The sequence below is a fragment of the Candoia aspera genome, chromosome 1 (genome assembly GCF_035149785.1).
Source record: "Candoia aspera isolate rCanAsp1 chromosome 1, rCanAsp1.hap2, whole genome shotgun sequence".
In the NCBI taxonomy this organism is placed as follows: Eukaryota; Metazoa; Chordata; class Lepidosauria; order Squamata; family Boidae; genus Candoia; species Candoia aspera.
In genome coordinates this window covers 157,226,698-157,515,055 of record NC_086153.1, presented here as the reverse complement: position 1 = coordinate 157,515,055, position 288,358 = coordinate 157,226,698, and the positions used below count along the sequence as shown (strand labels likewise).

The 288,358-nt window shown below is 39.7% G+C and overlaps 3 protein-coding genes and 1 long non-coding RNA gene across 4 annotated transcripts in view; 1 reads left to right on the top strand and 3 right to left on the bottom strand.

Moving 5' to 3' along the window:
• PROKR1 (prokineticin receptor 1) overlaps positions 1–6,963 on the bottom strand; it is an 8,462-nt gene extending 1,499 nt beyond the window's left edge. Inside the window, exon 1 of the mRNA XM_063291387.1 lies at positions 6,442–6,963. Coding sequence (XP_063147457.1) covers positions 6,442–6,932 — 491 coding nt within the window. The 5' untranslated portion in view covers positions 6,933–6,963. The remainder of the gene's footprint in view (positions 1–6,441) is intronic.
• A 90,524-nt stretch (positions 6,964–97,487) lies between these two features.
• Positions 97,488–124,950, top strand: BFSP1 (beaded filament structural protein 1). The gene is made up of 8 exons (XM_063316492.1): positions 97,488–97,858; positions 100,272–100,332; positions 113,652–113,747; positions 114,927–115,019; positions 117,752–117,859; positions 120,159–120,379; positions 122,482–122,567; positions 123,957–124,950. The coding sequence occupies exons 1-8, from the start codon at positions 97,488–97,490 to the stop codon at positions 124,904–124,906; spliced, it is 1,986 nt and encodes a 661-aa protein (XP_063172562.1). The 3' UTR covers positions 124,907–124,950.
• An 11,443-nt stretch (positions 124,951–136,393) lies between these two features.
• LOC134506329 (uncharacterized) lies at positions 136,394–138,387 on the bottom strand. The gene is made up of 2 exons (XR_010068792.1): positions 136,583–138,387; positions 136,394–136,508 (listed from the first exon to the last, which is right to left on the bottom strand). It is a non-coding gene; the product is annotated as an uncharacterized LOC134506329 (long non-coding RNA).
• Positions 138,388–138,975: 588 nt separating this feature from the next.
• On the bottom strand, positions 138,976–249,509 carry PCSK2 (proprotein convertase subtilisin/kexin type 2). Its single transcript, XM_063316474.1, has 12 exons — positions 249,071–249,509; positions 229,075–229,179; positions 204,483–204,596; positions 201,377–201,485; positions 196,415–196,452; positions 173,116–173,192; positions 165,882–165,970; positions 164,082–164,257; positions 150,598–150,813; positions 148,751–148,851; positions 146,817–147,044; positions 138,976–139,760 (listed from the first exon to the last, which is right to left on the bottom strand). The coding sequence occupies exons 1-12, from the start codon at positions 249,251–249,253 to the stop codon at positions 139,274–139,276; spliced, it is 1,923 nt and encodes a 640-aa protein (XP_063172544.1). The 5' UTR covers positions 249,254–249,509; the 3' UTR covers positions 138,976–139,273.
• Positions 249,510–288,358: the final 38,849 nt, after the last annotated feature.

Genomic DNA, 288,358 nt, shown 5'->3' with positions numbered 1-288,358 from the left:
TGTGTGGACTTCAACTCCCAGAATTCCCCAGCCAGCATGCTGGCTGGGAAATTCTGGGAGTTGAAGTCCACACAACTTCAAGATGCCAAGGTTGAGAAACACTGTTTTACAGCATTGATTAATCTCATTGGCAGCCTCCTACTACAGCATTCTCAATGCTTTCCTGAAATGTGAGCCCTTTAACTGCATTGTTCAAAGCATCGTGTGCCTGCCCATCACATGGTTGCCAGCTACTCAAATAGGCAGAACTGGTGCACTCTGTATGACACACACTGCCAGTTCATTCTCCTCTGAAAGAAACATTTTTTTTAGTCAAGCAGGAACAGAACATGGTCATGTTGCAGGACCTAGCCAAAGACAAGAACTTGGTATTGGTTTTCAATACCTTTTGTGAATTAGATGTCTGATGGGAAAATCCCATTCTATCACCAGTGAAATTATCTAAGATGTATAAAGGAACTTCCAATCAATATTGGAAATGTAAAAACATCAGTGGGAAAGAATGTGGTTAAAAGGATTGAAATTCACATTGTCTTATAACTTAAGAGAGAATTTTTATCAAATGATGTGCCATTGGTATATGTCACCAGAGAAATTATCTATGATGTATAAAGGTACTTTAGGTACTGTTGGAAATGTGAAAAGCATGAAGGGACATTTTACCATGCATGGTGGACTTGTGAAAAAGTGAAAAAATATTGGATTCAAATACACATGATGCAGAGAATTTTAAAAATTAACATTCAGATGAAATCAGAATTTTTCTTCTAGTCTTTTCTAATTGACTTATGGATAGTCAATTAGAAAAGACTCATGGGCAATTGGGTTCACATATGGTGACTGCAGTGTGGTTATTACACACACAAAGATGGAAAAATACAGAAATATTCATAACAGAAGAATGGATTGTGAAGATGGTAGAATTTGCAGAAATGGTTAAATTGACTTGATTAGAGAAGAAACAGCAACTATTTTTATAAAAGACTGGAAACCTTTTATGGACTTTTTGCTGAAAACGGATAAAAATGAACTGGTGATTTCTGGATTCATTGATTAAAAAGGGCTGTGCATGAGAAGAAGGGAACTACATTGTGTAATTTTGAAGGAAGGAAGTGGTATCAAGTATGTCTATAACTGTTGTAAAGAAGATTGGAAGTTGCTTCTTTAAGTATCTTTTTCCCCCTCTTTTTCTTTGCTCTCTATTGTTTTCAACACTTTTTTCTTTATCTTTTTTCCTTTCCTACTTTTCTTCTATATTTTTGTGTTTATTTTTTAATTTTGTAAAAATTTATATATATATATATATATATATATATACATATACACACACACACACACACACACACATACATACAGTATACACACACACGCACACAAATATACACACACACACATACACACACATACATACAACTGTATATATACAGTATATATATAAAAGAAACGTGGAAAACATGGAGGATCATTTTACCATGCATGGTGGACTTGTGCAAAAGCAAAAGCAAAAAAAAATGGATACAAGTACATACATTGATGCAGAGAATTTAAAAATTAATATTCAAATGAAACCAGAACCTCTTCTATTGGGACTTACAGATAGTCAATTAAAAAAGACTTATGGAAGATTGGTTTTGTATATGGTGACTGCAGCAAGGTTATAATACATACAAAGATGGAAAAACACTGAAATAGCGACAATGGAGAAATGGATGGTGAAGATGATGGAATTAGCAGAAATGGCAAAATTGACCTGTCTGATCAAGGACAAGACAAGTACTTTTATTAAAGACTGGAAACTGTTTATGGACTTTTCGCTGAAAATGAAAAAAAAAATCTGGTGATTTAGGGATTTGCTGATTGAAAAGGGTTGGATATGGGAAGAAGGGAAATATGATATAATTTTAAAGAGGAGGTGTGAAGATCTGTTTGCTAGTAACTGCTGTTAAGAAGATTGGGTGTCGCTTCTTTATATATTTTTCTTTTCTTGTATCTATTTGCATTTTCTCTCTTATACTTTTCTCACTATCTCACTTCACTTTTTTCTTTAATTTCACTTTATATTACTTTATGTTTTTCTTTTATATCTGAGAAATTTTTTAATAAAAATCATTATTAGAAAAAAAGAAAATTCCACTAAAACAAAAGGAAATCCCCAGAATGCAGTATGGCATGTAGAACACATTAAAGCCCCTTGCTGGGCCAGACCTTTTGGCAAAAGGGGTGTGACTAGAAAGCTGGTCAGGAACTGGGAAAGTCACTCTATAAGGTAGATCAGACTAAGAAACAGACCCTGTGTGGGCCTAAAGCTATTTTTATTGTAACAGAATCTTGCAAATCTGAATGTGCTTCCATTCCTCCTCCTTTTTGTTGGAAGTCCTGGCAAATCCAGCATGCTGCTCTGCTCTCCATTCATCAGGGCCATGTGCTCGAGCCTTGATGAAGAATTCTGCCCCTTTCTTCCATGCAGCTCTTGGCAGTTGTAGGGCTGAGAGTTTAGGGCAAACTAAGTATTTAGAAGGAAAAGAAGAACAAAGGAACTTCATCTTTTCCACCAAGATGGATGTAACAGAAACAAAGAATAAAGTCAGTAAAACTCTTTTACACTTATCTTAACCTAATCTGTCTAAGCGTGTGATTCTTTATGCTTGGGAGGGCTGAATGTGTAAGATCAATAACCTGTGTTTCTTTGGCATGCTCACTGAAGCTATCTTAAGACAATTTTCTTTTTCTGTGCCAGCTTCTCAGCTGTGTTATAAGCTCTGCTCCATTTCAGTGGTTCTAGCAGGCCACTGAATTGGCTTCACTTTTATCTTCATGTGATTTGGGGGGGGGGGCTGTAAAAGGCATTTTTGTAAACCACTTTCTTGGCCTGGGCTCAAGCCTTGTTTATCTGATTGTTGCCTTGGTAGCGGTTCTTCTCTCTGCCCTTCAAGGCCGTCCACTATACTTAGTACACCTAATCAGAAAAACAACCTCAAGGGAAAAAGAAGCCAATGTCACCAGAACTGGGGTTGTCTCTTGGTAGACAATCAAGGGGAGCATTCTGTCCTATCACTGGAGGAGGAAAGTGAGGCATGAGAAGGTATAAAACAAGAAGTGCAAGGAATGGCCTGTTTATTAAATGTTAACAATCCAGGCTTAGACTGTGTATGTAATGGTTTCTTACCTGAAGGTTTAGCAAAAGATACTGCTATGCAGGTGAACTCCTAATAGGCATAAACATTACATAGATGTAGCCCCCAGTGTGGTTGGCCAATCATCGTAATTATTACCAAACAAGCCACTTCATATCAGCCCTTTGAAATAATCCAGACCAGGAAACCAAAATCACGAATGCTAATACTACTTTTATTATAAGATTTTTAAAAATCCATTCAGTCGTGTCCGATTCTCAGAGACTGCCTGGACAAGTCCCTGCAGTTTTCTTGGCAAGGTTTTTCAGAAGTGGTTTGCCATTGCCTCCTTCCTAGGGCTGAGAGAGAGGGACTGGCCCAAGGTCACCCAGCTGGCCTCCTGCCTCAGGCGGGACTAGAACTCACCGTCTCCTGGATTCTAGCCTGATGCCTTAACCACTACACAAACTGGCTCTCATTATAAGGTTAGAGTAACAGAATCTTGCAAGTCTGAAAGCACTTTCCCCCTCCCCTGCCTTTACATTCCAGAGAACCAGGGAGGGTCAATTCTGAGACGCTTTCTCTACCCCCATCCCTCCTTCGGCTCAGATTTATTTTATCAGACCATTGTCTAGGCTGCGGCTCTTCCTCCTGTCTCTCAAGGTTATTCCCACAGCTATTATACTTTATGGCTGTGTACAATATAAAGATCCATACATTGATACTTGAAATACATAGTTTATGGCTTAATGATATGTGCGAATCAGGCCACTATAGATTGTTTATAGTGCCATGGCTTAGTGTGATGTGCAAACCTTGAGTCTGTATGCTTTGGGTGACCGACAGAGTGTGAGAATTATAGTCCCGTGTGAAGCGGTCTGGATGTGCATTGAGATGGTACAGTTTGCTTCGCTGAGGCTCAGAGGCAATGCGATGTGGCACTTTATGTCATCTTGAAGTCCTGGCCAGCAGTTCTAATAGCCTGAAGAGGCTTCTGAGCCTGAGCAGGATGCCTCTTCCAGAAATGGGAAGCCTCTTCTACTATTTGGAATTGCTAGGGAAGGCGTCAGAGGTGAAGAAAAGCCACACAATTGCTGCTTCTTTAATACGTGGTGTGCGTCTATGTGGGAGGATGGGGATGCTGGTCATAGCATTTCTTCAATTAGGTGATTGGACTGAAGCCAATGAAGCTTTGCATAGCCCCAGGGAACTATTTGTCAGTGTTCCCCACATAGTTCTGTTAGCTCTTCAAGAAATGTCAGGATGTACTAACCTCTTCAGATATTTTTTATACACTGGAATGAGTTTCTATTCACAGAAGCTTAAAAGAGAATGATCGAATATCAGTTTATATCCTTTCTGTTCTCTCTACATCACAGTGACATTCTCCAAACTCCGGCTATACAATAAACAATCAGATCTTGCTTTTTCTTTATTACCAAATCTTCTCTGCTGCAGCCTAATATTTTCCATTTCACTGCTTCCACAATATTTTCTATTTAACCTTTGCTGAGCAAGTGGTTCCCATTATCAGATCCAACATCTCAGGGGGTGATGCAGGTAGTATACAATATGTGTGTAATAAAATTATTTCTGATACTATACATCACAGAGTAAACTATTTGAATGGAGGAGTATACACTTCCCTGCACATTACTATTAATCTGGCATCTTTAAAAAGGTAAATATTTAGAAAACCATGTTGGTGCATCACATCATTTCAAATATAATGTTGGTATCTTTAGAGTGGATCCAGATTTTAAATGAGAAAGGCCAATTCCAGTTCTTCCAGATTTACTAGCCCATCCTTCAAACATATCACTAACATAATTGCCTATAAAAACAGATATGCTAAAGAACGGATCAATTTATATTCCAAATTTGCTATCAGAATATTGAATATTTCAAGGGCCACTGAAGGTTGATGTCCTGAACAATTTCCAAGAATAAGCTGCTGTACAAAAAGGAAATAACGCTTGAACAGAAAGGATAGTTTTCTTTCTATGATATCCTCTGGGCAAACCTTCCACAATGTGGCACTCAATCACAAATGAGTGGGATTATATCCCCATTATCCCCAGCTACAGACAGCATGCCAGAGGGCAGTGCTGGTTAAGGAGATGGGGATTGTAGTTCAGCTGTCTGAAAGCAGGCTGATACCAAAAGTGTTTTTCATACAAGTATCTGACACTAGGAGTTGCTGCTAACAGAGCATGTACACCTATTTTATCCAAACTTCGCCATTTTCAAATGCAGAAGAATCCCATAAATTACTTTGGGGTGCTATTTAAATCTTACAGAAAAGCCTGCAGATTTACATAATTGCTTTAATGTAGGATTGTTGCCTGAAACAATGGATTCCCTTGTGGAGGGAAAATTGGGCAATCTTTGTTCATGATTGGTGTTTCATTGCAGCCTCCTTAATAATTATACTGTACAGATATTCCTTTCAGCCTCACTTATGTTCCATATTTGAACACTGTTCATATTCTTCAAGATATTTCAAAACCAACATTTGAAATATAGTAAATGGCTTGGTGATCAGGTCCCACTAGGGAAAACAAAGCAATAGCACTTTGATTTATATCTGAGATGTGTACAAGATGCTGTTTCAGTCTGAGCATTCTAAAACTGAAAAAGCAAATCTTATTTCAAAGGACAGTAGGCAATCGGGAGCAAAAAACAATTCTCAAAAATGTTTTGTTTTAAATCTGCAAATTACCTTCTTCTGCAAATGACAATAATACCAGCATGTGAAACAAACGAAGATCTGGGCTTTTGAAAATAAAAAGCTTATTACTTTTGAACCATTTCCAGCAACCACAGAATCCTTCTCTTCTACATAACCACTTCTAAAGAGCAGAGGGCCATCACATATCATTAATGTAGCAACACAGGATCACTGGAATTCCAGTGAAAAGCCATTGATATCAGTCTTGGAAAGCCAGAATAGACTATCCCGAGCAGATGTATAAGAGGAAGACCTCTGTCCAAACCTGGGGTGTTGGGGGTGGTAAATTGCTAAATACCAGGTCTATGGTCCCATTTTCATCCTGCACACTGCTCTGCCAAGACCCAGCAACCTCTGTCAGATGTTCCCTTCTAGCACTTTTTATTATAATTTTCTACTTTTGATGTCAAATGATAACTGTGATTTATCTTTCAGTGAGATGATGGTGAAGGGCTCTGAAATGGAAGGAAGGCTTCAAAGTCCAATAAATCATACACTTTTTTAAAAAGAAAAGAGGAATCAGGAAATTAATTTCAAGAACATTAGATAAAGCAATTCTTGGCTACAGTCAACCCTGTTTTCCCAATATCCCCTTACCTGTCCACAGCAATAGCCAAGAGTGCATTAGTTGAAACATAGAGGGAGACAGTGCGCAAGTAATTGATGGAGGCACAGAGGATATGGCCATGTTCCCAGGATAGCTGGCGCACCACATAGTAGTCCATCTCAAATGGACAGCAAACAATGGCCACAATAAAGTCTGAGATAGCCAGGTTTGCAATGAGAAGATTGGTGAGATTCCGCAGCTTCTTATAACGGATGAGAGCGGCAATGAAAATGAAATTGCCAATACCGCAGACCAACATGATGCCAGCCAGTGCCACACCAATGACAATTTTGGCAGCAAAGAAAGTGCGAGTCTTTGTCACATCATCATCATCCAAGAGCAGATCATAGTCACTGTAGCTGAAGTTGAATGGGAAGGTGAAGTTTTGGTAAGCAGGGAAGTCTCCAATATGGTTGCTATAGATAGCAGCAAAGTTGGTATTCGGGTGTGTGTTATTGGGGTGATGTGCTTCCTGCTTCATGGTGGTGTTCTTGTCTCTCTTTTCTTCAGTGATGCTGTATTGAACTTTATCTTTTCACCATCACCCATGGGAGAAATCTCACAGTTCTGTAAGTCATGTTCTCAACATCTTCAGCAACAGCTGTATCATTTCTTACCTTTCAAGTCAGGAAAGAAGTAAAGCCACTTAGAGAAAGGGTAACATGCAACTCATTCCAACAAAGCTTAACTCTATGCATGGCACAGATTGGAAATGACAGACCAAACGACAGACCAAACAAGGTCAGTTTTTATATCCAAATGAGGGGCTTTTTCAGGTAGCTGTATTGTATACAAATATTCTCCTCACAAAGGCAGAACTCACAGATTGACAGTGAGGAGAGGGAAGGGAATGAAGTTAGATGTGTGTAGATTATACCTCTCATATATCTAGTGCCTACTTCAAAACGAATGCTCAGGAGGAACTAGTAAAATACATCAAATACCAATGAGTGTGTCTCAGTGACTTTCCCTTCAGCCTTTTGCAGTCTGTGATTGGCTCCTAGAGAAACAAAACTGCCACTCTTGCATTTTACCTCCCCAAGTAGTTAAATTGACTATATATAATGGGTTTCACACCAGCAAGGGTTTTATTTTGGAAAGAGATACTTCCATACCAGTTTTAATTGCTCAACCTTTTGTTGAAGTCGACAGAACAGATTTATTTATTTATTTATTTATTTATTTCTGACGTGAATAGGCTGCCTCGGCCTCCATCATGGAGCTTGCTTTAATAACCCAATAAATCACGCCAAACAAACAAAATTAAAAGAATGTTGGAGAGTCTTGCTGTGCAATGGAATCAATGTTTCTGTCCTGTAGGGACAAGGTAACCAAATTCTCCAGATGCTTGGGGGATGCCATATTTATATAAATCATGAACTGCTATGCAAAGTTTTGTAGAACTCTCTGATGCCCTGATCTGGGTCCTGCTCATGAAAGGCTTTCCATTTTCACAAGTAAGGAACATTTTCAATATTGGGTCTCCCAAATGTATATTAGGCCACCTGTATTGGACAAATTGACTTGAATCCATAAAAGACAGTTAACTGAATTTCAAACTTCACCACTGTTTTTGACCTGTAGGTTGCTCATCCACCTGGGCCACTTACTCTTCTATACAGTGAAGAATGCTTTGCAAAAATATGACTTGCAAAGCATTCGCTCATAAACTGGGTTGGTTACAATAAAATCAGCAGTGCACCAGCTGCTTAAATAGCCTCTGGACTCCAGGTAAAAGGATGTCTTTCATCTGATATACTTGTTCTGGTTAGAAATCATGCAAACTTTGCCAGGAAAAAGAAACAGGGGTTGAAAAGAATGAGAGGAATTTTATGTCTCCTTTCACAGGTGACATAATCTCATGTAGTCTCATGCCTGTGTTTCCATCACTGGAAGGGAGACCGATACTCAAATTTGCCAGGACCAGGTTGCATATTTTATGTATAATTACGTAGCCACCCAAAATTCAGTAGACCAACTGGACCCCAAACGCTGCAAAGCAGTTGGACTAATTTTGCATTGTGGAGATGTCAAGTAGCATCAGGCATTTATCTGGATAGTAAAGGTAATTCTGCTTATGCTGATCAAACATAAGTCATCATAGACTGGAGCAGCCTATAAATTCCAGAATAAACAAACTACTAAATAAATAAGCAAACATCATTTCCTAACAATGCGCTGGGATTTGCAGGGCAATGTGCAGCTAGGTTTTGTCATAAGAAATGTCTCTGGGAAAGTTCAGTTGCTTATCATGTTTCATGTGTAGCAGAGAGGTGAAAATGAAAGGGGAAAACCTCTCATCTAAGTCAGTCTAAAGAACAAGGTAAAAATTGCAGACTTCTTAGCGGCTTCTTGAGGCATTAGGTTGTTGCCAGGCAAAATATTTCTTACGTTTTTGTTGGCATTGAGTAACATAATTATTTTTCTGGAATTAAAGAGAAAAAAGTCTAACAGCACCATCTGTAGCCGACTTATTCAGAAGTAAGTTTCATTGAGTATATCCAAGTATTCCCTACAATTCCACCCCAAGAAAACAGAGGTAGGAATAAAGTGTAGATAATTTCTAGAGACCAATTGCTACAATGTCTGAGAAGAGTGATGTGTCCAACTATTCTTCTCTCTCTGTGGCAGAACAAAAAAGGAAGCAGAAAAATCCAATCTGAACATCAGTGCATGTCTTGACTGTAAACAAAGAAACAATCAAAACAAAGTAGAAACTTGTACATTGTTAAACACCTTTGCTGATAAAAACAAAGCCATTTTAAAAAACAAAGTGCAAATCAGATTGTACCTGTTCTAGAGCTTGTGTTTAGGACAGATTCTGACTTCTTCATATGCTGTAATCCCCAGAATAATTGGAGAGTCTTGAAAAACACCGCAAGGATGTGAAATGAAGAATGCTGTCTGGTCCTGGAAGTGGAACTGCAGAGCACACGTCTCCTTTATTGCTCAGCAAGATCAGAAGTCCGGCACTCTGTGTGTCTGCATCTAAAGTCTATCCTCAGTAGGTGGCATCTTTATGCATATGTAATTTTAAAGAGGCAGTACACACTATGTCATATTCTGATATACTTGTGATGTATGTTTAAGAATCCATGTATGTATTTTACCCAACCTTCGAGAAAACAGATTTTTTACCTCTGAGCTTGTCAAGGGAAATTACATTAGAAGGCTGGCCCTTGCGGTCTGCTTAGATCACTTGACAGTCACAGACAGGTCTGGTGAGATCCTCTCTTCTGCTTCCTTCCCTCCAAAAGAAATTGTGCTTTTTGCTGAAAATCTGAGCATAATATAACTTTCCAAAGTGCGTTTCTGGCCAGAAGTCTCAATTACTGAAATCATTTTAGACAGGTAGTGCCATTTCAAAGGTTTCTGGGGGTTGGTCATCCCTGGAGCCTGATATGATTGAAGGTACTGCCTTTTCAACTTCAAGTAGCTGAACAAATGAATACTGTGATCAGATATGAGTGCACATAGAAATATTCCACCCAATCCAAAGCATTTTAAAATGCCACTGAATTATGTGGGATAGTGCGATGTGTTACACTGATTGCAGTTAATGGTGTAGCTTTCCCAAATATTTTAATGTAGGATCAAAATTTTGTTTTTTGTTTTCATCATTTTACTTTGTCCCCTATATGTAAATGAGATATTTAATATACTCAGACATCCTGGCACTGATAATTATATCTGTCACTCCTTTAAAGAAGTCTAAGTTACAAATCCTATGACTTGATTGATTTTAAATCGGCATGGCTGTGCACATTTTGGACTGCTTGTGAAATTTGGTGCCTCAAAAGTACCATTAAGGCCTTTTGAAATAGATATAAAGCCCTGGAACCTTTCTCCCTTTTAAATTAAAATCTGAGACAGAAACGGATTCCCACTTTCCCCTTCCCTTCCTGGCGAACTCCCCAGTTTTCTTAGCTTGCCCATTCCCCACGTATCTTTCTACGTTTCTCTTAAAGTAAGGCTGGACAATATTTTAACAAGGAATCTCCCTTGTTTTTTCTTTTTAACCATAGTTGAGCTCCACCCTTCTCACCCAAATGTTACTTCTTTGTGAAAGAAGAGATGTTGTAAATATAGTTCCTTTGCCAGCCAGTAGAACTCAGATACTCCCAATAAGCATTGTTTTCTGCAAACTGCAGACTTAGGATCCGCATCTTTACAAGGAAGTGTTGTTCTTGTAGATGCAAAGAGACATCCCACCCCTTCCTTAGCTGGGGACAGAAAAGTTGAGACTTTTTAAAAGATAAAGGCAGATTTGGAATAAGTTGAGGTTGAGAAAAGGTATAGCCTCTGAGTAAAATTTGGACTGGTGGACTTGGACTTGGACTGAAATCTGAGGAATGTTCAAGTAAGAGAAGCAGAAGGAACATCTGTTTCAAGGGAATTTTAATCCTGAAGAAATAAATTACAAGACTAGTTAGAAATCTGCACTAAGATTGTTTTTTTCTGCATTGTGTAAGTCTCCTGCTTTTTAAACATTTCTTTGCACAACCTCAATACTTGGTGTGCACTTCAGCCTTTCACACACTTTCTGAGGTTATATGTGAGGAAATAACTTAACTTTAGATTTTTTTTTTCTCATATGTAAAAATTTATAATGAAGCTTCCTCTAACTTCCTATGGTTTGCCTGGAGCATTTTCTTTTTTAACCAAGAAGCCATATCCCTATAATCTGAATAGCACTGTGACTGTTCTCCTTCAGTATTGGGTGTTTGCATTTTGCATATTTAAAATTAAACATTATGTTATAGTTTATCTTTTCTTTTTTGTTTTAATAAAATTTGATTTTGTTTAGTTCTACTGAGATTGGTCTATCTCCCAAAAGAAGAGGGAAGGAAGGAGTGATAACTCTATTGCAATGTTTCTCAACATTGGCCACTTGGAGGTGTGTGGATTTCAACTCCCAGAATTCCCCAGTCAGTCATGCAGGAGAATTCTCTTATTGTTATTAGATTTAGATTCAGTCTTTTCTTCAGAAGCTCAAGGTGACTTATGTGTGGGACTCCTTTTTATCATAATTGCAATATCCCTGTCCTATGAGATACATTAGGTTGAGAGACAATAACTGTCTCAAAGTCACACAGTGAACTTCTATGTCTGGATATGAAACTGGGTTTCATTATTTCATAATGTATTGGTAGTCCAACACATTAACCCCTACAGTATGCTAGATCTTCTCAAGGAACAATTATTCAAAAAGATTTCTAGTACTCAGAGTGAAATCAGGTTCTGTCTACATATTTACCTGAAGGAAGAATGTAATGGTATGTGGGAATGCCCTCAAGAGGCAAGGGGAAGAGATGCTGCCTAGGGAATGATCAGATAAAAGGGGGAGGAGCCTGCAACTGAATAACAGGCACAGAAAGTAACTTAGAAAGGATCCACTGTAAAAAGAGAAGGCAGGAGATTTTATCGTTCAGACTTACAAGATTGATGTCAGCTTCCCAGATACACCAGACAGGAAACATGAAAAGATGAGCTAATTCTAATTTATTGTAAGGCTATATTAACAGAATCCTGCAAATCTGAAACTACAAATCTTCCACCTCCTCTAGGAAATATTGCATGGACATACTGTAGGTACAACTAAGCCTTGTAGCCTAGTCTCCTCTCCTTTCCTCTCCTCTCCTCCCCCTCAAAATATTACATGAAACTTTCAGTTGACCAAAGCCATGATGAGTAGTGGAGGTCAATGTCTATGGGCTTATCTGGTGATGATCATGAAGTATGAAAGATTGTGACTTGGAATGTAAAAGGAGTCAAGGATCAAAAGCATGAAGGGATGAAATGAAATTAAAGAAAAATAACTGTGTTTTGTATCTGTGAAGCTAAGAGAAAGGGAAGAATGTAGCAGAGTTTAATGAAGGGAGTTGGATCTTTTGCAGTGGATTTGATGAATACATACAGAGAAGCAAAGGTATAGCTTCAATAATGAAAGAAAGGGCTAAACTATGTACTAGCAAATAAGAATTGGACTCTTAGATTTTGGTGGGTACACATGAAAGTAAGAATTCATAGGCTGGTGAGAATTGCATGTTACACTCCAGTGAATGTCAATAACAGAAGAACTGTGATGGAATGTGTCCCTGAAGAGCGGGCTGCTGTGATGGATTTCGAGGCTGCTGCTGGTTCTCAGGAAGGAGAGAGTGCATTCCAGGGAGACAAGAGGACTCGCAGTCTGGAGAGCCTTGGCAGAGAGACAGAGAAAGTTAGAGTAGCCCCGCCCTAGAGTCTCTTAGGTTATTTCCCCTGAGGTTAGTTAGGATAGCTTTAGTCTGGCAAGATTCTGTCTGTACGGTGAGATCAATAAAGAACTAGAGTTGGAATACACTGACTCAGTGTCGGTTCTTGGTCTGGTCCCGACAAGAACCAAACACATGTTTTGAGAAAAAAATGTGCAACATTCTGAATAAATGTGATCCAGGAGCAGGGAACAGTTATTTTGTGAGGTGACATGAATGACTGGGAGAAGATGAGATGGGACAGTATTCTCCTTATCATTTCTTGCTCCTTTTTTTTTTTGCAGTTTTTATAATACTGCTTACTGTAAGAAGGACTAATGTGATAGGTATGCTGGCATAAATTTATGCATGCATGTTGTGCTGCAAATGATTTGCCCTGAAGTTTTAATGCACCGTAAACAGGATTCCTTTTCCAAACAGAAAGATAACATGGGATACTTAAATTATTTATTTACCTGGAAAAAATACTGAAAAGAATCAAAACTCAAAAAAGAATAACATCCACATGCAAACTCTTATTTATTTCTCCCTTCTTACTGTAGCTTGAATCTCTTACTAACAGGAACTCATGGACCAACAAAGTGTTAGGCTGTCAAAGAGGAGAGTCCATAACTTTCTTTCCCTGGTAGGCCAGCCAAGTAGCAGATTTGTAGAATGCTTAGTGTCAGCATTTCTACCTCATTTTCCCCTTCGTCTTCACAAAGTTAAACAAAAATTCTTCCCTTGAGAAAAAGAAAAAGAAGAGGTGGCAAGAACAGATATTGTAGAGCCCAGGGCTGCTTTGAATCTAAGTCCCAGGATGCTTAACAAGAGCTGATGGCCACACCTATTTTGCCTTCAGAATAGAAGAGAGTTTTATCTGTGCTCTGCCTGCCCATCTTCTCTTTATTCCTTCCTTATAGCTCACTGTTGTTCCTACTCCCTTGGACAGTGCAAACTGTGTAAGCCTCCCCCAATAGTTTCTGTGGGCTCCCTAAAACAGCACCTAGGTTGCCTTTTATTATTTATTCATTCATTCATTCATTCATTCATTCATTCATTCTTCAAATTTAGTCACCACCCATCTCATTCAAGGTTGGTTTGGCTCTGCCAATAAATGTACCACTACTTTGACCCTAGGGTACAAAATTTTGCAGGTCTTGAAGAAGGCACTTGGCCTTTGAGTTGCATGCCATGGGTTGCATTCTAAATGAACAGTCAGAATAGAAGCTTGATTTGATTAAAGTTAGTCTAAATTATATGCATGTAATAGTGTTGCTTAACATTATTGCTTTTCATGAGTTTAATAATGTTCCTCTCCTATCACACTAAGAATGCCAGTTTGATTCAGTGGCCATACAAGTTTTGGAGTCTTTGGTGCTCTTTGAGCTTGGTCGTTAGGTTGCAGACATTTCATTACCCAACTAGGTAACATTATGATGTTACCTAGTTGGGTAATGAAACATCTGCAAGAAAACAACCAAGCTTAGAGAGCACCAAGGACTTCACAGTTTAACCCTGAGCTTCATATATTCTCTTCTATTGAAACATACAAGGTTTGGATTATAGAAATTGAAACTTTGAAGGCCCCTATGTTGGGAAGGGCTGCTATAAACAGTTCTACATGCCAACCATCTAAGGCTTGTTTCTGATGCTTTACACAAAAATGGTCTCACTGACATTTGAGGTGTTAATTAGAGTTAAAATGTCAAAAGCCTGGGCAGTTCCAAGAAGCAGAGGCAAATTTTGTCCTACATAATACATACCCATCACACCATAACCTTCATGATAAGTAAGATTACACAAAGCACAGAAAGTAAGTAAGAAATATGAAGACAAAGAAATTAAGGCATGCAGTAAGAAAAAGAAAAGAAAACATTTATTTATTTATTTATCAAATTTTATCACTGCCCATCTCCCCCACTATGGGGGAGTTATATTTAATTTACATCAGCATCGTTTACAATACTTCTCCATACCTTTGTATCCTTGCAAACCATTCTTGCTTCCAATGCATCCATCCAGGGAGCCATATATTGCTTTTTTTTCTTTAAACTTGTACCTCTCTCATTTTGAAGATCTCATCAACTTCATGCAACTATGGTTTTCTTAGTTTTCTTCCATTCAACCGATTGTTTACTCTTACACACACACGTACACACAATTCTATCCTCATTCATCCTCTCTGTACGATAAAACCATACATTGTACTACTAGATCACTTTGGTATTCATTCCACATTCATTCAGTACCCATTCATCCCTGACTTTAATTCTTTTTGCCTTACTACACTTACTTAAATCACTCATTCCCACTGCATCCAGCTAACTTTTATAAGCTGACTCACTAACTCTCACCTCAGTATAACAAAGTGGGCTCCTATAAACACTATTTTTGTCTCTTTTGACCAATATTTGTTTCTCACAGCAGACCATAGATCATATCTATGATATGTGATAGTGCCCGTTTCTTGGCTTTGTTGATGGTTATTTTATGACGCTTGGCTGCTATGTGTTTTTATTTTATATTATGTAGTTTATTTGTTTTTATCTATTTTATTGTAAGCCACCAGGTCACCTACATGAGATGGGTGGCTATATAAATCAAATAAATAAATAAATATCTGGATATCTGTAGCCATATTTGGGGGCGGGGTGTTATGTGGCACTTACAAATTTGTGCATGTAAAATGAATAAGCTTTATAACCTTGGACTTTGCTATTATCAGAAATAGGAGGAATGAATAGACTTGAATCACATTTTTGACCTGAAAGCTTCAAGTTTTTTTGGATTCAGCTGGTAAGGCCAAAACCAGAGTCATACCACATACATACAGATATTGTGACACATATAATTCATCCACCTAGTATATGCAGACAAGGCAGTTTAATCATGACGAAGCTGAACTGTGACTACAGAAGTATAAAGTCTCCCAAAGGAAGCAGGTTGTGGTGGCACAACATGCCTAAAGGATGAAAGGTGAACTTGCAGAAAGCAAATGTTTCTTGGTAGTGAAGAAGTCCCAAGCATAATTGAGCATATCAAAATATTTTTCAGGGAGGAGAGATGTGACCTAGGACAATAGATGAATTCATATTATCTTTTCAAATCCAAATGTATTATTCAAATCCAGGGATCTGGCAAAGGAATCTGAGGAAGGGATGAAGCAGGGCCTGTGGGAATCATGGCAGGTTATACTGAAAAGTCCTAAGATCTGCCTTTGAACCACAGATCAGGTGCTTCTATTTGCACTGCACTGATATATTTTGTTGATAAACATTTCTGATGCTTGATGCGTCTTTAATGGGATGGAAGAAGATGGAGAACTCATGACAGTTTTATGCTATTCATGCAAATACTGCCAACCAGCCAAATATGATGGAACATCTCCCTTCCCAAACAACAAATTTTTAAAATACACAGTATGTGGATACTGAAAAGTGTTCCCTTCAGCATATGTGATATGGGAAAATAATGCATAAAGACCTCATATTAACACAGTAAGAGGACTCATTATGCTTAAACAGAGGAGATAATCCAATTGAGAATTCTACCCTCCACGATGTATAATGTTATGTTTTAAACATAAAAACTATGTTGATTTCTTTATGACTGAGCCTGCTGAATTCTTTCTTAAATAGATGCTGTCTGTTTTCCCCAGTGTAAAAGTATAAGCCTTCTTCAATTTATAAACTGGTAAAAAAAGTTCTACATCAAAAAATTATTGAACCTTCCATTCAGCAGACATGACATTTGTAAATACAAAACCCAATCCATTAGACCAGGGTGCCATTTTGAAATGAGGAATACTGAATTGAATAGATATCTGTAGAGTTACTAGAAAGGTCAAAAGTTATTTTATTTTATTTCTTGGGTACTACAGTGCTTGAGATATCTTGACAGTTCATTTAAATATTCAAGAAAAGGTCAACGGTAGCAGAATTGAGAATCTGTCAGTCTATTATGAATTCAGTTTTTTTCATCGTTGAGAATTCTGATGTGTTACCACATACACTTGATTATGAGTTCTTAGCACACCAACATCAGTGATAAAAACTCAATTTCCCTTTGCTATTCTCTCTGGCTTTTTGGCTAGCTCTGTGTTTGCCAGGTTAAATGTTTCTTTCAGACTAGTGAGATTAGATAGCTCTGTTTCTGATTGCTTAACTGAAGATCTTTACCAAGGAGCAGGGTGAAAACCAACAGTTTTCCTGACAACACTCTTTAAAGGTGAAAGTTGGACTTTGAAGAAGCAGGATAGGGTATTGACATGTTTTAACTTTGGAGTTGGAGAAGACTTCTGAGAGTACCACAAATAGAAAAGAAAACAAACAAATCGATAATCAAACAAATCAACCCAGAGTTCTCACTCAAGGCACAAATGACCAGGCTCAATTACATACTGTGCAAAGGCCTAGCTCCCTTGAAAAGGCTCTAATCCTGGGAAAGGCAGAAGGAAAGAGGAAGAACCAGCAGCAAGGTGGATTTTCTGCGGACAATGAAGTAAAAGTGCAAAACAGCCACCGTCGCACTTGATCGTGCTAGACCATTAAATAAAATGGCTACTACATCCGGGTTGCAAAGATCTGTTTTTCCCTTTCCATTTGGTGGTTATCTGAGGTTTACAGCCCAGGCGTGGTAACCATAAACAGATAATGGATGAACTTAAGGGGAGGTAAAGCATGACATTCTTTGAGAGCGCTTCTCCAGAATCTGGCTATTGTTAAAAGCCTATGATAACTCTCCTGTGCTGATTAAAACATCGGATGGATCTTCCAATTTCTCAGCTATAATAATGTTCAGGATCAGGCTGGGCCCCCAGATTTCTACTGGGATTATTTTAGCATGACCCCAATTAGTCTTTTGCAATTATTTTCTTCATAGTTGGGATCTAAGGTGCATGTCTGCAAATAAAACGGCCTAACAGCCATGACTGGGGAAGGGGATGGGAAAATGATGCGACAGTAAGCATACCATGTCTACAGGATGGTAATCCAGGCATATTTTCATAGTTCGGTTTCTAAAACATTTTCCCCAAACTGATACCAGTGGACTCATCTCACAGGGGATTCCACATTAGGATGGAGGACTCTCCCAATGCCAAGAAATTCTGCAGTACTCTGCTCTCTCGCTCTCTCTCTACACACATACATATTTGTGCCTTTGCATCCGTGTTGACTCCTGGCAACTGCCTGGGCTGGTCCCTGCAGTTCTCTTGGCAAGACTTTAGGAGTGGCTTCCTCCTAGGGCTGAGCGGGAGGGACTGGCCCAAGGCCACCCAGCTGGCTCTGTGCCTAAGATGGGACTGGAACTCATGGTCTCCCAGTTTCTAGCCTGCTGCTTAACCACTACACCAAACTGAGTCTTGACCAAGATCTTGACCAAGGAGCAGGAGTAGTTGGTGTTAAAAGGGATCCTCCAGGTGTTTGGAGAGCAATTTTCATTATAATCACCACTGTATGCTCAAAGTGAATTGGTCTGCTGCTGCTATTAGGACTCCTGTATTCTTATTGAGGAGCTGTGGGATGGGTCAAATAAGGATTAGGGTTAGGGTTAGGGTTAGACTGAGACTCTGCTTGGAAGCTTCAATGGGCAAAGCAAAATAAGACAGGTGGGAAGAACCTATTAGGCAAGGGAAAAGTGGCTTGCCAAAAGTCATTCTAGTATGGTTAAGGTTTAGCTTGCTTGCCTTTTGCTACCTAGCTGGTTTGCTTGATTCTTAATTTATATTTGAAAACCCCCAATCAGAGAAAATTTGCAGGGGTGTGTGTGTGTGAATAACCCTGTCAAAATGCAGACTAGTACAAAACCAAAAAACAGAAAAGGATACAAACATATTTACACAGTAACTAAGAGCAAATCAGTAACAACAGTCCAAATTATGTTACAGAGAAGAAGATGGAGAAGGATAGCAGCAGCAAGAACAACAACAGTACATGCAACACAGTGAATAAGTCTCTTCAATCCTGAGAGCCTGCAGATGTGTTACCTACAATTCTCATAATTTTCTTGGCTGGAAATTATGAGAATTGTGATCCCATCTGGAGGGCAAGGTTTGAAAAAGCTGGGGTATTCAATCTGAATTTTAGCAAAGGAAAATGCAATACATCTCAGTGAATTCTAGCAATAGAGTGAAACAGTAAAGATCCTATGAATCCATAAAATTGTTCTTGTGGTTCAAAAAAAATTGCATTTATAATCCAATTACAATTTTCTTTCTGTTTTTAGATATGAGAATGAGTTCTGCTTACTGATTGCTCTCCAAGTAGCTCTATGTTTAGGAATAGCAAAAAATATCCCAGGGAGAGCTAAATTGCATCAGGCAATCTAGAAAAACTGCCAATCCTTTAAACTGCTTTCATAACTGGAGATGGCTATATAATTATTTTTTTTTTATTGCCAAGAAATGCCTCTGAACTGTCTTGATAACGATCTCAGTGGAATGTAAACCACTGTTTTCACCTTTAAGTCTGCTAAGAGGAGATTGTTCGTTCAGCAAATGGTACATGCACAAAAATATTTGCACTTTGCTTAAAGCATGAAACATAAATATCCAATTGTCTTTCCTCCCCATTATATTTGTCTTCACCATTGTTTTCTTCTTTGTTCTTGGTTTTACTTGCAAATGGTCTAAATTGCATGCTACATTTTTTGTAGAAGAGCCATACACCATATATCTGCTTAAGATCTCTCCCTCACTTTGCAGCCCCAACTATCATCTCCTCTGCTGTTCTGGAGGGTCCTCTGTCCTGCAAGAAGCATAGGAAACCGCAGAGGTGGAAATCAGACTGGACATTCTTTCCCCTTTCCTCAAGGGGATTCCTCTTGTAGATCAGAATCCTCCTGTCCTTGGGAACCAGATTTTGAATCTAACTTTGTAAAAACATTCAACAAGTCAGTCAAAATAGAAATGCTTCTGTTTATGCATGTGAATTCATTCCGTCTTATTTGCACCCCTTCCTTGCAGTAACACTTTGCATAGTAATGCCATCTCTTATATCCCTAAAGAATTATTCTGATTAAAGAATTGAAATATAATGAAGGTCCTGGTATTGCATCTCATAACTGGTTCTTCAGTTTCTCCTATATCCCTAAAGAATTATTCTGATTAAAGAATTGGAATATAATGAAGGTCCTGGTATTGCATCTCATAACTGGTTCTTCAGTTTCTCCTGGTTTCAGGAATGGCAAAACTTGCTTATCCAGGCATGAATGATACCGATTGTTGCTATCATTTTGGCTTCAGAATAAATGCTTAGGAAGCATCATTGCAGGTGGGCTTTATCTAAAGAGATCCAATCAAAAGCACATACTATAGTAGTCAACAAGGGCCACAGTATTCTGTATGAACTCTAGATTTAATAAATAAAGCCAGATCTCACTCTTCACAATTCTGTTAAGAACTACATCTGTTCTATTCTAGAAGACCAAGTCTACACCAAGTCCTATCGTATCTAGTGTATGACTCTGGGCCAGTCATTTAGCCAAGAAATGGTTCCTGAAGTTGCAAGACAAGGCACACCCTTTCATTTTTCTCTTTAATTTTTTTTTAGTATTAGTATCCCTACTACTTCCAATTAATATTAGTATTGCCTCCTGGTGGTCAATATAGGCATCCTTCAGAAAGAAAGTTTAGTGTAGCTGACAGCAAATATAGAAGAATGAAAATGGCAATCAAAGGAAGATACCACAGATAGGCAACCTTAAATGAAAAGGTCTTGTAGCCAGCTCTTTAAAAAGGGAATTAAGGGTAGCATAGACTCCAGTGAAGAAAACAAAATCTGGAGGCATTTAAAGAAGCCAGTGTGATTGAACAAATAGCTCACATAGGCATTGAGAAGGATGCTTATTGGAAATGGAGGGAAGGGCTTATGGCAAAAGAAATCTACAAAGTTTCAGTCCAGAAAACTGGATGGAAATCAGGAAGGCAAAGACAAAAATCAAACTAAGGATAGCAAGAGTGGAGAAATCCAGCAGAAAGGGTTTCTTCAACTATATGAATAGCAAAAAGATGATAATGGAGCTGGTGAACTCACTGCTTACTTTGAAGGCAGAAACAACCAAGAAAAAGCAGAGGAGAGGAACTCAACTCCTGTTTTGTCTGTGTATTTATATCCAAAAAAAGTGTGATTTGAGAAGCACAAACTGGAAATGAACAGCAAAGGTAGTAAAGGTATAGAAAAGAAACTTCTAATTAATTTGAATGCCTTCAAGTCCTCAGGGCCTGATAGAATTCTGAAGGAACTGGCAGAAGAATTGTCAGGACCTCTGTCACTTAGGACACACACACGAGTCCTGAAGAACGGGGGAGATGCCAAAGGATAGGAGAAGAACAAATGTGGCCCCTTCCTTCAATAAAGGAGAAAAAAGACTTATCAACCAACAAGCTTAACATCAGTTCCTGGAAAGAAATTACAGCAGGTAATTATAAACATCTTGTAGACATTGCCGGGTTGCTAAGAGCCAACTTGGCTTTGTGAAGAATAAATCATGTGAGGCAACTCTTGTCTTCTTCTTTGACAGAGTAATGGACAAGTGGAATGCTGTGGATATAATCTACATTGATGACAGCAAAGCTTTTGACAAGGTTCCGCATAACATTCTCAGTTACAAGCTGTTAAAATGTAGTCTGGAAAGTACTACAGTAAAGTGGGTCTGTAACTGATTGGCTAACCACACTCAAAGAGTCTGCATTAATAGCTCTGTATTGAATTGGAGAACAGTAAATAGTGTGGTTCTGCAGGGATCACTCTTTGGGCCAGCATTATTCAACATTTTTATTAATGATCGGGATGATGGGATTGTTGGGCTGCTTCTCATATTTGTGGATGGCAGAAAATTGGGAGGTCTGTCTGTAGACAGCTGCTAAAAGTGCTGATGCAGTTCTGGGGCTACATTAGAAGAAATATCATACTCTACTCAGTACTAGTGAGATTAGATCCAGAGTACTATGTACTGTATGAGTGTGAGCACCTTATTTCCAGGAGGACAGATTAGACAGGATTCAGAAGAGAATAACAATAATAACAATAACATTAAAGAAGACTCAGGGGAAACATAATAGACAAGATGGGGAAGCTACAGGAAAGATCGCTGTGAATTATTTTCCATGGCCATAGAAACTAGGACCAGGAATAATGGGTATATGTTGCAGCTACCTAGATTTCATTTAACTATAAAGAAAATCTTTCTGGTAGTAAGATCAATACAACAGTGGAACAGTCTACTTTAGAGGCTGTGGGTTTTCCAACTCTGGAAGGTTTAAAGAGGCTGGACAGTCACCTCCCCAAGACTGCTTCAATGACTGTTCTGCACATTCAGTGGGTTGGGCTAGATATACTGGTGGTCCCTTCCAGATCTACAATTCGATGGATATAGTGGTTCCATTTGTTGAAGACGAACAGTTCATTTGCTGCTTTGCAGAAGAAGGGACATCCATTAAACTGAGCCAGTACTTATTATGTACTCTAATAGTTTTTTAAAATGTCATGTTCAGCTGATATTACTGTTTGGATAATGTTTAGGCTGAAAAATTTCTTTTGGCATTAGGGTGAAAGTAGGGTTATGCTTAAGCTTAGCTGAGACCTATGACAACGTTTAGTGTAGGGATTAAGATCTGGAACTGTTTTTATGCTTAGTGGTTCCTTCAGATTCATTTCACAGTGGGGATTGCTGAAGTGTTTAGGCTGAAAAATTTCTATTCTGGGGTGAAGGGAGGATTAGAATTATGTTTCTTTCGGTTTATAGCTTTGGAGTTAGCTTTCAGGTGAGATTTTATGCTTGAGCCTTTGGATCAACAAGTTTGACAGCACTGTGTGAGTTTCCTTCAATATTTAGTGAAAGAACTTTTAACTATAAGTTAAGAACTTAAAAATTTAGGGGGTGGGTGCGAATAAACAGCACAAGGGTGATTAAAACTTTGATTTTAGAAAGTTACAAACAGACTAAGGATCTAGATAAATTTGAAAAAAGATTTTGGAATTAATTATAAAGAATCCTTCTTGTGGGAAAATGCTTTTGTTTTGATTTTTTTTTTTAAAAAAATAAGATAATAAGCATTTTAAAAATTGGACACTAGAGGGAACTAGAGGGAACTAAAGATTACAATTAAAGGAGAAGAACTCATAAACTCGACTTACAATTACAGAATGAAGCAAAATATTCTAACATTGGACATATGGAAAGATATTTTTGAACAATGGACTCAGAAGTTAATTTTAATAGTGTCAACAGAAACATCTGCCTCTATGGAGACACTGTATCTAAAAGATGTTATGGAAGAGGAACGTGTTCTACCTAACAAGGCTGAGACCGAGTTAAAAATGGTAGGCTACAAGAATGACATGGAAAAAGATGTTACACTGAACAAACAAAAGAAACTGGCTGATGTCTTAATAATTAAAAGTGATATACAAACAATAAACCAAGAGAGCGACCTGGACAATTTTCCTATACTGGATTTACAAAAGAGACTTGTTAGAAGTTTTGAAGAATCTTGTAAGAAGGGGCAAAGAAAAAAAAGAAAAGAAATAAAATTCTATGACATTATTTGAATGGACTGAAGATTAAGATTGTTAGAAGTAAAAGGAAGGAATATAAAGTTGGTTTATTTGATCAAGGTTAAAATAGATATGTTGTCATCTCTGGAGAAGGTCAGAAGTCACTACTTTATATATATATTTTTCTTTTTCTTCACTATATTCTTACTTTTCTATTTCTATTTCTTATTTTTCCTTTTTTCTTTCTGCATCTTCTACTCTTTCTTTTTGTTCTTCTTTTTTCAGTTTGTATTCGTTTTTACTGTTGTAATTATAATCTTTTAAAAAATTACTATTTAAAAAAAGAGAAGGTGATCACATGGCAGCTTCAGAGAATGCTGGAGGAAGTAGATTATCTGGACCCCTTTCAGTCAGGATTCAGGCATGGGCATGGGACTGAAACATGATTGATTGCATTTGTTGATGACCTCTGGTGAGAGCAGGATTGGGGTAGTGCATCCATCTTTGCTCTTCTTGATCTCTCAGCAGTCTTCAATACCATCAATCATGGTATCCTTCTGGACCAGCTTTGGCAAATGGGAGAGAGTGGCACTGTGTTGTGCTGGTTCTCTTCCTTCCTCCAGGGCTGGTGCCAGTTGATATTGATGGTGGAGGGGAGAGGTCTAGCCCATGGCCCCTGCTTTGCGAGGTCCCCCAGGGCTTAGCACTCTCCCCACTCCTGTTTAAAATCTACATGAAGCTGCTTGGTGGGGTCATCCAACGGCAGGGGGTGAGGTATCACAAGAATGCTGATGATGCACAGCTTTATATCTTCACCCTCTGGCTGACTAAGTGATTCTATGGAAGCTCTGTTTCAGTTTCTTGGGGGCTGGTGGGTCTGAACGGGGAAGAACAGGCTTCAACTCAAGCCTAGCAAGACTGAATAATTATGGGTTTTAGGATCGACGGGTTCTGAGATTTTCTATCTTTAGTTCTGGAGGGTTACACTGCCCAAACAGAACCAGTGCACAGTTTGGAGCTCCTCCTGGGCTCTTAGCTCCTGTTCAAGAAAGAGGTGGCAGCCAATTTGAGTTGTACACCAATTGTGCCCATTCCTTAATCACCTCCTGAATGAACTACTGCAATGTACTTTACATGGGTCTGCCTTGAAGAGCACCCAGAAGCTGTGGCTTCAAAATGCAGTGATGCGGGCATGTTACATCTCCACTCTGCAAGATGCATTGATTGCCAGTGTGCTTCCAGCTTCAATTCAAGCTGCTGGTAGTCACCTATAAAGCCCTCCATAGCATAGGGCTGGGTTATCTGAGGGACTGTTTCCCCCCAACTGTGTCTACCTGTCCCATCAGACCTGGCAGAAGAGGCCTGCTGTGGGTCTGAACTATTAACGAGTGCCATCTGGTGGGACCCAGGAAGAAAGCCTTTTCTGTCATGGCACCTGCTCTTTGGGACATCATCCCCCCAGAGATTAAATTAGCTCTAATCCTGTTGGCCTTTCATAAAGCTTTGAATTCTTGACTATGTCACCAGACATGGGAGTCAGAACGTGTGGCAGACCCATGGGATGGTTATGCTGATGGTTGTTTGTGGTTTTAACTCAGCTGCCCATTATGTATTTGTTGTTATGTTGTTATGATGTTGTGTTTTCAATTACTGTTAGCCACCCAGAGTGATGATGATGAGATGGGCAGCCATATAAATTGAAATAAATGTATGCATGTATGTCCAGGAAGGAAAGCAATTAGCAGCCTGAATGTATTGCAAGCTGATGTATCTCTGTTCAGACTGGGTTTTCTAAAGGTGCCTTAGAGTCAAGCTACCACGAGCACCAGGTAGGAGCAGCTAAAATAGTAAGTGTAGATATGCCCTAAAACTTAAGATTTCCTATCACGCAGCATGTGCTATGCACCTTGAAATCTCAGTGTCAAACTCAGTAGATATTTTGTGAACAGCTGTTTTATACTAGCAATGTATAAATAAGAGGAGGAAGGAGTATTACGTATGTTCGCTGCCTTGAGTTATTCATAAAAATAATAAAGGTGGGATAAACATTAAATAAATAAATAAATAAATAAATAAATATGTCTTATCTACAGTATACCTTCTACTTTTCATTTCCCTCTAAACTCTCATTTCATTAATTCCCCTTCCTCTTTCTCTCTCTCTCCATATATATATATATATATATATATATATATATATATTCATTCATTCATTCATTCATTCATTCATTCATTCATTCTTCCCTCACAGGATAATATTCCATGGATGTGATTTTGTGGAATGTAGTTCCCAAAAGCTTATGCAGAATATATTATTTTTGAAGGTGCCTCTTTATTGATTTAACTGCAACTGCTCGGAAAGTGTGATCCATGAAGACTCTAAACCAAGATGTTAAGCTGACAGTTCAGTAATTACTCTGTGGGCTTAACCTTGTTTATTTTCTATTCCATGTCCCAGTGGTGATAAACCCGTGACCAAGACACACTTTAAAAATCTTTAATACACCTTTTAGAGCTGTCAAGCAGACATGACCTGTTTTACCATACAAGAGAATTACCCCTGGCTTTAAAAGTCTTTGAGAGATAGTATTGAACACATCATGCTTCACAATTCATAAATCCCTAAAAATTCTGAGCTTTGAGAGAAGCACAGATTAACACAGCTATTTCTAATTCACCCAGTTTGCATGGCTGGGCTATTTCTAAGTGGGTTGGCTGTTTCTTCTTTTCTTTTTGAATGTGGGGAAGGTTAACAGATTTCTATGGCCCCATCCTATAACCTTCTATTTTCCCCCAAGCTGAATGAGGACCTTCCAAAAGAGAATTTGATCTTGTCTTCGCTGGCTTCCTTTTATAAGAGATCAAATACTCTTTATTCTAAAAAAGATCACAAGCAGGCTTTTCATAATGTTTATTTTTCATAATCCTGCTTTTGTTAAACATTTCTTTTTTATTGTTGCCATGTAAAATGGGGACGGGCAGCCTTTCTTTCTGATGAGAATTGCCTTTGGCAGTTAAGTGGCATGCCAGAGGCTGAATCCAAAATAAGGGAGGAGACAGAACAAAACAGTGCAAACAAATTCCGAAAGGGAAAAAAGTTTTTGCTGCATTAATTCTAAACTTAATGATTTCAAAGCCTTGCTCCTTTCAGAAACTTTAAAAATGTTGAGATGCTGTGTTACTAAGTGTTATCTGTCAATCACAGATTTGTTAGCTACAGAAATATGGGACCATCCAAGAAAAGTTAGCCTTAAATACTGTTGAAAGCAATAGAACAAGTCACATGCACAGCTAAATTAAGCCCAATTCTTTTAAGTGGAAATTAATCAAAATAAGACTTGATTAAGTTGTGCCCATAATACAAAGTGACTAGATTGTTACCCAAATCTATTCTAGTTGAAGACCAAGGGGGGTGGGGGGAAGAAAGAAACAGATTAAAATTGATGCTTCAGATTTAACTTTAGCCAGTGTCCTGGATTCAGGAATTGCATATGTAACCCAAATTATAACATTGGAGCTAGTCTTCAGTTTGATAGTTGAATTCCCCAGAAATTTGCCAAGCTGAATATTTTCCAGTCAATCTCTTCAAAATTTATTCTCATCAAGTCTGCTGCCAGCCCTTCCACCGAGAGGTGGAACTCTAAGGGGTATCTTCTCTTCCTTCCCGGGCATCGAGTAAGAACGAATACCCTAATCTAATCGTGAACTTTTACATATATCATTAGGAAACAACTTACAGACAACTGGACAGTATATACAGTACTTGTACTATAGGAAGTTTATACTTAACCAGGGTTTCTCAACCTCAGCAACTGGTTGGGGAATTCTGGGAGTCCACACATCTTGATGTTGCTGAGGTTGAGAAACACTGTACTAAATGATTGAATGAATTGTTTCTATTCAAACAAACAATTCTTCTCCCTCACTCTTCCAAATTGTACTCATTCTAATTATCTCTGCCACCATCTGTAGCTGGCTGCGTGCTGCAGGGCCTCGATCTGCTTTCCCTTCCCTCTTTCTTCCTAATATCTTTCTGCTCTTGAATCAGATCTCCAAACTGCTTCTCAGTGGCTCCTCACAGGTGAAACTTCCAGTTCTTCCCACCAGAGTGACTCAGCTGCTAATTGTTGCTCTGGTATTTCTTGCCTCCACGGCCTTGAGCCTGCCTTCCTTTATCTCCTTCTCATGAGCAAGCCTTTTGCCAGAAGAGGCTGCCAACCCTACTAGTTTCAAATACTCTTCTTCTTTGTCTCTCCTACTCATCTCCTCCGCTGTACCCACATTGGGATTTATATATGTTTTTGAACTAGTTCTCTATGTCTCTGTCAGCCTTACCAGGTAGACCAGACAGGAAACATGACCAGATGAACTAATTCTACTTTATTGTAAAGGTGGCGCTGCGGGTTAAACCGCTGAGCTGTCGATCGGAAGGTTGGCGGTTCGAAACCGCGCGGCGGGGTGAGCTCCTGTTGCTAATCCCAGCTCCTGCTCACCTAGCAGTTTGAAAACATGCAAATGTGAATAGATCAATAGGTACCGCTTCGGCGGGAAGGTAACGGCGTTCCGTGTCATCATGCTGGCCACATGACCCGGAAGCGTCCCTAGGGACAACGCCGGCTCTAAGGCTTAGAAACGGAGATGAGCACCACCCCCTAGAGTCGGACACGACTGGACTTTACGTCAAGGGAAACCTTTACCTTTACCTTACATTAATAGAATCTTGCAAGTCTGAAAGTACAAATCTCCCACCATCACCTTTACAGCCCAATAACATAGGGAGGGTCCCTTCCAAGCCTCTTGCTCTGCCCTCTATGCAGCTGTGGACTATGCTCCCTCTTATCTGACTGTTCCCTAGGCAGCATCTCTTCGCCCGGTATCCCAAGGTCATTCCCACATACCAGTACAGTCTGTCTCTCCGCACCTGCCAAAATAGCTTCCTTTCCTCATTCTATTCCCCTTTCCATTGCCTAACCTTTAGGGTTGAGGCTACTTTACTATAACCTGGGGCCAGTATGTCTCACAGGAAAATCTTCCTACCTCTTCCCCAAATCTCTACCTCTGCTCATCAACCTATCTACCCATCTTAGTAGATCCTACTTTCTGCATTCTGCAGTTCAGTTAGGCAGCTTAGTCTTTAGTCTTTCCTTGCACACACCCTCCTTGTACACACTGGGGAGCACATACGTAGCTATTGCCAGGTCTTCCTTTCAATCTGTTCCTTGTTCCTATTGGGCCACTAAGAGTTTGACCCTGGATGGATGGATAGATATAAAAATATAAAAAATACCCACATGGTATAATTATAACAAACACATGAGTGTACAAACACTCATGACTTTGCAACTGAAAATGATTTCATGGTTATTTTATATAAAAGTGGGTGGAATGTATTATATTTATAGGCTGCACACATACACATATATACACAGAGAGACCTTTACTTTTCATATATGAAGATATTGTTAAATCGAATGGTTAATCAGAGAAAATGATTAGTTTTTGTTTGTGGATATTTGCAGCACCAAGACTGAGAGAGACTCAAGGGCCCTCAAATTTCCCAGTTTGGATAAACTTGCCTCAGACTGATTTCTGGTTGATTGTTGAGCAAGCAGCCCACATCTGTCAGTATTTATAATGCCCTTGCAATTTTTTTTACTGATTTTTTGATTGATTGATTGATTGATTTTCTATCCTGCCTTTATTATTCCTGTCTTAGAGTCTTTGGACCCTGCAGACTTACAGTGATTGCTATAATGCAGGAAGCTCTGTGTTCTTTTATGGGTGAATAACTTAAGACAGAGATTTCTCGTGGTGTAAATCAAGGAAAACTTTGGGCTTCAATGGGCTTAAAGGGACACACAGAAGCCTTGAGTGTTTTTGCTGAAAGCTCAATCGAAAACAGCCTATTAGAGTTCACTGTGTTTCCAATGTAATTTTCAGAGTAATGAAACTGCCTGTTTCAAGGTTAGGCCCTATGAAATATTTGTTGCTTCATTTCCATATGCACAATAATTAGTGTGCAATCTCCTGCTTGTAGGAGCATGGGATAAACCTGCCTCAAGACTGTACCACAGCATGCTAGATGTGAATGGGGTGTTTCACATGACTGAATGCACCTTAGATTTTTTTCTTTAATCTTTTATACAGGGCACACTGTATGTAATTTTTTTACTTGTTTATGCTAGTTGTTTAAGACTTTGCCTTCAATATTCACTGGAATTATTTGGAACATATAGTTATAAGTTAAGCCTTGGTAGAATATTCATTTTAATGGCTGCAATTCTTCTTAAGCACTACAATTTTAGTTTTCTCCATCTTAAAATGTCTACTGTTATATTATTCAAACCTGTGAATAATTCTTTTTAAACAGATCTTTATTATTTTTTGTCAGATAAATTCCTAGGTACTTGACCTTTTTTGCAGAAGTGCTGAACCCTGTTATTCTATGCAGATGTTGCTTTTCTTCCTGTTATGTTCCCTGAGTTTTATCTTTATTGATCCAAAAACCTGACCCAGAGCTCTATTGCTGCATATATTCCATTAATAATGCTAAAGAGTCCTCTGGCTGGGTAACTGTAGGTACAACATCATCAACATATAATTCCAGTTTATGCCCTTGGGTTGCTAATTTAGCTCCTGTCACTTTATTTTCTTGATGTATTTTCATTGCTAATGGTTCTGATGCCAATAAAAATAAATGAAAGAAAGACAACCTGATCTTGTCCTCTTCACTTTCATACTGTGGTGATGCAGAGGCATTTACTATTAACTTGGCTTCTTGTTCTTTGTAAATAATCTGTATCCATGTCCCAGAACTGGAACCTCCATTCACATGTTTCAAAACTGCAAGCATGAAGGACTATTCTAGGTGGTTGTAGTTATTAAAAGCTTTTGTGAGACAATACCAGCATCTCTGTGCCAAAGTGTTTGGCCTTGGAGGTAAAAGAGAGAGTGGTACAGCAAATGTTTATGGGAAGGTAACTGATTCTGAGAATGGAGGGGAACAGAGGCCTTCTTTTAGAAATCTAAGGCATTACTCAGCTATGCTATGTGATGCTGCACACAAGAATACAAGAGAAGACTTTTTATAGAGGAAAATGCATGGAACAATGGAACATATCATCTAAGCTACTTACCATTAAATTGTCTTCTGTGATTCCACCACAAGAGGTCAGGTGATGTCTGCTGAACCTCAGGATGATTTGCACTCTAATGGGATGGGATGCCCAACTGAGCCTCCAAGGTCTCATGGGGTCTAAAAACTCTGAATGTGTCCCTTAGAGCCCCATCCAAAGTTGTAATTGAACTGTGATTTTTTTGTGTCTGATAAAGGAAAAAAACCTGTAAAAATATACAGGAAATAGTAATTATGCCAAATAGATCAGTGTCAGGCCTGAGTTACAGAAGTCCACACAACCACTGGATGGCAGCAAAAAAGAGAAAACTCTCATTCTGTGCTGACATCTAGTGGCTATCTGCATTTTTGCCTATTTAATAGCTCATATTATCACATGTATGTAAATGAAATCTCATCAAATTGACTTTTGTTCTGCCCCAACTCATTTTTGGAATGCAGCTCTTAGTGTGTCACTCAAAAGGCCAATGTGGTCCTTGCATTTCTGATTGAAGAAGGGACATAGTCCCCTTTTCCCTGGTTCTTTAATTTCATCTTCCCCATTTCCCAAGCACTCTTTAAAGGAATCTCAATAGATTTTATTTTTCCCTTTCTCTTACCAACTTCGCTTTGCAATATTGAATTGCTCTGGAGGTATGCTCTTTTTAAATAACTGCCTTCATTTTAGATCTCTGCCTCCTAAGTAAGTCACCTTTTCCCAGGGCTGTTTGTTTGAAAGCTCTGTGCTTTTATATCATAGATTGGGAATGCTTCATTGTTCTCCTAATGAGGCCTGTGGCATTTCTATTTACAGATAAATGACAAATCTCACATTTCATAGCTTACTCCTCAGCTTTTTCCATGTTATTGCTTCCTAGCAATTTTCTGTACCCCTTGAGCTAACATGCTACACTTCCTTAAACAGCCCCATAGAAATACAGTAAAATCAGCTTATCTTAGACAACCTTCCATTTCCAAATCAAATCTTCGAAATGGTACTCCATACCACAGGTGACACCCCTCCCCCCAAAAAATCAAACCCCAAACTCCACCATATTTAAATTCTTAGTGAGCTAGGAATGCTAGAAAAGAGCTGAGCAAATTATAGTTGACTTGAAGCAATCAACCGGCAAATTAATTATAGCCTTTCATTTGTTTTGTTCCACATCCCTTACAGATGATAGAACTGCAGGTTATGCCAGTTTTTTGTTAATTGTGGGTTGCATATATGTATGTGACTACTTAGCTAGTGGTTCCAGTGACATGATGAATGGGAAGTGTATCTTTAGAATTTATTTCTAAAGAGTTCAGCTACATTTCTAGATTCAGAATGTTGATGATCATTTGCCAAATTGGTAGAGTTCCTGACATTGGAAACTCTTACAGCAGCATTTCTCAGCCTGAAAAAAAGGACTGAGTTCTCCAAATTCCTAGCCAGGTTGACTGGGAATTCTGGGAGTTCATTTGAAGGCTAACAGGTTGAAAAAAAAAACCTGTCTTCTTAGAGAAGCTGAAAGTCATACATGAATTGTCCTCAAAGGCCTCTCTAATTCAAGTTTTTCTGTCAAGATTTGGCTTTGGTGATTGCATTAGAGAATTTCATTTGCTTACGTTAGCAATTACGTGGAGGCCTAGTTGCATGTATGCAAAGCACATATGCTGTAAACTAGGAAGGTGCTACCTAAGGCTGTAGATATTTTCTTGATGTACCACAGCTTTGCTAGCTTGTTGTTTATTCGTTTAGTCACTTCCAACTCTTCGTGACTTCATGGACCAGCCCATGCCAGAGCTTCCTGTTGGTCGTCAACACCCCCAGCTCCCCCAGGGATGAGTCCGTCACGTCTAGAATATCATCCATCCACCTTGCCCTTGGTCGGCCCCTCTTCCTTTTGCCTTCCACTCTCCCTAGCATCAGCATCTTCTCCAGGGTGTCCTGTCTTCTTTGCTAGCTAGGCATGTGTATATACTGTACATCTAACCATGGTACCATAGTTAGGCAGACCAACAAGGTGTCTTATCTGCCATATAATGGTCATCTGAATTTTTGCAGCCTAGAGCTAATATACCTAACCTTGCTTCTGTCCCAAATCAACTTTAAAATAATTAAACAAGAAAATATTTGTTGGAATTAAGCTATCTGAAAAGTAGTAATTGCTTTCTGGATCAAATGCAAACCCAAATTGTTCAGTATGTTTACCACAATGTCCTTTTTAGGCAGCAAAGGAATCCAGAAATCTCCTGGCAGTTCACTATCTCTTTCCTACCACACTTTGCCCTACTGTGTTATAAAAAGTTGGGGGGTTATGTGGATAGAGTGAGCCCAGATCATATGGGAAGATGCACAACAGACTTGTTAAGATTGGTTAAAACTAACTGTAAATCAAAGAAACAAACAAATCAAAACTGCTTGCACATTTTCACAGTATCTAATATTTTCCCAAATAAATCACAGTGTCATCTCTTAGTGCTATACACATAAAACTTAAGGGAGCACAGCAATATGAATAAACTACCATGCCTAATAGAATGAATGGGATACGTATGATAGACGTTTAGCATCACAACATTATCCAAATGTATATGGAAAACTGAAAATGGGAATTTAGAGACAGAGAGAATGCTCTATGACCATTAGAGCAATAGTATAAAAGGTAAAGGTAAAGGTTTCCCTTGATGTAAAGTCCAGTTGAATCCGACTCTAGGGGGCGGTGCTCATCTCCGTTTCTAAGCCTTGGAGCCGGCGTTGTCATAGACACTTCCGGGTCATGTGGCCAGCATGACGACTCGGAACGCCGTTACCTTCCCGCCGAAGCGGTACCTATTGATCTACTCACATTTGCATGTTTTCGAACTGCTAGTTGAGCAGGAGCTGGGACGAGCAACGGGAACTCACCCCGCCGCGTGGTTTCGAACCGCCGACCTTCCGATCGACAGCTCAGCGGTTTAACCCGCAGCGCCACCACATCCCATAGAGCAATAGTATAGCTTTTGTCTTTTTTTTTTTTTTAAGAAAAATTACGTTTAGCTAACACCAATCTAGACTGCATTTGGAGAGAAGGAAGTAACATAAATCGCTACATCCAAAAGCTATTTGAAATATTTTCACATTTGCTGTTATCACCCTGAATATGTATACCTGTGGGTATTATTCATTGTAATGACTTTTCCATTCTAAATAGGCTGACCATATTTCCTTGAGACAAAAATGGGACATGGGGATGGCAAAACGGGACAGGGTTAAACTTATGTAATATTCCGTATTCACGAAAAAGACGATAAAAAACGTAATCAACAGTAAGCTGGGAAGGTGCAGGAGGGGGAGGTGCGGCAATGGTTGGGTCCGGAGAGGCTGGTGTAGGGGTGGTATTGGGCAGAGAGGTTTCAGGAGGGCTGAGGGCAGTGGCAGGTTGGGACAGGAGGACAGGAACGAGGCGGCAGGAGGCAGGAGGACTGAGGGCGGCTGTGAGCTGGGACAGGAGGACAGGAATGAGGCGGCAGGAGGCTGGAGAAGCGGAGGGCTGAGGGCGGCAGCGAGCTGGGGCATAAGAACAGGAACAGAGGAGTCTAGTGAACAGTTGTCCCCGACAACCTGTTCCTCTCTGGCGTGCCCTTTTCTTCCCAACGTTTTGGCCTAAGAGCCAATCGGCTTCTTTTCTGCCGGGCGTGCTTTTCCGACTGGCTTCCACTGCACTGATTGGTGGCAGCGACTCTTCCTCTTGCTCACCGCCAATCAGCTGTTCCTGCGGTTCCACTCTAGGTTTCCCACCAGATTGAGAACTACTGCCAAGTCAGCCTCCTTTTCAATTTCAATTTCAATTTTTCCCTGCTTTTCCCAATAATGGCTGCAACATTTTTTTAAAAAAGGACAAAATTGACATTTATATTAAAATGATGGGATGGTTGGGAAATGTTAAAAAAATGGGACTGTTCCATTCAAATTGGATGTATGGTCAGCCTAATTCTAAAACAATTGTACATATGGGAAGCCAAGAAAATGGCTGAAAGGAGACTGGAAGTGGGATTGGACGTCAATAGTTAGATAATACTTAGATAGTATTTAGATGTTAATACCTTAGAGCGCTCCTCCCACGTATGGACTGTATTAGACCCTCCTGCCACTTGGATTTTATTCCTATTTTGATTTTATTTTTATATTTATCTATTAAGGGTAATTATATATTTATATATTGTATTTATATTTTACGCTTGTTGTTTTAATTGTAATTTATTGTAATTTATTGTAAACCGCCCAGAGTTCCTCCAGTGGGAGGAGATGGGTGGGGATAAATTTAATAAATACATACATACATACATCATTAGCATACTGGTGGAAGATATGGGGAAATAAAATAAAAGAAGGAAGCACTCTCTACAAAGGCAAAATAAAACTGTTCCATTTATTTTCTGCATTCTTACATGCATTCTTGTGATGCTTCCTGAAAAGAACTCTTGTGGGCTCAGCACGACTACATTTGTGTCAACACGTTGGGATCAAATGTACAGAGATGGTGTATTCAGTTTGCAATGCAGAGTTTTCATTTCCTTATTTATGCTCCCTTCACCTTCTGCACCACACATTCTGTTTTGACAAATCCTAAAGAAATGGATCCACCAGAACAACAAATTAGTAAGAGGAAAGGAGCACATCTGGGCACTGTGGGAGCAGTCTTCCATGAGGACTTGGTCAATCTTGCTAGCTGCAGACTTTTGCCCCAAGCTTAGTAGTGTATGCCAAAGCACACACAAGCATGACACTAAAATCACAAAAGGCATACCTTTTAAATGATGTTGCACTAAGTTTTTGATTAGATTCCTCTTTAGATATAGTGGAATAAGAAGAAACGGTGTTTGTATCAAAAAGGCTCAGGACTGGAGCAATAATCAGTGTTGAAAAGAAAGGCCATAAACCTCACTCCTGTACAACCAACTACCACTCCAGACATTGACTGCATTTCACCATCTGCTTCCTCCCTAAACTATTCTGCTGGGTGCTCCTCTCTCCAGCCATATTAAACACACAGTGAGAAGGGCTGGAACTAAAGAATGATAATCCAAGAGTGTTTTTATGTGTGCATTTCAAGACCACAGTAAAAATGGGTAAGTGTTCTCAAAGGAGATCTTCATGTACGATCATCATAATCTCTATTGTTCATTGCTTTTCTAAAAGATTATACCCAGTGCTGCTCATAACATATCAATAACCAGTTTTTAAAAAGGCATCACTGAAGCAATGGCTGTTATTATTACTATTATAGGTTGCCAACTGTGGTCATTATCAACAGCCATGGTATTCAGACCTTGCCAGCCAATGCTTTGCAGTGTTTTAAAACTCCCATGCTTTCAATTCTGTTGTAGTTGCTTGTGACAAAGGACACAACTTTGCATTCAAGCGGGATTGTAGTCTAACCTTCCCTAAGTGGTCTTCCCTGGATTCATCTGGGCTACAATTCTCAAAAAAATCTGGCCCACATGCCCAATGATCACCTGGGGAATTCAGGTGATTGCTGTTCATTTTGAACCTAACTTGCATTTACTATTAGCTTTAGCCTTGCAAGGAGAGAGTCATCACTCATGGGAAAGTTTGGAAAGAAAGAATCTGTTTATTCTGCTGGAAAATTGATTGCTGCAGAACTGAGGAATTATTATGTTATTAATAATAATTAGCTGTCAATAATCTTCAATTACTATTTTATTAATAATTAACTTTTTATGTAAGGTGATTGAATTAACAATTAGGATAGGTCCTTACCATCTTATGTAAGAAAACTGAATTTTATCTTGAAATTTGTTATGTGTACATTGTTCTTGCAGAATTACCTTTCCATTACCTTTCAAGCTGCACTTTATGATTGGGTTGACACATTGCACAAAGCCATAGCTTACTTAACTGTTTCTTGAGGAAACAACAATTTACAAACCTCAGGGGGCAGCTTGATATAATACATAAACTTGAAATCAATCAATCAATCAATCAATCAATCAAACCACATTGTGGGTTAGTGGCATAAGTTAATCCATTTAGCAACTGCTGATGTTTTGTTGCTTGCAGCTACTGTTGTCATGCAGAAGAGTGGCTGGTAGGTCCAGAACTTTGTTATACAGAAAAACACTTGGGCTGGCTGTCCAGAAAGATTGTAAGGTAGCTATTATGATAGATTTATTTTTATTTAAAAGAGTAGTCTATAATGCAGTATGTGGGTTATTTTTATTAAATTAGAAGATTTATAAATCTGGTTCTATTGTTTTGCATATCTATAGTTCTAAATAAGGTATTTTGTTCACTTCAAATCTTTGCAAATTTTATTCTAATCAAGTCCCATAGATTATACCAAGCCAGAGTTTATACCAACCCAGTTCAAGGGCACCATGTTTGGAAAGCTGATATAGATATAGATGGATACACAAAATCTGCTTTTCAGTCATGGATGCACAAACTCAGTTTTCCACAGTAGGAATTCCAATAGATCTTAGACAGTGAACATATAAGGCAGAGACTGAAAACAAATGTGGATTTGGGGTGTGGGGAAGAGGAAGAGGAAGATTTCATACAAAGAGGTTGACACTGTTTTCATCTCTGGCAATCACAAACATGGGAGCTTTTTACTACTACGCTTAAGGGAGAGTATTTCCCATGGCAGCACAGACCCCTCTGAAGGGATAGTTAATGACGGAAATGATTAAAGCTATCTCAAATACTAAGATGGCAAGACAAAGGAGGGAAAAGCCAGATAAACAGACTGGTACCATTAAAAAATATAACCTCTTCTGGAGACTTTACAAGAACACAAAATATTTTCAAAAGATCAAAAGAAGTAAAGAATGTTGAAGGAGAGCCGATGCAAATGATGTTTGTTTGGTATTCTTTTTCTTTCTGGGCAGTAAAAGTATTCTTTTACTTCCTGAAAACAAAAGCAAAATGTGCCCCCCCCTTTTTTTCCTTTCATGTGTCTCTTCCATTTTGGCAAGTGAAATCAACCTCAGATGGAGCCGTTTTGGATAATAAAATGGCTGGGGGAGAGTAGGACTTAAAAGAACCGTGCTGCACATATTACTGTGAACAAAATTGGGAATCTGCTGTGGTGTACCCTTCCTGGAACAGGGGGGCAGATAGGAGATCACTTACCTTCTAATGTTATTTATGCATTTATTTTGCTAGGCTTTTATGCCTTTCCATTCATTAACCAATTGTTATGACATGGCTGGAAGTCTCTTATTAATTCAAGCCCAAAGTACTTTCTCCAGCAACTTTGGCTCTTCTTCTCTGGCACTTCGGCTTTTCTTCTCGGGTGCTTCTTGGAATGGTCATGTGATTTATTAGATTTCTATCCTGCCTTTATCTCGCACCGTACAAGGTGGCAAACATAATGCTTCCTCCTCCCACTATCTCCCACAACAGCAACCCTGTGAGATGGGCTGGGCTAAGAGAGGGGGGCTGGCCCCAAACCACCCAGCTAGCTCCCATGCCAAACGGAGGGGTAGGTTTTTGAACACTCTGGCTTCAGAGAAGCCTTTCCCTCTCCAATGGCCTACCGCGGAGCCTTGACAGATCTGGGTGTTGCAGGTGACTGTTTTTATGGGACGAAATCACAATTTGTCTATTGCAGGACTTTTGGGCTTTATTACCCCTTTGCATGAATTGCAACCCAGGCATACTCATCTTTATTTTCTTGGAGGAGGATCAGTAATAACAGTCTGTTTTTCAGAGAAGCTTGTCACGGTTACTAATTATTCTCTTGGAAAAACCTAAACTACCTTCGTAATCTACACTTTCACTTGTATAAGCACAGCGAGAAATGTGGTGGACCAGGCCTTCTGCCTCCCACAAAGGATGTGGAGCGGGGGGGGGGGGTCTCTATGTCCTTCACTAATAACCCCCCAGCACTCTCCCACAACTCCTAGGAGAAAGTCTACTTGGTAAATGCTGCCACCATCCACTATATTCCAGAAAAAGTCCCTCTCTGGTTTACTCAAGAAGAAGAACATGGTAATGTCCTTCCTTTGCTTTCCTGCCTGTTCTGTAACTTAAATGAGCTGGGAATGGGTGAGATGTATATGCTACAGTCAAACTTCTTTTGGAACAAGGGTGCTGGTTCAGTAAGAAATGCAAGTCCATGTTATGTATACCAAGGTTAAGGAATTAAATGGGAGTTTAAAGCCAGAAGGAGGAAAGAAAAAGAAGGAAGTCACAATGATTCCAAAGTTTCCCAAATGTTTGCTCCTTCAACCAAGAACAGGTTGGCAGGATGAAATACAAAAAGGATAGCAAAGATAACAAAGGCACAACTTAGATAATTTCCCATAAAATAAAATCAATATTTAATTTCTATTTAGCTTCCACAATTTCCTAGAGTGCTATATATTTCCTGGATGACTGATCTCAAAGTCTTGGGGATTGAGGCACTCCTTACCTGGCTTGGAGCTACTTTCAGAACAGATGCTCTGTTCCATATGTGAGAGAGAAGGCACAACAAAGACAAAATGGAAATGCCCCTTCCTCTTTTTAAAAACTTACCTGAAAGACGGAAACCTCCCTGCTCTGGAGTAGTTGCTCAGAGTTTGATTTTTCCAGGCTTTGTTGGCCTCCACCCACTATCTTTGGTGACAGGCTAGATGTGATTGACAGTTCAAGTTAAAGGGTTTCGTTTTACTCTTTTGTGCCTGAACCTCTTGGAATGGGATTTTGCCCCATTTACTACAAGGTCCACAGTCAGCCACACCAAGGGCTTTTTAATTTGTCCCAAGGCTCTTCCCTATTCTATATAGGGCAGGTAGACAAATCTGATATCTGGAGGACAAATACTCAGAAACCAATGGGAGAACACTTGACTCTCTTAGGACATCCCGCTAATTACCTGACAATGGCCATTCCACATCAAAGGAACTCTAGCATAAAACTCTAAATTACAGTTGATCAAGAAATCAGTTATATCATTTGCGACCTGAACTGAGATAACGAATCCTTACCCCACCATGGGTACTAATTAGCTTACCAACGACAGCACAATTCTCCTACCATCAACATGGCATTGTGAATAGCCAGTATGAAAATCTCAAATGTATTTAAACTTGGTTACAGTTGTCCCAGTTTGTATTTTTTGTGCATTTAATTTCCTTCTGCCTGCACTGCTTCTGATCCATCACCATGGCCATGGCCATGCTTGTAGATAGTTGCCAACTTAAGATAACATTTCTGCATTGAATGGAGTTGGTTCTAGTCTGGAAAACATTCTGCCATAACAGAGGAATCCATCTTGAAGCTGCTAAAAACTCATTCAGCATAATCCTATACCCAAGCTATTCCCTTCGAATTCAGTGTAGTTAGGCCCAGCATTGCAGCTTTTGCTCCTTGGAACTTGGATTGAAAATTGTGGAGTTTTCTTTTTTTTGAATTAACCCTCATCATTTGTTTTCTGCAATCACTGATGGATGTGGTAATAATGAGCTGGCACTTTAATCTACACTCAGATGTGCAGCTTGCTTTTGGTTATAATTAGGTTTAGAATAATGATACACAGTATTTCACAGTCTATTTTTCATCTGGGTCTTTCTTGTTAGCTTTAAGGTAGAACTTCAAGGTAGAATATGGGATGATTTTTCTTACAACTGAGGTACTCTTGTTCAAATCTATCTTCAAATATATAAGCATGTGCAGTGAACAGAGAGGAAGGAAGAGAAGGTTATGACTACAAGATTGGGGCGCAAACATACAGATTGACACTAGATGGCAGCAAAGTGTTTTCTCTGTACTTATTGCCATCTAGTGATCATTCTGATTTTTACAGTCTATAGGAATCTTTGTAATTTGAGTACTGTTGGTTTATATGATTATGGTAATTAGTGTAATTGCATGTTATTACAATATATCTTACAACTGAGGTACTCTGCAAACCAGTTCCTATAAATCATGACCCAAACCTCATAAATATATCAGAAATAATAGCAAAACTGTGGAGTAGAAAAAAGAAAATCAGATAAAAACATCAGGTCAAATGTTGGAGGGAGAGAAATGGCCTTCATCTGGTGCTGTTAAGTCAGCCTCCCTAGGAAGAATACTGTAAATTTGGAATACTCTAGACCAGAAAAGACCCTATACATAACTTATATCAGTTCAGAGATGATGGTGGAATTTGTAGAAGGATCTCAAATTCATATTTTAATACCCTGGGCATCACTTTGAGCTGGAGCAATTGTTAAGGCATCCTGGTCTCTGGATATTTAGGGCTTTAAATATCAAAATAATATTTTGCATTGAATGTAGAGACATACAAGGAGCCAGTCATATGTCAGTTCCAGGGAAGCTTTTCTGATACTATGGTTATTACAGGTGTAAAATCATTAGGTTGGAAACAGATAAATAATTCAAAAATCATTCCTTATGACCTGACCATCGCATTCTGTGTTGCTTAAAATTCATTACTTCCCATGGGATAGATGATGCTAGAAATGCTGAAACAATTGAGATGAGATGAGTCAGAGATGCACAATGTTGTGGCTCTAGGGCTTCAAAGCCTTGGGTGACTTCCCCAGTGCCCTTTCAAAAGTTTAACTCAACTGTTACTGTTAATGTGACAGAAAAGGAAAAAAGTTAAATACTTGCTAGTAATCATGTGAGCTATATTGTATTAGTTTAAGCTTAGGTAAAGGTTTCCTTTGACATTAAGTCCAGTCATGTCCGATGCTAGGGGGCAGTGCTCATCTCCGTTTCAAAGCCGAAGAGCTGGCATTTGTCCGTAGACACTTCCGTGGTCATGTGGCCAGCATGACTAAACGGAACACCGTTACCTGCCTGCCGAAGCGGTACCTATTAATCTACTCACATTTGCACGTTTTTGAACTGCTAGGTTGGCAGGAGCTGAGACTAGCAACGGGAGCTCACCCCGTCACGTGGATTCGAACCGCCGACCTTCTGATCGGCAAGCTCAGCAGCTCAGCGGTTTAACCTGCAGCGCCACCACGTCCCAGTTTAAGCTTAGTTAAGCTTAAATTAAGTCAATTATATCAAATTAAGTTTTGTCCTGGCATTCCCTACTTCTTTGACCTGGCCCATCCAGTTTGTACAGGATGGCTCAGGATGCCTCTCAAGAACCTAACTATAGCAAAGACCAAAGTTCTAAAACAAGTTTGCTCCACAGGCCCAACCAGAAACCCAACCGTACTGAAGGGGTGGACATAGAAATCTTCCTTTTCCTCTCCTCAGGTGAATTCAATATTCACATGCATGATATCATTCCATAAATCTTTTTGCTGTTTGGGGATGAAGATAACTCGTTTTAAAACAGCTCTACAGGCAGGGTAAGGACATGAAAACTCTTTTCTTGACAGCACTGTAGGTTTGCATATCATGGCACACATATGGACTCTTGTTGGTTATGTGGAAAATTATTATTATTATTATTATTAATAATATTGTTCATAAAACTTATATGCCACCCAACTCTCAATGACTCTGAGACCAGTTGTGATGAAGGCATTGGACTAGGGTAAGAGAGACCCAAGTTCTAACCCTCTCTCAGCCACAGAAACTCACAAGGTGACTTTGAGCCGGTCACACATGCTCAGGCCAACCTACCTGATAGAATTGTGAGCAAAATCAGGCTAGTGCTACATGCAGCACATTGAGCTACCTGATGAAAGGTGGCTTATAAACCTAATACATAAATAAGCACAGCTGTAAATATTCCTTGTTTGCAGGGTATTTGGGAATTACAGTAACAGGACACTGAACAAAATCTGAACTTATTTTACAGAATTTAGATTTAACTTGTTCCCTTTTGGCTATACTAATGAAATCAGTCATGAACATGGGTGGAAAAGAGGAATAAGGTTTCATTTTACAGTGGTGAGTGTGTTTACTTTCTTTTAAGCAGGCTCAATTCAAAATATTCAAGAATGGTTTAGGAAAAAATATGGTTACTTTTGATCTAACTACATTCTGTTCTAGTTTGTTAAAAAAAACAACAACCCACATCTCTGTGTGGTTCCACTTTTGTTCTGTTTACAAGAAGATATTAAATTAAAGTCACTTTCATAATAGAGGCAGCATACAAATTGATAGATAAATAACATTAGCAATAATATAGTGTACACTGAATTATATACTACCTGTCAAGAGGAGCTCTTTCATTCATTTTCACTAAGAAGCCAGATACATTTTTGCAATTATTAGAAAGCAAGTTACACTTTCTATTTTATCATCCAAGCAGAATTATTTTGTCCATTTTCACTTTTTTAAAAAACAAATTTAGGTAATGTGAAATATACTTTGCAATATACTCCAAAATCTGTTTCAGGAGGAGGAGGAGGAGGAGGAGGAGGAGGAGATATTCAGTATATCTGAAAGAAATCAGCATTTAGTAAATGATAGGTGTTAATTATATAGAAGTTTCAGTCTTAGGGGAATTGAAGATGAATGGGGCTGTACTTTTATTAAAGGAAAACAAATTCTTTCATCATTTTTCATTATAATTAAGCCTCTCCATAATCATAATCAATTTTTAATAAAAGTAGATAGTTTTCTCATTAGCCCTTTCAAAATAACTAATGATCTTTGATATTCACCATTTATTCTAAACCTCCCCCACATGCTCCAGTGAATGAAGGTGCACTCAAAAAGGGAATGTACAACTTTTATCTGGAAGTACTAGACCTATGACAAGCCCCACCTTTTTGAAACAATGTTAAAGCTGAAAGAATGAGTAATTATTGTACCAGTAGAACACATCTGAAAATTTGGAAGTTGTTAATTTCATTCTTTTTTTTTTCCAAGAACAGAAATCTAGACTTTGCTGACATTTGAATTTACTTCAAGGAAGCAGTTATTATAATATTCCATCTTCCCGCCTTCTTATTGTATTGTTGTAGGAGTAAAAAGATTGAATGCTATAATATTCCTTTGAAAGGAAGTTCTGTTTTCGTTGATGCTGTAACAACCAATCAGAGAAACCTGTTCTTTTTTTGCAGTGCATCCTCTTTGAGAAAACAAACGAACCTACATCTTCTTTGTTTGGAACCCAATACTATTTGCAGCACACTGTGTCTTTCCTCAGAATAGGTCATTCAGAACAGCCTTTCCTAGCCTGGTGCTCTCTGGATTTATCAGAATTGCAATTCCAAGAATCCTAGCAAGGGCTGAAAACTTCTGTTCTGATTCTGCTCAGTTTTAAGGGATGTGTGCGTGTTTGTGTGAAGGGGAAAGAATGAAAACAGTATTCAAAACCTACTTAAGGTAAAGGTAAAGGTTTCCCTTGACGTAAAGTCCAGTCGTGTCTGACTCTAAGGGGCGGTGCTCATCTCTGTTTCTAAGCCTTGGAGCCGGCGTTGTCATAGACACTTCCGGGTCATGTGGCCAGCATGACTCACGGAACACCGTTACCTTCCCGCCGAAGCGGTACCAATTAATCTACTCACATTTGCATGTTTTCGAACTGCTTGGTGTGCAGGAGCTGGGACGAGCAACGGGAGCTCACCCCGCCGCGCGGTTTCGAACCGCCGACCTTCCGATCGACAGCTCAGCGGTTTAACCCGCAGCGCCACCGCGTCCCTACTTAGTAACCTACTTAGCCAGATTTAAATAGCAAGAATCTATTTGTACCCTCTTATAATCGATGTGCATACTTTGAATTTAATTAATTGGGGTAGTTAATTGTGTACTTTATACTTAATTAAATTCATTTTAATTAAAAGTCTGTGGCTTGAGGAGAAACAATTTATTTTAAAGGTGGCAAATGGTGGAAGGAGGAGCAAATATAAAATAGGAAAATAATGATATTGATTTTGCCTCTTTTTTTCTCATGGCCTCTGATTTTGGAATTCAATTCCCGACATTGTCTTACAGTATTGAGAGGTCGAGTGTGACTCTGTGCAAAAACAAAGCAAAGTTTTTATTCTAAGGAGTCAGGCATAAGTTTATTGAATATATAGGTGGATAGTCATGTCCCTGTTTAAAGCTTTCTCTCACCTGGCTCTAGTTCTTTGGAATAAACCCCCATCAAGGTTATGTTTGTACTGTAATCAGATCACCTAAAATTTAAAAAAGCACTAAAAACTCGTATTTGTCGTGGGTTCCTGTGAAGCTGCTTTAAAACAAGTAAATACCTATCACTTTGAATTAACTATAGGAGTTAATATTAGATGCCAAGATATGTTGAGTTCGTACAATCATTGGCAGATGCATACATGCTTAGAACTGGCTAGAACTAGAAGTTGGAGTTCAGAAAAATATGCCTTTGCTTGTGCTTTTAGAACACTGTCTTATCAGCGGGGGAGAGAGAACTTCCCCTTTTTATATTGAGAACAATTAGAAGCTGTAAATTGTATTTGCAAAGCTTAGCTGGAAACAAGACGACTTTGCCGATGTGTTTCATCACTAGTTTGAGCAAAGAAAAAGAAAAAAAAAACCTTTGGAATGCTGTTTGCATTCTTTCCATCAAATCCTTCAAACTCTTAAAAGTGTGTACTCTACAAAAGGTGCTGCAGGAAGTGTATCAGTGCAAGCAAAGCATCCCTCCATGAAGTTTTTAAATGGCCCTGCATTATTTGGAAGGCTCACACAATTGCTTTGAAAGGGTGGGCACATGCCTGGCCTTTTCTACTGGGACAACTAAAACTACTTTAATGCTTTGAAGAGTGGTGCTTTGCTCATGCCAGTATGCTTTTGCAAAGCCCCCCCCCCCCACCGTTTTGAAAGGCCGTGCCCAGCTTTGCGCATATTTCTGAATCCTCTGGAAGTCTTCATTGTGTGGAGCATTGCACAGTGATTTGAAGGAGATCAGCCCATTATTTTTCGTTCCTGAATATAAGGTATAACCTGCTATTGGCAATAACTACTACTGATCACCTAATGACTTTGAGCTACAGATCTCGTGACTGAAACATCTGACCGGATGTTTGGATTCCTTGTTTCTTGTCCATAGTAACATCTTGTCAGATGGGTAGCTGTCAAGAACTTAAACGTTTGTACCTTCGTTGTGATACTTTCTTTGCTCTGAACAAAGCTTTTGTCCTATTTAAGAAAGTTCTGTTTTCCTTTTCATAGAATTAACACAACGTTTACTTTTTATTTAATACACATCTGCCCCAAAGTCACTTTTAAAGGGGTAAAGCTCTAGGCTATGATCCTTTGCACGCTTACTGGGAAATAAAACCTACTGAACATAGGGCCTCTTATTTCTGGTGAAGGATAAGATGGCTTTGTCCAATGATCGAAATAAATGAAAAGGTCAATGCATGTTGTAGTCCTTCCAAATCAAACGGTGCACTGTATTTCTTGTTTACAAACAACACAAACTGTATTTATCTACATATTTTTGCTCAAGGAGTTATGATGCAGGAAATAAGAGAACAGATGACAAATGGGCAAGTAATGATGCAGTTGGTCTAATTTTGTCATGTAGACTTGTCCTTATTGTTCTGCAATCACTGTGAAACAGCAACGTGTATTTCCCCAGTACGTATCATAATACGGGTATGGAGATATCCCTCATTCGCTACCTCTTGAAGCGAAGGCAAGGGGAAAAGTGCAGGTATGATTGCTATGATTACCTTGGAAAGTAATGCTTGTGCTGGAAAAAGCAATCTAACCTTTAGCTACTAATAATCTGTTCAGAAAGAGCCTTTGCTTGAACACTCCTGGACGTCGGCACATTTCTTATGTGCAGACTTCATCCAGTAACCTCACTATAGTGACGGAAAGAACAAGTGGGACAGAATGTTCTGAGAGAATGCACCAGTGATAATTACGCTTTATACCTGGATCCAGGAGCCTTACAAATGCTGTGTGTCCAAAATTTTGGATTCTTGTAATCAGACTACTTAATATACAGGGAATGATCGCTGGTTTTGTAAGTGGTATATGGAGACATTATGTGCTTGATGCATCACAGAGAATCAGGTAATTGCAACAGTTAGCATTAAGTGCTTTCTTGCGGTTTAATACTCTCCAATTTTTCTTCCATGATTCAAAGCCGAATAATGCCTGTCTTTTCCAGCGAGTGAGAAACATTTTACTTCTCTGCTTTTATAATATAAACCTATGCACCTCTCCCCTACCCCAAGGATCTTGGAGCAACATATGTATTTGTTCCACTTAGTTTTTCTAGGTAGTGTGCAGGAGCTACCTAGCGGTATCAGTTGACTTCACACAAGACGCTAAGCTGTAATATGGTTTGCCTGCTTATTGCGATAATTATGACTTATTCAATAAACTCAATAGAGTTGTTTGTACAAGATGGGCAGTGAAGAAATGCAATAACCACCCAAAGTCCCTCTGGTTGGAGGAGATGGGTGGTGACAAATTTGATAAATAAACAAACAAACAAACAAACTTCACTTAAGCAAATCTTGGCTTAGTGGCTGAGTAAACGGAACCATGGATTTCAGCAAGATGTGTCTTTTTATACATATAAGAACGGAGGTGGTGCCATACTCAGTGCTGCATAGGGCAGAGACAGCATTGTTCCATAAATGCAGCCCCCAATCAGTCATCTGTAACTGAGAATGAAGTGATAAGAAGCAGTGCCTTCTGCCCTATGATGTTTGAGAAAGAGTGTTGATAGCCATGAATTGATAGCCATGACAGTAGGGCTACCATATTGGCACTGCAAAAAGCTGGATGACCACTAAATGACAGCGAAAACTAACACTTTGCTGCCATCTAGTGGTCATTTGTGTTTTTGCAGCTCAAATACCATAACTCTCTACATGGCAGGTTGTAGCATATTCTTTGTTTAACTTTCTTGTTTTCTGCTGCCCTTTCTATCCCATTTTTGGATAGCAATATCCAAAATCTATGGATATTGCTAACTGAAGCTGTGTGTGAGGTTGGTCACTGTGAATCTATTTTGCAAGGGAATGTCTCAATGGCATAATGGGAGATCTCTTTCAAATGAAAATAGCAGCTTCAGAGGAAGGATTTTCCTCTGGAACCCTTCAGGGGAAGTAAGGTTGAATGTTTCTCTCTATTGTTCCAGCAAATCTGGTAACTTTTCAGTCTTCCTCCTCTGTTGTCACTTACATTTTAAAAAGACTTATACATTGAATGCAACAATGCACTGAATATTACATTAAGCTTGAACCCTGGGCACTAGCGCCTGAAGATAGTGACCACAGGGTTCTGGAATGGTTCTCTTGCTGATGTATGGAAGGCAAGCTGATATTAAAAGTCCCAAAAAGAACGCCACTCAGAGCACTCACAAGGATTTTCTCTTTTATTTAAATTAGATATACTCCTTTGGTTCTTTGTCTTCTAAATTCCAACTTCACCTCTCTCTGCCCCAAGCAGCATCTAGGGGGAGGGTTTCAAAAAAGTTGAGATAGCAATTGTGCCCATATGATTACAGCTCTTTGTCAATGTCATATCACTGTACAAAGGGTGAAGCTTCAATCATATGGTTGCAATCAGCATCTCAACATTTTTGTCTCCCCTGAGAATGCCACTGGCTGCCCCCATCTTTGTCTAGGGGCAACAACTTTATGAGCCATGCTTTTGAGGTGTGGTGAAAGGACCACTGTCAGGACATTAGTTTTCCACTTGAGGACAGGAGGAAAGCCCCTTGCTAGGATTGTGCAGAAAAGCCCTTAGCTGAAAAGCATCAAAATAATGTTTCAAATTTAGTAGTTCTAATCCAACGTAATGCTTTCTATCATACTGCTTTTTTTTTTTTTTTGGTGCCTTCAGGTCAGCGTTGACTCCTGGCAACTGCCTGGACTAGTCTCTGCAGTCTTCTTGACAAGGTTTTTCAGAGGTGGTTTGCCCTTGCCTGCTTCCTAGGCTGAGAGTAAGTGACTGGCCCAAGGTCACCCAGCTTGGGACTAGGCGGGACTAGAACTCACAGTCTCCCAGTTTCTAGCCTGGTGCCTTAACCAATACACCAAACTATTCCCTCTGTATAGTCTGTCATACTGTATAGGTTCTGTAATACTAAGTTTTTCATACTTCTGCATTAAAAAAAAATGGCCATATACCAAAAAAATAAATAAATTGGGGGTACAGTATCTGAAACAAAGACAGGATTTTATGGTTGTAACTTCTTGAAGTTGTTTCTCTGATACTTTTTGAATGTTAATTATATAGTAAAATATTTATTAAAGTTAACTTCTATACCTGCTCCTGGCAGGAATTTATTTCATTCAAGTTGCAATTAAGATATATCTTTATTTAGATTTCCAAGGTAAATAAGCACAAGGTCTGCAAACAAATCAATCGCACCATGTTCTGTTTTATAGTAAGTCCCTGAATATTCTTATTTTCTCTAATATGCTAAAACTTCTGGATCAGGCAAAATGTAGGTGAGAATGGGTATCATATGCTGTTAAATATAATTGATTAATATCTTGTTCACTGGTGCTAATTACTGTTTGTGCCAGGGAATATAATGGAATATAATTAAGGATGGGGATGTGTTCTAGGAACAGAACATTCTGTTTCTCCTCTTGACAATGCTGATTTGTCTATTCTAGATGTGGCCCAGTTTTTTTTAAATTAATCCCCTGAACTTGAAGTGGTTCCTGATGTTCTGGACATGGACTGGCCCCTAAGCAGGCCTGTCGCATCTGGAACACCATATCCCAAACATTGCAAACTGTTTCCAGATTGGCAGATTCACTTCTGAAAAAAAGTCACTGGACTATGACTGAATCATGGTCCAGAGAAGAAACAGAGCATTCTAAAGTTCTTGGAGTCCTCCTGGAATGATACCTTTTTCACATACCTATAATACAGGGACGATCTTATGTCTAAATCCTGTTTCATCAGCATCAAGAATGTTACCTTCCATTCCATCAAATATTTGGAAAACATCTTTAAAAATTACCTAGAGACAGCAAAACAAGTAGAGTTCTGGTGTCTCTTGTGAAGTATATTAATACTTTGACCAAATCCATTATATTTCTCCTTGGAACAGGTTGATTGAAGAGATGTAATTACTTAGAAATCAGCTTAATCTAGTGCAAGAGTCCTATATGAAGATACGTGCTGAGATTATTTCTTTGATTTAGGATAACCAGAAGTTATGTTTCTTTCAATGAGTCTAGAATGTTTGCATCTGTGAACATAGCATTTTATATTTGATTAGCATGGTTATAGAGCCAGTGTGGTGTAGTGGTTAATGCATCAAACTAGAAACAGGAGACTGGGAGTTCTAGTCCTGCCTTAGGTGCAAAGCCAGCTGGGTGACCTTGGGCCAGTTACTTTCTCTCAGGAAGGAGGCAAGGGCAAACCACTTCTGAAAAACCTTGCCAAGAAAACTGCAGGGACCTGTCCAGGCAGTCTCCGAGAATCGGATGATAGAACAGATAAAAAAAAAAAAAGCATGGTTATAATTATTTTTTAAAAACTTCATTATATTTGGATCCCAAACCATCCATACCTGGAATTTTACAATTTTTAATCGTTTTATGACACTATTTGTTTCATTTTAGTTCTTATTTAATTGATTTTTATTTTCTTAATTAATTTAATGAGTTTAGAATTTACTAAGTCATGTTATTATTAATCTCAGAATAATTAGATGTATAAATAAATAATTTAAAATGCATTTTGTGTATTTTTTGTACACTTCTTGTTGATTATACTAGATGGCAAAGTGTTTCCTGAAGGACTGCATAACCCTTACCTGGATCTCATAATTTCCCCCTTTGCCTTAACTTCTAAATGTGTTTTTGCAAAAGTAAACATACTCAATAAGACAATTTGAAATAGCAAATACTGGGCAGGAAAGTCGTTGAACCTTAGCTCGTTCAATCATCAAAACAATGAGAAAAGGCTAAAACTCTTATCTGATACTATCAGGGCATTTGTTATTAAATGTGCAACCAGACAGAAACCCTGTTATTCTAGGAACAAACATACAGTTCCAAGAGCATTAGATGATATATATAATTTGAATAATGAAAATTTATATTTGTGGATGAAAAAAATGGTTGACCGACCAAACCAAACCTCCAAACTGTAACCAAGTGTGTCTGTATCTCATTATCATCATCACTGCAAAATACAGTGGGCCCAGTCTCTACTGCTACTCTTTACAGAAAACTAAGCCATGTTCTCAAGATGAAGGGAAGAGTTTTCACTCAGAGTTAGAAGTTTTGCTTTGCCAGCAAAAGGTTCTGTGTACTGTATACGAAGTGACTAAAAGGCAGCTCCGTGTATTCCTATTACAAAACATGCAATTTTTTTTCTGACAAATCCTGGGAAGGTCTTAAACGTATAATACCCCACCTCCAAATGATTTCTGCAGATGCCTATGTATAGTGCTAAACTCTGTTAAAAAGACCCAGTCTCCCTAACCATATTTCTGAACAACCACCACCACCAACAACAATGGTCTGATGGGGAATTGTTTCAGGAATGTAAGGGTTACACAAGACTGGCTCCCTGTATGGATTTGTATCTTGCAACTACAGATGGGAAGCAGTGATCACCAAGAGGTTAATTGCAGAAGATCCCAGTCACCCTCATGTCTTTGGGTTAATTATACTTCTGACTTAGCAAATGTTTATGCACAAGAATGGGAACATTTAATGATATAATCATGGTTTTGAAAGGCTGAGCAGTTGACATGGGAGGCCAACCCCATTTTATCCTTTATCTGTGGCTGAGTTGAGTTGAGCAGCAAACCCATCTGAGGCAAGGTTTTTTTTAGCCCATCTCTCCAGCCAAGCTGAATTCCTCCTCAAGTACAATTCCTAAGCCAAATATTTAATTTAAACATTCAAAGGGGAAGTAATACAACTGAAATCTATAGTTGCTTATTATTTATTCATTCAGTTTTAGTTGGGTTTTTGACCAACATAAGGAATAAAATTAACAGTTCAGAATTCCTCACAGAATTATTAAGTTCAGCAGAGACAACCTATAGTATTAAATATTAATAACATAATATATGTTTATATAAAATAAAAAAAATGTAGAATTGCTAGATGTGGCAGCATATTAAATAAATAAATAAATAAGTCTTATAAGTCTATAAAATAAGAACAATTCCACCATATTTTATATGCTGGGTGCTTAGAACTTCATTACCTTGAAAGCAATAGAAAAGTCAATAGTAATAAATGGACATAGAATGTATCTGTATGGTCTAGAATAATTCAATATAATGGTGGATAAATGTACTACAAATGTCTCTATAATATGTGCAGTGAAAGAGAATATTTCAATAGTTTCAACTTGGACATTATTACAAGGACACAAGCATTTCATCAAGGAGATTTTCCTGTATCTTCCCCCTCGCACAGCTGAGGGAAAAGTAATAAAAGAAGTCACAGTGAAGTTCCTTCTGTAATTAGGAATCTCTGTATAAGATAGGTAGCAGATACTACCTAGTGTTTGTGACTTTCACTAATAGAAACATTTGGAATTCCAGCTGTGTCACACTGGCACTATCTATGTTGATATGGTATGTCACTTTATGTAAACTGTTGTCCCATTGAGAGTAAACAGGCAAGAGAAAACCCAAGTAGAGATAATTTCTTCAATGAAATACTTTTCCATGAAGTTTGGTATATGTCTACAAGTATTACAGAGCTTGGAATAAAAGACCCAGGTTCTAGTCTACCCTCAACCATGGATAGTCACTGGGTGACTCTGGGCCGGTCACACTCTTCCAGCCCAACCTTTCTCACAGGGTTATTACTGTGGGGAAAAACAGGAGAAGGGAGCTCTGTATGTGCCACCTTGAGCTCCCAAATGAAACACTACTACTCCCAAATGAATACTACTACCAGTAGTAGTATTACCACTAAGAATCATATGTGCTGTTCTTAAGTTCTGAAAAGATTTGCATTCCAACAAATAGGAATGTTAACGTCCCAAAATAATTATCAGTGCCGTGAATCCATTACAAAAAGAACACATGATTTAACCAAAGAGCAAATTAGCATGTAGAAAAGTCAGCCGTCTTTACTGACCAGTCACTGATTTCTGCAACATTTTTAAAAAGAGAGATCCTTAGCTTTGTTTTGTAGAGTTGGGTGCAAAATAAGCTCAGGACAAAAATGAGACAGCTGTAGGGATTCCTTATTTGTGGCATGGCTTCCAAAAAACTAAGAGGGAAGACTGATCAAAAGCAGGAATTTCCTGGAGCATATAGCTGTAGGTGTCTATAACACGCTGTGATGATATCAGAACAGTGTGTTATGGTGCCCTTGTGCAAATGACCCAGTTGTAATGTGTCATGATCCACATATTCTCATTTGCCTCTCTTGTCCCCCCTGGAGGCCCATAAGGGTGTACGTACAGTATGCGCATGTCTCCTATGGATAGCAACATATAGTTCTAAGTAAAGATAGCACCATCTTTATAGCCAGTTCTATTGTGGCTTTACAGAGGAATCAATACAACAGTTATGGGTTTTACATGCAGTCAACTCACCATAACAAGTCATAGCAGCACAAAGAGTGCTGATTACAGTCCAAGTGGACTTCCAAATATAAAGCAAATTTTCTGTATTGCTCAGTTCCTGTTGACCACTTTAGGCTTCTGCAGGCATATCCCTTCCCTCCAGTCACTGGGATCTGCCTTCTACGGCCATTTTGCTTGCAATGCAGGAGACACCAGACTCCAGGCTTCTGCAAAGCATCTGCCCGCAAACTCCTTAGCTGCACTTCCTTCAGTGCTTGTTGGGTCTTGTGTAGACTCCTTATAATCCTAGGTTTAGTGTTCTTTTGAAAAGGCACTGAACTTCTTTTGAAACATGGGTTTAGCCCCCTTTTGAAAGTGCTAGTTCTGTGCTGCCCAGAGTGTTGATTTAAACCTGGAAACTGAACTGGGTTCTGCCTGTAGTGCATTGCTTGTTCTTCAGTACTGAATGCATCGCGAGTTTCCCACTGTTTTGTCAACAAGGGATTTTGTGTAGTTATGCATTTTATTATTACCTGAGGGCTGTGGAGGGCACCATTTTGCCTATTCTCTTCTGGCTCCAGGGCCATTCATCTGCTACTCCCATGAGGACAGAACTGGACTTGCTGCCAGCACTACCATTTCCTTGCAACACTAGTTGAACTCACTCTTTATTGATTACTTCCTCCAGCTTCATCCCATACCCCTCCTCCATACCTGTGACCTCTGAGCTGGGCTATTTTAGACACGTTTGGTGCTTCTTCAGAAGAGCATTACACCTATGTTTACAAAACGAGTCTACCGCTCTTTCAGAAGAGTGCTAGACTCATATTCAAAATAGTATGACTGACAGATCACAGGCACAAAGCACCACCATGTCTATGACCCATTAAGGCAATTTATCTAACTACGCTTACCCTACTCTGCCCCACCCCACTGCACTTTAGGAAGAGGGATTAGTGTGTCTTTTCCCACTGGCAGCACATGCTTGATCAGAGAGGAAATAATAATAATAAATAATAACAATAATTTATTGAATGTATATGTCACCTGACTCCCAACGACCCTGGGAGGCTTACAAGTGTTAAAACATTTAAACACAAAGAACAGTAGAAAACACACACACACACAAACACAAGACACAAGATAGCACAAGATAGAAGAACGATGGCAAAAAAAAAAAAAAAACCTCAGAAGGCAACAGAAAGAAAGAAAGGGGCATCAGTCATCCTTAAATAAAGTTAGGGGAATCTATGAATCATTTTCCTTAATTTGTCCCACATGACCAGTTCTGTCTGAGGTCTAGGAAACCACTGGAACATGGAGATGACGAAGGTACTTGATAGGGATGCTTCTTAATATCTCTCCCTGTGCACAAGTCCCAAAGGGCTTCCTTAGTACACTAAGTAGCTCTAGGGGATGAAGTGGCAGGAACAATACTTAAAGCAATGCTGGTGAAAAACAGAGAGTTATCACTGCAATAGGAGTTGCTTTGTGTACCAGTCTGTTTCCAAATAAGATCCAGTTTGGTGCAGTGGTTAAGACACTGGGCTAGAAACCGGGAGACAGGGAGTTCTAGTCCTGCCTTAGGCACAAAGCCAGCTGGGTGACTTTGGGCCAGTCCCTCTCTCTCAGCCCTAGGAAGGAGGCAAGGGCAAACCTCTTCCAAAATCTTGCCATGAAAACTGCAGTATTTAGGCCTAGATATTCACAAGCTGAAGTTAGGCAGATGCATAGATGCTTGTATTAATGCTCTGGGTGAGATGTAGCTCTGAAACTGTTGCATTAATAATAGAACTTTGTTGTATGTTGATATATTTACATTGTGGTTCATTGTATTGTTGATTGTCTTGTTGACTGTGTAAGCTGCTTAGAGTCGAATGGACCGATGTAGCATAAACATTCTGGAAAGACAAACAAAACAAACAAGATTACATTACACAGGTATGTATTTGCAGTTTTTCAGGCAGTGGGAATTCTGACTGGGAATCCACTTTGACAGCAGTTCATCTTTCAGTCCTGCTTAAATGGTTCACTCATGCATGCCTGTGTGACTCTCATCTGTGAATAAGCCCCCCTAAACAGATTTTTAATGTATCATTTCCAGCATAAAGTTTTCCAATGCAATCAATTCACACATTCAGTTATGAACCACTGGAATACAGTACTGGGTGATGTGCATACATGTATAAATGAATATTATTTTTTTTATGCCTGCACTGGCAGATATCCAGTAAAATTCCTGGGTTTACTTCAGCCACTGGTTGCAAAAGCAATATAATTAGCATGCACTTAGCAAACAACAATACAAGACAGAAGGTACAACTACCAACATCCTCCTTGGTACCACAGTGGGCAGATATGGTGGCACTCCACTATAGTATGGAGTACACCCAGTATGGTATTCTATCATCAATCACAGAGCCAAACAATATGGCTGGTAGTGAGAGACACTGGGAATAGTAGTCTTGAGGCATCCATAGATCATCCCTACCCTGTGTGTGTATGTGTGTGTGTATTGCCTTCGAGTCAGTATTGACCCCTGGTGACTGCCTGGACAAGTACCTGCAGTTTTCTTGGTAAGATTTCAGAAGTGGTTTGCCCTTGCCTCCTTCCTAGGGCTGAGAGACGGTGACTGGCCCAAGGTCATCCAGCTGGCTTCATGTCTCAGGTGGGATTAGAACTCACGGTCTCCTGGTTTCTAGCCTGGTGCCTTCACCAGTACATCAAATTGGCTCTCTGCTGTATATATTTACTTGGAAGTAAATACCATTTTACTCAGCAGGATTCCCTGCGGGTATTTATAGGACTGCACTATAGGATTAGCAATCTATGGATCTGAGAATAAGTCTGTAGTACTTATTTGGAGTACAAAGGTTTTCCTTTTGTAGTGGCTAAATATTTAGCAATGTATCAACTCCACATCCTTCCCAATGATTACTTGGCAATTCAATTTTTCATACTGTTCATTCCATTAAAATCCTTGAATAACTTCATTATTTGAACCAATGTTATTTTCATAGAGAGTTTCTTTTGTGCATGTAATGTAACCAAGCAACATTCTATGTTTGACAAAGGAACATTTTTTCTTGACTATGGCACAATTCATTGCCTCAAGGGGAGCTTTCGGCCTTACTCTTGTACCTGTGCTTTATTAAAGAATATTATTTGCATTTATCTCTGTAAAACACATGTTGGTTTCTTGACTCAGTTAAGGATGCAGCTATGGTAAGATGACAACATTGCATTCTTAGAGTGAGCAATGATGGCTTCCTGATTGAAAAGGAAACACATATGGTTCTGTTATGAGTATGACAGATGCATCCTGAAGGGTAGCAGTAGCAAATAAAAGAAGACAAACCAATAAAGAGCTATGAAAGAGCAAATAAAAGAAGAGAAATAAATAAAGAGCTATGAAACTTTTCCCCTCTCACAACGCTAACTGAACTTTCCCATCAAAGCCTGAATTGCCTAACAATATGGCCTACCACTAAATGTATTATTTGATTTTCTTCTTTTTCCTTCACGGCTAACCAAATTGACTTCTTGTGAAGGTTCTTGTTCATTCGCTGATTGCTTCCATGAATACTCGGCTTGCTGCAATCTATCTAAACAGCCTAATTGATTGTAATTATGAGCCACTGAGAGAGAGAAAGAGAGAGAGAAAAAAAGTCAATGATATTTAATCTAGGAGGGGAGGGGGAAAAATAAACTGTTCTCCAATTTCATGCCATGACAGATAAGCACTCAAGTGCAAACTAACAGGCTCCTATTAGAAACTGAGACTGTGAGGCAGTGAAGAATTGCATTTAACAAATTACACTGTGCTTTGTTTAAAATGACAGAAAATGTAATTTCACTCTTTCTTCATCTGTGGGAGCACAACACTGCTTCAGGTCATTTGTAGCTGAGAACTAACAGGATAGACTAATCCATACAGGCCACATTTCAGCTCTCACTTTATTCTAAAAGCCACTGGAGGAAAAGAAGGATTAAAAATATGTTTTTCCAAAGCTTATTTAGACAGATTCTTGATTTGATCACATTTCTCCTGTTTAATATTCATTTCTCCTGCATACTTCTGAAGTAGTCAATGGGTTTGGCATAAAGTATTGTTTTAATCTTATCCATGCCTTTGGCTGATGTTTGTGTAATTGTTGGATTGGTCAAGGAATCCCCATTTCATTCAGAAACACTGCTTCCTTGTTAGTCTGACTAGCAATGAGAAGGTTGGTTACTTTCCTGCTATATCAATAAACTGCAAGAATCTTTGATTTGTGAGTTCATCTGTCACCTATCCTTTAAGCCAGAGGAGATCAGAACCAGCTACTGCAGGATTAACTCATAACTTTTCTCCATGCCACTCTAATCTTGGAAAAGTGTGGATTGTTGAAATGATGATCCTGGCTTCATCTTGGCTTTATCTCACTAAACAGAATTTAAACTCACCACTTGTGAGTTTGGATTTCTCAAAACACCATGGATTATTTAGAAGCAGAAGCAAATGTTGTGGTCTCCCCTTCTGACATGTGAAAGAGGAAGAGAAAGAGAAAGGAGTAAATGTGCAAATCCGAGACAAGTCATGACTGTTTCACATTGTAGGAAATGATTACTTCTCATTACATGTGAACCAGACCATATGTTACATGGAGTAACATACTTGGCCTTCTCTCTAGTCTTCTATTCAACATGGAGTACAATCTGGTCAAAGCAGTTGCCAAACAATATGTAACAAATATCCAGAGCACCAGCTGGATCTAGCCAGGGCCCCAAACTTTCTTGCTAGTGAATCCATCAGGTACTTTGCCTCCCCCATGACTTAACTAACAAAACTGCAACTCCCTAAGCACAGAAGGACCTTTACCCTGGCATGATGTCATGCCCTCACCTCAGCCATCTTTGAGGATTGACACAGGAATACTTCTTACTCCAAGCACATAGAAACAAGAGAATATGTACTTCTCCAGTGCTTGTACTACAAAGACTTTCACGAGTATAATCTCATCACTGCTACATAAATATCCACAGGAAAAGGGACAATTTTACACTTCTGTGTTGCTTTCAGAAACTAACCCTGCCATAACATGCAACGTTGTCAAGTTCTGTGCAGCAGTGGATGGTGACTCCTCGCTTATGCTTGGGACAAACATTATAAACTAGGTTCAATGTGCATCTAGTCTGCTCTATTAGGTGTTCTTTAACCTAATAAACATAGTTTTCACATACTAATGTTTTATGCTCCCCTACACCCTTCTAATGTCCCCATGCCTCTTTTAGATTATGTGTCTGTGTGCGCTTTGGTTTATATACTTCCTCTCTTATACTGTACATGTACATGTACATACACATACACATATTTATTTATTTTTATTTATTTATTTACTATCCCGCCTTTATTATTTTTATAAATAACTCAAGGAGGCGAACATTCCTAATACTATTTTTCCCCACAACAACAACCCTGTGAGGTGGGTTGGGCTGAGAGAGAGTGACTGGCCCAAGGTCATCCAGCCGGCTTTCATGCCTAAGGCAGGACTAGAACTCTCAGTCACCTGGTTTCTAGACCATTGCTGTAACCACTATTCCAAACTGGCTCTTTACATATACATATACATATACATATACATATACATATACATATACATATACATATACATATACATATACATATACATATACATATACATATACATATACATATACATATACATATACATATACATATACATATACATATACATATACATATACATGCTTTCTTATTTTCTACAACTCCTTTTAGATTATAATTTTTTAATATATTTTTAGCTTTTTTACTTTATACAACTTTTTACCTTTATAGTTTATGGTTTTTTCCCCCTATGATTGTACCCTGAACTCTTATGCTGGTCTAGGTCAGAATTAAAGATTGATTGGCTGGTAGGGAGTAATATAATGAATAGTGATATTAGTGTGACTTACTTTCAGGAAAACAACCTCGTATCTTAGCCTTTATAAAAGGAGTGTCGTTAGTTGAACTGTCCAGTAACATTTCTCAATGGGGGCTCAGAAAGATATGTGTTTACCAAAAAAAGATGGCTGCAGCTCTAAAATCTCTGACTGTAGAGACAAATATGCAGCAATAAGGAGAGACTAATGATAATATTTAGCATTTTTGTATATTCAAAGTATTTCACATCCAATATCTTAACGAGGTGGAACAATATTTTGATCCCTATATTAGTGAAAGGCTGAGTGCTTAAGGCCTCGTTAAGGTGGGAAATGAGATATCTGAAGAGATTTATTAGCTCATAGCCTTCCCATTACCTTAGAACAAGGGTGGAAAACCTGTACAGAAAACCAATGACAAAAAGAAAAATGGTTATTTGTTTAAGTGATGATTGCCATAGTGACTTTGCTTCTAGCAACTGAAAATGGTTATTTGAATACATTCCAAACATCCCATACTTCTTCAGAAAAGCAGACGATTCATCTCCACATAAAACATGCATATGCTAATTTATAATTCTACAGTCAAAATTAGAAACCTTATAATTTTTATTTAATTATAACTTGAGACTTTATAAATTATAACTTGAGACTCATTGCCATACTAATGGGAAAGACAGACCTGGTCATCTTGCTGCAGCCCATTCAGTCTTCTGCCCAAGTCAGCTTCAAGACTGTTACTCTCTTCTGTCAAGTTTCTTAAAAAGCAACTAGGTTTGGAAGTATAAGGACTGTTCTGCAAAGGAGGTCACATGGCCACTGATAAGGGCAGCTGCCTCTTCCTCACCACTTCCAGAAGCTTTGGGACTACAGTACCCAGCATCATAAGCCTGCATGGCTTTCAGCAGGCTGGGAATTTTGGGTGCTCCCAGTTCAAGTTGGCTGGGCAAGGGCAACAAGGGAAGTGCACATGTGGATATGGCTTCATAAGCTTATTTCAGGGAGGAAGCCATCTTAACCCTTTCAAGAAGGTCTGGGGTTTGGGCTCACTTTGTCATTTTGGCAGGTGATAAAGCATTCTCAGCTGTTCAACAACAGTGGCACTGAATAGTAGCCATTTTCTAAGCTTTTCAGCTGCCACAAAGGAAGTTGAAAGGCTATCACTTTACCCCCTCTCCCTGTTTCGTTGGGACAAAACAAAATCTGTGGTGGTATGAGAACAACTGGCACACTAGGGGAGGCAAGTATTGTTTCAGTATTGTGCACTTTAGCCTTAGAGATATCTACACTGCAGCACATCCCACTAAATTCAGTAGGGCTTCCCTCTAGAAAACAGGGTATAGGATCGAAGCCTCAGTGAAGTTTTTCTTAAACTAGGGTCTTCTTGTATTATATTTATGTTCCTTAAATGGCTTACCCTATAAATAAGCTTAACTTAATATGAACCTAACATCTCTTGTGTGGGAGACTCAAAATAAGGGAAGCCACAGTGTAAGGCATTACCTTCAGTGGCTGTAGCAGCCATAGGGAACTCTGCCTCTTTTCTCCAAAGGTTAGCTGGAAGGTGAAGACCAAATATCAGAAAGGTTGACCTAAGGGTGACAGGAAACCAGTGATCTCCAGTAGATGAAGTATGTGTTTCGGTAAAAGGAAGCACACCCATTTGAATAGATATGTGTTCCTCTGCTATCCTGATTCCAAACCCACCAATTTCTTCTTAACCTATGCCATTTGTGGGTGAAGACAAGCTAGAGGAGGCAATTGGGACTGGGATTTTAATAAAATTTAATTTTATTAAAAGTTTTACAAAGAACATAAAAAGTAACACAAACTAATGGAAGGAAGGAAGGAAGGAAGTAGAAAGAAGCAGGTTCTGATTCCTTTGCAGCAAATATAAGTACAGTTACAAAATTATCTCTTACGCTGTGATTACAAAAAAGGCTCACTTTTTTCTATTATCCAGTTTTTTCTAATCATCAAAACCACAAATCATAAGTGCATTTATTTCCATTTCATGCAAAAAGTCTATGAGGGGTTTCCAGTCAGCCATAAACATAGATGTTTTTTTCTCTAATCAAAGAAGTTAATTTAGCCATCTCCACAAGTTCCATCATCTTCACCAACCATTCCTCCATTGTGGGTAGTGTCAAAGCTTTCCATTTTTGAGCATATAATAGTCTCATTGCAGAGAAACAGAATTATACACTTACGAATATTACAGAATGCTGCCTAACTACATTTCAGTCAGTAGACCTCAGATTTGTGTCATCCATTCTTAAACTGCATTTAGGTCTGCTGTGCTGAAATAAATGTTCAGAAAGTCAAATGTAATTGCATCCACCTTTGTTTTTTTTAGTTTATTGTTTTTTTAAAAAGCCATCCAACTCAAGTGCAAACATTTGCAAATTATACCTGGTGATCAACTCTCTTCTTAGGCAAAACGGAGTTGGGGAAAACAAAAACATATATAAACTATAAAAGCACATCTGAGTTAATTACCAAATAGTTAATTGGTCTACATTGAAAATGGAAGAACTAGAATTCTGCATGATAAATCTATATGAGATAAGGTTTTATTCCCTCCCAGTGTCAGTAAATGATATGGGTGGCTGATACGAAAAGGGAACTTAGGACAAAAAACCAGGAAGATTGTTCCCTTCAAATGCCAAGTACTTGATTATAACCACTGGAATGGGAACAACAGTAAACATGTCCTGTTTACTGAGGAAGAAAGAGAGAAAATGGAAGAGATGAACAAAAACAAGGGAAGAGCAGATGGGAAAGTAACGGTTGATGTCGCAGCCTTATTGGCATAACTTATGAAAGAACAAGTGGTAAAGTTTTATCCACTTGAGAAGAAGGAACTCCACCTAGAATGCTGATTGCTGTGCTGTTTTCCCTGCAAGGCTACTTGAGGTTTATTTCAGGTTACTGGTATGTAAAAAAGTTTGACATGTAAAGGCAAAGCAAATGGCAAAGCAAGCATCACATTAAGACTTTGCCTTAATTTGGAAAGCTACTGAGGACACTTTTGGCAATTTTCCCCATTCTGGAACTTGGCTTATACTATAAAAAATAATAGTTTTAAAAGTATAAACATTACATTATGGCAATGCCACTTTTTATGGAACTTCTAAAATGCTTCCCTGTTTATTTGATTTTGAACATCTGTATGTCATCACAGGTCATATTTTTTTGTAAAACTGGGAGCCCTAAAACTAATATTGCAATGTACCTGTTTACTACAACTCCACATCTGGAGATCTTTGTATAAAGTATCATTTATATGATATATAAATATCAGCATATATTCAGCGCATAATCTCCAGACCCAGAGGAGCCTGAGTTCAGGTTCACCAGAGAGTGGTGATTTTTTGCTCTGTTTGTCCTTACGACTATTTCTAAATGCCTCCCCTGAGGCTGTGGTTATTTGATGGGAGTGCAAAAGTGCATCCTCAAAGAATTTTTCATATGGCCCATTGAATGGCCCTGAAACTGAGCAATCATTAAGGTCTATCTCTATTAGTTCTGAAGTAGAGGATAAACATATTTCACTTCTGGCTTCTGCCTCCATACTGTTGATAGAGGTTATATGTTTATCAATATTTCAGTGGAATGCAGGAGTTATGGTCCTAAACAGCACAGGTGAAACTAAGTTACAAATAAGGACTTACATTGGAATAAGATTGTGTGTTGCCAGTGAAAGCCATCACTTGGGGTATATTTATAGCACAGGAATCTTCTTACACAATGAAAATGTTGGGTTGCTGCAGCTCAGTGCTTTATTTTGAAGTATGACTGAAAAGAAAGAAAGAAAAGAAACTAGGGAAATATTTACCCTCTAGTCTTGTTCCCAAGTTTTCTCTTTTAACAGCATTGCTTTCTGATATTAAATACAATCACATGACATTATTGGCTGTCAAATATTGCAAATTATCAACTGTCAAATTTACAACTCAAATATCACTGTGCCAAATGTACTTCTCTGGAATTCCTTGAATGCCAATGATATCTCTGTAAAATTCACAAAGTCAACATTTGGAAAGGACATTTTGAAAGATAATCTCAGACCAACATAACTGAAAACTTATGCCTAGCTTAAGTCCAGCATACAGCAGTGTGTCCTGTGTGTGTGTGTGTGTGTGTATACACATACATACATATGTATATATACATACATACATACATACATACATACATACATATATACATACATACATACATACATACATACATATACACACATATATACATACATATATAAAACATATGGCTTTTGCTATCAAATGGTACATCATTTTTCGAAAACCAGTGTGTGGTATTAATAAACTATCATGCTTTGAGTATCTGCATCAAAAGAGATAAAATGCAAGATATCCTGCTTTTAGCATTAAAAGCATTCCCAGGCTGGCAGGACCAGCTAACCATGTCATCACAGCAGCTTAGTCTTTGCTCAGTGGGGACAGCCTCGCATTTCTGATTAACCCAGCAGAGAGGAAAAAATAAGATGTGTTGGTAGTATTAATTTATCTTAAAGCAGGAAAATATGTAAGATTATATTGCTAGCCAGTTTAAAAGTATATTTTGGATATTATCACCTGTAACAAGAAGTTTAAAATTGTCTTATTAAAATTACTAAAATTGTCTTCTTGCAGTGGCTTTCCATCAAACTGAGGAGGTATGACATGTACTGGGGTTGTGGCATGAATCAGTCTCAATCCTACCTCTATGTCAGCCCTGGCCAATATATAGTACAGTATGAAAGGTGATGAAACATTTAATGGCACAAAATATCATGGCCTGCCCTCCTTCATAGGACTCTCTGAGTTGATATAAAGCCAATTCGGAAGCTGAGAGCACACACAATTTGTCGAGTCAGCTTTTTGAATCTGATACAAAGGCATTATTCCAAGAATAAAGAGTCGCGTTTTTTGCAATTGTGCAGTCTCAATATATCCAAAGCTCTTTATAAATAGAGAGATTCCAAAACTCAAATACAGAACGTCCCTAATTGCCTTGCAAGGACCTTCTGCACAGGAGCAGAGCTGCTTAAAAAGAGATGTTGGGATATGGAGGCAGAATTAGTTTGCTGTTCCATGTGCAGGATGTGGGAATGTATTGTTTTGGCTATCTGATCCTAGGTTAGCATATAAAAGGCTTCCCAAGATAGCCCTGGTGAAGGAAGTTCCTTTTCCATCATTGTCCTCCAGCATTTTTGTTTATTCATTCAGTCGCTTTTGACTCTTCGTGACTTCATGGACCAGCCCACGCCAGAGCTTTCTGTCGGTTGTCGCCACCTCCAACCATCCCAAGGTCGAATCCGTCACCTCTAGAATATCATCCATCCATCTTGTCCTTGGTCGGCCCCTCTTCCTTTTGCCTTCCACTCTCCCTAGCATCAGCATCTTCTCCAGGGTATCCTATCTTCTCATTATGTGGCCAAAGTACTTCAGTTTTGCCTTTAATATCATTCCCTTAAGTGAGCAGTCTGGCTTTATTTTCCAGCATTGTTGTTTATTCATTCAGTCGCTTCCGACTCTTTGTGACTTCATGGGCCAGCCCATGCCAGAGCTTCCTGTTGCTCGTCAACACCCCCAGCTCACCCTGGGACAAGTCCGTCACCTCTAGAATATCATCCATCCATCTTGTCCTTGGTTGGCCCTTCTTCCTTTTGCCCTCCACTCTCCCTAGCATCAACATCTTCTCCAGGGTGTCCTGTCTTCTCATTATGTGGCCAAAGTATTTCAGTTTTGCCTTTAATATCATTCCCTCAAGTGAGCAGTCTGGCTTTATTTCCTGGAGGATGGACTGGTTTGATCTTCTTGCAGTCCAAGGCACTCTCAGAATTTTCCTCCAACACCACAGTTCCAAAGCATCCATCTTCCTTCTCTCAGCCTTCCTTATGGTCCAGCTCTCACAGCCATATGTTACTACAGGGAATACCATTGCTTTAACTATGCGGACCTTTGTTGTCAGTGTGATGTCTCTGCTCTTAACTATTTTATTGAGATTTGTCATTGCTCTTCTCCCAAGGATTAAACGTCTTCTGATTTCCTGACTGCAGTCAGATCTGCAGTAATCTTTGCACCTAGGAATACAAAGTCTTTCACTGCTTCTACATTTTCTCCCTTTATTTGCCAGTTATCAATCAAGCTAGTTGCCATAATCTTGGTTTTTTTTGAGGTTTAGCTGCAACCCAGCTTTTGCACTTTCTTCTTTCACCTTCATCATAAGGCTCCTCAGTTCCTCTTCGCTTTCAGCCATCAAAGTGGTATAATCTGCATATCTGAGATGGTTAATGTTTCTTCCAGCAATTTTAACTCCAGCCTTGGATTCCTCAAGCCCAGCATGTCACATGATGTGTTCTGCGTACAAGTTGAATAGGTAGGGTGAGAGTATACAGCCCTGCCGTACTCCTTTCCCAATCTTAAACCAGTCCATTGTTCCGTGGTCTGTTCTTACTGTTGCTACTTGGTTGTTATACAGATTCCTCAGGAGGCATACAAGATGACTTGGTATCCCCATACCACTAAGAACTTACCACAATTTGTTATGGTCCACACAGTCAAAGGCTTTAGAATAGTCAATAAAACAGAAATAGATGTTTTTCTGAAACCCCCTGGCTTTTTCCATTATCCAGCGGATATTGGCAATTTGGTCCCTAGTTCCTCTGCCTTTTCTAAACCCAGCTTGTACATCTGGCAATTCTCGCTCCATGAATCGCTGAAGTCTACCTTGCAGGATCTTGAGCATTACCTTACTGGCATGTGAAATGAGTGCCACTGTTCGATAGTTTGAACATTCTTTAGTGTTTCCTTTTTTTGGTATGGGGATATAAGCTGATTTTTTCCAGTCTGATGGCCATTCTTGTGTTTTCCAAATTTGCTGGCATATAGCATGCATTACCTTGACAGCATCATCTTGCAAGATTTTGAACAGTTCAGCTGGGATGCCATCGTCTCCTGCTGCCTTGTTATTAGCAATGCTTCTTAAGGCCCATTCAATCTCACTCTTCAGGATGTCTGGCTCTAGCTCACTGACCACACCGTCAAAGCTATCCCCGATATTGTTATCCTTCCTATACAGGTCTTCTGTATATTCTTGCCACCTCTTCTTGATCTCTTCTTCTTCTGTTAGGTCCTTGCCATCTTTGTTTTTGATCATACCCATTTTTGCCTGGAATTTACCTCCAGTGTTTCTAACTTTCTGGAAGAGGTCTCTTGTCCATCCTATTCTATTGTCTTCTTCCACTTCCGTGCATTGCTTGTTTAAAAATAATTCCTTGTCTCTTCTGGCTAACCTCTGGAATTTTGCATTTAATTGGCCATATCTCTCCCTATCGCTGTTGCCTTTTGCTTTCCTTCTTTCTTGGGCTACTTCTAGTGTTTCAGCAGACAGCCATTTTGCCTTCTTGGTTTTCTCTTTGGGATGTATTTTGTTGCCGCCTCCTGAACACTGTTGCGAACTTCTGTCCATAGTTCTTCCGGGACCCTATCTACTAAGACCAGTCCCTTAACTCTATTCTTCACCTCCACTGTATATTCCTTAGGAATATTAGTGAGCTCATATCTAGCTGATCTGTGGGTCTTCCCTAATCTCTTGAGTCTGATCCTAAATTGTGCAATAAGAAGTTTGTGATCTGAACTACAGTCAGCTCCAGGTCTTGTTTTTATCGATTGTATAGATGTCCGCCACCTTTGGCTGCAAAGAATGTGGTCAATCTGATTTCGGTGTTGTCCATCTGGTGAAGTCCATGTATAAAACTGTCTCTTAGGTTGTTGGAAGAGAGTGTTTGTTATGCAGAGTGAGTTGTCTTGGCAGAATTCTATTAGCCGATGTCCTGCTTCGTTTTGTTCTCACAGGCCATGCTTACCTGTAATTCCAGGTGTCATTTGACTGCCCACCTTAGCATTCCAGTGTCCTGTGATGAAAATAATATCTCTTTTAGGCATGTTGTCCAGTAGGTGCTGCAAATCCTCATAGAACTGCTCTACTTCAGCTTCTTCAGCATCTGTGGTTGGGGCATATATTTGGCTCACTGTGATGTTAGATGGCTTGCCCTGAATTCAAACTGAGATCATTCTATCGTTTTTTGGATTGTATCCAAGCACTGCTTTAGCCACTTTACTATTAATTATGAAGGCTACTCCAGTTCTTCTGTGGTCCTCTTGTCCACAGTAGTAGATATGGTGGTCATCTGATATGAAGTGGCCCATTCCAGTCCATTTCAGTTCACTGACACCCAAAATGTCTATCTTGAATCTTGACATCTCACCAATAACCACATCCAATTTGCCCTGGCTCATAGATCTTACATTCCAGGTTCCAATGGTGTGTTGATCCTTAATACATCGGATTCGCCGTTCACCACCAGCACCGTCGGCCGCTGGCCATCCTTTCGGCTTTGAGCTAGCTGCGTCATCACATCTGGGGCTAGTTGAATTCATCCTCTGTTCCTCCCCAGTAGCATTTTGACCATCTTCCGACCTGGGGGTCTCATCTTCCGATGGTATACCAACATATCTCTGGTTGTACTGATCCATTTAGTTTTCACGGCAAGAATACTGGGGTGGGTTGCCATTACCTTCCCCAGGGATCGCATTTAGTCTGACCTCTCTGTCATGACCTTCCCGTCTTGGGTGGCCCTTCACGGTTTAGCTCATGGCATCATTGAGGCGCTCAAGCTCCAGCACCACGACAAGGTAACGATCCTTTGCTGAAGATTTTCCAGCATATGATGGCATTATTACCTAGTACAAGGGGAATCAGGTTAATTGGGTAGAACATTTTTTTAGACCATATAAAAGGGAGGCTCAGCTCATGGTCATTTTTATTTTTATTTTTAATAGCCCAACTTGCTTCACAAAGTTGCATTTGGGATATTTTGGGACCAAAGTTGCAATTGGGACATTTTGGGACATTTTGGGACCAGGAATATTTTCCACAAAAAAATTGATTGAATATCTTTAAAGAGGCACAGTGGTGGTGCAATCCTAGTTGGTTTTCATGCAGTAAATAGAGAATTACTCTGGCTAAGTAGAGTTTTATAGCTCCTGAAATGAAAAAAGTACCATTAGTTCAATGGAAGGTAGCTATGGTGTCAGCGGACTTCGAAATGTTTTGTACAGTGACCTCCCTATGGGCAGTGCAGCTGTCAGATGCTGGAATAATGATTCATGGATATTTAAATGTTTTTACTTGTTCAGTAGCCTGTCCATTTATTTACCATTTATGGATCTACAGCTGCTTGGAGAAAACTAAAACTTTAGTTTTAGAATAATTTATCAATAGCTTTTCTTTCTTGCAAAATTCTGCTATGGCTTGTAAGACTCACTTTAGCCCTAATGAGTTTTGCAACAATATGGCCATGTCATCAGCATATACTGAAATATCTCATAATAATATAAGCTTCTATATTACAGGTACAGGTAGTCCTTGTTTAGTGACCAACTTATTTAGTGACCATTTGCAGGTATGACAGTGATGAAAAAGTAACTTTGTGACCAGTCCTTGCATTTATGACCTTTGCAGGTCTGTGAAGCAGAGGGAAGCTGAAGTAAGATCATAAGCACAGTCATGGTTGCATACTTAGCAACTGTTTTGCTTAATGACTGAGTTGCCAGTCCCAATTGTGGCCTCTAAGTGAGCACTACCTGTACTTTCAGATTTGTTTATCTACCTGAGTTTCAGTATCTGCATCTAATTTCCTTCTTTACCCTACTTATGTCTTATATTCTTTCAAAATATATAATAAACAATGGAAAATTGTCATCTTGTGGATTTTTTGTTATTTATTCTCCTGAGACAGGGAGAGATTCTGACTGAAGAGATGAAGGAGATGAGTTCATTTTCTAGGATGGAAGAGTAAGTGCTTTGCTTCTCAAGTGATGAGCTGGAGCTCATAGCTCCAATCCCAGAGATGGGGGCCAAGGGGGGGGCAATGGCTTCCCTTGGTGGGACTAACTCACATTGCACATGATGGCCCCCTTCCCAACATTTACTCAATACATCTGCTACGTATGCTATGATGGATTTGTGGATTGATTTCATTTTCTATGCCCTATTCACTTATGTGTTAATTTGTTAATAACTTATTAACAAACACTATTGTGATTCATACCAGTGGGAGTATTTTAATTACTCTTGTAACAGTTTTCTCACCTTTCAAATGCCTTTCTCTTGGGGTCTTAAACATTATGTGGTTTGATATGAATGATGAACACAAGAGGCACTCTGTTGATTCTACTGTAAAAGGGGCTAAAAGTGCATTCAGAGGACTTACGATGTCCCAGTCTGGACTCAGAAGAGGGTGTGCTGGATGGCAAGGGCAGAGGGGAAACCTCTCCTAGCCACACCATTTAGTTTGTAAGTTTCACACTCACCAACATGGAAGCTTAAACAGAAAAGCACGTGCAAATATACTCCAGTGGTGCCAATGGGATCCTTTTTCTTTGTATATCCTCACATCAGACTAATTCAGCAAACCCTGAATACAGGGATGTTAATCTTCCTGGAAGCCAGAGCAACTTGGACACTAATTGCAATTTTATCTGCTTCCAATCTTCACATGGCTTGCAGCAGTCAGTGGAAAGGCTGATTTTACATATTAGAGAAGCAAATGGAAGTTTGCCACCAGCTGTACATCAGTGGGAAGCTACAATTAGTCATGCATATGAAACGTATTAGGCCTCTGTAAGGTGGCCTGGCTTCACCTTAATGAGGTGCTTTACATTCTGGAAGTGATGCAGTTGTCCTCAATGGTTTGTGTCACCTGAGAGCTCATTCAGTAGTCCTAGTAACTGCCTACTGGAAGAGATGGATGAGGCCTTGAATTGGAGCCATGCGGCTGCTTTGCTTCTCTGTGAGAAGTGGGGCGATGGGGTTCTTTCCTTTGCAAAGCAGCTTCAAAGGGCTACTTTAGATGAGCTTTCATCAAAGCAAAGCATCCCTTTGATGTCTTGCACTGCTAGAATGTACTTGTTTGAGATTCATGCAACCCCATGTCTTCAGAGAACCCTTTTGAGTTATACTCCTAAAAAGGAAAGGACTAAGAATGTCTTTTTTAGATGTTATTATTATGTTGATCGCACAGTCAGCCAGATGTTTAGACTGGATTTGGCATTTTTGTCCACCTATCAAGCCCTTCCCAAGGACCTGGGATAGGCAGATGTTATTGTCTAATAATATTAAAGGTATTATCACAGGATGTAAGCTGTTCCAAGTAAAGCTGCCTTTTGCAATTGACTGGTGGTGTCAGTGCCAATGGTGTTCAAGTGGTGCTCCTGATGTTTTGGAATTGCACCCAACGCGCCTATTACTACTGGTACTACCTTTGCTTTCTTTTGCCACAGTCGTCCTACTTCTCTTTGCAGGTCTTTATATTTTGTGATTTCCTCCATTTCTTTATCTTTTCTTCTGCTGTCCAGGTATTGCAGTGTCCACTATCCATACCCTTTTGTCTTTCTTATCAACAGTTGTTAAGTCTGGGGTGTTGTGCAGCAGATGCTTGTCTGAATTCTAAAGTCCCAGAGCACATTAGCTTGTTCATTTTCTATTACTTGTCTATTATTATTATTATTATTATTATTATTATTATTATTTTAAATGTATTGGCCACTCAACTCCAGTGGATATAGGATCAACATGTTATATTACTGTGTTATAGGTATACTAATCAGTTTATAACCTGTGCCTGTCAGTTGCACAGTCCATACTGTGAAATTTCTCCCTTATTTTGTCAATTTAAAATGCAGACACATAGAAATCTTTGTTTATTTTCAAATGCATTTTCCTTTATTATGCAGATCTTGTATGAACCATGGACCTTTTTACATACATCTTTCTTTAACATACCATTTTTATAAATGGGTTTTGAGTGAAGGACTGTATCCTGAAAATTGGAAAAGTGCTCAGTGTTGAAGGTGTGTTTTGATCTGCATTTTACTCAAGGAAATATGACCTACCTTAAAAATGGGAGCCAGATTAAAATTTCCAGCATCCCTGTTGTGGATGAGATTTAATAATAGATTAAGGAATAAAGATTGAAGTCTATCAGTGTAGGTTAACATTGACAGATATCACATACAGTTTCATAGAAGTTATATAAAATTCTGATAGGAAAATACTTCTGCTTTATATAGCAGGGATCTCACTTATTTACACAAGGCACAAACAACACAATGCGAGGCCTGTTTCAAGTGCAGTACAATAGTAACAGTATGTGAACCCATCACATAAAAAGCAGTTACCAGACCCAAGCTAACCAAAAAACATGCATAGAACAGTCAGTTCATGTCTACCTTGGGTTTAGTGCCATCTATTCCTATGAATAAAATTACAATGTTATTTAAAAAGCCCAGTAACATAAACCAATGTGATGGAGATAGAAATTTCTCTTCAAGAGGGACATGTGACATTCAAGTAGGTCATGGGAATTGGGCCAGGCGATATTGCTCTGCTTAATTGTTTTAACTTTCATTTTTCCAAGCAATTTTTCATTGCAATTTTCATAGCTTTCTTGAATGACAGTGGATCTCTGCATCTCTGCCTTATAATCATATAAACTTGCTATTATTTCTATCATGTGGACATGATCATTTCAATGTAATTAAAAGGAAGCATCAGTATTATTTTTTTTGCTAGAGCCAGATCCGCAAACAATGTAAAAATCCAAATTGGGCAGGAGAGTAGGGTTGAGGTGCGCATCATTAATTAAAGGATAGACCAATTAATCCTGCTGATTATTTCCCTGGAAGCCCAGCCCTTTGCTCCAGTGCTATCATTTCTGTATGAATGTTCTCTAGATAACCACATTACCTCCTGTCCTTAGGGCTATCAGTGACAAACCTTTCACAAGCAATACTATCACTTTGGAATGTTATGCAAAACCAAGAGAATTGTAGCACTTCTGGACTGTGGTATATACATAAAGCAATTATCTGTTTTTCCATTATAGCATCTCTTGTGCATAGCTCCTGAGATTTGATACATGAGGTTTTACTTAGAGTATATTACAGTGTTCACATAACACTCATTCCAAGGAAAGGTGGGAATTAAAACACAGACCACTTTAAAGTTTAAAAAACAGAAAAATGAAGAAAGCACAAGAGAAAGAGAACTTTTGGCCCACACAAAACCTAGCTTTGTTCTTCAATACCACCCAATGTTCTTATTCTTGGAGAAGGTTGCATTCTGCCTGGTGGGGGAAAAAAATCTTTCTTGTCCCCCTTTCTTTTCTAAATTGATGACTGGACAGATGAGGCAATAGCCTGGATGGGCCTGTTCAATTCTGGGTGCACAATCATCACCCAGATGTAGGAATTAAGGCAGTCTCCCTTTGTGAAGATTATTTTTCAGCCAGATGGACTAGAAAGGGACACAGAGAGGGTGGAAAAGGGAAGGCCACAAAAGAGACTCAGAAAGGATGTGCACAGGGCAAGGCCACCCTGTCCCAATCTAGGGGAGACTGAACAAACTAAAGGGAGGTTGGATCCATACACGCATGTGTCAAAGCATATCAGACTGATGCTTCTGAGCTGAGTGGCTTATATGGAATATTTAACACCCCAGCCCCCCACCCCTGTACATGGCAGGTTGCTAGAAGCAACTCTTCTGCTTGCTTTGCTGCTGATTCCCTTATTCTTCTAGAGCCGTAGCCTGCTCTTTGACTACCCTTCTCTTCTGGTTTGCTGCTTTGGTTCAGCTTTCTGTGATGACTGTTGCAGCATATAATTGCCTCAGGTATCTGAAAACAAACCCAGCTGTTTCCCCTCTCCTGCTTCTGCTGTTTACATGTGACTGAAGTGTTTTGTAGCCTGTCTTGACCAAGGAATTGACATTTGGGTAATTAGCTTTAACAACTAGGCTATAGGAAACCCTGGGCCCACCTTCAGAAAAGGAAACCCAGGCCGCACCTTCACCTCCAGCTTTAGAACGTTTAAAAAGATCTAAAATTCCTAATGGGAATCAGTTTGTGTATATTGCTCTCAGAAATTACATAGCAAGTAATCCCATGATTGCACAATTTCTGCATATTTTTTCTTAAACCCACCATCTGCCATGCATACAGTTCGGCTTCTAAGTTTACGGGTAGATAGCAGAAGCTGCTTAGCTTAAGAAAAGAGAATTAAATCCATGAAGCAGAGCTAGACCACAGGGATAGGGGAACCTGTGGCCCCCCGAAAATTGCTGAACCACAGCTCCCCAAAGTCCTACCTAGCATGGCCAAAGGTGAAGGTTGCTGGGAGTGATGGTTTGCCAACATCTGGAAGGTCCCATTTTTTGATTTTGTTAATCATTGTAGTGAGTAAATTTAGGAAATGCCTTCTCTATCTATCCTTATTTAAAGCCCTTTAAAACAAACTGCAACTGTCAATAAAATCTCAGGAAACATTTCAGGGGTCTTTGGAAATCTGCCGTCAGCTTTTTCTAAGGAACGTACAGTCCGTACCATTTGGGTAGTGCTGTGCATAATAACAAGGGCAGGATTATTTTGTTGTAGGAAGAAAAAGGGAATGACGACTGCACCTGGCAAATTAATTTATCTTCTCTTCAAATGCAGATTGGATGCAAAGATTTGTATCTGTATGGGCTGTGTTTCCTTTGTGTTGGAGTGGGATGCTTTCATCCATATACGTTTATGAACAGCTGTAGTTGAAAATGCAAAACAGGCATCTTCTTCAGTGAAATACATTTGATTCCTGTTGCCTTCTTCCAGTATAAGATGGAACAGAAATTCCATTTGAGCCAGCACTTGCCACAGTTTTGTTCCTGAACCTGCCCTGGACTTCAGTGCCCAGCTGCTATGAGAAACTGTAGTAATAAAGGGCACTTCTCTGCATTTTAACCATGGCTTTTTTTCTCCTGAATGACTCCCTTGTAATGTACATAATGTAAATTAGGAAGGGGAAAAGAAGCCCATTTAAAATTTAAATTTAAAAATGTAAACCAAGCAAAGTTTGCATTAGAATTATGGCTGTAGGAAATTCAGAAGGGAAGAGAAGAATGTAAATTAACAGTGGAGGAAGGAAGGAAGGAAGGAAGGAAGGAAGGAAGGAAGGAAGGAAGGAAGGAAGGAAGGAAATGAGGAGGAATTCAGTTGCAGAGCTGCTTGTAAAACTGTGTGAGCAGATTTTTGAGATCCCTAAGAGACATGGTATGCCCTGCTGTGGCACAGATGGTGGTACTGAAATTAATCCACTAGGGTTTATTTTTCTCTGATCATCAAGCTGCAGAAGAAAAATATTTGTTGGGAAAAATATATCTGAAAAATACCATATGTTTCCAAAAATGTACAAAGAGAGGTACTTGGGTGGAAAAATGGAAAAGCCCTTACTTTGGGAAACTTTACACTTAAAAACCTTGCACTGGAAAAAAAAATATATATAAAGAGCATCAGGAAGATTTGATTTAAAAAGTAGGATCTTGTTAGAAGCAACTTATATTAAAAACAGTATACATTAGGGAATGTGGTATATAAAAGCTCCATTTGTTAGGCACGGTGCAAATGAAAATGCATATAGATTTTAAAATAAATCTTATTTGGGAAAAATGATTAGAAAAGATAAATCTGGAATAATGCCTTATATAAGTGGATGGTAAAATGGAGTGGTTTAATAGTAATCCACACATCCCTTCTTATATTCCCACCTCTGCTGTAACTTTATACAAGCAATTTCCCCACCCAACAAAACATCAAGATATGGTTGTTGACTGTCTCTCCTCTAACATATACCCTAATATGTTCTCTGACTTTTCAGCTGTTGGACAAGCCAGCCACTGCAGCAAGATGTTCTATCCGTGGAGTTTCCTCATGAAAAATAGAACCTCAGATCAGGTTTCTAAATCATGCTGGGAACCAACGGTACAGGCTGTTCCATGCCTGCACCCAGTTAATGGATATTATTATTATTATTATTATTATTATTATTATTATTATTATTGCTGCCCATCTTACTGAGGTGACCCTTGTTACTGCAGAGAATTAGGAAGATGACTTTGACTGAAACATACAGGAGCTGTTGCTTAGGCAAAAGGGGTGAAGCATTTTTTAAGTCTAGAACAGCCAGTTAATATTTGGAAGTGGCTCAGGCAGACACCTTCCTAATCCACTGAAGTATAAGGAGGAGGAGGAGGAGGTACAGCACAATCAGACTTGCAAGATTCTCTTATTGTAGCCAATCACAATAAAAGTAGGTTTAGCCTTCCTGTGGAGTAGGTTTCCTGGTCTGGTCTACCTAGTGAAGCCGAAAGTTATAGAAGTATTTCAATATTGGCTTAATTGTACAGGCAAGGGGTATTTAGTAATGAATTTTTGGTCCAGTGGAAGCTCATGAAGTTTGAAAGAACTGCATTTGTTGGGAAGAGTTTTGTCAGCATACTTTACAGTTGATTCAGAAAAGTGAGTTGTGTTTGGCCTTTGTGTGTGGCTTCAGTTCTTTCTGCTCCAGCACAGCCCTAATTAACTAATTATATTAACTAATATAATTTCAAACAACAACAACCACAGGAGGGATGGGCTAAGAAAGAACAGGTGCAAATGACCCTCCCTTTCTGCCTATGAAACCAAAGTGAGACACAGTCCTTGCAGTTGTCTTCTAAGGATAGAAACACATCTTTTTTCCCTCAGAAGCTTTAAGTGCTATTGTGAATTGTAACCCATGGGTCAACAGCCATTACTATTGCTAATCAGACAGAAGTTTCACCATGTTTACTAGAGAAGTGAATGAGATGTGCATACATGCCATAATCAAAAATACTCCTTTCATGACTTTTTCAGTTTTTAGATATATAATCCCCATTACCTGCCTCTGGCTACAACTACCTCAATATGTATTATATCAACAATAATACAAAACACTCAAGTGTCTTCTGTCACATCTCTCTCTCTCTCTCCATGTCTGAAAAATGGAGATGGGGGAATACTCATATGATTTCATTAAATATTGAGAGTATTCTATTAAAAATGCATCCCAGCACAACCTAAAACAGCAGTTATTATTTTTCTTTTCCCTCCCAAGCTGAATGAGATACATTTACAAGCATGGATTGTCCAGCTGTCAAGGCACAGAAGATTTCAAAAGAATCTTAGGCACAAACATGCTGAAAATATAAAGTAGCAGCTGGCAATTCTTCCACCTGCACCAAGCTTTCTACAAAGAGATTTTTCTGTATTAAGCAGACCTTTAAATGTCTCCAATCTCTAATATATCACTTTTGCATGAAGTTTAACTATGGTATATTAAGCATAGCTCTTTTTGGTTCCTTAATTACTATGGGCATAGAGCTATGGGATCATCAGTATCCCTTACTGGTCAGGTGAGTCATCTGGATGATAGAGAGTTAAATTTTGCATTACAAATTGTATGCATTTTCTTTCAGAAGTCAGTGTGACTAGGAACTGTACACACACTTTTCTCACCAAACATTCTTCCCTCCCTAAGGGCACTCAGTAAACTGAGCTTAGTCCAGAAGAATACATAATGGAATGGCCTCCTGAGAACATTATGAGTTAGGGCAGCTGTGTGACACAGGAGAGCATCATCACAACAAGAGCAAGATGAGTGGGGAGACGGAAGAAAGGAGGCCTTCTTGGACTATTTATGTAATGGAGTTGTATTTGATTCTCCTTGTCTATCAGCAGAATGTAAACTCTTGGGAGATTTTTTTTTCTGATTGGAGAGGTAATATAAAGGCAGTCACAAACAGATAAGCATGTCTTTCGAGAGCAGAGAATCAGGGAGTTATTGAATTCATATACATGGGATTCTTCTCTTAAGATTACATACTTTAGGTGGAGGTGGGCAATGTGTGGCATTAAGAGATCATTACCTTTAATCAACCAGTAAGTAATGATACTTCTAAAACTTCTGAAATTTACAAAAGTAATATAAGTTACCTAGAAAAAATGAATAGCAAAGACACTTGTAATATACAGTGTTCAGTCCTGATGGCCTTTAAAATTCCAGAGGCATTAAGAGTACTGGAGAAGACCTTTACTGAAGCTAAACTGATGATTTATTTATTTATTTATTTTTACAAATATTTTTGTAGGAGTAGCCTATATAGCCCAGTTAATGACTTCAGGCTTTAAGGATGTCCCTTATGACATTAAAGCGTTATGTCCCCAGCTCAGCAAAATAGTCTCTTTAGGATCTGTTGGACTCTTCAAGACTCTTCTAAATATGTTGGCTTTCATCCTTTCTGTGCTGGAGATGTAATACATCTAATAAAACTTTTGGTACATATGCTATGGGCACGTGTGCTTGTAATTTCTTATTGGATAGATAATATTGCTGTGGTGGGACAGGTTCTTAGAAAGTAGTTAAGGGTTAGAGGTGTTAATGTTTTGTTAAACTAAATCCCAGAAATAGCATCCTTCGGTCTATGAAAAACTTGGGATATATTGTGCTTGAACTACTGTGAATATGGTGATTTATTTATTTATTTATCAAATTTTTATCACCACCCATCTCCCCCACACGGATTATGTACTCATGGAAGAATGCTTGTGTTCCCAGACTCCAAAAGTTGGCTTAATGACATTTGTCAATTCTCAGCCTTCAAATTTGCTTTGTGCCAAAACCAGACAATATGATTCTGTACCATCAAGGTGTATTTTTTTACATTATTTAAATATTGTATCATAATATTGAAATCGAAGTATCTATTTTGGTATCAATAGATAGATAGATATGCCTTTGAGTCAGTCCCTGCAGTTTTCTTGGCAGGATTTTCAGAAGTGGTTTGCTATGGCCTTCTTCCTAGGGCTGAGAGAGAGTGATTGGCTCAAACTCACCCAGCTGGCTTTGTGCCTAAGGTGGGACTAGAACTCACAGTCTCCTGGTTTCTAGTCTAGAGTCTTTAACCATTACACCAAGCTGGCTCTTTTCTTCTTTAATTAGATATAATTTAGGCATGTGGATTTTTTTTTACTTTTTAGTTTAGTTTAGTTTTTTAAGGTTTTCAAAATTTTATTCTCTAGGGTTTTTTTTCCCAGCCTCTCTAGGTAGTTTAATATTTTAATATTTTATTAGACATTTAATTCTCTTATTATTATATATATATAATCATTTTACATAATAATAATACAGATACATTGCTATTTTGTTTGTATATAATATTATACACTAATTACTAAAGGTTTTTAAAGAAGAGCTAATTGTAATATTTATTTAGTTTCATAAAATGATGTATTTTTTAAAAAATGTAAAGAGGTCCAGCACAGAAACCGTTCTTATGCTTATGAAAGTCAAAACATGGTATATCCCTGTGTGCTGACTTTTAGCCAGAACACTTCATGAAAACTCACCTTGAGTACTAAAGGAGCCAACTGGGAGAATTTTAGAACTAAATAGCTTTTATAATGGAAAAGAATAAGAAGCCTGTCAGATTCCCTGAAAGCTGGACATTGAAGAGAGAGAGGTAATGAACCTGTCACAAAGCTGAGTATTGCAATTCAATAACATCTGGAATTCCACAAGTGGCCCTCACAGTACGGGACAGTGTTTCTCAACTGTGGCAACTTTAAGATGTATGGACTTCAACTCCCAGAATTCCCCAGCCAGCATGGTACAGAAAGTAAAATAAAAGCAATCCTGTAATCAACCCTTGGGATGTTAAGGGCCCTAAAGAAGCTCCCGTGTATTCATGAATTTAAATTAAGAACTTTAATATCTCCATCTTGGATTTTATATTTATATTCATATTCATATTTAAGAAGTACTGTTTTTACTGTATTTTAATATGTATTTATTTTTAGTTTTATTGTAAACCGCCCAGAGTCCCTCTTTGAGGGAGATGGGCAGTGACAAAATTTGAAATATAAATAAAATTAAAATTAAAAAAAGGTGCTACAGACTCACTAAAGAAGAGGTAGTCGACTGAAGGAGATGGAGTGTTTAAAGAAAAGCCAAGTAGAATCATTTCTCTCTGTTTTTCTAGAATTTACTTCTTAACTGAATGTGAAGATAGAAGACTGTGTACAAAGTACAAGAAGCCTAAAGCAATCATCAACCATGAAGTCACAGTCACAGATAAAGAATAATTAATTTGAGAGTCCCAGAATCTGGGACTTTACTAAGAAAATGGTGAACAAAATTTGGCTCATGGCTGAATGAAGCATATACTAGGAACAACAACAACAAAAAAGTAAAATAATTACCCTTCCAAGAAAAGGTAGCTGGGAAAGTGTGTTTTTACTGAATATCGAAAGCAGGATCTGTTAAACTACTGCATTTTTCCAGTAGCGGTGTGGGCTTTGGTTCCTTTTTGTAAAATTACGTTCAGCTGATCAGAGTGCTTCCAGCAAAAATGCCTTAGGGGAGAATAAGGAATTTAATTCTTGAAAAGATACTAAAGGTAGAACATTAAATTTATTGTATTTGGAAAAAAAGCAGGCTTTGTCAGATAAAAACAAGGAATTCTGTAAGTTACCTTTTGAACTTCTAGGATCTCCAAAGGGGAAAAAGAAAAGTAATGCTTCCAGGGAATTAATTTTCACTTATTCAATGTTTAGTTAATTGTATACATCAGACCAAAAAATAATATTGCTCCACTCCTCCCTCCCCTTCCACTTCCAATAATTCCTTTTAGCTTTAATTACTTCTGATTGCCAGAAGCAGGAAAGGAATAAAAGATGGATTACTAATTAATTATGAAATTTTGGCATTTTCAAAACATTCCCTGATGATCTTTGAAGAGCACCCATGTGTTTCAAGAAGCTAATGTTGGAAATGAAGTTATCCAGGAATCAAAAATGTTGGTATTTGTTGATAAGTGTATATTTGTTGCTGCATAAAAAATGCAATAAATGGGCCTGCTGTTTTCCTACCCCAAGACTGTGACTAAAAATATCCTTCCTTCTGTAAAAACTCATTGCTGCCTTTCTTACAAATGAACAAATATACACTGAAACTAAAGTTACTGACCTGGCATAAAAACTTGGCCATGTGATCAGTGTCCAATTTTGAATTCAGTTTGTCACTGTAGCATTCAACTGCAGATGGAAGAATGTTCATCACTAAGAACTCCAGCACTAAGCTGGAAGCAGCAAATGACAAATTGGGACTTGCTGCAGTTTGTTGTATGTTCTTCATCTTTCTCAACCAGAGCTGTGTTTCTTTGCTCTGGTTTCCTTTTTCTGCTGAAATACAGGGTAGACAATTTTATCACCCCTTCTAAATATTAATATTTGGAGTCCACAGAAGGGCATTTTCCCCTCAAGCCTATTATGCCAAAAGAGAAGTGGAAGAGAGAACCTGGAATTCATCTTTCCAGACAAGGCTTTAATATCCTCTTTTGGTCTCTTGCTACCACAACCTCCTTACAAACATCTCTGGGCTACAGTGAGGAGGCACTCCTCCCCCCTAAATTTATTAATTTGTTTGTTTCACAATACTGGTGGATCACCCCCATCCAAGCAGCCTCTCGGTGATGAAGAACAAAAACAGAAAAAACTTAAGTACAATAATGATTTTTTTTAAAAAAAAACCCTTACATATTGAAAAAAAAAATTAACAATGATGGACACCCACAATTAGAACTAGAGCCAAAGTCATGTTGGAGTGAAATACTTTTTACAAGGTTGCAAAATGCAAGAAGAAAGTGGGGCCAACATACGTCCAGGGGAAGATTACTCCAAAGTGAGGGGCAGCAATCGAAGGGGCCTGGTGTTTAGGCTATACTCCATGCACCTCACTCTTTTCAACAGGCCCTCTCTAGATGTTTGGACTGGATGGGCAGTTGAAACTACTGTATAGCAAGGCACTGAATTGATATCCCAGTGCTGTGCCATGTATGGCTTTCAAAGTGATCACTAGCACTTTGAACTGGGCCCAGAAGCCTATTGGCAGACAACACAGCAGCCTTAGATCTGGTGTTCTTCTGCAGCAATGGGGTTGTCGCACCAGGAGTCGGGCTACTGCTGTCTATACCAGCTGGAGCTTCCAAGTCATCTCAGATTAAGCTGTGGAAAAGGAACAATCCACCTGTTCAAATCCCACATTGTTAGGGCTGTGCAGTACTTTGGATCTGAAGGCAAAAAGATGCCTGGGAGCCTGGTGTGTGTGTTGGTAAATTTGTCATCCATTTGCAACTCTTTAAAGCATCTGCATCTTCCCCTGAGATCACAGGGCTGCCCTCTGTACCTGCAGCCCAGTCTTGGAAAAATATTCACTTGTTTTAAGGTGGTGCAGAAAGGTTCAGGCCCCTCCAGACTCCCAAGGCCCCTTTTGCCATTCAATCTGAAGTGCTTCATGGCTGCAATATCAGTTTCATTTGAGACTACAAGGATTTATCAGAAAAGGGTCCATAAAAGCATAATAGAAGAAGGGTACAAGCATCAACCCAAAGCAAATAAATTGGTTATCCAATTAGCCAGATTTAACTCCTGCTCTTTTCTCTATTGATAACAAAAGCCTAACCACCACCCCCTGCCAAAACCCCCCCCCAAAAACCCAATTATTTTTCAAAGGATAGAACCAGAACCATAGGGTGGAAATATAATACCTTTCCATTGAGGTTTCCCTCAGCAGTTATGAACTTGGACATTTCATTCTTGACTCTTCTGCTGTGGTAGCAATGAGTGTAATGGCATTTTGCAAAGTTCTTCATAATTATTAAGAGTCTGAATATATTGTTATTGTTAAGGCCTGGCCTGTTTCACACACATGTTCAATGCTTGCTTTCTCTATTGGCAGATAAGTGTGTGAACTGCAGCTGTGGTTTACTGGCACCTTCTTTGGGGGTGCAGGGAGTTTTGGCAGCCCATATAGTGCATTGCCTAAGACCTCATTATCCATGAAAACCTTGGCCTAGGTCTGTAGTAGACTGCATTCACAAATCCTGGGTTTGAAATCATGAAGTGAGAGAGGAAAGATCTGTCTAAGACAGTTTGTCCTAACTTCTAGTGCAATCCCATACATAATTGGTCCATCAGCCACAAGCTGTGTCCAACTCCTACTTTAAAATATTTTTCTTCTATGTCTTCCCTGCCACCTTCCCTGTATCATCTCCATTTTGACTAAGAACTTTGTGGACAGTGATTACTAGGTAAGAGTAAACAAATTTCAGTGGTGATCATATATAATAATGTGTTCTTAAAATGAAAAGTAACTATCTAAAAGCCATGTGTTATAGGGAAAGAGAATATTGTACCATTGCTACTGGATACAGACTAGATTCTATAATGGAAAAAAAATCTGGAGTTGAAATCTTCACTCCATCTGGAAAAGCTCTGACAAAAGAAAGCTAGATGATGCATCACTAAACTCAAGTGTGTGAAATCATGACCATCAGCAAGTTTCAGCAATTTCAGGTGAATGACCAATGAATTGATATATTTTTATATTTTTCCCACATAAAATAAAGCTGCACACAAAGGAGAAAAAGTGTTAAAATAATAACACAGCAATAAATTAGATAAAAGACCTGGATGAAGGAGCAGGTGCTTGATAAGAGGTAAAAGATAGTAAATACTGTATCAGGGAAAAGCAATCTGTAGAGCAAAGGCAACTGCAGAGAGAGTCAGGGTATGAGTAACTATAAGTTAACACCCTGTATGGCTTCTTTTGCTAATCTTGATTAACATCCAGATCTGTAACAGGGAAGTCCATATCTTGGCTATCCTGGTCTAAAGTTTGTTCCACTCACTCACTCTTTTTATCCACTGCAATCAAGAGTTGTTTAAGAACTTAGAGACCAAAAGTAATATCCTGAATTACTTTGAGAGTAGATGTGTGCACAGAATGAAAAATGTTCTTTTGCTTTGAACCCCGAGCATTGTATCAAGGAAGTTCTGATGAACTGTTTTAGGTGGGCTGCAGTTTGGCAGAACTGAAATCCAGAACTTTTTGGTTGTTTTGGGTTTGGGGCAAAAGAAAATCTGGAGGGGTGAATACAGCAAGGCTGGAGAACCTCACACCTCTATCTCCCCAGCCTGCCTGCCAAACTTCCCTTCCTCGCCTGCATTTCTTTCCCTACCTCTCCTTAGTTGCCACTGATGTCCTTGACTTCATTCATGGAATATCTAAGCAGCCCATCCACCCAATCTTCCCAACTTCTTGTTTTTTTACTGCCCTTTAACTGCTTCCAATGTCCTCATCTTCAAGTGCACTGTTGTACCCCTCTCAAGAACCTCACCTTCAGAAAGGGACATTTAGAGCACAATGGTAGCTGTCCACTTGTCAAGGAAGGGCTTTTACAGGAGTGAGCATAGGAAGCTTGCCCATATCACTCCATCACCCAGAGAAGTGTTTGACTTTCCTGAAATTCCTACTGTTTCATCATAGAACAAGTGCAAGAATGAATGAATGGATGAATGAAAGTGTCAGCCATACAGGGTGAGGGGACTGCAGCTAAATTTACTTCTGTGGGAATATGTTAATTTATGATTAGGATTTGTCTGTTAAGTCACATCAATTTTGCCTAATAATGTCTGTCTAGTGTAATCAGTTTTATAACCTGGTTCTAAATTGTGAAAGGTGAAAGGTCCCCTGTGCAAGCACCGAGTCATGTCTGACCCTTTGGGGGGATGCCACTTTCGCAACATTTTCTTGGCAGACTATAGCGGGGTGGTTTGCCATTGTTGTCTAAATTAAACAACCCAATATCATCAATTTTACAATTTGGCTTAAAATCCTGCTGGCTAGTTTTCCCCTACTTGTTAGTTGAACTAAACATGATTAGAAATTGAATCTGCAATGAAATATATGAACCTGGAAATGCAGACAGAATGTTGAGAAAGGGCATCCCATGTCCTTCTGTATACAGGGACAGTCATGGCCACTGTGCCTCAAATGTGCATGTTCCTCACTACAGATAGGAAAGGGATTGCGCTGCATTTCTGCTCATTCCCTCAATGGATTAAAAGACAGAAGAAGCAATGAGAAAATACAAGATGGATGTAGGTCACTTCTGAAACTTGTCTGGGCTTTCTGTAAAATTGTATGAATGGCATGACAATGACCCATTGTTTAAAGAAACTTTGTAGAAAAAAACATCAAAATGAGTTGCTAACTAGACCCAGTCAGCTGCAACCCTGGTTTTTATAGCAGAGAATAAGCAGTTTTTACCCTTGATTGATTGATTGATTGATTGTAGGGTTTCCTTGACATTAAGTCCAGTTGTGTCCGACTCTAGGGGGCGGTGCTCATTTCTGTTTCAAAGCTGAAGAGCCGGTGTTTGTCCGTAGACACTTCCATGGTCATGTGGCTGGCATGACTAAACGGAACGCCATTACCTGTCTGCCAAAGCGGTTCGATATATATTGTAGGATTAAACAATTTAAAGGAGATAGGTCTGCTGGGTGATTGTGGAAACAAACACCTGGTTACATGGACTTTTGGCCTGATTCAGCAAAGCAGTTCCCTGCCTCCAATTTGAGAGCACTGAAGAATCAAGAGGTGGACCTGCACTCTGCTACTGTTGTGTTAAAATGCTGGTGAGTGTGTATCCCAAGAGACAGGGGATGACACAAGGCACACTTGATATTGAGAACATGTTGTAGGGACTCTCATGCAAAGGTTGCCATGGTGGATATGGCCAGTCACAGAATAAGGATAAACCAGAATGTAAACAGAGTACTGGGCCACTCAGCTCAGATGTCCACTCAGAACTAAGCCTGATATCCACTTGCCTTGAAGGAAGCCATCTTGATATCAAGAGATTTACTTCTGAGTATTTATATGTATAGCATCACACCAAAAGTATATAGCCACCTGGTATATTGTTCAGTAGGCCAGTTATGGTTTTGATTTGAACAGAACAGCATTGGTAAGAATATTTCTCCTTTCTGAAAGGTTCTGGTATTTGGGGGACATTAAATTAGTTCTTGTAAGCTGTGTTTATTTTTACTTTTTAAAGCAGCAGCCTGGGGAGAGTCAGGCTCAGGACTATTGTTGTGTGGAGAGGAAGTTTGAATGAATTCCCCTCACAACCAACAAGAACTCCCTTCAAAACCATTATTGTTGGACAGGTTGCTCTACTGGTACCCAAAGAAGCTCTTCTCCTTAGGTAAATAATGGGGAGTGGGGAGTTGAGGAACTCAGGGAGGGGGAAAAAATTAAATCCTCACACTTTCTGTTGCTGTTCCAGTCCTGACTTTCTGCCTGGCACACACTTGTACACACACATATAATTGCTACACATCCTCATCCAAGCTAGATATATTAAATACAATCAGTCATTTAACATGATACGCAGGCTTTGCTCCAGAAAATTGTTCAACAGGGAACACCAGCAGGCATATTCAAACACTACCACATTGTCAACAGACAGACCATCTGCGTTCTTAGTGAGTCATGTGCTTTCATGTTTTTGAGCTGCTTTTTTTTCATGGCTGGGTATTTTGTGGATTGGAGATGGAGTGTCCTGTCAGCTTCTCATGTGTTCAATTTTGTCTCTTATAAAAAGGTACAGTACAGTATGGTAAGGTAAGGTAAGGTAAGGTAATAATAATATATTACATTTATATACTGCCTGACTCCCAGTGACTCTGGGCGGTAATATGGAAGAGGCATATTTCCTTCTTCTTCCCCCCTCCTCCTCTTCTTTCTTTTCCTAGTTTAGCCTATACCATAATATTCCCTAGTAATGTCCAAAGGGAGCCAGTTTGGTGTAGTGGTTAAGGCACCAGGCTAGAAACAGGAGACCGTGAGTTCTAGTCCAACCTTAGGCACGAAGCCAGCTGGGTGACTTTGGGCCAGGCACTTTCTCTCAGCCCTGGGAAGGAGGCAATGGCAAACCACTACTGGAGAATCTTGCCAAGAAAACTGCAGAGACTTGTCCAAGCACCAAAAACAAAAACAAAAAATGTCCAAAGAGAGTATGAACAGGGTGTGACCCTGCTTTTCTTTTCTTTTCTTTTCTTTTCTTTTCTTTTCTTTTCTTTCTTTCTTTCTTTCTTTCTTTCTTTCTTTCTTTCTTTCTTTCTTTCTCTTTCTCTCTCTCTCTCTCTCTCTCTCTCTCTTAGATCAGCCAATATCAGCTAGGTGTGAGACAATATATTTTTTTTAACTTTCTGAAAGAAGGAGATTATTGAATATCTGGGCACACTGTTTTGGCTCAAAATCTTACATCCCCCACTCACAGATTTTATGACTTTCTCAGAGCTGGCCCTACCATTAGACAGAGGGAAGCAGCAAACTGTAGGAGTCTTGAAATTACTTTATTACTTTATTTACTTATGTACTTACTTACTTAAAAGATTTATATGGCCACCCATCTTGTAGAACATCACTCTGGGAAGCTCACACTGTTTTTGCTGTGGAAATTTTCTACTCACCTTTAAGGAATGGAAGCAATTGGAGATCAGCGACAAAGTTTCTTTATTGGCATGCAACCAATACAGCCAAGAAAAGGGGCCAGGAGCCTCCAACATTCCACAGGCAAGATTATACAGAGTTTGGAGGACACAAAGATGTCACAGACATGTTATGAATAATTAATTTATGACCACCGGATGAAGGGCTATTTCTTTGAATAAGATAGACACATGACCCTCATCCTGGAGACATTGGCATCATGAAATCATCATGAAAAGACTGCACTACCCGCATTAACACAATAGCATAAACATTCCATACTTGACTGCTTTATCATGGCAAATGATAAAAAATGATGATGATGATATAAGATGAATGATACATCTTCCTTGGGTTAACCTGTTCTCACTTATGTGATTGATTGATTGATTGATTGATTAGATGCCATCAAGTCAGTGTTGACTCTTAGCAACCACATAGAAAGATATGTAATAGTTATTTAATTGCATTTAGCAACGTTTGTTACAGAATTAATGGATGTTGAGGTCTTCTAAGGGAGACCTTCTCAAATTCTTCACATGGTAGAAAGGGGTTTTACATTCTGTTATCAATATTTCTCTCATGTATCCTAAGGAAAAGAATGGACATATTCCAAACAGACAGAGGTCTTTTCTAAGAAGTTGAAAAGTTTTTCCAGTCACGCCCTTATCCCATCCCAGTATTTCAATGACAAAACAAACTGCAGTTGATAAATATTGCCCTGTTTCAGAGGGTAAAAGATCTTTTCTGTTGTGCTGAAAATGTCTTTTTTTCTTTTTCTTTTAATGGGAATTTTATTAAGTTTCAAGCAAAGATAAAAGCTATGGAAAAACAAAAAAACTACAAAGAGAAAAAAAACTAAAAAGGTGTGAAAACACAACAGAATTTTTTTTCAAAGTTACAAAGAAGTGTGACTTCTGACTTTTAACAGCAAGGATATACAAACATTTTCCATAGTCAATCCCTTACTCTATATTAAACCAAAACCACATTATTTCTATAAATCATTCCACATTGGCACATTATAAAAATCACTAAGTACAGTTTCTCCCTCCCCTTATATTAAAATAAAAGAAAAAAGAAAAAAATCATATGAACCTCCTAACAACTTCCCCCTCCCCAATGATAACATCTATTTAATTATTCCCTTTGTAATACTATTCTATACATTTCTGACTACTATAATAAAAATCAAACTAAAAAGCACATAAATTGTCTGCCATTATATTTCGTAATGCAACAATTTTAATGAAAACATGCAAATGTGAGTAGATTAATAGGTACCACTTTGGCGGGCAGGTAACGGCGTTCCATGTAGTCATGCCGGCCACATGACCACGGAACTGTCTACGGACAAACGCCGGCTCTTTGGCTTTGAAACGGAGATGAGCACCGCCCCCTAGAGTCGGACACGACTGGACTTAATGTCAAGGGAAACCTTTACCTTTACCTAATCTTAATCTTAAACTCAAAACCCTCCAAGTAGAATTTTTTATACCTTATTAATCTTAATCCAAATCATTAAAGATAAATGAAATCAACCAAACCTTAAAAGCAATCCAGATAAATATTCTTTAACCCTTATCCCACTTCAAAATAAACCAGAGCATTTACATATCCCCACAATGTATACAAAGCTTTTTTCTTTAAAAGATCAAACAGCCCAACTGCCCCCCTCAAAAACTCCGACTTCTCTTCAAGAAACCTTCCGTACGTAATGTTGTTGTTTATTCGTTCAGTCACTTCCGACTATTCGTGACTTCATGGACTGGTCCACGCCAGAGCTTCCTGTCGGTCATCACCACCCCCAGCAACCCCAGGGATGAGTCCGTCACCTCTAGAATATCATCTATCCATCTTGCCCTTGGTCAGCCCCTCTTCCTTTTGCCTTCCACTCTCCCTAGCATCAGCATCTTCTCCAGGGTATCCTATCTTCTCATTATGTGGCCAAAGTACTTCAGTTTTGCCTTTAATATCATTCCCTTAAGTGAGCAGTCTGGCTTTATTTTCCAGCATTGTTGTTTATTCATTCAGTCGCTTCCGACTCTTCATGACTTCATGGGCCAGCCCATGCCAGAGCTTCCTGTAGGTCGTCAACATCCCCAGCTCCCTCAGGGACAAGTCCGTCACCTCTAGAATATCATCCATCCATCTTGCCCTTGGTCGGCCCCTCTTCCTTTTGCCTTCCACTCTCCCTAGCATCAGCATCTTCTCCAGGGTGTCCTGTCTTCTCATTATGTGGCCAAAGTATTTCAGTTTTGCCTTTAATATCATTCCCTCAAGTGAGCAGTCTGGCTTTGTTTCCTGGAGTATGGACTGGTTTGATCTTCTGGCAGTCCAAGGCACTCTCAGAATTTTCCTCCAACACCACAGTTCCAAAGCATCTATCTTCCTTCGCTCAGCCTTCCTATGGTCCAGCTCTCGCAGCCATATGTTACTACGGGGAACACCATTGCTTTAACTATGCGGACCTTTGTTGTCAGTGTGATGTCTCTGCTCTTAACTATTTTATTGAGATTTGTCATTGCTCTTCTCCCAAGGATTAAATATCTTCTGATTTCCTGACTGCAGTCAGATCTGCAGTAATCTTTGCACCTAGAAATACGAAGTCTTTAACTGCCTCAAGGTTTTCTTCCTCTATTTGCCAGTTATCAATCAAGCTGGTTGCCATAATCTTGCTTTTTTTTGAGGTTTAGCTGCAACCCAGCTTTTGCACTTTCTTCTTTCACCTTCATCATAAGGCTCCTCAGTTCCTCTTCACTTTCAGCCATCAAAGTGGTATCATCCCCATACATAATAACCCCTTCTTTTCCATGGCATTCCACCAGAAAATCAATTTCACTTGTGGATTGCAACTCACTCTTTCCCTTAAATTTTTCCAACTTGACCATCCAATCTTCATCCAGTATTTCAGTAGAAATCCCGATCTCACTCTTAAAGGAGACATTTTTGTCACTGTTAGAATCCTCAGTTTCATCCATGACATCCCCAACCAGATGACACATTTTAAACCTCATATTTACCACAATGTCCTGAATGTCTTGCATAAAATCTTGGTAGAAGTCAGAGAGAATCTGTTTAAAATCTTCCATGTCTCATGCAGTACATTATGGTGCCCCCTAGGAGCTTAGCCAGTGAAAGTCAAAGATATGAAAGAGTTCTGGAATGTGTTTACATAAGCAAAAGTGAGATATGCAGACAGTTCCCAGGGGACAGTAGAAGCAGAAAGCTGAAGGTTCAGATCAGCTGATTCAACGTGTAGGAAAATGCTAATATCTTCAAATTTAGTACAAAAATAATAACAGGGAGACAATTATTTACTCTCAATCCTGCTTAATATTTGGAGGGAAAACAAGGTCCAAAACTTAAAAAGAATTTTTTAAAAAGTAATCCCCAAAATAACAATAAGCATCAAGAGGGCTAGCTTCTCCTTGCTGTAGAAAGCCTCTCTTAGGGTATGCATACTTAAAAGAAATATAAATTGGGTGATTTAGAAATGGGGTGGCTGGTCTTAGTGTCCCTTTAAGGCTACAGCACTGCTTAGAAATGATGACGTCCCAGCCTCCCAGCTAGCTCTTACCAGTTGAATGTGGAACACTGTTTGTGATCTTCTGGCTGCAAGCAGCTGTCTGGAGGACAGATGGGGTGATTCCAGGTGTTTTCCTTTTTCTGGAAAACACTTCAGGGCTTCAGGAAAAACCTGCCTGAGCCCAAAAAAACTGCCACGTTGTCAGTTCCGCCTGCTAAGCCCACCAGCACAGCTGTTTAGTCTGCCATATCCCCACCAGAAGTCGTCATCTTCTTTTCTTTTTTTTAAACAATTCTTTTTCAAGAAGGTAAAAGATTCCCTACCTTCTACAAAAGAGAACATTTCAGTGAAATTCTCATGTGGGAGATGTGCGTTGCTTTGATTTTAGCTGCAAATATAAGGCCCATATTCTATGGTACAATTCTCTTACTTGGAGTTTGCAGTCCCATGGAAACACATCATGAAGGAACCTTTCCCAGGAGGCTTTCCAGGTGAAGAATAGAGAGCAGATTGATGGAAAGAGATCTATCACCTTCCTTAACTAACTCATAACAATATAGTTAACATCAAATCACCAGAAGGAATTCTAAAATAATAAAATAAAAATAATAATTAAGGCATCCAGAGAATGAGGTAGGAAAACAAAAGCGTGTTCTTGCGTGCGTGCATGCGTGCATTGATTACGGAAGACAACTGGAAAGTAAAGTTAATCCCCTTGTTGCCAAGAGCATGCCAGGCAAGAGTAGACTGTTCCTCTGAAGTGAGTGCAGTGTGGAGCTGATTCTTCTTCCTAGATCATGGGCATCAGTGATAATTGGCCAATCTAAAGCTTAGGTAAAGGGACCACATCCTTTGATCCTAACCATCTAATCAGTTACATTTTGAGGTAGGGGTAATGCCATAGTGATGCAGCTCTCTGGTGGTGTGTAGTTAGCATGTTTTTTACCATTTTATCTCCATTTTATCAGAACCAATCAAGTTTTTAGGAGTGCAATGAGATAAGAGACTTTTTAATGGAGATGGAGGGGCAGTTTTCCTCAGAGGAGGACTTTAATTAAGTATCTGAAACGATAAGAAGGATGAATAGATATCAATATATTACTGAGAGTTACGCAGTATTTCAGATTTCCCCAATTATTTGACTATTGACATGGGATATAATGGGAAGAAAATGTTCCCTCTCTTTCTGTTTCTCTCTGTATAGGTAGAGTATGTAAGTATATATGTATGTGTGTGTTCCAGTGAACATTTTGCCTTTGGGCTTTCAGAGTGAAAGATGTCCCAAATGCTTCCTATTGAAAGCAGAGGAGCTTTCTTTTCTATAAGTCTTGTAGGATTGCATTGTTAATCATACAGTCTGCTTTACCATCTAGAATGATATATCTGCACTGCACTATACATGGAGCAAGTTGTCATGAGATGGAAGGGTGTATAGAAATGGCTTAATGGATATTGTTCTGAGAGTTAGCTTCTTTCTAGAGACCTGATCTGGGACCTATCAATTTTGACTCTGCAGGAGTGTCAGATGTGCTTGTGTTACCTATCAATGAATAAATATAAACATAACCACAAGCTAGATTAAGGAAGCTGTGTTCAGATAAGGATTGTGCTGCTGGATTTTCTCATCATCTGAGAAATTCTTGTTGGAGGGAGAGAGAGTGAGGGACAGAGAGAATGAGTCTGAATGGAAGGCACTGAAAGCTACTGGAAGCCTAAAGCAAAGCATAGGTTTCCCTTGACATTAAGTCCAGTCGTGTCCGACTCTAGGGGGTGGTGCTCATCTCCGTTTCAAAGCCAAAGAGCCGGGGTTTGTCCGTAGACAGTTCCGTGGTCATGTGGCCGGCATGACTACACGGAACGCCATTACCTGCCCTCTGAAGCGGTACCTATTAATCTACTCACATTTGCATGTTTTCGAACTGCTAGGTTGGCAGGAGCTGGGACTAGCAACGGGAGCTCACCCCATCATGCGGATTCGAACTGCCGATCGGCAAGCTCAGCAGCTCAGTGGTTTAATCCGCAGTGCCACCGCGTCAAAGCAAAGCATACCTCAGTGCATATTAAGAGCCCACATTTGGCTGACTGACTGACTGATTGATTATGTGCCATCAAGTCAGTGTCAACTCTTAGTGACCACATAGATATTTTTCTCCAGGACAATCTGGTCCTTGAGGTCTTCCAACAGTACACCCATCACCACTGTAAGGGAGTCCATTCACCTTGTTGCTGGTTGTCCTCTTCTTCCTTCCAGTTTTCCCAGCATTACAACCTCCCTCAGAGAGCTAGGTCTTCACACAATGTATCCAAAGTAGGGTAATTTGAGTCATTTGTGCCTCAAGTGAGAACTGTCCTGTTTAGTCGATAGACTCTGAATTAATTAATAACAATTCTTTATTAAGCTAATTTTACCTCAGTGGAAGGTCTAATAATAATTAACAGAAATTTATTATTTCAGATTTTGAAACTGAATTCAGTATGGAATTCTGAATAGGAAAAGAATGGATTCTACGTACAAGGCAATTAACTCTGAGGAAAATTGATTCTTAAAATTAAGGTATAAACAAAGAAAGTCATAGGCAACAGACAGAATACAATTGAGGAGTAAATGGATGGTTTGCACTGTACTATTTTGCCAATTGGTTGAAGACTGTAGAAGCCGTTGACTCTGAGGCATTAAACAGGGTGGTTCTGAGGGAGTGGAATTGACACAGAAGCTGAGGTAGAGGAATCTGGTGATCTGAGTGTTTAACAAGATGAATCGATGGTAGAACTGGAGAATTGAGGCAGACTAAGGTGAGGCGGTGACAGTGGCTTTTCGAAGGAATCAAAGGTAAATACACGATGCTGGGGCGAAAGGTATAGATGTAATTACAATAGGGCTGAATTCAGGAGCTGACAGGTGAATGACGATGTCAGAGGCTGACAGCTGAAGCCCCCCTGCACAAAGTGCTCTAAGACAGAGAAACGGCAGTGACTGCTGAGGTGATTAAGTCCCTAAGGAAATGCAGAATTAGGAGCCAAGGCAAATGGAGAGGCAGGCGGAAGAATGACAGGCTCTACAGGAAGATCGGGGTTATCAAGATCAAGGGTGCTTTCCGAATTCAAGGATGGCTCTGAACACACTGAGGAGAATTCGTGAGGCTGTAGAGAGGAACGGTTGTCTCTGACAACTGGCTCTGGCTTCTGGTGCTCTTTAAATCTTCGGCTTTCCTGCCTTTTTCGCGTAGGAGCCAATCAGGCTTCTCGTTGCTCGGCTCTCCCTGCCGCACGCCGCTCTCAAGTGCTGATTGGTGGTGGCGAACCCGATTCACTTCCTGGCTCCTTCAGCTGTTCTGCTTCTTCCCACTCGAGGCTTTTCTTTAATTGTAAGTCTTCAGTTTTTTCCTCGGGTTGGCTGAGCTGTTTTTCCTGGCTGTCCCACTCATCCTCTGACTCAGTCTCTATTCTAATATTCTCTATTTGGATACAGCCCTAAAGGTAAAGGTAAAGGTTTCCCTCGACGTAAAGTCCAGTCGTGTCCGACTCTAGGGGGCGGTGCTCATCTCCGTTTCTAAGCCTTAGAGCCAGCGTTGTCCGTAGACACTTCCGGGTCATGTGGCCAGCATGACGACACGGAACACCATTACCTTCCCGCCGAAGCGGTACCTATTGATCTACATTTGCATGTTTTCGAACTGCTAGGTGAGCAGGAGCTGGGACTAGCAACGGGAGCTCACCCCGCTGCGCGGTTTCGAACCGCCGACCTTCCGATCGGCAGCTCAGCGGTTTAACCCGCAGCGCCACCGCGTCCCTCCTAATACAGCCCTAGAGTAATCAAAATCTATTTAATTTGTGAGAGAACCTTGATTAACAAAATGGCTTTGGCCCTTGTTACCTCTGGGACTGTCTTTTCCAAGTCTGCCTGAACTATATGCCCACCCCATGACAAATCAAGGGAACAGGGACCAATATTACAGCAATCTTTCACATCAGAACAGCATGTCCCCTGAGGTCAAGATGGTTCCCCACCCTTTTGCAGTTTAGGAAACTAGTGAAAATAATCTTTTTCTGTAGAGCATTTGGGTAGGAAGACAAACAGCAATATGTTTTACCTTCATTTTGGGTTATCTTTATGGAGGTCTTTAGGTCTGAATATTGTAAGCCACTTAGAATTGCAGAAATAGCTGGCATACAGGTGTTGGTAATAAATGAGTAACAAATGAATAAAAGAGAAAATTTGGAACAAATGCCAGTAAAAATGTAATGCATTTATATAGAATTTGATCCTCAAAAAGAAAGCCAACATTCTTCTTAGCATTTTTCCTGCGCTATGGCAGGGTCCACTTGTAGGCATATCTGTCTCCATTTGTCTCGGTCCAAGGCATCTTCTGGGGTGGCATTCATGCATTCCACGTCCTCCTTAATGTGGTCTATCTACCATTTCTTGGGTCTACCACAGGGCCGCTGGCTGCCAGGGTCCAGGCACATGGCTGTTTTCGCCACTGAGTCTTTGCTGTGTATGACGTGTCCACACCATCTGAGCCTTCCATCCTGCAGTTTTGCCATGATTGGCGTGACTCGTCAGACGTCATCGTTCATGGTGTGGTTGAATTGCTTTAGTCCAAGGCACCATTGGAGCATTTGCATTTCCATCACGTGCAGGGCCTGTTCGTGCTTTGCTGCTGCTGGCCAGAACTCTGATCCGTAGAGGGTGACTGGGTGCACTACCATTCTGTAGATCTTTGACTTGAGGCATAGGGGCATCTGACGATCACAGAGGACTCCAGTCACCTGGTGCCACTTCATCCAGGTGGCATTGACACAGGTGTGGGCATCTGGAAAGCTATCACCATTGCTGCATATGAGGAAGCTACTTGAATTGCACTACTTACTTCAAGTCTTCTCCACCAATGCTGATGGTTCCATTGGTTTGGGGGCTGCATTCCATATATTCTGTTTCCTTGATGTTCAGTTGAAGTCCAAATTCACCAAGTTGTTCATTCCATTGCCGCATTTGCTTTTGGAGGTCTGCACGTTGTTCATTCACGAAGAATACATCGTTGGCATAGAGGAGTGACCATGGATGAGGTGATTGGAGGTCATGTGTCACAGTGTCCATGCAGAGGATGAATAGTAGGGGTGAAAGCACCAATCCTTGATGTACTTCGACACTGACGGCGAAGGGAGTCGATGTTCCCACTGTGCATCAGACCATACTGGTGACACTGCGGTACAGTAGTTGGATCCACCGGACATAGGCTTTGGGGACATTATGAGATCATAGGGCATGCCAAATGAGTTTGTGTGGGAGACGATTGAAGGCCTTTTCCAGGTCGAGGAATGCCATGTGGATGGGCTTGGCCTTCTGGTGGTGCTTCTCCAAAAGCAACCGAGCAGCATGAATGGCATCCATCGTTCCACTCCCTTTGACAAAGCCACATTGGTTCAGAGTGATGGAGACAATCTTGTGGAGCCTGGCATCAATAACCCATTCAAATATTTTCATGGTGTGACACAGCAGCCGGATCAGCCAGTAATTTGAGCATTCGGTCATGTCACCCTTGCCCTTCCAAATTGGTACTGTGGTACTAGTTGTCCAAGCTGCTGGGGCTGCACCCTCATCGATGATTTGGTTGAATAGGGCAGCGAGGATCGTGGCACCTTGGTGGCCGAGGATCTTCCATGCTTCACCTGGGATGTTGTCAGGGCCGGTTGCCTTCCCATTCTTCATCTTCTTCATCACTTCTTCAATCTCCTTGATGGTAATTGGGGGAACAGGTCCAGAGACTGAATCGGCACTTTGGATTGGAGGGTGGTCAAATTCCTCATTGCTAATTTTGGAGAAGTAATCGCTCCATCGGCAGAGGATGGAGGGTGGGTCTTGAAGGAGTTGGTGGTCTTCGTCCTTTATGTGCTTGACTTGGCCAATGTCCTGAGTGGCTTGATGACATACATTGGCCAAGTGATAGATTTTATTTTCTCCTTTGGGCGTGTCCAATTTGTCATATACATGATTGTAGTAAGCAGTCTTGGCTGCTGCTACTGCTCTCTTGGCAGCCAATTTTTGCGACTTGTAGTGCCGGAGATCTTCATTGGTGCAAGACTGAAACCACGCTTTTAATGCCTTCTTCTTCTCCTTCACAGCTATTTGCACTTCTTCATTCCACCACCAAACTTGCTTATCGATTGCCCAAGTCTGGCTTCATCTTCCCAAGGACAGTTCTTGCTGCAGGGTGGACTTGTCTGACCAATTTCTCCCACATGGCCAATGCTGGCTGGTCCATGTCCACACTGATGGGACCAAAGGAAGCCATGAACTGAGCTTTACGCTCTGGTAAGTGCCACCATTTTGTCCGCTCCACTCCAGTGATTCAGGGTTGCTTTCGGACTAAGATGTTCAACTGGAGGTCCATGACGAGAGGCCAGTGCTGGTGGGTGATTGATTCCAAAGGGATCGCTTTTACATTGGTCACCAATTTCAGGTCATATCGTCTCATGAGCAGATAATTGATTTGAGTCCTGCGCCCACTGCTGGTGTAGGTGATGAGATGTGTAGGCCTTTTGTTGAAGAATGTGTTGGCCACCACTAGCTTGTGTGCTTCAGCACAGTCCAAGATCCGGATCTTAAAGAAAGTCAATATTACTCTGTAGTAAATATCCAATGGCAGATTAGCAAATCTTACTATCATGCTTTAATATTGACAGCATCCAAACATTGTTTTCACTTATTTGGAAAAATAGCTTCTTGGAGGATGAAACATGAACATATGGATGCCATTTTATTACTGAGGGGGACAAACAGTTGTTAGTTTGAGGTTACCTTTAATTTGTGGGGAAGGAAATAGATTTCCCCTTTTTTTTCCCTTTGGAAACTTGAGTTGGAGTTGGATTTTCTTAGTGTTTTAAATGGAGTTGTGAAAAAAAAGTGAAAGGTCCCCTGGGCAAGCACTGAGTCATGTCTGACTCTCTGGGGGATGCTGCTTTCACAATGTTTTCTTGGCAGATTATAGCGGGATGGTTTGCCATTGCCTTCCCCAGCAAGCTGGGTACTCCTTTTACCGACCTCAGAAGGATGGAGGCTGAGTCGACCTGAGCCAGCTACCCGAGAGAGAATCCAGCTTTCGGTTGCAATACAGTACAGTGTTCTTACATTATCTGCCTCAGAATTGTTGGATTTCATGTCTCCGGTTTCTATCAATTGCACTGCTGAATTCCAGTGATAGTCGCTGTGCTTAGCTTTAAAATGTATGTGTTGGCCAAGGGGGTCTCTTTTTATCACGGACCAGGGAGATTCTGGTTTGTCCCCCTCTCAGCCACAGAGCTCATTGGATGACTTTGAGCCAATCACTCTCAGCCCTACCTATGATGAAAAAATGAGAGGAGACCACTTTATACATTCCCAGAGTTTACTGCAGTGCTGGGCTATTTGAAAGACAGAGGCTTCTTTCTTTGGAATAGCATGGCAACCTCTGACTAGTGAGGCTATGAGAGGAAAAACAAAGGAATAATTATCATGATAATCTAGGTGCTAAAGGAACTCTTAAGTAGAGGTGTGTTGTTAGATGTAGGGTCTTTTTTTTTAAGTCTTAAATATCTTTCTGTCACGACTGTAAATACTGGGATCCAGTTTTTAAAACCAAGCCAAGCCAGAATTACTCCAGGCATCAGTTAAATGTGACACTCACAGTCAAAACACCACGAGATAGACAAAATAGAACAAAAACCCAGTGGAATGTTTGGGACCCATCCTGTAAAGCCACATGTCTTTTGTGTTCTGCCCCTCTCTTGCGTTCTAATCAATTCAGCAAAAACTATACAGCTCTCTCCCTTTGCTTCCCACAGGGTCACATGCAATTGAAAGACCTGGTGGGAAAGAAAGCAAAAAGTGCTGACAGAATTCAAAACCACCTCCATCAAGAACCAGAAGGCAGGGCTGTCTAATTTTGTTTTGTTTTCTCTCTTGCAGTGAGCTTAGGAGTCGTAGAGTCTTAGGTTGGGCAGTTATTCTGGGATTGGCAGGAGAACTGAGTCTACCCTGCGTTCCAACACATTTGGTGTTCAGACTGGAAAGACACAGACAAGGGAGATTTCTGGGCACCCCCACGGCTCCCTACTCTGCCATGTATAGGAGCAGCTACTTGCATGAAGTCCACAATGAGAAGTATGAACAGTCTGATGCTTATGACGAACTTCCAGAGTCACAGGAATTTGGGCGTCTTGCACAAGCCCAAGGCCTGGAAAACCTACAGGGACTCAGTGAACGGTTTGCCAACTACATCAACAAGGCTCGGGTCCTTGAGCAGCGTAACACCATCTTCCACAAGCAGCTTGAGACGTTCCAACGCATGGATGAGCTGGCTGGATTAGAAGAGGCTTTTGCTGCTCAGAATGAGCTCAATCACCAGCGTGTCCATGACCTGGCCATCAACAGATCTAAGCTGGAACGTGAGAAGAAAGATGCTCAGCGCGTGCTGGATGAATACTATAACAAGTAAGTCAGCTGAAGGTGAGGGAGATGTGTTTCTTATGGCAGCTGTAGGCATAGAGTTTCCTAGTTCTCCAAAACTGTGTCACCTACTTTTTGCTTTTTCTAAAGAGGATGTGGATCCAGTGGTCCAAAACAATCTTTTTTGTGTCTTTGGGACAATCTCAAAAAAGCAAAGCAAGGACCCTAGAAACCTGGCTTCCTTTCTTTCACTATCATCATCTCAAATGATGCTGAGACAAGGGCCTACATGCCATTTTGTGGTGATGTCCAAGATTCTCCTCTAGTAGCAGTGATAGCCCTCACTCAGTGGTCTGCACCTATGTGCTCCAAGAAAATAATTCAAAGTATTAACAATCAAAAGTACAGGGCTCACCTATTCAAGTTTTTCCTTCATAATGGCACAGTGAGGAGAAAGTTAGAAGAGTTAAATATGAAATTCATGTCATCTGGATGCTCTGTAAAATTCCATAAATAAATCGTGATGGCAGAAGGGAAAAAATAGCTGGAACAAACTTTAGATTCAATTACCAAGCTAGTCTTGTGAGTTTCTATTGGGAATGGGGTCCTAAAGTTGATATTTTAAGAGTAAATCTCATATTCGCATAGAAAATACTTAATTGCCTTAGGAAAAAAAAGGATGAAAGGAAATATGAAATGCAATCAATAGCTTCCACAACATTGTAGTGATTCCCAGAACACTTTTATGGAGTGCATTGAATGTATGTAGTAACACTGTCTGAATGTTCATGATTATTATCCTTTTACTATTTATGCAAGTTATCGATCGCTTTTCTACCTAGAGGGCATTCAAAATGTTCAGATCATTTCATTTCTTGCCATGTGAGCCATAAACATCTATGTGTCCTGTCCAATCTCTCCTTTGTTTCTTTATTAGCATCTTTCATTTATTTTTCTTAACCTGTCTCCTTATAACCTTAAAAACAAAGGCTTGTTTTTACTGTTTTCCCTCTGTGATAAGAAAGGCACAGTGAAATTATCAGAAACACTTCTGCCCCAAAGTATGGAATGCCTGTTTTACAACAGTTGAAAATATTTATTCCCCTTGCAGAAATAATGCCTTTCTTTTATGTCTTTTACAAAAAATGAAGCACAATAATTTGTTTGTTTGTTTGTTTGTACAACTTAGAGGCTACCTGACTTCCAATGACTCTGAGAGGCTTACAATTAAAAAAAAATAAGAAAAATACAAAAAAAGAAAAAGAAACCATGAGTGGCTCCAAAACAAACCCATCCAACCATCACCCTGTCGCATAGCCTGGGAGAAGAGCCAAGCTTTTAATAGCTTCCCTTTACAATGTGCAACCAAGAGAATTTCGAAAGATTTGTATCTTGTTTTAATTAACCACAATTTGTGGATTCAGCTAAATTGGCAACTATAGCTAACATTAACCATGGTTCATTTAAAGTAGCCAGCTTAATAGGCTATGGTTTAAAGTTGGCTTGTTTTAAAATGAAGAATAATTTTCCATTTTGGACAAATCCCAAAGTGAAGTAAAAGCAACAGCTTCTGTATTCCTCCTTTCATCAATGCAGGAAGATGAGAGAAGATGGAGGAAAGCCCAAGGCCACAGGATGTTAGACCTGTACTTTTATCAGCCTCTAAGAGCCTCCTTGGGCATGGATGGTGATGTTGGCATCACCAAGGAAGGTGAACCTGAAACTTCTGTCTCTTTTTTAAGGTTTTGAAGAATTGGGAGATTCTTTTCATGCAGAAAATAACTTCTAAAATGTGAAAAACCTCAGGGGTAAACATTTGTGGTTCAGTCTAAGGGGGCTTCTGGGAACTGCAAACATGGCATGGGTGGCACATGTAATTCATGGGCAGTGGGTTGCTCATCCCTAGTTTAATATTATGTCCAAATGTGTCCATTAATTTCTACATGGAAAGCAGATGTCTGAGGTACTTGGCTATTTTCTTTTATTAACTTTTTTAAAATTTCTTTTTTCTTATTAGGCATTTTATAAACAGACATAAACAAGAAACAAGATAAAGGAATAAAATACAAATGAATAAACAAGGAATTTTAAAAACTATTAGAAATATTTAAAAATATCTCAGAGATTATAGTTTTCCAATCTACCATTAATTAATTATGAATAATTCACTCTAAGCTAAAAATGAATATCAAGAACCACAGTCAACACAGTATCATTCACCAAGTAAGGTTATGTACTACAGTAAACTCAATCCATGTTACCAAAAAGTTGTACTAATTTAGATATCCTATAAAATTGAAGTATGGACTCTATGTTGAGACAAACCCAAATTTTGGATGTGGTATGAAGCCTTGCCTTAAGTTATAGTTGAGGAATGATTTCCAGTTTGAATTAAATGTGATTTCCCCCCCTAATTTATCAGTGGAGTTTACTTACATTTTTGTTTCTCTTCTTTTAGATATAAAAATGAATGTGACTATCAGCAGAGGCAGAAAACTACTCTTGAACAGCTTAATAAAGTGAGTTCATTATATCAAATGTAATGTTTTGCATTCCCTTCCCCCACATTCTTTTTATTGGTGCTGCTTTTCAAGTGATGTCATGAGTACTGATAGCCAGTTTTAACACATGGACAGATATGTTTAGTACAGTCACTCTTGCAATACAGCTGCTGGTTTTGTGTGAGAGGAATTGCATTTTCCAGCTTTAAAAACAGTGTGTTTTAAAAACTGCTTGTACATGTTTGGAAGCTTAAAATGCCATTTTTCTAGAACCTTGAGGTATCAGAATAAATATGTGTGCCACTTTACTTAAATGCATAGAAAAAGAGAATGTGAACAGAATTAGCACATCAATCACATATTGTATCTGCACAGAGAACACCAGCTTTAAGGCCTGAGTGCACTCTGTCATCCAGCAATTGTCCTCTTGAACAAACCTAGTTTCCATGGCAAAGAAGAGATACATTAAGGGTTTGTGTGGGTGGGTGTCCCTTCAAGTCAGTCCTGACTCCTGGTGACTGCCTGGACAAGTCCACAGTTTCCTTGGTGACATTTTTCAGATGTGATTTGTCCTTGCCCTCTTCCCAGGGCTAAGAGAGAATGACTGGCCCAAAGTCACTGAGTTGGCTTTGTGTGTAAGGTAGGACTAGAACTCAATATCTCCCAGTTTCTAACCATTAACCTTTAACCACCTATACCAAATTGGCTCTCATATTTAAACAATCAATATTTTAAAATTATTCCTTCCCCTCTCCCTTTGGGAGGAAATTCTAGAATTAAAACCAACTGTTTTATCTTTCTGGATTCCTCTGCTTTTCTTACATGCTGAAAAAAGTATTAGATTTATATCTTGCCTTTCTTCCAGGAGCATAGCAACCCCACTTGTCCATTTTTTCCCTGTAACAACAACTCTGTGGGTTGAGTGAGAAAGATTAGCCCACCAATGTAAGCTTTTATTTTATATTGCTACTGTTTATATGCAACTTTTGATGGTGTACCATTGCATCAGACTTGGGGGGTTGTAGATTTTTGATTGGGGCAAGAACACTAGTCAAACTCTGATGCTATTATTTGCCACTATGAAGTCAAAAGGGAGGAGAAATGTTCTGTTGATGTAATTCATCCTAATATTTCTTTGACAGCTCTAAGAAGAGCAAATATTTAGGTGACAGTTCTAGTCACATTCTTGGGAATAAGCACTGTTGAACTCAGTGGGACTTATAAGCCCTCAGTGGGACTTATAAGCCCTGTTGAACTCAGTAGACTTATTTCAGAGCAGAGCACTAAGTAAGTTAGTACTGTTAGACAGGTGAACTGAAGAATCTACCATGTTTTCAGTCTATCTTATTTCCTTGGAGTCACACAGTGTCATGTTCTCATTCTAATGTCTGGTTAACATTGTAACGTTTCACATGTCATTCTCTGTTCCGTGTTCCTTCACCCGGGGTTTTTCCATTCTTTCGCCCTCCATTGTTTTGAGGGCTTGGAATGCATGTTTGGGTTTGCGCTCCTGTTCAAGGTTACTTTCCCAGGCGCGTCTAACGGCTTCCAGCACCTGGGAGGGGGAGCGTCCTGACGGGCGACGGGGCGGGACCTGCTTACAAGCAAGGCTTTTAAGTTTGTATTTGGCGCGCTTTTGCTCATTCTCAGCTTTCTCTGTATTTGCATACTATTCCTTTAATAAATCAGTTATCTTTAAGCCCGAGCTTGTGAGACTGAGTATTTGGGTGTAGGCAATCGTTACATAAAGCTGAGAATCATTTCATCCATTTTCCGCTAGCCCCATCCAATCATTGGATAAGAGGGAACGCTAGCGATGACAGAACCTCAACTTCGCGCAAGTGAGGGAAGCGAAGAAGAGCGGGAGGCGGCCAAAAGCCGGCCAGTGCTAACTTCGAGAGCGCAAAGAGCAGCACGTCGGGAGTTGCGAGATATCCAATTGGACGAGCTGCTGATATCCATGCAGGAGAGTCTCAGGAGTGATCATAGAACCGTTATGGAAAGAACACAGGGGAGGGGGTCTCCACAATTGACCTGGGAGCACGAAGTCCCCTTGTCACCGAGGGTGGTGGTAACCAACCAACCCTCGGAGGAGCCAGTCACTCCGGCCCGAATGAGGGCATTAGAAGATAAAATGGAGTTAATAGTGACGATCCTTAAGGATCTACCCAAAGAGGATCTACCCAGAGAGGCAGAGCCCACCCTGGAGGATTGGGAGGAAGAGCCGTCACAGTACCCCAGGCATAGTACCATGTCGACCCGGGGGAGAAGCAAGACTCGATCAGCCCGTCAAGGGGGGGAGCGAGAGGCAAGACCTCCTAGGGATCGACCACCCATGGGGGCTCGGCGCACGCTGACATTCGCGGCACCGCCACAGCCAGCTGAGCCGGCAAGAACCTTCCCACCATTTGGAGTGAAGTTCGATGGGGATCCCACAACGCTCTCCTTCTTTATTACTAATGCCAAGCACTATATAGAAGATTGGGGTCGAAATTTTCGGTCTGAACATGGCAAGGTCAATTTCATTGCCAACAAGCTGAGAGGAAAGGCAGCGGATTGGTATGTGCAACTATGCCAAGCTGAGGCAACTGAGTTAGAGGACTTCGATGAATTTTTGTGGGCACTTAAAGAGCATTTCGAAGACCCCCTAGCTCAAGAAACGGCCAAAAATGACCTGCGGAAACTCTACCAAGGGTCCCTCTCAGTTGCCAAATATGCGTTGGAGTTTAAAGCTTTGGCAGGAAAAGTGGAAGACTGGTCTGAGCCAACAATCATCGAATTGTTCAAGCAGGGGCTTGAACCCGAAATCCTTCGATGGGCTCTGGGCAGAGATGATCCTAAAACGCTATATGGGTGGATTCAGTTGGCGGGCAGCGCAGAAAATGCCCTACGAACCTATGCCCATACCAAAGAGCTTAGACAAACACGTCTCGCTAGAGGAGCGCGCACATCTGGACTTGCCAGCCGCCCCAAACCAAAAACCTGGGAAGAAGAGAGGGAGCAACGGTTCTCCAAGGGTCAGTGCCTCAGATGTGGGAAAGAAGGACATCGAGCCACGTCGTGCCCAAGACGCCGTCCAGAGGAACGACAGACGAAACCCACGGTAAAGACACCTGCTCCTGCTCCACCGCGAAAACTGAAGGCAGCCCTCGCGGAACTGGACCCCCCAGACCTTCCCTTCGGAGAAGAGGAGGAAGAGTTGCAATTCGAGCAGCCGGCGGGAAAAGCCTACCACCTGCCCTGAAGGGCGCCCTAGGGCAGGTGGAAGAAACCGGGCGTAACCATGATTCGGTGAGTGGAAACTTCCCCACACTGACTGTTAAAGTTAAACTGAGCTCAAAAACCAAAACGGTGGAAGTGTGGGCCATGCTAGACTCGGGTTGCTCCCGTTCCCTGATGCACCCTGATGTCGTAGCGGCTCTGGAGCTGCCCACGTTCCCTTTGCCAAGACCCATGATTTTCACCCAATTGGATGGAACTATGGCGGGAGGGAAAGCGGTCAATCTTTCCACGGGACTGGTCGCCTTGCAGATGGGCTCCCATCAGGAAAAGCTGCCATTTGTGGTAGCTCCAGTGGGGGGTCCTCTGGTAATCTTGGGGATGCCTTGGTTTGTGCAACAAAACCCTTTTATCAACTGGCTGCATAGAACTGTGACGTTTGCAGATGGATTTTACAAAGTACCCGAAAAGGACCTACTGGAGGACATGGAGGGTGGAGGGGTAGCGTATACCACTGTGCAAACGCTTCAACCTCTTGAGGGACTACCCAATCAGTACCAAGATTTTGCTGAAGTATTTGGGGAAAAGGAAGCGGATCGCTTGCCACCCCACCGAAAAACGGACTGTGCCATTGAGTTTTTACCAAATGTAAAATTGCCTCACCCAAAAATATACCCCATGTCTCCTAAAGAGCTTACCACGCTAAGGGAGTTCATTGACAAAAATCTGGCTAGGGGTTTCATTGAGCCGGCAAATTCCCCGGTAGGAGCTCCTGTCCTATTCAGGCCAAAAAAGGATGGGTCATTAAGGCTTTGTACCGATTTCCGCGGGCTCAATGCGGTCTCAATATTAAATAAATATCCTTTGCCCCTGATCAAAGATATGTTATCACATCTGGCCAGAGGCAAAATTTTTTCAAAACTGGACTTGAGAGAAGCCTACTTTCGCATTCGCATAAGGGAAGGGGATGAGTGGAAAACAGCGTTTAACTGTCCTCTTGGGGCTTTCCAATATAAAGTCTTACCATTCGGTTTATCTGGGGCACCTGGGGTTTTTATGCAACTGATCAATGAGGTCTTGCATGACCACCTATTTAAGGGGGTACTGGTATACTTGGATGATGTATTGATATATACTGAAACCATGTCAGAACATATCCACTTGGTGCGTCAGGTACTGGCTAAATTGAAAAAAGCAGAGTTGTACGCAAAACTATCAAAATGTGCCTTTCATCAGTCGCAAATTGATTACCTAGGGTACCGGATTTCAGCTCAGGGCATTGAAATGGACCCTGCAAAAGTAGAAGCCATCGTGGCATGGGAACCTCCCCGTACCAGGAGACAATTACAGAGTTTCCTTGGATTCTCTAATTTCTATCGGGCATTCGCCCAAAATTTTGCGGAAATCGCCCTCCCCCTTACTGAACTGTTAAAAACTAAAGGACAGGGGGATACGCGACGTTCAAAGAACCCAGGCGCGCTCCTTAAATGGACTCCAGCCTGTCAACAAGCGTTCGAAGCGCTCAAACAAATCTTTACCACAGAACCAATTTTACAGCATCCAAACCCCTCTAAACCCTTCGTTGTACAAGTCGATGCTTCTGATTTTTCCATAGGAGCAATTCTATTACAATCGGACCAATCTGGCGCTTTAAAACCCTGTGCCTACCTCTCTCGCAAGTTCACGGAAACAGAGAGAAGATGGCATGTTTGGGAAAAAGAGGCTTTTGCTGTAAAAATAGCTTTAGAGACATGGCGACACCTATTGGAAGGCACTTCAAACCCTTTTGAAGTCTGGACTGACCATAAAAACCTGGAAGCTTTAAGCACCAGTCGGAAACTCAGTCCCAAACAGCTGCGCTGGGCTGAGTTTTTCAGCCGCTTTGACTTCACTCTTAAATTTATACCAGGCAAGAAAAATTTTTTAGCTGATGCACTCTCGCGCAGACCCCAAGATGCTGGCCCAGGGCCAACGGTCCAAGGCACCGTCTGGACCGACAAACAATTAAGTTTGGCAGCAGTGACTCGCAGCCAGACCCGAGCGAAATCAACTCCGCCTCCAGCCGCTCTGCCTTCCAGCCGCCCGCCGCCCTTGTCAATTCCCTCCGATTTGCAACAACAGTTGCTCTCCCACCTAAAAACAGATACTTGGTTGCAAACCAATAAACACATTTTAACTTTCACCGATGATCTTGCCTGGCGCAACGATCGTCTCTATGTACCCGAAGCAATGCGAAAAACCATACTCCAGCGCTGCCACGATGACAAGCTAGCTGGACATTTTGGCTACGTAAAAACTTTGCACCTCGTTCGCCGCCAATTCTGGTGGCCAACTTTACTCAAAGACTTGAAGGAGTATGTCACTGCGTGCCCTGTATGTGCGGCGATAAAGCGCAAACCAGGCAAGCCCCAAGGTCTCCTTCAACCCGTTGCCACTCCATCTGTCCCTTGGCAGGATATTTCCATGGACTTTATCGTTGATCTACCCCCTAGTCAACGCAAAACTGTCATTTGGGTCGTCAAAGACTTTTTCTCCAAACAAGCCCACTTTATCCCATGCGCTTCTATCCCCACCGCACAACAGCTGGCACGCCTCTTCCTCATCCACGTGTACCGCCTCCACGGTATCCCCGCCCGTTTGGTGAGTGACAGAGGCACACAATTTACGTCACAATTTTGGCGGGCATTTTTGAAACTTTTGGGTACGAAACAGTCGCTTTCTACCGCCTGGCATCCGGAAACGGACGGATCTACAGAGGCGGTTAATTCTACATTGGAACAATACCTAAGAGCTTTTGTTAACTACCAACAAGACAACTGGGTCGATCTACTCCCATTTGCTGAAGTCGCTTACAACAATGCCATTCATCAAACCACTGGTCAAGTTCCCTTTAAAACAGTTTTTGGACGTGACTTTGTTCCGATTCCTGAACTTCCTCATCCTCAACCGCTACCAGCCACCCTCGCTGACTGGGCAGACTCTCTTAAAGACTCATGGTCTAATATTCTACTCGCTCTCCGCCATGCCCAGGCTACCTATAAACGCCATGCCGATGCAAAGCGTTCCCCAGAACCATCCTTTGTGGTCGGGGATAAAGTCTACTTATCAACTAAGTTTATCAAGTCCCCACAACCCTCTAAGAAACTTGGTCCTAAATTTGTCGGTCCTTTTCCAATTGTTGCTCAGCTCAACCCTGTTACGTTTAAACTTGATTTGCCTCACAACCTTAAACGTTTACATCCTGTTTTCCATTGTAGTTTACTCAAACCCTGCCTGTCGTCGGACCGTTGGCATCCACAACCCGCTCCTCCACCTCCCCTCATGATTGACAACCAGCAACACTTCGAGGTGACATCGATCCTCGACTCCAGACGCCAGCGCTCCGCTTTACAATACCTCGTCCGCTGTCGTAGCCCAATTTCACTCTGCCTATCCTGACAAACCGGCTCCCTAGTTTCTTTTGGGGGGGCAATATGTCATGTTCTCATTCTAATGTCTGGTTAACATTGTAACGTTTCACATGTCATTCTCTGTTCCGTGTTCCTTCACCCGGGGTTTTTCCATTCTTTCGCCCTCCATTGTTTTGAGGGCTTGGAATGCATGTTTGGGTTTGCGCTCCTGTTCAAGGTTACTTTCCCAGGCGCGTCTAACGGCTTCCAGCACCTGGGAGGGGGAGCGTCCTGACGGGCGACGGGGCGGGACCTGCTTACAAGCAAGGCTTTTAAGTTTGTATTTGGCGCGCTTTTGCTCATTCTCAGCTTTCTCTGTATTTGCATACTATTCCTTTAATAAATCAGTTATCTTTAAGCCCGAGCTTGTGAGACTGAGTATTTGGGTGTAGGCAATCGTTACACACAGATTCATATGACAATTCTCCATCTACTGTATTTCCTTCTCTACCATCCTTCTGTACCTCTTCCTCTTTCTTTCTACCACCTCAACAAGTTCAAATCAATTGCACCTTTTCCAGTAACATCTTTTTCATTATGCAAAAGAAGAGAAGGAATTAGTAAGATTCAGTATCAGAAAAGAAACTAAAACTGTATCTGAATAATAATAATAATAATAATAATATTTCTGCCATCAAATCTCAAGGTTTATGACAATATAATTCAATAAAACATCCGTCGTAAGAAAAAAGAAAATTAATCTGTAATTCCAAATAATGTCATAAAACAATACAATTTTAAATCAAAAACAATGGTTACATTAAAAAGATGTTTATTTAGTTATTTCTCATATTTCTTCACCGCCCTCTCACCAAGCAATTCTGTTGTTCAAATACTGACAATGAATAATCATTCCCAAAGGCTCTCTGGAAAAGTTTGGTCTTTAATAACTTCTGAAAGACTGACAACAAGATGGCTAGTCTAACTTCTTGGGGGAGGCTGTTTCACAGTAAGAGAAAATTGTGCTTTCTGGCCTCAGCCCTTCTCACCTAACAATGAGGGAGGACTCATGTTTTGATAGACATAGAGTGAGGGTACAAGCAACAAATTGGTTGGTCTGGGCTCTGTCCAATGCTTCTGCTATAAACAAATGCTAGTTCCAGTATTTGTTATGCTTTGGACATATTATATGAAGATTCAGCTCCCTTAAACTTCTGGAAAAGGTGGAAGAAAATTGAAGAGGACAACCAACAGGAAGGTATATGGACTTAATTATATTGACAATGGGTGCACTGATAGAAGATGTCAAAGATCAGATTGGGGACAGAACATCCTGGAGAAAATCCATCTTTGTGGTCACTAAGAGTTGACACCAACTTAATGGTACCTAATACATCAATTTCCAGTATTCCAGCAAGATTTTGATTTCACAATTATAAAATAATTCAGGAGGTCTCTTTGCCATAAGTTGACTACAATCAGGGTGTCCTGTGTATGTAGCAAATGGACACGTGCATGAAATAAGCACATTTGTATATTTCTAGTTCTGACCCTTCCCCCCTCACAAGGCTGCAGTTTTATACTCTCTGTATGTGGGAGTAAGTCCCATTCTTTTCAGTCCCTACTGAGTAAGCATTTATGGGATGCGGTGTTAGTGTCTCAATACCCTTGCCCTCACAATTTGGCAATCAATCTGTGGTATGACAGAATCTCCCTGTCTGATCACATTAAGTCCCCCTCCATTTCTTAATTCCATCTCACTCTTGCTCCTTGGAATCCTTTTCCACTAGATAGGGGCTAGTGAGTCCCGTTACTTCTCATTTTATCTGAGTTCTATATTATTTTTCTGCCTCTGCCTGTTGCTTCTTCACATCAAATGGCATTCTCAATGTTTAGCTTTTACGACAAAATTGACCTTTAAAAGTGTGAAGTGCAGCCAGGTTAGTCTTCCTCTGATCCAGAGAAGTGTTCCAAATTGGGGACATACCCCAGGACATATATGAAGAAATTTCAAGAGGTTTTCAGGATCTGAAATTTTTTGAAAATGTATTAGCATAAACAAATACCAAAAAATTCAGACAAAGATTGAATGAGCAGGGAAGGTCAATGTGGATGGGCTGACTGATGAAAGAGGCTAGGGAGGGAAGTGCTGCAAAGATTGATGGGTGTGCAGTGGAAAGATCAGGGATGGGTGGCCTGATCATAAGATTAGCAGCAGATTGCTGGGAAGATGGGGTAGAGGCCTGATGCATCCTTTTATGCATGCACAAATGGTGGATGGATTTAATGGATATTTTGCTGGGTTGTGTGAAATTATCCCAAAAAATCAAAAACAGGGCATAAGTTTGGGAATCCTGATTCTGCTCATGATATTTTGCTATTTTGCTATTTAATGACTCGTAGAGCCCAGGTTCTGCTCTGCTGAGATTTCTGCAGCAAACCCTTTTGCCCCGTTTCCCTCCAACTTCCCACTGTGCTTTCAGCATCCAATCATTTAACTAGGAATCTCAGTGTTAGAGATGGAACAGGTTGTTGCAATGTGTAGATGCCAAATGAGAATGAAAGAAGCTTAATGAATTGTGCATTAGGCAAGAGGCTGGGGGACTTATGGCTCCTTTGGCTGTAAATGTAATTCAATCAAGGAAACAAACCCTTTCAGCTGACATAGGCTGACCTGTCACAGATTGTAAATATCAAATAGGTAATGCAATTCCTACAAATGGCAGCTTGCAAACAAGCTATTAATTGAAATTGGCTGTTACAGAACATTCAGAGTTCAGCCTGATTAAATAACAACATTGTCCAAATACTTTGGCTTTCAGGCCATCTGAAAAAGTTGCCAGCCAAGATAAAAATCAGGGGCATAAGTTGACCCAGCTCCTAAAAATGTTGAAGCAATGAACATTTACAGTATGGAAACCATTCTGAATGGCTTTCAGAATGGTTTCTATACTGAAGATCAATTTGCTTGGCAAGTATGTCGTCAAGGCATGAAAAAGGTGGTTCACTGATGGGTCAATTGTTGGGTCAACTCAAGTTGCTAATTGTCAAATGTAATCAGTTATGCCAAGATCTGGAATCATTATTCTGCCGTGGCATATCATATGCTTTCATAAGTTGTTTTACAGGAAGAATGTTGGAGGGAAAGAGGAGGAATGTAACACTGGTACTGCTAAAGGTCACCTGATCTTGAGAGTCTCTACGTATTTTGTTGTGTACGCTTTTAGAAATGTTACCTGGCTTAATCAGATGTACAGAGAGTACACAGAAGTGTACTGCTAGTGTTCTTTGTTCCTTCCCTTTAGACATGTGTACATGTATGCACATACATAGGCATGCATTCCACCCAGCAAATTGTTGCTGTGTGAATTGTGCATAATCTCTGCAAATAGTTTCATATTTTGAAAGCCAGTGTTTGCAGGAGGTGGGGGAGGGATAGAAGGCATTGCAGAAAGCACTCTGGATGGCTCACTGCCAGTCTGTGCTGCCCAGAGTAGAGCAGGGTTTGGATCACAGAGGGCTGTGATTTGGAATAGGAAGGGGAAGGGGGTGACTGTTGCTCAGAATGAAGGTGTATCATAGTTGTAGGTGGGCTAGAATTTTCAGATTTTGGAAGGATTTGAGGGGTCCTTTATTCTTTGCTCTAAAAAAAGTTGTGAAGCCTATTTTAATTTTTTTTCCTTCTTGTATGTGTATGCCTGCCTCAGAAAACCATTGCCATTCCTGCTAATGGAAAGGTACAAATAGACTCCACAAATCTATGGGATGTTGATCAGTCATGACCAATTTCATTTTCCATTGGTTTCACTCTTTAAAGGTAAAGGTAAAGGTAAAGGTTTCCCTTGACATTAAGTCCAGTCGTGTCCGACTCTAGGGGGTGGTGCTCATCTCCGTTTCAAAGCCAAAGAGCCGGCGTTTGTCCGCAGACACTTTCTCCGTGGTCATGTGGCCGGCATGACTAAATGGAGCCCTGTCACCTGCCCACCGAAGCGGTACCTGTTAATCGACTCACATATGCGTGTTTTCGAACTGCTAGGTTGGCAGGAGCTAGGACTAGCAATGGGAGCTCACCCTGTCACACGGATTCGAACCACCAACCTTCCGATTGGCAAGCTCGGCAGCTCAGCGGTTTAACCCGCAGTGCCACCGCATCCCTTTCACTCTCTACATTTGAGTAAAACTGGATGAAATCCAATATGTGGTGTTGTTGTCCAGTTCAAAATATGTTTTATACCAGCCCCATATGAATGAGATTAAACTTATCCTATCTAAGTATAAAAAGGTCCTCTCTATTGTTATAAAATGAAATAATTGGGCCAAGGAGGTCTCTATGGGGAGTTTCATGGATGAGTTAGGATTTGAATCTTGTTCAGATCTCATGCGCCGCATGTGCTGATGTCTGATCCCAGTCTTATTTATTACATTTTCTTTTTTACATATAAATTTTATTAAAAGTTTTACAAAGAACATAAAAACTAGCACAAACTAATAGAATAAAAGGAGCAAAGAAAGGAAGAAGGAAAAAAAGAAAAAGGAAGGAATTATTTATTACATTTTCGATTTCATTTTAAAGGCCCAACCTAAAATTGAACTATGCATAATGCCTACTTTTGTAAAAGTTAGATAAGTAGGCAACATGGCATCAAAGAGATTCTGAAAGCAAATATACTATAAAAAGATTTACACTGACACAGGTATTAGTAATTTTATTATGTGTTGTTACTGATGCTGTGTCTATACAGGATATTTTATCATTCTTTCTTTTTTCAGTGTTTTGTGCTTTCCACGTAGCTGATGCTCAAAATTCTGATCTTTGCCACAATGTGACTGATCGTATTTTATGCACTGAGATGCAATATCCTCCTATCTGTCACTTTTATGGGAGTGGGGGAGGCAAGCAAAAAGTCAAGATTATAACATATTGTTTACAGAGGGCTGCAAATGTTATTTTGGTTGGCAAGTTTCTTTCAGAGCATATTGATAAACATCATATCACCACAGAGGAGATACGTGAATAGGTTTAGAAATTGGGACCCAACCAAGGGAGGAAATATTAATCAGCAGATGCACAAATCTAGCAGATTCCTGCCTAACTTTTATAGCTTGGGGAAAGAATGTTGATAAATTATGTTAAAGCTACCATTAAGGGACACACACACACACCAGACATATGATATAGAATCAATAATGAAACAGTTAAAGACCCTGAGCCAATTGTAACCATGCTCAACTAATCACATATCACACTCTAAATGATTCTTCTCATCCATATGACTAGGTCACTGGTTCACTAATTCAGATGCTGTCAGAATTAGTTGTTCCTGAATCATACTCCTGTATGTGGTACATCATCAATCCTGGTTTCCAGATGTATGATGAATACCAAAGAAATATATCTGAATTTATTTTTAAGCCAAAGTTTAATTTTGTTCTATTTTCCAAAATATGTACCCATCAGCAGTATCTATCTTTCTTTTTCAGCCTACTACTGGATTCACGATCTCATTGTAGTGCTTCCGATTCAGCTTTCCATAGGACAATAGAGAAACAGTGAGCAAATGGATGACTGCTGGCTTAGAATATTCCACTTGTCATTTGCATTCATAAATCTTATCTGCTCACAAAGCAGATAACTAGGCCTGTAGCGAAATTCTATGCTTATTTTTATTATCATTATTACTGGCACATCAGCAGTGCTACTTCTGCAATCCATGATATAATGGAAACAGCAAGCATCTACACATTTTTGAATAGCACAACAGAGCTTGGAATTAGTTTGCTGGGCCTATCACAGAAGCAAAACTCTTTAAACAACTCACCATCACATTGCCTGACCAGAAATGGGACAGTAGAACATCTGATAGAGGTGATGTTACTGAAAACTGAACATCCAGATCAGGTAGTGCATCGGGGACCACTGCTTGCTGCATTTGATTAGCTGAATATAGGAAATGGACCTGAAGCGTTTGCATTGGTCCAACTCTTATACCCTACTATGCTCTGTCACAGGTGTGTTCAAAGTTAAAAAGCTGCTCTGGCTGTCCTTTCCAAAGTAACTTGTTTTTGGGAATGCCCATTCATATTAATGCTACACAGCAAACCAGTATTTTAGTCCCTGATAACAAAGCGTGGGTAATAAATATTCTTTCTATACTGATTTCCTTTAAAAAAGAAACAAAACAAAGCTCCTTAAAATATATCCAACTGATTTAAATGAAAGCGCAATGAAACGGGTAGGGGATATAAATGTATACATCAAAAAAGGTTAGCAGGAACAGACCTTGTTAGTATTGGAGGGAAGAAACCACCTTGAAATCCCACCTTGGTTATTTACACTGGGAAGTTGAAAAACATCCCAGAAGAAAGCACTGGTGAACCACTTCTATACTGTTGCCAAGAAAACTACATAAATGTGACTCTTTTCCTTGTATAATTTATTTGGTATGCAGTTCTACCTAAGTACAGTACAAGACCTATGTAATAAAGTTGCCTATCAATTATTTAGATTTCAGTTTTTATATACACAGGATGCAAATAAATATTAATTGAAGATCATTCCTCCCTATATTAATCAATTTCAGTTACCTAGGTTACTGCAAGAGATGACTTTTCTTTGCAAAATTTAAAGTCCAGCGTTTCCATTCGATACTAGTGGCTCAAATATTTGTTTAGTATCAGAAGAAAAAGCACAAAAGGAAATTGTTTTAATTTATTTATTTTTTATTACAGGATGCTGATGAAGCTTTGTTGTGTAATTTAGAACTCCAGATTGAACTGCAGTTTTTTCAAGATGATGTAAATGCCACAAAAGATAGATATAAGAAGGTAATTCTTGACAGCTGTTTGCCTCTCACCTCTGTTTCCCAAACAACTTTTAACAGATCAAGCTATTCCTTCCCTTTTGAATGTCATTCGTAAGTGTAGATAAATCCATGCTGGGCAAAAAGAAGAGACATGACTGGTAAAAGGCTTCTTCTAGCTTATGGATGGACTTAAGAGATCTACTTTGATTTCCTTTGTTTCCCTTTCCATTTTTTTATACTGATACTTATCATCTAGAGTTTGGTGGAAAATGACAGTTACTTAAAGAATTCTGAATCCACAAATTTGCTTCAGGTATCAGAAATAAACCAAGCTCACAGATCTTCCATACACAAATCATGTCCTTGCCATCTTAATACTTTTTTTTTTCCTTTGGGCAGGAATTCAAATTTGGGTAAGTTATTTTGTGGTGGCAATTGATAAATATTTGGTCATTTTAGATCCCTATCAATACATTAAATACCTACAGTAGAAGGAGATCTACTTTCTAACCATCTGTCCTGAAGTAAAACACACTTATTCAACCCTATCAAGTAGTTTAGCAGACTGTACAATTGCTCCCCCACCCCGCCCCCACAGCCAAGTTTTTTGGCTGAGATCAAGATTCACAATGTGAGTCTAAGTTTTCCTTGCTATCTAACCTTGGGCAGTCCTTTTCAGGATCTGTTATTCCTTTTTCTGTCTGGAAAAAACTGTCATGCAATGCATAGCATACCACCTTTTGGACAACACAGTTATTATGCATGCACCTGCATTCCTTGGAAATAATACAAGCTGCTGCAATGCTTACTTAGAAGGCTAAACATCTTGAAACTCTCCAGTAAAAAGATTGATTTATACACAGTATAAATGCTGCAAAACAAAGAGGATTACAGTGTGGTTAAAATCATTGTACTGTATGTTCTAATAATATAATCCAATAGCAGACATATGCCATGTACAGTATATAACCAAATAGCACCATCTATGAACAAAGGCTGGGAAAGGTAATTACAGTAGCATGCCAGGGAATGCTCTGCTAGAGCTAGTCAGTATCAGTGTCTAGCAGTCCAGCTTTTCTCAACATCTCTGTTTCCTTCTCCCCCAGAAGTGGGGAACTTCAGATAGAAGCTTAGCAGGGCAGTTCCTTCCACCAAACTTCTTGCTATAATAACTTTGAATAATTATTTTACCTGGCCACAGAACCTCATGGAAATACAGACCTATGTTGGAAATTTACAGCAGATCACGCAAGCAACACCTCAGGTGTCCACCATCATGGCTGGAGCCAGTGAGGTAAGAATTTTCTTTTTCAAATCATTTTTTAAAACAAAAGCCCTCTTCAGGCATACACCTGAACATTTGAGGGTTTCAAACTGAATAGAGGAAGGGGCATGCAAGCTGCCTCCCGCCCCAACCTTCAGACATTCAGCCAGAAGGTCTGGAAGGGAGCATTGCCATGTTCACATATACATGAGTACAAGCTGGAATCCTGCTTATTATGATCTCAGATTATGAAGAGAACTCTACTTGTGTCCACGCAAAAACTCCTCATCACTCCTTGGCGGAACATATGGCATTCAGGGAGGGTAAGGGTCTCAGCTGCAAGCCCAGCCCTGCTCTCTACCTACTTTCAAGCTCTTCCCCATTCACACAATGCCTGAAGAAAAAAATACGTTCATTGAAAGATCCCGCTTTTTAAATAAGATGGGAAGATAAGATCAGACTTTAGCATAGCAGTGTTTGGAGGATCCATTGTGAGTCTATACAAAGCTTCAAAGGAGTGCTTCTTACCTTTCCTTTTTGTTTCAATGCCTTTGAAGCCGCTTCACAAAGGAATGCCCAACCCCACTTCCAAAGAGCGAAGCAAAGCTATCAGGTTACTTGTCTTCACCTTGTTTCAGTGTTTTCCTTGGCACTTCCAGTAACAGGAAGAGGCATGTGCACAGAAGCCTCTTCCAACACAGTGAGTTTCTGAAAGAGTTGGAGAAGGCCACGGAAAAAGAAAAGGTACCTAGAGAAGCTGGTTTTTGTAATTGCTGCATCTTGATGAGGCAAATATTGTTGCCTTTGTAGCACAAAGTACCTCCCCAAGGCAAAGTACAGTATCTCATACAGGCCTATTATATTGATACAAGTCCTCTGAACAATTTAGTTGATATTTGTTGTACCTAACACCAACTGTCCTCTGATTGTGTTGATATTGACTGCTTAGGGCAGTATTCCATAATGAGCAACTGCTATGCAGTGGAAGGAAATGGGAGGTGTCCTTTTTCCAGCTGCACTTTGAGGCAAGAATATTGCATTTTCCACTTGGTCAGCCTTCTGAAATGATTCCTTAACTTTTTCAGTTGCAACTAAACATGACTAATTCATCTGGGATTCTTTTTTGACAGATATGCCATAAGACAAATGCAGTTGTTGCACATGCTAATGTTCCAATGCTGTGGTCTGCAAAAATATGTGTGTGTTGGTCTAGAAGAATGTGTAGTTGCATATAAATGATCGGTCACAGAGGCATATCTGCAGCTGTGAGCATAAATGCAGAGATCTGTCTAAACTAGGGAAGGAGGGGTAATTTCAATTAGTTTTCTTCTTCATCCAAATAGTAATTTTAGGACCTGTATCTCCTCTTGATCCTCCTCTTTCAGAACATGGGGGAGGGAAGAGGGAAAATGCACCAATTTGGACTTCTCTCAGTTCTACGTTTGTGTGTTTGTGTGCATGTGTATGTATGTGTCTTTTCCTAGAATGGTTACTTTCTTGATTTTGGTAAAAATGAGAAAATATATGGTGACATTTTAGAAATGACTTGTTATTGTTTTTGCTATAAGAGACTAAGATGGTTATTCCTTTAAACTATTACTTTGTTTATACTTTTTGAGTTGCAAACCACATCTCAGCATTCAAAGTTGAGCATGGATTTTGTATGGGCTCTCCTTTCTATTAAGGGTGTCCAAATCAGTTTATATAAAAATTATGATGCAACACGCTGCTTACCCATCACAACTGTATCTCAGCCTAGAGCTCCCATTATCTCTGAATCCTGTCAATAGTTGCTAAGAGAGATATTGCCCAATCATATGATTCTTTTCACTTAGATGGTTTATAAATGCAGCACTTAGGGTTTTGCTTGAATTTGAGGATCTCAGAAAAGTGGACCATAACTATGCAGCTGTTTCCAGGAGTGGTTGGAAATAATTATTTGAAGCAGGAATGTTGACTATTTGAGCAACCTGTTTCAAATGAGGTAGTCTAGTATCAGTAGTTGTTGGTGGCCTGTCATGTTTTGAAGAAGTCTAATTCTATATGACAGCCTTTCTCCTTTCCATACAGGAATGGAATTTCTCACAAAAATAATTGTTTCAAGTGCTTATTATTGATTGCTTGTTCCTCTCACTCCCCACACACCCTGCAGTCATTCTCAAATTATTGAGACAATCGTTAAAAAATGACACTTTGTTTCCAGACTGAGCACAGTGTTTGAGCCATAATTCAGACAGCTTGTGCTACTTTAGAATGCTTGCTTGGAATCCCCCATGTTGCCCAACAATGACAGTTAAGGATCTCAGGTGTCAGGGTCTGAGAAAACTGCTGCAGAAGCTCTGAAAGAGTTGCTGCCGGCCATATGATATAGACCTAGGTTAGTCCAAATGATGGCTCAGCTTTAGGAACTTTCATGGGTTGCACTTTGAAAGGGTGGCCCTTTGAAATTTGATCAGACAGCTTGTTGGGGATGTTGGATGCTCAACGCATCTGGAGGCCATTCGCCTGGGCAGGGGGCTATAAATATTTCTTGTTTGTACATAAGCTTCCCTCAGTAGGCTTTTACTACTGATCACTTCACCATAACATTCAATTGTGTGGAATGTCTGAACAGTTAGGATCTATATCACATTTCTACTGGAAACCTGATGTAGCCAAAGAGGAAAATTGGATTTTTAAAATCATTTTCATTCCAACCTATAGTCAAGTCTTCATTATCAATCCAATTTCACTCACATTTCCTCCTTCTGCTTTGTTTGCAGGAAAAGCTGATGACTGAGAGAAGGATACCAATACTTCAGAATCAGTTAGAAGAATACAAGGGCATTCTTTGCCAGCTCCAAGCCCAGAAAGTTAAGCTTCAGACAGAGGTATTGTTTCGAGAATAGTTATTTTTTTACTAGAATAACTGTTTCAGTCTACATTTGAGCACGAGTGTTTTACAAGCATTATGCATTAAATTCAGATTAAAGTTTATAAACTACTAGATTAATTTAGATTATTAGATTGGATTGTGATTATTTCACAAGCAAGAGGTTATCTGAGGAATAGTTTTCCATTCTTCTCTGTGCTTATCACATCTACAGATTCCCACTAATGGTGCTGTTCAGAGTAACCTGGGTTCTTTTAGGACCAGTACGGGGCAAAGCTCCTGCAGTCATGCTAGATGGATTTGCCAGTTTCTTAGAGAATAAAGTTGCTAGGATCCACTCTGGTTGGACACTGTGGTGAGCAAGGTGGCACACTGTGGGGTAATCTGAGATTCTTTTGACCTTGAAAAAGTGAGGAAGGGAATAGAGTTCTCTGAAGTCTGAGTTCTGACATCTGTGGGCTTGACACCCGTCTTTTCTGGGCAGCTCTGAGTAATTGTATCAGGAGATAAGCAACTCTTCTCTGAGGGAGGTGGAATGTCACCTGCCCTGAAGAAGATGGTAATGCATCATCCCTTGAAGAAATCTTCTCTTTTGTCCCATTTCCAACCTCCCCTTTTAGGAAAGTGAGTAATATCACTGTTCACTCTTTCATGCTCATATACTTTCATATACAATCAAATCCATCCATCCATCCATGTATCCATCCATGTATGAAAGTTTTATGCAAAAAGATGGCATCCTAATTTTTTGCATTAGTGCCACCTTGACCCTCTTGCTCACTGGGAAGACTCACATTTTATAAGTAAATCAGTGTCTTTTTCTGATGTTACATGCTTTCATTTGCATGCATGCATGTTTCCTTTTTAGCACTTTGTGGATATTTTAGAACTGTTGCTTGCTCTTCTCCTCTATAAGCTAAAAGCATCAGAGAGATCATAAACTGGGAAGGTTAGGGTACCTAACCTGAGCATTTCACATGTAGCCAGCCCTTCAGTCCTAGGAATGGAAATAATTGATCCCAAAGATCTGTGAAGGTACATTTTGAAGTAAAATTAATTATGATTTTATAGAATATATTCTTGAGCTTTGCAAAATTATCTGAATTATAAAACTTTCCAATATTTGTTTTCCAGGAGCAATGATGAAGTGATAATTTTTTTTCCTATCGAGCAAATCTTTGTTTTTCAGGTGACTGAGCACCATCTGGTGGCCAATATATATTCCACTGGAACCTTTTCTGGCAAAACATTTTCAACTGCCTACAATAGAATGTAAAAACATGACTTTCTCCCACAAATAATACTTGTAAAAAAAAATAAAGAATATTTGGGGGGAGGGGAGAGAGAAAGAGCACAGTCATATTCAAATTCAATGTTTTGGTTCTTCATAAAAGCTTCTCTTGGAGGATCTCAGAAGTCAAGCCATTGTCCTGTCTTAAGAGGTTATAAAATTTAAGGGGAAAGACAATAAGGAATGGGCTTTGGGGCTTTTCTTGGAAAATGTTGTAGAAGGGCACTGTTTGCCTTGGCACTTCAAGGTTCTTGTAATGCCTCTATAAAGTTCCAAGTCCATGCTACTTCCTATCTATAGAACTCCAGTGGTTTGCAACATTCTTTTCCCTTCAAGGATATGGCATTCCTGAACTATGTCAGTGGAGTGGGAAGAGGAAGAATTTATAATATTATAAACAATTCAGTGGGGCATGAGGGAGGGGAGTAAAGTAAAAAAGGTGCACTAAGTCTACACATATTTAACATGTTATCTTATTAGTCCTTTGACTGATAAATGAGAAAAAAACTCAAGCTATCGTTTTTGGATGGCTTGCTGCTAAGTTTTCTGATAAAAACTTTGGTTGTTTTTGTGGTCAGAGAAACAGATTCAGAATTATATTGAACCCATAAACCACTGAGCTCACTTCTCTACATACTAGAAACACGAGTACTACACTAATCCTATGTACTGTGTATGGGCCTAGAACTTTAACTGATACACATGTGCAGGTTTTTGTTAACATTATTTATATTACGACAGAGGAACACTTTTAAGAAATTACATCTTTTGTGTCCCTTGGGTACTGGCTATCTAAATACCATTCTCATCCTGCCTGCTCCTCATTGTTATGCTGTGCGAATGTTAGTCCCTCTATTTCTTAATGCCAAGTGATACTTGAAACAATATTACTTATTTGTTTCAAGTCATTGAAATAGTATTCTGCATCTTCGCTGCTAGTGAGCTGGGCTGTCCCCTATAGCAGAACTGCCTTAGGCAATCTCTCACATCTTCCTTTTCTTAACAGACAGCAATGCTAGACCAGGTGATTAAGGACACCCAGCACAGCTACAATGACGAGATTCAGCTATATAACGAGCAGATTGACACTCTGAGAAAGGGCATAGAAGATGCTGAAAGGACCTTGGAAAAATACACCAACCAGTGCCGCCAGCTGTCCATTTATAAACAGTCCCTGGGGACTGAATTGGAGCGCTACAAACGTATTATTGAAAATGAAGATAGCAGGTATGGAAGTTCTTGAAACCCAAAGCAACAGTGGTGCTTAGAGGTTCATCAAGTTGTGCCTAAGAAATAATTTCAGTACCAAACAACCAGGTCTTGGCCATATTGTTCAATGTTTTAAATCACAGGACTATCGATAATATCTCTCTAGGTTTTTCTACTTTGGATGGCACAGCAGGGTGTCCAAGCTTCTTGGACTAAAACATCATTTTCCAGTAATGTGCAACACCCTAAGGACCAATCTAAATTAAATATTAATTGGTATGCAATATGTTACTCACTTTAGAAGCACATGACACACTCCCTAAGCCATCCATTGATAACAGTTCTACATCAATATGCTAGGTGTTTTTTTCCAGGATTCTGCGTGACTTTCTGTTTGTTGCTGAGATACTACAAACTACAGTAGGTGATTTTCAACTCTTCTTGTAAGAGTATAAAACCAGTTTTTTTCTCAACCTTCATTTATACTTGGGGTAAGGAGACAAGGATTCGAAGGCAACAAATGTATGGTCACCTTCGGTTTCAACTATTTTCATGGCAAGGGAAGTTGATAAGCACTTGGTGCAACTATAAATAACCATGCACTTAAAAAAAAAACAAATCTGCAGTGGTTGCAGAGATGTGCACACAAGTCCTTCACATAAATTTAAAAGGATCTAGAAAAGATCTGCATGAACTGCACTTCTCTTGCAATTGCCTCGTCCCAGTTGTGGTTTGTGGCACTTTCTCCTCTTTTAAATCAAAGAGGTGAAGCAGGCAGAGCTCCTCCCATCTCAACGGCAATGACAATATTACGCCCATATATCATAATTGCCTGCATTGCAAACACATTGCCCTGTATTCATTTGCGTGTGACCACAGAACAGCAACTGCACAGGGAAAAGAATACTGGCAAAGTGGTGCATCAGAAACAGAAGGTTCTCTAGCGTATATTCCAATGAGAATGTTTAAGTATGTATATGTGGATCCAGATAATTGAAATAATATTGTTTTAAAAATAGGTTGCACCCACAAAGTACTCCTATTAAAACGTTAAGCTGATCAGCAACGGTTAAAAACAGGTATGAAAGGTACTCTGATTAGACTAATTCCCTTTCATCTTAGTAGCATGATCTGAATGTGGCCTTTATGTATGTTCAGGTAGCCTCCACATGGATGGTTGTCAGTCCTTTGAGGTAGGCCAGGTCAGGAAATGGATTCCACAGGAAGTACTGGAACTCTATTGATATAGTTTATAATAACATAATCTCGAAAGCCTAATTGTGTTTTTCTTCCCTCCCTCTTATACTAAAGAGACCTAAGGCAGAGCCAGTGTAAGCTTCTTTTTAATATTCTCTACCTTTCCTGGATTTAAATCATGTTTTGCTTCTCCAAGGTCTTCTCTCTTGTTCAGTGAGGATTTTCAAACATGTGGAGTTCTCTTGAGCATGTTTGCCTATGCACATGTAGACTGTTGTAGACTTTTACAGTGGAGTAGACATGGAAAGTGCATGCAGGGAAATTGAGATGTATATCCAGGCAACCCACCCTTTTAACCCATGCATCTTTAAGCTGGAGGAGGTGCAACCATATGGTCCAATTACATGCTTTAGAAGAAGAGAGAGAAAGAATGGCAAACAGGAGCAGCTCTGAATTTTCTCTTAGAAAACTGAAAGTTTCAGCCTTGGATATATCAGATCTGGAGCACTTTGTTTTGTTTCCTACCACTGGCAGTTCTCTGCTCACAGAGGTTTCTGGGGGTATCTCAGCTACCCCAACAGTGTTCTTTTCTAGGTAGATTCTTGCTCCTCAGTCATTTTTCAATGAGATTCACATGTGCTTTGTTAACCTGCCAGAGCATGACATTCTGTTCTAGAATGTTTTATGATAATGGACTTGGTGACGTGGGTAAAGAGAGGTGGGAAATGATAGCATTCCATGTAGCTCGACTTGGAATGGAATAAAAACAACCTATTTGGAAAATATTGTAAATATGTATAATTACGTGGATGTAACCCACATAGTTTGACGACATTATTTTAAACATTAAATGTTTGTTTGTTTAGGTTTTATTTTGATGGAATTTATTGTTCATGACTTATATCTTTTCCCCACTGTGATAGATTGAATTCTGCCATTGTTGGAACTCCGGTAACCCTATTTACACAGACTTACAGACCCTCAGAGACACCAACCTTAAAAGGGACAGGTAATCAAGTGTCTACAGAAATTATTTTAATCCACAAGAGTAGCATGTATGTGTGACATGTTTCTGTTGATCTCATTGTTCCCATCATCTGAATACAGGTGACTGAAGTTAACCCTTTTCTTATGGATTACTATTAACAAACTCACTGTATTTACTGAAGGAAGGTGAACAATAACTGAATCATCTACTGATTTCTTAGGAAGGAGAGAGGTCTCCTACCTCACAGGTCCTGGAGCACTCCCAATACTTTTAAAATGACCTGATGTTTCTGTTCATTGGGGTCTTAGCCCTTGAACATTTGGGATGAATTAAGGTTTTGTACATATACGGCTCAGGAATAAACCTGGCATCTTGCCAAACCCATAAAGAAATTAAGCCTGAATGTTGGTTGTATTAAAATGAATTTTCTATCTTACATAAAATAGTAAAACTTTCTTCAGAACTAGCTTGATTTCTGTTGGCTACAGAAATATGTCTGTGTAGGCTTCTTGTCAACAGTGAGGAAATGGTTTGCTCTTGTCTTTCTCCAAGACTTTTTTTTAAAAACATTCTAGACTAGTCTACAGCCCTGGGATTTCCTGGGGATCTCTTCTTCCAGTATTGACTAGATCTGATCCTATTTAGCTTTTTGAGATCAGCTGTTCGCTGGGTGCTGTCACCAACTGAACCTCCCTTGTTTAATTTCTTGCTAATTGTATGAATTGCAGTAATGCAATTAAGGTCCAACTGGAGCCTGGTAGATACCAGTGTTTCCTTATACAATCAAGCTTGTAATGCTGAATTACAATATTGCAGACATTGGCAAATGATCCATAAGCCCTTGGAGGCATCTTTGTAGGTTACAGTCAGATTTGAAATCAGTAGCTTTGTCTTTATAGACTACACAACAAAATTAAAAATGTAATCAACTTAGAAGTGTGTGTGAGAGAGAATGGGAGAGAAAAGTTCTTTTCCTTTCTCTGTACAATAGCTCCATCTAAATATTCATCATATTTGAATCATCCATTCAAATGTTAATTTGAGAATATATGTGTGTCTGTGGTATTAGTAATAATTATGTAAGTATTAATTATATAAGTAGTAATCATATTAATTGCATTAAACTAAGATTATATTAAACTAAAATCAAATCAATGAGATTAAAATTGAATCACATTTAGGTTTGTCTTTGCTTAATCAACATATTGGAGCGTATCACTCAAAGGGCAAATGGAGACCTTGCCCAAAGAAGTGGTGCACCCTGATCTAATATTTTCTTCAACAAACATTGATGCCATTAAAGCCACTCTCATCACCCTGTTTGAGATGGTGTCTGCACATGATGCATTTCCTCTTCAGTGGGCTGCATCTCATGCTATATTTGTTGTTCTCTTATTTCCATTAATGTAGACATTACGCTAGTCATACAAGAGATTGCTAGTGCCAAGTTACGACAAAGAAGTCTGCCAAAGAAAATGTTAAGGAGGAAGGAGATTACACCAAAAGACCTTACCAATGGGTCTTCCTTGGAAAAAATGCCTGACCAGCCACAAGGAGGATTTGACCAAGCCCCGATGGATTTCAAGCATGAAGGATTACTTATTGGAAGTGAACATGGATGCAATGATACCAAGGAAGAAACTGAGCCCAACAAAGTGGAAGAGGATGTGCCTGATGGAGCACAAATAAGCAAAGCTTTTGACAAATTGTGCAATATAATGAAAGAGAAAATCAGATTCTACCAAAGACAGGAACCCAAAACTGGGTTCTGCTCTAAAGGATATGTAATTGTTACAGAAAAAGGCAGCTATGATGACACCTGCTTCCATGCTTTACCCATTCCTTCCAAGGGTAGGGTCATTGTTTCAGATGCTGAAGAAACTATATCAAGTGGAAGAGGTGTGAAACCAGAATTATCCAGGTCTCTTGAACATTACAAAAGTGAACTTGAAGCCCATGGAATGCAAGAGCAATCAAGGATGCAGAAAGACATTAAATATGGGTACAAGCTGAAAGGCAGAGAGAAGGAAGATGATGTATCCAAGCTGTGGGGAGAACCTGGAAAAAAAGAAGAGTTCTCAAAACAGCAATTTAGTGGAGCATCTGAACCATTTTCCACACCACGTCAGAATGAGCGAAATGAAAAAGGAATTTATGTAAAGAAACAATGCAATAAGCAGGACGGCTTGCACAAGGAACTTACTTCACCAAGCACTATGAGTTATGAGAAGGTAGAAATGGTAGAATCCATTGAAAAATTCTCTGATGACAAAATTCAAAGCTATGAAGAAACTGCTATGGTTATGGAGACAATGTCTGAGAAAACTAGCAAAAAGAAATTGGAAGACAAAAAATGTTAGTATGCATCTTCAAACAGCCAATTAATCCAGTTTTCAGTTATTGCAGAGATGATCCTCAATTCTTTTATTTTATAGCAATGCTAAAAAAGGTTAATGGAACTGTACCAGGTGAATGGTTTGATCGTGGTAGAAGAATGTCTTTTGCTTGATTCCTTGCCTAAAGAATGTCTTTTGCTTGATTCCTCACCACTCTCCCCTTATATTGTCTGATGGAGATATAAAAATAGTGAATATGGAGCTGGATTTCTCTGCCAATAGCAAAATTGTAGTTGTTTCACCTTGGAGATCTTAAATCTGATTCAAATGTCATTCCCTCGCCCTCAGTCTCTGCCACCTCTGGGAGTTATTGCTGAACAGAAGCTCCCATTTTAAAGGTTATTCCTATATTGGCTTCAGTTACAAGAATGGACATGGGGAAGAGTAGCCACACCATCAAAAGGAAGAAGGACTTGAACATATAACAACTCGCTTTATTTATCCCCAGCTCTAAGATTAATTCACACCTAATATGTTTGCAAGAACTTGTTTGGAATTAAACTGTCCCAATCCACCAGAGAACAACCAAAGTATCTTCTATTTCCCATGAAATCAGTGATCAAAGAAAAATAATAGGGGACAAGTACATCTCCTTTGAAGATCACTAGTCTTCCTAATCAAATCAATTTACAAGAGATTGGGGCTATTGTGCTTGGTGCCACAGTATGTACAGGAGTTTATCAAATATAATGTAAATGGATTTAATTTCTTTACTGGAGTGATTATTGGACAATACTAATACCTGGGTTTCTGATGATGCAGATATCTGAATGTTAGCTGGCACCATTTGGTTGATTTTTGCCTAATAAACATTTGGTCTTCCATAGATGTATTTGCTCAGAGGATGTGTGTTGGCATTTAACCACAAAAGGCAGAATATTAGGAAGTCACTTGGAACTGTTATGCACAATGCAGTGGAACTCTTGGCTTTAATTAAAGTGCATTTATGAATAGGGCTGGGAAACATTCTCAGGCTGAGCAATGCAACCTGACTAGATACAGAATTACGAATGTTAGTAATTGCCCAGGGCCCTCTTTTTCTGAGCATCTGCATAGAAATTAAAATATTGGTAGCTTTAGTTTCACAGTAGAAGCCCAATTGAGTTAGCTGCTGATTTGATATGAATATGTGGATATTTTGGTCCAGAGATGTCCTCTCTGCAACTTTTACCCCTCTAAACAGGTAATTGTTTATGCCAGCCGTTGTGAGAATTAAACAGCAAGCCTGCTTTCAATTCTTCCTACCAGCCATAAATGTTTAAAACAAAACCAAATAAAAAATAAGGAATTAGACACAGGTAGCCCAATTGCCTCTTCAGAAGTGATCACGCACAGTGGAGGAACATCTCTCTTAAGCTGGTGGGTGCAAAACCAGCATCGGTAGATGGCACTATTGGGTAACTTTTGAAATGATAGAGTGGCAGAAGGAACCATCCCCGGACTTCAATAGCATCCTGCGTTGTGTTTTCTCCAAGCAGTGGTTGGGTTCACTCTTTTGGGTGAACTATGGAACACATAAAGTGAAATGAGCAATGTCTTAACATGATGACCTGCATATGGTGGCTCAAATTTCACTAGAAAAAGAAATCCCCAGGCTTCCAATAATGGGCAGCACAGCCGGTTGTCAGTGAGTCTGATTTCTAAGCAGATCTGTTTTATTGAGAATTTCTTAGCAAAGGTTTAAGAACTACTGCAATAATCAGGCTGCAGGCAACAGCACTGAACTATATGTATAGCGGAGAATGTAAGGATTAAATTGCTGTAAAAAAAATCCACTTTAACCCATTGTTGCCTTAATCCAGTCCTTGAAATACAGATCTGGTGCTCGGAGTGGCATTTCCTGTCCACATAACCTTCTTACTCATTTTCAAAGAAATTAATTTGACTCTGTTTATGGAGCTGGTGCTTCCTTGTAATCAAAAAGGGCTTTGTATAAGCAAAAGAAACAATAGGCGTGTATCTGATCACATGCAAACCTCTGAAAGAAAATGAGTGGATGGAAACCAAAACTCACAGTAGACACCAAGGCAAAACTATCTAAGCATTGGGTTTCACCCATGACAAATTTTCATGTTCCTCAGTCGCTAATGAATGGGAATTAATTAAAATGAATTACCTGGATGAAAAATTCTTAAAATAATATTGCTTTTAGAAGATGAGTTACAGTAAGTGCATCTAACACTTAATAATTTTTGAAAATCAGGTCATTATAGGTCAACTATTTTTAGTGGGTGTATTTGCATGTCTAAGCAAGGACTCTCTTATCTATTTAAGGATAATTCCTTGGTGCTTTCTAGATATATTGAACTTCAACTCCCAGCCAGCATGCGAAAAGGAATGGGATGAAGAGAGTTCAATACCTGTAGAGGCTACCAGGTTGGGGAAAAGCTATTCCTAAGCAGTAAGTGGTTCCCAGTAAGTGATACTGGCCAGTTGTTAACCTCAGTGAAGCCATCCATAGGCCCTGTTCCCACAATATGCTTCAAAGCATCAGCCACTAACCCAGTTTGATCTCCTTGGTGGTATTTCTAGTAGCATGAAATCACAATAACAAGGTCAAGTATCACCATTTTGGGAACACAGACCCACCCATTTTCTCCAGGATCTGTCTGGTCTTCCAGAAGGCCTTGCACCAGGAAAAGATTAAGGCTTTGCAACACTGCTACCCACTTTCCCACTGGCCAGGCCAGCAGCAGTAAATTGCGGCCAATATCTGGGAAACGTGCTCTGTGCTGCCTAGTATTGGCAGTGAGTACTATGGGGTGGGGGGGCATTACTTTTTAATCTGGTCCTTTTCCCCAGCTCTTTTTCCAGGAGGACATCATAAGCAAAATGGGTCAATGGATGATTAAATGTTCCCACTCTGTCTGACTAGATGGAGTTAGTTTAATCTTCTGCATGATGGGCTTTGTTCTGAAATAAGTTTAATTCTATAGATGTTCGTGAAAGCTCAATTTTATTATTCCACCAAACATGAACATTAAACCTCGTAGATGTGTTGTGGCAGCATGGGCTTTATTGCTCCCCACTGATTGGCCAGTTTTGCCCTTCAAAATATATTTGAATATGTCTTCAGTGGAAATAAAACCTTCTGCATAAAGCACATTGTGTCTCACATTTCTGGTCAATGTTATGATTTAAAAGCCTCACATTTCCAAAATGGACTCAGGGTCATTTCCCAAATGCCCATAATCTTGGGTCCAAAGTCGGCCCACTTCAGGCAAGACTATTTTACCCAAAGCAAAGCAGAAAACATTTGAAAACATAGCCAGTCATTTAAAAAAGAAAGTATAACCCCTCACCCCCACTGGATAAGAATAAAGGCCATCTCAAGAGTGATGAATTAGGCTTGACCATTGGTCATACCATCTGTGATGGAAGAGAATGGAAATCAAGAACATCTTGAAAGCAACAGAGTCTGCACTCCTAAATTATGTAGTCCAGCTACAGTACATGTTTTCCTCAGTGTTCAAGTAGATGCCAGTGGAAAGTCCATCCTGGTGTATGTGGGCAATGGGATTTTCCTGTTGGACATAGATAACTTTGCTGCTATTAGTCATGCTCATATAGACGCCAGGTTAGATTGTTGTAATATATTGCGTTTTGTGCTGCTCTGGAAGAACAGAAGTGTCAGAACCAGAGCAATCCAGAAGCAATAGTTGATGGCATCTGGATTCATCCTCCTGACATGGGTTTTGTAGTTAGTCAAGTAGAGCATTAAAGCACAGCATTAGAGATAGTGCAGCAACAGTTTTGAACAGTGTGAGAGCCGGCTCGCATTCTTGCAGATTGTAAAAGGTTGTTTGGGGGAAACTTTATCACGCTTGGCCAACATCTGGGAAGATCAGAGGAAAGGACAAGAGAGGTGAAACAGAAAGAGCACATTAGAGACCAGTAGCCATGGCAATGAGGAAGTGGGGGAGGGGGAGGAAAAGTTTTAATTCAAACGCTTTGGACGCAAAGCCTTATTCATGACTTAAACAGAGTGCTGGTCAATTCTCCTTATTAAAGAAACTTCGTATATCCTAATGGCTTGTACTGTGGATTACTACTAATAAGGTTGCAAGGGCCATGATCCTCACAAGAAGTATACTTGCCAGAGCTTTTAAAAAAGTCCAATGACTCCTGATTTGTTTGTTGGCACACTTCAAAATACTAAACCTGCTGGCTTGGGACTTGAGTACTTGAAACAAAGTGCTTCATTATCAGTCTTCCCTTACCTTAAGATCTGGCAGCTGCGGCCAAGCAGATGAGATATGGGCTTTTCCCACAGTTCTATCCAGTTTGTGGAAAGTTCTTCCTGATGAAGTTCTCCTGATGTCCACCTTAATAAGTTTTAGTGCAAAGCAATCCAGCCCTTTCCCATAATGGGTTTTATAGGTTTTATGTAGTTCTAAAATTGTGCAGATATTTCACTGTATGGTTTTTTATATTGCCCTGAAAACCATGCATAAACTTATTAATTAATAAATAAAACAGCCTATTCGTACAGCAAAATCAGTTTCAGATCTCGGTTTCGGCAGATGGTTTGGTGAGCCTCTGGAACTTCAGCTTCTCATTTCATTTGTTCTTAGATTAAATTTAGTTGGTATAAAAAAGACAGATGGAGAACAGACCGCCTTTCTGAGAATGTGCAAGTTTTCTTTACCTAACTTCCTAACCAACCATACCAGCATCCATGCCTCTAGATCTCTCCTTTCTCATCCTCATGTTCTGCCAATATTTTTATCTAAATGTAAAGACTACACTGTCACATAGCTACTGATAAGCAATTGTGCTGGGATCTGCTGCTTTACAACATATCTTTATTTTTACTCGTATTATAAAACATTAGCACAAGGCTTCATAATTCATTGCCTGTAAACAATTTACCCCATGACTCCCCCTTTTTAAAAAACCAATTATGATAAATAAACATTATTTTGCATCAGCAGTATCACAAAAAGGACTCATAATTCTACTCTGATGCATACAATTAAATAAAATCCTACAAATTAAATCTCTCTATCTACAGTAATAATTCTATGAATATCAAAATGTGCCATTGCTCCTTAGATTTGCTTTTCCATTGGGATTATGAAAATATATACACCCATTTAGTTATTTTGCTACTATATAAGACATTTAATGTTCATATGGAAAACGTACATCACAGCAATGGCATCTCTACATATAATTAAAGGATCCCCTCCATTTAGCATTTTGAAGGCTTTCTGAGACATTATTGTGATTTTTGCTTTCATAATAAATAAATTTGCATGGGCTATGCACATCTATTAGAAATGCATACATATATGCAATAAATTATCACTCTTATTTACAATAGGATATGTCTATATAAATATATAACATATGATATGCCAGTATGCTACTACTACACATTCCATATAGTATAGCAAATGTTTAAATGTTTCAATTTAAAAGGTTTAATGATTATATAAGTAAATATATATGGTCTGGACCAGCAAGGAAGGATAGCTGCAATGTCTATTCAGTTCTCTGCTCCTGCTGAATTTGATGAAAGTGCATTATGCCAATAGTTATTTCATGCAGGATTAGAATCTGTTTGATGGTCATCACAGTAGAAGCAAATTCTGCTCTCAGATATGCATGTTCATACTGTATGCTCTTTAAGTTTTAAGGAATCATGGCTTAAAAAAACAGGATTCAAAGAAAGTCTCTCTATCTCTTAATTAGCTTTAGGGACAGTCTACGGCCATGCAACTCAGTTATCTTGTATATACAAAGGCTTCCCTCTTGTTTTCCATTATAAAAGTGTTTCATGCAACCCCCCCCCCCAAATGCTGATGCATATGGTTAATGTGCTTCTCTCATTGAAGGGAATGGGAGCCTCTGAATGTAAGGTGTGCTCAGTTGTGGCTGAAAGTTTTCCTGCTGTCCTCAGAAGGATCTGGTCAGTAGTTATTAAAGCTCTCATGTTCATGCAAAAATCTGAGATTAGAATTAGCCCCAAAGTATTCTTCTGCTCTATTTTACATTTATAGGCTTAAAACGTACAGTATAACGATTTCCATTCATAATAATGAACAAAAATCAATCAATCAATCCAGAAGCAATCTAATAATGCAAAACATTTGCAGATCAGTACACAGTTTGAGAATATACAGTGGCTTCATTTTCCTGCAAGTCTCACCATTCACAGGATTCCCATGGCCCCAGGGCCTGCGTGTTTTTACTTTTCTTTTCCATCTCTGCACATTATGGACACTGCCTATCACAAAAAAGAATAAGGAGCTCCTAAGCATGTGGAGCTTCAGGTTATGAACCATTTTTGGCAGCATTATTAATTCATATGATTCCCATATTGTCAAAATACAAAATTAAACTTGTGTAAGTTCCATGTTCTATTTGAGCAACAGAAAGATAATTCAAATTTGGTGCACATCTTAATTTTTACATGTAGTTATTCATCTTTACCTTGATGCTCAACCTCCCTCTTTATTCAAACTTTTAATTAGCCATGTCTTTTTGATGTCCGGCATTGGAGCTTCATAAATTAAACCATACTGGGGGATTTGAAAGATGCAATATAGTGACTGTAAAGGTTACAATCAAATAATTGGTTCACTCATTGCAAATTAACAAATAAAAGTAGATGTTCAAACTGATTTGGTGAAAAATGCATACAAGTAGTTTTCACTTTGAAAGGGAAATATATGTTTGCATTGTGCCTAGTACAGCAAGGCACAAGTGCAAATAAATCATGAAATAATTGATTTGATTCTCATTTTATTGCCTTCACAAGACCATCACTATTAAGAGTAAACAAAATCAGTTTTTTTTTAAAAAAGAAAGAAAATAGAACAAACTAAAATAAAAATTGAATTAAAAGTAAAGAGGTAAGAACCATGGTGACCCAGTGCCTGCATTCAGCAGTGAGCAATCATTAACCTTTGAGGGATGAGAACTGTAGCACAAAACCTACAAACCCTATATGTGTGATTAATAGTTCTATCTGTTAAGAGATAAACTACATAAAAGGTGCCAATGTACCCTGGGAGCTCAGATAGTAAGGGGACAATCAGAATAAACCCACTGCCATTGTAAGAAGTACAATATAGAAAGAAGTAGGTAAAGTCTTTACTTGATCCAAACCATAAAGACAGATGTGGTCTTTTTCATTGGTATTCTTTGCAAACTTGCCACTAAGAATGTTCTTAATTTCCGGGGCTACAGAAAGTCAAGTTTAGAAGCTGGAACCCAACTGGAACCCAGATTTTTAAAATGCTTCAACTGCCTAGTTAGCCTGGTTTTGTATTACTCTCCTGGTCTACATCCAAAATCCATTGATTTAATGTCTCCTTAGCTTTGCTAAATCCCAGAGCTGCTAAACAGTAAAGAGAGAGGCCACATCTCACCAATTTACCCATAACAATAACCAATCAGGTAGAACAGAAAGAATCAAGCAAAGGAAGTGAGGCCAAACTTTCTGGCAAAAAGAGTGAGATAACAGAACATCATGATTTAGGCCCCAGCTTTCAGAAATGTCTGTTCTGCTTCTGAGCAAAGTGTCACGTTTTGGAGCAGCAAAGAGTACTAAATATTTTGGATAACCTGTGGCTTCTTACAGAGAAAGTAGGGATACTCATGAATCTGCACCCCATACATCAAGATACATAAAACTCTGGCATTAGAAACTTTTAATTAACATTGAAGGGATGTGGAGCCCACCGGCTCTGCAATAAATTCTCAAGATGGCAGAGGAAGCATTTTGAGCATTATTCACTGCATGTGACAGCTGCGCACTCCATGACCTTGAGGCATGAAAAATCACTTCCAGATATTGATAACAATCCACTTGCTTTATCACCTGTCCATTAATTTGCCATCTGTGTTTAGCCAGCCTTTTGGCAAGCACTTTAACCTTAGTTCATCTTCTGTTTAGTGGGAAATAATAATTAATGTCTTACTGAGAAGGCTCCTGCAATGAACTCTGTTACTATCATAGTTATATAAATGGTTATGTGTTGTGCTATATGCAACATAATTCCTCTCTACTCTGGACTACCTTGCTGAAATTTAGCAGTTTTCTAGGTCTGATTAGAGAAACAGTTTGGGAACTTCACATGTGCCTCTTTGAGTTAGCTCAACATTTTCCACTTCAGAGGGAGGCAGCCTGGTGCCTGCATGAATCAGCAATAACTCCACAGGGCAAGGAGAAGGGAGCAAATAAAGGATGCTGCTGCCCTGGATCAACACATCAAAGAGCTCATCCAAAGTATGATTTAGTACTGGAAATGATCAGGTAGATCATTCATCCAAAGGCAGCAAATATAATCAGTTGAAATATAATCCCAAGATTTATTTAAGAATTTGGGGTAGGGATGGGTCTCAAACACTCCTATTTATTTAAGCAGGAAACAAAGGAGAATAAATTACATTGGCACTGGATACAGTAAGAAAAAAGAAGGGGGCTCAAATGAAGTCTCAAACAGTAGATCCTTTCTCAGTCCTGAAATTTGAAATTTTTATTTGAGATTTCAGAGACTAGATCAAAAAATTCTGCAGCTTCTCGGTATCATCAGTCTCCATCTCTCCATCTCTCTATCTCTCTATCTCTCATCTCATCTCTGGGCAGAAGAAGTATAGTGAATTAGTTGCTGTAAACCAGATTTATTCTAATTTGTCTTGCTACTTTTTACCTTTTTTTTCAGAGCTATATATATGGTCTCAAAGAGACAATAATTCTCTTTGAGAATATATCTAAATCTCAATAATCCAGAAGGATCCCATAGGCCCTCTGGGCCAGGTTCAGAGATGGCTAGTCTGTGTCCTTTGGGGAAAGAATGTAGAGATGAAATGACTGCAGAAATGTGCGCTTTTCTGTAGCAGCAGATAAGAGAATTGGGTGTCAGTTCCAGTTCACTTTCACCATGCTTTCACCCTGCCTATTTCACTACACTCACTGCTTCAAAATGTGGTGAATGTATATGAGAAGCAGTTGCACTGCAGTTTAGAATGTGTATGTGTCCTCAAACCCAAACTTCATGAAATGGGTCTTCTGTGTGTGTGTGTGTGTGTGTGTGTCTGTATATGTGTGTGTGTGAGACAGAGACAGAGATTAAGAGAGGTACTGAGTGTGGGTCTATGTAAGAACAAGGTGGGGGAGTTTTACATGGGTTCTCTGTTGTTTGTGGTAGAGACTAGCAAGCCTGATCTAACAAAATGAATTGATAATTTTACCATTGATCATTTTTAAAATGAAATAGCATCTTACCTCACAGATGCATAGCAGAGAGATAGAAATATACAGCACACGTCAACATGGTTTTATACCCTGAGATCCTATACAGTGCCTTACTAACATTCTTTTTCCTCATTTCTCATGCAGCTGTAGGACAAAAGACACACACATGCAAAGCTCCATGATCAGTCTGCAAAAAGAAGTTTAACTGCTACACCTATTGCCAGATACCAAGCAAAGAGGCTGCCTTCCATCACACACTAAGCTACGATTTGTTTGAACCCACATTTCTTGAACAAGCCACAATGGCTGGATCAATATATTGCATTCAGCCATCAATAGGAGGGCACGACCTTTTACAGGAGAAGAGTCATGCACGGCTTTTTAAGTGGCATTTCAGGTTATCACACTCTAAAAAGGAAACAGAACCAGGATAAAGAAATGAGTACTGGCTCATTTCTAAAAGTACGTTACAAAAATTATTTTAGTGTAATTAAAACTATGGCTTAGCAACCACAACCTGCTAAGCCAAACCCAAGCAAGCAACATGTGGGTTTAGGACAAAGCATCAACCAGCCACCAAAGTAAGTCTTAACCGCACTGAAGCTTCTCCTGTCAAGAACAGGACTGTGAGAGGTCCAAAGAATGCTGCAAGGACCCCTAATTTCAGAGATGTCTGGCAAGCCTTGGTTGCCATTTTTTCTATTTGCTAGCCTATTTTATATAATAGTATATATTCTTTCTATTGGCTTGTTTCAGTGGGAAGCTGTTGATCAGAGTTGGGCCACTTCTACCTTTCTACCTCAAGAAATAGATTTTGAAGGACCACTGAAAAAAAACAAAGGACTTTTTTTCCCCACTAGGATGCAACCTGGGTTTTCTGCTTCCTGTACCAGAATGATTTAGGCTGCTTCTTATTCAGAAGAATTCAGTGAGCATAATGGACAAAATTTCAAATCAACCATCCCTCATATACAAGGTGGGGGTTGCAAGCAGGAGGTGTTATGCACAATTATGGTTAGAAATGTGTTTATATGTGACTCCCTTCAAAAGCCAGAGATTTCAGAATTGCATTAAGTTTAACCCTTAACATATATTTCCCCTAAATTTTATTTATTTATTACTTTAATTTTGAGGCTGCCCAACTCCACAGTGACTCTGGGCAGCATACAATTAAAAAATTAAAAAGAAAACAACATATATCCAAGAAAAAAGAATAAGCTGACTGAATGACACAACTGATGTAATTCATCAAAGAAAGGTTTAGTACAAAAAAAAAATGAAATAATTGCGCAATGTGATCTTGCCCCTGCCAAAATTACACACTTCCAAGTTGTATTGAGTTGTTGAGAACGATTTAAGCATGCATTTCCTTAAGACAAAAAAATGAGTTCTCAAAGAGTCTAATTTTGTCTAGCCAATGCCATCAATTATCAAATTAAATTTTAAGTAATGTTCATCATAATCATCTTAATCAAAAACAGTGTTGAAACTATACCAGAACCATGTAATAAGAAATAGCTAAACTCTCTTTAGAATTCTGTGAAAGTCCTAAGCTGTTGCTGGAAGGTGGCAAGTCAGGGCTATTCCTGACCAACCAAAAATTAGTCTAGAATTGAGAATTCAATGTTTTATGGAGTAAGTAGCATTACTTCAGAAATATAAAGTACTTAACCTGGGGATCCTGAGTTGCTGTTGCAAAATCAAGAGGTAGAGGGGCCAGGACAATCTTTGCCAGGTGTTATCAGATAAACCAGCTGTACTCTTCTTTGAGGAATGAAAATCTGGCCCCTTTATGCTTCATGCTTTAGTCACCTTATTTAGATTATTATTATGTACTTAACAGAAAATTGCCAATGAAATATGTTTTGGAACTTGAGCTTGTGAAAAACGTGGCTCTTAGACTTTTATATGGAGTGCCTTTGTAGGACTTGTTATATCAAGGTGCTGGATTTGGCTTACAAACCTACATAGTTTGAAGCCAAAGAATTTGAAGGTTGGTTTCCTTTGTATGAAACTGCCCATGGTTTATGACAAGTAGGGACTGAGTTCTTCTGTGCCACCTGAGAAGCTAGATCAGTGGATACAAAAGGCAAGGTCTTTTGATTGCAAAACTCCAGTTGCTGAACTCAAGAGAAATGAGGTTGGTTCACTGCTTGCTTTATTTTTGTACCACACTGACCATTTTACTTCTGTATTATTACTTGTTGTTTTCCACTTTTAAATTGTATGGCTTTTGTTCCAATTTTTAGAATGACTGGCTTTATGATGGTTTTCAGTCTGAAGTGTTGATGTTCTTATTGTTCATTGACTCATGTACCTGGTAGATCAAGGGATAGATCTATCTATCTATCTATCTATCTATCTATCTATCTATCTATCTATCTATCCATCCATCCATCCATCCATCCATCCATCCATCCATCCATCCAGACTTTATATTTTGGATCTGAGGCTTCATTAACCATGTCTTTGATTTATAAAAATTCCAAAATGTGCTTCAAAATATCCAGGTTTGTAATAGAAATGTTTGAGGTTTTATCTTTGCAAAGACTACCTATTTTAAAGATAGAATGGGGAAACACAGAGAAGTGTGAGAGACAGTTCAAGCATTATTGCAGCCCATAAATTTGTATGAAACACTGCACAAATTATGTGTACCCTGATGCATTTTGCATTGAGAATTAGACAACACGAATTATTCCACATTTCATTAGAATCATTATTTGCATGCAGAGTGCTAGCAGCAGCAAGGAATTGGGATGCTGCTAAGAATCCAAAGCTCAGTATGAAAGCAGCAAGGAAAGGGTAAAGCAACATTACTTACTGGGTTTTGAAGCCATTAATGTGAGCAGAGAAAACGATGGAGCACCAAATTATGCTAGCCCCTGTTCTCATTTTACACAGTCCAAATTCTCACAATAAGAAACCTTTCCCCACCCATTCTTTTGCAGCAGCTGTACTGACTGCAGATCCTCAGAAATGTCCAGTGACATTGTGGTGCATTATAACCCAATATAAATGCAGACAAGGAATAGCTAACACTACCTCCTCTGCATCAACATATGTTTACACTGAATTACAAACACCATTCTGATTTCTGCACTCTACTCTGGAATTTCTATGGAGCAGAAGAACTTCAGTGAACTCCCCCCAAATTCTGCAGAGAAGGATCAAACAGTTCCACCCATCACATCTCACTGTCAGAATATTCGTTCATTTGGGAGTATTTTCTCCTAAAGACTTTGGGGCAATAATTTTGCCAGGCAGGTTATGTGTGTCCTTTTCATGTGCTTGATGTAAAATGGATCTCATTCCTGTGGAATCCATCAGGGCAACTTTCATGATCATAAACAGAGAAGGTTGGTGGGTATGTTCAAAACTCTTTTAGGTGGGAGGACAGAGATGAGAAGAGACAAGTGGGCATGAGGCACTGGTAAAGATTGAAAATGCTTATTTTTCTCTCCAAGCAAGATAACCATTCCTTGTCTTTGGAAAGACAAAGATAGGATCCTCAAAGAGACTTGGAGCACCTTTGGTGTTATCCAACTATTGTTGTGCTGAAATAGCAGTAATAAGGACAGGGCATCTTTTTCTTCATCAATAGTGATGGATGACTAGAATATGCTTTAAATCACTAGTGGGGATCCCACCAGAGTCACTATCATTATCACTACACTGTTTCTCTGCTCCAGGATGCTTGCAAACAGGGATCACCTTAGCTTGCCTGACCCCTCTTTTAATATTACATCTATATCTGTTCATGTGCAGAGCATCAGAAAAGTAATCTAAGCAGGACCATGAGCTGCCAGCCATGGGCCAAATTATCACTTCTAGCTCAGATCTCAAGATATCAGAAGAACAGCCACACTGTAGCCCATGTGAGGATTGTGAATATAGCAGAAACTCCACTGTGTTTCATGTTGATGTATGTCCCTAAGAGTACACATCTCCCTGCTCTTTAGGAACTATTTAACAAGCAACAAATAAAGGTGTCAGAGTGTGCTACACAAACTGGCAATTATTTGCACAATCTGGTCTGCCAAAAGAGCTATGATAAAGCAAAGGGAGGCACTTATTACTGATGTCAGTACTTCCACTTCTTATACGGATTGCTGATTTTTTCCCCAGCTTTGGGTTACCTTGAAGGCATGGGTGAGAATCTGCATGGACATTATAGCTTGGAAAACTAGTTTGCCCATAGGCTTCATCCATTTATTTCAGGGCAATTTCATTCTTACATAGTAAGTCCCACCGAATTCAGGGAGCTTAGTTCTAGGAAACTATAGGCTTGCAGTTTATGTGATAATGCATAATAGACTCAGTAGCCTATAATTCTGACAAGCTATGATTCTAGTTTTATTGGTTTTGTGGATGTGCTTGGACTAATCTTAGGACCAAACTGTATTTTATACTTTTTAAAAACTGTGCTTAAAGTTTTGTGTTTTTTTGGAGGGGAGGGGTTGTCTTTTGGGGGAAGGGGTGGAAAAGACTGCTATAAACAGTTTCCTGCTGAAAACCTCTCTCTTACTGCTATGTGCTGGTGAAGATATTGGTTACTAAATACAGACTTTTCAAAGGCAAATAGCAGCCAGGGATGAGGAAGATTTTCAGCCAGAAAGAGATGCAAGATTTTACAGCTGCTTTTGTTTAACTTGACAGCAATTCATGCAAACATAAATAAAATATAATTTGGAGCCCCAACGTTTGATATTCACTTCTTTTATAACTGACAGTATTTCAGCAAGTCTGCATATTTGCCCTCTTCAGAAATATAAAATGAAATTGTAGTTATGTATCTGCCATAACAATCTGAAAAAAATTGCTAGTTGGTTATTCCATATTGCATGAGGAGAAATAAAACAAAATAAAATACCCCTCCCCAAAATATCCTGCCTTCAAATTAAAATAGTTACAGCCATACACTCTTACAAAGTAATTGGTACATTATCATATATTTGTGGCTCGGAATCCAGAAATTTCCACTGTAGTTAAATTAGGCAATGCACCGTGGTAGAATGAAAAGGTTGGGATAGTGATCAAGAGACAATGAATGGTATGTGCCTAACAGGAATGTACAGGAAAGGACAAGGGGGAAATGTAGCCGTTTGGCATGCAAAGCAGTGCTAATTCTTGTTTAATATACTTTTGAGACTTCTCTCTACTGCTTCATCTAATTCTTCTTCCAACTCCTCCTTCTTGGACATGGCCAGTTTAGACTGATAATCTTTCACTATTTGGTCTATGTAGGGTGCACTTTGAGTCCCATGTAGCATCAATGTCCATTCTTTGAGGACTCCCTTTTGGGGCAAGATCCCAACAAACCCAACTTCCAGAATCCAAGTACCTCTGGGGTCTTCTCCCCAAGAATGTGTAGTCATGAAAGGCCACTTGTCAAAGCCCACCTTGGAATCATCATCCTTTGGCCGCCGACTCAGCAAGATGGATTTTGTCCCCATTGGTGATGTCATGTTGATATTCAAATCCCCTCTTCTTGTAGAGTTCACTGTGATAACTGCTTGAACATGTTCAAGATAACGGACAAAGTTCTCTTTCCCCTCACAAGCATCTGTTGTAAGTGTCAGAATCAACTTGCCACCAGATGGTATTTTCCTAGGATTTGCAAATGAAAAAGCAATGCTGAATACCACGTTTTTATAGTACCCATCAATCATAAAATGCAGATTAAGATTTGGAATGCAAATATAAAAGGACTGAATCAAGATAATTAATAAGTGATTTCATGAATAATTATCAGAACTTTAATTCTTAATATTGTATTTTTTAATATTCATCTGTTACATTGTACACAATTGCTATACAACATTTGATTAGCTACAGTAGATATGTGGTACCTAAACTTTTATATTTAAATTTGTCCAGGTAAAACTAATTAGCATGGTCTATAACCCATATAAAACTTTTGTATCAGCAACGTGTAAGTTCCTATAAAGTATATGGAAAGGTAAATCGCAGTTATCAGAGGAATAAATTGCCCACAATTAATTGCTTTCTTCATTGACTTCATATCAGATTAGATAATTAGAAAATAACTGGATTGCCTAGCATTCAGCTGGAGACTTGAGAACACAAAGCAAAAAAGATATTTAATGCTGCAATGAAACAGCTTTCAGATTATTTATGCAGAAGTATACCGGAGTCATCAACATATGGTGGAATAAATCAGATACAAATTTAATTAATGACTTAATTTAATTGGCTTCACACTGGAATGTTGTGGACCATGCTCAGTCATTGGTTTCATTTGAACACTAGCCATAGACAATTTGTTGCATTTAAAAACTAAGGCTGTCATTAAAGTTCCTGTTCATTGGACCAGATCCTGATGTTGGCTGTATTATGGCTTGAATATCATGTTTCTTATCCAGTTCAGAAAGTAAAGTGAAAGCTTGGATATCTGCTATTTAGAAAGGAACCCTTGAGATATGCAATCTTCAGATCAGGCAGGAGTGGAAATACCTTAATGAAAGAATGGATGAGCTGTTAAGGGAGGAAATTAACAATTCTGTCCTAGGAAAGTGGAAAGGCATGAGAAAGAAACTCAAAATAACCCCACCTTGATTTTATTTGGTATAAGATGGAATAGAAATAAACCGTCGGGCTTTTAAGGATCTATAGATACAGTAAGGTAGAATTCCTGTAATCTTTGTGGTGTCTTGTCTGTTTCTTAAGCTGGCCTACCTTGAATGGCTGATAACGAGTAGTCTCACAAGCATAATTAGCTCTGGATATGTTGCCTTCGGGTGGTATTTGACTATGAAGACATCCTGAAAAACTTAATTTCAGAGATGACCGTAATACTGTGCTTTCACTGTTGTAATCACCAGAAAGGAATAGATATCTTCACATAGATGGTGCCCAGTTGTTGCTGCTTCTGCTGTTGCCAACACCAGGAAAAAAACTGAGCAAAGCATCATACAATGATGTATGTCCAATGTGGAAGAAGATCCATTGGAGAGGACAGAGTAAGACTCTCAGGTCCTGCTGCATTCCAACTGATACAGTGTGAGCACTACAGCTTTCCTAATTTCAAACATGAATTTGGGGTGAGGAGGAGGAACTATTTTCTGATTTTCTGAAAGGTGGCCCCATTTACTATTTATAAACTAAGACAAGGAAAGTAATAATTGGGGTTCTCTTATAGAGTTAAACATTCCCTCTTTATTACCTATGGGTCTTGGGTATTGAACTACACATAGAAAGCTGCATAATATATTGCTCTGAGAATTCCTACCTGGTAACTTCTCATGAAATCTATCTTCTACTATTACAAGTGAAGAATGTAGCACCAAACTCGTTTTGAGCAGGCATTTCTTGAAGATTTTTGATGCACCTGATCACCCTGGTTTTATACCTGAAGGAAAATGCCATGTAATTCACAAGCTGGCTTTACTACTACAAGTTCCTCCCTCCAAAAAGAGTGGATAATCTGAATCACACTGAATAACAATGTTCTTTATTCCTACATGTGGAAAGTTAGTGAAGGATGACTAATCCTTTGAAGTGAAGCAGCAGTTTTGTAATTTTAAATTGGATTAAGGACTCATCAACTCAGACTGTTTACTGTGGCCCAAAGATGTCCCACTTACTGATGGCTGAGGACATGATCATGCCACAAAACCTCCATCTCATAGGCAGCCCACAGTTAAGGTAGACTGAAGCTGGGCCAAGGTGTTTTGGCATGAAACTAATGGGAAAATGAAAGACCTCTTATCTGGACAATCCATGGCACATGGATGAGGACACTTAAGTGACATTGATCTGCTTGGCTATAATTAACTTGGCAAGTCTACTGTGGGACTGCCCTTGTCTGTTCAGCCTTTGGGCCTGGCACCAATTCTGCAGTACTGTTTTGGCTGCAAGTAAGACAAACTGGCTACTGCAGACACTTTCTTTTTTCCTTTTTTTAAGAGGTCAGCTGACCGGTCGACCTAGAGAATGGAAGCCCTGAAATTGACTAGCCCCTCCTCAGCCTGACACATGTATATGTCATGTTCACTGTTTCAATGTGCACTGTACATCGTAACGTTTCACATGCCATGGCGCTGATGTGCGTTTCTGTTTGGGAGGGTCAGCTGCTGTGAAACCTTGTGCCAAGCTCTGTATCTAGGTTCATTTCAATGGAATGTGTTTGGGTTATGTGCTCTGCTCAAGGACTTTTCCCGCGGACCAGCAGAGGCCGTTAGGAGCACCTGGGATTGTGAACTTGGGAAGATTCTACAGGGGGAGGGATTTCATTTGCACCGAGGGTTTTTAGTTTGAATTTGGCGTGCTTTAATCATTCTCAGCTTTCTCTGTGATCCTGCATACTATTCTTTAATAAATCAGATATCTTTGAATTCCTGCTCATGAGTCTGAGAGTAGTTTAGAATAGGCAATCATTACATAAAGCTGAGAATCACCAAAGTTGTACCGTTAGCTCCTACCAAGATCAGTTTCTTGTGAGGGAAAATAGTTAACGATGGCCGAGGCCAAGCTCACAACTGGCGGACTTGAGGAGCTGGCTAGCTTGATGCCCGAGTCGATGGTCAAGAGTGGAGAACTGAGTCTCACCCCAGAACCTTCAGATTTCCGGCAGGATTCAAGTTCCAGCCCTGAGGTGGAGGAATCTGACGATGGGGGAGAACCAGAGCAACTGGCACCCAGCGAATCGCCCACAGAGTTGATCACCTGGGATGAAATGGGAGAACCCCAGCCAGGGACTTCCCAGGCATCCTGGAAGTATTGGTTCCCACTGACCCCAGACGTAGAATCTACCACGGTATCAACAGAGAGACAGCCTAACATGCGAGGGAGGGAGGAATCTCAAACCCCTGAAAGTCTAAGAGTGGTGGAGGCCAAAATAGAATCGATGGAGTACATGTTAAGAAACCTGTCTCTATCATTGGGGGGGGGCAGGGGAGGCACGACGGAGGTCCCAGCTTCACGCAACCATCCCCCATCCTCCCACCCAGACTGCTGGCGGAGCGGGGCCGGAGACGGCTCCGGGATGAATCTCCACCCCGCAGAGCTTGACCACCAGTGTCCCCACCCCAAAGAGGGAGAACTACTGTAACCTGGGGCCCACTCAAGCAGCTGTCGATTCCACTCCAACAGGAGTGGGGGTGAGAGACTTTTTTGTCAAGTTTGATGGGGATCCAACCAAGTTATCTTTCTTTCTAACCAATGCTAAAAGTTACCTGAGGCAGTTTGGAGCATACTTCCCTTCCGAAGGGGCTAAGATAACTGCCATTGCCACCAAGTTGAAGGGCCGAGCGGCTGACTGGTATGTTCAATTAAGTGAGGCTGACTCTCCTGAACTTGAGTATTTCGAGGACTTCATGGGGGCATTAAAGCTGCATTTTGAGGATCCTCTGGCCAAGGCAAGAGCTAAGAAGGTGCTGAAGGATCTTACCCAGGGCCAGCTGTCTGTAGCTGATTACGCCCTGGAGTTTAAGGCTTTAGCTGGGAAAATCCCCAACTGGTCTCAGTCAACCTTAATAGAACAGTTTAAAGAGGGACTCAACGTGGACGTCCTACGGTGGGCGTTGTGTAGAGATGACCCAGAGTCATTGTACGAATGGATCTGTCTGGCCGGCAAGGCTGAGCACACCCAGCATACCTTCATGCAAACCAGACGACCTGAAAAACCACCAGCCACCATGAGGGGACCCCGAAGTGCTGCAACTGCTGCCTGGCCAGGCTATAGAGCCTGGGAAGAGGAGAGAGATCGGCGCTATGCGAGGGGTCAGTGTCTCTGATGCGGAAAGGAAGGGCATCAAGCAGCTGATTGCCCAAAAGCCAAGGCTGGAGATCGAGCAGGCAAGCTGCTGGCCAAATCGCCCCCCCCCCCCTCATGGTGGATGACAGCAGCCAAGGGCGCAGCCGATGCTGAGGAAATATTCTACTTCTCGGGAGAGGCTGAAGATGACTCTAAGGAGCTGGCGGGAAATGCCAGCCACCTGCCATGAAGAGCGCCTGCGGGCAGGTGGAGGAGGATGGGTGCAAGGATGCTATGGTGAGTGCTGACTGTCCCACTTTAGCAGTAAAAGTGAAATTGGGCTCCCGCATAAAGACTACAGAGGTCTGGGCTTTAGTTGACTCTGGGTGTTCCAGGTGTCTAATTCACCCTGATCTGATTGCTTCTTTGGACCTGCCTAGCTTCCCCCTCCAGCAGCCTTTGATCTTCACACAGTTGGATGATTCAACGGCGGGGGGGGGGGGGGAACCCATTTCACTGGAACTGTCGCAGTGCAAATGGGCAGCCACGTGAGACTTTAAAATTCGTAGTAGCACCTGTTGGCAATCCCTTGGTAATTCTGGGGATCCCCTGGTTGACCTATCAAAGCCCATATATAAACTGGGAACACAGAACTGTGACTTTTAAAGATGGGTTTTACCAAGCTCCTACAGCAGAGAGAGCTTCATGTGCGGGGGTTGGAAGGGCTGCAATTGCCATGCCGTGCCCTAGCTTGGCACATTTAGAAGGCTTGCCCGATCGATACCAAGACTTTGCAGACGTCTTTGGGGAAATGGAAGCAGATCAGCTACCCCTCCATCAGCAAACTGACTGTGCAATAGAGTTGGTTCCCAATGCTCAATTGCCCAAGCCCAAAATTTATCCAATGACTCAGAAGGAGCTTGAGGCATTACGGGACTTTATTGACAAAAATCTGTCAAGGGGGTTTATTGAACCTGCAAATTCCCCAGTTGGGGCCCCTGTGCTATTCCGGGAAAAGAAAGATGGCACTCTTTGACTCTGTATGGACTATCGGGGGTTAAGTTCCATCTCAATTTGCAACAAGTACCCTCTTCTGCTCATGAAGGACATGTTAGCTCACTTGTCTAAGGGCAAGATTTTCTCCAAGCTCGATCTTCGTGAAGCCTATTTCCACATCCGCATACGAGCTGGAGATGAGTGAAAAACTACTTTTAATTGTTCACTGGGTTCATTTCAGTACAAAGTCCTCCCTTTTGGGTTGGCAGGGGTGCCCGGAGTCTTCATGCAATTGATTAATGAAGTATTACATGATCATTTGTTTAAAGGGGTCCTGGTTTATTTAGATGATGTTCTCATTTACACTGAAACCGAGGAGGAACACGAACGCCTCCTCAAACAGGTGTTAAGCAAGCTTAGAGATGCCAAACTTTATGCCAAACTTTCCAAATGTGAGTTTCACAAAACCCAACTTGACTATCTGGGCTATAGGGTGTCTGACAAGGGCATTGAAATGGACCCTGCAAAAATTCAGGCAATTTTAAGTTGGGAACGTCCCCACACCCGGAGGCAATTGCAAAGTTTCCTCAGGTTCAGTAATTACTATCGCCAATTTATCCAGGGGTTTGCTGAGATTGCTTTGCCCCTCACTGATTTACTCCATACCAAGGGCTTGGGGGAGACACACAAAGTAAAAAACCCTGGGGCAGTGCTGAATTGGACGCCTGAATGCCAGGCAGCATTTGAGAAGCACTAGGCTCTTGTGCCTCTGTATCCTGGTATCTGCTGTTCTTGGGCAAGTCCTGGCTCCTCCCTTCCTCTCTTTATGGAATGCTGTTTTAATCCATAAATCAATCCACCATAAAATGTAACTTGGCCCAGATACGGCTTCAACATATAGGCATATATTTTCCCTCTCCTACTGTACCACCAGTTTGGTGCAGTGGTTAAGGAGACTGTGAGTTCTAGTCCCACCTTGGGCACAAAACCAGCTGGGTGACCTTGGGCCAGTCCCTCTCTCTCAGCCCTAGGAGCAGGCAAAGGCAAACCACTTCTGAAAAACCTTGCCAAGAAAACTGCAGGGAGTAGTCCAGGCAGTTATCAGGAGTCAAAAACTGACTCGAAGGCGCACACCCATACCTTTTGAAGAACATAGCCGTATGTATGCTGTGATTTCACACAAATATCTGTAAAGTGATGTCTCAAATTGCAGTTCTTCAACCACAGTCATCCATTTCAAGTGCACAAATCCGGACAACTACTAAGGGGCAGCCAGAAGAGACAAAAATTCTAACTTATTGCTGTCCCCTAATGATCAATAGGTTGATAGGTTGACAATCTATCAAGTCAATAATTATTCTGAAAAAAATATGTCCATATATCTGAGGTTACCCCACAGCTGATCATCTCCCTCTCTTATGCCAGAATCCCTTTCCTGAACTCTGGTTGCAAGAATTTATGCAGCAGCTGCATCTGGACTACACAAATGCAAACTACCACTTCACTGCAGCTAAGAAAGCTGAACGCTTTGCTGCCAATGGGCCAATAGGTAGATGGTCCTTTGCGGGAGGGAGGGAGGGAGGGAGGGAGGGAGGGAGGGAAGGAAGGAAGGAAGGAAGGAAGGAAGGAAGGAAGGAAGGAAGGAAGGAAGGAAGGAAGGAAGGGAGATTGGATGGAGTACCACTCCAGAAACACATTCTGTACTGTAATTGGCCTCAACTTTTCCAGCAGTTGCTGATGTTTAAATTTCAGCCAGGGAAAGCCACCAATCATTGCCCTTAAAGTATGTGGATAGCAGTACAGCATAGTCCCATTCCAGATGTGCATGAAGGCCATGCTGTCAGGCAATGCAATTTATGCCAATATGATTTCTTCCCAACCACAGGATGGAAGGAAAGCACAGCAAAAGAGCTGTGCAAAGCCCTAAGACACTTATATTTATTGTTACTTACTGAGGCTCTTGGACTGATCCACCCACACAGTGAAATCTCTCTGGAACAGTCTTCCAGTCTTTAGCCATCGTAACCATTGCCCCAGCATCTAGGACCCCATAGCCAAACAAGTGGTTGAATTCAAGGCCAACTCCATTCCTTCTCCACTTGTGAACTTCATCATGAAGCTGGTTCCTTTTGGAAGTGAGCACAGTCAAATGTTGCAAGTCCCTCCATGTCAGATCCACACTGCCAGAGAACAAAATGGTCAGAGCTGGCATCTTTAGAAAAACTGCTTTGGCACAGAGTATTATACAGTGCAGTCAGCAAAACTTTTAAAGATAGCAGGAATTCATATTTTTAAGGCTCAAAGGATCATCACAAGGAGAAGGCAAACTCTTCCATTCACAAGATTTCCCTCCTTTCATTTTAAGATACACAAAATGTGCAAACTAGATTTTTTAAAATGTTGCCTGCAACATCTCTCTTCCACCACCACCATCCATATCACACCCACCCCTTTGATTTGCATTTTGCTTAACACTTTAGCCTGGTGAACAGTCACCTTTCACTAGCTGGTCCTAACAAAGATTCCTTTTGGACTTTCTCAGAGCTGTGTTTTTCAAGGAAAGATCAGTGTTATGATCAATCCTATCTTGGTAAAAACCAAATGACTAAAAAATTGCATTCAAATATATTTCCACAAGATTTCTAGATGGGTCCTTTCATCCACCTATCTTCCCCCGCACTGTCTTGAAAATCCTAAAGATCTCTAGTGGAGAACACATTCTGATTAAACAATCAAGAATAAAGTACTGTGTGATAAAACAGTACCATTTTAAATATGTGGATCTGTGGATAAACAAAAACAGTACTGTATAAGCAGGGGCTTCTGCAAGGGGTGGGGGGAAAAGTCCACCAAATGGGTATGGTGTCATAATTCAAGCCCTGCCCCCTTTGTTCATGCATGCCAAATCAATGCATGTACAAATGGGGCAAGGCTTGGATTGTGACATAATCTTGCAGATTCTGCCCCCGCCCTGCAGATGCCAATAAAGAGGAGGTGGAAGGTACAGTTTTAGATAAGCAGAGATACAGATATACTGTAGATAGTTATAGGCATAGGTAGATGATGGATGAATGGAGGGAGGGAGGGAGGGATAGATAAGATAGATAGATAGATAGATAGATAGATAGATAGATAGATAGATAGATAGATAGATAGATAGGTATGATATAGATATATTGCTAGATATAGATATAGAAGAGTCTGCTTGAATTAGGCCATCTGAGAAATGTTCTGCCACAGGAAATTCCTATTCTTAGAATACTTTGGCAACTGATCTTCACACCCCATCCAGAGGCACGTTTTCCTACATATTGAATAAGTCTGCTGGAAAATAACGACTGTAGAAAGCAGTACAGTGTGTTAAGAAAACAGGCAGAAATAAAGCAGTCAGGATGGAAATAACTAAGTCATGGTAGAATTGAACTGAACTTTAAGAGACCCATGGATTAAAAATACATTAAGGAAATCAATGTCTCTTCAAGAGTAAGTGCAATCTTCAATGTACCTTCTCTAAAGTTAGCCTAACTGCATTCCAAGGAATTAAGCCCTCTTGATGAGTTTCAAGAATATGTGCAGGAGAAAAAGAAGCTATACGTTATGGGGCCGATTGCACCAAAAGTGGTTTCAAACTTCTCTGTCAATACGGGAGGAGACCAAGAGAGACAGAAGCAGCCTGCATGGCTTTAAACCCTTTTCATCTTTGCACATTTTCTTTCTTTTTTTAAAAAATCTTTTTCATCCTTGTATATTTTCTGAAAAAACATAAAATGGGCTTCCATGTGCAGCCTGCTTTAGGTTGCAATTGATGGCTTGAGTGTGGATTCCAGGCCATAAAGTGGAGTTATTTACATGGGTAACAAAATAACTGATGGCTGTTTACACCCACTTTGCTTCCAGGGCCAGAGCAAACACTCCTGCAGCTTCTGGGGCAGCTGCAGATGTTCCTGAGTGGCGCAACGTGCAGTTGCCATATAGATCTGTGGTAGCCTGCAACAGAGTGCAACAAACCTAATTAGATAAATAGCATTTGAACCTTCAAGGTGTATAAAGAGATTAACAAGGATATTAAACAGAATAACTGCTTCTTCCCAAAGAGGGTTTATTTGAAAGTGCTTGATTTTGTTTTCTTTTCTTAGGTTCTTGTTTGAGGAAGGTAAGCAACAATGTCTCCTTTCCATTTCCAGCTTCTTGTCTCCATGCCATCCTCCAAGACTGTCCTGGGCACTGTCAGCTCATGCTCCAGGTTTCTCAACCTTGGCAAATTTAAGATGTGTGGACTTCAACTCCCCTGCTGGCTGGGGAATTCAGGGAGTTGAAGTCCACTCATCTTAAAGTTGCCAAGGTTGAGAAAAATTGCTCTAGAGCATGTTTTGAGGAGACAGGGTAAAGGAGGGTAAAGAAGAGTTGGCCATATATCATGTCTTCCAACCTGCTCCTAATGGTAACTTCCTGTGAATGAGTTCCATTCATGGGAATTATGGATAAAACTCACCACATTGTAACATCAAAGATCTGTGAATGTGGATTAGAGATGGATAATTTTCTCAGGGTTGCAGGCCACAACTCACTCCCCATCATCTGAAGGGCTGCAGGTGATGTTACTTGAAGGGTGATGTCACCAGAATGGAGCAGAGCTGAATTTTGTGGTGGCAGAGACACAAATGGGATACTCAGGGATATAGTTGATCCTCATGTTATTCATCATGTGGTACCATTGTTTTTTTTAAAATTATTATTATGTAGTCACTACAGGGAGATACCTTTTTGAGTCAGTTACCTAGGATGAACCAACCTTGTGATAATCAACAATATAGTTTCTGTCTCCTTATTAGCCAACCCAACCTAGACATTGTCTGTTACAGATAGAACTGAACACTGACTTCTATGAAGACATTTTCTTCCATAGCTTTTTTTGAACATATTGTTATTATTGCTGTGAAGCACTTCAGATTTGATAGCAAGAAGTTGGAGCACGAAAAAGTAGGACCTGAGTGCAACCCCTTAAACCAAATGTGAAGCTGGACAATTCATGGAGGAGATCACCTGTCTGCAACTCCTTAAAGTGCCTTTTCCTGGGATAGCGAGTGGGGCCACTATTCATATGCATCCCGTATCGTTGCCCAGATGGTTTCCGAGTTTACATTTAAATACTTTTTTAATGGTATAACAACTGTATAACTTATTTAACACTTTAATAAGTACATGTTTAATTTCCACATATAGTTTTGCTTAATTTTAAAATTAAAATATCATATTAAGTGCACTTACATATAGACTGACATTAATTGCTATCTGATACCAACTTCCTTCATTTTCTCAAGCAACTTAACATACAAAAAACATATATTCTTGAAAACTTTGATTCAAAACACTATTAAAGTTATAATTCCTCAGATTATAACTAAAATGTCACCAAAGATCTGTTGACTAGAGAAATGAACATTTGCTTGATGGATTTTCATAAAGAATTCATGACCTTTCCATGTTTGTCTGTTCACTAAATAATGAGAATCTCCAAAAGTAAATCCCCTTTCAGCCAAACTTCTCAGTTCATCAAACAGCAATAAAATAGTATTTTTCTCATCCATTGTTCTATACTGTTCCCTAATGTTACCAAAAAGTATTGGGTGAATATTAGGGAAGCCATTATTCAGTGGATCAGCTGAATAAAGAAAGAAAGACTAATAAAGTTTACAAAAGGACTAAAAGAAATAATAGAATTGTTCGACCTACCACACCAGCTTCAGGATTTCTCTTTCTCCCATTGCTAAAAGTAGAAGCCAAAGTTGAAGAACAACTTTCATCATATAAAGCTGTCCGGCCATCATTAATAGCTGAATTGATGGAGATAGTCCACATGCTTGATGCATAGCCATCACAGTTACAGTCATCATAACTTCCTCCATCTCCAGAGGCCCAGACATAGATACTTCCCTTGCCACCACGGCCCTGCAGAACAGGGAAATCCAGGCAATCAGGTTTAGCCAGTGTATGCCAAATCTTTTTTTTTTTAAATGATGGAGATAATGTGGGAAACAAGTAGTTTAGGATGGAATCCTCTGGTCTCTGAGATAGCATTGCAGAGGCCACAGGGATGTTACCCACCCATCCCCCATGCTATGGACATCAGTCTGAGTTCTCATGGCTCTTGGTCTTCAAGACTAAGAAATCCATGACTGTGGAAGGTCCCCCAAAAGAGTTAGTGGTGGGGGGCAGGATAAGATATGAAGGATCCTTAATGCCACCTGAGCTCTCCTTCATACCTCCCAGTCAGGGTGGGGTGGGAGAACAATTTAGATAATAAATGTCTTCCTTCCACCTTCAGCCCTGGAGTTGTTGCCCAAACCTGTATGGGTAGAGCACATTAACAAATGGATAGAACTGCTGTGCTCCTACAGATAAAACACACAACTACCCAAAGTGATAAATTACTGGGTTTTTTACATTTCTGTTTTAAAGATTTTCTCAGCCACATTCACAATCTGCTGTGCTCCCGTTTATCAGTCTATGTACCCAGCACCTGAAAGATTTTTCCAGCAGTTAACTAAGTCATACTAGTGAGATCGATCCAAGGAATAATAGGAACAGAACTTGCCCTTTATAACAATGGATAGAAGTCCACTTAACTTCCCAGGTCACTTGATTATCTAACAATTGAGGACAATTAAAATCTTAAGCTCTGACACATACTTGATACAAGTGAGAGCTTTCCTCCCAGTTCAGGTAGCAGATCTGAGACACCCAATTTAGGTCAGGACCACAGAAATAAGGGCAAATAATTTAACTCTCTAAAGCTATTGAGATTCCAGTCTACTTCCTAGACAGACAGACAGACAGATTGTATTTTTCTATCTGAGCTATCAGATAAACTTAGGCATCATCTCCTTCTCCTGAGGAACCCAGTTTGTGGTGTGTGTGAGTGTAGGGGATGATTGGAACTCTAATAATTCAATCACAGAAACTAGTCTAAAACTTACATAGGATTGTGGTACAGCTACACCTCTGTGCTTTCAACGAGTAAAAAAAAGGACTGTGGTCTTTTACAGTGAGCCTCACTGAACACAAAGATTTACTGCTGTTTAAAAATTCATAGGGTTATGCTGTTATTGTTCAACCATTCAGCAATTTGAGAATGAACACTTCTTCAAGTATCTCATTCTAATTCTGCTCCCTTTGGTTTTTCCTAAGGTTAAAAAGTGGGACTGGTAGAATACATTATTTCGTTTCAGAAATGAAAATTAGTGGAACACATAAGCAGTAGCTAGAGGGTGAGGGTTATTTTTTCAGTGTTTTGCTTCATTTCAGGATCTTTAGGGTGAAACCACATGCAAGGGGAAGTCATATTTTCTTTATTCATATATAAAACAGGGATGGGAAAACAGAGTTTATTTTTAAAATATTAGCATAGAGGATGAGGAGGAGGTGGAAGAGGAGAAGGACGGTTACCCAATCCTTCCTCCTGTCACCTCCACATTCCTGTCACCTTTATTAGTAGAACAGGCTTTGCAGTACAGAAGAACGAAGCAACCATTGGGTCTTCTATATTTGCCATTGTTACTTGCTTTGTTCCCTTCTCCCCTCCCTCTGCTAAACTGTACTTCAGTATATGCACCATCTTAATATTATGGTCAAGCCAACGGGTGAAAAAACATTAATTGCAGGAAACAGTTAGGATCTCCTTATATGGTAAAAGGAACTTGATAGGCATGTCTAGTTGGGAAAAGAATCCCAGATTGAACAAAAGTATACTGTGGCTTCAACACGGTGTTCTGTGGTCTTCTCTGTACAGCAATTCTAGTAGCAACAGGAAACATAAACAATATTGAGAGGACAAAGGGATGACTTTTCCAAGCTAAGATTGGGCAAACATGCCCCTCAACTCTTCCCTTTTGTGTTGCTAATTTCTGGGCCTTGGTAAAACAATGGTAGATGCAACAAAAGGTAATGCCAGAACTCTTTCTGGACCAATCTTTTTGTTAATCAAAGCAATAAGAGCATGTTTTCAGTGATTCATTGCTTCTTCTTTGGAACCTCTTTTGTTACTCAAACGGAGTCAGAAAAACCTTTTACGACCACCAACTTTTGGCAATGCTTTTGTTCAGGCCAGGAGAAAAACCATTACTTTTCTCAGTTTTAAATATCTTTCTGACTCCTTTTTCATCTCTTTAGCATTGATCACCGCTTTTGTCCCCCATTTTTTCAGGCAGCATTATTTGGATTAGCAATATTTTTGCCTCAGGCTGGAAATTGCTATAAGATGAGGAAGAAAAACCTGAGTTTTTTTTCTCTCTCCATCACAGGAAAAGTCACTCAAGCAACTTCAGAGACATCCGGCACTGATATTCCCACCCTCAGACAGCCTTTTTCCTTTTCCCAAAGAGAAAACCTCTTTGAGCTATGAGAGACCAAATGCCTCCATTACAGACTCAACTTGAGTCTAGCCAGTGTGACTGTCAAGCAGGCAGAGAACTGTCAAGATCATTTACTGTGCTGGCTACACAAATGACCAGGCTCAAATTATCATACTTAGGTCACATCATGCGAAGACTGAGCTCTCTGGAGAAGTCTATAATGCTGGAAATGTGGAAGGAAAGAGAACAAGAGGACAACCAGCACCAAGTTGGATGGACTTTGTTAGAGCAGCAATGGGTGCAGCACTGGAAGATCTGAAGGAACAGGTTGGGGAAAGATTAGTGACCACGTAGACAGAATTTCTCCGTAACAATCTGTCCCTACCCTTGCCTTTCAGATCTTTGAATGGTGTGCTCATCACCACTGTAACTGAGTCCATCCACCTTGCTGCTGGTTGTCCTCTTCTTCTCTTTCCTTCCACCTTTCCTAGCAAATTGGGTCTTTGCATAATGTGTCCAAAGTAGGATAATTTGAGCCTGGTCATTTGTGCCTCTAATGAGAACTCAGGGTTGATTTGTTTGATGACCCATTTCTTTGTCTTCTTTGCTGTCCAGGGTATTCTCAGGAGTCTTCTCCAACACCAAAGTTCAAAGGTATCAATACTTTTCCTATCCTGCTTCTTCAAAGTCCAAGTTTTGTTTTCATAGAGTGTCACAGGGAATACCATGGCTTCCACAATTCTGATCTTTGTAGATATAGACACATCCTGGTATCTGAATATTTTTTTTCCAAGACCTTCATGGTTGCCCTACCAAGTGCTAGTTTGTTGTCAGTATTTGATCAATATAGTTATTAGCCAGAAAACACATGAAGGTGAAAGCTGAGTGGAAGATTGCACTGTACTTAATTTAACTGATCAGCTTGGACTGAATCTAAGAAGATGTTGTGGGATGAATAGCTCTGGATCAAGAAATTCTATAAAGGCATAATCCTGCTAAAGGGAAGCATTTTACACTAACTTGATTTTTGCTGAATGCATAATTACGACAAAGTCAACATTCCCCTCCATGAAGTTAAGCAACTTTAAATTTCAGCCAATACAATTTGAGTTAAATTTAGAAACAACACAGTACAGAGTTAGATAGTAAAACAATCACAAATCCTAATAAACAGGACATCTGAGATTTTAAGAAATTATAGTTAAGTAAATGAAGAAAGAAGTACGTAGGTGGCCTCCTGATATGGAAAATAAATTACAGCTACTACGTCTGAGCTGAAAACATCTGGATGGTCATCAGATGGCAGCAAAGAAGTACAGAAAAATAACTGTGGTTGTTCTAACATAAACAAAGAGCACAGCCCTAAAATGTCTTCTTAAAAATAAGTCCCACTGATGTTATGTTCTTAACCATAATATTCTCTGCCTCTACCTTCCAGTAATTTTCACTGCAAGAATTAGAAGTAAAAATCCAGTTACTTCTAACTCTTGCAACAACAGAAAAGAAGGAAAGAAAAGAAGGAAAGAAAGGAAGGAAAGAAAAGAATGATTCTTCATTTTAAAAATGTCCATGCTTTTCCTTTCACCAGAGAACCCAATTACAGTGCCATGATTAAATTATAAATTCTTTATGCTTTTCTTTAGGTAATCATTTCTACCTTTGCAGAATCTGTGTCCCTTAGGCACAGCCAAGTTATTGAAGCAATATAATGTTCCCCCCAGCTCTACCCCCATGTGAGTGGAGAAGGAGCAGATCACAACTAAAATAAATGAGCTGCATCTCTGAAGATCTTCCTTTCAAATGAACTGGCCAAGGGCAGGGGGCAGTTAGCAAACAGCTTAGTTAACTGTTTTCAGCAAGGACAACTAGAAACTGGAAGCAGGAAGTAATGAAGCCAGACATATAAATGAAGACACAAGAGAAGCAAATGTACCAATCTTTGGTGCCTTGTTAAACTCCCCATACATAACAAGACATTTAAAGGAGGATTGCCAATGCACAAGGGAAATCTTCATTATTTCTTCCCTGAAGCCCACTACATTTTCCCCTCCCCATGGACATTAACCTCATTATATCAACTTTCCTTAACCTGCTGCTTTCTAGATGTGTTGGATGACAACTCCTGGAATTTTTAGCCAACATGACAATCTGATCGCATCATGAAGATATAAGTTAAATAAATGGTTGCATAATTTTTTTAAAAAAATTGTCTAAATGAATGAAGTGCTATCTGTTGCATGTGGAATATCTTCTAGCTACCTCTCAAGCTTGGGAGAAAGATCTCTCTTAGCTTATAGTGACTGAAGGAGAAGAGAATGAAGGGTTTCATTGTAGCTACATCTTAACAGTGAAAATAGTAATCAGGTAAGCTTTGATTAGGAGGCTTACTGGGTCCTGAGAAGGCAAGGAGTGGGATTGCTCCAGCCTTATTCACCACCCCAGCCTAGCCAGACAGAAGAGGCAAGCTTGGTGTGACTAGAAAACCATTGGACAACAGGCCATAGGTTTTGTTAGATGGAGGGAAAGAAGCACTAGGCAGCATGTAAAGAACCTCTGAGAAGTCTATTTCTCTCTGAAATCTAGTGTAGGGCAGGAGACTGGATGTCTGGTAATAAGCCCTGTCTTTAAAAAATAAGACAAGCCCTCCATTGGATGGGTACAATCATGTGTGTGAGCAAAGTGGAGAAACTAACTAGAGAATTTGACAAGCAGCTTCTAGGCTGGTGAACAAGAGAATTCTGTTTCTAAACAAACTTGCTCATTTGAATAAATTAAACAAGAAAGGCTCTCAAGTTCTTCCCCTTACCATTTAAATCCATTAGTGATTTCCTCCCCACTTACATTTGGTTCCAGAGAGAAAAGGAAGAACCAGCTTGCATCTACATCCAGAGGAAGAATGCAAACCCACACCATGTCTTCTTTATGGGATCTGCCCATCTCTTGCTCATGTGTCTTTCTTCTTTTTTAAAAGTTCTTGCCACCAAAAGTTCTCAGGTAGCTTTTTCTCACCCAGCCTAATGATCCTTCCCCCTTTACTTCACAGCTGTTGCCATCCTGCCTGACATCCAGTTTTGGGACTACTTTTAAATATAGGTTTGCATTGTTCCAGAATAATGTTAAAGCCATGCCCTTTGAACCAACAAACAGACACACACACACACACACACTTGCACAAAACCAGAGCAAGGTTTGACTAATGGGTAAACTTGCTGCTCTAGCCATCTGTCAAAAGCCTCCTTCCCAAACTCATCTCCATGGTAAGGAGAGCAATAAATGGATTCCACCACCACCCCTCCATTGGTCGGTAGAGTCTGGTGGGAGGCAACCTAAGTCAGGGGAATCCACCAGTCCCTTTCCTTAGCTTGTCCTGCATTAAAACTGTAAGGATCGTACCACTCCCTGGCAAGATCAGACTTTTAAGGGCAATGCCAAGTATACCATCTTTTCTGACACATCAGGGACTGAAGAAAAGCACTTTAACATGACCTCAAGGAAGAGCCTGTGGTATCCCCAATAGGGTAACTGGGCTGCGAAATTATGGGTGACCACTAGATGGCAGCAAAGGATTAGAATGTTCTTTTTGTAGCAGCCCTGATAGGGTGGCTCTAGGAATTGTGAAATCATGATATGGATGTTACCCCAATATGGCTGCCAGGGGCCATTCACAAGACAATTTACTATAAGTCAGTTTAGCATGTATTCTCCCTTATACCTCCTCCAGCATCTTAAATATTCTTTATTACCCCAGCTAGTCTTTGTTTTCTGAGCAGGAGGCTGAAGAGGGTATGCTTCCCACCAAAACAACAACATTTTGTATTGGCTAAGACTTCCTATGGGGTTAATTTAGGGCTCAGGCAGATCCTTGGAAATTGAGATGATGCTAGAAGATGGCACTTTGCTTGCCATTTTATACTTTTTAATTTAAAAAATATGGAAATAAAGTAATAAAGTCAGGGCAGTGTCTGTGGGCAAATTGATGCACCCACTATAAAAGAGGCTGGACAGAAAACGGGGAATTTTCCTCCTGATATCCAGTGGCCTCACCTTAAAAAGAACTTAAAACTAGTTATGTTTTTCAGTTGCTACACCTTTTTTGCCATTTCTTTCTTTTAAAAGCCAGAAAACTATTCCACTGATTTTCAGCAACTTGTTACCAAGATGCAGCAGCATCTTGTGGGCCACAAAATCAAATATGGAGAGCTGGGGCTGGGGCCAGGGGTTGCCCACCCTTGTTTTACAGCAAAACTGTTATTTCACATCTGGTTGTTATACTTTCTTGAAAATTCTGAACCAGACAGCTGCGACTCTGAGAACATCCATTTGCAATTGCATAAAACTCAAGAAAAATGTTCCATATGGGAACTGTGCTATCAAGCTGCTCTTCCAAATTACTGTGTGGAGCTGACTTTAGTGTGAGCAGCTGCTTTATGAATCACCTTAGCTGAATATGATGGAAAACACTATGCTTCACATCATTCCCAATTGCGTACATTCCACTTTAATTGCACTTAAAATAAGGATATCAGGCTGGAGCGAGATAATTTTATTATGTCCCTTCCCAGACACTGAAAAGAATCACGTTCTGGTTGGCAGCATATTAAAATTCTTGACATGTCTTTCTTGCTTGGCTAATATTTCAGTTTTCCTCATTTATTCATGTGTAATCTCCTTGGAATATGAAAATCGAGCTTTGGCTGGCAAAATGAGAGTCTCCATGTTTATTCATGTCAGAGTTTTATTAAAGATCCATGACATGGCTGTTGAATAAGTACTTTCCTATTCTGAGAGCATTATTGGAGCTCCATCATGACTAGCTTCCAAATAAGGACCACTATTCTTATATCAGACATACAGATGCAGACATTTTCAGTGATAGTATAATATTATTCTAAGATTAGAAAGAGATTTTTGAGGGACCAGATTAAAAGTCCATCTGTTCTGTCATTGATTGTGGAAGATTACTGCATGTCCTGCCCTCCAGTCTGTACCATAGTACCTCTGCAAATAAGAGTTTTGTTACTGCCAGTTGCTAGGGAGCAACTCAGCATACTTCTAACTTAAAATCAAGGCAGGTATTTTGGAAACTATGTAAACCCTATAGTTCAGTACAAGATCTATAATGCAGGATAAACCTTCAGCATACTATATCTGACTGAAAATCAGCTAAGGAACCCATTATTGATCCATTTTACCTCATATGGATGGTCTAGTGTATAGTTCAAAATAGACCTGAAATAGCTACATTCTATTCAATTATCATCCACCTTCATCTTAATTTCTCCAGTGGTTCCAGATATGATTGAGTTGTAATTAATAGAGTTATTAGCTCTTCAGATAAAGTATTGTTTTCAAATAATCCTTAATCCACGTGAGGATGTATTGGAAGATGGATTGATTGACCTACAGGATACCTGCAAAGGCAGAGAATATCTCAAGACATAGAAAACACCACTTCCTAGTGAATTGATGGAAGGTATCTGTTGTGTCTATATATTTGATTTTACTTTTGTTGTTAGGGGCAACAATAGATCTCAATTCTTCTTGATTATCTGCAGCCGAAACAACTGTATGTAGGGTGGCAATCCTACAGTACATACTATGAAGGTATACGCAAAGCTAAATCAAGTTGAATTTCATAGGACTTTTTGGGGCTAAGGATGTAGATGACTGGAGTTTTAATCACTTGATGGCAATCCCCAGCTAGAGAACCCCAATTATTGGCTGTGATTGCTTTATGTAAACCGCTTCCAAACCAGTCTGAAACTTGAGCTGTTAAAAAGTAATGGCTTGCAATGGAGATTCACTATATAATTTCCATAAGAGATGAAAAGGATATTGGAAGACATAGCATCACTGGCAAATCTTTATATAATTTAAGTGGTCCCTTGTCTGTGGAAGATCTATATGGGTATTAAAAGATAGTAAAGATAGTAAAAGAGGGCAGTATTGAAGATATTATGAGAGGGCAATGTACAAAGAAGGAAGCAATGCATGACTGAATCTTGATTTCTATGCACAATTTCTATTACTTGATATGAAGACCTGCAGGGTTAGGGCAATTCAAGATACACTGAGTTGTACAGCCAACTGGACTGCCTAAATTGATTAAGATTGACATTATTCCAGATTTCCAGCAACCATTTTTATTTTCTTTTAAACCATACTAAAGAAAACCAAATGAAGGGGGTCTGATAATAATGAGCATGGAATTGCCTTGCTGCATGACAGAGTTCATTTTGAAGGTCATCTTTCCAATCTATAATATTTTCCTTTCTTGCCATTCTCATACTGCTGAAGCCTTCAGCTGGAACATCTTAGCAGGGGGTGCTAATTATCTGTTTTTTGGCAGCAACCATTGAGTGTTTTCTAAAGAAAAGAAAAACCTTGGATGCTTCCCTGCATAATTCAAAGTCTGAAAATAGAATGAAGCAAGGGAGAAAGAGAAACCAAAGAAAGGATATAGTTGCCTTGCTTCTGGTATTGCATAAATACAGGCAATGTTTTCCCTTCCGCTCTTTTAGAGGCAGGTTCCCAAAAGTCCCAATCCAAAAGGACCAAGCCATGGGCATCTGGGGAGAGGGGCAATGACAAATGTGTTATTACGTCAACATGCACATCATCATGATTTGTTATGGAGGCCGCTGGGTTAGAAACAATTATGAATGCTAGTTATGTGCCCTTGCTCTGCTCCATGTATGGAGAAATCGGGAGGACTCATATACTTTCAACTCAAGGCCAGGGTCTGTGATGGAGAGGCATACAATTCTTCTGCTTTTGAATCAGGATGACATAACTACTAAAAGCATTGCTAGATTTTTTGCTATTGCAATTACCCTTCTCCAGCATATGAGTTGCCTTCAGGAAATAACCTCTCCTATGCTATTTAAGATGCCTTTATTGTGCTTTTGGATCCGTTTGTATCTTAACCAAGAAAGAACCAAGAAAGAAAAAGAAGAAACACTGTCTGTAGTTCCCAAGACCCTTAATCAGAGATGACATGCATCCCTGGCCTAAAGAACTAGTGAGCTGGAGTTGGCAAGACAGTACCATGATTATTAAGAGCCCCATCTCTCTGGCTGGCCTCATCTTGAAGTGTTAATAGCTTTGGAGCTGAGCTTAACCTGATGGATATGGGGTGATCCCTCCTCTTCCAACATGTACATATAATTAAATACACACTTAGACTATCTGCTTAGGCCTTCTGTTTCAGCTAGATATAACTCAAGTCATTGTTATTTTAAAACATATATAGTTCCAGGTATACTGTAAGCCCGGAACACATCACACTAAGCCATTGTTGGCTTTTACCATAGTTTGCTAAACAAGCCAGACTTGACTGGATTCACACATCACATCAAGCCAAAACCAAAGGAACTATCAACCCCATTGCTGTATCCACATCAATGGTGGGAAATGGGAAGGGCCCAAAAGCTGGATCTTTTCCCCTACTCTCCTTGGGTTTCCCATGCCATCATCTAGCTGCACTACAAATCAGGTGGCTTTTGCCTAGCAAAGTTGTCCTTGCAAGCACTCCAACTGGAGCACCTATAGAGCATAGACGGCATTGAACTGGGCCATTTGTGTCTTCCTGATCCAGAGAGGTGAAGGAGCAGAAACAGAATTCTGTTGGCAGGTGCTGCAGGGCAGGTCCCCACACATCCAGTGGCAGGAGAAGCAATTACTTGTGGAGAGGGAGAGGCCTGGAGAAAGACAAAGACTTCATGGATTGGAGGAAGCGGCCTAGAGTGGATGGGCTGCATTAGACTTGGGAAGGGAGCAGATTTAGGAAAGGTTCCTAATGAGGAAGGGGTTCATCCTCTGAAGAAAAACTACTGTGGAGGATTGTCATGTGTGATGGCTTGTAATATGGTGTACAGAGAAATTTTCAGACAATGGCTAATACAAATAAGTCTATTTCAGAAACAGCAATATATTCTGGGTGCATTTCCATTTTGCAACATCCTTAGGCATATACAATTTTACAGCTCTCTAATTGTTTTTCATTTTTAAAACAAGGGTTAGGTGGGAAAAGGCCATGTGAAAGCAAGTGTTTCTGATTTAGCCTGCTTCTCTCTCTGATTAACCTCTCCCTGAAAACTCATTTAAAAAGCAAGCTGTGCTCTGTGCTTCAGAAGAAAATAAGTGTCTTCTTTGTGCGATGCATGAAACAGCAAACAAGGAAAAGCACTCTCCCGGATGCTGTATAGTTAGAGGAACCTCTAGAGCCGCGTTTCTCAACCTCGGCCACTTGAAGATGTCTGGACTTCAACTCCCAGAATTCCCCAGCTAGCATGCTGCCTGAGGAATTCTGGGAGTTGAAGTCCACACATCTTCAAGTAGCCGAGGTTGAGAAACACTGCTCTAGAGTATTCTGGCAGGAGTATTCTGACAGGAGAGCTAGTTAATTAAAAGCACTTGATGCTAATCTAGAAAAGACAATCAGGAAAGAAGATCTAGAATCAATATCAAATGAGTTGCAGGGGCAAATACATGCATGGACATTCATTGGAAAAATTCCTTAGAGCCCCTAATTTTTCGGAACTTTGGCAAAAATGTAGTCAATTTCTCTGGCAACTGAATTCCATATGGTATCAGAGCTTGGGATGGTAACAACTGCAAGGTTTTTGGTGAGAGAGAGATTAGGTTTGCAGGCTATTAGGATGAAATCCAGACTATGTGCAGCCTTATGCTAATTTGCTCTTAAGGAAGATAGTCTATTATGGATTACACAAAATACTAAATGAAATGCCATAGGGTTGCCAGCATTTAAACTACAAATTAGCATTGATTTCCTTTCGGTTGAGCATATCATGATAAGTGCAGCATATTTTCTTGTACCAGTTTGAGTTGTTCTCTTCAATTACTACTCCTGTGTTAATTTTCTGTTCATTACTGTAATAACTAACATTGTAGGGCTAACAGAGTAGTCAAAGCATAGTGTGCCTTTTCCTTTCCAATTTTTTAGAACCTAAATAAAAATTAATATAAAAACTCTGGTCATTTAAGAAAAATTGCAGATCTGTCACATAAATGGTAAATTCCATGACAATCTGCTAATCTGAAATGCAAGTTCCTTTCATTCTACTAAAAATAAAATGCTGGATATTAAATGATGCGCTATTTCTTCTAAGCTTGATTGTTTTTAGCCAAGTTTTTAAAAATATGGCTGGAAATCTCCTAGCAGCTGCCATGAAATGAGGGCATAAAAGAGTCCTACTAGAGCAGGCCAAGTTCCAAATACTTTCAGGAAGTTTTCAGTCTTGGACCAGACACCAGTGGTGGTTCCTTAGTGGCTGCTCTTCAAAGTAAAAGATTGAGAAGGTAGTGCTGTAGCCATTGATAGTCCAGCTGGGGCTGGTTTAATGGGATTGTAGTGTGTACAGCTGTGTAGGCAGCATGGCAGGCTGAAGCAGGCTATGGGCAAGGGAGGACACAGAAGCAAAGAGGCTATGGCTATCTCCCTTCATCAATGTTCCCTTAAGAGAGTGCCTTGTGTTTCCCTCAGGTTGCTCAGAGTAGCAGACCCACTCAGAAGCTAACCCTGCTCCATATAATCAATAGATACATTGAACCAACAAGGGTTTTGAATGGGCAGGTCCACTTCGCAGCCAATATACTGTAGCTCTAAGTTAGCCAATGGGTACTGTAGATGGGGCTGATGGGGTTTCAAGTGTTCCAGTCTACCCATGAGCAAATGCAGGTTCATGTCAGCTAAGGGATACCCACTGGGTAAATCGGATTGGTGGGATATGAGGGTGGGCAGATCCACCCAGAAGGTAACATTGTGTTGGTCAACAGGTATATCAGGCCAATGGACTCATTTATTGAAGCAGAATTTTAGAGAGTGATGCCTTTTGTATCCAAAACATTTTTTCTAGATACATCATTGATGTTTAGTTCAGATTCTATAAGTATTTCATTTTGAATACATAGGAATCTATTGACAAAGTTAACTGTGGTGGGTGCGGGGCACCAAAACTGGAGTTACATTGGGCTCCCAAATTCTTTAAACCAGCCCTGAGCTTGATCCTTCATGAAGTTGTCACGAACATCATCACCATATATTTAAGATTGTTTTCCAAGAGAAAAAAGCTAGGTAGAAGTGTTTGAAAATAAATAAGATGGGAACAAATTGCCTAGCTTAACCATGTGTTGTATAATGAAGTGTTTTCTTTTTTTCACACAGTGCATCTGTGAACTACACTAATGCCAAAGGTCCACCTGTGTAAAAGCTTCTGTTATGTAATTGGAAAACCTGGGGCAAGGAGGGTTCCTAAGCACAAGGAACAACCCTGTGCTTTCCCCTTCAGTTAAATAGTTGGCCAGTGAATATAGAATTGCTTCCTTCCTCATGCATTATATACATGGATATCCACAGGAAGGGAAGGGGCAGATGAGGGAACTTACATTGCAATGTTGTGACACAAACTTTGCCACTTTTGTAATTCCATTGTGATGTTGGAGGTAGCATCGTGATGTCACAATGAGGCACATTTCATCATTTTGATGAAATCTCAGCTTGCTGCAGATCTTGTCAATTAAAGATATACACAGGGAAGCAAACTGTCTAACTTACTAAGGACTTCCTGGGTCCTGGTGCTTAATGTATCCAGACAGCAAGATCTCCAGCCTATACTCATTGTATCAGCCACCATTTAACTCTTGTGTATCCTATTATCACTCGACTGGAAGAACAGTCTTTCCTATTGATAATTTATTCTACTTGCATCTGTACCTCAAAAGTGAGGTCTTCTGATATAGAAATGTTTACAGGCAGTTTGTTATCTTCTACAATATAAATAACTTTCATGAAAGTCTGATATTACAGCAACATAATGCATGGAAAACATAAAACCAAAGCACTACCTTATTCACTCCATCTGCCATGGCTTGTAAGGTCAGTTCTCTTGGCCCATCCACAGTTTTGCCATTATCAGTGGGACCCCAACTAGCACTGTAAATATCAATTACTTGAGGCATATGGCTGATAGAAGAAGCCTCTATAATATCAGTCATAAATGGCTGATCCAACATTCGGATACCTGCAGATTTTATATATATATATATATATATATATATATATATGAGAGAGAGAGAGAGAGATATTTCTTAAAAATCTGAAATCAAAATAAGAAATTTATAATTTATAATATATAATATTATTATAATATTTAAAATATTATAATATTTATAATAATACAATAATATTCTCCAACTGGGGATTTCAACACCCAGAATTTGAAGCCCAGTATATCTTGTTGGCATCTCTTCGAGCAAATCTGGTCTAAAGGTTCAAACCACGATCTGATTTTTTTTTCCCACCACAAAACTTAATTAACATCTGGGATCACACAAATGCAAAGGCAGTAATTCATCCATGAAAAGTGTGAACTGTTTCTGAATGCAAGACAATTTTTTGCAAGTTCAATGTTTTAGACTATTTAATTCACCCAAACTTAATCAGGTTTTGATTTCATTTATCTAAATTCAAAATGTACATGGCAGTAGATAGAAAGTTGAAAAGCTGGAAGGAAAGGCTTTTATTTAAATTGTTAGATCAAATATATTACATGAAATGCAGGTCAACTCTTTCATCTTAATATCAGTTTGAACAATAGCCAAGGTTACTGTTCTGATTATCTTGTCTCTTCAAACTGATTTCTGTAGGAAATTCTAGACAGTAAAATTATCATCTGGAATAAACTATAATATTAAAATTTCTCAGCTATAGTTTTTAAAAAATATGTAGTGAACAAACTCCTCATAGAGAAAAATTTCTTCAGTTCCTCTCTATAATCTGCTTGTTTTTCTGAAATAAGTTTTGCTTGTTCACTCAAAAAAAAAAAATCTGAAATGACTCTTTCCATTATTCTGCAAGACATTACTGAAACCATTTCCACTGCACCTCAATTCAGACTTGAAATGTGGACAATAATTTGCAACCTTCTTATTCCCCCCCCCCCAGTATCTCAATGGCCACTTGATGGTGCTAGACCTCAGCTATAATCTAATTCATTACATTGTGGGTATCTTTACCAAAATTAATTCCCCCAAAGATGTGAACAAATCTAATACTGATCATTCTACCACTTTGAAGGAGCATAACCATTCCTTCCTTCTTTTCTTCTCTGGCTTATATACTGTTCCAGTTGAGTATGAACTCTGAATAGTTTACAGCCCTTGTATACATGAATAGGCTTATGAAAGTAGAAATACCAACACAAGTATAAAATGATAAAACATTAACAAAACATAATAGCAACTAAGGACCAATGCTGGCAACAGTAATCAACAGCAGTCCTGCAACGGGAGGAGTCTAAATCAATTTGTCTCCATCCTGAAGTCATGTAGTCAGCCTCTTTATCAGATGAGCTTCCTGCGAAAAATTGTATGTTAAGCGTAGTTTATGGTTTCAGATATATACTTCAGCAGCATTCATCAACTAGGTATCAAAGAAACCTCAAAAAGGAAGGGAAGTCAAGAAAGAGGGCCAACTATATACATCCAAAATACAAATGTACATACATTTATTTTGTAAAAAATATAGCATGTTGGAAAATTCATAGTGCAAATAATCTGCCTCTCACATACCCTTTTTTCTTTTTAATAAAATAGCAATGTTGCCAAGGAAGAAAATCTAGATTGGTTCCCTAGTTTAAGGCTTACCTGCCACCTTTGAATTATATGCCACTCCAACTCCACAGATATTGTTGTTTGCTACAGCAGACACTTCCCCAGCACATCTGGTTCCGTGACTGTGGAGAAAGACAGAGATTCCAGCCAAAGCTCATGGAAGCATCATGAAACATGATCCCTTGTGCTTGACAATAGGTCACTTTAAGCATTCCTTGTGCAAGACAACAAATCAGTCCGGACTCCTATCCAGCTTCTGACAGACAAGAAATGGGGCAAGTCCTTCAAAATGCTCTAAAGGATTATGAGTTTCGATCTCTGAACAGCACTCTTTCTTCTTCCATCCAAAACACCAAGTATGGCTTAAGATAATTTGGAAAGCTCCTTGTAGAATTCTAACCAGAGGTCAGAGCAGAAGAAAGTAACAGCTCACTCACTGAATCAAGAAAACAGTGTGAGAAAGCAATAATGACTAACACAGAAACTTAGACAGAGGACATAATGGAGAATTGTAGGGTAATCCACCACTTTGTACAATAGAAACAATAGCTACAATTTGGGCAGCCAGTTTGTCTCTGGAAGTGAAACTGAAGAAGCCATAGTTTACAAAAGTGTGCTAGAATGATAGTGTTTGTAGGTATATGTGCATGTGTCACAGTTTAGCATCAAGTGGGCATTTGTCAAGGGCCTCCCCATTCTCCCACTTGTACTTCCTGTCAGACACTTGCAGAAAGGCAAAAAGCTAATCTATAAATTGGGACATCCTGACAGACATATTGCTAAGGTTAGATGCAAGTCCAGGGCCCTCCAGCCCAGAGCTACCTCCCTCCCAAAAAGGACAAGATTGTGTGTGTGTGTGTGAGTGTATGTATGTGTGTGTGTGTGTGTGTGTGTGTGTGTAAGGGCCTTCTCTCTCTCTCTCTCCCTGCCCTGAAGGAAAGATAACTTCTGTCTCTTATCATCCTTCTTCCTGGATGGTTTTTGTTTTCTCACCAGCACTTACAATTTACTGGCCCCAATACCTTTTCATTCTTTCATTTTAAGATGTGGAGATCCCTAGATACTTCCTAGTTAAATAAGGGGAAAGAATGTTGGAATTATCAGGGGTCAACTCAGCATTGTCTCATAAGCATAAGGGGGTCTTTCTAGTAAACACATCTCTATTGTGCTTGTGGGATGTCACATGGGTCACCTGATTTCCACTTCCTCCTTCTTCTTGGGTTTGGGGATTAACAATCTCCATTACCTCTTGGGCACACCTGCAAGCAGGAGGTGCTGCAGAATGCAGCTCTCATCCTCTCATCTCACTTGCATGCACACTTTCTATTTCCATAGAAAGTGTCTACAAAGAATCAGTGATGAATAAGTGCTTTCTACTATGAAGCTGCTTGTATCCAAATCTACTGAATAAATGTAAGCTATCTTTTTTTTTCTCTTCATCTAACTACTGTGTGAAGACTGAATTTATTTTCTGAATGTAATTAAGCTTAATGTGCGAGTTTCTTTTTGGTTCACACTTCTACTTTGTAAGATTGTTGTTAGCTGCTTGGAGTGCTTTTATTAACCTTTAAGAACTCCATCAAAGAAAAGAAACCAGTTTTTGCTATCAGATAAGGGAGTCATGGTGGTAGAGAGAAAGTCCATGAAGAAGAAAAGAGATCAGGCAAAGGGACAGAAAGAAATGAAGGAGGCGTCTTGCTCAGGCCCATCTCAGACCTGGCATGGCCTTGTGTCTCAGGACCTAACATAATATCATCCCATACTTCCTGGTGTCAGTACTGAGATTTTGATCATAGGTATCAGCTGAATGGTGGTATTCACAGCTAGCTGTTGTCACCAGGCTGCAGTACATTTATTCTGTGATTGCAAATTGATGTGCCCTGTTGTCGTAGCTGAAGGGCAACCTAAGAATCCTTCAAGGAAAAACACAGGCACATTTCTGGCTTTGCATTCTTTTTTCTTTTTTTTTTCCTGTTGGGTTTGGCCCAGGAGAAGCAAATGTTTATTTTCACTGAGCACAGTCAGAGCACTCTTAAAAAGTGATCCCACCGACTTACAAATGTGGCATCGGTATTCAACCTTTTCATGAAAGCAGTGCTGTTCTGATAGGAGGTGTGCGTTCTCTCTGGAACCATCTGTTCACTTTGTTTTATTTTGATTTCCATTAGATCTATTTTCGTTTCCAACATTCAAAGGTTGCTTTGGGAGAGAAATTTCCCTCAGTAATGGGGGATTTGTTAAAAACAGCATTAAAGGAATGGCCAGAGATCTTGTGTTGCTAGGCATCTGTAGTTCAGCATCTGTGGCCTGCGTACAAGGTGTGAGGTAGTTTCTAGTGTTATATATTGTCTTATGTAATAATTGGTTTGGTATACTGGATAAGAGAGCCAGTTTAGTGTAGCATTTAAGGTGTCAGGCTAGAAACCAGGAGACTGTGAGTTCTAGTCCTGCCTTAGGCACAAAGCCAGCTGGGTGACCTTGGGCCAGTCACTTTCGCTCAGCCCTAGAAGAAGGAGGCAATGGCAAACCCACTTCTGAAAGACCTTGCCAAGAAAACTGCAGGGACTTGTCCAGGCAGTCACTAGGAGTCAACACTGACTCGAAGGCACCAAAACAACAACAACGTAGTGGATAAAGGCACAGACCATGAGCTCTAGTCCTGCCTTAGGTACAAAGCCAGCTGAGTGACTTTGGGCCAGTCATTGTCTCTCAGCCCTAGGAAGAACTGAGGGCAAAACACTTCTGAAAAATACTGCTAAGATATCTACAAAAGCTTGTCAATGTAGTCACCAGAAGTCAAGACTGACTTGAGGGCATAAAACAATTATTTACATATTATCTTACATATTGTTTTAAACTGAGACCACAGATCTGTTTTCCACATTCATACATTAGACAGAGCACATAGTATTGAAATTTTTATCCTCCCTATAGTTCAATACTGCCTCATGTTTAATATTAAGAGCTGCTCAGTCAACATTAGTCTTCTGTTTCATCAGTGCTAATTGCAAATAATTAAGTGGAAGAAGAGGGTAGCATGTAGACTTCAAAGTTGGCTTAGGTAAGATGGTTTGTTTTATATGGCCAAAGGGGCATCTGCAGGGTGGGTAGAAAATCAAGGTGGTGTTTACTACTATACCATCAAAGCCCCACCTTTTCTTAGCAAATGTCACATGCATGTTAAAAAGGGGTAGGACTATAACAACATGGTCATGACCTCCACCCTGACTTTTTTTTATTCCCCCATGGATGTCCCAGGAACATTTGGAATGGCCACCCCAGTTAGCTTTCAGTATATGACAGATGGCTATAAAAATGGTCTTGGGGAAATCTCGGTTCTTTTCAAGGAGTAAGTAACAGGGCAGTCTGAAAAGGGAGAGGAAATAAAGCAGGAAACGGACAAATACATTGAGAACATCAGGTGGACAGCTTGATTTTACCTGTGGAATTCCCAGAGAAAAGATGGAGACAGTGAGCAAGCAGCCTAGTCCACCAAAATACGCATCTCCATTTCCCTGCCTTCTGGGTGCCGTCAACAGGAGTGAGTCTTTCTTAATGTTTGAACAAAAGATAATTGGAGCCCCATAGAAGACGTTAGGCTTTGCGCAGAAAGAAATTGTACCAAACAGGGGTGCCCAGCTGTTTTCATACAAGGGTTGCACTGCCTATTAATGCTGCATTTATATATTAGCAGGCCCAGGGCAAAGAAATAAAGTGTAGTTAATTGAAATTGAATTAAAATGACTTAATTAAATACAGTTAAAATAGTTATAGCTTGTGTCATGTATTTCTCGGGTAGAGAATTGCATTCTCCCTTGCTAAATGCCCAATGAATTTTGAAACCTGGGAAACTTCCAAAAGCAGATTGTCTCATCATATAGGGAACTCTTTGGATCTCAGCCAAACCCACAAAAATGAAAACACTGGTATTCCATGCAGGATCACTTTTGGTGACCAAATCAGTAGAACTTGCAACACCATGGAAAAACCTGAGCCCAGAAGAATTTGCCTGATATGTGGCTGATTTCTCTAAGCAAACCAGAAAGGTGAGTTACTTGAATGGAGATGCAAAACATTAGTGAACTGAGACTTTTCATCAGAATGCAGAAGCCGGAAGACCTTTGAAAACTTGCAGCTCTTCCTGTTCCTAATCAAGTGCAATCTATTAGCTACATGTCAAGTGTCCTCTCATCTCCCGACAGTCATAAAAATGTCTGTGATATCATACAGTTGGGGAAAACTACAAATGAGAGAACTCTTTGACCATTTTTCAAAGCAACTGCCTGTAGGCATGAGTCTATGGTAGCATGTATAGTTTTATTTTTAATCTTTCTTTTTTTCCTTCCAAAAGCCACTTAAATGGAATCCTTTGCTGGGAAATCAATCATAAATGTTTGTATAAGAGATAAAATAAACAAGACATTCCAGACCAATGAGCCAATTTCCCATTTCATTTATATTTCTGACTTCCCACTATAGTGGAATGGATTATGATGTTGGAGAAGTATTACTCTCCTCTCCTCCTTTTTCTCCTAATTAATAATGCAATATTAAGCATTCTACTCAAAAAGAAGCCTCACTGGCTTCAACAGGGTTTATTTTAAAGTAAATGTGTATAGGTTTTCAGCCTAATTCTCCCTCTCTGAAAGGGAATTTATTTCTCCATATTTTCCAGTGCACCAAAAGCTCTGCTATCTCACTCTTATGAATCCTTGGGAGATGCTTATAGAACATCTTACATATATTGAACTTACATACAAATATATTTTATATTTAGTATTAATATATTAGAAATATTTGCACTTTTATTACCCTCTGAAACCATGTTTCATTTCCCTGAAGAGTTTTGTTGGCTTTCTTACTCTTCCTTTCTAACAGGACTTGATAGATAGCTATGCCCACAGAAACAAGATAAGGTGTACATTCCAGGGGTAGCTTCTCCAGAGGAAAGATCTTGTTTAATAACAGTCAATGGGCCCTAGCAAGGATGGAAGGAAGTCCCTTATATGGAGTGATGTGAAGATGGAGTATGGGTAACTGAGTAAAGGGTGGTCTTCTAAATGAGGAGTTGAATGGAATGTATATAATGTGCTGTAAGGAGGGGGTCTTGCATGATCGGCCACCTAACAGCTTGCTGCCATTGCTTTTGCTCTTGGGTGAAGAATAAAGAACTTAATTTCATGCAACTGCCTATTTCTTTGATCCCAGCTCAGAAGCTAACCTGGTAAGGAAATAAAAAAAAATTCTAACAATGCTTTTGAACCTTTGCAAGCCAGGTATGAGAAAATACATGTTCTACCATTGCAACTAAAGAAGCTGCATGGATCCGTTGTATTCTCAATATTAGTCATTTCTGGATTGCAAACTTTTAGATGACCTTAGGATGGCAGCAAAGAGTTAGGGTTCTCTATATCTCTCTTCTACCATCTAGTGGTCATGAAGTCTGGTAGCCCTACCCAATATCTAAAGTTTTGCAGCCCAGTAGTCCTACCCAATGCCTAAAATAATTGTGCTCCATTTGTCTTAGGACACAAGTTAATAGCCTTAAGGAATCACTTGTCATTTTTAAAACTAAGTTATATCCTAACTTAAACAACAAAAAGACACACATGCTGACTGACCAAAAAAATTTCTATTAAGACTACCAGATCTGGGCTGCAAAATCCAGACATGCACTAAGTGACAGTAAAAAGATACAGAAAAGTCAAGCTGCCATCTACTGCAGGCCAGATTTGGTAGCCCTAGCTTGTATGTCAGGCATAGGCAACCTGGTGCCTTCCAGATATTTTGGACTTTAATTTCCCACAATCTGCACATCCAATGGTATGACATTGCTGGATCTGTAATCCAAATCAGGTGGAGGACCTCAGGTTGATCAAAACATAAAGCCTCAGCAGATATGGCTTTATGTTTTGATTACTGTACGGGCCTCTCCACTCCCAACTCCTACTGTTTTCATGGAAAAGAAAGCACACAGTCATGCAAATATTATCTTTAAAGATAACAAGATCAGAACTGCAGCGGATAACAAACGATTGACTCCCTCTTTTCCCCTTAGGGGATTGATTAAAAACAACTATGCAATTGCTAATTAATTTGACCTTTAGCCACTACTTCCCAGCAGGTCTCCACTAAGTGCTGCATGAAAATGTAAGAAAGATCTTTCTGGTCTTAACTGCAATATGTGACAAGAGAAGACAGATGTATAGAAGAGATTCCTGCCATGCTTCTTTTCAAGCCAAGGGTGCCTTTGGTTCATGAGCTTCTGATTTACCCAGGGGAAAAATACTCATAGGAGAAGATGATATTCCTAACAGCTTGGTTTTAGTCCTTTGAAAGAAGCTGTTTAAAAAAAAAAAAGGAAAGAAAGGAAAATATGAGCTTGGCCCAATTAAGTTAAGAGGATTTTATGGAAAGAGTGCTGCGTGAAATGAGTGTGTCTTCCCAGAGTGCTCAGAGAGCTAGGATTTTTCAAAGGATTGAGGTTCCAGTGAAGTTCGGAATCCATAGACTCCCTTTTAGTGTTCTTACTTTGTAAGCAATTATAGACCAAGTGCTCCTTACCTTGGCAGTCTGGTAAAATTCAAGAGGAAACAGCCTGTGCTTAATAGAAAAAGTTAAAATTGATTGCAGGCATGGATCTGACCCAGGTATTCCGTGTCAGAATTTGGGCTGGTTTGTGCCTTTTCCTTTTCACAAAGAAGGAGAACCTCTGCTAAGAGCTTTACTAGGCAAGCCCAAAGCTTTACATGGTGGAGGGATGAATGCCCTTTTCCTTCTAATCATACCAACAGTGCAATATCTGGTCTCAGTTCTTAACCATGGATGTCAAATCACCTGAGCATCTACTTTTCCCCCACTCTTTTTTTTTAAGAGGGGAAAGAATCATGGGAACTGAGTGTTAGTCTCCAGCACCTGCAGGAATTGTGAAATTTTGACTGGATTTACCCATAGCGTTAAGCCATGGGTTGCTGATTAAGCCATATTACCTGGGTTCACCCCATACATTAAACCATAGTGCACAGATCGCAATGGCTGAGTTCAGACTACATGCTAAGCTAAAAGCACACAAACCAAATGATAACTTAATGGGTCTATGGATTTTTAATCAGTCTGGCTTGACTTGAACATTGCCTTCATACAGTATATAGCCTGTTTGTAGTAGTGGTGGCACTTGAGGCTTGAGCATCTCCTCCAGGTCAGTAAAAGTCTGAATGGGATGAGTAATACATTTCTGACAAGCAAGGGATGTGAATCAATTTCTTACCTGTTAAACCAATCATCTGTATAGCGGGGATATGGATATGGATCATTACTGCTAAAATCATAGCTGGCTTGAGCATTCTAGGAAACACAAAAGTAGTAAAAATGGTTAATATCACATATATGACTGATTGCAGGAAATAAGAAAAGCATGAATAGTTAAGAAAGTTTATCTTCAGTCTCAGTATAATTAGTACTTCATAAGGCCCAAGGTATGCACCTGACAGGTTGTTTTTCTTCCTCACCTGATTCATGTAGAGATGATTTTTAAATTATTATTAAACACAGAGAAAGAAGAAGGTGGTATATTGGAAAGTAAAATGTCAGTTGCTACCATAACATTTATTTGGAAGAATTCCTTTGGGCCCTGCATTAAATCCTATAGGCATTCTTAGACAAGGAAAATGGCTGAAACCAATAGTGATACACACACACACACACACACACACACTTTTGCTACATGCTTAGTTGCCTAGAAAGAAAAACAATATGTAAGATATGTGGTTGATAGTAAGCATTAGATGTCTACCTAGGAACAAGCTCCTCAGCTGAACCTCTGAGAAAAGAAGGTTTTAGAATGCTTTCTAATACCTGAATATGTTGATCTCCAAAACGTTGCCTTCCTTGGTATAACCATTGTAAAATCTACTCCTGAGAATAATTATCCATAGCTGCAATAGAAACCTATTTTAGTTGATCCCCTTGGTATCACTGTGCTAAGGTGGGGGGGGGGGGAGGGGGAGAAGAGAAGCCAGTCTGGATTAGATTTCTTGTGTTTTTAGTTTAACCCTTTGTCTGATCTGAAGACCCTGAATTTGCAATTTGAAAGAAAAAGACCATGTTTATTTCAATGGGATTTTTACAAAGTTGGATCTAGACTACCTCAGGGAAAGGGGTCCCAATTTCTCTCTCTCTCTCTCTCTCTCTCTCACACACACACACACACACAATTTGAATATGAGTGGAACCCCATATTCATGAAGAGAGCTATATAGTTTGGCTTCAAGGTGAAAGAAGGCAATTGCACTTCCAGAAGTGACAATAAGATGTACAGTGTATATCTTAGCTCAATGTGATCCTCAGTTTGTGTCGTATGACAAGAGGACATTCTGAGAGAAAAAATCCTCAGTGAGAGAATCCATACTTTGCATGCAGATGTTCTGTTGTTCCATTTGTTTCCCCAAGCCGATAGGATCAGGGAAAGATGTGTTTAAGAGCCTGCTGCCTGAAGCCCTAGATTTCATGGCAGATTGTTGGCTTAGGCTGGCAAAGGAACCTGGTGCAGAGAGGTTTCCTCTCTTTGATACTAATCCATGATTGAATCCATCCGGACCTATCACGTATCTACATTTGCCAGGGCGCTAGCGAGGTCTGCATTTTCCTTCCCTATGCTCTTAGCCCAAGAAGGTCAAATCTTTCCCCTCTATTCTGAACACCCCCTATTACAGGGCCTACAAAGATTGAGCCCAGCTGCTTTCCCAGTGTACTTGGAGTGACATAAACAATGGAGAAAACAAATGACCAAATACATATAATTAAATTTATACATTTGATTTCACTAGAGGGAGAAGTGTTTCTGAATAAGGAATTAAAAAGAAGCCCATGTATTATTCATAGCAAGGATTTTAGCAGACTAGAGGAAATTAAATCCATCTCTAATTTGCTGAAATCTCCTCTTAACAAATGACAGATCTGTGCCAAATCCAAGCACTAGCCTCGTAAATAACTTTCAAGCATTCCTGTTCTAACCTAAGGTGTGTGATACCATGCATTTCTGCCCACTTGGCAGACCCTTTGGGATTCTCCCTTTCTAGGCAGGGATATCTGTCTTGTTTCTTGTGAGTTTTTGAAAGCTGGTTAAATCTTTTTTACTAAGATATTTGAATGATTGTAGTACAGAGATTGACAATGCGGTACATGTGGACATTTCCCTTTGTGCATAGCAGGCTCCTTGCTTCATCCCTATCAGTCTGGTTTCGCACCTGGATATTACACAAAAGTAGCCTTGGTTGTCCTGATCAATGATTGGAACCATGCTATGCTACCATGTTTTATTTATTTATTTATTTATTTTCTATCCCGCCATTATTATTATTATTATTATTATTATAACTCAAGGTGGGGAACATACCAAATACTCCTTCCTCCTCCTATTTTCCCCACAACAACAACCCTGTGAGGTGAGTTGGGCTGAGAGAGTGTGACTGGCCCAAGGTCACCCAGCCGGCTTTCATGCCTAAGGCAGGCCTAGAACTCTCAGTCTCCTGGTTTATAGCCTGTTGCCTTAACCATTGATCATGGGATACTGCTAGTGTAACTAAATGGGTTGAAAGATAGAAACACAAGTGTTAGGATGATTCCAATTTTATGAGCAGGACAGCAACCAGAAAGTGACAGTGGAAGGTTTTTGTCTGATATCCTGGTACCTGAGTGAGGGAGAGAAGTTCCACAGGGGATTATTCCTTTTATTTATTTAAATAAATAAATGTATATGCTGCCCGACTCTCAATGACTGGGTGGTTTAGAAATAAAAACACTAAGAACAAGAAAAAATACAACAATAAACAAAAATGAAGAATAAAAGAAGGTGAGGATGACAAAAAACCCAGTCAGGAATGAAAAAATGAATCCACACAGTCCAAACACAATCTTTTTTCAATGCTGTTCAACAGCTACTTGAAATCATTGGGGATGGTCACCTAGAAATCTGGAGTGTGGTGTAGTCCATATAAACATGATCCTCACTTCTATCTGTCCTTTCTCCTTAATCAGGAGAAGTATCCATGAGCTTGACAACTGTATGGAAGAATGATGAGCTGGATGAGGGCCAAGAAATGGAAGCTGAAGCGAGATCTGGCAGGTTTTGTAGCTGAGTGATTCTTAAACAGTTTGAACTGGATGAAGCAGCTTTCCCTTCAAAGAAATAGGTATATATCTTGGGGGTTCTCCTTGATTCCAATCTGTCACTATTTGCGGAGGTGGCCTGCATGTCAAGGTGGATCTATGTCCACTTACAATTACAATCCTAATGACTTCACAATTGAATTGTTGCAGTGAAGATTGTATAGAAAATGTGAATGTTTCTGGGAGAAAAAAACCACATCAAGGGTCCACCATCAAAATGGTCCTCTCTCTGGTAGCCACCCTTCAAATTTCAGAAAGAAGAGTCACAGAGAGGAGGACCTCTTCCATATATATGACTTAGGATGTACACAAGAGAGAAGGTATTAAAATGATGGAAAGCTTCAAAGAAGTGCTTTGCTTTGATGAGCTTCAGTTTAATCAGTCTATCCAAGCAGATCCACAGATTCACTTCAGTGCAGAAAAACAAATCAGGTGACTGTGAAGCAATGAAGATTTGTTTTGACGAAGTGATTTGGGCCATGGAGGCAACCATATTTGCTTCCCAAACCATCCAATTCCCCTAAATAAAGTGATTGGGATAACCTCAAACTACTTTGGGCCAGTACAGCTTCTTGGCTAGGCAGTTTCAGAATTGCTGACAGCATGTACCAAAGTCACCCTGCCTTGAAGATATTCTGCATGCAGAAGGGAGACCAAGGCTAGACAGCCTTACCACATGCCTGTTATGGGCAGTCCTATAGCACTAGCTGAAGCTGTTGAACCTCAATGACTTTCAGCGTACATATGCAGAGGAAGTGGGTGAGGCATTGATGAGAAGGTGAAACCTTGCTTGTCCCTTGCCTGTTCCACCCCCATTGGTCAAAGCCATTAGTCAATGGATCCCAGGGAGGCAAGCTGTGGCACTACCCACTTGCCCTCCTCTGGCACCATCTTGCCAAAACTCCTAGCCAGGGTGTCCTGGATGAGGTGAGCTGGTGATGTTGTCCACCCACCTCTTCTGGCCGCAACTGGGCTGGTTTAACCAGTAGGTCTTGGAAGAGCTAGTGATTGTTACTACAATTTTGCCTCCTCATTTGCTTTCTCTAATGCTAGCTAGGAATACACTGCTCACCAAATGAAGTTCCCCTTAGACTTCTTTCATATCACAAGGTCTGCTAGAGGGAGGCTCCAAGGCAAACCAATCATAGAGGTGAGGGACTCACTTCATGAAGCAGCTCCAAGAACGCTTTCAAGGTTCTGTTACTATACCCTACAACAATAAAACAACATTCCCGGAATCCCTGTGGTGTCTGTTTCTTGACTTGGCCTCCCTCAAAGGGCTGACATCTCATTCAACTGTCTCCCTATTAGAGCTCATTTGGGTGGCAAAGCTAACATAGATGTCATGAGTACTGATGGCGAGCTGGAAGGGGCCTCTATCCAGGGGGGAAAACGCATGCATAGTACTGAGGAATTAAGCAGCCATTCAAAGAGACACAGATCAGACCTGCCTTAACTTTTGGGGTTTATCTGTCTGGGTTTTTCCCACCTTCTTCAGTTTGTTAGGATTCTGTTTTATGTAGCAGTAATAAACACTAGAGACCTATTCCTCGTCTCAGCGTGATTTCTGACTGTAGGGACATCAATCCTAACAAACTCCTACTCCCATTGAAAGAGGGAGGAACAAAGAAAAATAAAGGAGAGACATTTGGAAAATGTCTTCGGAAAACCAGGAAATTCGGCAAGCCATCCAGCAATTGGCTGCAGCCCTGCAACAACACCAACAACAAGTAGATCTCCAGATCAACACATTACAAGCTGCCATGCTACAGCAGTTACAACAACCAGCTCCGATTAACCCACAACCGGTGCCAGCAGCAGCAGCAGCAGCTCCGCCAGTAGTCTTGAGATCCCAGGGCAGTTTACCAGAGAACTTTGGAGGAGAAGCAGGACAGTTGAGAACCTTTCTCACACAGTGCACAATGTTTTTCGACAGCAGACCAGCAGAGTTTCCCACAGACAGAACCAGAGTCACCTTCATTCTAAGTCTGCTAAAGGGCCCAGCAGCCAAATGGGCTATTCCCATGGTGGAGAACAACGACCCAATTCTCAACGACTACCAGAATTTTCTGGCAGGGTTCCGAGCACACTTTGACGACCCAATCAGAGAGGTCACTGCCAGCCGGGAAATTCAGAAGCTCAAGCAAGGCAACAAGAGAGTGGGAATCTACATTGCTGATTTCAAGCTGTTAGCAGGAGATCTGGACTGGAATGAGAGTGTCTTGAAAGACCAATTCAAACAGGGGCTGGATGAGGAAATTAAGAATGAATTAGTGTGCCAGGGAACACCAGCTACCCTAGAAGCCTTATATCAGTTGTCTGTGGTCATAGATGCCAGGCTAGAAGAGCTCAGACAGATGCAGCCAGGGAGAGGCAGGGGCCTCAGGATGCTTCCAGGATTTCCAGCTCTCTCCACAGCACTTCCTTACTCAGGACCAGAGGAGCCGATGCAGATCGGGGCGAGCAGGAGGCTTACTTCTGAGGCTGAGAGACAGAGAAGGAGAGAGAGAGCCCTCTGTCCCTACTGCGGAGTCCAGGGGCACATGGTGAGAGCTTGCCCAGCAAGAAGCCAAGCAAATTCCGTAAGAGCCCCAGGGCAAGCAGCTGAAACAAGAGCCATCTCCGCCTCTACTTCCAACCAGGGAAACTCTGTCGGTCTCCCTCCACAGAGCTCAGCAGGGAGACCATCAATCAATTAAGAAGGGCTCATTCCGAGGATTCCAGGCAATCCTTTTACTACTTACCAGTCATAATGTGCGTAAACCCAGAGCACCAGGTCAAGCTAAGGCCCTCGTGGATTCCACAGCTTCAACCAATTTTATTGATGTACAGACTGTACAAGACTTCAACATCCTGACCATAGAATTGCCACGTCCCATAGAAGTGGAGACCATTGATTGCCAGCCCCTCAAGGCAGGGCCGATTAGAAGGTTCACAGAACCTGTGCAACTAACAATGGGAGACCACACTGAGTGGATCCAACTTTATGTTACAGCATCACTTAATGTGCCTATAGTCCTGGGCACACCTTGGCTCTTCAGCCAACCACAACCCATTGTTGAACTGGACTACAGGAGCAAACTCCTTCCCAGCTAAGGAATGCCAGCACCACAAGATTCAAGCTGCTCTCCTCTCTCCAGCAACCAACGCAGTCACAGAAGCAGGGGGGGTCCAGTTACCAGCCAAGTATGCAGATTTCACAGACGTTTTCAGCGAACAAGAGGCCACAGCACTACCCCCCCATAGGGACTGTGATTGCACCATTGAGTTGATACCAGGAGCCAAGATTCCAGCAAGGAAACAATATCCCATGTCCCCCAAGGAGCTAGCCACCTTAAAGGATTACTTGGATTCTAATCTCCAAAAGGGGTTCATCCGACCATCTACTTCCCCAGCGTCTGCTCCTACCTTCTTTGTACCAAAGAAGCCTGACCCATTGGCACTGGCAAACCAGGAGGCACCCATGAGAGTGGTCCACGATTTCAGTTTTTTAAATAAACTCACAATAAAAGAAAATTATCCCCTGCCGTTAATATCTGATCTGCTGGATCGCTTACAGAAAGCACGCATTTTTACTAGGTTGGACCTCAGGAATGTGTACAATCTGATCCGGATGAAAGAGGGGCATGAATATCTGACTGCCTTCAACACCAGGTTTGGTAAGTTTGAGTACCTTGTTTTGCCCTTTGGCTTGTCTAATGCAGGAGCCATATCTTCCTGATTTATGAATCAAATTTTCTCTGATTTACTAGATAAGTATCTGGTCATTTATCTAGATGACATATTAATTTTCTCTGAGGATCCTACAACTCATGTAACCCATGTACGTAATGTCTTACAAAGACTGAGAGAGAACAAGCTGTTCGCCAAGCTAGAGAAGTGTGCCTTCGATTTAACTGAATTACATTTCCTGGGCTATAAGGTATCAACAGAAGGCATGTCCATGGATCCTTCTAAGGTCCAGGCAATTCTCTCGTGGCAACCCCCCCGAAATGTGAAAGATGTACAAAGATTTCTAGGGTTCTGCAATTTTTACAGGCGGTTCATAAAAAACTTTAGTGACAAGGCTAGACCCGTCACACAGCTTTTGAAGAAAGGATCAACATTCATTTGGGGGGAGAGGGAGCAAGCAGCATTCCGAGAATTCAAGCAACTCTTTGCACCCCAGCCACTGTTAAAACACCCTGATCCCACGAAGCAATTCATAATGCATTCAGATGCTTCCGATATTGCCATTGGGGTGGTGTTATTGCAATATACAAACAAAACCGAGAATACATTACTTCCTTGTGCCTTTTTTTCATGCATGCTCTCACCAGCAGAGAGAAACTATGATGTTTTAAACAAGGTTGCTAGCAATTAAAGCAGCATTCCAAGAGTGGAGGCACTGGCTAGAAGGTGCAGCCTTTCCTGTGAAAGTTTGCACCTATCACAAGAATTTACAGCTTCTACAAAACACCAGATCCCTCACCCCATGCCAAATCAGATGCAGCCAGTTTTTCTCCCGTTTCAATTTTGTTATTTCTTATGTTCCTGGGGTGCAGAACTGTTTGGCAGATGCCCTGTCTCGATCCATTCAGGTAACCCCCACCACTCACCAGGAGGTACAGGCTACTATATTACAACCTCACAACTTTGATCAGTCTACGAGGGGGAACCAAACAGAGATTTTAGCAGCAGGCAGACAAGCAGAGGACCTATTTACAAGAGTCAGAGCTCAGCAGCAACAAGACCTGTATGCCAGGGCCAGGATGGATGACCTCCAGAGGGACCTGCAAGACACTGCGTCACCATTCAATGTGGAGGCAGGAATCCTCTGGCACAGCGGGCGATTATACATTCCCCCCTCATCAAGGGAAGAAGTACTGAGACTTTGCCATGACCATCAAATGGCAGGCCATGGAGGTGTTTTCAAAACTCTTCATAGAGCTCTGAGAGACTACTGGTGGCCTAAGATGACTGCAGACATAAAGGGCTACGTGGCTTCTTGTCATACCTGTAGATGAGCCAAGCCTCTCCCAGGGAAGCCCACAGGACTCTTGAAACCCCTACCCACCCCCAGTCAGCCTTGGGATACAATCTCCATGGATTTCATCACTGATTTACCCCCGGTCCAGGGGCTGACTTCCATACTAGTGGTGGTGGACCTTTTCACAAAAATGGCACATTTTATTCCGTGCAAGGGCCTCCCATCTGCACAAACCACAGCACAGTTTTTCATGGACCATGTTTTTAGGTATAGAGGCATGGTAAATCACTTGGTGAGTGACAGAGGCCCACAGTTCACTTCCAGGTTCTGGAGGGTGCTTTTCCAGTCATTAGGGGTCCAGATCCACCTATCATCATCGCATCATCTGGCTAGTAATGGGCAAGCTGAGAAAATTAACCAATGGTTACAGCAGTATCTCAGGTGTTACACCACTTATCAGCAAGACAATTGGCCAGCCCTGCTACCCATGGCAGAATTTACATATAATAATTCTGTACAGTCCTTGACCAAGATGTCTCCTTTCCAAGCACTCTATGGGGTTAACCCTCGGGTGTTGCCCACCTCTTCCCAGCAGGGAGCTGTTCCAGCCATGGCTGATTTTCTTAAAGAGCAACAAGCTGCACAGGAGTTGTTAAAGGAGCAGCTGAACAGGGCAAAGAGTGCTTACAAGAGAGCTGCAGATGCTCATAGACAAGAGGGGCCAGCGATTGCAGTAGGAGACAAAGTGTGGCTCTCTACCAAGTTTTTGACGTCTACCAGACCGTCCAAGAAGTTGGACTCTAAGTTTGTGGGCCCTTTCACTGTGGTACAGCAGATAAATCCAGTGGCTTATCGCTTAAAGCTGCCAGCATCCATGAAAATCCATCCAGTCTTTCACAGAGCCTTGCTAGCCAAAGACCCTCCTCCAAGTACCTTACGATCACAACTGCCCCCCCACCTCCGGTAATTGTGGAAGGGGAGGAGGAATACAAAGTCGAGGAAATTCTGGACTCTAGGAGGAGGGGAAGGGGCATCCAATATTTCATACACTGGAAAGGGTACCCTGAGGAAGACCGCACGTGGGAGAATGCCAGAGATGTGCATGCACCAACGCTGGTTCATCGATTCCATCAGCTTTTCCCTCACAACCCCAAGCCTCACACTCTACCAGAGATTCCTCACTTGGCTGAGCAAGCAGAGGAATCTCAAGCAGAGGAGTTCGTAAGTTTGCAGTTTCCACCCCCGCCTGAAGCCTTGACACCAGTAACAGAGGAGGGGGGGGGGAACCGCAGCCCTCCACCTCGGGCTTGCATTTCCCAGGGGGGAGGGGGGATGACTCTTCTAATTATCTAGCTATTTTCCATCAGCAGCCACCTGAGCCAGAAGATTTATCAGTCCTGGAGAGCAGCACTGATTCGTCCTTGGAGGAGTTTTCCTTTGAAGACTTTCCATCGTTGCCCAGTTCCCATGGGAGCTTAGAAGGAGACATAGACTCTTATCAAACCTCTGGAAGGGAGGGGGCTGAAATGGAATGTGAATCTGGAGGGGAGGGTGATGTCATGAGTACTGATGGCGAGCTGGAAGGGGCCTCTATCCAGGGGGGAAAACGCATGCGTAGTACTGAGGAATTAAGCAGCCATTCAAAGAGACACAGATCAGACCCGCCTTGACTTTTGGGGTTTATCTGTCTGGGTTTTTCCCACCTTCTTCAGTTTGTTAGGATTCTGTTTTATGTAGCAGTAATAAACACTAGAGACCTATTCCTCGTCTCAGCGTGATTTCTGACTGTTAGGACAATAGATCTGGGCATTGTTCACTTTCTCAACCCTCCACTTCTTTAATATGGCCAGCTACAAGCCTTTGTTTCACTTTCTCTTGTACTAATGGGATGTTGTGCTACACAAAGTCCCCTGTTACCTCACCAGAGCTACACTAGCCCACAAGAGCAAGTCCATGGGCATTCTGCAATATTATGCCAAGCTGGCACTCCAGAAAAGCCAGGTGAGAGAAGTCAGAGTTTACTTTCTAAACAGCCGTTGAAAGTTTTTATTTTTAAGTTGGAATATGACACTTCATTTGCTGGATAATTTCAAGGCTACTGTGCTGTCCTTTCCTCAGCCCTGATGCCTTTTCCTTCAAAGAGGTGCTGGGGAATCTTTTCAATAATATTGTATCTAAACCCTGGAGGCTATTAGGCTATTCAGCTGAAGGTGAGCAGAGTTCATTTTCTCTAAAGCATCTATCACCCCTGCCATTTTCATCCCATTCTGCCAAAAAATGAAGCGGTAGCAAGCCTTGGGACCATGCTCCCTTTTTTTTCCACACTGAATTTCTAATCTCAATGTGGCTCAAACTAAATTGCCTTGCCCTTGATTTTTCAAGGGCAAACTCAAGTAAAATCATGGCCTCTTTTACCATCAAGGCTGATTGATACTGACCTAGATGGCTTTCCTTTATGTCAGAAATAAGCAGCCCGGCTCCTGTTTGGGACCCCTCTGGCCAGAATTGCTGAAAACAGACAGCAGTTTCCTGCCATTGTGAGTTAGGAAAGCAGGTAAAAATGACAGTGTAGGCCCTAAGAGAGGGATCCCATATTTCAAAAACAGAACAGAACACCAAAATTATTCCGCCCAAATTATTCCGCCCAAATTATTCTGTTACATGTCTGAAAATGGCCCTACTTCCACTCTGCAAACATTTAAATGTTTGCCAGCAAAATAGTGCCAACCACTGATAGCCTTAGCGGTCAAAACTACCATTTTGATTGGGCCTCTAAAACAAGCTGGAAGATAGTACAGTCAAAGCAGGGATGGTGTAAAATATGGACATCTTCCAGTTCCGGATTAAACTCATGCTGCCATTTTTTAAACCACCTGTAGTTTCTGGACTATGTCCAAAAGCCATCCTAGATGCAACACAATACATTTGTCCAAACAAGACTACCAGAAAACATCTTCAGACACGTTCCTGGCTGAGGGACCAGCTTAGGTATTCCATACCTGTCAAAGGAAAACTGAGGGATATTATTTATTGTGTGTACGGTTTTTAATTTTTTAAAACTTTTTTTTCAACATGCAATCCATTTCACCTTCAGGTATAATGAAATCCAGAACTGGAAGAGTAAGAATGCCTAATAAAAGCATCCATTTTGTGAAATATAACCATATTGAGTTATAAAAATGTATATGTTATAGTAGTTACTTTAAACATCCTTGCAACTTATATCACTATTTCCACATTTTATATCCTCTAAACAATATAATTTTATATGCTCCTGTAATATAATTAAACTGAACTATGCTAATTTATATCCCCTGGTTTTTTTTGGGGGGGGGGCACATTTTATATGTCATAAGGAATTACTATATCCATGATCCAACACAATGTGTTTTAGATAGCAATTCTTTGTTATTACACAGATGAAACTCCAAATGAATTCAGTAGCATTTACTACTGAGTAAATAAGCATTGGATTGCACTAATCTCCACACTGCTTTAGGAAGTATCTGAATATCAAAGAGACGCCTGATTATATTGGATATACAATATACATTTGTCCTGAACAGAAGGAGATGGGATTTTGTCTGGCATGTTTAAAGCGACTTGTGATCGCTGTTTTGACAATTAACAGTTTAGCATAAAAGCAATTTAGACAGAGTATAAGCAGCAAGTAATTGTACAAAAGTACTAAATGAGCACTAGTGTGGAATCTCCCAGTGGATAAATAATTCAACTCAATAGGTTTTATTTCTGAATAACATGATCTACATCAGAACAACAAATATCCAATATGCAAAGGTATTTATTTCTTTACTTGATACCCTGCCTTTCTGCTGTAGTGATTACCTTTAGTGAAAAACAAAATTTAAGAAACAAAAAGAGAATATCCAAAGTTAAAATCATATATTTAAATTAACACTAAATTTGATAGCAAAATCATTTCACAATCAAAATATGATGCCCATATACAGTAGAGCTTTACATAGATCTTAAAATAGAGATAGAGATAGATAGATATTTGTGTCTTGACTCCTGGCCACTGTCTAGACAAATGCATGCAGTTTTCTTGGCAACATTTTCAGAAGTGGTACTCCATTGTCTTCTTCCTACATGTGAGAGAGTTAGGTCTGGTGCACTCTTGGGAAAACTAAGACCTGCAAATGTATGTAGCACCCAAACCTCCATTCTGAATATCTGTAGCCCAAGATCACAATACACAGGCAACCAGTAGGAATGACTGCATACAAATCTCCTGCACTGCACACGTGTCCATTCATTCCACTTCCATTTCCCTGGTGTGTAGTTTTTCTAAAGGAACACTTTGCACATCTTTGCAAGGTCTCATCTTCATTTTCCAGCTCCATGGATTTAATTTCCATTTTTGGCCAAGTGGACAAGAATTCTCCTTTTGCCTATACTCTGATCCAGCAAGGAACAATCAAGTTCTTTTGATGTGATTCCAAAAAGGCACTTCAGAGTGCTTGGAGGCAGGGGTGTAGCACCTACCTGCAGCTTTTCAAATTGCAGGAAAAGTAGCAGCCAAGTGTTGCATTTGGGATCCTGTGTGATCTGCAGTTCTCTTTGGAGCTGAATCTGAAGTGCTTCACAGACCCTCCTTTTTTGTCCCATTTCTTCCTCCTCCTCCTAAGCCATGTTGCTGCACACTCAGCAGACAAAAAAGGTGGGTAATAAGGATGTGTGGGGAGTCACCCTTGTATTTTATTTGCTTTCTTTGAGTAATGAGGTGGATTCCTGAGCAGGTACACAATATTTCCTCATTCGAGAAGCAAATTATGTAGGGAAAGTAATGAGTTTTGCTGCATCTCACCTCACCCCACCCCACCCCACCATCTCCACTGAAGGGGAGGAAAATGTCTGAGGATTGGCACACTGGTTTGTAAGCAAGATTTTGCTTGAATTCAGTGACACGCCTGAGTTGACCTGCATAGAATTCTACAGCTAGTATCCTTCTCCACTGAAGTCTGCCTTCACTCAACATTTCCCCCCAACAGTTGATAAGCACAAAATCCACAGCTGTTCTCCTCATGTTCATTTTTAAAATAAATGTTTCTCTTTCATTGTAGAACAGCTTCATTATTCTTTCCAGAACGTCTTTTATCTTGGAGAGGTTTTGCCTGACAAAATTAGGGGCTTTGTGTGAGTACTATGAACTAAAAAGTGAACCATGGAATACATTATGCCTGATATTTTAATGATCAGTTCAGAAGAAAAGCTCCTCTTAGAAAAGAGAGATGATAATTCATGGAGTTTCAAGCATGGAGGAGAAAGAATGTCTTTGTTAAATATACACCACTGTCCCTGGATAGATATGGGTGAGTATGTATTTGGGTGCACGTCATGAGTAGGTACATTTGCTTATTTTAAAGAAGTGGTAATACAAAACTGAGTAATTTTAGTACTAGTAATAATAACTGGATAGATTTATAGGGCTGCCAAATCAAACAAGACTTAAGGTGATGTACAGAATAAAAAACATCATAAGAAGACACAACCAATTACAGGAATACTAACATGTTAAGGAGATATACAAACAAGCTAATTCCAACCACCCATCATCAGCCAGGTGGAATCACAAGTCACCCTGGCTTGTGACCTGTTTGAAAAGCCAAGGTTTTCAAGGTTTCTAAAGGAGAACAGAGTCGAGGTCAAATGGACCCCAGAGTACATGGTATTCCAGAGGGCAAGAGGGGTGGTGGTGCATCCTGAGACGACGAGCAAAACAAGTATTTCAAGAAAGTGAACCAAGCCAAAAATCATGTATTTTTTCAAGGAAGTAGTCCTCTAGCGGATATTTATTATTATACTCCTTCCATTGCACTGATTCACATTCTCATCCCTTCACTCCTCATCTCTTCTTCCATTCTGTCTCACACACTTCTATTCCAATTCAGCTTGGAGAACTACATATTACTGGGAAAAAAATCTGTTTACCTAGCCTCCTCCTGAATGCTGGTTTTACAGATGCTGTTTAAAAGAAAAGAATGAACATTCACATATACAGAACTGCCACCTGCAGAAAGAAGCTAGCAATCAAGATGCAGATTTACTAGCTCGGTCCCACATCTCTCCTTGGCATGCATTGCCTGTCTCTGGTTTACTTCTCTTTCTTCTTCTGAAGTTAGAAGTATTAGGGGCCTTGCTGCCATAAGAACTTTGGGTAAAAAATTCAAGAAATCTCCAATTTAGAAAGTCTAGGCAAGACATAACAATTTAAGGCTTTTTCAGTTTCAGACACGCAGCTTTAGGAATATGCAGCAATTTTCCCCTGCCCAACCTCTAATCAGCATCTTGAACCCTGCAAAAGGAAAGGTCTAAGCAAAGACACAGCTATCACAGATGGTCAGCTCTGATTCCGTAAGCCATATGACATAGAACAGCTCATCTGAGAAAGCTGCTGAGTTTTTTTTTTTTCTCATTTTGAAGGAGAGGACATTTAAAAGAAGCACTAACTATCAATAATTCAGGTCACTGTCTACAACTGTTGACATCAGTGCCACTACTGCATTCTTAGAGAAGTTTGCTAAACCCCATTCCCTTGTGTTAGAGAAAATATATACTTGGTGTTGTTAGTTGCCATCAAGTCAATATTGATTCATGGTGATTCTCAGGCTAGTTGTCCTGAACAGTGTCTGGTCTTCAGTCTGGTGGCAAATCACTGCTAAAATGGCATCCTTAACTGTTGTTATAGTATCAGTCTGTCACATTGCCAGTCTTCCTCTTTTGCATTTTCCTTCAACCTTGTCAAGAATGTCATAACTTTCTCGGATGATCTTCCTCTTCACATGATATGTCCAAAATATGAAACTTGAGAGCCAGTTTGGTCTAGTGGTTAAGGTGCTGGGCTAGAAACCAGGAGACTGAAAGTTCTAGTCCTGCCTGAGGCATGAAAGGCGCCTGGGTGACCTTGGGCCAGTCGCGCTCTCTCAGCCCAGCTCACCTCACAGGGTTGTTGTTGTGGGGAAAATAGGAGGAGGAAGGAGTATTTGGTATGTTCCCTACCTTGAGTTATTTATAAAAATAATAAAGGTGGGATAGAAAATAAAATAAATAAATAAAATAAAATATTTGAGCTTTTAAGGAAAGCTTATGCTTGGATTCATCTAATATCAATTGATTTGTTTGTTGAGCAGACCACAGTATCCTTCACCAGCACCATAATTCAAAAGGATCTCTTTTCTTTCTATCTTGTTTCTTCACTGTCCAACTTTCACTTCCATATGGTATTACTGAAAATACCATGATCTGAATAAGTTGGATTCTTGTATACAAAGAAACATCTGTGTGCTTTAAAGTCTTGTTTAGCTTCTTTATAACCATTTTCCTATTATTATTGGCTGCTTGTTGTTTCAGCAAGCAAATTGAAGTTGTCAGCTATTTCTATTTGTTCTCCATCAAGGGTGGTATTATTGATATTATCAATTGTTAGAATCTTTGTCTTCCTCACATTAAGGTACAGGCCCATTTTGAGCCTATGTTCCTTGACCTTGACTTTGATAAGCAGATGCTCTGCATCATTTTCACTTTCAGATGATAATGTGATCATTGCAAAAGTGTTGACAAGTCTACCAATTTTCACACCTCAGTTTTTTTCATACAATCCTACTTCTCTGATAATTTGTTCTGTATTTTCTTCAATAAATATGGGGAAAAGATGCAGCCCTGTTGTACACTTTGTTCTGTTTGGACTATTGCTTCTTGATCAACTTAAAGATTGTGAATGACAATTATCAGCTGTTCTGGTATATCCATACTTATGTGGCCCAAAGTTCTTCATGATTTACAGTATACCAGTATTTCTCAACCTTGGCAACTTGAAGACATGTGGACTTCAACTCCCAGAATTCCCCAGTCAGCCATGGTTGAGAAATGCTGATTTATACAAGCAAAGGCCTTGCTGTAGTTAATGAAATGCCTGTAAATAGCCTTTTGGTATTCTTTGGTCTTTTCAAAGATGCTTCTCATATCTGCAATTATGCCTCATGTTCCTCACCCTTTCCTGAATCCTGCTTGCACTTCAGGCAGTTCTTGCTCCAGGGATTGTTTTAAATTCTACTGAATAATCTTGAGAAAGATCTTGCATACAGGATCAGGGCAACTGTGTGATAGTTACTACAATCAGTTGTTATCACCTTTCTTCAGTATTGCTATGGACACTGATCTTCTCCAGTCAGTTAGCCATGATGTTGTCTTCTAAATCTCCTTGTAAAGCCTTGTAAGTATTGCAACAGCTGCATTTGTTTGCTCTGGTGTTTCAGTGGGAATGCCGTCAGTGTCCAATGTTCGTTCTTTGATAAAGCTTTCAGTGATGCTTCAACCTCTTCTTTCATCACTAGGGGTTTCTGAATGTAAGTTACACATGGCTGTTGGTCCACTTGATCTTTATGGCATAATGACCTGATTCATTCTTTCCATATATACTTATTATACTACTAAAGCCAGTAGGGGCCAAAGGTAAATTGATACTTGGGGAATCATCTACAAAGGGCATAACTTTCATTTGAAATAAGTATCAAAACAGATGAAGCAAAGACAGAGCTGTGCTTGGGTTTTTTTGTAAGGTTTACATTTCACCTTTCTCCAAGAAGCTCAAGGCAGCATACACTGTACTCCTGTCTTTTATCTTGTATCCATAACAATCCTGAAGTGTGGGTTGGGCTGAAAGAGAGCAATGAGCCCAAAGTCACCCAAGTCCCTTTTATGGCATTTGCAAATGATCCAGGGAGAATGTGAGCAGGTACATCTCCTCCTTGAGTCAGATGACATCTCTGGGGTGGGGTTTTACTTTACCCCATCTTCGGAGACATGATGTGCCCCATGGCACAACATCTAGGACCAGATGGTTTCTTTTCTAGCTTGCAGTTGTATGAAGTGAATTAAAGCTAACACTGCAACACAATGTGCAGTGGTGGGGTGGGAGAAATGTCAAGGTGACCCCTTCAAGCTTCTGTTCTAAAGCAAGTTCTAAAAATACAAAAGAGACAAGTATTTTTCTAGTCTTCGAGGGCTGAGCTTTGCACCAGATGCCCAATTATGCATCCTTAAACAACACAGAATAGCAACAGCTGAATGTCTGTGTGTTTTCTGCTTTTAGACTTCAAAAGGTATATAAAAAGTTCTTACACTGAGATGGTGTTTAAAAGTGTTTTTCTTCTGAAAGTGACCAAGGAAGGTAAATCATATGGCATCAATCGAAATGTATTAATTACCACTTACACCCAGCAGGAATATTCTCTCATTTCCAGTACAAAATGGAGTCACTAAAACAAAGTAACAAATAAATGGGCTGATTTAAATATTAATAAGCCAGATGCCACTGCAAAAGGCCAGTATCAATTCTTTACAACCTTCAAGCCTTTGTGTCAGCCATGTTGTTGCCCTTCTCCAAAATAGCCATTTTTTTTCCAAAACAGAAGCTATAAAAAGAACCAGACTGGGATATTAATTCCTTGTGCCAAAGGCAGCTCAGATATAACTGTAAATCATTGTGTGATTTCAATGAAACAAATGCATAGGATCACATTCCGGTTTCAGAGATTTTTTTCCCCCCTCCCATCTGAAGGAAAGTAAATTGGATGGATCAGACTAGTTTTGGGGTAATTATACCAGTGGGAATATGCTATCTGCTGCAGATATCAATTGTGCTAGTTTATCTCAGCATCCGTAGCTTGTGGTTATCAGGAGATACTCCCAATAAATGAGCAAATGCAACTGAGAGACAATAACTGAAAGCCAGTTTTATGATGTGAATACAACAGCACTCATATTGTGTACTATAGCAGGGAAGATGTTTCCGATTGTTCCTCCAGCTGTTACTTTAGATAACACTTTAATTTCAAGCTGTCAGCTGGATGATTTTCCTGTCTTGAACTTCTTCAGGATTCACCCTCAGGCACTGGCAACTTGTCCTAGTGAAAGATGGAGGTGCTAGAAAATAAATATTAGTTTTCTAATAGAGAGATTTCAGTGCCTGGTTGGATTAGAAATCTTGCCCCCTAAATTTCCCATCCTGCTGGACAATTTGAATGTATTTAGGATTGAATGCTAACTCAGGTTCAGCCTGATGTTGATTCAAGAAAAACAAATAGATCAGACTCCTTCTTTGTGAAGAGGAAGGAGGAGATTCTGGGAATCCTCTTGTTGAAGTGTTAGGGATTGAAATGGTTTCATACCATTTTAGATGATGTGATGTATGTATGTGAGTTTCATCTCTCCTTAACCAGAGCTGGTTCCAGGTTTGAAGAGACCATGCACAAAATACCCATTGGGCAACCATTCCTTTTTCCCCTTCATGGGCAGTAGCACATTTTCCAGGCAGATATGGTAGAAAGAAACTATACTCCAAGGGTCAACTGGTTGATGGACATCACTGGAGCTTTTCACGGTACCACAGTGAAAAATGTAACTGGATATTGCAGTCAACAACAACTGGGTCAGTTTTTGAAAAAGATGACTTAACTGTGTATTTTTTCCATGTAAAGAGGCTTTGGTAGCTATACCTAAGTACTGACATCCATCTTGCATTCAGGATTCTGTTTTTTCCTCCACTAAAATCTTTGGATGTTCTCCAAATCACCTGTTTCTTACTCACATCAGGCCCTTTCTCATTGAACTTTCTGGACTTTTTTCAAGTAATAGTCATAAGCCGCTTCTTAACTGGACTTGGACAACTGCTCTTTCAGCCTACATTGTGACCCAATGGTTGAAGGAGCATCTTGCATGCCATCTTCCCAACAGCCTGAAGCCTGTTCTTGTTGGACAAAAAATGTCAAAGAGATGGAACAAAAAGGTATCATGCTGCATTTCTCCAGAATAATTGTTGCGACAGAAGTAGTTTCATTTAGGAAAAATAGATGGAAGACACCATTTGGATTCTCACATTACATGAACTCATAATGATTGATTGGGTTGTGGCTTAGTGTGATGCCATTTGGAAACCATGGCTTAGGGCAGTGGTTTTTAAATTGACTCAATTATCCCTTTTCCCAGTCTTGAATAATGTTATTACCCTCACATACACACACACACCAGACTCTGTTATTTTACACAAGTGTCTCAGCAGTGGCAGTCCTAAACTGGATCCTTAACTCCCAAGGAATTACAAATTGCTCCATTACCCCCATGATACGCCCAAATTACCTCATTGTGCAGTCCTTTCCCCTATCCTGTTCACAAGCTACATGAAAACATGGGAGAGGTCACCTGCCAGTTCAGGGTGAAATATCATCAATATGAAGATGATATCTAATTATATATCTCCACTATGGTCCAATTGGGAAATATGGTAGATGTCATGACCAGATGTCTGAAAGCTCTCAGGATCTGGATGGGGAAGAACAGGCTTAGATTCAACCCTAATAACATGGAGTGGTTGTTGATTCAGAGGTTGATTGATTCTAGTACTGGCTTTTGATGAGATTGTGCTCCCCCAGAAACAGCAGGCTTGCAGTCTGGGGATCTTCCTGGAAACATGGTTCCTGCTCAAAGGTGGGCACCATGGTGAGGAGGGTTTTTGCACATCCTTGGCTGGTGCACCAGCTGCAACCTTACCTGGAGCAGAATGCACTGAAGACAATTGCTTATGACCCTGTCACTTCTTGATTACACTACATGGAGCTGCCCTTGAAGACCACCTGGAAAGAGCACTGGAAACTTCACCTGGTCCATGAATGCTTAGTAGTCAACTATGCTACTGCCACATTACACTTCTGCTGTGGGTGCTGCACTGTTTGCTACTAGGTTTCTGAGTGCAATCTGAGGTCACTGCCTGTAAAGCTTTGTATGGCTTCCGGCCTGGATATCTTATGGACCACCTTTTTCCAATAGTTTCTGTCCATCCTACCTGGACAACTATAGAGTGCCTGCTGAGAGTCCCCACCTACTAGGAGATATGGCATAAGGGAGCCTGGTAACAAACATTCTCTTTAGCAGCTTCTGGTATAGGTTGCTATAGAGGAGTATAGTGCTAATCTTGAAGGAATGCAGTAGAGTTACATAAAGAACAGCTTAGACCTGGGAAGGAAGAGGGAGTGAGAAAGAAATTCAAGATAACCCCACCTTGATTCTCTTTAGTATAAGAGTGGGCAGAGGGAAACTCTGCTCGGCTTTCAACATTCTGTTAATTTACCCTAGCACAATCAAGTAGAGTTCACTAATTCTCTTAGTGTCTGTTTCCTGACCTGGTCTACCTTAGGGCTCGCAGTTGCCTCCTGAAGCAGAGATGGACCCCACCTTCATGACCTCTAGAAGCAGGTGAAAACATGGCCCTTCTGGAAGGCTTTTGGGAATTAGGTGTACCCAGATGGACTATTTTCCATAATTCTACAATTTTAGTCTTTTATCTCTACTTGCTAGTTTAATAAATTTTATTTGGAGTTTGTATTCTGTTTTTACTATACATTCTGTAAGCTGGCTAGAGTCTGCTTGGTTTCAGGTGCTCAGCTCAGTTTCATAAATAAATAAATATCATAACTGTATGAAGCTCACTAATTGTGGCTTATTCAATAAATGTTCATGGCTTCATTCAATGAGGGAATGCAGCCACTGTCTTTCAAAGCCATGCCATTGGTCCATCTAACTGACCCCTGTAATCCATACTAGATATTTTGACAATAACCTGGACCTTTTACATTCAGTCCATGTATTCTTCCACTGTTTTATATTCCTCCTTAAGGTGATCTCTCTACTGAATCCCTTTTGTTGGAACCAAACATTTCCAGCCAATGATAGCCAAAGTGGAAACTCCATTCTCCCCTTCCAAGAGTATAACTAAAAGTCACCTTAATTGTGCTGTTTTCTCTGGTCACCTCTGTTTAAAATAGCCCATTATGTATTCTATCATGTTGTGTTGTATACATTGTGCTGCCAGAGGAAATTCAAAAGGGCAGTTGTAAATGTCACCTATCCTGTGCAATATTTCATCAGCTCTGCTTCTAATTTTCTTCTTTTGGCAGCATGTGCCTTTTCTTCCCACTCAACAGAAGGCTTCTTGTGGGGAGATTTCAAAGATGTGTTAAATCATGATGAGCATGACTCCATCTATTGTCAGCATGAGTCACTATAGCAGCGAGCTACCCCGCTGTGTAAATGCCATCAGAATCTAAAGGTGCATCTGCTATATACTTGACAAACAGTTGGATCAATTATTTTTGATAACAAAAATTAATTTGTACATGGGAAGGTTAAAAAGATGATGAAGGCAAGGATGTGTATGCAAGCCTTGCACTGTTCCTGGCCACCTTCTTGTCATCCTTCCCACTGAGCAGAAAGGGAAGATGAGCAGAAGTCTTCAGATGATCAGAAATTCTGATAAAGCAGTAAAATAAGGTTCCTTATTAAACAGAGGACTGTACCCACATGAGACTGAATCTGAATTCCTTAGCCATCATTACTCAACAGAGCATACAGAGAGCAGGTATGGGTTCACTACATTTGTACACATACAGTCCAACCCATCTGGTGACTAAAAGTGTAGGCTAAATGCTTACATGAGTCTTGAATCATAACAACTCTTTCTAGGGAAGTTTCCTCTTTCTGTTGAAGCAGCATTATTTATTTTGACTTTTTTTATTCCCTTAAAATAAAGTTGTAAATTGCCTCCTATATCTACTGCCTTGAGCCTACTGCATAATGTTCTGTAACCTCTAAAGTGAAAGGTTGCTCCAGTAGATCAAGCAATTACATTGTAAGTTATGTATGTAATGATAAAGTAGCACAAGGGCCAATATTGTCCTTTCATTATATCCACAGCTTGCATGAAAGGCTATCCCTAAATCAGAACACTTGCCAGTTTCAAGGAATGGTATCAATCTAAAGCAATTATTCTTCATTCCATAAAGCTCTGCTCTTGCCTGCTATTTCTCAGACTTGACCTCATTTGAAAGACTCCTCTGTGATGCCTGCATGCCTATATTCACCAGAATGAACAAAAATTCAGCCTAACTCTAGGAAGACTCCCTCTCTAGATGTTCTGGTTATGGTGTGATTGTCCTGAAGCCTACCAATGCAAGAAGAATGAGTTAAAATTAGTCTCTTTTTTTTTAAAAAAAAAGCTCAGTTGGGTTTGGAACATGTTGCAATGTATATCATGTGCATATAAATGTATTCACACTATAAAACTTTACCAAACTGAGCTCTGATTCTTGCATTTCCTGCTAGAAAAAAAGTATACACCATATCTATCCAACTGTCTGCCTGTCTGTCCATCCGTCCGTCTTGTCATTTCTCCCTCACTGTCTCTAATTACTTTCTTTTATGCTTCAGAATCATTAAAAAAAGTCTGCTTAAAAAATTGAAGAATCGAATAGCGAGCTGACAAAGAGTTGTCTGCCTGCTCTTGTTTTTTTAACAGAAGTTTGATCCAAATCAATTGGTGAATCTAATGTCTAGCCCTAGCCTTCTGCTTCATTTTTGATGAAGACTTATTTTCATCTTCTGAGTTTAGCAACAGAGCTGTTTTCCACTGAGTCAAGCCCTTGGTCCACCTAACTCAGAATCCTTTCCTATAACTGATAGCAATTTGCCAAACTATCAGACATGATTTGTCCCAACCTTGCCACCTGAGATCTTTTAAATCAATGAAGAAACAATGAAGGCTGAACATGCTGTTTTATATGCTTAAAGAATGGGACCTACCTTAACGTTGGGATCTACTTTTTTTGGAAAGTAATCATCTCTTCCAGGATCAATTTAGTTTTCTCAGGAAATATATGGTGCTACATTTACAAACATTTGTGCAACATAAATATAGGAATTCTCTGTCATAAGCACTTGCTGGATTTTAAAAAAAATGGTCTTGCATCCAAATATTTTTAGGACCAGCTTTTTATTGTCCACATTTCTTCCATCAGGTGCTCTTTAATAAGGCATTTCTTTATTCTCATCACATTTTAGAGGCCTCTAGATACGAAAGAACTTAATTTTGCCTTTGTATTTTGCTGCATTCTAGTGGTATAAACTAAAAGAAGGTGGTTTTACAAGATCAGCAATGTTCTTATGTATTTAATTTAATATTTTTAAACATCAGATCCATGTAAAATATGTTATTTCTTCCCATTCATGTAATAACATTTTGGAGATTATCTTGGCTGCTGCCACTATGTGATAGCTACTTTAAATGAACATTTTGAGAGTAGGCACACTTGAATATTAGTAATAAAATGTATTTGGAATTTGAAAGCCATGTAATTTCCTATACAGAATCCATATCTGCTATGATTCACAAATTGGCAGATTAGACAGGAACTGCCTTCCTAGGTTTATTATGGAGATTACAAATTTTATGTACCCATTTTATCCACCCAAATCAACAATAGGTATGCTATTAATATTCTCAAGTAGCTAAATATTTCGTATAAAAAAAGATTATCCAGAAAAATATCGAACTGTAACCTGAAGGACGTTGTGTACTTACATAATTGGCAGCCAAATCTGGATGCAGATAATCAATTCCTGCAAAAATCAATAGCAGCAATAAATCATAAACATGCATTTTTTTCATTGAAGAAAAAAAATAGTAAAACTCATGATGTTTTAAATAGCTGTGAAATCCATTTACTTCGTAAGTAAGTTTATCCTAAGGTAAAACATGGGCCTTAGGATTTCTTATGTAGGCTGGTAGGTCAGGTTTTACAGGTCAGGTTCAGAAATATGGTGAGAATCTGAGACACAGAAGTTAGGCTGTCAGATTTACTGATCAGATACTTTAGGCTTACAACTGGCCTTAATTTGACAAATTAGATTCTTACAAAGCCAACAGCTTCAACAGAATTAAGAACATCAGTGATCTTAAACTGGAAATTGCCATTCAGGAAAATTCACAACAAGCCACAATGATGTCAAAATGATAACCCATGTGCCATGACATTATCACACAAATGGAACTGTTATGCAATGATGTCATGACTTCTAACTAAAGTACTTAAGTCATTTTATTTGCATGCTGACCTCATGATGATGTTTGCCCCCTTTCCCTCCCTGGATGCCCATGATTTCATGCCAAAATTAGGATACAGATGACATAAGTTACCTATAGTACCCTTCTTGCCATTTTTCATCCCAACAGTTCTATGTAACACCAATAATTGTTTCTTATTTTCCCTTAGAAGCCTCTTTTCTATATGTCTTGACTTGGCCTACAGTCCCCAGGGCATTCGCTTTCTATTTCTGAAATGGATACTAGCTGCAAATTCTTCTATTTCTTAAATCATTGTGAAGGGGACTGAGGAGAAGAACTGCTACCTTTTGCCCTCATTAATGCTTCTTTTATTACTCAACTTGCTTCAAACTAGACAGCATCCAGATTTATTAGAAACTGTTCACCATAGCTTGTCAAATATTCCTAGTGCCAATCTAAATATATGTGGTCAATATGATCTCTCAGAAAAATTTGTAGCAAGGGAAAGAAAAACTGCATTACAGCCATTTTCAAAAAAAGTTGCATTTTCTAGCTTTTTTTGGAAATCTGGTGCCCACTACAGTAGATGTTTTAGACTGCCATTCCCATAAATTCCCTTGACATTGGTTATAGTGCCTGGTGTTTATGGGAGTTGTAAACCAAAGCACCTGGTGCACATGAGTTGTCTATTCCTTCTGGAGGAATGATCATGAATGATCATTCCCACTTTATGCTTTAAAGAAAAAACATTACCCTTTTTTGTTTTTTGTTTTGATGAAGAACTTAACATTTAGATGCATCAACCTTCAAATAAGGTAAAATATAGACTACCTTCCATTAAAAACAAATACATTCCACTAAATGCATTTTCCTTGTGTGATTAGCAAACTAAATGTGCAGTCAATTTCAAGCCACCAATGGGTAAAAGCAAACATGCAGTGGCCATAAACTTCAAATGAAATTGTTGTTGTTGTTATTTTCAGCCTCCTCCTCCTCTTCCTCTTATTTTTTTTAAGCAAAGTCCTTGCTCTACTCACTAGAAAAAAAAAGCCTGAATTTTCCATTATAATATACAGCTTAGAAAAGAAAAGAAAGGAAAAGTTTTACCATCCATGGAGATGCATTGGGAGGACCCGATTGGCTAAACCTGCAAATCCACTTAGATCTTGGCCATCACACTTTGCTAGCCACCTAGGCTTATGGGAACACAGAATGATTTCCATGTATTCAGAACACGGATGGGCACTACCGTCTGTGCAGTTTCAGCTCCTCATCTACACTCTAGCTCCATTCTAATACTGTACACTTACAGGATATGTATGAAGTACAGGTAAGGGAAACTTTGATGATGGAAAGAACCAGGGAAAGGTAGTGGATCTGCTGAAAGGAATATTTGGTCCGAATTCACCAAAGGATGCTTATAAATCAGGAAAGAAACTAATATAAAGGGACGTCTTCAGGGTGTGATCAAAAATGTCAAGATGGCAGTTGCAATGGGGCAATTGAAGCTTCATCTATTTTTTATGCAGATAAACAATGGAAGGAGCTTTGATTGCCCTGTTGCTCCCTGCAGAGTGTCTGTACCCTGCTAGTACCTGTATAGAATCAAAGTCAGATCAAATTATTTCGGTATCTGAGGTCAAACATCCCACAAGACATCCTTCTTGGGATTATTATGCAACAGGGCAAAATATTCTGGATTTGAAATTCTCTGTTTGGGTTCAGTACAACATAGTTGTTTGGAGGGTGAAAAGCGCTGTTTGGATCATTGGAAGTGTCCGAGTTCAAAACAGGAATGTTTGAGCTTGAAAGAGGTCTTTCGATCTTAAAACACTTCCAGGTTGAAAAAAAAAAAATCATAATAGAGTGTTTTTGACTAAAAAAAAAGTGTTTTGAATTCACTTCCATTTCAAAATGGTCTGCACACCTCTAGATTATTATTATACAACACTATTAGTGTTGCCTGATAATGCAATGGTAACAATCAGTTTTGTGCTGCCCTTTCCTTGCATCCCAAATCATCTGCAAACTGAAGCATCCAATTAATTAGAACCATTCCTGGAAATATGTATGTGCTCATTTGTGCATTGTTTCACAGCTGAGAACCAGGATTTTGAAAGCCCAGAAGCTACAGTATGCATACAAAATCCTCTATCAATTTATTATTTGTAACAACTATGCCAATTAATACAGTACATTATTCCAGAACATTTATTCTTTCAGAATAGTTAGGCAGAGTGGCATATTTCCCAGCTGTAACCATATTAGCTACAGCTGCAGTATGGAAAACCATAGTCATACATTAATATGGTCTTCTGCAGCAGGCTAGAAATGTGAAAGGACATAAAAGAAATGTTTTTGAATGGCAGTGATAGCTGGAATAAAAAGTCAATTCCACCTCCATGCTCAAATATAATACCTGTTCCCTGTAGCTAGCACGGCACAATTTTGCAGACACCCATTTCATACAGTAATTTCATTTCTCTATTTACTTATCATCCAACTTGCACTGCTTTTCATCATAGCTGTTCTTTATTGAACTTTGCAAAAAACCCCAATAATCACAATAACAAGGTGTGCAGGGGTTGCACCAATATGTCACTTCTCATCAAAGTTATGTTAAAAATTGCTTATTTTTTAAATAAGGTAAGTTACTTTCATCTGATATTTGGGCATTTCTCTTTAACCAGCAAGAGGCAGGGGAAAAACAATTTGGAGGCAAGGAGTTAGGAGCTTAGGCTGCTGATCTCCTTATGGCAGACTATGTTTTGTTTTCATAGTATTAAGTATTCTAGTAGGCAGCCTATAGGTCAGATCATCATGATTTAGCTTATTACTCCTTTTTGCCTGTAGGTACTTACAATGGATTGAGGATAGATATTCTGGATAGGCACATAGTCAGGAGACTGATTAGATGTAACAAAGTCATTTCTTCCCCTCTGATTTCATCTTTGCTGAGGCTTTAAACCACCATAATGTGTTTGCACTATTGCTTAGCTCTGCTGAGTTTCCAGCTGCTTTTTGGGTAGTATCATTCTAATGCAGCCTTTCTCAACTTTTTGACCCTTGGGGAACCCCTGCACATTCAGGCTCAAATGTAGGAAAGAAGTTACAAAATTATTATATTTGTTTCACGTGTAGGCCTATATATATGCACTAACAGTGTTCTTAAACTAAAAATAAGGAATGAAACTTACCTCTTTAAAGTGAATTTTCCCAAATTTGAAATATTTTTTTAAATAAATTGTGATCTTCCAGGGAACCCCTAGTGACCTCTCACAGAGCCCTAGGGTTCCACAGAACCCTGGTTGATAAACCCTGTTCTAAAGTCACCCTTGTCCATTCCATTCTACCTCCATGTCAATTGGTATTTTTTAACTGTCTCAAAATATACATTTTAATCCATACTTTTTCCCAGATCCATGCTTTGGTACATGTCAGTTATGAGAAATTGTGACATAATACTAAAGTGCAAAATCAGTTAGATCTAATCTGCATATAAATCCAGTAGGTGTGAGTCTGCATATTTTGGAGCAGAACTCATGATGATCTAATTCCTCAGTTCCACCTTGTGTGGGCAAAAATCATGGGAACATCCCAAATAGATGGAATTAAGACATTGCAGAAAAGCTGTCCCTAAGTTTTTCAGTGGTGGTAGTACAAACAGGTAACAACCTATAGTTAGTTGATCAGATGGCATGATGCAGTGTTTCCATTCTGTGCTTTCCTTGTCCACCCACCCCACCCCCTGCCCAATCCAAAAACATAAATGGAGCGATCTTGGACTCAGAAACTCTCAGTTGTGTTCAGCCACTGCAAATGTAACAAGTTGCTCAGTGGACCCAAATAAAGAAGGCAGGGAACTGTGAGTCATGTGCAAATGGATAGTGCTATCGGTAGACAAGCAGCCTCATTTATCCAGTGGAGCATCAGTATTAGCAAGAATAGGTCCCTGTGGATTTGTTCAAGCATAGCAACTTTTCTGATTATTTTTAGCACTGTGAGGAAAAGCTTACAATGCAGTCTAAAAATCCAGCTCATGTAAATGGAGGAAGGCATTAAAATCTCTTTTCTTTCTTTTCTTTTCTTTCTTTTCATTTCTTTCTTTTCATTTTTCTTTTTTAGAAATACAATGGGGAAACACACAAACACACACACACACACACATTCACATGGAAATTAATTCAGTGTTTACTTCTGCTAGCCCTTTTCTAAATTAGTAAACGAATGTGCTTCAACTAAATGCTTTACCCTAGGCTGAATTCATTATCCACAGACTGTATCCAAAGGGAACTTTCTCTGGATGATGATTTGTTATTAAAAATTATGCCTGACTATCTTATGATGTTCTCATTAACATTTCAGTATTTTGAAGTAGGTGAATCATGAGATTAAGTTTTAATGTTAAATAGCATTCCTCATGTGCCACAATAAAGGGTGAAATTTACAGAGAGTCATGATATTTTGGTTTTCACTTACCATCATCCATAATTCCTATAGTTACTCCTTTTCCTGTGTAGCCCAGCTCCCAGGCTTCAGCCACATTTAAATCAAGTCCAGGAGTCCCATCTGCTTGCCCGGTGTTGGTCTAATGCATCACATTTCAAACAAAAAGCATAAGAGACTAATTTGCTTGGCACAGAGCAGAATGTTTACATCCCCCGAGATTCCATCTGATTCATCTGCCACCAAATGGCCTTCATTTCCTTGGAAATGCAGTCCAAAAGGAGGCACAATATCCATAAATACTGGCATAAAATGCGAATCTCATTTAAGTCAAAATGCAACAGGCATCAATAGATTTCATTGTTAGATGGATGCCACTGTTGTGGTGGGGGGGCCATTTGAAATACAGTTTGAATCCCACAACCCAGCAATTGGTCATATGAAGCCCTGAAAAAATGGCAGGGTCTCAGTTCTGAGCATGAAGAGTGCTTCATGGACACAGTTTCAAGATATTTTGGAACCCAGACATTTTTTTTCTTTTTGAGAAGGTAAACACAGTATGCATTCTTGTTTTGACATGAGATAGGATCATGCCTCTGAGAAATTTAAGGCTCATCAGACAGATAAACTTGTTTGCTATCCAGATAGCCATGTCTTAAAATGTGGCAATTCGATTCATCTCTCAGTCAAAACAAATTAAATTTCAAATTAAATATGTATTTGTTTATTATAACTCCACAGGAGACTTTGCAACCAACTTATTCATTAAATATCAAATTAATACAGAAAAAGAAACAGCGTAGCAGTCTGCATTAAAATAATCATGAAAGCTAGACCTAATATGCAAGAACTAAAGAGCAATAAAATCAAAGGCAAAACATGAACAGACAGGAAGGGTTTTAGATGCCACTGTGCCATGACCCAGGACCTAAAGTCCAGCAGCCACAGCAGCTCTAAGAATGCATTAAGACCTGATCCTGCTTTCCCTCTTAGTTCCCCTGTGACACACAGAAACTGTTGCTGCTGCATTGTGACTTGGAAGACTACTCTTTAGCCTCTTCCAGTTAGCAGAAGACCTTGAGGAACATTCCTTAATATTTTCCCACTACTCTTATTGTTTTTCTCCCTGTACTTCTACTGAGAAGAACCTGATGTAAAAGCCAGACTCCAGTTGAGCACTTAAAAAAAAAAAAGCTATCTATAGCCTTTGAAAGGGCAGAGTTTTCAAAAGACTTTTCTGGCCTAGATATAAAATCCTAACTTTATTCTTGTTCACCACCCAGAGGCCCTTCTGGTAGATGGGCAGCCATATGGATTTGGTAAATAAACACAAACCAACAAATGGAAACAATCCGATCTGTAGTTATATAGTTGCTAGTTTCCAGCTGATATATGTAGAACTGGCCATGGTCCTGAACTGCTATATCCAGCCTTGTCCAATTGCTGCTATGGGTCCCGCTTCATAGCCTGAGCCCTTATTTACAGTGGACATCAAGACTCTCCATGGAACAAGATACACTGATTTATGTATAAGGACAAAAACTCTGCCTTTAAGGAAAGTTACGACTTAGGGCTAATCTGTATATTATCCCAGCAATGTAGCCTTCGTTTCCATATGGACGTCCAGTGATATCTAGATGCAGAAATCATTTATGTGCCAGTGAGAAACTTAATCCTCATGAGCAGATACTTTAAAAAGTGGAACTGCTGCTCCACCAGGAAGTGGCATATCCACTCAGTGGGGTCTGTTATCATCAGGACTAGCTTAAGGAAATTACAGGTAAAGTAGCTGCAATTAGCTCCAGAAAAAATGTGGCACAAACAGAGTGGCAGGCAAAAGAGCGATATGGGGAAGTGATCTGAGTCTGCAAAAGCAAAGAGATACTGGCCTCTGCCACCTGTCCCCAAAGAGTGCCGTTGTTTGTCCCTGACCAATAGGGGTTTTGGGCAGGGAAGTCTAGAACCCCAAACCCCACCCCACCCATGTTAGCCAGTATTTAGATTGAACTGACAAGGTTTTCAGGTAGATCAATCTACCAATCAAAGTGAATATTTGTAGCTCAGGGTTGAACTGTGGAGTCCTCGGTGCTCTCTGAGCCTTGTTGATTTCTTGCAGATGTTTCATTGCCAGGCTGGGCAACATCTTCAATAGTTCCTTGATTAGGGTGTATTGTGATGTTCGATGGTTTATCTGGTGTTAACACCAGATGAACCATCAAACAGAAAAGTACACCCTAATCAAGGAACTATTAACTCAGACAACCAAGCAGCAACCAACAGCCCAATCAAAGAACTCCCAAGGAGAGAACAACACCCCCACCAACACAAGCAGGGCAAGCCACAGTATATAAACTGAGAGCAAGGCCCACTCCCTCTTTGCACTGAAGATGTTGACCAGTCTGGCAATGAAAAGTCTGCAAGAAAACAACAAGGCTCAGAGAGCACCAAGGACTCCACAGATCAATATACCTTTTAGCCAGTGCAGTCCAAGTTAGCCAACAGGCAAACCTAGCTGACATGGTTTTCAAGCAGCCAGGTCTACCTGCAATTTTACACAGCTCTGTGTTAGCCAAAGAATAGATGGGACCAGTGTGGTAACTGGCCAATCTGTTCTTGGTAATTCTCCATATTACTGCATTATGACTGGTGTTCCTCCTGTCTGTTCAAAGGGATATTTACTATAACGCATACAGTTTCTTCATCTTGCTCCTCCCCATTCATCTCCTTTTTCAGGAATCCATCTGCAGTATTAATCTAATAGCTACATGTTTTTTTAAAAAAGGAGAGGTGAGGCAAGGCGAGGAGAGGAGAGGCGAGGTGAGGAGAGGAGAGGGCACGCTCTGTCCCAACTGCAGTGTGCCAACGGAAACCTGGTGAAGAAGGCCACCTAGCATATCCACACAGAGCTTTCTTGATTTTATATTTTCCAAAGCAGTACAGGGAGAACCTCCAAGAAAGCTGCTCCACACCTTAATGGTAAGTTTGATTTGTCCCTTTCGAAGAGCTTACAGTTTGCCAAAAATAACTAAATTATCTTTCAGAATCATTCCATTGTTTTATTCCAAGTTCTATCTGATGGCCTCTTATTAAGCAAATACGTTCTCCTGCGGTGAGACAGAAAGGGGTTAGGTCTGCTTACCAAGTACCACTGCTTTGTAAATAAAGGATCATTCATGTTGATGTCAATTTCATTGATGTCTCTGTATCCTCTCTTCTTCCTCCCAAACCCTTCCTGCTGCACGGCTTTCTTTACCTGCAAAGGTCAATTACACACTCCATTGGGGTTTGTACAAGAACACAAGCACTTTTGTTTCACTTACCTTATTTCCAATTAGAAGTGTGGGAGCAAAGATCCCTAAAGAAGATGTTAATTTTATTTTCAGTTATATAGCATGGTCCTATTCAGGCATTCCATTTGAACTCAGGAGGACACAAAGAGAAGGTCAAAATCTGGGTGCTGATACACCATATGCTAGATGCTCCCCTCCACACACCCTGCATTACTTTACTAAAATTCAGCAGCAGAATTTATGGTAGTTTATGGGTTTTTTCTTGCTGTACTCATCAAACATAATAGCTTTTCAAGGTGGTAAAAGGTAAAGGTAAAGGTTTCCCTTGACGTAAAGTCCAGTCGTGTCCGACTCTAGGGGGCGGTGCTCATCTCCGTTTCAAAGCCTTGGAGCCGGCGTTGTCCATAGGACACTTCCGGGTCATGTGGCCAGCATGACTCACGGAACGCCGTTACCTTCCCGCCGAAGCGGTACCAATTCATCTACTCACATTTGCATGTTTTCGAACTGCTTGGTGTGCAGGAGCTGGGACGAGCAACGGGAGCTCACCCTGCCGCGCGGTTTCGAACCGCCGACCTTCCGATCGACAGCTCAGCAGTTTAACCCGCAGTGCCACCGCGTCCCTTTCAAGGTGGGGGATGGATTATTTTGGAGATTAAGTATTTCTGTTGGCCCCACCAACTTTTGCATATTTTTCCTACTCAGGTTTATGTCATGGACAACCTGATTTTACATCACAAGCCAGCCTAGTGTTACATGACCCTTGGCCAAAATTGTTTATGCTGCCCAGAAAAAGTACAACAAGTTCTCTGTATGAATATATGCATATATTCTCATGGTTGCCTTTGAAGATGACTGAAGGAAATAATAATCAGATATGATTTGCAGTTTTTCCTTACCAATTACAGCTATTTTACCTTTATAGACATCTGTTTCTCCTTAAGTAGCTAAATACACTAAACTGAAAAGTACCACTCTGTTCTGAATACAATCTGCCATTTGTAAAAGAAATACTAGAAACCTCAGTGAGCTTTCCTCTATTCATCTGTGCCTGACAAAAAATGCCAGATGAACGAACTTTTAGTACAGAATTCTATCAAAATAAAGGATTCATATCAGGAAACAAAACATATTAATATTATATCATTTATTCTGTCCAAAATGAGACAATTTTACCAACCAATGAATGGCACATAGCTTCACTGTTGATGTGTGTTATTTGTTAGACCAGTGTAACTACCTCACACACAAATTCACACATCCAAGAATTCTGGAAACTGTAGTATGTTGACAGTAGGTCCCACCCAAAACTATGAGATGATATTTAATGGGCTTAGGATCAATAAATTGCTTATAGTTAGTAGGATCACTGGCTCCTTCCAATAAACTGATCTGGAAAGGCTTCCTTGCTTTAAAAAAGCTTGCTATATAATACGGGAAATTGACTGAGGTGGATGGGTGGAGGAGTGAAAGGCTATGTGTTTGTCTGTGTAACTAGTATTTAGGGTTTGTCTGGATTTTAACTATAGTACTTGGAATCTCATACAAAACAATTATGAAAGTTATGAAGACAAACTAAGAGGATCTGATCATATCTCCTGCTAGAGCATGTGCAATATTTCCTCAAAAAAATATCTTGAATATATACTGTTTGTTATTAAAACAGCTCTATGAGAAGATGAGCTGAATCTACTGATTAATTCAAAATCAAGGAAACACATTTCACTGCTATTTTAAGCTAATTCTCCTCATTCTTGACCAACACTCTACCCAGTATAGCATGCTTTCACAGTCATCAAAATGTTGTAAAAAGAGTTGGTTAAGAAGTCTTTAGGAAAAAACAAGCTACAATAATGAATAGCATAATTCTAGTACCAAAATAACTAGTCGTATTTATCCACAGTTGCTTATATAGGCACTTGTGTCCCACCTTCCCACTTGCCCTTTCTATGCTCAGGCTAAAGGTGGACTACCAGCATTTCACTCCTGCATTCAGTTCAAATACAGTCAGAAAGTGGGGAAAATTTGGGGCAGTAAGAAAATAGCTCTATAGATCAGTAGCAATGGCTGAAACCTTCAAGTACAAACAGGAACTATTCAGCTGTTAGAACTTACTTGGTCAGGAGCCAAATTCAGGGACAGAGATAATGCCAGTGTGGAATGTACAGAGAAGGTGAAACACAAGCCTTTGTGTTCTCATATATAGGGATATCTAATTATGAAATGTACAGAGCTACAGCTAGTGATAGCAAATAGCATACATAAATACTTTTTAAAGCTTATAATTAAACAATAGAATACTGCCATTACTGAGATAGAAAGATTCAGAAAAGGATTAAAGAGTTACCACTGAAAATTTCATGATGAGGATGAGCAAGATATAGAGGAAATGAAAATGCAACTGCTGGAAATGAGCCAATTGTGAATGGTTTTAAAACCAAGCTGTAGCATCTTACAAAGGGTGAGCAATATGTGATGAGGCTAACACTCATGACTCGGTGTCCTATAAAGTATAAATGCAAATCCTTTGCCAGCCAATCCTAAAATGTAACACTCTGGGCACTGAGGCTGATGAAGAGGCAGTAGTGTATAGTGCATAGCACAATTCAGCTAGGAAAGCTTGGGCTGATTTGAGCTAGGGCAGATTTTTCCAGTGTAGTGACCTCCAAAATATAGGTTGGGCAAATCTATCTAATATGATTTCTGAGAGGCAATTTGATATAATGGTTAAAGACACTGGGCTAGAAACTACAGTTTTAGTCTTGCCTTAGGTACAAAACCAGCTGGGTAACTTTGGGCTAGTCATTCTCTCTTAGTCCTAGGAAGAAGGGAATAAAAAACCACTTCCAAAAATATTGCCAAGGAGTTTGTGTTGCTAAGTATTGCCAAGTACATGGACTTGTTTAGGTAGTCGCCAGGAGTTCAGATTGACTTGAATTTTAACCAAGTTAAACAAACCAAAACCTATATCTAGTAGAATTTCACTCACATTCTCATTTTTCCTATTTTTTAAAATATGCTGTCCCATATTCCTCATTCATTTGATAATACCTTCAATATCCAGAGGAAAACTGGTATATATTTTCTGGCACGCTTCTCCAAATACACACGTTATTTATATATATGTATTGTGCATGCTTTCTCTAATTTATATATTTTTGCAAATGATTTCCCACCATCTCCAATGTAACAGGTTTCCTACATGCTTTCTTAAGAGTATTTCTCCTAATTTACTTATTTTCCTACTGTCAAATGAACCACACCATTTGAAAAAGTGCAGATAATCAGTATGGAATTGGTATGCCAGTTCATCTTGAGTAATGTGAATTGAATGAATCTGCCCCCATCACTACCCCAGATGTGTTAAATGTAACTGCCCATGATGCCCTGCAGCCTGACAAATGGAAACAGTGCTTTAACCTATCTGCAGGCATGAAGTTGAATTAAGCTTTTACTGTTAATGTGGAAGTACGCTTTCTCACATACAAACATTTACACATACTATGGAAAGTTCTATGGGTCACATATTCTTTTTTGAATGAATAACTTTATTGATTAGTCAAATGACCATATCAGAAAGTTGGGCATCAGCCACTATAAGATACAGAATATAAAATATGATACCATAAAACAGCTAAAATACAGTAAAATTTCACATATTCACATATTCAGATAAGAGTTGTTGGAAGTCTGAGTTAGTCTGTATTTACCGTCTAAACATCCTCATCATGGAAAAGTTTTTAAAGACTTTCCTACTGTGGAAAGCTTTCAAGGATAATAATTGATCGGTTTTAATTGTCTTGCTGTTTTCAACTGATCATTAGATTTCAAGTTTTCTTCCATTCCACATTTTCAATTCTGCCCACAGCTGTTCTTTCAAATATCAGCCAGAAGGAAAGGCACAATTGTAAATAAATTTTAAAAAGATATACTTGTTAATAAATTTAAACAAAACAAAACAAAGCTCCATGTTCCCTTCCACCTTGGGCTGTATTCTTAGAAACATCTCACGGTGTGTGTTTGAGCATATCAGATTATGGGGATATGTCAGAAAATATAGAAAAACATGACTTGAAACATGAAGACATCAAAAGGTTCACATGGCTTGTTGCTTTGTTTTTTGATCTCTTGCTTCATTTCTGCAATATACAAATTATTGTGAAAAGCCATTTAGGGGTGTGACAATCAAAAGTCTCTCTCACAGGAACCCTGTGTCAGAGGAAGACCTACAGATGGCTCTGCACCTGCACATCTAATACAGAACTTAAGATACCAAAATGGCAAATCAACAGCTAAGCATGTAGGCTTCTAAGCAATATGACGCATTAAACAAGCATGGTTTAGTTCTATTTTTTCAAAAATAAAAGTGTGAACAAAAAGAACATTTTTTCCAAGTGAAAAGCGATAATTCGATCAAAAATATTTTATAGAATTGTTTCTATAGTTGCTTATTTGATTTGAAATGCAGTCATCAGTATCTGCATTCTTCCAGCATTGGCAGTTTCTGGAACAGTTGGACATGTTGCCCAGGAGTTAATATTCAGGAATTAGTGACAGTGCCTTGCTATCAATTTCTCTTAGTAGCATTCCTTTAACCCCTGAATCATTTTTCCAACTGCACAGATGGATCCCTGACTGTTTTCACTTTAGTCCATTTAATAAGTGATGGGATATAGCCACTATATGTGAGAATGTCTGGCCACCCATTGTATATGCCTCCATATTCACCAAGGGTTATGATTCCATTTGACTTTAAAATAAATATTTTCATGATGCTGAAAGATCTTTTGTTAGGCTGAGAGATTTTTCAATAGTCCAGGACAAATTGTTAATGTTTCATCAGTGAGAACTAATGACAGGAGAACATCACTTTATATCTACAAATCTTTTCTCCCCATTCTTTTCAGACTGTGATACCCATTAAAAGGTGGAAACATTAATAGCTAGGGGAACACAGCTGTGAAACACTTGGTATCCATTTTACAGGGAAAATCAGAAGGAAGCAAGAAAGGTGGATTTGCTGAAATATCCTTGGCTGCATGTACTCTCTTTGGGGATATTAACAGTGGGGTTACTGGCTGATTGGAATGTATTTTTGCTGCTTCATTAGATCCTTCATTAGAGCCAGTTTGGTCTAGTGGTTAAAGTGTTGGGCTAGAAACCAGGAGACCGAGAGTTCTGGTCCTGCCTTAGGCATGAAAGCCAGCTGGGTGACCTTGAGCAAGTCCCTCTCACTCAGCCCAACTCACCTCACAGGGTTGTTGTTGTGGGGAACATAGGAGGAGGAAGGAGTATTAGGTATGTTCACCACCTTGAGTTATTTATAAAAAATAATAATAAAATAATAATAAAGGCAGGATATCAATCAATCAATCAATCAATCAATCTTGTAGGGAACTCTGTCCAACAAAGTTTGTAACAAGCCACAGTGATGTCAAAACACGTGCACCATAATATCATTGCACAAATGACACAATTTTGCAATAATGCCATGGTGTCTCATGCAAGTACATAAGATGCAATATTGGCATGATGATGCCATGACACATGTGTGGTCATTCTCTCCTTTGCCACCCCCAGCAGACACTTAAAGCACTGAGGCCAATGTTTTCTTATCTGGAAGAAGCTAATGTAACATTATTCCAAGGATATCAAAGCAGTGGTGACAATAAAGAAGACATCCTGAAAGCATATTGGATTTAATAGGATCATCAGATCCGGCAAAGAAAGGATAGGAGTTTACCCAAACTGCAATACTTAACTCAGTTCTGCTATTGAACAACTGAAGCAAAATATTTCAGATGATGAAGACTCCTCCTTAAACAATCTTTTCCAAGAGGGCTAGATATACACAAGAACAAAATACATGCATGTGTGTAGGCTATGTAATCATGTGAGCACAGTTTGGTTTATAAATGAGATGAGAATTAATAGTTAACATCAGGGAAATGTATACCCATTTTTACAGCCACGACGACATGCAAATAGGGGGAAAAACCCAATATTTTTTATAAATAGCAGAAGCTATAAAATAACTACTGCTATCAAAGATAGTTGTTCACTTAGTCACAGTGGGAACCTTCCTTTTCACATCATTTTTTAATAATATTTTTCACTGTTGTTTCCCTTTCCTTCTTTGCATGAAATGAAATGATAGTGTCTGCCTATAATCTTACAAGCACTGTGTGAGAGTTGAACCAGATTAAACCAATGGAGGGGGGCTTAACCCTTTGGCATTTTCCCCTGGGTGAACATCTCCCCTGTTATTTACTCTCATCAAAAACTGCCTGTCTAATCAGGTCCAACAGCAAGGAAATGTATTACATTTACAAAATAATGTAGAAATTTAATGCTCTAACGCACACACACAGGCACACTAAGGCTTCTTTCTTATATCCACTAACCTGGATGATGGACCCACTGTATTATTGGACCTGGATGATGGACCCACTGATTAATTATTCAAAAGTAATCATTTGAATAATTCTGTAAAGAATCAAAAATAATTCTGTAAAAATTCATCATAACTGCTTCACCAGATGAATCTATTCAAATGTACTGCTTTTACTCTGGTAGTGGGGAAATGTAATACCCTTTGTCCTACTATGTAGTGGAAAAGATGTATCAATTTCAAGCAATTTGATAGAAATGTTAACTATATTTCGTCAATGATCCATCTTTATTTTTATTTTGTTATTTTGCTTGATAATTTCAACACATGAAATTCCAGTTTGATGTCTTGCTTTGTGTCAATTAATTTATTTTAAATTTCTCAATGGTATTTGGAGACAATCTAGTGGGATTGTTAATTCCATTTATTTCCTTAATTATAACAGTATTTTTTAATAAAAGAAAAAAAGAAAAAATAGACTATCACAATAGTTATTTGAAAGAATTTTATAATCCTTTATCTTCTCGATGATCTGATATAATTAGCTCAATACAAAGTTGAAGAACCTATGATTCTCCAAATATTGAAAACAACAGCCACCAGTTTTCTTGGGAAAGGTTCAGAATCTACACCCTGGCTTAGAAGAAAAAAACCATATGCAGATGCCCAAAATTCATATTTGCTCAGTAGACAATTTGCAAACGAATGCTTTCCAGATCCAGCCTTTATATTTTTAGGGTCATACCTGAAACAGAAAACTAAAACTGTAATGGGCTCCTTTCTCTTATATAAGTAATGAAACTCTATGTTTATAATCCTCTAATCTAGTCCATTAATAATGCCATTCCCCCATCCCTATTTAGGACTTTTGTCCTTGCATGACTAAATTACTAGCAAGTTTCTTATTGGTTCTTCATTAGAGGGAAAAATCCACATATTTCCAAAGATGGCCTTGTGATTGGAAAACATCATCAAGAAAAATGACCCTTGGGTATTGAGTTTTAATATACTTCCACTTAAACATAGTGCATAAAATAACAGGATGCTAATAAACCAGCAAGACAGCTGGGCAGAACAAATTAACAAATGCATCAGTTGAGCACATGACTGTTCCCAAAGGAAGAAGGGAAAAGGGTCATAATATTGTAAATGGAAATCATGCTGTGCATTCCAATGGAAAGCTAAGAAAATCATTTCTGTATTTTAATAGAACCCAGTTAACAGAATTCATGAGCTGTTATGGTAAATGGAAATTTCAATGCACTGCACCAGGGTGAGGTTGACTATATTCACTTAACCAAGGATGAATTTTTCAAGGATTACAAAACTGGGCTCCTTTACCTAGATACCTCATTCAAAATTCAGATTTATATCACCAGTTGTCTATCAGAATGGTATATACAGTCTGTCTTCCCCTAAGCTCTCAGACCAGAGAGATCAGGGGGTCAGAGTATGTCATGCCCCTTTGTACAAGGTTTTACATGACTTCCACCCCACCTCTTAGAGAAGAGGAAATTCCTCTGTTTTTATACAGCATATATATCCTGTGCAGTGTTTCAGTTGCATTGACCACCAGGAGGTAGGTGCTATGCAACCAGTTTCATCCTATTTGGGACTCATCAGATGCAAGTAGCATGTCTATGGAATTCAGACCCTCTGTTGGGAGTTGAGCTCATGGACCTTTCCACAAATAGATCCTTAAGAGTTCCTTAAGAGATTTGTTCATGCAGTTATGTTCCGATTTGCATAGCCACCCTTTTTCTTTTATGACAGTTTTTTCATTTTGTGGATATCTTTTTTTAACATGCAAGGTGGGACTAACTGGTAGCGCATCATAGAAAGAAGAATGCAGCAGCGAGGCCTGAATGGAAGCACTAGCCCCTGAGGTATCCTAAAATACATAGAGTCTAAGTAGTTGCCTTACAGTTTGTGGACTATTGGTCCATCCAGCTTAATTTCATCTATATTAAATAGCATCAGTTGGCCAAGGTTTGAGGCAGAAATCTTTGCCAGTTCTGCCTGAAGATACCTGATACTCCTTCCTCCTCCTATTTTCCCCACAACAACCACCCTGTGAGGTGGGTTGGGCTGAGAGAGAGTGACTGCCCAATATGAAACTATAATGAGAAAAATATAATTGAAATATTAATTCTGACTTAAATAACAGTAATGAGACGTTCAATAAAAAATATCTGGTTTGGGCTGTGGCGATTGGAACCCAAGTTGATTCTGCATATGGTTCCTCCTGTATCAAGATCCTGGCTCCACACATTTTTACCATATGTGGACATTACTTAGCATCTGGAAACAGCCTTTCCCAATCTATTATACATCTGCCTTGGACTTCTGGGTACTGCAGTTCCAAAGCACCTGAAAAGGGACAGGTTCAAGAAGGGTGGTTAAAACAACAGAGGAAAAATTGAGAGCTCAGATCTATCACCAAAGACAAACTTCTCTTGAAATGTTACAAATCAAACACATTATTTGTCTAATCATCCAACCTGATCTTCAAACTGAGATTTCTTCCCCCATACCCGAAGCACAGAGTGCCAGGAAAGGTCGAAATTTCACAATTGCACATGGACCTTAGTCCTTTTTTCCTTATAGCATGAGTTTTCAAAATGAGCAGCAGTCGGGTGATTGCTCTTTGCAAACAAATGCATCTTCAGTGCTCTCAATGGATTTTTTAGCCTGCCTCTATCAGTCATGTTAATTAGGTAGATTTAGAGAGCTGAACATATTACCAGTTCATGCTTAAACAAAGTGTCACACGTGGACTCAGCTACAGTTCTCTTTGTGCCTGATCTAAATATTTATAGTCACTTGGTAAATCAAAGAAACCTTTTCAGAAAGAAAGAAAACAATAATCTGGCAAATAATCAATGTTTGTCTCCATTCCACAAGCCTCTCGCTGTAATGGTTGCCTATTCTAAAACACCATCAGACTCATGAGCAGGAATGCAAAGATATCTGATTTATTAAAGAATAGTGTGCAGGATCACAAAGAAAGCTGAGAATGGAAAAAGTGCGCCAAATGCAAACTAAAAAACCCTTGGTACAAACGAGATCCCTCCCCCCGTAGAATCTTCCCAGGCTCACAATCCCAGGTGCTCCTAACGGCTTCTGATGGTCCGTGGGAAAAGTCCTTGAACAGAGCACATAACCCAAACACATTCCATTGAAATGAACCTAGATACAGAGCTTGGCACAAGGTCTCCCAGCAGCTCCCTCCCAACAGAAACACGCATCAGCACCATGGCATGTGAAACGTTACGAAGTACAGTGCACATTGAAACAGTGAACATGACACTTTCACTGTGTTGAGTACAGATACGTCAAGTCAATATGAGCAATGATTTTGAGAGGAGTTTTCAGGCCATTCAACTGAAGTGATTGATAGTGTGCATTTAATCACTCTTTTAAAAGTCAGAAGAAGTGGTTATGCAGGCGACTTCTGGGTGATTGAAAAGACTAAGGGTTGTTGGGTTTTTTTGGCACTGCAGCTTTTTGTTGCTTGTCTCTTATGTGTAAACCAAATGGAAATGAAGACAGTTTAAGAATCATCTAAAAAAATTAGATGAAAAACTGCAGAATTTTGGTTTTGAAAAAGGAAAAGCAGATCCATGTGTATATATGAAGAAAGACAAACAAGGCTGTATGTATCTGTGCATTTATGCTGATGATTTGCTGCTGTTCACACCAACAGAAAAACAAAGGCTTGATTTTGAAGCCTGCATGAAAAGCCATTTCACATTAAAAAGGCTTGGAACTGTAACAAATAACCTAGGTTTGGAAATACACAGGGAGAAGGATGGTAGCTTTCTGTTCAACCAAAGGGGAGATAATGTTAAAATATTGTGAATGGAAAGACATACAGAGTTGTCAAAGAAAATTGGTTTGCATCTTATTCTGTAGTATAAAAAGGGGAGTGTTAATATGTTTTCTACTACAGATTAAGGTTACTATGGTAACTAATCATTTTGGCTGGGTGAAGAGGTTGAATTGAATTGTCCCCTTTTCAGTTGTTAATTGTTGCACTGGGGGGCGGGGGGAGAAGAACTTGCCTGGACTTGTTTTAGTTTCAGTTTCCCTTCTGTGTAGGCTTGCAGAGAGTATGCAGCTGAGAGAAATCTCTCCTCTCAGCAAACAGCCTTTAAATATGTTTGTTTTCTGTAAATAAAATTATTTGTATAGAAATGCCTGGTGTGTGGCTTTTCTGATCTCTCCTGGGCCAAATGCTTTCTAGCACTCTGCCAACAAGTTCATCCCCTGCCTCTTCTTGACCACAGTGATGGCCAGGTCTTCTGTCTTAGACGGCACTTAATGTGGCCCTCAATGGGTGGATTGTCCTGTTTCTTTTCCCTCTCACCAATGCCAGGAAAGCTTCAAGGATCTGTTGTTATAGCCTATATTAGAGGTCTAGTACTTTTTGTGGTTTCCTGTTTCCTGATATGGCCTACATCAAAAAGCTGACACATAGCAAGCAGCCTAGCAGCCCCCAGAATGAAATGGTTACTTGAACAAAGGTATTTGTGGAAAAAGGAATGAAGTGCACCACATGGTCTTCCTTGTGTTGTGCCTGCAGAGGGGGAAAAATGCTACTTTTGATGTGGAGCCACAAAATCTGGGCAGAGGTCATCTTCCTGGCAGGCTAACCACAGTGACATCTATTCCTACCCTCCTGAAACAGTAAGTGGCCCTTCTTCCTAGATGGGGCAAGGAAGAAGTGTGGCTCAGCCCTTTGTTTTCCCAATGCACTCTCAGAGCTTCCTCTTTGATATTATTAAGAAATTAGAAATCTTGGCTTCCGAGTGAGGATCTACAGCGTAATAGACATCTCCAAAGTAGCAGAGATGGTGCAGCGAAGTGAACACCAGCCAGGAATGATTTCTGGCCAGCGAAGCTGCAGAAAAAGGAGACAACGAGAGATGGCCCGCTTGCACCCTGGAGAGCTTGCATTTCTATGCTTGAAGCACACACTCACACTATTATGCTGAAATTTATGCTAATCTGAATGTAAAGAAATGTTGTATATGACCTAATGTGAATTGAAAATATGTAAGCATAGTCTTTATCTCCTTACCCTCTTTGACTTACCTTCTATTCTCCCCACCACTAGCATTTGCATTCATTAGTTCTTTAATATTGTTTACGTTGTACGTGCAGATTTTTACTCATACAACCAACTGGCCTTTGCTCTACCCAAGGCTGCTTTCCTCATATATCTCTCAAATCTGCTCCACAGCAGAATTTCTGGAGAGGTTATTGGGAATGAGAGTAGAAGAAGCTCAGCACAACAGTAATATTGTCAAGTTTCATGGCTACTTTTGTATTTTGCCCTATTAAATGTTCACTATTATTGTCTGAAATTCATTTCAAATTAATATTTGATGGTGATGGTGATGATGGTGACGATGATGATGACATGCTCTTCCTCTCATAATAAAATATAATCATTGAAGGTTATCATAACTCCTTGTGTACTGACTATTCAGTGAAAACAGGCTAGTTCCAGGCTCCCCCCCTCCCCCAGTATGTATTTAATTACTTGGGGTTGTGCATTTTTGCCAAATTTGAAAATTTATGCAGAAATGGACTGAAATGAACATAGTCCATAAAATGAGCAAAACTAAAATAGACATTGTTGCCTGTCTCTAGGGGAACTAGGCTGGTGGTGTGCTCTACTTCACAAATGACCATCTTCCTTTTGATGGGCTGGCAATGCAAGCACTAAAGATAATGCTTGGGAAGATGCATTTTATCTGAACTGAAATTATACTCATCATTTTAAACTTGCTCATATATAAATTAGCATTCCAAAGTTCGATGCCATTTTGTATCTTGTTTTTGAGGGATGTATCTCCTCTTTCTTGGTCATGCTAAGGGGAACTGAGGCACCTCAATCTTAAAATGGAGAATGCAGCAATGCTTTTTTAAAAAAAATCTTGAATGTATTCCTTTTATCATAGCCATGATTTCCAATTTCTCATGCTACTCTCATCATTTCCTATTTCATCTGTACATAATTCCTTCCACTTCACTGTCCTCTAATAGCCCATATGTCCTCTTGAAATATACTCTGGATAATAACATGTTGTCCTCTAAGCATCAGTCTGAAATATCTATAGATGTTGCAGCATTACATCCCTCATTGAAAATCAACCAAAACCTTTTCTGAGATTTTTCCTGGGTCTGCTATAATTAACTCCCACATAATGGGTGTGTTTCAGTGTGCATACTTTTCTGAAATGTTTATCATCAAAGTCAACAATGACTTATATGTAACAAGCAGAAAACATGTGAAACATATTGTTGCAGTGAAATTCATTTCCAATTCATCCAGGCTAGTTTAAAAAGCCTGTTCTTGCTGCTTAGCAGAAAATACCTACTATGAGATGGTGGCTATGCTACTGCAAAGAATCCACTCATTATATGCATGAAAAGAAGTAAGAAACTGTAAGGCAAAGAAATTTAAAATATGAGATAAGAGAAAGAAAAAGGTAACATAACTAAAATTAGTTTACATCAATACCATTTAGTATCTCTCCATACCTTTCTATCCTTGCAAAACATTGTCACTTATCTACCACATTTATATACAGATTCATCCACTGTTTTCTGTTCTTTAAATTTATCACCTCTTACTTCTTGAGGACCTTTTCAGCTCTTTTTCAGTCACTGCCTTCTTGGTCTTTCTCTTAATTCCAACCCATTCATTCTTCATCTATTTAGTTTGCAATTCAATCTGCCTTCTTTCTCTTTATAGGACCCAACAACCACAACATACTTCTTTCTTGCTTGTCACTCACTTCAGTTCCCATTCATTCAGCACCCATTCATTCTTAAGCCGACTCTTCTTGTTTCACCCATTCCCACCGCATTCAGTTGACTTCTTCTCCTGATACACAAAGCTCTCACTTCCCTATATCAACATGGGTAGAAACACAGTCTGATACACAGCCATTTTCACATCTTTCAGCACACTTTAATTTCTCAGAACAGACCACATACTGACCACTAGATTTTACCAGTAATTGCATTTCTTAAAATTTCTCAATTCATTTTTCCATCTTTAGCAAACATTTTACCAAAGGTACACTGATACAACTACTTACTTACTTATTTCATTTACGTTTGTCAGTTTTACCTGCCAAACACAAATATCTTGACTTCAGAGGTCTCCTCTTTCTTGGCCTTTGGATTTCTATACATCCTGTCATTTCCTAACAAAATGTGGGGATAAACTTGGAGCTTATTTGTTCTTCCAACTTTTTCCAGGATTAGAAATTGATTTTAGTATGGTACTTAACCCATTAATTAATATTCAAATAATAGTATTTGAGGGAAGATAGCTTGTAATAATATTTTCTTGAAATTCACCAGTTCTTTTTTTTTCATTTTTAAATGTATTTTTTTGCAGTAGTTTTCAATTGATCCTTCTCCAATTTCTTTATTGCTTACAGCCAAATACTCTGATCGTGCACACAGAAAATATGAAGAATGTTCTCAAAATGCAGAGAAATGTTTCCTCTCTTCCTTTTTGTTTCAGTTCAGTGCTTTCATGTCACAGAAACAATGGAGAATTCATCTAATAAAAAAAAAAAATCAAGTTCAAATAGTTGGGAAAGAGTGACCCCAGAAGGTATATTCCTAGCAGTAAATTCCTGGCCCGAGATTAAAAAGATTTGTTCAATAATGTTGTTGCTTACAGATTCAAAGCTGCATCAATTTCCTCAAACTTGAGAAAAAAACAATTCTTTGTTGCCTGCAGTGTTAGGTTTAATACATTAAACAAAAAGTTTGTGAAAATGTAATTGAGGGGAGACAACAATACAGTTCTGTGCAAAATTAGTGGGTTTTCCTTGTGCCTCTTGAAAGATCCTCAGTCTTAAACTGACAAGATATTTGCATTTCCCATTGTGCAATATAAATGTAAATGAAAAACAAGAAGCTTTCTTGTGTTATACAACTTAGCTCTGGGAGGAGAGATGTGGAAGAAAATACTAAAGAAACGCTAGCTTAGAGGTAACAATTTCTCTACTTGTTCACTGCTTTTAGTCCCCAGATTACCCTCAGCTAGTCTGAGTAACAGCCTAGCTAAAGCAACATTTACTTCTGAAACTGCAAGGAAAAAAAACAGCAGCAAATTCATCCCTCATTAATGTTTTAACTGGTAACCCTTGGTATTCATTTTCAGATGGACCTAAAGCTTTGTGTCGCTACCAGGTTTCATTTGTGCCAAAGAAAGCCCTGCGTGAAAGGTATCCAAGATAATTAAATCACTCTAAAGTTAATTGTTTTCAGATACTTACTGTAGCCAAGAATTGAGCATGATGGCTTCTTCCCTAGCCTGTTTTAGCACTTTGAGGATAAGTCACCCAACCAGATGGCCAAACAGGGATTGCTCTGTACCTGGAATGAATGTCTTCACTGACCCAGTGCCACCACTAGGAAATAGATTGTGCCCTAGCAAAAATAAGATAGCCCTCCAAAATTTCATCTGGTCTAAATGTGCTAATTGTGATAATGGAAGTTGTCGCATAGATTTGGATAGCCATCTCAGCTGTTCATTTGTTTCTCAGATTTATATCTCACCTTTCCTCCAGATGTTCAGAAAGACTTACATGGGGACCTCTCTTCATGTTATTCCTATGACCACAACCCTGTGAGATGGATTGGGCTGAGAGAGATTGACACAAAGCCACACAGTGAGTTTTGGTCACTGATGGTGGAGATGAACCCAGGTCCCACCCCCGCACCCCATCCCAGCAAACACTTTAACCACAGCACACTGGAGAGTTTGATGCAAGCAAACCTGAAGACAAAATATACAGCAGCAGCAACAACAAACTGAATTCTTGCAGCAGAAATAGTGTGCAAAAGATGACTGTGGGTATTGATAGGATGATATTTTAAATATTGAGAATATTGGAGAGGTTCATCTGTCACAAAACATTAAGTTCAGGTACAGTGAAATTGACCAGAGCATTAACACTGACTGTGGTAGAAGGAGGGAGAAAATATGTCCTAAGCCTTTAGCAGAAGAGGGAGAAATCCAGTCATTCTTCCATGCATTACACAACACACCCACGAACTAGTCATCAGTTACTTGGACTGCTTTGAGACTGAAAGCATCCAACGGGTATGATGTATTGGGCAATACACTGTTCTCTAAAGATTTCAGGTTTAAATTACTTATAAATACAACCTGCTGGGTTTAACTTCATGAAGAAGAGAAAAAACTGGGAATCAGATACTGTACATCCCTCTCTCTCAGCCCAGCTCACCTCACAGGGTTGTTGTTGTGGGGAAAACAGGAGGAGGAAGGAGTATTAGCTAGTTCACCACCTTGGGTTATTTATAAAAATGATAAAGGTGGGATAGAAAATAAAATATAGATAAATAAAATAAACAATTTGGCCAATACATTTAGGTCAGGACAACAAAACGGTAAATTCAACTTAGGTACACAAGTCTTGCAGTTCATTTCTCTCTTGCTTCATTCATCAGCTTAGTGGTAGCGCTGAACAGAAAGCCGGTCTCTCACTGCTTCCAGTGCCAAAGGAGAGATCATAGTCAATATTGCACTTCATATTAGTGCAAGCAAAAACAGTTTTGGAAGTATTCTGAGGAGTTAAGTTCATACACCTGTCCTTTTCTTAACAACAGTTATTCACCTTAGTGCAAATTAGTTTGGTTTTTTTGACTATTTTAGGACCTGGGCTAAAAAAAACATATTCTGGAGAAATTGTAAAATACATATTGAATATATATAGCCCCTTAAATTTTTTTCTATCCTTGGGGAGCTATTTTAGGATGTAAATAGTTGGGAAAAATAAGTAACCAAAAGCAGTCTTTGCTGTCCAGAAAATATATGGTGCTTTGGGAGAACAGCAGCAGTCCCTCTCCACTGGCTGCAGAAATATAAGTAGTCCTAGTTTTTATTCCTTACATGGGAATTTTGCCCATTGGCTTGCTAGGCTAGCTACCTTTGATGACAACATTTCCTATATTGGGGCAGGTGCTCAGCTTCTTTTTTAGAAACCAAGGGAGGACTGTGCACATCCCAAAGAGGTAAGCCAAGGATAGTTCCTAGTGTTCCTAGAAGCAAATTGCTCCTCAAGGAGTGACAGAAGAGGTGTCTACCAGAAGGAGTCCTGACACATGCAGGAGATCTTTAACCCTTGCATCAGAGCCACAGAAGAGACCTTCCTGTCAATTGACTAGGAGTGATATCTGAGCTCTCATAAAATTAGAGGGGCTATGAAGGAAGATTGAAGGACCTGGATATTGAAGGAGCCGGGTATGTTTAGCTTTAAGAAAGGCTTAAGAAGATGTAACAACACTCTTCAAATGCCTGAAAGGAAGTTACACAGAAGAAGGTCAAGACTTGTTGCCTCTCATTCCAGAGTGCAAGAAACAAAATTATGTGTTTAAGTTATAGGAAGGCAGATTCTGAATGAACTTTTAAAACACCTCCTATCAATGACAGCAGTTTGACAGTGGAGTTAATTACCCAGGGATGTGAGGAGCTCCCTTTCACTGGATATGTTCAAGAGAAGGCTAGACAACCTTCTATCAGGGATGCTTTAACCTGGATTCTTCACTAAACTGGAGATTGGACTCCGTCATTTTATGACACATTCCAACTCTACTTTCCTTAATCTCTACCAATGCACTATCAGAAGAACTAGACCAGCCTTTCTGAAGGGATATTGTAGATGTGTTAGCCCACAGTTTTCAGAATTCCTACCTAGCGTGATTATAGACTGGGAATTTGGAGAGCTGGAATCCCAAATTTTTGAATATTTCAGAGTCACTTTTATGTGAAACCCAGCTATATAAACATGATAGGTAGACGACAGACAGAATAGATAGATATTTCTACAAAAGAACTAAAATTTCCTTCAACTTGCTGGAAAAAACTCCTCTGAACTTTACCAAGCTTAACCTACAATGAATCTCCTGAGAATCCCTGTACCTCACATCAGGCTCTGTGGAAAAATAAATGTCTTTTAGGAAGAAATTTGTCCCACTAAGCTTGAATCCATTTTAAGGACTACAGATGGAACATGTCACTAAGAGCCACTAGAATTAACTTAAGAGAATCTACTATGTGAGTGTTGGGGATGGAGGGGAAGAGCAACACTGAATCAGCAGCGCTCTACCAGTGACAAAATTCTCTTCGTTTCCATAGGAAAGCATTGTGCTATCTCAGCATAATTATTGATACTATGTAACACATTTAATTTGATAAGAATGCTAACTGTAAATGTTATTCCATGGTATTAAGCAAGACTTTTTGCTATACAGGCCAATTAGGCTTTTCTGCTTCTAAATCTGCTTCCCCATTTCTTATTTATTATTCATTTCAATTACTTTGCTGTTTAATTCTCTTTTTATGTGACTGCCCCAGTGCACAATTTGAATACTATATAGTGCTGGGTAAGTATAAGATTTCCAACTCATCACTGCGAATTGGCTATCCTCGTTGGATCTGTCACTTTACTAGCATTTAAAACTAAAATTGCAAGCCTGCTAGTCTAGAGGCTCCTGGGTGTGTGCCCAGTGTTCCAGCTCTGATAGCAGCCTTGAATGCATTAGGAAAGAAACTAAATCATTGTTCAGCATTCTGAGTTTAACTTCCTAATTGACAATTGATCACTCACAGGTCCAATTCTCTGTTCCTCTCTGAGACTGCCCATAGGCTGGAAGCTTTCACTCCTGTCTAAATTAATTGCACTTTAGAAAGTCAGCTGAAGCCAAAACTATGATCTATCATATATGGCTAATGAAAACTAGCCTTGCACATAAATTGTGGTTTGAAGCTGGTTTGTTTCCATTATTTACAGCTAAGATTAATCACAGTTAATTTATAGGATAGCACTAGACTGCATAATTATTACTATCTGGCTTCTCTATATTTGATCTTCTTATGACTGGGGAAGGCAATAGCAAACCACCCCGCTCTATAGTCTGACAAGAAAATGTCGCGAAAGCAGCATCCCCCCAAAGGGTCAGAGATGACTCGGTGCTTGCACTCGGGACCTTTCACCATGTTAACTGAACCAAATTCAGTATTGACTTTTTTAGAAGTTTTAATTTCAGTTAACTCTTCATTTTATTTTAATAGATAGAGACAGATCTATCTCTACGTGGAAATAAAATAGGCTGCACTTGGCTCAACAGAGCCCCAGATCCGTGTCATATGTTTGCTTAGTTTACTTCTTGGCCTGGTGCTTCCTGCTTTAAGATTTTTGAATTATAATTTCTGAATTAGAAGTCTTTTCTGTTTAATGAAAATAAGTGTGCCAGCCAATCATTTAATGGCAAGGAAAGTATATTGTATTGAAGGGGGGGATGTATTTTCTTATTTGAAATACAATTCTATTCTTGGCTGAATCTAACTTCTGATTTTCAGGCACAATTATGCTCATAGATCAATACATGGAAGAGGAAATCTGAACGAGAATCACATCTTACACAGTCCCATCTGATTTCTGTCTACCTGAGTTCCTGCCTGTGCAGATGCCTGGATGCACATAGAAGGTGATCATGTAAAGTACAGTATGCCTGAAAAGAAAAAAAGATACAGATAGCATAAAAGGTTTAGTCTATCTACAACTATGAGGACGAATATGCTGAGCCCCAATATGTAAAAGTTGGGCAGGAATAACAGGCACAGTCCCAACACACTCACACATTTATCTGCATTTGTTCTGCCTATCAGCGTAAGACTCTTACCTCTGCCTATGTGGGATTTTTTTTTAAGTAAATGGGTTTCTTCCAGATAATCTGGATCCTGAATGCAAAAAGATTCCTTATTGTGTCTTATTCCTTGGTGACTGCCTGACAGATTTTGTTTTCCATGACAACATTGTAAAAATCCTTGAAACGTATTTAGTATAGTTAACACTTGTGTGCTTGCAGTTATTTAATAATGCAGAACAGAAGACTTCTCCGTGGGAGCCTGTATCAGAGCCATCTTAACTTGAAAAGTATGTGATGAAACCATGTCTCTCTGTGTTTTCTATATAGTCTATTTCCTTAGAAGGTGAGGGCTGTTTGGAGGAAAATATTGCCTTTCTTTCATGAAATCAGTTTCTAACTTTTGTGTTGATTGAAGAAATGAACATGTTAGCACTTAAATTAGAACTACCAGTCCAGGCTGTAGAAATCCAGATGGCCATCAGGTGGCAGCAACAGGATGCAGAGAAGCTGCTCTTTACTGATAACTAGTGATCACCTGCAGTTTTGCGGCCTAGATCTGATAGCCCAAACTTCGATATTTCAGAACACTGACAAAATGAAAAGAAAGGCAAGAAGAACTGGGTTACTGGGATTCTACACAATACCTTAATGCTCATAGATTGCTCAGCACTTGGTTTATTCTAATTATTCTCTTATGGATAGTTTCATCTCTCCTTTTATTTTACTCTCGCTCACATACATACAGAGAGAGTCAGAGCACCCGTCTATTATGTTATCATTTTTACTATTATTTGAACTTCCCGTTGTTTCAGGAGGAATTGGATGGTAATTTGTGGGAAGTCAAGACTTCAGTTTGATTTTACTAAACTATCTAGAAGAAAAATCCTTTACTTCTTTAACAGTGGTCATCTTCTTCAAACAACCTCTGAGGAGCTCATTGTTACTAACATAATATGCTCCCTAGGCGTTGTTTGGAGGAGAGGACCAAACTGTGAAACCATATATAAGTGATGCCGTAAACATCTGCATTTTATACTTGGTTAAAATCTGGAATGGTACAAAATGAGTGCCTTCAGAATATGCAGTCATTCTTGGAAAGTTTTGCATGAGAACAATATTTATCTAAGCATAATTTCATTTATAAGTATCTGCCTCAAGAGAAGTATTTTATAAACCTTTCCCCAACCTGGTCCCTTCTGAAGATATTAGGATTACTGCAATACTCAGAATTCTCAGTCAGTAATTCCAGCAATAATGCTGGCTGGGAATTTGGGAGGTTGCAGTCTAACACATCTGGAAGGCACAAATTTCAAGGTGGCTGACTTACAGAGCAGTTCTGGCCCAAATAGGCAGAATCAAATGAAATGTACTGTGTATGTGGCACTTAACCTATCATTCAGTATATTATAATCTGCTGGCTTTTAGCTGTGACTAATTTTGGAACACAGAGAGATTTAAAGACCCAGCCTGCTCTGAACTATTGCGTAAAAGACAGATTTAGAGCTTTGTGAGAGCAGCTAATGAAAAATCGGAGGAAATGTGTGGCCACAGGGGATCCATGGTCAACAAGGGATGGAGAGAAAAATCTACATCAGACAAATGATCAAATTCAAACTTTCACTGCATTATTGCAAGACAAAAGAGATGTGGCATTCCCATTCCTCTCCCTTTCTCTTTTCCTTTTTTCAAATTTGAATTTTGTTTGTGTTTTTTTTTAAAAAATGAATTAATTCACAAGCTCTAAGGCTGATATATCCCTTTCTTCCATTTCATAATTTACAATATTTGATCATTTGTACAACAATCTCATGATGCTAGCAATATCACTGCTCCCCCTTGTCCTCTGCAGATGCTCATGCCTGATATATCCTTCAAATGCTCTTGTTTTGCCTTCTCTGACACTGGCAGACCTTTCGACTATCACTGTGAAGAGCCTTCCAAGGGCAGAACTCCCACTCCATTCATGTTGAGAAGGAACTTCAAGATCCTATGGTCCCTGAGATGGGTTCCTCAGGGCCCTTGGATATTATATTTCAGTGTTTAGAAACCTTCTAATCTGACTCTGTGGCTTTCCTAGAAAAGAAGAGGAAGAGATGAATATGGAAAACCAAGACATTGCAGAACACAGTTGTTCTGGAAGTGCATGGCAGCACATGGCTTGGAGAAACATAAAATTGCATTCTTGTTAAGAAACCTCTTTGGCCACCTGTGATCCTCGGGGTATTTTGTTTTCATTTTCTCTACCTCCTTGCTGGGACAGAAACACAAGCTGATATTTAGCTCTTTACTTCCAGTAATGGTTTTCATTTACAATAAAAGGGTTAGAATCATCTCCTCCTGTCTTTTCCAATATTAAAGTTGTATTACTCAGTATTACACAGGCTGTAGTCCCATTGTGTCTCACTTGCTACAGAAATGTGAGAGTATGCATTTTCCACTCTCATTTGTCTTCAATCTCAGCTTCAGCTTTGTTTTATTTTCCTTAAGAACATATTGTATGCAGGTTAGGAATAGAATGGTTGTATGAACCTTTTGTATGCATGTATATATTCATGAGATTTATCCATCCCTCAATCTAAATGGACTCTAGGCAGTTACTTATTATTTATTTTATGCTTTTGTCTTCCTCAGTTGTACATAATAGAAAGAAAAAGACAAAAAAGTTCACCACTCAGTACCTGGTGATCCAGTATAGCTATGGCTACATTTTCTCAGCCTCAGTCTGCTCAGTCTGCCTTTGAAAATCCATTACAAAAAGTGAAGTGGAATCATCTGAAGTTGATTTTGAAGGTCACTACAGTATCTCCATCTGGCTTGCAACTATACGTTCTCATTAGGGATGAGGAAAGAATAAAAGCGAATGCAAACTAGAGCTATGCTAAAAGCCAGCTTAACATTTTCAATACATTGAACTTTAGATGATTTTTGGGTGTATTTCCAGTGGCAGGGAGGTATCTGTCTATCATCTCTCTCTCTCTCTCTCTCTCTCTGTCTATCTTTTAATCAGTCACAGCACAGTCAGATTATAAGCCCCACCCTGGGTTTTGTAAGGCCAGGCTGTATTTCTGAGTTCTTTGCAGTGAGTTCTGTATTGGGCCTACACCACTGCTTATGCCTGAACTATCTTCTACATCTTTGTGTAGTCTTTGCCTGGTCCCGGAATGGTCTTGTTTCTGTAGGTAATATGGTCTTGTTTCTACTGAATACTGAAATGTAACTACATTGCAGGAAGAAGCAAGATACAGGGTTTTGTTGTGCTTAGGACTGAGTCATTATTATATGGCTGTTTAGCGAAAAAGAAACATGTATCGTTAGAATTTTTTAATATAATTTTTATTAAAGAAGTTTTTTACAAAGTTAAAAGATAAGCATGAACAATATAGAAAAAAAGGAAGGAAGGAAGGAAGGAAGATAAAGTGTTGAAAACAATAGAAATGTTACTGTCAGTATCATAAAATATGTTGTAACATTTTATCTAAGAAATAAGGGATAATGAGAGGTGAAAAGCTTGCTGATATCAACAGGGAAGTTATAAGCTAAGATTGAGAAGACACTGTAGGAAGCATAGAGAATGGCTTTGAAGGACAGAGGGTCCACTGCCAAGGCAACAATCAAATCAATGAGGCTTGAGCCCAGACCAAGAAAGTGGCTTATAAAAATGCCTCAGACAGCAGCACCCCCTCTCCAATTCACATGTAGATAAAAGAGAGAGGAAGGGAAGCAAATTCAGACTTGCAAGATTCTGTTACTTTAGCTGTTCTAATAAAAGTAGCTTTAGGCCTACACAATGTCTTTCTCTTAGTCTGGTCAGCCTTATAGGGCTGACATAAATCTTGCAAGTCTAGTCTACCATTAGAAGCTGTTTTGGATAGATGATTGGTGGGGGAGGTCACAAGACAGGGAATGATTAATAAATCATAAATACTATCACTGTTGCATTTTAACTCTCATGGAAGGCCACTCATGGGATTTTCTACCTCAAGAGTAAAAATAACGTTATCATCCTTGGTTATTGTGTAGTAGTGCCATTCACTGTTCTGTCTTATATAACAAATTTGTTTTAGACAAACATGGATGTGATATATCAGGATAAAGGAAGATAGGTTTCATCAAGGGAGTTCTGTAACAAAACAGTTCAAGGAGAAGCTGAAACAAACCATATTTTCTCTGTGTGAAATCATCTCTGATAGCTAAAAAAGTATGTCTCTGGCTTAAGAGTCTTACAAAATGGAGATGGATTACTACCATTACAGGAAAATGGCATCAACAATGATGACCTGGGGGGAGGGCATTAAAAGAAGAAAAAATGTCTGTTCCTGTCTGAAAGTGCAACTCCCCTCTCCCCAAGAGGAGAACATCTGAATGTCTGCAACCCACTATAAACAGTCAAAACTATAACCCAGCCAGAGAATGGAATTGCAATGTTAGAGAGGCACCTTTTGGCTACCATAATTTAATATCATCCAGCATATTCTGTTGTTAGTGGGTTAATATAACAGAATGCCTCAAACAAGTCTTCATATGAAATCACAATGAAAGATTTATTTTTAGGGCTGTGCAGTGTTTTGTTTTAGGGCTGTGCAGTGTTTTGGATTCAATTCCCAAAAATTGCTTTAGAGCACACAGGGACACAATGGTAGCACTTGTCTGCAACCCCTTAAAGCAGCCATGCCTTCTAGAAATCCTGATGAAATAAGAGGTTGCTTTAAATAATTGCAGACAAGTGCTATGCTTGCATGCTTGTAATAACTGAAGCAACTTTTGGAACTGAGTCTGAACCTTTGCATAGCTGTATTAGTACAAAAAAAACAACAACAGAGAGGAATAAGAAATTGCAGGTAGAAATGGGTATTTCTTACTTCTGATGTTACATATAACATGTAAGAACACAGGAGCATCCTTGGCAGCGTTTATTGGTTTCAAAATATCCTGCCCCTTTTTATATGCATGCAATGTGTGCAATTGGCATTTAAAAGGGCCAAGGTTTTGATTGCTCAGTTGCACTCACCATTTGGAAACCAAATGGGAGGAACCATTGCTGTGGAGGACAACACAAGCTCTGGATTTGATCAAAAGCCTCTTTAGTCCAAGATCCTATTTCCACAGCATTCAATCAAATGCCTTTTTAGAAACCTCAAAGTAGGCCACAAGGGCAATACCTTTTCCAGTTTTCTCTCCCAGCAATTAAAACTGAGTGGTTTCCTACTCCAGACTTGGAGGCAATATGCAGTCATCATGATTAGTCATCATTTACTTTTCTACTTTTAAAGTCATCCAGATTGGTAGCATAACTTCTACAAGATGATAGTAAGAATGGATGACATTAAAGGCTCACTTACCCTGGGATCTTTCTGTAAGTGAAGTCGGTGCAGAAGACTCCTCCGCCTTCGACTTTTGGCCAAACCGTTATGGAAAAAGTGGTACCCATCCTCTGTAAAGGGAAGCTGAATAAAAAATTGACATTGAAATCATTAGACTTAATGTTTGGACTAGCCACATTGTAATAAATTACAGTATATTTTCTGTTCATGGTAATTAAACGTGCAGTTGTTAAAAGCATCTCATATTACCTAAGATATAAGGAGAGAAAAATAAAACAAATGTTGGTAAGCTTACATTTACAAAAAATGAAAATTTACAGAAAAAAGTGAATTTTGTAAATTTACAAAAATTTACAGCTTACAAAAAAAACAGCTATCACTCTATAGATATGCATAGCTAGGGCAACAAAGTAGTTTGCACCTACACAAGAGAGATAATCACCTGCTCAGGTTAAGCTCATTTCCTGGTGACTTCATGGACATGTCCATATAGTTTCTTAGCAATGACAGAGAACTAGTTTGTCATTGCCTCCTTCCAGAATTTTTTAAAGCTTTCCAGGTTACCCTATAACTTTGGGATTTCTGGAATTTTTCTATCCAGTATCTAACCAGGTCCAATCCTATTTAGCTCTTTTAAGGATGACATAAGGTTGGCTTGGTATTGCCATCTCCTTCTCCATAGTAAATAAATTTTGTTTTCATAATTGCATATGTTTGCTTATGATCTAAAAGCAGAAGAGGAAGATAAAAGTAAGCAAGGAATAATACGTGGTCAATAAAGTTGCACATATTTCAGAGTCATAGTAAAGACGTGTCAGACAACAGTTGTAATTACAATGCTATAGCAGGACTTATATGGCAGCATTCCTCAGCAAAACTAGAGGGCACTAGTTTGGGGAAAGCTTCTATATAGTTATGCTGGTAGAAATGACCCTCTGGTGACCAAAAAAAACCTTAGTCAAGAGCATAGGTTTTTGTACAAGCCACAATGAGGTCACACCTACCATGTCATCATACCGTCATGAATTATCCCCCAGATGGGGGAGTGGGAACATTTTACCATCTTTGGTGGACTTGTAGAAAAGTGAAAAAAAATTGGAATCAGATTCATACAGGAATTCAGAAAATATTAAAAATTAGGATAATAAAAAACTCAGAACTGTTCCTATTAGGTATCATGGATGACGAACTGGAGAAAAATCATAGAAATTTGCTTTTCTACATGATCACGGCTGCCAGAATGTTGTATGCTCAATGTTGGAAAGATCCATGAATCCCATCAATAGAGGATTGGACAATTAAACTACTGGACTTAGCCCAAATGGCTAAATTAATGGATTTGATAAGAGACAAAAATACTGTTAGCTTTAAGGAATCATGGCAACTATTTCTGGACTATTTGCTAGAGACTGAAAAAGATGAAGTAATAACTATGGGTTTTTCACAATAAGAACCATATTGAATAGAAATAATGGAGATTTATATATAGATTTAGTAGCAAGAGAGTAAGGTATTATAAATCTAGATATTTCTATAACTTGGTTAGGCAGAAGTCATTCTTCTTCTTTTATATGTATAAATCGATAAGCTGTATCTATATGTCTGTCTGTCTGTCTGTCTTTTTGATAATGGTTTTTTTAAAGGATTTTCTTTAGATTGTTATATTTGGTATTGATGATGCTTTCTATTGTGCTGATTGAATTGTATTTAAAATTCTTTTTTTTCTCTTTTTTTGGTTTTTGTCTTTTTATTTTATTTTTTGAAGATGATAAAGTCTATATTTTAAAAAAATGAATTATCCCCCAGATGGCATCATTTGTATCATCTGCATGACAATGTCATGATGCATGTGATGCCACTTGGCTTCCTTCATCTACTGTGAGGACACTGATGGTAGTCAGGTGATGCTTTTCTAGCCCTGCCCTTTTCTATCAATTTCTGTCCACCTAGTAGTTGTGCTTCTAGAATGCCATATGGCAGGGCTGGTGTGCATTCCTGCCATGCAAGCAGTGCCATGAACCACTTTACCAGTTGAACATCTGGGCTTATTCAGGGATGCCACATGTTAAGTCATTATCCATGGATAGCAAAGCTTCTCCTTATGGTGCTTGTAAGATCAGCCCATTACTTATCAACTCCTGCTACTTTCTATAATTGAACCTGAAATTGCCGCCACTAAGTGGAACCCTTGGACAATCATTTCAGCAATCGGCTGCCAGTGTAGATGGATGCTTCTTTACTGGTTGCATTGGAAGGGGGCACAAGGGAGGGATGAAGTAAATCTGTATCACTTCTATTTCTCCCACCCAGTGTCTTCTTAAAAAGTAACTTTGTACAGGGAGGCAGAGAGGAGAGGATCTAGGCTGCTAAACGTGCAAAGTCACTATGCTAGAAAAATAAATCAATGAATTTGCCTTGAGAAACGGCAGCAGAGAAAATCAGCACAAAATAATGGAATAAGAATGGAGGTGGGTAGATTGTACAAGGATGTGGGAATAGAAAAATAGATAGATTATGTCTTTGTATTGCTAACCAATGAAATACAGGTATTAAAAAGCAGTGGCTTCCTAAAAGAACAGAACATTTGAAACAACTGCCACAGGTACCCATGGTTTAAATGGACTGGGACGACATGAGGCATGAGATACTGAACAAAGAGGAGAAATCCATGGGGCGGGGAGCAGCCCTCAGTCTAAGCTGTGCCAAGTTTCCTAGCTCAGTGAGACTCAGGGCAACTGAAAGGTATCCATATTCTCACTTTCATTTGAACAACCAGCTTTAGATTTCCTCTCTTAGGTGCCTAAATCATTTTGAAGGCCAGGTTTGAATGAACCCCATTTTATCAATCCCACAGCCTCTATATAGGCTATAGATGTGTTGCATATAAATCTTCCTGTGCTGTTGGTGGTTTACATATTCCTCTACAGTATTTGTTAGAAAGGATTAATATGTGGATCCTGGGAAGCATCTCGTGTTTTACAGCTCTGGCAGAGCAAGGTCTGCTTGGCATCCATCTGAAATTTTGTTTTTTCATTCCACTTATCACACCTAGCAAGATGCCTTTGAAAACTGGACCCTCAAATTATTTCTTACAGTTCCTTCCTTCCTGACAAGCAGAAGCAGGGACATTACATAACAAGAGGCTAGAAAAATAACACATCACATTCTCTGCATTGCTGGTACCCTGAAAAAATCTCCTGATAACTAACTGGGAAGCACAAGATATGTATATTCTCTCTCAGGATGAATTCCATCTAGGGGACTTTAGTCCATAAAGTTTTGTACCAGCTGCCTCCTCTTGCCCCCCACCCCACCCTCTTCAAACTTCTATTCCCAGAATGCCAAGCAGCATGACTTTTGAACAAGCAAGTAAGAATTCATGGACTAACTTTAACATAGTGAGTTGGCCATATGTTGGAGAAAGCAGATTTATGCCTTAGAGGAAAAAAAAAACAAGGGGCAGGGGGTAGTTTTTAGGCTGCAGAAAGCTCTCAGCTGTTTTTGTTTGGTTATACTTTTATTATTTTTTGTTCCTGAGTTTTATTTACAGAGCTATATCTGCAGAAATTGTGACGTGACCTACAGTGATGAAATGGCTCATACCACCCAGATACTCTACGGCAGCTTTTCTCAACCTTGGCAACTTTAAGATGTGTGGACTTCAGCATGGCTGGCTGGGGAATTCTGGGAGTTGAAGTCGACACATCTTAAAGTTGCCAAGATTGAGAAACCCTGCTCTACAGAATTGCTGGGCAGGTCTGCATGTTGTAGCATTCAAGTTTGTGGAACACAACCCAGATTAACAGTGGCTATCCTTGCTCCTCAAAAAGATGACATTGAGTGTTTACAGACATGCCACATATCAGAATTGATGAGATCAAGCTTCTGGCTTCAGGCTAGATTCATGGGTTCTGTTTCCTGACTTGATAGGGGTAAGTATGGAATCCAGAAAGGAAGCTTTAAACTCCTTAATAGTAAAAAATTACCTCATGCTAACTACATTTATTGAGAAGAACGTAACAAATAAATGTTGAGGAAGAGCTCAGGTGAATAGCTGGCATACTTTTCTCTCCCCACCAAACTAGGGATGATGTCATCTAACTCCTATTTTTGGAAAGTAGGGGAGGGAAACACTTTGAGATGAGAAGGGACAAAAGGAAAGAGAGTGAGGTTGATTTTTTTTTTAAGTACCATTTCCCAGAAAGTAGCTGAGAATAAGGGACTCTCTCTGTAGAACTGCTTCTACTCAAAAACCCATATTTGGGTGTAAATATACATATACTAGTAGTGTCGCCAGCCCCAAATTATCTCCTTCTAAAAGCACCAAACCCAGGTACAGCATTTCTGGAATTACTACACTTTGGGGGGAAGTGAAGTGTTATTCTTCATACTTCCCTTAATCACAAGAGTATTAATCATTTATTCTGTCTGTGCTAACTGGAAAGTTTTATTGCCTTTGGATCTTACCAGACTTTTTCACTTGGCTTTTGTTCAGGTCAAAGTCAAGGAAATGTGTTCCTAGAAGATTTTCTCCTGAAAAGCTAACTGTCCACAGGCAGAGAGGTTACTTTGGCTTAGCTTATATTTATTTTACATGTATTTATTTCTTTGATTTAGATGGCTGCCCATCTCAGGTTCATGACTCTGGGCAGTGAACAATTAAAAACAGAATAAAGACAAAATTGTGGCAAGTTTTGCCTTTCTTGTGCTAGGCAAAACTGGGTGGGTGCACAAGTCTTTTCTAAGGCTAGTCTGCCTTGAAATTTCGAAGAGTAAAAAGATGGTTTGTGGGAACCGCACTGCTGACGCACGTCTTTTAAATAGCTGCTAAGGTTGAGATAGAAGGCATGTGCGTTCTTCCATGAGGCTGCTCTGGCAGAACAGTTTCATCGGTGCTGAACATCTCCATCCACTTTCTTACTCAGAATAATTCACATCTGCCTGCTTAGCTGCTTCTCTCCACTTTCGTAAGTGTTCTTCTGCCATCTTCTTTCAAATTATGGCAGTAAAAAGAATGGTGACCTACTTGACTACCTGCTAATGAAATACTCCTGATCCTTTTTGCACAATGAGAAATGTGGAAGGCAAGGATTAATGTGGCTGTACAGTACTGTATGAAATGATTGCTTTTAAATAATGCATTTGCATATCTTTTTTGGTATCTCTGAAAAGCCACAGAAGTCTTTCTCATCTTTCTATCCCCCAGTCTTTGAACAAGACCCTCCAGTTTCCACGCCACCAATGCAAGACTGCCTTTGACATTCTCAGCCATTGTTTTTAAGTGGTTGCTTTCTTTATATAATTATCACTGTCCATACCTTATTTCATGTGATCCATGCTTCTATACTATACATTATACCAGGAGTGTATCTATATACCTCGGACAAGATGACACTTCATGCCTCCGTTGTAGTGACTCTGATCCAGGAAAGCTTATGCAGTACCTGTAATACAGTTGGTGCCCTTCAAGATGCCAGAAGACTCTGTTATTTCCTTCCACAAACTAATATGATGCTACTGCTTTGGAAACTGTTAAATATCTTGTGATTTAAACTAGAAGTACTTTCTAAAAAAGCACAGGTGTCTAACTGTCTTTAGCAATATGTATTAAATCCAAAGATCAGGCTTAATTTAATAATTTGAATAGGCATATTGAAAAAAAAAACAGCTTTAAGGCCAGTCAACATGCTGCACTGCTTATCAGCCAGTTAGCTCTTAATATTGATCTCTGCCTAGCTGGTTAAAATCTGGGGTGTATGTGCATGTGTGTTTGGTGTTTTATTTTAATTCAGTTTTATTGTATTTTAAGTGTTATTATACTGCAACATTCTACCTCTATGAATACAAAGCCTAGGAGGAAAAGGGGGGGGCACATAATGTGTAGCTTAATGTCTTTATTTTAATTTTGTTTCATTATTATTTTTTCTGAGTTTGTATGTTGTGAATTGCCCAGAGTCTCTGGGAGTTGGGCAGCATACAAATATATATATATAAATAAATAGCTAGCTAGCTAGCTAGCTAGCTAGCTAGCTAGCTAGCTAGCTAGCTCACAGGTATATAGGACAAATGAATACAGGGATAAATATCATGGAGTCATGTTAAAAAAAATTATTGCCCTGGCAATAGTGTAATATCCCAACTTTTTAATTATATTAAATTGAAACCTACACCCAGTTAGATTGTAGCTGCTAGGAAATAGTCCATGGCAGATGATCAGTGATGATTGCACCAATCAACTAATGAAGAAGAAAGAAAAATAGAATGAAATCCAATCAGGAACATTCATGAGGGAGGGTCAAAAAATTCAAGGTGGTAGTCAGAAAAGTGCAATTGAAGCCACAATCCCTTTTCTACGTGAGCTGAGTGTGTGCCACACATAAAAAATGGGAAGGGCTTCAATCACACAGTTGCAGCCACTGTCTTGATTTTTTGATACCCTTTCCAGGCAGACACTCCTGAGTCCAATATCCTTCCTCCATTCCAAAAGAGCTAGGCTGACCATATGTTCAAGCAATTAAACCAGGAAAAAAGTCAGGATCAGTGGTTTGTACAGAGAAAGCTGGGAAATGAAGGCTTTGCATTCTTTTAAAATTGGTTCCCTCTTTGAAGATTTTTCACAGACAAAGGGAGGGCACAGGTTTTGTTATCTGGCCAATCTTCCTCCCACTTGGTCTGTGAATGATCTAGCAGAGTCCTTGGCAAGCAAATTATTGAATTGTCTAATCCTGTTTACAGCTTGAGAAATGTTCTTGAACGTCAACCTGAGGATTCATGAAGAATGATCTAAAAGTCTAAATTGTTTCAGTTTCAGTGGCATTGATTACTCTTTCTTAAGGAAGGCAGCCATTAAAATCTAATTAAAATGTGCACTTTAGAAATTGGTGGTTATTGGCTCAATTAGTTATGTCAATCAAATAGGAACTGTTTGTTTCAAGTTTCAGATTTTCAGGGCTGATAGTCCTATGATTTGCACCAAAATACTGGAAGGCAATTTGAAGTGAATGAAGCTTTATGATACATTTTAATTACCCATAAAAAGCCACTGGGATCCAAAACACATGGAGGTTTATTTAGAAGTGAAGACACTTAGGCTTTATATATATAACCATCTTTTTTATATCACTGACGGTTTTCATAAATAAGTTGCTCAGCAGTAGTAAGAGCGTTGGCATTTCTGAAAGATGAGACATCTGTGACAGCAAGAGCAGACAATGGTTGGGGCCTGGAAAACATCAGGTATTATAGTATTTCACCATCACACCTTATACTAACCAACCACAAAGAAAAATCAGAAATGGTGGATCAATAATAATTAATTTAGAAGCAATTAGGTATGTTGTGTTTCTCAATATTATTAAGGCCAATCGTTCTTTAGTAGATCGTTCAACAAGTACTGTAAACCCCTGTTTTTTTAAAACCCCTCTTGGCCATGAAGCTCACAGGATGGACTTAGATCAATCACTACCTTTTGGCCTAATCCACCTCACAGGGTTGTTACAAGGTAAAAGGACAGGAGAATGGAACCTTGCATTTCATCCTGGGATCTTTGGATAAAAGTGTTGATGGCCATGCAATAAACCAACAGATAAGGGCACAGTATCCACCAGTTGATGTCTTATTGGATAAACTAGCAGCAGCTATTCCATGGTAACTGAGAACAAAGGGAATTTAATCCATAGCTTTTGAAGAAGTATAGAAAAGGGAGAAGGCAAAGGAGAAGTGTGACAGATAGATGGCTGGGTTGATATGAAATTTACTGAAAACCAATATGAAAAATTTAGAGTGAAGAACATAAATAACTAATCAAAGTGGGCAGTTCTCCTCCTCCTCCTCCTCCTCCTCCTCCTCCTCCTCTTCTTCTCTCTTTCTCCTTCTCACAGTGAGAAAAAAAGTGACAGTAGTGTTGCTGGTACAGCCAAAAACCAGAATGCAATCTAATTAATGGAGTCCAGAGTGTTGATTAAACTACCAGCTAGTGCCAATTATTACTTTCCATTCAATGCTACCAGTAACATTTAAGGGAGAGAAGGAGTGACATAAAATGAGATTAACACCATCTCTGCACGTACTTCTGTGGTTATCCCTTTGGAATGGTCAAAGGGCCACCTACACAACACCAAAACCAGAGGAAATGTATTTCCCAGATCAGGACAAAAGGGGGCACAGACATGCATCAGATATGCATAGTCACTTGCATGTATAGCTGCAGATTTAGAAATGATGAGCATACTTTACATTTCAATGCAAGACATTTTGCCAGAATAAGGAATACTATGGCTTGTGTCCTTGCTCAGGCTGTTGTCAGATGCTAAGTGTTGACAGGCAACTTGCAGTTCCCTGATCCTGCTCAAATGGTCCTTTGTCTTTAAACTAAGGCTGAGTGGACTGTCCTTCAAACAGAGAACATCTTCAAATATCATCCTCTGTAAAATAGGGCACCTTACAGTTTTCAGCACTACCATTGAAAATTGGAAGCTACAGTACATGAGCCAATCCATGTTCCCTCTTCTTAGGGTCATTAACATCCTACTTCCAGAAGAGGATAATCTGTGGCCCATGAAGTATACACAGATCTCCAGTGATGTTTTTGTATACTCTCCAGAACCCATCTGAATCATGACTCCAGAATTCAGCGACAAACATTGATTACGAATGGCAGTTTTCCACATGTTTTTCTCTTTTTTCCCTATTTCTGAGGTGTAAGATAGATGGATTCAGTTTCTGAGAGGACTATAATTTGCAATTTCCATATCCCCTGACCCCTGTTTTGAAGACCCAAAGATTTTAGTTCTGCTTGAAAGCCAAAAATAATTGGAGGGGGTGGGGCATGCATGAAAAATTATTTACTCCATTCTAGGAGAATGAGTGAACTCTGCCTGAGAAAGAGAAGAAAGCAACAAACACACTCATGCTGATACAAAAGAGGACTCGAACAAAGAAGCCATTTTTAGCAAGAGCAGCATATGGTTCCCAAAAACAAAAAAATGCCACCCATGACATTCTCCCACCACATGGCTCAACACCAGCTGTACTGTACACAGAACATGGTTAATTATTTAGCTCAAGAAAGTAAATATGATTCCAGAAACAGGTGCCGTGCTCACTCTTCTCACAAAAATGGATAGTTTTTCTTTTCTTTTCTTTTTTTCCCTTGATGCATTTTCCCAGTAAGCTTCAAAGGCACCCAGCACTGAGACCAGTAAGGTTATGGATGGCTTCACTTGGGATATTTATCACCCAATTGCAAACTGTTGGCTTTCACACATTCATGGAAAAACAAAGTTCTAGTATCTAGAATGTGATCAGGACTAGATGCCTGTTCAAGGGATGAGTCCTTTGTGATCAGACTGCTATTCTGGTTGCCTCCTAACCATTCAGGACCAGAAGAATAAGCTCACATTCTAGGGGAAGGCTGACAGCTTTATTTGACTTATTTACCCTTTCAGGTTGTTAATCTTCAGACTCTTCAACAGGGCAGGAAAAAGGTTCCTGTCTCCATCTGGATTTTCTTTCTAGGGATCAAAATCTTTCTGAAAGGGGAACAAGCAAAATTGAGGCAAGCCATTTCCTGTTGGTCACATTACATAAATCACTGAAGATGTCAAGAGGAACCTTTTCCCATGGAGTTCTTTCAAACTGATAAATGTGGGCAGCCAGGGGTGCTTCAGAGTGATGGAAAGATGTGGAATGAAATAAAATGAAATAGTATCTAGCACCCACATCTTCCAGCACCTTTAACAATGCAATGTAATCAGAAACACCACCAAGAAAAAATCAAAATAAATACTCAGATACTCTGATCACAAAAAAACTAAAAGCTTCAGGATAGCATTAAACTAAACCATAAAAGTAGGTGAATTAGAGCTTTCAAATCTAGCGAGGAACCTGAATGGAGAAAGTGCAGTAAATATCTCTATTTCCTATTGACGTACGTGCACTAAGCCATTAACATATATTCTTCACTAAAAACATACATCCTGAAATTAGAGAAAAGTGCTAAGCACGAACCACTACAGGGCCTTTACAATATTGCTCAGGCAGCCTTCCTGCCAGTAAGCATACAGTAAATAATTCAAAGCGTATTAAATAATACACAGCCAGTTCCCCTTTCCCTTTGTTTCAGTGTAATAAATCTCAGTGAAAATAACCACAACTCTTCTTGCACTTCAGACAACTAAAACTAGTTATGATATAACCTGCGGTGGATCAGTCCTCTTCTGAAGAAGGAGTCAGGTTGGTCTACAATCACTTGTGCCATTATCAACCCATTAGTGTCTAAGATGCTGCCAAGCCCTTTGTCAGTGATGCAATAACTGGATATCTGTTTCAACTGCAATTCTAAAACATTTAGAATTCCTTAGAACTTGGACTACCAGTACCATTGAGAATATGATGGTGGTACCAAGGCTGGGACAGAAAGTGCTGCGGTGCTGAGAAACCAATTCTCTTTACCGGATGAGTCATATGTAAAGCATGGATCAGAATCAGGCAAACATAAACAAAAGGATAGTTCATGGAGTTGAGTACATGAGGAGGTAGATTCCCTAAGGCTCCCCTTTGGTAGCTGGATATTGTTGGGTTGGGATGGGTTCCAGTGAATAAGATTAACTAGGAAATATCAGGCTAATATCGACAATTCTATCTCCTCCCTCCTCCCAACATTGAAGTAGGACTCCACCAACAGATTTGCACAGACACTTTCAGAGACAATGTACAACCTGCTCTGTTCATGCACCTATAACAAGCAGCTGGAGGAGCAAACATCATATATGATACTTTTCATATCATGGCAACAAACGTAATCCATTTCTGAGCCCTTGCAGATCAAGATACAATCAAAGACATGCAATTGGAGAGATTCTGTAGAGCTGCCAGGGTTAAATGGCCCTGGATAGAGTTCTTGGGAATGGTACAATGAAAAGGCATAGGGTATTTCTTATTTATTTAGAAAGGGCTGTAGTAACATAGTCTGATGTCTGTAATTCTGCTTCAGTGAAGTTATAAAACAGTCACTTGTCCAGTGTAGCTTCTAAAACATACATTTCGATAAGCACATTATCTGGTTTAATCAGTAGCTAAAAGTTCTACCAGAACACCATCTCTTCTTTTCTGTTTTTAATAGAAAGAGACTGCAAAGTTCTCCTCTGGCTTCCTATGTGTTCTCTGTGCCTTTTGTGGCATGCATTGTCTAGTGAGATATTGGTGGTTTTGTAACATCCAATGCTCAGTAGGGTTCCTTCTGGCAGAGAAAAGTAAGGGAGGAAGATCATTCCTGTTCCATTTACCTTATTCATTTCTCAACCAAAATCCCTTTTAATGGACCTGGGAGTTTCAGTAGGAGAGGAAAATAAATCTAGATCAGTTCCAAGGCTGGTGTAGATAATGCCTGATTAGGAAGCATGCTGAAAAGCTAGGGAGGAATGGATCTTGGAACCCTACAGTTCCTTCCCCTTTGGGCAGTGTTAGAAAAAGCTGGCTTTAGAGGCTGGTAAGGGGAAAGGAGAGAGTTTCTGGCACCAGATTTTCCTTATGATTTTGGAGCTCCCTTTCCAGGCTTGGAGGAGGACAAGTGAAATAGGTAGCTATAGTCAGCTCCTCTTGCTGTAAATAATTCTCAAAGACAAGAGATACATTGTCCATACATGTACCACTTTTCCATTGTTGGATGAATAAAGCTTTTACATAAATATTGATGGCAAATCTTTAACCCACCCAAGGCCTATATTCATCACAGTCCTTGAGCTGGAAAACAGTCCTTCTTTTTCTTCCTAGTCTTTCTGGAACTGTGGAAGTGGAAGTAGTTGGTTTACAGTTGCTTCTGAGTGTACTAGCTCCATTTTCACAATTCACTAAAAATCCATTTACAGTGATGGATTTGTGGTATGTGGACATTTCCTTGCTTATGTCCATGCAAGAGAATCATTCCAACAGCACTGTTAAGGTAGGGCCAGGTGGCATTGGCTAGCACTGTTGGTTACCAGTTGTTGCTGATCTACTGCTTTTTGCTGAAACTACATTTATGAAAGATTTTTGTTGGAATTAAAAAAAGGAAAAGTTAGTGCTAGTGCTGGGTCTTCATTACCCCCCCCCCCATCCAATTTGTCCTTCCAGTAATGGGCATGTAAGAGTAAGGAGACAATTTTTATTCAATGTTGATCTTCAACTAGCATAAAATAAAAAAGACAGTGGAATTAACATCTATAACATAAAGCAAGGTATGTCTAAACCTGTAATTTAGAGTTGTTCTTAATTTACAGAGATTAAGTAGAAGTCATGGGTAAAAAGAAGAAAGACCAAGGGTGTCCTCCACCTGACATAAATATCTAAGGACTCCCAGCTCAGAGTAAGGGCAAAGTTTAGTAACAAAGCATTGCCCACCCATGCCTCTATTAAACAAAGACACTGACTGGTAGTTAATACTAATTAATAAATGACAGCTATTTATTGTTCATGTAAATTGAGGTTAATCTTGTACATGCTGATAAACTACAATTCCTTTATTACATCAATTGAGTAAAATAAACAGATCCTTTTAATTAATTTTCCTGCAGGAACCACTGACCTTTAAATAGTGCTTTTTCTGTATATATCCATCCATCCAAATCTGTTATTATTACTTTTGTTTTTATTTGTTTTTAATTATTATTTTAGAGTGATAGAGCTAAAGAAGAGAGGAGGAGGAAGAAAGTGAGAAGAAAGACCCTCGACTCATTTCTTAAGGGCAAAGTCCCAGGCATTTCATCTGCTGAGCATCATAAATATTTCAATAATTGAATTACCTACATGTGGATGTAATTCATAAAAATGGGATACATGCTAAATAACTGCATTTCCTTCTGCATTGCTATTCTGTGAAGAAATGACCAAAACTAAGTAGAAGCATCCCAGTGGGCAGGTTTTCTACAGACTTGCAGTCCTACTCTTAGATGTATCCATAAGAGGAATGTTGGCCAAGCATTCCAAAAGCTCATCTCTTTGAGCTCTTGGCTCCAACAGTGGCTAACCAGATACCGATGAGAAACTTGCAAGCAGGACAGATGGACAATAGCTGCCTCCTGCTTATGAACGAGAGGACACCAGACTGAGGAAGGCAGTGCCAAGTCATAATTTATAATTCCATCCAAGCATAGGTTTAGTTTGGAACAACCCCTATCAAGCACTGTTCCTAAAATGAGAAGAGTTTCAGGATGGACAAAAAAGAAGCTCTTCTTCATGCAGGTTACATTGATTTATGGAATTCCCTGCCACGAAATGCTGTGATGTTCAATGAGCTTACATGAGTTTGTAGTGCAGGAGGAGAGGAGATCAATCCAGAGAAGAGAGTGAGCTATCAGTGGTTATTAGCCATAATGGCTAAACGGGTCCTCTGTGTTCTAGGACAATGTACATCTGACTATCAGTTGCTGAGGAGCAAACAATAGATGTGTGGGAATACATATAAGAGCAAGACTCTCACTTTCCTCCCTTGTTTGTATGTTCTCAAAAGCATCTGACTGGCCTGTAGGGATCCCAGACAAGATGTACCTTGTTTTTCAAGTGTTCTCATTTTTATTCCTGGGAGTGCAGCCTGAAAGCTTGATGCCAAATAAGCAGAGTCTTAAATCTTTCCAGTAGCAGGCTGTGTTACCTATCCCCAAAGATGCTTGATTCATGTTCAAAAAGCAGAATACCAAATGATAATGCAATTAGGCAATGAGGAGAGGGGATTAGTTTTAGCAAGAATGTGCAGTGTAATATTTTGCCAACCTGAAAATGAGGTAAGGTTTATGTTTGGGGACCTTCTTGCTCATTCTTCTGAGCAGGGTCTCTGTCTTGGTCCTACCCTGATAGCACTCCTAATACTAAAAAGTCTTTTGGGTGATTTACCATAGCTAAAAATACATATTCAGACATGCAACATTGGCAGCTATATGTTGGAAGGAGGCAAGCGCAAGCATATTAACACATAGCAATCTGTTTTAACAACTGAGATTCTTTTAGCAATTAGCAAAAAATTATTTTGTAGCTAAAATGTTCACAAGTGTTCCCTCTCCACTTTTTTTTAATTAGAACAGAGTGAATCATGCTAAATAATTACTTCTTATCATATTGCCTTTGTGTGTTTTTGTGAATAAGATTCATTTCTCTCAGATGTGTTATATTTCATCCTTTTTGACATTAAGGAGCCAAAACATTTTCCCAGCAGCAGACTTAACCTGCAAGAGTACAAAATGGAAGGGAGGGGGCAAGGGAGGGAGGGAGGAAATAATGAGTCTTAGCCACCATGAGATGAATTCTCAGGTGTACGAAAAGTAAATTTAGTAGAATGGCTTCCCAACTTTTGGCAGTTGGTAGGCTCATTTGGAATATTTTAAGTATTGTCCAGACTTGCTCTGCGTTTTGATTCTCATTACGCCTGCACAAGCTGGCAGGGGACGTTGGCTGTATCACAAAGACTGAGAACCTGTGTTGTATAGATTAAAATGTAATTATGAAATGTGGTGTATCTAGTTATTGCCCAACCCTAACATCAAGGACATCCTTAATTTTATTCATCAAAAGGGCAGGGCACATTCATTTACAGTTCTCAAATTCTTGCCATATTGAAGAATTTGAGAATCTCTGGCATAACCTGTCTTGAACTGTCCATGCATAAACTGTAAAATTGGGGCTGCAAAAAATCCAGATGACCACTAAATGGCAGCAGAATGATACAGGAAACACAGATTCTTTGCTGACATCTAGTAGTCATCTCATTTTTTTTTTCATCCTAGTAAAAGTGGAGAATTTCACAAAAGCTTTGATTTACGTTGGAATTCCTTGACCAGCTAAAGTCCCTTCACATCTGCACTATTTGTGATGGGCTCTGTGTTAATATGATTGCATGCATCATCACTATTGAACAGTGGGGTCTATTAGTGTTCAACACAGCCGTGGTTCAGGAGGAATCATTGTGAATGCCCTCTGTTGCTAAAGATCTGGATCTTGGAGGCAGATGGTTTCCCACCGATGGGAACTCATGCCTCACCCTATCTCCTGGGGCCTTAGCAAGTCCTCCTCCTCACTGAGCTGAAGGCACCACAGCATCTTTTCACCAGTTTTTTAAAGTGAGTAAGTGGGTCTGGCTATTTAAAGAGACAAATGCTGTGCAAATGGAGGGGCAGGGGGGATGTCTGGCTTGTGATTTTTGCCCTTCCATACTGATCAACCAGAAAGCATGCTGGTCAGCACATGAGAAGTTCTCACATTGTGAGGATAGTTTCCATGAGAATAACTATAGAGCCTTGCAAATTGCCCTGGGAAAGTTTAGGACATGAAAAGAGTGGATGTGTGAAAGCAGCCTAGTTGACTATACAGTTATTCATCCAGAAACAGACCATTATCAATGAACTAGCATTTACTCACACAAATGTATTCTGGGAACCACAGTTTTGGGGTTTTATTGTGGAAAAAAAGCAGCATTTTTTTTTCTGTACACCAACAGACAAAATGTCCAAAGGAGCAATGTGTTTGTTCTGATGCTTGCAAGCCCAATATATTGGCTCCAGTAGCAATTTCAATGCCTGATTTTCTAGGTCCCAGTTGCACAGGGGCAAGATCTGGAAGAGAAGCTGGGTGAAGCCTCACTAATGTGCTCCAGATGAAGAAGTCAGAGAAATGTACTGGATGACATATGGCTGTCTGCTTTTCCTTTGTGACTTCCACATATTCCAGCAAACACTGGGCTCATGCTGTTGAAACTGTTGTTCATGTACAAGATTGGGGAGTGTACAGTCTTGTCTTTTAGGGCACAGCCCTGTGATCCCTGGGGCCACCTAAGGTTGCATATCCTGTCCTGGGGATGTGTTTGAGGGCATCTGGTGCTCTTTCATACACATGTATTTAAGGAGAGGGGTTTGCATAACTTGTGGCCACAGGTCTATGGTAGGCTCCTCACACCTTCCTCAGATTCCTACCCAAAGTTGCCTGGGATTGTGATTTTGAATGTGACGGATGGGGGAAATGATTATATATATGGGAAGCAATTGCATTAATCCCAGTTACTTAACTGTCTTTTGCTTGTATTATGGTTAAGTATATATTACTTTAATTTAATTAATCAATTAAATTCAAGCAAACATGGTTTTTATCTTGGCCCTGCCCACCTCCTTCCAGGTTTTCAAGAACAGCCCATGGCATGCCACAGAAAGACCTACTGTAGTCCAGCTCCCGACTCTCTGTAAACTATACAGTATTTGCCATCCTGTGAATTGGTTAACACCCTGGTATTTATTCCAACAGGCAGCTACAGAACAGCTCACTATAAGAAAGAGGCATCTCTTTGGAGATGAAAAGGCATATTAACCTGGTGATGGACTAGAGGAGCTGAATGGGTTTGTGGCACAATTATTTCATGTTTCGCCCAAGTTCTGGTTGTTGGTTTTTATTGCATGTTCTTCATTTTCTCCTTGCACTATATAGTTCCCCGATTTCAGCACAAGGTCAGGGTTTCTTAGTGTTGTTTTAACGGTGATGATTCTATCCCCTTTATAATAAATAATATCCATCATCCCCCTTCAGTCCTTGATTTGAGCTCAAATCCATACAGATAATGCATACACAAAAAAGCAGCATTAATTAGGTAACCATTTTCCTGTGGGGCTACAGATTCTGAGATGTGAAGTCTGCACATGCTAGCATCCTATATTTGCATGGGGGAGAATTATTCTGCAACAATGAGAAATTCCCCAAATAACCACATGGGAGTAGATACCAGCGGAAACAATTTCTCTCCCGGGTTAACTATGGATAGTACCAGGGTAGGGGGATGGGAGAGGATGGGCAGTTTCAGGGGGGGAAAAATTAAACTAGCTTCCTGTAGACTTCAGCATACCAGAAAGAAAAGCAGGCACACGTTATCCTTTCACTGAGAGAAAACACTATGCTAGAAGCAGCCAAATACTGCTCCTATATGAGGCCATTTAAAAAATTCCAAACAAACATGAATTTGGAAAAAAAAAAAAACTGAGATCAAAGTTGCAAATTAGTGAGCTAGCAGAACTTTTTCTGGAAGGAGTTATTAACTGAAATTTAACCCATATCCTCCTTTTTCCTAGGAACTTCTTATTTTTATTTTTGAAGTATCTCTTACATCTCATTCCCATTAAAATCAATATAATGTACCATGAGAGAAACAGAATCAGGAAATTACAGGCAGTTTTGGAAGTGGTCTGTATTCCTTTCCCTGTCTGTCCACCACAAGCTCCCCATCATGATAATGGCTATGGAGAGAGCAAAATAATTCAGTTAAATTCATACTCGTGCGGGAAATCAGCCTGCCAGGGGAGTTTTCCCTAACAGTGATCCCAGTAACCTTGACCGCTGGAAGTCCCTCGCTGTCAGAACTTAGTAGAAATATTCACTGTGAGCAAAGCAGCTCTGGGAAAGCATCCGAGTTGCTGCTTATGGAAAGGAGAGACCAAGGACTTGCTGCTGAGTTTCGTCGTGCGCAGAGCTGGAGTCAATGGAAAAGGAAGGGTATGTCTTATAAATAATGGAGAGGTTGCTTTTTGCTTCACTGAAATATGATATGCAAGGAAGAGAAAGGAAGGCAACACACACACACACACACCCCACTAATACAGTTTCCATAGGATTGCTTTAGATTCCCTGTTGCTCATATGTGGGAACAGTAGGAAAGTAGGCCTGTGATTCTGTACTCACCAGCTAAGGGTAAGAGTCACTGAACTCAGTAAGACTTAGGCAATTATAAAAGGTTGTCATTGCATTCCAGTAGTTCTAACAACAGTAATGCTAAGAATAGCCATACGGGTTTGCTAGCCACCTGGTTTGTTTTTAACCTTGTTGATTAATACACAACTTGCATATATCTACCCAAAAGTCATTTTCCTTAAGTGTAGCAGAGCTTCTTCTGTGTGGAATTTGCAGCCTAAGTTGTATATAAAAATAAACCATCTTGTTTCATTCCCTCTACAAAGAGGAAATGATGCTCAGATAAGCTCCTGCTAGTGACAATAGAAGGAAATGAACTTACACCCAGATCCTTGTAGTAAGGCATATGGAAAAAAAAGTACCATTCTTTTGAGGTCACACCCTTTTAATATGTGCACAGGCATACTCTGGATCTCATCCAACACCCAAATGTTCATTGGTCCCTATGTATCCCTGTCATGAACATTTCTGCCCTGTTGCTACTTCTATCCATTTGATGGGCAGAAAAGAAGTGATCACATGAAGGGAGAAAACAACAGTGAAGAAAAGTAGGCCCAGCAAAAAGCCATCCCTCAAAATCAAGAAGGGGAAAAAAGAGTGGAAGGGAGGGAATCTGGAAAGAAATCAGAAGATACATTAAGAACTAAACTTCTTTACAAAGAAGTTTGGGCTTTACAAATAGATACTTCCCTATGAGTTCGCTTCCCCCAGATTTCTAGCAATGCCACAATGGCACTGCCTTGTCAAACAGGAAATTTCAGAAATGCCAGATCTGTCAGACAGCTAGGGAATTAAACCAGAGATTGTTGTTTTTTCCTTCATTTTTTAATGTCTCCTCCATCCGACTGAGACCACACTGGCTAACATACTCTTAGGTTAGACAGGCATTATGGATGCTCTTTTCTTTTTACAATCTCCCACTCTCCAGACATGCTTTTGGGAGCTTATTCCCATTGACGTGAATAGGGAGAAACCCATTGCCTGCAGTGGAAGTTAAATCAGGTCCCTCTTGCATAACCACTGGGGGTGGGGGAGAGGGTATGGTGAGATTGATTCATAGTAGGTGCATCTTTGCTGGGTTATATTTATAAGGATTTCGCCAATCCTGTAGGAGCATTACATAAGACCAAGCATCCAGTTATCATTGTTTAATTAAATGGGATAGATTTCTTTCTTGACATGGACAGAGTGCTTGTTTTCATTCTCCGATACAGAAAGGAAAGGTTTTAAAGGCATGTTGGAGTCATTTGTGACTAATGTGCAATGATACCATAAGCAGCTTATCGTCTTCCAATCCCCCACTGCTCTTAGACATCATTTTTTTTTTTTAACTCTGTGTACAAACTTGGTACAATATATTACCTGCACTATATTTTAGTGTGCATGGATACTTGGTCACAGTTAAGGGACATTAATTAGTTATTGCAGACACGTGTTCTCTGTTTCCAAGAGAGTACAGAACAGGCATTGTTTGAAACAACAGGGAAGGCTAAAAGCAGATTCAACGTCAGATTCCCAGGTACAAGCCTGAAGAAGGCCTTGAATGAAGAGACCATTCTGGCCATCAACAATGACTACCGCAATCGACCCCTTCTGGCTGCAACTATACCAGCTGGAGAAGAAGAATGGTGAATGGATGGGTTCTACCAATACAGATCTGTGGGCCCACTGGCACCAAGCTAATCAGTTAGGGAAAGACCTTTTAATCCTAATTAGTGTGATTAAAAAACAAAACAGCTGAGTAAAATATTGTGCCATGCTTCCAGTGGGGTCTTTGCACACTGACTTTCTAAACCTTAGAAGTCAAAGAAGCAAAGGAATCATCTGTGAAGGTCTCTTTACTGCTGCTAACTTAGTGGACATGGTCAAAGTGTGAGCTTCAAGGAATGAATTGTGTAAACTGTTGTAGCTCCAAGCATAGACATAGACATCCAACTCCCCTCCAAAAAACTGTGCTAAAAATATAAAGGAGGAGCCATTTAGATTAGGGACAATCAGCCTCAAACAGGAGTTTCAAAGAACTCTTCTCTAATCTTTCCTGAGCAGTAAAATGCAGACACAGATCATGCCAACTTTGCAGAACAAATCCATAAACATCATGCAGAACTAAATGGTCTGGGGAGGGAGAGAAAAAGAAAGAAAGAAAGAAAGAAAGAAAGAAAGAAAGAAAGAAAGAAAGAAAGAAAGAAAGGAAGGAAGGAAGGAAGGAAGGAAGGAAGGAAGGAAGAACGAAAGAACGAAAGAACGAAAGGAAGGAAGGAAGAAAGAAAGAAAGAAAGAACGAAAGAACGAACGAACAAACGAGAGGAGAAGGGGAGCTTACCTTCCTGACCCCATTAAAGCCGTATTCTGCAGCAAGTTGCTGGGCTTCTGCTTCTCCCCCTTTGTGAAACTCAACGAAAAAATGATTGGTGTAGATGGCCCTTTGAGATGCAGAGGCAAAACGAAGGAACCCCAGTAAAAAGAGGCCAGCTATCTTGCAGCAAGGAACAGTGCCTGTCTTCATGGCTTTTACGGACAGAGAGTGCAAGGCAATGTTCGTGGGCTCAATAACGGGAATAAAGATAAGCGAAGGATAATATGGATACTGTAGGCTGAGCTGGACGGGGGACCGGTCAGCGGGCAAGCTGCAGGCAACCAATTAAACGGTGCTCCGCTTTAGTATCTCTCAGCCGCGAGAAGAGGGGAATCCGGTGGGCTGGCAGCTCGCGGAATTATTCCGAGGGGTGCGTGTGCGTGTGTGCGTGTGCTGCCAGATCTGCATTTTTCAGCTCCTCCTCATCTATAATACAGCACGACGGCGAAAAGAAAGCGAAGTGAGGCCGCAGGGCTGCCAATCACTTGGAGGCAAGAGAGAGCGCGGTCCTCCTTCTGCCTCGTAGCAGGACGCCCTCTTCAGCTGGCTGGGGCTGGGGCTGGGGCGGGGGTGGGTGGGGAGGGAGAGAGAGAGAGGGAGAAAGGCGTGCGCTGAGCAGAGGCAAGCCTGGCCGCGCTTAACTGATTCAGCACCCTGGAGAATTCCTCCATTCCTCAAAGCGGGAGCGAAGCGGAGAACAAGCCCGGGCGGGCGGCGAGGGGAGCTCCCCTCCAATCCGCGGACGAGTTCTCTTGATTTTGTGGAACTAGAGGCAAGGCTGAAAGGCGAGACGCCCGGTCCGTCCACAACCCCCGGAGCGCTGTCGGCCCCAGGATCGGTATCACATTCCTCCAGGGTTTCTACTACCTCCTGAAATCACATGCTCGCTTGGCTCCCCGCTTAGATATATTTGGAATTCGGCTCTGTTAGCAGCTTCCTTACCTTCAGGAGTGTAGGTTGCTCTCGCAGTTCATCAGCTGCAGGATGACAGATGGAAATAATGCATAACGGATTCATCATGATTATCGTTTGAAATCCCTGTTAGCTGCCTTGAGGGAAATGCATTTGTAAATAAAAACAGGGAAACAATTATTCATTGGTCTGTTAAAAGGAGTCAGCGCATTTTACTTTTTACTCATCTCAGCGGTTCTTTGAAGTATAAAGCATTCGAGGCTTTGGTTCTCCCTCTAACTCACTAGAATTTAAGAATCTAGAAAAAGAATTTAAGGAGGTATCTGAGATCAGACTAGTGGGTGGAAGAGGAATTCCTTGGAACTGAAATTGGCTAACTTTTTTATTCTTCTGGATTTCTTTTTCTTTTTCTTTTTTTTGGTAGGAACTTAGTCTGGGCTTTTCACAGATTCGCTGTTGAATCTATTATCTAAGGCTTTCTCTCTTTCTCTCTCTGTCTAGGACTCTGGGCCATTAAATTGGTGAGCTGGAAGCTGGAGAATTGTCCAGGCTCCCCCCTCCCCTCCTCCTCCTCCTCCTCCTCCTCCTGTAACTGAGACCAAGAGGTGGTTCAACAGCCATTGGATCAGTCCTACCATTAGGTGGACCTCAGAGGTTGCTGGAGATTGCTGTGGGAAGTAACAAGAGTTCTCTCAGACCCCGGCCATTCTTTTCTATTGGAGGACAAGGCTGTGGGTGCTTCACAACACGACAGAAACTCCTTAAACTAGTCTGCTGTGGCAAATATTGTCCCACTGCTACTGTCCCAGAAGTATCCAACTCCCATGTTTTCATTATGCCCTATATGCACAATTGGAGGGGTGGAGCGTGTGACTAGAGCTTTCCCAAGCAGCTTATCATAGACACTGAAAGAGCTATTTAAAAACGCTTATTCCACAGCAAGCATTTCAGTAGATTATTTCCCAAGATCACTGAATTATTTTAATATGTCATCCAAGTGGAGAAGTGAGTTCAGGTCCAATTGATTTTCACTGTTGTGCACATCTTTAGATTTCAAATATATCCAAAGCATTTATTGTTTCCCTTACAGTTTAGCCCAAACAACTCCCATGGCAGCTTACAAAGATCAGGACCAGTAGAGAGATAGTCCTGTCCTCAGGTTTATAAACTAAAAGTCGTGACCAGCTCGGCTGAGATGTAAATGGTTCAGCTAGCTTGAGGAAACGGCTGCAAAGAGATGATGGCAGAGGGAAAGGCTGGAGCATATCTCTACTCTCAGGTTTCCTAGCTAGCCAGCCATTTGAAACTGAGTAGCAGAGAAATGCATCCAGTTCATGGATGCAAGCATGTGATTGTCAGAAAAAACTCAGCCTAAAAATATTTCAAAGTCCAAATACAAGCACCTGTGACATGTGCTGATACTTACCAAATATGGAGGACAATCCAAACAAAAATGCGACCAGGAATTCCTAGCTTAGTTCATGAACAAATTCTTGAATGATTAGTCCTCAGTTAAATAAAAAAGGAACATCTTTCTACAGTTTCTTCAATATGATTTAACTGTAATATATTGCTATTAAGATATCTACAGCCAGCTCTGGATCAGCATCATGGATGGGGAGATGTAAAGAGTTATAGACCCAACATTGAACACAAAACCAAAATTGGCAAGTTAGGGCTGGTTAGTTTGATTTTACAACTGGATATTTAACTCATGTTTTTTCAGTGGGAAATAATCATGGCATCAGCTAGGACTGCATTCAAGACCAGTTCAAAGTGGAGATGTTTTGGAAGGAAACATGCCCAGCGTTCAAGCCACCCAACATCTTCTCTCAAGTATATGCAGATATTGAAAAAAAGGGAGTATTATTTCAAGCTACAGCCTTAGCTTTTTAATAAACGGTAATCCTTAAGGGCATTTAGAAAAATAATTTGAATCTGGGGTCAGAATCTTCAGCATATCAAGACAGGACAATCTCTCTCTCACTTTCTGTATGTGTATTCATTCATTCATTCATTCATTCGATTTCTACAGCTGCCCTTCTCAGCAAGTGACTCAGCGCAGCTTACAACAATAAAAACTATAAAACAATTAAAACAATTTCAATTAAAAAAACAATTAAATTACAAAATAAATATACATGGCCACCAAGTAAGCAGTGCATAGATGTTAATATAACCAAGAAACAGGACCATTCACACATTCAGGGCCCCAGACCCAGGCACATAATCAGGACTTCACAGCCTTATGAAAGACCAACAGGGTTGGGGACATCCTAATCTCTATAGGGATAATATTCCAGAGGGCAGTTGCTATGGCTGAAAAGGCACACCTTCTAGTTCCTGCCAACCAACATTCCTTGGCTGATGGGACCCGCAGCATACCCAACCTACTAGATCAAATTGGACAGGCAGAAACAACTGGGAGAAGATGGTCCCTTAGGTGACCTGGTACCAAGCCATGAAGGGCTTTAAAAGTAACAACCAGCACCTTGAATTGCACCCGGAAGCACACCAGCAACCAATGCAGCTCACGTAGCAGTGGTGTTACGTGCGTCGAATATCTGACTCCATTTACTACCCGTCCAGCCGCATTCTGCACCAGCTAAAGCTTCTGAATGCTCTTCAAGGGCAGCCCCATGTAGAGTGCATTGCAGTAATCCAGATGGGAGATCACGAGGGCATGAGTGACTGTGAGCAGAGCCTCTTGGTCCAGGAATGGATGCAACTGGCGCACAACCCAAAGGTGTGCAAAGGCCCTCCTAGCCACGGCTGCCACCTGTTCTTTCAGCAGGAGCTGTGAGTCTACGAGGACCCCCAGATTGCACACTGGGTCTATCTGGGGCAGTGCCACCCCATCAAGGACCAATTATGGAAAAACCTTGTCATTGGGAGGCCCACAAACCCAAAGCCACTCAGTCTTGCTTGGGTTGAGTTGAAGCCCATTGCACCCCATCCAGGCCCTTCAGCCTCCAGGCACTGGGTCAGGACATCCACAGCATCACTCAGGCAGCCAGGGGTGGAGATATAAAGCTGTGTATCATCAGCATATTAGTGATATCTCACCCCAAATGGTCAGATCGCCTCCCCCAGCAGCATATTGTAGATGTTTAATAGGAGAGGGGAGAGAACTGAGCCCTGAGACACCCCACAAAGTAGAGGACATGGGTGGAAGGTCCCCTCCCCCATCAACACTGATTGGAACCAACCCCGAAGGAAGGAGGAGAACCAGCACAACACTGTGCTGCCCACCCCCAACTCCCAAAGCTGGTCCAGAAGGATACCATGATCGATGGCATCGAAGGCCGCTGAGAGGTCAAGAAGAGTGAAGATGGTCGCACTGCCCCCATCCTGCTCCCACCAGAGGTCGTGAATGCAATCGGTGCTGTCTCAGTCCCATAAACTGGCCTGAACCCCTGACTGAGAAGGGTGCAGAGAATCCACTGGATTATTATGTGTGAGCATTGTCTTTTGCTCCTGGAGGAAAGGCGCAAATAAATAAATAAATGCATACATACGTAGACACATACAGCGGCCAAGTATGCAGGTTGTAAGAGATTTTACTGATATTGCTAAATGCAGTTAAAACTTCGTTATCTTGAACAAGAAGATATTGGACAAGTGAAACAGGAAAGCTAGCATTCTTGTTCCTTATACAGCTCATCAGTCCTTAAAATATTATACATCTCCAACTAGACTCAGTGGGATTTGTGAAATAGATTTCACTTGGCAATCTCTTTCAGTTTGAACCCAGCTGGAAAGAGATGTAAACTCCACTGAAGAGAAGTGTTATCAGTTGTTTGGGCCTCCTTACTGATGTTTCACATGGGCAGAAGGACTATTGCAAGTCAGCTGAACTCGAGAACCATTCTAATCCACCAATATCACAGTCTCACTGGTTCTCCAAAAAACCAGAAGTGTGATGCTTGACGTTTTCCCCACGCGCAAATCTCCAGTCTTGCAAATATAATACTATTTTCTGCTCCAAAATGTCTGTCAGTTCCACTTTCCTTTTGCTTCTCTCCTCTGGTCAAATGAAAGGACTTTAAAAAAATGAAGAAGGAAGATAAAGATATTGTGGCAGTCAAAAGTAGTGGATAGAGGCCGGGATGGCTTGAAGCAACGCATGATGTTTGGAGTCCGTGCTGCTCTCAGAATTTCAAGAAAGGAAAGGCACAGGCACAATCCAGGTTTTCATGGGGATTGGGTCAATGATGAAAAAGAGCCACCCTTAACCAGTTTGAAAAATACAAATGAATAGAAATGGAAAAGGTACTTTAAGATGAAATGAGAGGTTTAAAATAAAAGCAATTACATTTCTCTAAAAATAGTTAAAGCCCTATTTTTAAATCATTTTTTAAATTTTCTCTAAAAATTCTGCTGGAGGTCAGGTGTCCTTCATCCTCATTTTGCTTAGGAACTCTTCATTTTGTAGGGTGGATGTCATCTTTCTCTCTTTGAATTAGGAACATGCATTCCTGTGAAATAACTTTTTAAATAGATCCCAGAACTTGTGGAAAGCATGTCATCAAAAGAAGGCACAAATTATTCTCAAGGTCTAGCAGGAACAAAGCAAAAGTGGATACATCTAATATACTTTTCACAAAATCAGGTCCATCAATATCTCCAGGGCAAGGCTGTTTCATGAGGAGGGTGCCATGACAGAGAAGGCACATTTCCAAGTCCCCACCAGCTGACATTGTTTCACTGAGGGGACCCAGAGCATGCTCACCCTGCCAGATCCTGTAGGATGGGCAGAAACCATCAGGGATAGGCGGCCCCACAGGTCACCCGGCCCTATGCCATGGAGGGCTTTATACGACATCACAAGCAACTTGAATCGCACCTGGCACCACACTGGGAGCCAGTGCAGCTCATGCCACTGTGCAGCTCATGCAACCATTTCTGCCCATGCTACTACCTTCTGGACCAGCTGCAGCTTTCAAATGCTCTTCAGTGGCAGTCCCTTAAATGCACTGCAATAGTCCAATCAGGAGGTGACCAAGGCATGAGTGACCATGAGCAGTACCCCCTGATCTAAGAAGGGGTGTAACTGGTGCATAAAGTATATTTGTGCAGAGGCCTCCCCAGCCAGAGTTAAAGATGGCAAATCACTAGATACTTTGTAAAATCAGTGGAGACTTACTACATCGCACTGGATTATAATCACCTGCTTCACTGACCCCTGGTTTTCCAATCCCTCTTCTTTTCTTTGCTCTTTGATTTAGTCTCTACCCTCCTTTAAGTGGATGTATGTACCGGCCATGAATTAGGAATATTAGCTGTTCAGCTCACATTATCTCCCCAGTGAGGAGAGTGCTTCCTGTATTTGATGTAGTGGCCTCTAGTCCATCAGATCTTTACTGAGTTTATGTAATCACATTGTACCAGGAAATCTCACCAAGTGATGTAGGAGGGCTTGCCTTACCAGTATACCAGTTGTGGGAGCCTTGGGGCAAGAAATAATTAGGGTTTGTTTGTTTGTTAGGGTTGTCTTTTCACCTCCAGGGAGAAGTGCTTGTTGGATTTCTTGAATGACATTCAAAACAACTTGATCAACCTTGGTTATTAAGGGGAAGCCAGTGTAGTGTACTGGTTAAGAAGGTGGATATGAATCCAGGTTGAAGTTTCCATTTGAGCACAGAACTTTTTGAGTGACTTTGAGTGACCCTGTGTTGGTCACCCTCCCACAGCCTAATCTACTCCACTAGTTTGCAGGTGCAGGAATACAGCTAGCAGAGCTAATTATACACACATACATGCATGCATGCATGCATGCATGCATGCATCTTGACTTGAAGGGATAGGCTTGGTTATCATACTTTAGACATCCAAGTATCTTGGGCCAGCCCTGGCATTTCAAATTCAGAGTGAAAATCAAATACTTGGAGAGAAAGAGAATCCTATTATTGCCAATTCACTTTTGATTTCTCAACAGGCAGGCCTTGTGCATCTTTGTTTCTGAACAGTACAAACATGGCATTATTAAATTCAAGGCTGAAACTGGAATCAATTTTGCATGGCTCATGTAAGAGTAAAACTGGATGAGCGCTATTGCAATGAAAGCCCAAAGTGTCATCAAAAGCATTTGGGGCTCTTTTTTCCTCTGAGCTCCCCAGGGCAGAAACTTAAGCTGCCTAAGCACTATTCATGAGCAAGTGAGAAAGTGCTTTTTAAAACACTGGAAATGGGAACATTCAGATGATCTGGTTTTCAGGTATGAAAAATGAATTTCACAACGTGTTCAAATAAGCATGGATTTTTTCCTTAGATGCATTTTTTTTCCTGAAGTACCTTCTGAGATAACTCAGTGGCTCAGCTGTCAAGTAGGTACAGCGAGTTCCAGGTTGAGTCACCAGATAGGCCACATCAGGAGTAGCTGGCTTCATTATAGCATGTCCAATTAAAATGTCGTTTGGGGCATAGCATGAAGGAAGCCATTATGTATTGTAAACCATTGTTTATGTTTTAGTTTCATATGAGAACCCAGGCAGTTGTGGAAAATTATTGTTATTGTTATTGTTATTTGCAAAGTAATCTATAATTGAGAGCCAGTTTGGTGTAGTTGTTAAGGCATCAGGCTAGAAACTGGGAGACTGTGAGCTCTAGCCCCCCCAAGACACAAAGCCAGCTGGGTGACTTTGGTCCAGTCCCTCTCTCTCAGCCCTAGGAGCAGGCAAGGGCAAAAAACCTTGCCATGAAAACTGCCGGGACTTGTCTAGTCAGTCTCCAAGAATCAGACATGACTGAATGGATTAAAAAAAAAAAGTCTACAATTAGATTCACAGTCAAAGACTGGTGAAAACTTAATAATTCAAGTCCTGACCAAGGACCTAAGAATTATTAAGTTAGCATCTGAGGAGGTAGGCAGTTCCAACCAGAGTGGGGGGTTTTTTTGGTAAAATCAGGGTGTTCAGGTCTGATAAATTCATAATTTCCAAATAACAAGGGAGTCCTTTAGGTATTGCTCCAAGGGCTCCAATCACAATTCGTATAACAACAGATTTCTTTTTCCATAAGTGTTCAACTTCGATCTGCAAGTCCCGGTATTTTGTAATTTGTTTCCTCAATCCTAGCATTACTCGCTATAGCAACATCAGTGAACCAGACTTTCTTCTTTTCAATGAATGTAATAAATGAACAAGGTGCCTGTCTGTTTGGATTTTAAAGTCCCGTAAGTTCTTAACCTGCTTGTTTTCCAAAACCTTCTCAACTTGATGGTCCCAGTAGTTCTTGCTACATTCAGATCCAAACCTCTGGCAAAGTTTCTAATGAATAATTTTGGCAATTGGGTCATGATGCTGCTTATAGTCAGTTTGTGAAATTTTGCTGCAGCCACTGGTAAATTGTTTCATCCTTTACACTACAAAGGCGACATTTACTTGTTTCTTAGATTATGAATTTTTGCTTTCGGCAAAGCTTGTTCTTGAGCCACTAAAATAAAGCCTTCAGTTTCTTTCTTTAACACTCCTGATCTTAACCAGCTCCATGTGGGTTTTTTTATCAGCTTTTCCTTCTACAAGCATTGACCATGCATTGGCTTGTTCTTCCAATTAACAAATCGGTTTTTGATTGTTTCTTTCTATACTCAGCCTTCACCTTTGTTGTTTTCAAAAGCTTTCCTTGATTGACTTCCTTCAATAAGGGTTCTTTACTTTTCTTATATAATCATTTAAGCCATGTTTTTCTTCCTCCAGTTTGTTTCACCTGTAGGAGTCCTCTGCCCCTTTCACCTCTGGGCAAATACAACCAATCAATATTACTTTTTTGGTGTAGAGTGTGGTATAGTGCCATCAGTTTTCTTGTTTTCCAGTCCAAGTTATCATGTTCCATCTGGGTCCAGTCAATTATTCCTGCTGTATATCATATAACAGGGACTGCCAAGGTATGGATTGCTTTGATGATGTTTCCACCATTTAGCTTTAATTTCAAATTTTTTCGAACTCGTTTAATATATATGGCAGAATTACTTTCCTTGACTTGGTTCTGTAATAAACTGGGAGCTTCCAAAACTCCCAAATATTTGTAGCCTTCTTCTGGTGATACTGCCTTTATCAAACCTTTATTATCATGCTGTCTTCCATCATCTTCAACAATTTTGCCTGCCTTTATGCTATGGTTGCACACTTGCTGATGCCAAATTGCATTCCAATATCTTTGCTGAATACTTTTGTGCTTTTTAGCAAGGAATCCAGTTCAGCCTTTGTTTTTCCAAATAGTTTTAAGCCATCCATATAGAGTAAATGTGAATTTTTTACTCCTTTTTTAGCTAATCCATATCCACATTTTGTCATGTTCAAAATTGTTGTCAATGGGGCCACTGATAGTATAAAGCGTAAATGTGATAATGAGTTTTGAAAAATTCCACATTCAATTTCAACTTCTCCTAACTCTTCCCCATTAGCCATCAGCTTCATTCCCCAAAACTTCTTTGAAGTATTCATAAATTGCTGAATGTTTCACAGAAATTTCCAAAAATTTTGAGGTATTTCTCAATCCAGCTATGTGGAATAGAATTGAATGCCTTTTTATAGTCTATCCAAGCCATAAACAAATTTCTTCTTCTTCTTCTTCTTCTTCTTCTTCTTCTTCTTCTTCTTCTTCTTCTTCTTCTTCTTCTTCTTCTTCTTCTTCTTCTTCTTCTTCTTCTTCTTCAACCAACTTGTCAATCAATTCCTTCATTCCCCTCAAATTTTTGCAGCACCCCTTTTCTTCTACAGGGAGTAAATCATTCCTTTCCAGACAGCTATACATTTGATTTGCCTGTAAGTAGCTTGTACATTTTTGGCAAACAGGTTATGGGTCTGTAGTTTCCAGGCTCATTTCCCTTCTCCTTCTCCTTCTGAATTAGGAATGTCCTTCCAGTTGTTCTTCATTTTCCGGTGCTTCCAAAACTCTATTCATCCGGTCTGCCAGTCTTGAGTGTAGACTTGTCAGTGATTTTAGCCAGAATCCATGAAGTTCATCTGGTGCAGGAGCACCCCAGTTTTTGACCTTCTTTGATGGCATTCCTACCATTTCCTCAGTTATCCTAATGACTTCCATTCTGGGTACTTTCACTGTGTTTCAACTTGCTTGATCCATGTTACATCCTTATTGTGATTCCTGTTGTTTTCCCTCAAATTTGTCCAAAGTTTTAGGGCTTTGTCAGGCTTTTCATTATTTGTGATTGATTCTTTCCCATTTTCAAGGGTTTTGTAGAATTAATTCTGATTTGCTGTAAACTGAATTCTGCTGGACTTGGATTATTCGATTGTCATTTCGTTTGATCTTCTCTGCAGTAGCCATGACGTTTTGTTTCAGCTGTTATTCAATCTCTGCAATTTCTTTGTTATCCAGGTTGTACTTCACACATAGGCTAGTTTTGATTGTCTTATTCTTCAAATTTCCTTGCCTCAAATTCTTCAAATCACTCAAATCCATGCAAATTTTCTTTATCTTCAATTCCAAGTGAATTTTCCTTTTAGGTTTTCCCTTCTTAATGGTTTCATTCCTTTGTATTTTAAGTCCCAATTTTTAAAATAGTTACATAGGCTACATCAGCTGGTTTGTTTGGGTCAATGTTTCAGTTGGACTAATTTTGACAGCTTCATTAATATTTTTCACTATTTGAGCTAAAGTTTTTTTGTTAATTTGATTCAGTTTTGGCAAATGCATTCTTTCAGCTTCTTTCATTCAGTCCTTAATTTTCCCAACTAGTTCTTCATTAGCGTCATGCAATAACGCTTGCAATTCTTTAGCCACTTCAGTTTCTTCTCCTTGTTGTTCTTCATTAACATGAATAGTCTCTTCACTTTCTACTGTTTGATGCTCACTCTGCAGATTGGTATTATTATTAGTAGTTCTGAATAAACCTGAATTTTGAGTTGCTTGTTTTTCAATCACTTCCAATTCAGCATTGATAAAGAACTTGTGTTTCAAAATTACATGCCTTTGGTCCATAAGTCTCTGCTCATTAACCTCTAAATCTGGATATCTTTCTTTCCAAAGCTGATACATTCACTTTTGAAATCCATGTTTTGATGGTTCTGATTGGTGGCAACTTTCCATAAATGAGTAGTTTTCTTTTGACCAAATTCTTCACTTTCAATTGCCTTCCAAGAGCCTGTCAGCTCCATGCCCTGGTTGCCTAGCAGAGGGAGCTGAGCCCTGTAGCACATTTTTCAATGAATGCCCAGGAGCTGTAGTATCCAATGCAACTCTTGTTAATCCAGGCGACAGTCGATCCAGCATGAAATTTGAATTGCATATTCTCACCATATTGAATGGAATTTTTGGAACAGATTTAGTCCAACTTTTCAGGTAAGACCTGTCTGATATGGTTACACCTGTTCAGCATAGCCCTTAGCATTCCTAGAGCAGACCCCTCCACTACAATGAGGTACTGTTCCTTTGGAGGGGATTATTATTATTATTTCCTGTCTTTTTTTAATATTTGGTCAACTCAAGGTGGTGAACATACCTAATACTTCTGCCTCCTATTTTCCCTACAACAACAACCTTGTGAGATGAGTCAGGCTGAGAGAGAGTGACTGGCCCAAGGTCACCCAGCCAGCTTTCATGCCTAAGGGAGGACTAGAACTCTCAGTCTCCTGGTTTCTAGGCCAGCATCTTTACACTATACCAAACTGGATCTCCTTAAATTAAACGAACTATGGCTTAGTGCTTGTGAACCCAGTTGGTGGAAATAATAAAATAGTAGATGAACTAATGGTATAAGAAAGTTTCCATGTTCCTGAGAGGGCAAGGTCTCCATGTGTTTTTATCTCCTCTCATAGAGATTGATTATGGGGGTGTACAATTGCCTTTCTCCAGCATGTCTTGAAAATAAAGATAGCTCGTGACCTGAAAAGCTTTGAAAATATGACTGGACAGCACATACCTTCTTGCTTTCATCTTCATACATCAAACTGTGTATGATGCATCACATCTACCCAGGGGCAGGCACAAGGCCTTAGTCATATCTTTCTACAAAAATATCCATGGCTTACTGATGAGAGAACCTTTTTCATTAAAGTGAGTTCTTTTGCCTCATTAATAATTTTACTTCTTGCTTCAGCTTTTTACCAATAAGTTAGAGAATGAGTAGTAAGATTTTTAAAAAAATGTATGAGGCATGTGAATCCTCCTAGAAGCAATGACTGGGCTCAAAGCTTTGGTACCTACCCATTTATTGGTGAGACTGTGAGATATTTATTTATTTATTTATTGTTCAAATTTAATTACTGCCCATCTCCCCCAAGAGAGGGTTGCTTATTTCCCCTTCATGCAGCCTTTAGCATACAGAAGTCAAAAAGCTCCATTTTTCTCCCCCACTATACGTCTGGGACAGGAAAAAAGAATCCTTTCCCCTCCAAAATTTCAGTGTTTCAGGCTACCATTGGAGCAGAACCAATGATAAATAAATGGCAATCCCATTTGCATTGGACAGAGGTACGTACAGTAAGAGCTAAGAATAGCCATGCTTTTGAACCAAGAATTGCCAGCAGGAGGTCCAGACTCCTAGAGGGTTGCTGAAAAAGACGATATTGGGGTAAAAGGACAAGGAGCTGAATTGTATGAGACAGTTTCCAGAATCCCTTATTAAGATTCAGGCATTGGGGTGGGGGTTCAGCACATATTTGTAAGATCACTTTGATCAAGGAATGCCCTTCTTCTCTTCCTAACCTTAGGGGTTGACAGAGGAGGGAAAAGACTTCTCTATACATTCTTAGATGAACCTGGAATGAAATTAACCTTCATTTTGTGAGCAGAAAAAGCAGCTATATTTCTGGAAAGGAAAACAGTATTCACAGCAACATGATTGTAAAGCAGATTCCTGGCTTTTAATTAGCCTCCTCTTTAGGTTTTAGCTGCCTGGGATGAAATATACAAGCACTGTTTACTGCTGTGTGGGCAATGTGAGAAAAGCTTCACACACCCCCACCACTTCATAATGCATCAACCTCTTCAAGTTCTATGATTAAATATTGCCAGTCTTTCACTGGACACAGCCATGGATTGGATGACCTTCAAGGTTCCTTTCATCACTGTAATTTCTACATCTACCAGTGACCCACATTTCCTGCTCCTTCAGATAATTTGGACCATCTTTCATGTTTCTATTTGTCTGCAGAGTTTCCTCCCAGATCACTTATTTCAAGGACAAGCAATCTTCCAGCCCCTGGGGAGGGCACTTGTTTTCAATTTTATTTTGACAGCCAAGGGATGCAGTGGGTGGAGGAGTGATGCAATATGGTAAAACAAAATTTGTGGAGGTAGTTTCTTTCTTAAAAGAAAAAAAAACTTAAGGGCATGCTGTCCCTATTCCAGAGGTGTCTGCAACATTTTTTGGCCTTGATTGGTGTTAACCTTTTCTGAGTTGCTCCAAAGCCAAAGTCTCCTCAAATCACACTCAAGATCAGCAAAATCATATATGAAATCTTGTAGAAAGTTACCAAATTTTCATTTTCATTGTAAGGACAGAGACTACTCTCAGGCAAACACTGTTTGTTCTTGTTTTTGTCTTTTTGCAGAACATTAAAAGGAAATCCCGCTTTGAAAGTTTCAGATATGCAACTTTTTCAAGAGCACTAAATTTCAGGGAAATTACTTCTAGGAACTAAAGTAAGTTGAGCGATGCATACAGTTTGCACCCACAGATTCCCTACCCCTACTCTACAGGACATCACACCCCTTTACTTTTTCAAATCTCTGGTGCAAATCTAAGTTTGTTTCACAAAGAGCCTTAGTTAACTCAACCCCCCCCCCCCAAATGGCAGGTTAGAAACAATAAATCAGACTGTAACATGCTTTCCTTTGGAAGTTTAGAATTTCCAAACTTTGGAAGTTTCCAGAGCAGCTACAAAGTGGGAAGAACCAAGCTTCCATGTTTGGAGAATTTGTGAGGGGTTAAGGGGCATCAGTTTTGCCCCTTACACCTTCTCCACAATCCCAGGCTCTCCCTCAGTTGCAGGACATTTTAGCCCCATGTTAGTACATTTGCAAAATTCAGACTGCAGACTTCTCAGCAGAGATATCTGCCTTTAAAAAATGTTCTTGTAATCTTTAAAACATTGTATATTTTGATTATGTTACAGAATGATGATAATTCTACCTTCACAACCTGTTTATTTGACATGCAAATGATCTGCTGCTCCTCACATTTTAGTGGTACCAGACACACTTGCAAACTCAAGTTACAAACTCACGCTGCAAATTCTCTATGCAAAGCATCAGTTTTAGTGTACACTAAAATAATGTGCATGGCATTTGCTGAGTCAGAGACTGTCTGGGCTCTTTATTTGCTTATTTGCATAGTGACTAATTATTAAATTATCATGCAACCCCTCTAAAAAGGATTGCAATTATGCAATCAATATTAATAATAATGTTAATATTTATCCACCCTGCACAGGAAAACAAGACATGGATTTTCTAAAGCAGAAAATACATTCTATATTCAGCAACCTAATCCTTTTTTAATTTAATTAGTGTGAGCATGTAATAAAACCATGTAAGTCTGCAAAAAACTCCAACAACGAACAAAGCCACCAACCTTTAGAGCAAGCTATATCATTAGTTGCTCGAAAAATCAGTGCCCTTGGACCTTCAAAGGACAGATGCCATCTTTCCGGACAAAGTGCCACACGGCTTTGCCATAATTTGTCAGCACTATGTCATTACAAGGCTCATTATCAGAACTGGTTATATTTCCTTCAAGGTTAAGTGAGATAGTGGCAATTCAGTTTGTACAAGGGCAGTAAAAAGAAACAAAAGAAACAAACAAAAAACCCAAGTAAAATAGAGCTGCATGTTTTCCAAGAGTCTGAAAAGATCCTGAACTGTGAAAGGAAAGGAAAGGAAAGGAAAGGAAAGGAAAGGAAAGGAAAGGAAAGGAAAGGAAAGGAAAGGAAAGGAAAGGAAAGGAAAGGAAAGGAAAGGAAAGGAAAGGAAAGGAAAGGAAAGGAAAGGAAGTCCTCTTGTTCATATACCGTATTAAATGTTCACAGCTGTACAACAACCTTTTGCTTGCTTGCTTGCTTGTTTTCTAATGCTATGCCATATTATCTACATGCTGCAGTAGGAGCTGTGCTACTGGGATGTTTACTCATTTATAACTGCGTATTTATCCAATTCCTTCCCAAAGAACTCAGTTATATTTATTTAATCTTACAAAAACTTTATAAAGCTCAGATAAGGGAAGAGGGCCTGCTCAAAGTTACTGTGGTTCTAAGGGTTGAGTCCTGTCAACCTGAAAGTTAGGGGTGTCCTAACAACCAGGAAACACACTGAGACAATGAACTGGTCTCTAATATTTATTGCTAGTACTTAACAGGAATCCTAACAAACTGAAGAAGCGTGGGAAAAACCCAGACATATAACTCCCAAGGGTTAAGGCGGTCCCGATCTGTGTCTCTTTGAATGGCTGAACAATTCCTCAGTGCTACGCATGCGCTTGACAGTCTGGATGGGAGCCCCCTGCTCGCCATCCTTACTCATGACAAGGGGCTACCTCAAGATGAAGCTTAACTCCAGGCAAGAGTTCCAGTAAGTGGGCTTTGACTACCTGGTAAACTGACTGCAAACAGTATGTTTCTCAAATGCTTAAATCTTCCCACTCTTTTTAAAAATGCACAATATAGAAAAAGAATATTTCATGGAATCTTTCTCCATGATGTCCTAATGTTCTATGCAGAGGGAATCTCTTTGTATGGAGCCCTGAACATGTATCTATTCAGGTATAGCTTTCAAACTTCAATGTCATCTGTACCTGAGTGCTGGATACAACCTATCTACTGAAATGTGTGGAGGGCCCAAAAATGTATGTGCTTTAGGATTCTTCAGCCCTGACAGACTCTTTCTGAAATAAAACAGAATGAAAACTGGATAAATATCCCAACTAACATATGCCATTTCTTAAATAGGGACTAGATTGTTTGTATGCATGCATTATGATATGGGCCAAGCATATTCCTAAGGGCATCAGACACAAGTCAACCGGCAAATACTCAGCCCAAATAAGTGATAGGTTTGGGTGAAGACATGAAGGTCTGACTTCTTGAGATTATTCCTCACCCCTTCCCCAAACACAAAGCAATGGTCCCCCACGCCAGTCTAACATCCTATGCTTTCTTAGGCAGTCATGTGTAACATCCCACCTACCCCTCTTTTCAGATGGTAAGACCTCTTACTAAACTGTAGCATAAGGTGATGGCCTACTAATTTTATTGGCCACGGAACATTATGAAAGAAAGAAAAGTTGCCTTAATATAATGGAAGCCCAGTTACCATCTTTCAGGAGATCTGCCATCCATCTCCAGGATTCTAAAGCAGTCATTCATATATGAATTCCCCAATACTATAAAGCAAGGGTGATGGCACTTTCTCTGATAGCACTGCCTGTTCTGTTATTGAGTCTACCTACTGCTATAGTTTGACTGTGAGCACATTTTGTCTGTCATTCTTACCTGCCTCTAGTCACCAGGGAGTAGACAGCAGTTTCATAAGGATGCAGCTGAGAAGCACAGAAAGGAGAGATTTCAACTCTCAGTCCTGCTCATTATCAAATGTGAATCTATGCTATGCTATGCTATGCTATGCTATGCTATGCTATGCTATGCTATGCTATGCTATGCTATGCTGTCATCTGGATAGATACACCAACAAAACACTCTTAAAAGTACTATGGTTTTTCTAAGCCACAATATTTTAGATTTTACTGAATCATTCCAGTTCTGGATCCAGTTATTAATTGCTGTTATTTTCACTGAACCAAATCATTAGCTGACCATGCTCTCCACCATGTCCCCAACCTAGTTCATCCTCTCTAGCCATCAAAGGCATCAGATAACAAGTGGCCATTCTGCAGGAGGAAGCTGCATAATCATAATGTGCATCTGCATGATCAAGTGAGACAGGACTTGGCCCAGTTGATTGGGACTGATCTCAAAAAGGGCAGATCCTGAAGCCCTCAAGAAGCTGGGTGAACTGCACTCTTCTTTTCAGTTTACACAGCATATCTAAGGAGGTTGAAGTTATTTCAAGCTTCCACCCTGCTTCTCCAACCTTCCCAAATGCATGATCTGAATTAGTAGTCTACTCACATATGAATCATGGAGATTTAGGGTCTCCTGGAGAATCTCAAACAGGATGAGAAAGGTTTGTGCTGGTTTTGAACTTTCTATAAAGTCCACACAAAGATTTAACTTGAATAATTATTATAAAGAAAGGAAGACTGGGTAAACACAATGGCAGAAAGAGAAAAGAGAAAATTAAAGTGTGTATGCATGTGTGTGTGTCTCAATTTTCCTGCTACTCAAGGAGGCCCTCTGATGGATCTTCCTGTATGTCCCTGAAATCTCAAAGCCAGTCCCAAGAACGGGGGGGCAGGGGGGAATCAATCCCAATCAAGTAGGGCAAGTTCTGATGAAGGACTGATTTTCACTCACTTGATCATGCTGTCTATACTGCTTCATACTCAAGGTGTAGAACTAATATGACTGAATTCTTCTGCATATAAAACATAAAGTAATCCCACATAGAAAACTAGTATTTCAAGGAAAAAAATGGTTTCAATTAGCTTGCTTTCTTACGTGTCAATTTTCTACATGCAAAAATATTTATTTGTTAGGATAAAAGGTCATTCTATCATCCAAGATCCTCCCCACGGGCTCAGAGTGATACCCTGTATGCACAACCAAGAGCTAATACTATGAATTATGTGGATATTTTGAAATACACTAGAACTTAAGTTCTAAAAAAAGACTAGTAGATTTGGTAGCCCCTTTTTCATTGAGACTGCAAGTTTGTAAGCAGGGGATCAGGGCGAGGAGAGGTAGGGGACAAAAAAGTTAAGTTGATGGCCCCACCCAACGTTTATGTATGTATGCAGGGGACATTTAACTCTTCCTTCTTTAGCTGTGATCCTGATGAATATCCCTTCCTTCAGTGCAATGCTATAATTGACAATGGAAGAGAACTTTATTTGCTGTAGGTACAATTAAGTTCAGTGCTATCTAGTGATGAAATTGTATAAAAAAGCTATCCACCAAGTTTTTTTCTTCCTATTTTCCATGAGCCAGGTAATGTTAATAAAAACAAAGAATGTGATTATGCCGATACTGAGAACCATTATCTCTGTCCATGTCTCTTTAACTATCTTCAGTCGTGGCTATATCCATATAGCACATCAAAGCAATTTTTTCCTCTAATTCTCTTCTTTCTTTCTGCAAATGGCTGTCAATGTTGATGAAAGAGTATTGTTTAAAACTTAATGCTGACTTAAATATCGTATGTAACTGCTAGATACTGCACATCAAGCTTCAGAGTTCTGGTAATAGCCAGCCCATTTGTGGAAGAAATATAGGGAAATGGCAAACAAAATGGAAGGCTCAGTAATGTAACAGTGAAAGCGCTATATTTATTTTCTTACATCAGTGTTCTGATCACCACCAACAAAAGGGAGCGGCATTCCATTATCTGAAGCTTGACATTTAATTTCTGATACATGAGCAGGGTCATGGAAATAACAAGGCAGATTATCTTGGCAGCTAAAAATGTTATAAAAGGTTGGCTGTTCTTCCCAGAGCCTCTCTCTGCCCCAACAGCTTCCTATCATATTGCTATCCTTTTTCAATGCTTACACGTTGGTGAGAAAGCTGTATTGTATCTGTTTTCCACAGATTGTAACTGAATCTCCATGTGCTTGGTTTGCTCATGCTATCTTTAGCACTGACTGAAATCTTTAAGAGCTGGGAATGGCATTATCAATATCAGACAATTTAGATGTGCAGCCTCACTGGGAGAAGACTGGTTGTATCAGCCAAGGCTTCCATATGAAGAGAAGGGCCCTAACTGTTCCCATTTCTAAGTGGATGGGCTCTCTTCTCTTTTCCTTCTATGGTGTACATCACAGCTAGGTATTCAGTGAATGCTAACAACAGCTGCCAAGGCAAAGAAATGTCATCTCATGCCACAGGTTGTGCAATGAATCTGAACTGAGCCTTTCTCTCTTTTTTTCTGAAAGTGCATTCCAATTTGTATTATCCTGAACTGATCTCAAAAATAGTAACCAGCCTCTCCTACCACATGGAATACACCCTGTATAAGACTCAAGGGGAAGGAAGAATCATTTGCAAGGACATTTCCCCAGCATACAGTATGTTACTCCACTTTTCAGGCCAGCTCTCAGATCTTATGTTTGAAAACTAGGATGGAACTCAGTGCAGCCTGAGCAGCACTGAAGCCTACTGTTACTGGTTTTTACACTTTAAGACTTAAAACAGCTTTGTTATATACTCAAGCATATCTGCGTTCTCTGCACAGCAGTCCTGTAGGATGGGTCACTAGACCAGGCCCACAACTAGGGTCTGTGTCACCCGGGGCAAACATGGATTCCGTGCCCATTTTGGCACCCCCCAGCACTCATTTTGGTGCCCCCCAGCGTGGCACCCAGGGCACATGCCCCACTTGCCCCCCTGCCAGTTGTGGCCCTGCACTAGACTGTTCTACCTCTCACAGATGTGTTCAGTGAGGTCCAAGACTGAGTCTACCCATTGGATTCTCTCAAAGTGGAAGGCATTGAAAAGGACAACCTTTTCCTGCTGTGTTTGGCTGTAGGTCCTCCTGAGCACTCAGGTATTCCTCTGGCTCTGCTTCTTCTTTGATTCTTATTCTGGATTTGTTCTTCCATCCAAGTCCGGCTATGTCTTTTGGTCCTGAACTTTTACCATCATCCTACCCCTGGCTCATTCTATGGCTGCTTGTGCCCAGCTGTATCCTGGCTCACTATAGATTGCTGTCCATCCAGAAAACCAAGTTCATGAACAATGTCCCATTTTATGTTTGCTGAGGATAGGCCTCCTTTGGCAGATAAAGTCTGCAGTGTTCCCTTACAGATCTAGATCTAGACATAGTAATTTTCTCACCAAATCATGAACATTTCCATGTACTCTAGTTCTGCCTCATAAATCTTTTGAGAGTTTGTTTAACTTTTTTGTGTTGTTTTACTGCTGTTAAAATTTTAGCTGCAATTGAGTAATAGATAAAAGTATGGCTTTTCTTAACAGGAAGAATACAGAATGGTGAAAGCATAAATTACAGAGGCTCAGGAAATAAATAAGTTATCTGGGCTGAGTAAATCCCAGCTTGGCAGCTAATTTGAAAAGAAGCAATCCCTTGAATTGGAAAAGTCTGTACAGTGATCTCATCCATGAACCTTCACTCTACTGTCTGTTTTCAATAGTATGTGGCTGCCTAGAAGCAGACCACCGGCAATTATGGGTGCACTGTGATAAAATTAAGGTGAGGGAGAACTGGAGAATAAACAGCTGACTATTTTAAACGCTCAAGTAAGCCAACAAACCAAAGCAGATGGTTCTTCGGGTCTGTAAATCAGACATACTCATGTATCGCTATTGCACAAACAAAAATATATTCATACCCATCATACTGCTCCCTTTCATGCAAAGCAACATTGTGAAAAGCGCAGATCAGGAATAAGTAGTAGTAAACTAAAATAATTAAAGGCATGCAGTAAGAAAAGGAAAAAAAAAATAGATCTAAAGCCTAATTTACACCAACACCCATATACCTCTCCATGTCTTTCTATTCTTGAAAGCCATCCTTGCTCCTGCTATGTCCTATATCTTCATACACTGCTTTTTGTTCTGTTGCTGAGGATCTTATCCTTTCAACCATAATTTTCTCAGTCTCCCCCTTCCTCTTGACACTTCCACTTTTCTTTTTTATATTTCTTTTGATGTTTGATCCTCATTCATTCTTCCTATATAACCAAACCATTCTCAAAGTACTTCTTTGCTATCGTTCACTTACCTTTGTATTCAGTCCATATTCACTCGGCAGCCATTCCTTCTTTGACCTCTCTTACCTACCCTGATGTGAGAGAGGAATCTCACACAGTCAGTGACAAACAGCATGTTACCCATTCTGAGCATACAGTAGCATAAACAATGGGCAGATGAAAACAAACTGCCCCGCCTACCAAAAGGGCAACAAAGCATTATGTATACATTTATCCATAAATCCATTAAATAACCAAAGGGACATCACACATCTTTGTCTTACTCCTTCTTCAATAATTTTTGCATACGCTTTACTTCCTTCATGTACTGCTGACATCACATTGGGCAACCAACCTTCAATGCCATACTCAGGCAGAACAATGCCTTATTTAATCCCATTCACTTTATCACACACTATCTCTAAAACCAGAAATACACAATAAACCTTCTGTCTCACATTCATACATTTCTCAACAGCCTGTAGAATAGCAAACATCTGGTCTCTACACATCCTATCCTGCATAAAACTGCCATGTATTTTGGCTCCTTCTCATTGCTTGCACCCCTTCAGTCAGAGTCCTGCTAAATACCTTCCCAGGGATATGTAACCTATTAACTCCTCTGTAGTTTTTGCCTTCACCTGTGCTACCTTCCCTTTGACCAGTAGAACAATAAAAACATTGTTCGACACAAATGTCTTTTTCATACATTTATGAAACAAGTCAGTCACTTCATAAGCCAACCACATCCATTTTTTTCATTTCTCTACTTTCTCATCATTTTTGTATCTTCATAATTCTCTCAATCTTTCATTATAGTCAAATCAATCATGCTTTTAGATTTATATTCATTCCTTTGCTATTTGTTCACATTAATAGACACACTTAAACCATTTTTGTCAAAACAAGCAGACTGTTTTTTTTAAACAGAAACTCACTAAACAATTACTGGTTTTCTTTATTCTTAGGTCCAGTAGCTTTTATGCATTATCTCATCATGTGCCTTCTGATACATTCTTATTACTTAGCAAAATAACATTTTTCTGTGGATCATATTGATTTGGAATATTGCATAGTTTCCTCCAGAACTGCTACCTGGTTCTTCCATTAACACCACTCACATGGAGTATTCTATTTAAACAAAACAATGGTCTTGTGTTTTAAATTAAATATATTTCTTACAACCTAAAACTGAGACTGAGCTGGTGTGGTACGTGGTTAAGGCATTGGGCTAGAAACCAGGAGACCGTGAGTTCTAGTCCCACCTTAGACACAAAGCCAGATGGGTGATTTCAGGCCAACCACTCTCTCTCAGCCCTAGGAAGGAGGCAAGGGCAAACCACTTCACTGACTCAAAGGCATACATACACACAACAAGTCTAACTCATCAATAATATGTTTTTTTTGTTTATTGGATAATTCAGTGGTTGTTTAAGACAGAATGAGTGTCAGCTTTTTTTATTCTGAAGATCTGATGTATTGGAGTGGGCTCTGACAGATATGAATTTGACTTCTCTTATGACCACCCCAATCTGGGTGAATATTCACCCTAGGAAAAGAAATAAGTTGTAAAGGTGTTTGTTTGATACTGAATTATATATTGAAACCTGGGAATTGATCAACTCACAAAGAACTTTGGATTTACCAAGTTCAGAGTGTAATTAAAAAGATAAATTTATATTTCTAGAAAAAAAAAAACCCAACCATTCTGAACCTAAAATCCTAAAACACATAAAGAAAGGTGCTCACTTTAAAAAAAAATTAATAGAAGGGAAAGTGATCAATAGAATTCCTTGTGGATAACATTTACCTAATTGTTTAAAAATGGAATAGCTTTTTATAATATATCAATGTAGTTTGTTGCTGGTTTTTCTCCAATTTTTCTTCATTTTCCTTGTATGATGTGTGTATGGATATAATGTTTTTTTTTATCAATTTTTGGTTTATTGTAACAATCTTTTTTTAAAAACTAAATCATCGTTCATAGGAGCACAATGCACAACTGTCTTCAACTTATTGATTCCTACTTTAATACATATCCACAACTTTCTAGAGCACATCTTTTCATTCTTTCTCACGTACACTGTAGTTCTTTATTTCATAATTAAATCTACTCTTTCACTTCTTTGCATAAGTTCATCAACTCCACTCCAAAAAGTCAGACTACCTTTATTCAGCTCTGTTATTTCCTTCCCCTTTCTCTTAGTTTCACAGACATACAATAAACCATTTTCCCCACTTCATCTGTCAATTCATGCTCTTTATTCTTCTCATATTCCAACTCACAATTTTCCATATGCCACGGTCATCATCAGATGGGCCCATAGGTATTGACTTCCACTGCTTTATGTCTTTGGTCAATTGAAGTTATCACATAATAGTTTCTACCAAGACAGAGAATGTGTAAAGTAGATTAGCAGCCTTAATCATACTTCTGCCACTTGCAGCATTTCCTGCTAATGGTAAAGTTGGGACATATATTAACCAACATGCCATAAGTGCAACTGAAGCCCAGTTTGGCCCCATGCATACTCACACTTGCAAGGCAGTTTCTAGGTGAGAGAACCTAGCTTCTATGCAAGCCAGGATCTCTAATCTACAAACTACCTTACAAGCAAACATACTGTTCCTCACATCCCACCAACTCAGAGGTAAAAGCAGTGAACCAACATATAGTCATGATTATTCTCACAACAGCTATTGGAGTAAGAAAAAATACAAAAATCTCTACAACATGTTAGTAGAAAAGTGGACATTATTAGTACAAGCCAATGCATCCATGTTTCCCAAAACAGACAGAAGGATTTCAAGTAATGGAATTTGTCAGAAATGTTAGAGAATCTGGGGACTACATTCAAATGTTTTGGCAGGAAACACATGCAATTCTGCAGTCGCGGGTTATACACCTTGGCAACAGTGGCTTTGCATAAAATGAAAACAGCAGCTCCAGATAGGAGGTACTTGTCCCAATTGTGGCAGTGAGTTAAAGAATTAAACTTCACCTCCCTATATACCTTATTGTTCTGGAGCTGCACTGACAGGCATTCATCTCTTTCACATAACAGAAATTCACACAATTATTGTCACATCTACATTAGCTCTTCAGAGTTTTGGCCTAAAACACCAAGAAGCAGGAAATTTCCATCTGTGCCTGCAAAGTGCTGTGGGAGAACAAAGATGATAGCTGTGACTGGAGTATTTAGAAGTGCAGTGGGAGGATGAGATGAAGAAAAAATGGTAAGTGAAGACTGTGGTGCTTTCCTTCAACTAGGAAAAAATGAGTTACATAAGACAGTGAAATCCCATCTCACCAAAATGTCAAAGACACATTTTTCACTATTTAAACATCTCTTTATTTCTGATCATGCTACCAACGTATACTAGTGCATCTTGGTTTCCGCTCAACCCAAGCAAGACTGACTGGCTCTCGGTTTTTGGACCTCCTGGTTCTGGGGACCTTCCATCCTTGGTTTTGTATGGGGTGGCACTGCCCCAGACAGACCCAGTATACAATCTGGGGGTCCTTCTGGACTCATGGCTCCTGCTCAAAAAGCAGCTGGCAGCCGTGGCCAGGAGGGTCTTTGCACAGCTTAGGGTTGTGTGTCAGTTGTGCCCGTTCCTGGACCAGGGGGCTCTGCTCATGGTCACTCATGCCCCCGTGACTGGGGCTGCCCTTGAAGGGTATTTGGAAGCTCCAACTGGTGCAGAATGTGGTACCACAGGTAGTTGCTGGTGCCAGTTACTTTAAAGGTGCTGGTTGTCATCTTTAAAGCCCTTCATGGCTTAGGACTGGGTTACTTACAGGACCATCTCTCCCCAATTGTTTCTACTGATCTGGAAGGAAGGGCATGCTCTGGACCATCAGCTAGGGAATGTCGGCTGGCAAAGCCCAGAACGAGAGCCTTTTCTGCCATGGCACCCACCCTTTGGAACATCATCACTCCTGAGATTAGATTGGCCCCTTCCCTGTTGGCCTTTCATGAGGACTTGAAAAGTTTTGTGCCTAAGCCTGGGCCCCTGGGTGTCAGATGGAGCTCAACTTCTGGTTGTGTGGATGATGGTTAGTTTATGCCCAGCTGCTGTGTATTTTATTTTTATTTGGTATTTTTATATTGTGTCTTTTATGTCTTATTTGTTTTATTGCAAGCCACCTAGGGTCATGTAAAAGTGAGCTGGGCAGCTATATAAATCAAGCAAGCAAGCAAGCAGTGCTGTTGCCATCATTTACCTGACTTTTATTTCAAATGCACTTCTGTGATGATCATTACCGGAAAGGTGCTCTTTCTATACTTTCTATGTTTATGGCCTCTGCACCTTTTCTTCCAAACCCTGGAATCCAATTTAAAGGCAATGAGATGAAGGGATCAAAAAGGCCTTATTTGCATTCGCTGTCGAAAGAGAAAAGACTCAGGAATGTATCTTGCTAAGAACCAGATGAAAGTGAAAGGTAAGTCTCGGAAGTCAATTTCAGGGTTCATTCCATTTTCTCCAATGTTTGAAAAAACTTGAAAAGTTTACTGAGTGGATTATATCACTTTATGACTGGATTGCTTCTGCTGATGGAGCAGAACACCTAGATGGTTTGCATAAATATCTTTGGCTCAATAAAAACAAAAGTGCACCACCTATCATAGATTTTTTAAAAATCATAAATAGCATATGAAATATATGGGATAAACACAGAAAAATAATTAGTCCAGATTTATTGCCTCTTGCATCAACATTAAATGTTTATTTTCAGGAAGGCGAATGTACAAACAAATTGATCAGTGGGGATAGAATGATTTGTTCAGACTGCAAGACCTCATTCTTAAAAAAAACAAAGATGAAATTTTTTGAGTTTCTTTCTTTGGAATGGTCAGAACTGCCTCACTGGTTTCAATATCTCCCAATAAGTGGTACAGTTAAAAAGGAATGAGAAAAATAAGGATAAAATAAATGTTAAAGGTTGAATTCTCTTTCCTGTAAGTTTTTCTGTTCAACATTGCCAAGCATTATATTCCCATAGAGTATACTGAGTTGGCTTTGTAACACTGCCAGGTTATTTTATACTTTTTTATTGGTAACCATGTCTAATTCATTTTGCAGAAGAATGACAAATTAAGCTGTGTGATGTGTGGTTTATCTGGATACATAGGTTCATCTTCTTCTTCTTCTTTTTAGGGTAAGCCATCCTGCGTCATTCTGGAGTTGTTGTTGTTGTTCAGTCATTAAGTCGTGTCCGATCCTTCGTGGCCCCATGGACCATAGCACTCCAGGCCTTCCTGTCCTCCACTGTTGGGTAGCCTTTAAATCAAATCCTAAATAACAATAATAATAATAACAACAACAACAACAACAACAACTCATATTTAAAGAATAAATCTGATACAGAATTTAATTCATCTTGGAAGCCAATTATCCTTTACAGTTTTATACAGCATATGGCCTTGTACCTCATCCAAAGTTTGGGTTTCTCTTAACATGAGGTTGTAATATATAAGTTCATTAAATAACCCTAATTCTTAGATCAGACAGAACTCTTTGTTAGTTCTTTATTCTGAGTTGTGATTCATTTTATACTGGCTACTATTTTTAATTATTAAATATTAATTTGATTTTGTTCTGAAGTCTTAAACTGATACCAGATATTTCTTGTATCTTAAATACTTCAGTATGCAGCACTAATTTAAGTTACTTAGACATTTTTATTGAAATTTATATGGTGTGCAATTTTTTCTATTTTCTATTTTCTTTTTCCTACTGTTTTGTTCTTGATTCTAGTTTGTTGTTGTTCTTAATCAAAATTAATAAATAAATAAAGCCGTGGGCAGGGGAGGCTGAAATGTTGAGCCTGAGAAAGCTTAATCTAAGAATCATTTTACTTCTTTATGTGATCAAGATGACAGAATTCTTTTCAACACTGGGGTGGTTGTGATATCTCATATGGTATAAGCGTGAACATTTCAACAAAACTATCATGAGTTCTGTCACAAGTGAACCAAATCCATTTATATTTTTGTTTTACCAATTGGATTCAGATTCAATTTGTTGAAAAATTATAAATGAATTTCTGGTTCACCTGGGATCCAAATTCACCTTCCAAGATCCAAAACCAAAGGACTAGTATTAAAAATGAAGAAAGCAGATAAGACAAAGAAATCACAAGAGCTTCTGTTTACAGTTACTGCCTGTGGCAGAAGGTGTCTGACATTTTAATTTCTAGGGATCAGCACCGGCAGGCACTGAGTTTAAACAGGACTTAAACGGTGACTGGCACTATTATGAGAAAGTATAATAGAAGAGATTATCACCTTATATTTAATCAGTGGTAATCTACACGCATTTTGAATGTGAAGCTTGGCATCAGAAGTTATTAAAATCATGTTGTGGTCGGGTAACAGGAACTGTGTTTTTCAGGGATTACTGTAAAAAGGACTCATGGAAAAAAGCTAAGGAGGTGTTGATTGTGGTTATTTCAGAATGCAGAATGAACCCTGTGTGGTCTTTATTTGAAAATTTGCCTGAAATTTATAAGGAATCATACTGTTTATAGCTGATTATTCAACATATAAAGCTGCTTTATACCAAATCAGTCCATCTTCTGTGTATCCCAGAGTTCCTGACCACCCTGATACAACAGAGAAAATGACAAAAAAGAGGGGCCAAATTTGCAGTTTGCAGTCTCTCCCTCCCTCCCTCCCTCCCTCTCTCCCTCTCCCTCTCCCTCTCCCTCTCTCACACACACACAATAAACTAAGAAATGAAGACTGCAATTTAAGTAATTTAAATAGAAAGTCAATGCATCACACCATATTGGTGCTGTCCAACAGATGTAACTTCTTTCTTTATATAGCAATTCATTTCTAATTAGGACTTGGAGCAGGAAGTTCTTCACTTCAGGCCCCTAAAGAGTCTTTCTTTCCTGCTGTCTAAATAATTCTTCTTAGGATGTGAAGGAGAAAAAGAGGAAGCTGAAGGTGTCAATTTATTCCTTTGCTCTGTCTGAAAGCTGTAAAACTAAATGGAAAGACTGCTACAAAGTAAGTGGCTCATTTGTTCACAGTCCCATTTACCAAATTTGGAAGAGATTTATAAATCTAGGTAGGAGCAAATGAAACAGAGACCAATGAACATGGTCAATTGGAAGAAGGGGATGACAAGACATCCTAGCGGGCCACTTAAGAAGGTTAGATTGGCAGTTATCCCAGGTTTTCCAAAGTGATTTACCAACAAAAAAGCTTTTATCACTCAGTACATTGGGTGTAGCACTGTTTCTGAAGAAGGGTGTTGGCTCTGAAACTCTGGCACCAAAATATAATTTTACTTACATCCCCCAGCTTTCTAAAGTCTTAATGCCTGTAGGGCTGACAATCCCCAAATGCTAAAAATGGGTAGTATCAGTTCTCTGAGATGCATCTCCAAAGAGCATAACAGCAGTTGCAACCCTATCTGATGTTACAGTGGGAGCTAGCTACTGTAACTCATACCCTTATCACCAGTTGCTAGACTACTGTAATGTGCTCTACTTGGAGCTGCCCTTAAAATCTACTTGGAAACTACAGTTGGTCAAAAATGTAGACGACCACACACTTTCTGGCTCCTGTCATTAGGAGCAATAACACCAGTTCTCTGGTTTGCCAGTTGGTTTCCAGGTACAGTTTAAGGTGCTGGTTTTAACCTATAACCTCTTCATGGCTTGGCGCCTAGTTATCTGCAGAACTGCCTATTCCAGTCAGTACCAGCCTGGCCAATTAGATCAAACAGAAACACGGTTACTGTTCCCACATTTTTGGGAGATCCAAAGCGCTGAAACAAGGAAGCGCTGCTTTCCTATGGCAGCCCCAATGCCGTGGAACAGCCTTTCATTTGAGATCAAGTCCCTTCCCTGTTGTCATTTTGGAAGCTTTTAAAGATGGAGTTGTTCTGGAGAGCCTTTGCCTGATTTTGTGCCATCTTCATTGTCTGTTTGGATTGTTTGTAGGTTTCTGTTTGGCTGGTGTTTTTATAGCTGTTATATTGTGGATGTTTTACAATCTGAGAGTCTCTGGATTGCGGCAGTGAAGAAATGTGGAAAACAAACAAATAAATAATTTTTAGGACAGATTTTTCTTAATCTGTAAGGATTCAGTGACACATGATAAAGCAATTTACAGTGGATGAGGAAGTCACTAAGCTGTGGGGAGGTTTAATTTATCTGTAGCCCAGTACCTATTCAGCTAAGCAATGTGGGGGGGAATCTTAATCCTTCTTACCCCAGAATCTCAGTGACAGTCTATTTCATGTGCTGTTGTTAAGATTCAGCATGTGTGATGACTTCCAAAGCAAGGAAAGGCTTATTCCCTCTTTAATCCAGTTCATTCTCCTCAGCCGATCAGTACTGAGTATATCTCAGTAAGGCAGCTGTGAGTATCTCCTGAGCAGGCTCATACTTGGCTGGAGATTCCCAGCTCTATGTCAGGCTTCTTACCACAGCTCACAGTCAAGAAAGCAAGATTCTCACACTAACTCTGAATAGGTAGATTTACAGAATCTTGGAATAGACATATATTCCAAGGTATATGCAGTACCTCGGTCCTCATTTATCAATTAGCAAGTTAAGGCGGGGCCTCCTTGTTGCCTTTGATCCTCTTTCTAAGTCTTGAGTCTTGGCTTAATGGGGAGGAAGCTACTGGCTTATTGAAGGCCAGAAAAAAAATTGTCTGTTCCCGATCTGTAGCCTTGTCTACAGTGATCAACTCCCTTTTGGGGAGGAGTCAGCATGGCATAGAAAGTCACAGAGTTGAGCTTAGAGAGGCTAGATAGAGACAACAGTTGGAAAAAGGTGGGTTAAGCTTGGGAAATAGAGAAATCCTCAGTAAGAGACTCAGACTAACTCCTTAATTCACTGGAATGTAAGAGGGAGGGAAGCAGTCAGACTTTCAAGATTCTACACCATAGCTTTTGATACCATCAATCATGGTATCATGCGGAACTGGCTACAGAGATTGGGAATTTGAGGCACTGTTTTGCAGTAGTTGCACTCCTTCCTCAGTGATAGTTTCCATCAGTTATGGTGGGGGAGTGGAGAGGGGAAGTTGACCCAATGGCCTCTGGTACAGGCAGTACTGCAGGGGTTGGTCCTTTCTCCTTTGCTCTTTATCATCTATATTTAGCTACTGGGTAAGGTCATCCAATGGTCCATGGTGTGATATCATCAGTAAGCTGATGATATCCAACTTTACATTGCCACCCCAGGCCATACGGGAGCTGCTGTTGAAATCCTACCATAGTGACTAGAAGCTGTAAGGGTCCAGATGGGAGAGAACACACTGAAGCTAAACCCAGGTAAAATGGAATTACTGTTTGTACTACAGGGTTCTCTGGATAGATAGGCACTACCTGTGAAGGAGCTGGTTTGCAATTTGAGAGTTCTTCCGGACTCACAGCTCCTTCTGGAACAACAAGGGGAGGCCATGGCTAGAGGAATCTTTACCCAGCTCTGACCAACTGCAAACTTGCATTCTGCAGGAAGATCTAGCTACATAACTCTCACCCTCATTCCCCTGGTTGGATTACAGCAATGCACTTTACATGGGGTTGTCCATAAAAGATACTCAGAAACTGCAACTGGTTCCAAAGGTAGCAGACTGTGTATTCACTGGCTCCTGGCATTGGGAGCACATAGACAGAATTTTTGCCTTCCTTGCACTGGTGGCCAGCTGGTTTCTGAGTACAATTGCAGGTGCTGGTGTTCATCTGTAAAGCTTTTCACAGCTGGGCAGCTGGGTACTTGCAGGATTGCCTGCTCCAATGAGAACTGGGTCAGACCATTAGATCCTGTAGGCAGGAGCTGCTTATAGTCCCATAAGAGCAGCCAAGCTAGAAGGCATTACTTTTCTGTGGTGGGGCTGAAGCTCTGGAATGGCCCCCCTTAATTTACGCATTGCACCACCTTTTACTTTATTTTATTTTATGTATTTATTCTTGTTGGTGTTTTTTCTGTCTCTGTTAGGGGTTTTATGATGACACATTTTTTTTAATTGCAACGTGGATATTTTAACTGTTGTTATATTTTATACTCTGTAGACCACTGAGAGTTGTTAGCTTAGAGAAGTTTAATAATAAATAAAATCAATGTATTTTGAATCAGTGGGATGCAAATAAAACCTGAGGGAAAAATTTAGGTTGACATCAATTTTTCTCTGTGCTAACCTATTACATACTGGCTTTATTTTTCTTTCAAGATGGTAAAAAAAATGTCCCTGCCTTTTGTGCATGCAGAAAAATAAATCAATTCATCTCAAGACAGGCAAGTATATGAAAATAAAAAGTATTACAGTACAGCAGATTTTACTTTTTATTTTTCAAAAAGAGAACTCAGTTTAAATGAAGACAGTATATTAAAATTGACTTCTGAGTTTAAAAATACAAATCATATCCTTTGTTTTTTTTACATCTGGTGTCATCTACTGTATGTTTGGAATCCACAGGAACATTTTCAAAAATGGGGACAAGTGCAGAAAACACGCCACAAAAAGCAGAAAGTTCAAGGCACTGGGACTCCATAGTATTTCCGTACATATTCCTTGCTCAGCATCAGAAGGTCTTCTGTAAGCGCCCCTTGGTTTTGGTCCTTAAATTATGACTTGATAAACTTGTTTCATTCTCTGATCATTTCTACTTGTGTTCATTTTTTTAAAATGCCAGTCATGCTGATTAAATGCTGGATTTGCGTCTTCTTCCTTTACAGCTAAGATTCTTTTTTTGTCTTTCTGAACCCTTTTTCATTTTAGAACATATTCATTCTCCCATTCTATATACATGCACTGGGGACCAGGCAAGCCTCAGGTGAACACAACAGGACTTACTTCTAAATATGCTAGTACAGAATTCAGCTTCTACCTGGTCTTGTCCTTTGCCTCCCTCCAGACTGACTTCTGGTTGGTTTGTTTTTTCTCAGCTTTGACCTTGACTGTTTAGTTCAGCTCCTGGCTCATCTTGGGTAGTTATCTATGTTCCTAAGTTTGCCTATAAGATAAGTTTGTTTATAACCATCCTGTTTGCCCCAAAATATATATATCTGTGTATCAGTTTCTTATACATATTTGGGTAATATAGATATTAATGTACTTACTAAAATGGAAATAGGTATGAGTGCATTAGTAAACCCATATACTTTGTGAATAGATGTACCATAGTGCGTTAGGTGTCCTACATTATTCAAGTTTAAAACGATGCCTTTAATTTCAGTGAATACACAAAACTGGAATCCATCTCACTGCTTCCGCTTCACTTTGTCAAAAGCCCACCAGTGTCACACAACTGAGATTTTATATTGCTGCTAATCTCCACATTTGCACATGAGGGATAATTGAAAGATCATGAAAAAAACATGTAAATCAGGGCCATGGAACATGTGGCCCTCCAGATGTTGCTAACACAATTTTGAACATTTCTTTTATTGATTGCACTGGTGGGGGTGTTGGGAACTGTAGTTTAGCAACATCTGAAGGGCCACAAGTTCCCTGTCTTTGATTTAAATTATACTAAATTAATCCCAAAACCTTTTGAATGGAGTGGAATAGTTTTCCTTAATTTTGAAATAAACCTCCACAAGATTACAAATTTTAATATGCAGCCCAGATGAGAAAAAGGCAGGCAACAAGTTTTGCCAACCATACTCCAACCCAGATGCAAAGCATCGCCAGTCTGTTTTATTGCTAGTGAATCTTTGCCCCTATTTCTTTTAATGCCTCTAGTCCACATGACTCCCAAACGTGTGTAGCATTGTTTAGTCAAAACTGGGGCTCACTCTGAGTTACTTCATCCGGTCACTAGCAATCTAAACTCTCTAGCCATGGTCAACCAAGTGACAGCTGTCAAGATCTTGTTCCAGTGCCTCAAGACTGTAGGGACCTGGAATGGGAGGAATAGGTTTAAAATCAAACCTGACAAAAGTGAATGGCTGCGGGTGCATGGTTCTTCCAGTGTAGGAGATTTTCTATCTGTATTTCTAACAGGATGGCATTTCCCCAGAGAACACTGATGCACAGTTTGGGGATATTGAAGAGTAAGTGGCAGCTATAGTCAAGAAAGCCTTCTCAAGACCTGTCTGCTGTGCCAATTGCATCCTTTCATGGACCAGGAGTCTCTTTTCATGGTCACTCACAGCTTAGTCACCTTACATGTAAACTATTACGATACACTCTACATGGGCTGCCCGTGAAGATCACTTGGAAGCCACAGCTGGTCCAGAACACAGCAGCATGAGCAGTTATGGGCATAACTTGGTACGCCCATGTAATAACTCTGCTACATAAGCTGCACTGCCTAGCAATGCAGGTGCAAATCAAAATGCTGGTTATATCCTATAAAACCCTTCATGGCAGTAGGGCCTGGTTATCTGAGGAACCAACTTGTCTGTCTGTCTCATAAGATCTGATAGCATGGTCTTGCTCTGCATCCCATCTCTCAGGTAATGACATCTAATGGGGCCTGGGAAGTGGGCCTTCTCTGTTGCAGCATCTGCCCTCTGGAATAGAGGTTCAAACAGCTCTGACCCTGCTATCATTTAAATGGGCTTTGAAGACATGGGGTAAATTGGAATGTGCACCCACCTGGATTGAATTAGTGGATTAGTTATCATAATCTTTAATCTTTTTTTCTGATGTAATGTAATCTGAGCCATTCAGAGTCATTGCTGAGTTGGGCAGCCTTGGAACCCTAAATAGTAAGTAAATAGACACTTTACTGAACTGTTTACATTTTCAGGAGAGACCCAGCATTATTATTATTATTATTTGTTCTGTCTCCTCTTTGAGATTATATATATTTGACAATCTAGAAAGAGAAGGGGTTATTTCATATACCACACACAGTAATTTGTTTATCTTTTTGGAATACATTCTGTTCTTGAGCCAACAGAATAAGACTTTAAGAGCTGGGGCTGAAGTAGCATTTGCTGCTGTGGGAGCAACCATCTAAGGCCAAACCAAAATTGCATCCAAATATTGAGTGAGAGCTAATTGAGGCTGAAGCAGAAAATGACACTGTGGGAGCAGCGTATATATGGTTCATGGCCTTCCAAAAGACCACCTTAGCAACTCAGCGTAAACATTTCTTGCATTAGTTAATGACCCAGATGGTGAACAGCATCAACATATCTAACAAATGTGAAAGGAAAGAGCAAAGAAAAAGAAAAACCCAACAGAATGTCTATTAAACATTTGAATATAATTTTCCAGCATGGCTTAGGAAAAAATGAAAACTTAACAGGTGATCTTGATCTTTGATGGCCAGTCAATATGTTCATAAAACCTGATCATTATTTTCAAGTGCTCTCTACTGCATTCTGCTGGTTCCTTGAAATCTCTAATCTTACTCTAGTGTGTAATACCAGATGTGACCTCCTTCCCTACGATTATTCCATATACATAATCTGCCTGAAATTATACTTTGACCCTGCTGATAGAAAAGCACTCTCCCTTGCTCTATACTCATTTATGGGTAAAGATCAATCTGCATACAGAACACAACTCTGTTCTCCAACAGAGGAGAAAGCTCAGGGGCTTAGGAGCTATGATGGTCCTCCTGCAATGCCCAGCATTTGTCACCTGAGGCCACCAACTCATTCTGTGTCTCTTCTAGCTTTATTCATGTATTTAAAATATGTATTGCCCTCTCGATAGTGAGGTGCCTATACAACCAAATGGCATAAAAATATCAAGTTAAATATGCAATAAAGATCAAATAACCAAGAACAATCTAATAATAAAAAAGCTAGTCCTGGAAGCTTGTTTTCCTGAGCATATAAACAACTTTCATTTCAATGTTTGAATATGCAGTGGAGATACCCATTTTACGCTGGGTACAACATCTCTGGCCTTCTGAAAAACAGAGCCAGAAATCATGCTGGAAATATTATAATTTCTGCCAATGTGCTCATCAGTGGTGCTCTTGACTACTGGGACTGTCCCAAAATGTAACAGGATGGAGTTCTCATCAATTCCTTTCTCAGGACTGTGAGCTCATCATCTTTTAAGTTTATTTATACTTACGTGCATTTATTTCTCAGATGAATAATAAATATAACTCAGGCTTTACATTGCTGGTTTAGGGATGACAAAAATGGCTGTTAAGCTTCATCTGTTCATTCAAAACACAGCTGTTCCCCTTGAAGTGCACATAACAGTGTTTAGTCAATAAGTCACCATGACAGAAGAGCTACAAATAAAATATTAATTTTATTTTGCCTACACTTTTTATTTTATCTACAATTTTGCCTGGGAGATTTTCAAAAGATCACCTACATGTGAGGCAGTATGGTTTTACAGTAGATCGTAATGGTCAATCTGAGTCTCTTTCAAACACATACAAATATGTACTATTTCAGTGAGACATCAGATACACAATGTCATCCAAAGGCTTTAAAAAGAAAAGCATAAAAGAGAGATAGTTATGTCCCACCAACTATATTTTCTCAAGAAAGTCTCAGTAAAGAACTGATGCAAAATCCCAATATAATGGCTAGAGGATGTAAGTAAGATTGGGGGATCTAAGTTCAAATTCCCACTCACACTCAGCCATGAAACTCATCATATGATTTTTGCAAGTCACAATTTCTCAGACTTACCCATCTCAGTAAGGTTTTTATCTTCCATACAGTGAGAGAAAGAATCCTGTGAGCTCCTGGAAAAATAGCAAGATTTAAAACCAATGAATAAATAAAATAACCAGCAGCCTTTGAATTACAGTATATGCATCAATTTTTGTCAATTTCCTATGCAACTGCATACTGTATGTCTCCTCTCCCACTGTAGTAGAGATCCAAAGCATCTAAAGATACTTTTCTGTGGTACAGGCTGTGGGAAGGACATTTTCACAAAAACCTTATTTTTCCCCTTTGGCCCCGCAGAAGTATTCCATTTGTAAACTTCAGTTCATTGGAATTCTGAACCCAACTCAACATTTGGAGGTAGAAGAAAGCTTTCTCCACTTTTTAGCATAATGTCAAATTGGTCAGAGAGAATTGCTTTCATTATGTAGAATTATTTTGATACTTTCATAACATTCTCCTGACAACAAGACAACACAAAACTAGAAATGGAATGGCACATGTTCATGTCCGCTCTCAAATTACCATATCTCAGACCCACCCATTTCACAGTGGTTAAGAAAAAATAGGAGGAAGTGCTATATATACTACTGTATCTTGAACTCAACTGGAACTGTCAAGTTTAGCTTGACAAGTGGGGAAAGCTGGACGTTGCACAGGAATTTTATCTATCTTTATTTTCTGTAATGTTCCTTTTTTCTTAAGCTTAGGATTGCCTTCTTTTCAGATAAATATGGTGTAAGCTTTTCTATAACTTCAAACGAATATGGTGTAAGTTTCTTCTATAACAAATTTTTCACTGATGGATATACACAGTAAACTTTTTTCATGTGATTAGGCAAGTTGGGAGAGCATTGTTTAAAGAATATTATCTCTATTGATTGAATAATGAATTGCAATCATGTCTTAACAAAGGCTCCCTCGTATGTTCCCTAATGAATGCGCTTACTTCAAATGATATCCTTCTAAGTAGAATTAAAATGCAGCCAGCGTGACAAAAACATTTTTTTTAAAAAAAGCTGAAAAAATAGACAAAGGTAACATGATTAAAAGGCATCAAGATTACAAGTCAAGTCAGTCCCCAATGTAGGCCATTCCCTTTCATTTAGAATAGTGCTTTGTACTGCAGATGCTGACTGCAGTCAGGAAATCAGAAGACGCTTAATCCTTGGGAGAAGAGCAATGACAAATCTCAATAAGATAGATAAGAGCAGAGACATCACACTGACAACAAAGGCCCACATAGTTAAAGCAATGGTGTTCCCCGTAGTAACATATGGCTGCAAGAGCTGGACCATAAGGAAGGCTGAGAGAAGGAAGATAGATGCTTTTGAACTGTGGTGTTGGAGGAAAATTCTGAGAGTGCCTTGGACTGCAAGAAGATCAAACCAGTCCATCCTCCAGGAAATAAAGCCAGACTGCTCATTTGTGGGAATGATATTAAAGGCAAAACTGAAATACTTTGGCCACATAATGAGAAGACAGGACACCCTGGAGAAGGTGCTGATGCTAGGGAGAGTGGAGGGCAAAAGGAAGAGGGGCTGACCAAGGGCAAGGTGGATGGATGATATTCTAGAGGTGACAGACTCGTCCCTGGGGGAGCTGGGGGTGTTGACGACCGACAGGAAGCTCTGGCGTGGGCTGGTCTATGAAGTCACGAAGAGTTGGAAGCAACTGAATGAATAAACAACAAAAAAACTATTTTTCAACATATTTCAGTATACTGTGATGAACTTCATATCTTCTACAAAGTGTTTCTACAGTTACATGAAGACAGAGGGGGTATTTCTTTACTGAAAGTGACTTTCTTGGTTTTGTCATATGAAACTGATCTCTTCTATCACTATTCACTCATTTGATAGAGGACTTACTTTATGTGATCTTTTAATCATATATTGCCTTTGCATTGGGCAGTTGAGTTACTTAAGAGATTTTCCTTATTTAGTTAACTGAAACTAATGCCTTAAAAGATTGGATTTAATAATTCTTCAATCATACTTTGGTATAAAAGCTTTTTAGGCAGTTGCTAGATGATTATAAAACATTTTGTTCTTAAGTTTGGATGTAGACTAGTACATTCTGGTGATAGCTCAGATAATTCATTCTATACTTTTTGACTAGAATACTTACTTACATAAGACAAATTCACTGAAGCATTAATACAGTGTAGAATCACTCTGTACTTTTACACATACGTACAGCTAAAAGATTATTTAACATAAGCCCTTTAGGACTTACATTAGGCAAGAAAACAAACAAATGGATCATCAAACAAAAGAGTTCTCAGTCAGGGCACAAATTACCCCACTTTGGATACATTAAGTGAAGACCTTCTAGGAAAGGTGGAAGGAAAGAAAGGAAGAGAACAACCAGAGGCGAAGTGGATGGACTCAAATGCAGTGTTGATCGGTACACTACTGGAGGACCTGAAGTACCAGCTGGAGACATATCTTACTGGAAAAATCTACTTATGCTCTCATTAAGAGTCAACACCGACTTGAAGACATATGAATCAATCAATTATGTGCTACTACAGCTACAATGCGACTGAAACTACCCTTGCCCTATTGGACTATAGGACAAATGAAGTGTTAGGGCGATTGTAGCAAGGTAAAAATCTTCATCCTGGCAGTCAGCTCTGATTGGTTAAATGGTGCTATGGTATTTTAATGTTTACTGTATGATTTTTGCTAAGAATTGTACAGCATAGTAGTCACTTGTAGCAAAATCATCATCATCACCACCATCATCATTATCATCCATGCAGTAGGATATTAGCAATGTCTACCAGTCATGGATAATATGCATCTTGAGGGAACATTTCTGTTTCCCTCAAATAATAACTTACACAGCCAAACCTTGCAGAAATGTAAGATTCTATGAATTTTAGAAACAGGACTTCAGTCTGCTTTTTATTCTTATTCAGACCAAGTATACAGCATGGATAGACCTGATTTCTCATTCTTAGACAGCCCAACTAAGATACTTAAGTAGCTTTGGGACCCAGTTTTCAACAAAATTGCTACCTGACAATATCACCTGGTTAAGATAATCAACCCCTTGTGACTTCGAGCCAGACACAGTATTTTTCCTCAGAGCCACATTGGCATAATATAAAATGTTTATTTTCTTCCTGCTGGAGAAATTAAAAGAACAGTTAATTGCACAGGTCTTTGATTCCACAAAAAGGCTCATTACTTCCCCGGGAAACAGTGAATTAAGTTTGACCAAAGATTATTGGGCAAAACACTGGCAGATCCTTTTTTTTCCCCTTGGCTGAAATACATAGAATAAAAGAAAAGAACAGCTTTAGGAATTTCAGTGGCTTAAAACAGGCAAACATATTAAAAGCAGCACCAGTGTAATTTTTATCACAGAAGTTCATAGAGTGTGGAATAAAAGTACTTAACAATTGCTGTTCTATAAAAGTACCTCATTAAAAAGAATGACCAATGTTCAAGGAAAATAGATCCATCTCCAGGAAACGTTTCATTCCAGGCCAATTTTTAAAAATAAGCTAATTAGAAGTCATTATTTCAGTCAGAAGGAACATTGTATTAAATAAACCATAATATAACCAATACTGTTGCCATCAGCTATGAATAGCTTCAGTATTCTATATTGGAAATAGATATCTGACACCAGCATGGCCACTAGTCTTTTTTTTCCCCTAAAGAACAACTTTTCATCATAGGTGTTCAGACAATATATCCTGAAAGTCTAGTTCTCTGTCTAGAGAAACTGATTTATTGCGCTCTTTTTCTCCTCTGATCCCGGCCTAATATTTGTATTACTTAAAGTTCTGTGCAGCCATTCACCCTGTGTATGTAGAGACCAAAGACAAGTAGTTGAAATCTCACAGCTTGATTCATCCTTTGGTCTTCAGGCATTTGAGCAACTGATCTGCAGAGAAAGGCCCATTATTGGGCAGATTAAAAATGTAATTAATTACTGCCTTGTACCTAAAAACTGTTCTGTTGGAAAT

Bases quoted from the DNA above. Each gene is read 5' to 3' on its own strand.
- BFSP1 (XM_063316492.1), top strand. From the start codon at position 97,488: ATGTATAGGAGCAGCTACTTGCATGAAGTCCACAATGAGAAGTATGAA. The intron at 113,748-114,926 runs GTAATTCTTGAC...ACCTGGCCACAG, and splicing joins CAAAAGATAGATATAAGAAG to AACCTCATGGAAATACAGAC. The intron at 120,380-122,481 runs GTATGGAAGTTC...CCACTGTGATAG, and splicing joins ATTGAAAATGAAGATAGCAG to ATTGAATTCTGCCATTGTTG.
- PCSK2 (XM_063316474.1), bottom strand. From the start codon at position 249,253: ATGAAGACAGGCACTGTTCCTTGCTGCAAGATAGCTGGCCTCTTTTTA. The intron at 201,486-204,482 runs GTAAGCAGACCT...GTGATGCATTAG, and splicing joins TTACAAAGCAGTGGTACTTG to ACCAACACCGGGCAAGCAGA. The intron at 164,258-165,881 runs GTAAGCCTTAAA...TAAAATCTGCAG, and splicing joins ATATAATTCAAAGGTGGCAG to GTATCCGAATGTTGGATCAG.